We start from the raw sequence: 288,358 nt of genomic DNA on the forward strand, positions 1-288,358 counted from the left end.
AAACCGAAACTTAATTCAAATTCAGTCAAACGTCAAAATGTGATGTCAATAACGCGCCGATGTTTCATTTTCGTTTTTGGCGGGATCAATGCATGTTTGCGCGTAAAATTTTACTTTGTTCAATAGAAGCATAAGTCAGTGGCGTAGCCAGAAAATTGGTCTGGGGGGGGTTTTCTGTAGACCTGTGCGCCGGTCATATCATCGGCGGCGGCGGCGTGGTGGTCACTTTTGCCCCGGCGGCGGCGGCGGCGACGGCGTGAACCGGCGTGGATGAAAAAATAAAAAATCAATTTTACCACGGATTTTCGGATTAACGCGGTTTGATTGACACGGTAGGAATCGCTCGACTTCAGTGGATTAAAACCGACTTCAGTGGATTAAAATTGCAATATTCTGCGTTTGCCGATCATCAAACAGCACATTCAAAATAGTCAATTGCCGGCGATACTAATCAATACCTGATTTCAAAATGTTATTTGAATTACCACTATTTTGTTACTCTTTGATTTTGATTAATCAATTTTTAACAATAAATCCTGCTTCACTTTTTCTTGACCCCTAAGTGTTAAGAATTAGATTTCGGTGTCATAGAATAAATTGGCTTTTTTCAAAAGTTATTTCTAATTTAGGATTTAGATACACTTCAGTCGTTTTGATCTCAAAATAACTCAGCTTCAAAAAAAATCTAATATTTTCCTGAAATTTGCCTAAATATGCCAACAAAGCTCTTGGTGGAGTTTCTGAAAGAATTTCTGGAGGAAACTATGATTTTTTTTTAAATTTTTTAATTCCAAATTTCATTAGGAATTCCTTCGCAAAATCCTATGACAATGTCTGCAGAATTTTTCTATTTTAGAAAGAATAATCCATTCAGGTTCTCTTTTGGAAATTCCTTTAGTAAAACATAAAATATTCCTGCAGGAATTCATTCGGAAAAAAATTTCCGAAGGAATATCAAATTGATTTTCAAAGAAATTTCTACTAAAACATCTTTTGATTTTCGGCAGGAACTTCTTTAGAAACTACAAGTGATTCTTTAGAATTTCCACGGGGAATTATATCGCACTTCGACGAAAAATTATTTAGAATTTACAAAGGAAGCATTTTGGAATATCCAAGAAGAAGTCTTTGGAATTTCCAAAAGACATTCTTTGGAACTTGTAAGGGGAATTCTCCGAAATTTCCGTGAGAAATTCTTCAGAATTTCCACTGAAGATTTTCTGGGAAGTCCCCGGGAAATTTTTCTAAATTTCTGAAATTCTTGGAATTTTCGCGAGGAATTCTTTGGACATACATATGAGCGAAATTCTTCGAAATTTAACGGCAATTTCTTCGGCAGTTCTGATGAAAATTCTTTGGAATTATCTATGGAAAAAGAAATTTTTGAAAACTTTCACGAGAAATTATTTGAACTTACTGTCGTATTCCAGCCGAAAACGGCTGAATGGAATCCGCCGTTGAAGAGCGGTGCGACTGTTCGTTTTAAAATTCGACAACAAACTGCCGGTGCAATCTTCGTCGTTGCTACTCAACCCGATGGCGCTACCAACACCATCTCACACTGCCTGCGGTGGCAGCAATGCGCTAGCATTGCCATACCCCGCCGCGCAACCTCTCCCAGCCCCTCACAAGCTACCGATTCATTGGCACACGCTTAAGCAAAGCTCGTCAGAAAATTCAATATGTTGCTCTCCATACTCTCAAATACTCAATCATGCACAGATTCTTTCACGATAGAGATCAGTATTAGCGCATATGCAAAATTGAGAATTCGAATCAAGTCTAATGTAAAACTTGCCACATTGTACGGTAAATTGGGGCACGCGAAATATGTGATTTCACGATTGGTATATTTGATTGCTTATGTTTAATGTACAATCCGCAATAGCAGAATCAATTCATAGTCTAGAATCACTTATACAAACTAAAATCATTAGCCGCTTGCTCTGAATACTACACTTACCACCAAAAACTCTTTGAGTTTTCACAAAAAAATTATTGCAATTCTTGTAAGAAAGCATTAGTTATTTTCATGAAAATTTATTCTATATTTTTACGATAAATTCACCACAAATTCAACTGAAATCCTTCATAACTTCCACCGAAAATTATCTGGAAAACTCTTTGGAATGTCCACAGGATTTTTTTTAAACTTCTTCTGGAAATCGCTCATACTTTGCAAGAGAAATGTCAAAATATCGTAGGAAACCTTTAGCATGGTTTCAACGGAAAATAATTCAAAATTTTCACGGAAAATTACTCGACATTTTAACGGAAAAACTTTTGGAATTTAGAAAAAAAATCTTAGGATTTCAACGGAATGGAATTTTCAAGAAAAATATCGGAATTATCACGGATAGTTCTTTGGAGTATTACCTAGAAACTTTGAAGGTTATCAATCGGGAAATTGTACGGAATTCTTACGACAAACTTTTTGGAATGTGGACTTGACGTTCTCGGAATTTCAACTCGAAATTCTGAAAATTCTTGAGTTTTCTACAAATTTGAACCGGCATGAAGAATTATAATTCAGTGACAGATTTTAAGCAGTGGCGCGCCTATGCAAGTGCTGGTGGAGGTGGCGCACACCTCTAGGAGGAATCAAATCCAACAGAAATTAAATTAATTGGCTTCGAGATTTGGTTTCAGGAACTATGGACAGAGGATTGAATTTGATATCGTTGATATTGAGTTGGATTTTATTCAGTTTGATTTTGTTAGGTTTGAAATTTGAATTTTACTGTAGTGTTCACAATGGATTTGAAAATGGATTTGTATATTTGAATTGCTGAAAACGTGGTTGATTTCCAATTTTTTTCCAATCACTTATGACATTTTGTTAAATTTGAAAAAGTCTACGTGGTCGGGGTTCAGCCAAACCGCACCAAGTGGCTTTTCGACTGACTTGTAATATTTTGCTCGTACAAGGACAACGGAAATAGTTTCATATCAATTTAAGCATACATTTGCAGTAGTATATCCTCAGTTATGAGGTTGAGGGATATTCGATGCGATTTGCGATCAATTAAATCTGCTAAACGAAAGTTTAGCGCTTGGTGTGATTTGGCTGAACCCCGACCACGTAGACTTCAAGGGGATGGGGGAGGGGTTTTGGAAAAGTCTACTAGGGGGGAAAGGGGGTGGGTTTGAAAATGTGAAAATTCGGCCTACGTGGTTTGTGGGAAGTTGTTTAGAAATACTTTCAAAATTTCTTAAAGTAGTTCAAACGGGAATTATTATCGAAAATCCATTCAGGCTCTCTTTTAAAAATGCATTCGAAAGTATATTTAGAAATTCCTGCACAAAACCCTCCAGGAATTTCTTCAAAAACTTCTCCAAAAATTCATTTAAGAGCTCCTCAAAAAAATTTCCTTGAATAATCTAAAAAAAGCTCCACCAAGAATTCCTTTGTATATTTCACCAGGGATTTCTTTAAAAGTTTCTTCGAAAAGCCTCCTGGCTTCCTTCTTAGATTTCTTCCAGGAAATTCATTGAATAATGAAATTAATTAGATAATGAAATAGTTTTCGGTGGAGTTGCTAATTGAATTTTTGAAAAAATAAAACAAATAAATTAAACAACTAACACTGAAAAAATCCGAATTTCGTAAAGAACCCATGAAGGCATTTTCGATGGAATTCCTGCAGGAAGTTCTGGAAGAATTCTCGAAGAATGTTTTAAAGGAATTGCTGGAAGAAGCTCTGAAGAAATTCATTAGGAAAATTTGGAAGAAATCCCTTATGCAATCTCTGGAAGAATTTATTTGAAGAATTCATAGAATAATTGCCGAAGAAATTCATGAGGAGGTATTCATTTAAAAAATTGAAGAGTTGCTAAATAGTTTTTGAAGAAACTCCAAATGGAATTTCTTGAGAAATTTATTAAGAAATATCCGGAGGAATTGCTAAAGAAACTTCCGAAGGAATTCCTTAACGATTCTCCTAAGGAATTCTTAACAACATTTTCGTAGAAATTACTGAAACAATTTTTTTGTATGCATTCCATGAGGAATTTTCGGAGAAATTTTGTAAGACATTTCCGGAAGAATACATAAACTAATTTTCCAAGGTTTTTATTGAAACTTTTCGGAGGAATATCTGGAGGAATTTACTAGTAAATATACCAAGTGGTTTTGGCGCTTTGTGGATGTATTCAAGCCTTCACGAACATAATTTGCGAGTCACCTACAGGCAGTGTTGTCTTACACTCTGTGCAAGAAATTCTGCTCTTTGACTCCATCTAAACGATGGACATTTAGAAAATTCAAATAGCCTTCTATTAGTTGCACTTACTTAGGCTTTGGTCCGATTCGTGAATTAAAATCGAATTACACTTAAAAGTGACATTTCGAAAATTTTCAAATAACCCTGCTCGCAGAGCAAGATTATTTTTGACAGATATTGAATCATTTTTGATAGATGTTTTGTTGGTCTTGCTGGGTAGCACCAGCCATTCTTATGAGCGGGGGATTTCATAATTTCCGAACTGTCACTTTTAAGTTGAATTTGATTTTAATTCGCGAATCGGACCAAAGCCTTAGTTAAGATTGTAAAATCGTGTGGATGGAGTAAAATCAAAGAGCAGACTTTTTTTTTGCACAGAGTGTAGGACAACACTGCCTACAGATTTAGGTGCCCGACTGAATGAGGCTTTGGCTTAGACGAATTCCAAAGACCATTTCAACATTTTTTGTATTATTCTACTTAGTAGATTAAATCTACTAGATACAGCCTAATTCAAATTCACAACTAATCAACCAACCAATTCATTATCCAATGTTTGTCACCACACTGTCTTAGAGGCACCATCACTTGAAGTAGATTTGAAATTGAATTCTGACGAGTTCCACCTCAACAACATTCTAACAACTAACTAACAACAACAATCATAATATTAGTACTATTCCAATCAATTCCACCACGTTGTATTGTCTTACAAATACGTATTTCGTCTCTGTAAGGCCATCGTCAGTGTCCCTTATTTTACTCGACTCAACTCAAGTTAATTGATTTTTTTATTGCGATTAATCGTCGGCGTGGCAAAATTATTATCAGCGGCGCGCCGACCCAAAATCGCCGGCGGCGGCGGCGTGAGTAAAACCACCGGCGGCGGCGGCGCGGCGCGGCGGCGCACATGTCTAGTTTTCTGAACTTTTTTTTTTTGAAAAAAAAAAATTCTTCCAAAAATTTTGTCTTTGGGGGGTTTTATGCCCAAAACCACCCCCGTGGCTACGCCACTGGCATAAGTACTATATAGAACGCTGGGCTCCAGCCAGTTTTTTATTCGGGCAACTTTGCAATTGTCAAAACACCTCAATTAGCGAACGATCTCTGATTTATTATATTGTATTTTTCCAACTGTCACTTTGACTTTAATCTGATTTTTAATATTACAGTATACCCCCGCTGATCCGACAAATGTATGGCCGAACTATCAAGGTTTCTCTCGTTAATCCGACTGTCAAATCCATACAAATGAACCAAAACAGAATCAAAGCACAAATCTGAACTGACAGAATAATCTGTTTAAATGGGCGTTGATACTTTTAATCCGGAAAATTCCGAACTAGCGAGATCCGCAGTTTTTGGAGCAAAATGGATTTTGCGCCAATTTTCTCGCGAGCAAAGTTTAACTATCGAACTGTCAATTCTAACTATGCTCCGGAGAAGGGTTATTTTTAACCACGAAGAAATAACCATTGAACTGTCAAATTTTAACTAAAAGTTAAACGAATCGGTGGAATGGTTCATAGCCTAAGTCTCACACCGACTTTTGATTATTGAAACTTCGATATTCAGCGTTTTAAAAGTGCATGGTTTTGAATAATTTTCTAATTCCTGTACCTCATACCTCCATGGGGCACTGCACGGACTGCATTGTCTCTTTCTCGCTGCAGAGAAATTAGAAAACAACAAGGCCAGTAAACGACAAAATTTATGAAGAACGAAAGAGAAAGAGATGTTTCCGTGCAGTGCCCTATACAGACAAATACTGAGATGAGATTGACTGAGATTGATACAGACTTATAATTTGATTGACTGAGATTGATACAGACTTATAAAAATTTTATCTGGCATCCCTGAGCCAAGCTGCATTAAATAATATTATTATATAATATAATATAATATATAATATACTACACTGAGCTCAAATCTCCATTATATTTTATGTGCGTTAATCATATAGAAAAGTTACGCCGGGCTCTAGCTCCCTTCTATGTGCAACATTTAAGTTTTATTTGTAATCATTGATATTTAATAGCTGAACAGACACAATATAAAAGTCATACACGTACGATTTATTTACATTGACAATAAATTTTATGTGCAGCATCGCATAGTTGATGAGTATCACTAACGGCACATAAAATTTAAAGGTGCACAATAAAAAGATTTTCTTTTCCAAATATCAATATGGCGGTCTTGAGACGGCTCGGAAAAAGGATTCATCAGAAGACAGAATGAGGTGAGCGAATTATATTCATTATTAATAATATTCAATCATGACTTCTCATTTTCCTTTTCCCAGCATCATATTTCTTCAATGGACGCGTGCTTCGGAAGAGCGAAAGGACATGCAAACTGATTGCACTCTTGCGCTTCCAACCATTTGTGCATCCGATACGGCAGCTTAGTGTTAGCGGGAATTTGTCAACGTTGCCATCAAAGCCAGCCGTCTAAAATCGTCGATCAATCCAGCCGGCCTCTTGAATTGGTTACCATTTTGGAAGAAATGTTATTAAATAAGGGGAATGACATGTTTATGTTCAATCCGGAACTTCCCGAAGAACACGGTGCACCCCACGCGACGAGGTGACAAAACTCGCTCGAAAGATATACTACCGTTTTGCGGGATGTGCTCGGGATATGCCGTCTTTTCCGCGATTTTCGGCTTGAAGAAGCTTATGTCATTTCTTTTCGTGTTACTTTTCCGATAGTGTAGGAGATCTTGATTTAATGCTGACCATTTGTGAATAGTGCTGACACCAAACCCGGAGATTTGATTCGTATCTGAACTTGGGAGCGAACAAGTGACTATACAAGTTTTTCCAAGCCGAAAAATTCCCAAAAGACAGCACACCCGCAAAAGACGACAAAACCTGCACATGATGTGCTGTCTTCCAAACAGGATATGCAGTCTTTTCAGAATTTTTCGGCTTGGAAAAACTTGTATCGTTCCCCTTGGTAGCGAATGTGTGTTTGATATCGTATTTATCGAGGTATTTATTATCTGACGAATTTGTAAATTACCAATATTAAATATGTTCTATTCATAAATAAATGCATAACATTATGGATAAATGTAAAATTTTTATGTAAATTATGATTTTTATTTCGAATTATAAAACAAAAACAGGAAACAGAATCTATTTAGGTTTAGATGAAAGTCCTTTGAATTATATCTGCATCTGCACATAACATATATTGAAAACGTCATTTAAATTTCATTCGATATGCATTTATTTTGTATCGCACATTGCACATAAAATTTAAAGCACAAAATAATCTCCAGTTCTATGTGCGGAACCAATAGAAAGTATTTGCAAAGCTTGATTGCAAAAATATATGTGCGTTGCACATAAAATTTAGATGGGGATTTAGCTCAGTGTAGTTGACCCGGCAGACGTTGTCCTGCATAGTAGGCGAAAATGAGCGTTCCATGCAAAATTTCCATACGAATCTTTATTTTACTTTTCCATGATTTACTCAACTCCACTCGTGATTTTCGAATGAGGAAATATTATATAAACCCATCGGAAACGTAAATGAACATATTTGCTGAAGGAATGGAGAAAATCCATCCAGCCGTTTTCGAGTTATGCGGATACGAACACGCAGACCATTTCATTTTTATATATAAGAAGATAATATAAATTAATTTATTTGAGCGTGCAAGTCGGCATTAAATTTCATTATATCTGGCAACACTGACTATTTTGACGGTTTTGACCGAGCCGGTGACAAGCGCGGTGTCATCATCATCAATAGACATACACTGTAAACCTTGCATTACCCATTAATGAGGAAAAAATACACACTTTTTCATGATATAAGAACTGTCAAAATAATGGGTATATTAAATTTTCAAATAATGGGTATTTTATCCTCATTTTAATAAACAAAGCGATTACCCTTTAATGAGTGAAAAAACACTTTTAGTGTTCTTGTTTGCCAATATCGGTTGTGTTATCATTTTCGAGTGCTAGTCGCTGGATCAAGATGGTTTGCGGAACCTGCTACAGTCGCTGTAAGTGAATATTTATTACCAGAGCCAATCTTTTGTGGAATATTCACCAGAATAATGAAAATCATTATTTTCCTTGTTTTCAGATCCTATTACGATTTTGGAACCGAACAAGCGCGATCCTCTGATCGTCGGACCGGCGGAGCATGATAGGAAGCAACATCTGTAAAAAAACATCATCTGTAAGAGAACTACCCAGGCCGACATCTGTAACATCTGTAAGAGAACTACCCAGGCCGGTAAATTTCCCGCAATCTCACTTTGATAATCACTGAAAAAGAACTCCGCTCGAAGGAAAAATTGGATCTGACGGATTACCGTTTTTGGAGGAAAATCGGCACGAAATCACTCTGTATCGCTAAAATGGACGCAGAGTATGTGGTGCTTCCCGGAGGGCTTGGTTTTAACGGCGGTATGGCGATAAATCGGCGGATCGTAAGCAGGAATGCGCTATCAAGTTTCCACATAAATGAAAAAAAAACATCGTTGATATATCGTAAATGTAATTGTTCTGTTTATGCACTACTTTATTCTGTAATAATTTATTTGCAATAAAAAAATCGAATGTAATTATGTTATTTTTATTCTTTTATTTAAAATCGAATCCCAATTTTTTCCGTTGTAGGAATAAACAAAAACGACAAGAAAGAGGGTTTATTTCACCCACTTTCAGGTAACTTTTAAAATTGATAAAGAGTAAAAATCACACCTTATTTTGACGTACAGCTTCAGTACTCATTAATGAGTAAACGCAATTTACTCTTTTAATGAGTTGAACTATTTAACTTCATAATGGGTGAAATTTCACCCATTAAAGAGTACTTTGGTGGCACAGTGTATGCAAAAATATTATAGCCCGGGACATCCTGGCTACACACTTAATTTTATTTACCGAGCTCGGTTATCAAATTACCGATTTCTCAACAGCTGAGCTCTCGGTAGTCACCTCAGTAAAATAGATCGAAGCCTTACCGAGATCTCGGTTCAACATCCCCGCTGGCAAAATGTCAATTATTACCGAGTTGATCGGTAAAAAAACTACTGAGCACTCGGTAAAAAAACTGAGGATTCTGTAAAAAAAATACTGCAGACCCAGGCAATAAATGAATCGATTTAAATAATAGTAATAAAAGCAGCAATGTTTAGCATCATTGTTAATGACATTTATTATTTAGTATTTTCTGAATACGTATTACACATGTTTTCAAGCACTGTTGTGTAGGAAAAATCGAATATATATAACAACAAAGATTATTCGAAAGACATTGCCAGAGCGAAATGCCAGCTATTTGGTGTATGTAGCTGGAAATTATACCAGCGGGTTGCCTGCTGCATCGTGTTACGGCATATTCTTCCGGACGTCTTTATCTAGCCAAAATAAAACGGTTACGGCTGGTGACTCTGTTCTTTCCTGGAAATTTACAACAACAAATATAAACTGTAGCACCTTTTCAGCATGTGCAAATTCTTTGGCATGTATTAGTAAAAAATGAACTCACCGCAAATTAAATGAAGACCGATACGATAGGCGAAGAAAATACGTGTTTCCAAACCGCACTGTACAGTTTCTGATTTGGAAAAAAACATGGCGTATCACCAAGCGGCACTTGTCTAAAACTGAGAGCTCGGTAATTTTTTTACCGAGTGCTCAGTAAAGTGCATTGAATTTTACTGAGTCGTCGGTTAATTTTTGACAAGCACAAAATGTTTTCTTGGAACCGAGTTGATCGGTAATTTATACTACCGAGGTTCAGTAATACATTTTGAACTACTGAGACATCGGTAAAAAACATTGCAGAAGTCAGTAAATTTATTTCAATTAACTGAGCTCTCGGTTAAAAATTTCTTTTACCGAATAAAATCAGTAAAAAATATTACCGAGCTGAAATTCTCGATTTAAGTGTGTACGATCTGGCGATGGGCTAAACAATAGGATGTCAATAGCCTGGTTTTGACAGTCTGGATTATTATTGACTTCTCCAAATAAACAAAAGTGTGCGTGACTTCGCTGTATTCCTGTCAATGTATGCTGTCTTCCTCCAAAAGTGTTCGTTATATTTTTGCCGCAACGAGATTACCACCCACTTTTATTTTATATATCTTATACAGTGACATTAGTATGCGAGAAACAGCGCTTGGAGAACTCAATAGCAAACATTATACACTGTAAACCTGACAATACTCTTTAAAGAATAAAAATCACCCATTTTTTGACGGTATATGGAAATGTCAAAATAATGGGTAATTAATTTTTCTGCATAATGAGTATTTTATGCCCAATTTCATGTTCCTTGTTTATACCCTTTAATGGGTGAAAAACGAATTGTAGTTTTTGAACAAAACGAATGGTGCATTGTCGCTTTTTTGTGGTTTGGTAAATAAATATCAACCTAAAATAATAAAATATGTATACTCGCGTTAACCAGTCGTGGATGGTTCGGAATCAGGAACTGTTCCATCGCGTGGGTGATTTACTGTTGGCCAGGATTCCGAGGAAACTTTCATAGAGATTGTAAGTTTTATGCTAGAAACCTGGAACGCTTCAACTTTAATCTGATTTTTCCTTTCCGAACAGAATACCGAAGGAATCGAATAACGGTGAATATTTGATGTTTTTTAAGCCAATTGGACTCTCCCGACAACACACATGGAAGTTGGACTTTGTGAAAATGATTACGGAGTTCAATCGTGATTACGATGTAAGTTCCCTATAATCCGCCCAACCTTCATTAAATAACTCATTTTCCCATCCGCAGGACATTACCAGCGAGAATAGCGTATTGGCGAAAGACGCACTGGATTGGTCTTCCTATGTCAGTAAGGATCGAATCGTGCTCGGGTGGAATTGCTATTTCCGGTGCACAGTCTACGTCTGCAGGATGTCAGCTACTTATCCAAATTCCTCACGGCAAATAGAACCGTTGTTCCGGCGAGTGGGAAAACATACAGTCAGATACGGATAGCACATATTCGGAAATCCGTCGATACGGAGACTCGTTCCAAAGGCAGCCACTGTAGACTTTTATTTTGCCCCGGCAAACAAAAAAAATTTTTGAATTTCTTTTTTTTAATCGCTTGTATTGCAATCATGATATTTGGATGTTTAAATAAAGATTTATTTCAAGATTTCCTTGTAGTGGTTCCACTTTTCCTTTCCGATTTGCGATAAATATCACTAAAAGTAATAAATGTCTTTTCAAAATAATCAAGAGTAAAAAATACTCATTTCCCGAAAAAAATTATTTTGAAAGTGGGTAAAAAGTACCCCTGAATTTGACGTACAGGCCTTTTACTCATTAATGAGTAAACGCTGTTTACTCTTTTAATGAGTTGAACTATTTAAGTTCATAATGGGTACTTTTTCACCCATTAAAGAGTAGTTTGTTGGCACAGTGTAGTGAAAAATATTGTGAATCAACAAAAGATTTTGTGAAATTTGTGAATAATATTCGATTATTACGAAATTACTCAAATTACGCTTTAAAGTACGGTTTTTAAATGCCGTCAATGTTTAAATCCATACTGTGCATACTATGCTAAGGTGGAAAACCTGCTACAAAAATGAAGTTTCAGTTCCTAATGATGATTCAATCCGTGCCCTGGCTTTTGGTCTTCGTGTGCTCCAGTCAGCTGGCTAGGGCAGGGGACATAGTGGACATTACGGACACCGTGTTCGGTTCGATGACCGACACAATTCCCGTGGCGTACGGGGATTTCAATTCCGACGAACTGTTCGACATGTTTGTGCTACGAAACAATTTCCGGACGATCCAGATCCTGTTTGGCAGTGACGATAAACCGCTACTCCAGCCCGGGCCAAAGTGCGATTACACAAACTTCCACATCACCAGCGTCGTTCCGGGCGATTTCGATGGGGACGCTTACATGGATGTGATGTTTACTGTACAAGGGGAAGGGGACAATCAGTCGGTCTATATAAACTGGGGCGGATCGGAATATATGAACTGCACCAGGGAGGATGAGGAACCGCTAATAGTTATGAAGGGGCAACCGTTGGCGCTGGATTACGATAAGGACTTTATCATTGATTTGTTTGGAATGGACACGAAAGGCGTGCGGAAGTTCTGGATTTTCAAGAAGCCCAAAGATGGTAAGGATGGCAAGCAAATATAGTTTGAAACATAAATCAATTTTAATTTTCCTATTTTTCTAAAAATGAATTAACCAAATCAAATGTATTTTTTTTCTCTAAAGGCACCAAATTAAATTATCTTTTTATCAACAGGAAAAAGGAGATTACCAGATACTTTCCCAATGGATGGGAGACATGGTACCCCACTGAAAGTTCCTCATTCTCATGCCATCGTGGATCTCGACAAGGATTTCACGGCGGATTTAATTCTCACAACCGAACAAGGTTATGAGGTATGGAAGGGAACGGATACAGAGAAAGAGTTCTTCTATCTTCATAAATTAGACTTCCCTGTCGGAAATTATGATGCACACATTGGCCAGTCGATATTTTTAGACGCAGAACTGGATGGCAATTTGCTGCAGATTGTTCCTATATGCTTCAACAAGAATTGCATGAATTCTAGCATTTTAGTCTACCACGGGAATCATTTTCATGATCTGCAGATTGATTTTAAGGATGATCATAATGACGTTTGGGGCTTTGTTGTTCCGGATAGGACGAATTGGGCGAACCAGGTGATAACGCTCCGAGGAGGAGATTTCAATTTAGACGGATATCCGGACCTTCTGGCGACTCTGTCCAAATCGTCCGGTCAGTTTCAAACATTTCTGCTGGAGAATGTACCTTGCGAGAAGTTGGCTTGCAATCACATGAAGCGAACTTTCGTTGTACGTTGGAAGGCTCTGGCTCCCTTCACGAACGGAACAATAATGGGTTCGTTCTATGATTTCTACAATAATGGAATTTTGGACGTCATTTTTGTGGAAAATGTGGGCAACACTACTCGTCCCGTTGCGTTTCGGAACTCTCTCGATTACGATGCCAACTTCGTGAAGGTGATCGTTTTGACTGGTTTGACGAATCAGCGAGGGCCCAAAAAACTCACACCCCTGGGACGGAAGAAACGAACCTACGGTAAGAGGGATTCTGGACAGCATCCGGTAAAACAAAATATTGACGTAATCGAAATAATCACGAGCTTATTTTCAGGCACAAACCTCCCCGGTCCGCGTATTGAATACAACACAACAACCCAGGATGGCGATCCGCAGCATGGTGCCTCGGCGCAGCTCCCGCAATCCGCCTACTTTTCGCTCCACTTGCCCTACACAACGTTCGGTTTGGGTCGCACTCCGAATTTTGTCGACTCGCTGACCGTCGGCCTATCCAACCATTCCCGCACTTGGACGCAGCTGATCCCAAACTCGCAGATGATTGTAGTCCCTTACCCGATTGACGAAACCGACAAGTGGAAGGCGCAGCTGTTTGTCACCCCTAGCAAGCTGATTCTGATGAGTGTCGTTGCGTTGGGTGGCATCTGTCTGGTCATTCTGTTGCTGATTCTGATACTCTACGGCAAGGAGAAGCGAGAGGATCGAATCCAGCGGTCCCTCGAAGCGCACCGATTCCACTTCGATGCGATGTAAAGCATGTAAAGCAGATGCGTTCAACACGAGATGCGAGAGAAGGTACTTGTTCTGCGATATTTATTTCTACGTTTTGTTTAGGACTTGTGTTTTTTATTCTTGAAAATGTATTTAAACCCTTTTCGAATAATTTATTATTACCTACGGCACTGAGTAATATAATGAAGGTACATTTTGTTAGCGGTACTACTACTGATAATCCTAATAACACAATTTCGCATCAATCTTGTTTATGGAAATAAGAATGATGAGAAAGCCATTTTGATTTGGTACTGCAAGTAAACTGTCCTATTCGGTTGTGAAATGTGAAACAATATTACTCTACTGGAAAAAAAAAATTTCGCTTCACTCACGTTCCTTCGGGGTTTACGATTTGGTACGGCTGAGTTTGGCAAAAAAGTGTCTCTTTTATTGGTTTGTGAGACTATGACGAAAAAAATGCCTGCCTTAACCCTAGTCGATTATATTTTCAGCAAAAGTTTAAAACAAAGGGGGAGAAGAGACGGTCAGTTGCCATGCCGTTGTTACCCCAGATAAGATCAGTTCTCCGTTTCGTTTATCTTTGAAAGCATCTATAATTCGAATAGTTGGCTCCAACTACTCCAAGCCATTCCACCAACAGTAACGTTGAAGGAATTCTCAAGGCCAGTTTTACCGCATGCGCGCAGCTCATTGTTAGGCAAGTCATTTAGAAAGCCTGTCAACACGATTTAGTCGCAAAGAAGCAGCGATGTGACGATGGAAAAGGCGACGAGGGGACAAGAACTACTATCAATAAATAGCTCTTACATCATCAGCCTAGCTTCGTTTAGCATCGGAACCATCACGAAACACAACACGCTTCGAACCATCATCAGTAGCCAAAGTTTCGATATTGAATCGAAGTATGCTATATAACCACAATACCCCACACCACACTAGGACATAAGAGCTTTTGAGCCCAATGGTCCCATCTCCTAACGCAAGAGAACGTTGCCGAATCCAAATCTTCTTCTTCTTATTGGCATTACATCCCACACTGGGACAGAGCCGCCTCGCAGCTTAGTGTTCATTAAACACTTCCACAGTTATTAACTGCGAGGTTTCTAAGCCAAGTTACCATTTTTGCATTCGTATATCATGAGGCTAACACAATGATAATTTTATGCCCAGGGAAGTCGAGACAATTTCCAATCCGAAAATTGCGAAATCCAAGTATAAGTGGCAATATTGGACTCGGCACCGTAGACACTGAGGTTTCGGAATGGCATGGTGACTGTCGTTCGCTAAGGTTTCGCTCGGGCGGTTTTCGATGAATTTTACGAAGCGTCTCTATACGCATCATAAATTAAAAAGGTGAAATGCTGGTGCTCCAAAGGGTTTCTTTCACGCTTTAGACTCAGTCCAGGGTTGCATTTTTCTTGATTCGAGTAGATCTGTTGGCGATTTCGTTTTATTGACCCATTTGCTCCTTCAAACCACCGACCAAGCCAAACCAGATTTGATTTTTTTCTTGATTCGTCCGATAGCGATTTTGAACATCGATCAATCAACCCACTTTAGTTTTGGATTTAATTTTACCCAACCAGTCCAGACTAAACCATCGAAAGATTCACTCCTTGATCCGAAAAGATCCAATGGCAATTCCGGCATCAACCAACCCACTCCAAAATATGGTTTTCCATTATTTGGTTGCTCCTCTCCGGGGGTGCAAATCTTACTGAGCGTCTGTTCTCCATGTTAGGGGCGGCTGATCATCGTCCGAGTGCCAGCGAGGGACTCTAAGTGAAACTGTGCACCATGGTCCACCGGAAATAAGGAGGAATGGTCCTCCGGAAATTTAGGGGGTTTGGTGTCAGGCCCTGCAAGCCAGCCTTTAAAAAAACATACGCAACGAACAATCAACAAGAGAGTACGGACCGGAACCATCGGCGAAGACCACTGCGACGAAAAGGGACTAGCGATTGGAAACTCGGTTCGTGGAACTGCAAATCTCTCAACTTCATCGGGAGCACACGCATACTCGCCGATGTGCTCAAGGACCGTGGATTCGGCATCGTAGCGCTGCAGGAGGTTTGTTGGAAGGGATCAATGGTGCGAACGTTTAGAGGTAATCATACCATCTACCAGAGCTGCGGCAACACACATGAGCTGGGAACAGCTTTCATTATTAAGGGGGATATGCAAAGGCGCGTGATCGGGTGGTGGCCGATCAATGAAAGAATGTGCAGGTTCAGGATCAAAGGCCGGTTCTTCAACTTCAGCATAATCAACGTCCATAGCCCACACTCCGGAAGCACTGATGATGATAAGGACGCATTCTACGCGCAGCTGGAACGTGAGTTCGACAGCTGCCCAAGCCACGACGTCAAAATCATCATAGGAGATTTGAACGCTCAGGTTGGCCAAGAGGAGAAGTTTAGACCGACTATTGGAAAGTTCACCGCTCACCGGCTGACGAACGAAAACGGCCTACGCCTAATTGATTTCGCCGCCTCCAAGAATATGGCCATACTTCCAACACAGCCTCCCTTATCGGTACACGTGGAGATCACCACTGCAGACAGAATCACAAATCGACCACGTTCTGATTGATGGACGGCACTTCTCCGACATTATCGACGTCAGGACATATCGTGGCGCTAACATCGACTCTGACCACTATCTGGTGATGGTTAAACTGCGCCCAAAACTATCCGTCATCAACAATGTTCGGTACCGACGACCGCCGCGGTACGACCTAGAGCGACTGAAGCAACCTGATGTCGCCACTGCATACGCGCAGCATCTCGAGGCAGCGTTGCCGGATGAGGTGAGCTGGTTGGGGACCTCGTGAGGACTGCTGGAATACAGGCGAAGCAGCCATTAACGACGCAGCGGAGAACAACGTCGGGTGTATGGGTCGAAGTCGACGGAACGATTGGTTCGACGAAGAGTGCAGACAGATTCTGGAGGAGAAGGACGCAGCGCGGGCGGTCGCGCTGCAGCAAGGTACCCGGCAGAACGTGGAACGTTCTAGACGGAAGCGGAGACAGCAGACCCGCCTTTTCAGGAGAAGAAACGCCGCCTGGAAGAAGCGGAGTGCGAGGAGATGGAACAGCTGTGCTGTTCTCAAGATACACGCAAGTTCTATCAGAAGCTCAACGCCTCCCGCAAAGGCTTCGTGCCGCGAGCCGAAATGTGCCGGGATAAGGATGGGAGCATCTTGACGGACGAACGTGTGGTGATCGAAAGGTGGAAGCAGCACTACGAGGAACATCTGAATGGCGCTGAGAGTACAGGCAGTGAAAGTCAAGGCAGCGGAGGAGATGACTACGTCAGTTCAGCGGACGATGGAAGCCAACCAGCCCCCACCTTGAGGGAAGTTAAGGATGCCATTCAACAGCTAAAGACCAATAAAGCAGCTGGTAAGGATGGTATCGGAGCTGAGCTCATCAAGATGGGCCCGGAAAAACTGGCCACTTGCCTGCACAAACTGATAGTCAGAATCTGGGAAACCGAACAGCTACCGGAGGAGTGGAAGGAAGGGGTTATATGCCCCATCTACAAGCAAGGCGACAAACTGGAGTGTGAGAACTTTCGAGCGATCACCATCCTTAATGCCGCCTACAAAGTGATATCCCAGATCATCTTCCGTCGTCTGTCACCATTAGTGAACGAGTTCGTGGGAAGTTATCAAGCCGGCTTCGTTGACGGCCGCTCGACAACAGACCAGATCTTTACTGTACGGCAAATCCTTCAAAAATGCCGTGAATACCAGGTCCCAACGCACCATCTGTTCGTTGATTTCAAGGCGGCATACGACAGTATAGACCGTGTAGATCTATGGAAAATTATGGACGAGAACAGCTTCCCTGGGAAGCTTACCAGGCTGATCAAAGCAACGGTGGATGGTGTGCAAAACTGTGTGAAGATTTCGGGCGAACACTCCAGTTCATTCGAATCGCGCCGGGGACTAAGACAAGGTGATGGACTTTCGTGCCTGTTGTTCAACATTGCGCTAGAAGGTGTCATGCGGAGAGCCGGGTGTAACAGCCGGGGTACGATTTTCAACAGATCCAGTCAATTTATTTGCTTCGCGGATGACATGGACATTGTCGGCCGAACATTTGCAAAGGTGGCAGAATTGTACACCCGCCTAAAACGTGAAGCAACACAAGTTGGACTGGTGGTGAATGCGTCAAAGACAAAGTACATGCAGTACTTGTACTTGTGGGCGGAACCGAGCGCGACAGGGCCCGCCTGGGAAGCAATGTTACGATAGACGGGGATACCTTTGAGATGGTCGAGGAATTCGTCTACCTCGGATCCTTGCTAACGGTTGATAACAATGAAATTCGAAGGCGCATCATCTGTGGAAGTCGAGCCTAGTACGGGCTCCAGAAGAAACTGCGGTCAAAAAATATTCGCCACCGCACCAAATGTGTAATGTACAATACGCTAATAAGACCGGTTGTCCTTTACACACTTAAAAGACAATTTTTATCTCGGTAAAATGAATTGACGAACATGGTCGTAAAAGTTCATTTTAACTGATATCTCGTTAATAAATATGACGTTTACATAAGTTACTGAAACTCGGTAGTCAAGTTTGCCATAGTAATCGGTAGTTTGGAATTTGACTGAGTTTCGGCAAACTTTACTGTCAAACGTATAACCCCTATAGCGTGCTCTGTTAAAAAACACGTGAAGATAAGCAGTGGAAAATAAAAATTACATTTTAAATTTTCTTAGTAAGTATTCAACCTAATTCCAATTGCCTCTACTAACAGGACACCTCGCAGGACACTATAATCTGTTCAAAATTAGCATAACTAATGTTTGTATTAATTTCAGCTCCAGCTGTATTTCAAACAGAAAAAAATACAAATTAAACAGCATGGACGGAAACAACTAACCCTCAAATAAACACGCTGAACGTCATTGGAATCAGGAACCTATATTGGGACCAGGATTATTTGAGCAGCGTAACAATAAACGTAACAAACGTTGAAAACGGGGATAGAGCGAGCTACACAATTGGTCCTGCTCTCTGCAGGATCGTGAAAAGATAGTATTAGATGACTGCCAGAGCGATAAGAAAGAATCCTGTTCATTTTGGTAGGCAATACCGTGTTCGCATTACTTATTAACATTCTATCTAAGGTTTTATTTAAAATGTTCATATTGTTTTTCACAAAAATACCTTCAAAATATAATTTCTTTCCATACTGAATACGGTTTTCATTTTTGTTTTGATTTATATAAAAATAAATAAAAATAATTATTATTCACTGAATTTCGGCAAAGCTTTTAAACAGACGCTCGAGGCGTACCTTCTCACTCTAGCTGATGTCAGAAGGACAACAGTGCCCAGGCTGTACTAGCAGCTAAGCTAAGTACACAACCCTTAGCTGGCGGTCTTTTGTCATCGGACGACCCGTGGAAGCGTGAGATAGGGACTTGTGGGGACCAGAGCTCTGTTGGGCGCTCTTTCCTTGATGTCAACCCACCATTTTGAATTGTTTATATAGATCGTCACACTTATTGCAACACCCCTCCGCAAACGGATCTAATATTTCCTATGACTGTTCCAACTATGTATGTACTTCAAAGTTGGATTTACTGACCTAAATAGTGTTTAGTTCCTACCAATGTCACAGGAAGGATGATTCTGTACCTCTTGTTCACGCTGTACAAATCACTTTCAATTAACTTGTGAATTGTTTCTTTTTGGCAAAAAAAAGTCGGAGATTCGATTATCGAACTGTCATGTTCCAGGTGCTAACAGTTCTTTGAGAACTTCTCCATTATCCCATTGTCCTCGATTTTTGTGAGCATTTTTGTTTCGACGTCGACATTTTGACGTCTTTCTCCGATATGAGGCCACACGGGTACACCATGCTTTCGGATTACCCTTCCGTGCGGATTTATAGATTTTACGCCCATTATTTTGAATGCCAAATACAAATATGAATCAAAAGCCATGAAAATGAACTATGAAAGTGCTCAAGTACACAGGATTTTGTTTTTACACGATTTTTTTTCGCTCGTATTTTTGATCGTGTGACTTCAATTTGCCACCAAACTCTTCGCAACATGTTTCAAAAAATCCGGAATAAATCAAAGAAAAATCACATGGTAATTAATATACGTTAAACATTTAGGATGAGTGGAAAATTGAGAAAATGTAAATCGCGTAAAAACAAAATCCAGTGTATACTTAGCTAGGAAACGGGGGCGTAATACTAGGAAAATAAATGGAATCATTATCAATAAAACATCGCAAAAATTAAGCACAACACTATAATTGCACGATTAATATATACTGATATAAGCAATGTTTGTTTTAGCATTTCAAGCATTCTAACATATATAAGTAGTCTCATAAGTTCTCCTCTAAACCGGAGTAAGTAACACCATCAATGCCGTCAATACGCATGCATCCGCTTCTTTGGTGGTCCAATAGCGTAACCCGTTGGCACCGGCCGTGGAGCCAATTTCACCGGTTACAGCCCCTGCAGCAGGCGTTTCGCCGAAGTCTATAGCGGACAGAGATTGCGAACGGACGCGTACCTCGAAGGTGGCGCAAATTCGATAGCAAACACTGTTTGCCATATAACGGTGAAATGATGACCGTTGCGAACGTTCGCTCGAATCCGGAGATGATTGCAATAGAATGTGAGTGCCGGGCACAAAATGGTCACCGACCGTTGATCCATCCGGCAGGAATTGACAGGATTCTGAAGAAAAAGGCCAAGTCAATATAGGAAAGATTAACGATTAGTCAACTTACCGATCGGAAGCGGCTGTCCATGGTCCAAAACCGAACGGATCTTCTCAACCCTCGCATTGTAGTAAGCCGTAGTCCATACAGAATCATCTGCCGTATTAACTGCACTCGAACTGCTCAGCGTTTGATTTAGCTTGAACCGCACCCAGCTTTTAACCAACGAGTTCTGCAGCGATGGAGCACATCCTTCACAGAAACATCCGAAAGTGTCTCCTGCGAAGAAAACCTCCGGAAGCATCAAAGTGCGCTTGAATCCCATCACTAGCTTCAGATAATCGCAGTCCTTATTTTCTACAACGCTCAACATGGATGAGGAGGACACAGAATTAGTACGAGAGGAACGCATATGATCATCAACAAATTCAACGATGGTAGCACGACGACTCGTTGAAGTACTGATACCGGTAGTACATGATTGTACTATCGGAGGCTGGTGCTCCGGAGCCGTCGAACAGGATGCCTGTAGAGGTAGGCCCAGCTTCGCACGATTGTTCGCGATCGTGTTGCTATCTTCCTCTACCTCGGACTCGTTGAGTTGAATACTGAAATCTATATTGCTGTCAACGTCTTCCAGATAGTTCGGATCAGTGTTGTTCTCCTGGGCTGCTTGGTTGGATGATGCCAACGGATTACTGGCAGCATTCGTTTGACCATTGCTGTTGGTATTGGAGCGATAGTCTTCAAAGCCTTCATCACAGTTGACCGATTGGGACAACTCTCCGCCGCGATTGCTATCGAAGCTACCCTGTAGGGCATTGAACCGATGAGTGCTTTGACTTCGTTGAATGTTGAGATTCGTGGAATGTTGAAGTTGAAGAGAGTCTCTTAGGCAGCTGGAATGAACGATAATCTTACTTAGGTGATTGTTGAATCGATATAAAATTGTTACAACGTCTTACCAAGAATTTGATAAATCTTGATTTCGTGCTTCGTTTGCCGTACGATTCTTGATGGAAATATTCATCAACAGGTTTTCAGAAACGCTGTCCATCACAGAACGACTCCTACAATAAATAAAAAAAACATGTTTTATAACATACTACTTAGGTAGCCTTATCAATGATACTCACATAACCGATGGCCCTGGATTGGAAGCACAAGCTGCTGCATCGGTTTCCTTTTCATGGATCTCCAAGTCCGCCTTTTCACATTGAGGAACGTTCTCTACTTCGGTGGCTAAAATGCCGGACACACCTGCAGCGATCGCACCCAACGGCATTGTTGCCAACTCCTCATTGATCGGACTACCGCCTTTTGCATCACCATTAACGATCGAGATCTTCTCACATTTTCCGTACACATCGAAAACTGGGTAGATGTGGTGCGGTAACCCGACTGCCAGGTCGTCTAACTGTGTCTGCCCAAACGTAATACTCAAATTTCCTGCATGGGTGAGCGTCAGGGTAATGACCGTTCCGACTTGAATCTGGTCAAAGATTTCCGCATATTTTGATTGAGTCTTGTTGCCATTGATGTTAATGTAATCATGGGTAGCGATCCAACAAGGCCTTCGGAAGAGGATAGCCGATGTCGGGAAGGGGAATTGATGGGTTCCGGGGCATACTCCAAGGGCCCCAACAGCGATAGTTCCCTTCCATTTAGTATTCAGTTGGGTAACTTTTATACTGATGCTGTGACCTTTGCACAAAGGCTTGGATAGGCACACAATTCCTTGGTGATAGGATTGGACCCTCGAGGCCGTTTTCTTGTCATCGAAAAGTTGAATGTTTTTACCGTGACATTCGGAGAATTCGAACGACAGACTATCAGAATCGATCGATTCAAGCATCGAGTCTTGTTTGTTTAGAGGATCTAGTCCAAGCTCGAGTGAGTCCTGGAGTCGCAGGCTGCATGGTCTGAGTGGCGATGATGGTCCTTGCGATGAGATTACTTGAACGGCCATTGTGGATCCCATTAGCTCAACAACAGCAAAAATATCCTCTGAAACGTTTTGGAAACTGATGTTCATATCCTCTGAATTCAACAGAATCTTCAGTGTTCGCGATGCAGTTAGTTCTATAGCGATGCGGTCCCCAACTCTAAGCCAATCTAACGAGGCGAGAGATTTCTGTAGCAAAGTTGAATTGTAGCGTACTTCGTTGCCGCTAACGTACCAAACATTGGCAGGAATTCGTTTCATACTAATGGGAATGTTTTTACGAACGTGCTCGTCCGAGAGATTGAGATCGGTAACTCCGATTTTTAGACTACCCGCGTAGAGAGAATTGACCTCGTTGATTTTTATTTCGAAAGTTTCTCCCACAACGAGGGGTCTTTCAGAGAACACCAAGCAATGTGACAAAGCTGCGTTTGTACAACGAGATGCCAACGTCCAATTTTGCATCAGCGTGACATTTCCGGAAATGCAAGACCAACGATGCTTTGCTTCGAGAGCTGGTTGAATCACTGATGTCGCTTGCAAGCTCTGGGAATTCTCACTGATTGCATAAGGCGCTCGAATGTCAGGCTGCGGCGTTGTGATGCTTACCTGGGCACATTGGCCATACAGATCGATGACAGCGTACAAATTTGGAGCTTTGCATTCATAGTATGGGCCTTGGTCCACTCCGTTAATGAAGAAATGGATATTGTCCGCATTACGCATTACTCCCACTCGGGAGCCAGCAGTTAAAGTGTCCAAGTCAAACGGAAGATCATTCCGAATCGTTACTCCGTTACCCATCAATGTAGTTCCTGAGATCATAATTGTGTCGTGCTCCAAATCAGTGGCCGTGCTCGGTAAGCTCAGTTCATCCGGACGAATTCCGGTTACGCCAATCTCGATACTACCGTTCCACTGGTCAACCACTGTTTCGAGAATAATTTCGAACAACTCCCTTTGGCGGAGTGGTCTGTTGCTAAAAACGATAGAATCGTTGAACTCCGCCAATGCTTTTGGCCTACAAGCCGTCAACCCGCCGTTCGAAATTCGAGCATTCTTTCCATGAACGGAATGAAACTTCAACTTCGGTTCACTGCTAAAAAGAGTTGTATTTGAGATCGTCGAATTGCCAGTGTCTGGTGTTCCGCACTCTGAAGTGTCAACGATGCTTGCTTGAGCAGCTTGACCGTACAGATCGATGACACCGTAGACTTTCTCCGGGACATTCGAAGCTGCTGGTCCTTGGTCTACACCATTGACCCAAAAGTGCAGAGTTCCATCATCCTTTCGAACTACTCCGACGCGATCACCGACCTGTAAACGATCTAGATTTTGTCCATACTGCTCTATGACTGTCATACCATTATGCATTACTCCATTGCCGGTCATCATCCATGTTCCGGAGCGGACGTTAGTCATGGTAAAAGGAAAATCTAGCTCCGTTGGGCTATGTGTGGTGACTCCCATTTCAACTGAACCGGCCCATTTAGTGACAACTCTTTCCAAGCGAACTTGGAACATTTCGTTGGGCCTCAGAGGACGTCTAGTCAATACAACTCCATTGTTGAAATCGTCCGAAGCATTGGGGCGTAGAGCTGTTCTTCCGCTGTGTGTAACACTAGCATGAGATCCGCACATGGGATGGAACAATAATCGGTCTGATTGGCTGAAGTCCACTTCAGGGCTTGCAGGAATTAATTCATGTTCAGTAACGGGTAAACTCATGAGATTGTTCCGCCTAGTAACTAGGTTCTGTTGTTCACGTTCGTCACGATCAACGATCGTGACTTTGATTGTCATTCCGTATAGATCAATTACACCCCAAAGTGTTTGAGCCACTCTGGTGGCTGCAACGCCCTGATCACGTCCATTGATGTAATAGTGAAGATTCCCATTTGATTTGCGCATCATTCCAACGCGATCACCTTCACGTAACTCATCGAGATTGAATTCTCCGTATTCCCTGCGAGTTCCTTTGCCATTAGTGAGAATGCCACAGCCGGACATCATGATGGTTCCGCTTCGAAGGTTTGTCATAGTAGCTGGAAACTGCAACGCCGATGGGCAATGCGTTGTTACACCAACCTCAATCGATCCGGACCATTTGTCCACTAGTCGATCAATTCTTATTTCGAAAAGCTCGTTGTCCCGCAATGGACGATGAGTCATTACTACTCCATTGTTGAATTCGTCCAATGGACGCCTTCTTTCTGCAGTTCGGCAATTAGCACTAAGCTTAACAAGCGACCCACATCTGGTGTGGAAACGTAGCTTATCGTTGGGATCCATCCCATCCGATCCGACACCTGACGGACCCCCTCCATTGGTGCAAGCACTGACGGACATCTCCACCGACATTGCAATATCGATGTTCTGAGAAATTTGCGTGCTTTCGTTGCTGTATTCCAGACTGTCTGATGGACAGATCGAAACTTGCACGCACTTCCCGTACAAGTTCACCAGGGCATACACATTTTTTGGTATGTCTACGGCGGCCACTCCTTGTGACTCACCGTTGACGTAGAAAACCAATTTATCTTGGGCCGTTCGTACGACACCCACTCGGTCCCCTTCGCCCAGTTTATCTAAATCCGAACCGTAGTACTCTAACAGTGACACTCCATCTTTCAGTACCGAAATGCCAGACATCACCCAAGTTCCACTACGTAGCTTTGTCGCACACGGAGGCAACTCCGTTGCTTCTGGATTGACCGTAGTCACCCCGATTTCGATGCTACCGCTCCAAGCATGGATCTGTTCATAGCAAAGGAATGCATTTTCATAATTGAAGCCAAATGGAAAAATCGATAAGGGCCACCCACCTTTTCATCAATTCGCACTTCAAACAGGACATCGTCCTGCAGAGGCTCGGCGCTCAGAACAAGTCCGTGGTTGAACTCGCTGATGTTTCGCATAGCGGTTCGGTTGTTGTTGACCAGCTTAATTCGCTTGCCACAGCGCCGGTGGAACGACATCGCGTTTTCGGTGCTTTTTCGTTAAAAACACAATCAGTAAAAATCACTACGTTTTGCAAACCAATAAAAATAAACACACTCTCGCGGCTCTCCTGTCTGGCAAATGCATCATCATCAGAGAGAAATTTTTGACAGTGTGTTTTGTTTCTCTTATGAATGAATCGATAAAAACAAAAAACAAAGAAAACAGTTATGTTTACGCTGGTCGCGATGTCGGCTCTGATTTGCCGTAGTATGTGTAAAAGGTGTCACCCAATGGAAATGGTAGCGTCGCGACGGCAAAATGATTATCAGCTGATATCTTCGAAACGCTTTCCGTTGATTTGTTTGGAATCAGCTGTTTTTCAATGCCGAACATTGACGCTATCTTCCTTATTAGCCATTCGCAATATTATTATCTAAGTTTTGAAAAGAAAACTTACAATAAGCTAAAAACAATATTTTTATACACTATTTACAAAAATCATCAGGACGAATTCTTCGTTTTACGGCCCACATATAATATATTTTAAATAAATCTTCTGTCATTACAAGACATAGTCTGAAATGATCCACTTATAGAGATTGATCGTTTCTATCATTTTTATGTTTTTCATAAAAAGGAACTTACGTTTAATTCCTAAAAAGTGTCAATATATTTCCAAAGTTCGAACTTTTTTTATACTTTATTAAGGAGTTAATTTTTGAATTGTGGTTTAATTCATGTATGTAATGTACACAATTAGTTCTGGGTTTATCGAAACCAATAATACATCGAAGGCAAACATCAATTAGTGTTATTATTTCACAGGTATGATAACTTCCGATTGTTTTAAGTGTGAAAGCAAAGCTTTTCAGTACAATTTTCTTGCACAAGAAAAGCAAAAAGTTTAAACGTTATTTTCCGAAAACCCATTGCTCAGCGTTGTTTAGTCTCTCGTGCAAAGAATGCATGCAAAGTTTGTTCACCTTGTTTAGTCACTCAATACAACCCGATGGTTACACAGTACCCCGCCGCTGTGTCATGGTCTCATTCAGCGTCTTAAGTTGCACCATATTCCACTTCACCAGTTTCGTGCTCGGTTGGGATTTATCTTCTTTGGGGATTCAGAACTTCACCATCAAGCATGTTTCGTTGTACAAATCGCGAGCTTTCATCACAATTGAAGACTCCAACGTTAGTCTGGTAGAGGCGTCTTGGCCAGAGAATAAACTGAGTACTCGACCACGCGTATTATGTGAAAACGATCGTCCCGGGCGGCACGAGTGTTGTGACCATTTAAACCATGTGATTTGCACGGATGTTGATTCGGGTGCACGGTTGTGGATCTTGGATCGTGGTGACAATGAAGGCTTTTGCAGCCCAAAAATAGTGATTCGCAGTTTGATCTTGGTTCCGAATAAAGAGATAATGTATCAGTTTAGCACCTCGAGCAACGCGTTCCACTCTATAGTAGTCGATCCAATCAAAGCATCAGACGGAGATACTCGCGCGTTTGTCACCATGGTAGACACTGACTATATTCTTATATTTTCTTTGTTCAAACAGACCTTCGGGAAACTTAAATTTGAGTACGTGGACGTCATCAGTAGTTAAGTGCATTCTAATATTGAATTTCGTTTTTCATCAACAGAAGAAAGGATTTGTCGCCAATCAGTCCAATTTCACTCTCAGAGGTTGCCATCAACCAGAATCATTTGTACATCTCGGACAGCCTGAGTGGTCGTTTGTTCCTACTTCCTGTGAAAACTATTCGTCAGCTGTCGTTCCCCGAATGCGGAGTACAAAAAATGATACTGAAAACTAGCGTGACGTACCTGGGCCGGTTGTTGGGTCGCGCCAAAGGATTAAAGTTGGATCTATGGGACAACCTGTACTACATCATACCACGAGATGGTGCGGTCGTTAAATGGAAACCAGGTCATACATTGAGAGCGGAGAACCATTCGGTGATTTACCAGCGGGAAATCAACGTGACTCAGATCATTTTGGGCGTGGGCAACAAGGCATGGGTCATTGCCAGTGAATTTTCTTCCGATGAAAGCAAGCGACACTGTTTGCGTATTAGTAAATGATATATAATCGGTTTGTTTTATTGCTTATTTCTTTCGATATTGTATCACAGTTCTTGATTATTCATGTAAAAAAACTGTTGCCTTATCGATACTCGACACGTTGTATGATTAAAGGATCACTAAAAAAGTAAACTGAATAATCCCAACAGGAACAATATAATTACTAAGGTACAGTGGGGCAAGTGGGTAAAGGAAATCGTATAGTTCATGTTCATCAAGTCATAAAAGTTGAAGATAATATTGAAATTGATCATATTTATGACATAACGAATCATCTATCCAATCTTTATATGCCTGCGAACAAGATCTTTGAAAAATACTTTTAGGATACAAAATATTTGGAAAACAAAAAAATCGATTTCAATTTTTCACTTGCCCCACATGTGGGGTAAGTGAAAAAATGATTTTAAAAGAGGATTTTTCAATATAGGAACACATTTTCTGTTCATATATTTCATGCAAATGATAATTATACTGAATAGAGCATAACTGTGATCTGTTGTGATGCTTTTTGACACTTCATGGAAGTCAAAGGGCACTAGAGTGCCTCCATTGAATGATTTTTATATTTTTATGTTTTCTTTACTTGAATTTTTTGAGATCTAATATCTCATCTCCATTTGTGTTTAACACTACTTTCTATTTCAGGTGTATAGTAAGATAATGAACCTTGGCGATAATGCAGAGAAATCTTTATTTTATCTTTGAAATATCCATCAAACCTGGAATCATATTGTGTTTCATTAACAATCCACTTATGGTTTCAGTAGAAGAGTCTACATTACCAAACAAATAAACAAAACAAAATTATAAATTTCAACTAAATAAATCATAATTGTTGATATATTTGCAATAGTAGTGCAAATATATCAACATGTATTAAAGCTATATAAATAACATTTTTTCACGAATTGATTGTCAAACATGGATAATTTAAAACACTGACACGCTTGGCACTTTGGGTTCCTGATTTAGTATTACCACGTATCACTGTAATAACCAAAGCCTTCGAATGAGTTCGAATTAGTATCATTTGTTTATCTACGCCTAATAGAAATTATTTGAGTTTGGAAAAATATAGAAATCTCGCTTAACTTTTCAAAAGGTCCTAAGTAACATTTTTTTCATGAATTAATTTGAATAGCGCAATCAACAGAACAACATGAAAGCTTTTGATTGCAGTACTCAAATTAATTCATGAAAAAATGTTACTTAGGACCTTTTGAAAAGTTAGGCGAGAAATGCATTCAGTGTCGGAAAATTTTCACTTGCCCCACCCATGGTAAAAAACAGGCAACGCAATAAAACATTTTTTTCAAAATTTATGATGTTCATATCAATATTTTTGTGGTTGGAATTCAAAACTACAAAGAAAACCAACTTATCAATTCACTAATTGAATGTGTTATGGAAACCAACATAGAAAAATATTTGTATTTATTGACACGCAAAACAACTTGTGCAAAAGATAAACTTGAAAGGTTAATAAACTTTTACTCTCGCATGTTGAAATGGTTCATTATTTCATGTTTCATTTATTCAACGCATTGGTTTGAATGGCCTTGTATGATTGTGAAGTGCGTTTTTTTCACTTACCCCATTTACCCACTTACCCCACTGTACCTTATGCACAACATGTGATAGGTTTAGTTCGGAAAAGGTTTTGGAGGGTAACCGCCCCTTCGGTGGGGTTTGATCCCACGATCCCACTACGCTAGACAGGTGCTCTCCCTATCAAGCTACGAAGGATCTCCTTTTCCGAACTAAATCTATCACATGTTGTGCATATGCATAATCGGGTTTCAGACATAGTAAATAATTTCCACTCCGGGTGGTTTAATACCCGGCATATAGGCAATACCTATAAGCAATCTATATTTTATTTATTTTCAGACTAAGGCCGGAGTGGCCTGTGCAGTGCATAAAAGTCTTCTCCATTCAGCTCGGTCCATGGCTGCACGTCGCCAACCACGCAGTCTGCGGAGGGTCCGCAAATCGTTTTCCACGTTGCTCGCTGTGGACCTCGCCTTCTTGTTCCTGTCGAATCGTTGTCGAGAACCATTTTCACCGGATTACTATCCGACATTCCGGCTACGTGCCCAACCCTCCACAGTCGTCTGATTTTCGCGGTGTGAACTATGGATGGTTCTCGCAACAGCTGTTGCAACTCGTGGTTCATTCGCCTTCTCCATGTACCGCACCATCTGCACCCCACCACAGATATTACGCAGCACTTTTCTTTTGAAAACTCCAAGTTCGCGTTGGTCCTCCACGAGCATCGTCCTGGTCTCGTATCCGTAGAGAACTACCGATCTAATAAGCGTTTTGCGGAATCCAAAGTACGTACGGTTTCCTGCCATTTTCGAATTTCTCTGCTAGTATCGTCGAAGTAGGTCTCCAGTGGTGTGTGGCCCTAAATGGTCGGTACAAAATTATGACAGCGACTCTCCGTGGATGCGTGTGCATGCCGCGGAGATCTAACAAGAAGAGATAGAGTCATGGCTTGCTGCTCGCCGATTGACACGCCGAAACACACGCTGAAGACATTTTACTCAAACCCCACATTCCACTTCTTCTCTCATTAAAACGAAAAAAAAAATTCTAGTATAGGATCCAATGCTTGTTTTTCTCTTGGTTTTTTTAAATGAGATGAAGGTGAACATATGTTGCATTTGAGTAACCGGTTAACTCCATTGAAAACTGCAGACCATAATAAACGTGTCTTAACCTCTCAACTTCATTGTATTAATACCAGAACAATGATTAAGAACATGGGTTCCGGGCAGATTGTCAATATGGTACGGCGGCGAACTCTATTCGATCGGAGCGTCTTGCGGATTCCAAAGTACATACGATTTCCAGCCACTATACGTCTCCGAATTTCTCTGCTGGTATCATTTGCGGCAGACACCAGTGAGCCCAATTACACAAATTCTTCTACCTCATCGATTTCGTCACCATCGATGCAAACTCGCGGTGGGTGGCTCACATTGTCTTCTCTTGAACCTCTTCCTATCATGTACTTCGCCTTCGACTGTTGATGACTAGTCCGATTCGCTTAGCTTCCCTTTTCAGTATGATGTAGGCTTCCTCCATCTTCTCAAAGTTACGTGCCATAATATCAATGTCGTCGGCGAAGCCAAATAGCTGGACGGACTTATTGAAAATTGTACAACTCGTGTTATTCCCTGTTCTTCGTATTACCCCTTCCAAAGCGATGTTGAATAGCAGACACGAAAGACCATCACCTAGCCGTAGCCCTCTGCGCATTTCGAAGGGACTCGAGAATGCCCCTGAAACTCGAACTACGCCCATCACCCGATCCATTGTCGCTTTGATCAACCGTTTCAGTTTATCCGAAAATCCTTGTTTGTGCATTAGCTGCGATAGCTGGTCCCGATCGATTGTATCATATGCAGCTTTGAAGTCGATGAATATATGATGTGGGGGCACGTTGTGTTCGCAGCATTTCTACAGTACTTGGCGAATGGCGAACACCTGGTCCGTGGTGGAGCGTTCGCCCATAAAACCCGTCTGGTACTGCCCCACGAACTCCCTTGCAATTGGTGCTAGTCGACGGCATTAAATTTGGGAGAGTACCTTGTAGGCGGCGTTCAGCAATGTGATTGCGCGGTAGTTGCTACAAACCAGCTTATCGCCCTTTTTGTAGATGGGACACTCGACACCTTCCATCAACTCCTTGTGGCAACACTTCCTCCTCCCAAATATTGGTAAGGACCCAGTGCAGCGCTCTATCCAGCTCTTCTGGTAGTTGGTCAACCACAGAAGCTTTGTTGTTCTTCAGCCGGCCAATCTCCTCCTGGATTTCCTGTAGATCCGGAGCCGGTAAAATTATGCCCCACGCGTGTGCTCTCAGGTCCATCACCATACCGCCATCTTCGTCTGCCACATCGCCATTTAGGTGTTCTTCGTAGTGCTGCCGCCACCTTTGGATCATCTCACGCTCGTTCGTAAGAAGGTTTACGTTTATGTCCTTACACATATCGATCTTCCTGCTGGTGCTTTTTCTTCCGGAAAATCGAGTTTTGTCTGTTCCGCGCCTGTTTATATCGTGCCTCGTTCGCCCTCGTGCGGTGTTGCAGCAATCTCGCCCAGGCTGCATTCTTCTCTTCCACTAACTGCTCACATTCGCCGTCATACCAGTCGTTTCTCTGATCCGGGGGCACCGTGCCAAGTGTAGCGTCGTTTACTTCGTCGTGAATTTCTTGAAGTTTTGATTCTTGGCTCGATGATGCCAGTGTTGCGGTACTTTTTGTTAAAAGAACAATGTCATTTTGTAGGCAAATAAGCCTCTCGTCACAAAGATGGTGAATTTTTTGTGACAATGCCGTATTCGACTTACAAATGTTGGCAATTGTAGAGGTCGCACGTGAGTCACACGACTTCATATGTTCATTTAGCGAAATGCATACGCGTTCGTTGTTTTGGTTGGTCGTAGCCAGCACGTTTTTGACATCATTGAGCAGGTGCTCAATGCTTTCAAATAGCAATGAGACTGAAGAAAAGTTCTTCAGGTCGACAATAATACGATGGTTCTCGTCCGTTTGTGTACGAATATCCTTTATAAGCTCTTCCTGCTGATGTAGCATTATGCGCACGTCGCAGAGATGTCTACTGAAAAGGTCCTGGGAATGTGGTGGAACACAACTTCAGATATGTTCACGTATAAGCTTGGATGGAGTCGCTACGATAGCGCCCTATTGCTAGGTCAGCGGTCTACGAAACGAGAGGTCTTGTGCGTATTGATGAAGATCTATGATGATTCCCGAAGACCAGCTCTATTTACCAACTAGCACCATTTGACAGACACGAATTTGACATGCGCCAATTCGTCCGGATCAGTACTCGTAATATTACGTAATTCGGTGGGCACGTTTGGAACACACTTTTAACACAGAGAACAGACGTTCATCTTATGTCGAGAAGTTGTGTAAAACTTTGTACTGGTCATTTTAAAGTATGTCGTTATGCCTCCGTTGCGCGGTGCTAGTGTGCTGATGAATATGGTTAAAAATGGCCGTGTTTTGCTTTTTACATTGTTTATGTAGTGTATGCTAACGCCATCGCTTAGTGAGATTCAGTTTTTATGTCGGGCAGCATGCGTTGGCAGCGCTGAGGTGCGATTTAAATCTTTACACACGTTTTCAACGAAATTTTGTCCGAGGATCCATGTCTGTTCTTTGTGCTTTTAACCCAAGTTCGACCAAAAGTGTAAAATTTAATCGATTTATTTTAATTCAGTTTAATTATTTTTTATTTTTCTGCGTCAAATGATTAGGTAATTGTTCCCCCACCCCTTCTGCACCTCCCTTTTCTATTTTATGTTTCCAAACTTAAACCAACGTGATCATACTAATCCCAAACTGCGCGTACCACGATTTTAGACTCTATCATATCAATTTCAAACTGCCTGACCATCTACCATGTCTATAAATGCAGCCGTTTCTCTTTCTACAATCAACTATTCTCTAATAAATAGGTTCTATAGCAGTCACTAGAGCCCGAAGCGGACAACAAGCCGCTCCACACTTCCCACCTCTATTCTTCAATCCGGACTCATTACCTCCTCTCCAGCATGCCCCATTCTATTTTATTTTTCCAATTTAAAACCAACAGGATTATACTAATCCCAAACTGCACGTACCTCCATCATATCAATCTACATAGCTTCTTCGACAATCACCGGAAAACGGATTTCAATCATTTCCCTTCTACCATAAGTATAAATCATCTGAAAAGTTTCTAAACTATAACGAACTCTATCGTAGCGATTCCGAGCTGTCTGAACATCTATCATGTATATAAACACAACCGTTTCTATCTCTACAAACAATTCTCTAATAAATAGGTTTCATAGCAGTCGCTAGAGCCGGAAGCGAACAACAAGCCGCTCCACATTCTCCTACTCTATCTTCTCACTCACAAGTTTAATACCCTGAAACTGAACTCTTTCGGACCCCTTATGGGTCTGAAGCAAAGGACGGGACACTCGAGCCTACCAGTCAGTGGATTCCACGAGTCAGTCAGTTTTCCACGAGTCGAGTTCACATTGATTTCATGAGTTCTATATAGTAATCGTCACGTTGAAAATTTAAGCCAGCAGTGTAAACGTATTGCCTAGTGTCATACAACGTGATTGGCCACGGCCCGGGGATGCGCTGAGTATAACAAGGATATATAACAAGTACAAACATGTGTGCACAATATTCAATAGGGAGGAGTATATCCCCTTCATCTATTTTCTCTAGACCAAGCTTCCTTGCAAAAATTCTCAAACATTTTTCCACCTCATCAAGCTATCTTAGTGGTAATGTGATAAATACGGTCCAACCACCTAAAGAAAGGCAAGTGTGGATCAATCATACTCATCCATATTATCTTTTCTCAAGCACGTGCTTTCTGTTGTAGCCCACAGTGTCGAAGTGTGTTTGTTTACCAGCCGATTGATAGCTATTGCTATTGCGTCTAATGCAACGTACACACCAGTCAAGCAGTTTGACGAACATTGACTCCGCCCCCAAGAAAACGCTTCGGTTGCTGCTTTGTTTGAACGTGTGTGAAGTTGTTCGAACAACCATTTGACAGTTGGCGGCTCAGTTGGAAAAAATTAAAACGGTTTGATTTTGGTTTGAGTTGTCGGGGGTGGAGTCAAGGTTCGCCGAACATGTTTGAGCATTTGTAGTGAAGTTGCACAAATATATTTTTTATGGTTGGTGCTCGAGTTGGTGCTTCGGTCGTTCGTGTGTGATATTGTTGGTCGAATAAATTGATTGTTCGTGTCGCTGTTGCTAAAACTTGATGGATGTTTGAATAAACGAGAGGTGGAGTCAATGTTAGTCAAACTGCTTGACCGTGTGTACGTTCCATAAGTGTGTGCTCGGTGTATGGTCGAAGGTAGATTAGTAGAAAATGATCATAGTAGCCTGAACACGCAGAAAGTAGAAAGGAGAGCAGATAGCAGATATACTCGGGCAAGGAACGGGAACAGTTGTGAAAATAAAGAGCTGTATATTCGTGTGAAGTATATCAGTTTTGTGTAGTTCATTGTGATCGAATGACACCGCCTTGAAGTTCACAAGCGTTACATTCGGCTTGGTCCCTCACACTGTGACGGATCGCCGTCATGTTCCCATCGGCAGTAGAAATTTTTTCATATTTCATGAATATTCTATCTAGTTCGAAGGAAAAAAAAAACAGATTAATCCACCTAGCGTTGGTGATGCCTTTCTCGCATCTAGTTAAGACACCAACCTTATATGGGGTTTTTATGGTCCGATGTACCATTTGCTTCATAACTTCGAAACGCAATGTACGATCGTTATAAAATTCAATAGTGATCAACAGGTCTTTGTCCCCTTTCGAATGAAACTTGTTGCGAGAAAATCGGTTAAGGATTACTATACGAAAAGTTGTCTAATGTTTTTTATAGCTTTTGTGCACACACATACACACACACATACACATATACATACACACGGACAGACAGACATGTGCTCAGCTCGTCGAGCTGAGTCGATTGGTATATAATAGTATGGGTCTCAGAAGCTTCTATAAAAAGTTCGTTTTCGAAGTGAAATGATAGCCTTTCGGTACAACTTAGTTGTACGAGAAAGGCAAAAATAATGCAACATTCCTCCAGGGATTCCGACGGGAATCTCCAAAGGATTTCGATAAGAATCCTTTAGTGATTCCGACGGGAAGCTCCAGAGAATTCATCGGGAATTCTCCAAGCATACCGAAGGGAGCCTCCAGGGATTCTGAAGGCTAACCACCAGGGATTCCGACAAGAATGTTCCAGTGAGTCGGAAGTAATTGCTCAGGGATTCCAAATCCAACCGGAATGTCGACGGGAATCCTCCAGGGATTCCAGCATGAATGTTCACGGGGGTTTTCCAGAGAATCCAACGGAAAGGTTTCAGGGATTCCAATGAGAATCTTCTAGAGATTCCGAATGGAATTCTCCAGGAATTCCGACAGGAATATTCCAGAAATTCCGACGAAAATTTTCCAGAGATTCCGTCGAAAATCCTCCAGAAATTCCAACGTGAATATACAGGGACTTTGTAGACACTATTTCAGGGATGTAGAAGCATATCGTCGAAGCAATTTTTCGAGGGATCCCGAAGCAAATCGTCGAAGGACCCCGAATTATTCCTTCAGGGATTCCGTAAAGTATCCTCCAGCGATTCCGAAGGGAATCCTTAGGGATGTCGAAGCAAATCTTCGAGGGATTCTTAAACACATCGTCAAGGAATTCCTGTTGGTATGGTCGTAGATCGGACAGAAGAATAAAACACGTGTGTGTTCTATGAACTACAACGGGAAAGTGAAAAGTATATTTCAATAAACTAATTGCTATACGCATTACTGTACGTAGTCATGGTAACATAAAATAACAAATTTCAAATTTTCATGGAATGCTACGTCGAACGTCGTCATCTCCCACACTCCTCCTCGACGGAAGAACACCAGCAGCTTCACGGAAACCCTTTAATTTGACGGACTGCAACGGCTTTGTCATCATGTCGGCAACCATAGAATCAGTCGGACAGTAGCGTAGGTTGATTTCTCCATTATGTAGCAAGTCACGAACAAAGTGGTATTTTGTCTCGATGTGCTTCGAACGGCGACTTATGGTAGGGGAATTGGTTTGCTTGATGACTCCTTGGTTGTCTTCGAACACATCTACTGGGCAAGACAGTTTCACATCAAAATCGCCTAGAATGCGATAAACCCAACGAAATTCTTGGAGGCACTCAGCAAGCGCCACGTACTCTGCTTCAGTGCTGCTCAGTGTGACACAGTTTTGCTTCTTGGAACTCCAACTGATCGAACCTCCTCCGAAACGGAATAGGAATCCAGACGTTGATTTCCGGTCATTGGTGTCACCAGCCCAATCGGCGTCGACGTATATTTGCAGAGCAGATTGATCGACGCCAAGTAGCAACTCGTCGTGCATCGTGTGCTTCAGGTATCGCAATATTCGTTTCGCTTCCAGCCAATCAGCTTGGGTCGGACAACTGGTCTTCCTTCCCAGTATGGATACAGCGGCTGCAATATCGGGACGAGTGTTCACGGCCACGTACAATAAACCGCCAATAAGGCTTGCAAATTGTTTATTATTTGCCAATTTATTATCATCAGTCTCCTCCTTTGATTGTGTGTGGCCTGGACTGATTGGAAATTTTGAAGGTTTGGCGTCTGTCATTCCGAACCGATCCAATAATTTCTGAATGTACGTCGTTTGATTCAAGCTGACACCATCTGGAGATCGGTTCACCTCGATACCAAGAAAGTACTTGATATCTCCCAGCGATGTTACTTCAAAATGTTGATTTAGCTCTCGGATGATCTGCTCAAATTCTTCTTCTTCTTCACAGGCGATCACCAAGTCATCCACGTACACGACCAAGTATGTGCAATTCTGACCAGTGCGGCGAACGTATAGGCACGAGTCATTTTTGGACTGCACGAACCTCATCTTCTTCAAAACAGCATCAAATGTTTGGTTCCAAACGCGTGCGGATTGTTTGAGACCATACAGGCTTTTTCGCAATAGGCACACCTTGCCATTGTCCATCGTGGTTGAACCAGTTGGCATACGCATATACACAGTTTCATCAAGCACCCCGTGCAGGTATGCAGTCTTCACATCTGCGTGTTTGACTATCATCTTCTTCTGATTGGCGACCGACAGCAGAACACGGAATGTGACCTGCTTGACCACCGGAGCGAACACTTCGTCGAAGTCGGTTCCATACTTTTGGGTGAACCCCTGCGCCACCAACCTAGCTTTATAGCGAACGACATTACCATACTCATCCTGCTTGCGCTTGAATATCCATTTTGACCCAATGGCTTTTCGATCAGCTGGAAGATCAGTAAGCTCCCACGTGCCGTTTGTACGGAGCGAATCAAGCTCCTCCTCAATGGCAGCTTTCCACTGTACACTTTCCGGACCGTTGATGGCTTCATTGTATGTTCTCGGCTCAGATGGAAGATTGTGGACCAGGCTGCTTGTCTCTCGGTAACGAGCTGGTAGGATTCCTTTCGTGGATCGATTTGATGTGCGTATCGGTGTAGCTGGATCATCTTCTAACGATTCTTCACCGGATTCGAATTCATCGGCTGATTCGAAATCTTGTTCTTCGGCTTGGTCCGCTGGTGCCACATCGGCATGAATGTCACGCGGTAGATGTGACTCGATCTCAATAACATCAGCGGGACTGGTCGAAAGTTTGATTGGCTTCTCGCTTTCCAAAAAACGCGCATCTCTGCTGTATACAACTTTGTCACTGACCAGATCGATGAAACGATATGCTTTATGGTAATTAGAGTATCCCACAAACGTCATCTTCACAGCCTTCGGCTCCAGTTTTGTCCTTTTTTCGGATGGAATGTGCACATATGCTGGAGTGCCGAACATCTTGAGGTGATTGAGATTGGGTTTCTTACCATACCACGCTTCCCATGGTGTCCTCTTAGTTGACCTTGTTGGCAGAAGATTCTGCAAATATGCAGCGGTGTTAATCGCTTCAGCCCAGTATCGATACCCCATGCCACTGTCCAACAGCATGCAGCGTCCCATTTCTACCAAGCTTCGATTTTTCCTTTCCGCCACGCCATTTTGCTGTGGCGTATAGGCGGCCGTGAATTGAGGAGTTATCCCTTTTGATCGATAGAATCGACCGAGTCGTTTTGACTTATACTCCCCTCCTTGATCTGACCTGATAGCAGTTGGATACTTGCCGAAACGGGTGTGCACCATTTCAACATATTCTTCAATTCTATCGGCAGCTTCAGACTTGCGGTTAAGAAAATACACAGTCGTATACCGACTGTGGTCATCAATCAGCGTCATAAAGTAGCGAGCTCCTCCTGGCGTCACGGTGTTCATCGGACCGCAAATGTCGGTGTGAATTAAATCAAGCACCTTCATTGACTGTGGACCAGATTGCTTTGGAAACGGAAGCCTTGCCATTTTTCCTTCCAAACAACATTCGCAAGTGACGTTGTTTCCACAATCACGTACGCAAACGCCGTCCGCGAGTCCCTCGCGTACCAGCCGTTGAATTGCTTCAGTGTCTCGGTGTCCAAGCTTGCGGTGCCATTCGTGCAAGCAATTTTTTGTGTGGGATGCTGCTACGTTTCTTGAATCATGGCTGCATACGTTTAGGTGATATAGACCACCACTCTTGGCTGCGATTGCAGCAACTCGGATGTCGTGCTTGATTACGCATTTGCTAGCGTCGAACTTGACTAACGCGCCTTTGTCAGTCAATTGTCCCACAGAGACGAGATTTGCATCGAGCTCTGGAACGAGTAGAACATCTGATAAGATTAACTCCTGTTTCTTACCTTTGTCGTCTTTGCAGAACAGAATGCCGGATCCTTTTCCAGCGACATCGGCAACGCGACCGTCGGCAAGAGTGACGGACATTCCCGTGATTGGCTTCAATTGATTGAAGAAAGCTTCGTCACTGCACATGTGACTCGATGCTCCAGAATCGATGATCCAATTTTTGAAAGGCTGCGATGTAGTAGGCTTTGGATGAACTGCGAACGCAAACGGTGATACCGACACTGACACCACGTCGTTTTTCTTAGCAACCCGCGCTTTCGGTTTTGGTTGCTTGGCAACGTCCTTTTGCTGCTTCGCGTCGCTTCTTCTGGAAGATGGGCAATTTTTCTTGATGTGCCCTGGTTGCTTGCACTGGTGACAAATGATGGTTTTGGAAACGGCTTCGACGCGCAAAATGGATTCACCCCGACCAGTTCTCTCACTTCGTTTCAGAGCTTCATCCAGTAATTTTCTTTTCACCATCTCCATCGTTAATTCGGCTTCGGGACGACTTTCCAATGAGGTGGTTATAGCGCTTCGAATGATGCCGGCAGGCTTCGTAGAATAAGCACAACCGTCAGGGTGTCTCCTAATTGTAGCCCGGCATTCACCAATCGTTGAAATAATTCCTCCATTTCATGCAAATGACGTTGCATGTCATCGCCATCCGAATATGTCAGGTTACAGATGCGCTTCAAGATTGACACTTTCGATGTCAGGGATGTCTTGTGATGGTGGTCCTTAAGCGTATCCCAAATTTGCTTGGATGTTTTACACTTACGAATCAAAGACTGCTGAGTGACACCGACGAACAACGAAATCGTTCCTTGAGTCTTGGTGTCTCCGTTCGTCCAGGCATCGGTTACAGGTTCTGGCGCGATGCTGGTGACGTACTTCCACAATTCCTCCCGCATAAGCAAACTTTTCAGCTGAAAGCTCCAGCTTTCGTAGTTATCACTGCCTAACCGTTCCATGCTGAACTTTTCCATTTTTGTTGATTAGCGGCAAATCCAATTGCTGCGCGTCGTCGAACAAAAAAACTTCTGTTTCCGGTACTTCACTCGCGACAGTTACCGAACAAAAAAAAACGAAATTATTTTTCCGGAAGGCCCATAACCTGTTGGTATGGTCGTAGATCGGACAGAAGAATAAAACACGTGTGTGTTCTATGAACTACAACGGGAAAGTGAAAAGTATATTTCAATAAACTAATTGCTATACGCATTACTGTACGTAGTCATGGTAACTTAAAATAACAAATTTCAAATTTTCATGGAATGCTACGTCGAACGTCGTCATCTCCCACAATTCCGAAGCAATTCTCCGAACGATTCCGAAACAAATCTTCGAACGACTCCGGAGGAATTCCGAAGCAAATAACGAGAGATTCTGAAGCAAATCCTCCATGAATTATGGAAGGTATCCCCACAGATTTCCAAGGATATCTCTCAACGATATCGAAAGGAATCCAGTGTAAATTCTTCTGGATTCCGGTTGGAATAATTCGATGATTCTGAAAGGAATTCTTTAAATATTCCAATGAGAATTCTTCTCGGATTCCGATGGGAATTCCTCTCGGATTCTGATGAGAATCCTTCTCGGATGCTGATGGGAAATGTAGAGATTGTCATGCTGGTAGGCAAGCGGAAGTCTGCTGGAAAACTGTCACTCTATAGAGCATAGCATAGCACATGTGATTGTACAAATCGTGGGTGGCTATACAATGCTCAATTGAGCAATCTACTGTATATTGTCGCAAATTGGTACTTGGGATTAGTACCTTTTCCTATACAGTAGCAGTTGTATACCTGGCCACGTCCTTACAATCACGGAAGGAAGGGAAGGAATGTTAGTTCAACATCTACCAGTGAAGATGCAGGGAACCCATACCAGGAACTAATAACCCTGACCATACTACCTTCATAGATGTCTCGGGAAGGAAAATTATTGTTAGTGGGAAAGGTAAACAATAGGGAGCTCTATTCGTCAACGTAACCTGGATCTTACAAATGTTTCGCATCATATACAAAAAACGTTCAACCGCACACTTATTCACCGAACATTAAAAACAGAACCAAAAACTCGGATATTACGAATGTTCTAAATCCTACCTGAAACACGTCCGATCACGCACCAATTGTTTACTCACTCGGCCGCGCGATCTATCTGCTTACTGAGCAGAAACACGACAAAAAGGAACTCCTACGTGATAAAACTTGTCAATAAGCTCAAAATGAGGCTAGCTCATATTGCCCCTACTGCCCCTACCTATGTATATACTAGAACGAGGTAGTGTAGTAAGCGGATTCGAATTGCGGTAGGTGTGGACGTTCGTGATGTTGGAGAAGAATTTTCTGTTTCTTGGTTAGGTGATTTCCATGTGGCTTCGTGGATATTCTTGCGGGGGAAGAAAGTGCTTCAGACTACCATTCGACGGGAGGCTGCAAAGTTTATGCACCGCTGGCCGTTATCATTCGATACGGTATACAAACTATCCGGTCCGATCACCGGCCTCTACATTAAATATCTCCCTCCTTACTTGAGCGTTCATGTCTCCAAAAGCGATGTTGACGTCCCGCAGTGTGCTTTGATCTTCAGATTGCAAATTCCTGCCTTAACTGGCTGCCACCCAAACCACGTGCTCGCGCATTTTGCCCAGCAGTGTTAAGCACTATGTATGTATGTCAGTGATCTCCAGCATGCTTACTTTAAAGGGCTGCATTGTAATTTTTAACTGTTGAAGCGGGCCGCAGTATTATTGCAATATTTGTTTGGTGGATTGAATTGAATTTTAAAGCTTTCTACAAAATGTTGTTTTATATCCAAAATAAAATTTTGTCAAAATATGTTATTCCTATAAATAAATATTTTTGCCAAACATAGGGTATCTGTTCCCATATTAATAACAGCCCGTATATTAATCTCAACCGTCGATAAACCAAATAAAAAATCAATTTATTTACAATTGCTCACATCGTATGTCCACAATAATAGATGGAACACATTCTTGAATGTTTGGAATATTATTCAAAATTTTGTTTATGTAATGTTTTAATTCGCAATAATCAAATTATTAAAAGATAAAATTATGAAGCACTTTTATTTTCATTTTCCTACCTCTGAACTGATGGTTTGATGCACTGCTCGAATGCTACTAGCAGATTCATCTGTTTTCACGCCGTTGTTTTCCACTCAATTTCAAGCTAAAACAATTCTATTCCCACAAAATTCACTTCACAGCACTTAAAGCACATCACATTTTAACTATAAATATAATGATATTTTAAAAACCAACGCGATTTCCTATAGTTTGATATAGGTTTATTTCGATCAACGTCTAAATTATCCTTGTCCGTATTCCAAACTGTTTACATGCCTTGCAGTACTCTCAAGGGTTGCCGACTTAGATTTTTATTTCAAAGCGCTTGAAAGAACTTTTACTGTGAAATTCAACTCTTATGTTTGTAAAATAAATTATATCGAAAAGATAAATTATGAGAAACACAAATTTGAACTGATAAGATGGAAAGCTGCAACAAAACAGCAATTTTGTAATTATATTCCAACTCAGATACAAAAGATTGAAGAATTCTGCATCACTGCAATCATATCGTTACGTATACACACAAGTAATAGTGTGCGTATTTTATGTTGGAAACAGTATTATTGATATAGGTACAGGCATAGGATTAACTGTTTTTAAATGTTATTGAAATAGGTGCATGGCGGTGATGATGTTTCTTAGCTAAATACTTCTATAATGTGATGAAAATTTCATTTTTGAAGTTTACAAATTGTTTTCAATTAAAAATTACATGAGCCGAGCATAATTATTCTCATGTTTCTTGATTATTGGGTGAGAAATCAATGCATTTCATATGCGCATTGCCTTATTGTTATTGATATAGGAACAGATACCCTACTTGTAAAGACATTTAATTCTGAAGGATTAATCGCCGTAGCTGACTATGAAGCGATACTATACTGTTTATGCTCTTTCAGACTTGACAAGATATAATTATTCTGTTGCATCATCATCTTTTCGAATCAGTTGGTAGAAAGTATTCTAAGCTATTTTTACAAATGATCATATGGTCGGGGTTCTGCTGATCCGCACCAAGTTTCAATGGAAAATCACATAATTTTGCGCAAAAAACAACGGTTGTAATTGTTTATAAAACGTATTGAATTATACTCGTATTAGTAATTGAAGGTGTTTTTTTTTCATCAAATAAGCGGGAACATAGATACGAATATTGTTTTGTGTTCTTTTTACGAGCAAAGTATTACAAGATAGTCTAAAATCCGCTTAGCAGACCTCCGGCTATATGACCTTATGCATTTATTTTCAAGAATTGTAGTCCACTATAAATTGTCGCGCAAATAACGACAGCATGTTTCAAAAGTGTTTTTGAAGCCATGTGAACAGCAGTGTTGCATTGAACTTGAGTAGATCCGCACTTCGAATATCAATTGAATTTTTTGAAACCTTCTTTTCTTCAACACGGAAATGGAAAAAAGCATGGAAAAAATCTCGATTTCGTTCAAAAATTTCCGTAGCTTAAAGTACGTTGACATATGATAGTTGATAGTCAACGTGATTCCTTGAGCAATTTCCAGCAATTTTTCAGTTGCATTTGGCCAAGCCCTTTGTTCGCTCTCAAACTCGAATAAGCAGTGACTCCTTCAGGGTGAAGGTTGCTTGCTTGTAGGCCGGATCCTTCGGTTGATCGGGACACGATCGGTAGTTCGACTGGAACGGGGGGAAATTAACTTATTAGCCTTGTAAAAGGCTGTTTGGCTTCGGCTGGTGGAGTGAAAGGCGTCGCTTCTTAAAACTGATATTTATTCTCCTGTTGTGTCTGGTACAATGATTGAAAACTGACTGAATGAACTCACAGAGGGACATGGTTTTTATAGGAGAAAAGTATGCAAAATTATGGCGTTCTTCGTCGTGCTTGCATGGTTGGCTGCCTTTTGGGCGTGGTCTAGCTGGATGGCTGGCATCTCGCAAGCATGTTGTAACGTGTCTGCTGCTTGTTCGAATAACGATGTGGTGTGCCAGAAAGGGGTTTTTGTTAGTTGGCATGTGGGAGCCCGGATACTCGCGGTGGCTCGAGGTTATCGGAAGGGTAAATATAATCAAAACGCTTCGCGTTGGCGCGAACACCCTTGCTGATTTATAAGAACAAAAGCATCCTTATTACGGAGCAGTGTGAAACGCAACATTATTCTTACATGAAGTTCAACATTAAGTTCGTTTAAATATGCGAAGACAAACAAGCACACAGATCACTCTGTGATCGAAATATGTTTGCTGTTAGTCTACATAACATTTATAAAGTGATGAATTTCATTTATCATGATAACATGAGGCGTTTCGACAACATAATGGTTCAAACTTGATAAAATCCTCGAATGTAACAAAAAAATGCTTTATGCTTTACAATGGGCCACACGTAGTCTTCTTCTTCTTATTGGCATTACATCCCCACACTGGGACAGAGCCGCCTCGCAGCTTAGTGTTCATTTAGCACATCCACAGTTATTAACTGCGAGGTTTCTAAGCCAGGTTACCATTTTTGCATTCGTATATCATGAGGCTAGCACGATGATACTTCTATGCCCAGGGAAGTCGAGACAATTTCCATTCCGAAAACCGGCACCGGGAATCGAACCCTGCCACCCTCAACATTGTCTTTCTTTGTAGCCGCGCGTCTTACCGCACGGCTAAGGAGGGCCCCAGGGCCACACGTAGTGTATTCTCTAAAATCCTTCGCGGGCCGCAGAAAAGGGCTTGGAGGGCCGCATGCGGCACGCGGGCCGCACTTTGGGGATCACTGATGTATGTGGTGAAGCTAACAGTAGGGGAGGAGGTTCGGTTGTGGGCACCGTTCGGTTATGGGCACCCCTATGTATCTTTTGACAGATTGTCATGCTGTCATTCTGACAACCGTCATTTGTTTGCTATAATAGCATGATGTTTTGTGCTCAATAGGGCCTGTTCAAATATTACGTAACGCGAAAAACGTTGTTTTTAAGAACCCCCCACCCCCTCGTAACAATCTGTAACAAAATTTAGAACTACCCCCACCCCCATGCGTAACGCGTAACAAATCCTTTTTTTTAAAGAAAAATCTTGTTTTTGGTAGAATTTGAACCACGATACAATAAATTATTATTTTTTGTGTATTTTATGCTATTTTGAAGACAATAACTAGTTTTTGAGAAATATAAATATTTTTTCTCATTGTTACGTGTAACAATTTCTTGAAGGACCCCCACCCCCTATATTTTGCGTAACAAATCGTAACAAAAATAAAACAACCCCCCACCCCCTATTGCGTTACGTAATATTTGAACAGACCCATATCAAACCGGATGGGCATCTCTACTTTGAACTATAGAAACAAATAAATTTTTCGTATAAGAAAAACAACACGAAAGTTTTTTTTTGGCCTTTTTCAAAGTGTCATAAATTGAAGGATTTAATTCAAAAAGTGAGTTCTAATGCGTATTTACACAGTAAATTTAATCTATTTTGAGGCCCAATGTCGATTGCCATCAAAATTTTAGCGCGATTTTTTTTTCTTCTCGTTCCAAAAAGGCTGCGAAATTCGGTTGTGGCCACCTTTATTGGTTCGGTTATGGGCACCCTCATTTTATTGATAAATCATTCAATATCGTTTTACTTGTCCCTTAACTTATTTTTAATAACGTTTTAAGGCAGTTTTTATAATTAGTTTGACATAATTGTTCGAAATAATGAGTTTATTTAATATTTTTGTTCTTTGGGCATGTCTAGTCATTATACACACACTTTTTAGAACAAAGCGTTGACCGATTTGCTTGCAACAAGTTGCATTCGACGGGGAATGCTTTCCCATTGTTTCCTATTGAAAATTGGTCAGATCGGACTATGGGATCAAAATTTATGGCCAAAATATTGTTTTTTGAAATGAACGAGAAAGGCACTATTGCCGCTAGGGTGATCAATCAGGATTTTTTTGACTGTGATGCATACCAATAAAACGTAAATCAATGAAAAATTAAAACCCATTTACCTAAAGTGCTATTTTAGACCTTTCTTATGTGATTTTTTCAACATCCTCCTTAATGCACCGAGGGAGGCATCGTCACTGCTAGGTGAATTGATTTGAGTTTGTTTAGCGTCTCCTGGCTTTTAGAATGAATAAAGTATTCCTTGCCTTTAAATCTGGGTGGTTTTTATTCATGCTTCTTTATTTTTAGCTAAGTTTTCAATGGTGCCCACAACCGAACCACGAAATGAAAATGTCCAAAAATTGTCAAAATTGTCAATATTTTTTTCTAAATCGATGAAATCATATTAATTTCTTTGCTAGTAGTAAGGTTATAACACAGACTGTGTTATAAGACTGTGGTTATAAGTTTAGCTTTCGATTGCTATGCAAATGTCGACATAAGATCAACCAGGGCCAAAGTTATGGACCAAACACAAAAGGGTGCCCACAACCGAACCTCCTCCCCTACCTATTTGAATTTGTGGCCCGATTTACAGACAATTTACAAAAACAAAAAATGCAAATGTTACAACTATGTGATCATGGACAGATATAGGTTATTCATATTACAAGATTTATAACACTTTATAACGTGTTAAAGTGAAGAAATAAAATGGAATGTATGAGCATTGTTTCCTATGAAAAATGGGCCAGGCGAGACTATGGGTTAAAAAAAAAGAAGGGTTATGTACAAGACACAACCGCCCAACGTAAACTACGTAAGGCAGTTTTGTTCACTGAGGATTGTAGTGCCATTATGCATGAATATTTTTAGAAAATTCATTTGATTACTTATGTCACTGGTTTCGAACAACACGAGCGTATCTTAAGATATGAAAATTGTTGGATACGACAATTGTTTAAAAAATTTACTATGAAAACCCAAATTTAGTCCTCAGTAGTAATGATGCCTTTCTTGGATCCGAATTGCCTACAATTGGGTTTTGAAGCATTTGATGAAATATTTCAATAGAAGAAGCCCTAGGGAAGCATTCTCTTTTCCGTTTGCAACATTTATTATTCAGAAACATTCCAATCATAGGCATATCTTGTTTTTCGTGCATCACTAGAAATCATAAAATGTCAATCATCTTATCAACATTTGATATTAATGAGCTATTCTCGTCTACTCGGGAAACGTTGCGGACGGGAAAAGATAGTGTGTGTGTTATTACATTCTAACTAGTACTGTCTGGCAGTGTCACCAGTGTTGGGAAAATCTCAAAATCTCAAATCTCATCGGCGATTCAAACCATGCGTGAGTCAAATCCCATCAGAATTATGGCCGAGAGATTTGCTCATGATTTGAATCGCAATCTGCATCATTGCATGATATTTACGTGTTCTTTATTGTTGAATGCATTGAATTAACTATTTTTCGTCTACAACAATGGCTAATAATTATATATAAACAAAACATACGTCTCGATTGCGTTTTGACGCTTTTTAGAACGAAATCATTTTTCGGTGAGTGAGCGAAGTAATGCGATTCTGGCCGAGAAACTCAAGCGCGATGCTTCCCCTACAGAACCGCAGGCGAGTTAGCCCGTGCATGAAACCTCGATGATTCAGATTTGAGTATGATTCTACCAGCACTGAGTGTCATTATGGATAAAATATTCGTGCAAACATTTTACTAATATCATTGCAAGACTTTTGAATCAGGGAGTAAGAAGGTGATAGCTCTATTGTATCTCATATAGCCCGTTTCAAGAAAGTATGCGTTCCGAAGCTTTTGTCGTGTACGATAAGTACCGCATTATTGCACCCACGTATTATAAAAATATCTTAAGTGCATTCAAACTTCCTGAATCAAAGTTAAATCCTTCTGGTTCAGGCGCGCATTTAATTGGACAAAATATTATGAGGCCGATATAAATATTTTTTTTTAAATATGTCTACCCCCCTTCAAATTGATTTTCTCAAAAATAACAACTTGAGGGGCAACAACAAAAATTCCGCCAAATTTCGAGAACTTTCAAAACATTCTTCAACAAATCCGAGGAGTTTTTTTTTCATTTTAATATTTATTTTTTACTAGCAGACCCGTCGAACTTTGCTTCGCCTAAAATTGATTTATTCTCTGATTAATTCTCGAGTTATGCAAAAATTTTTGGTTCATTTGTATGGGAGCCCACCTTTCCAGAAGGGGGAGGCGTTGCAAACCACCACAGAAACATATCTTCTCTTCCAAAACCTCCACACGCCAGATTTGTTTCCATTTGCTTGATCTCGAGTTACGATGAAATTGGTGTTTCATTTGTATAGGAGCCAGGTTTCAAAGAGGAGAGGGGTCTCTAACCATCTTAAGAACTTTCCACGGCCCCAAAAACCTCTGCATTCAAATTTTCATGCCGCTCGATTCAGTAGAAGAAGAAGAAGATTACCTCCTCCCCCTTGACTTTGCGGAGACCATAATCTATATATATAAAAATGAAATGGTCTGTGTTCGTATCCGCATAACTCGAAAACGGCTGGATGGATTTTCTTCATTCCTTCGGCAAATATGTTCGTTATCGTTTCCGACGGGTTCATATGATATTTCCTAATAAGAAAATCACGAGTTAGGTTGAGTAAATCGTGAAAAACTAAAATTAAGATTCGTATGGAAATTTCATATGGGCAGTTCACAAGGCAGTTCGCATTTACGCCTACTATGCAGGACAACGTCTGCCGGGTCGACTAGTTTTTAATAAATATGTGTAACGGCCTTATTAGTTTTCAGTTTGCAAAAAAAATGCATTTTCCAAAGTCGTTTTTTAATATAAATTGATTGCATTACTAGCAAGGGCATTGGCATTGATAACAATTGATCGTCTCATGTCTGCACAAACATGTCCCTTTCTGGATCACTTTTTATACACCATGCACTACATTACGCATTTTTGTTACATTTGGTTTCGACCGCGGTCACTGGTCCGGCTCCATTGTTCTACTTTTTGTGCGAAACACCGCACAAAAAGGAGAGTCCAAAAGCCAACCGCACTGAACGGCGACGGCCGAAACGAGACTCTTGCGGACAAGAAAAGAGGGTGCTGCCAAAATGATCCGATACCCTATTTTAACATTCATAACCCAAAGTTTTAATATAATTGACAAATTGGTAGAGAATTTCCGAATCGATTGATATATAAATCTCAAAAATCTATCGAAAGATAAAGGCGCTATTAGAGTTCAAAATCTTACATGATTTCGTGACGGTCTCGAATTTGGAAATTTTCATTTGTCACCCTGTATCCGAGTCTTCCCCTTAGAGTAAAATCAGCAGTGATTCAAATCGTTCGGGGCTGTCAGTTTGAATATGAATCTGAAACATTGAATTTCCCAGCAGCTGTTCTAGATTCAGTTTTTATACCAGTCAACTGTCAAAAAAATAAAACTGGTATAACGCTCCGTTCTATTTTCTGCAGATTTGAACCACGATTGAATCACGAGATTCAAATATTTTTCAATTGTTTTGGTGTATGGATGCGTCATTTTATCTACGGATCAATCCACTTTGCAATTCCGGCGCCTTTCTTGGCAGTAACATAATGATTTCAACTAATTGAAAATTTGGAAAACATGAATAGAACACTGCTGGGGAAACAAGCGAGTTTGTTCTATTTTGCTCGAGATGCAAACTAGAATAGTGGTCGAAAATTTAGAATCAAACTGAATCACTCCTGATTTCACTGATTTTACGTCAAAAGTTGCGGGCAAAATATTGTTTTTTATTATTTAATGCGCGATAAATGGAACGTTTTAATTATTTATTATGCATTAATAGGATCATCACTGAATCACCGATTATATGGGAACCATATCGAGGAAAACACCTACTTTGATATTTTTTAAATATTATTCGAACGTGATAGGCCGAGACTTGATATTTGAAAGCGCGTGCTGTTTGCTCATCTATGATAGCCTTGGAAAATGATCACAATAGCTGCCATTTGATTGCAATGATAACCTTATGTAAATATAATAAACCTGATAAACATTATCTATCATATTCAATGCAAAATATTTAGTTTAAGAACGTCTCTGGTTCAGTGCACTCTCATTCACACTCATGCGTGAAAGACAGATGTGAAAGAAGTAAAACAACAAACGCCGAGTGTGTAGTGTGCGAAGCGGAATTATACACAGTTGTGCCACTGTCCGACGAAGCTTGAAGCTATCCGAAGGTAGGTCTGGAAAATTCTTTAGAAGTTTTCTTTGCTAGAAGTGGGCGCACGTTAGGTTCCCAGCTTCATTTGTGCATACTTTTCCTTAGTTCAAAACGCTAATCTCATTATTGCGCTTTTCAAGAGCATCACTGTCCAGTCTGTATTCAGAATGTTGCTTGTAGAAAATCCTAATTCCACTCAATAGTCGTCAAAATACGCTTTCAAATTCAGCTTTCAATCGATCTTGTGAAGGCCAACTAATTTCGGTAGTGTTGCATGCATGTTGAAGCGAGAAAGCAAACGCAACTCTTCTTAAAAGATGCGACGTGCCCACTTACATCCGGAGGGACTTTCGTGAATAGTTTGTGAATTTGTGTCTGCCCCTCGAGTGCACTTTGCCATGGCTGATAATTCTTTCGCCGCCAGGGCCAAAAGGTCACGCTTCGATGAGCAATTCGATCTAGAGTTCAATGGATTCAATCCGTCCAGTAGCGCGAAAAATACCCAAAGGTACCTAACCGAGAGAACGCTGCAAGTGAATGTGTTTTTGTTCTTATCTTTATTTTCAGATAATATCCAACAACACAAAAATAACTACTACAAATTTATGCGTATCCAAAGCAACAGCATATAAACAGTTGTTTATCTGTGATCAATGTTCGTAAATAGCAAATGTTTGTGTTCGAGTAGACTGGTTCATGTTGAAAATGCGTCGTATGTGCTTACGATGATATAAATTTTGATACGTTTATTATTTACCTTTCAAAGGACGTAAATTACGACTTTTTCAATCATTAACATAAAATTTATGTTGTCGAAGCCACCGAAGGACCTATCATCAAAGCATACTCTATTTTATTTGATCGGGCCAACCATTATATTTGTGCTCTTTTCGCACCTCACATCTAGTGAGGTGTCTTTTTCGCGAAGCAAAATCTAGGGTAAAGTGACCAATAGTGGACCCCCAACCAATAGTGGACCCTCCAGCTATTTTTGCATTATTACTGCACAATGTCAATATTTTGCTATGAAATTCTACCGGGAGAACCTACCTTACAGTCCTATGATTTGATTACATGCGTTGGAAATGCTATGGAAAGTTAAATTAGATGATTTTTCACAATTTTATAAAAAATAAACACGAGAGTGTCCATTATAGGAATATTTTGGGGGGTCCATAATAGGGAAGAAGAACGTCCCGAAACGAAACATGAAAATCAAATGAAGTGTCGACTATAGGGAAGCAATTTCCTATTATGGACCCCCAGGGGGTCTACTATAGGGCGAATTCAGTTAGACTTTAAAATGTTAGTTTCAACGAATAACGTCTCGTATTTGGGTGTTTTATGTATGTATCGTGAAGAGGGGATGCAGAGCTTGTTGTTAGATATCAAGCAGAGTTAATATTTTTAAAATTTCTAAGCCGTATGACAGGAAAAGCAAAATTTCGCTACTAGGGGGTCCACTATTGGGCATTTTACCCTATTCTTGATTGAGCGCAATAACTCAATAAACATCAAAACAAATTTCACATAAAACTTTAGAAAAAATCTGTTTGTATTTGAAACTATGTTTTTCAAATCCATACTGCCTTTTTACTGTTACATCAAAATTATGAGTCATTAAATGGATGGCCCACGTAAAGTTTTCTTTTGTTTTTGTACCAGTCTAAAGTGATTTTAAGTTTGCTTGTGAGGAAAAGCTGAGAAACCTACAAAAATATATTTGAACACATTTTACCGTGTTTGCCAGTGTCTAAACCATTGTTAATTGGCCAATGCACTCGGTGCCGGAAACGGAACAAGCGGATCTCGAAACCATGGAAGTCGACGCTGTCAGTGCCGAGTTTGGAGGAGGACCGAGCACACAGAACTGGGCCGTGATTCCAAAGATCGACGACACGAACATAGAGCTTCTGAACAAACCACCGATCGAGAGGTTGATGATTCACCATCAAATTTGCCAAATTTAATAATCCATGAACCAGAACAAGCGGACACACCTTCTAACTACATTTGTAATTTATTTTGTCTTTCGGTGATGATTAGGTTCATCGGGATTCTGGATCAGCTAGACTCGAAGGTGGAGATGTTACGCAAGGAGGCCCTGGTGCTGCAGGAAAAGAAAGATTTTTTGGCCATGTCCATGGACTTGCTGAAAAACAATGAGTATCTAACCGGACTGAATGAGAGTGAGTATAGAAAGCCAAATAAGAACGTGGCCCCGGTGCGTGGGATGTGGTTGACTGGGCGAAATCGTTTATGGAAACGTTTTACCTTTATTTGAGAGTGGGTTTGAATTTTGGTGAGTCAATGTGGTGCTGTTTTTTTTTGTTTATAGATATTTACTTCGTGAGAACGCACTTATTTTTCGGGTTTGGGATTGTCTCTAATTATTAGTCATTTTTATCTATAGTTGAGTTTTCGATTGCCTCGGCTAACGGTATTATAAATTTTGAAAATAAAACACGCACATGAACTGATTTTGAGTTTCGCGCTTTAATCAGCTTAGCATTTTCGCATTTCAACAATGATTTTTCATTGATATGCCGGTTCTGCGTTATCTAGATAGTCAATTCAATTAAAATACTGTTGTTTTTGCATTTGCGTTTTTCACAAAATCACACCAAAAACTTTTTCACATCAATTAGGTGGTGATGTCTGTATGTACGTAAAAAAGAATTCATTTGTTTGGCTTTCGAACTCTAACCGATCAGCTCGCAACAAGTTGCATTCGACAGGAAATCATTGAAAATGTGATATGCCAGACTATGTACTCTAAAGTTATGGTCGAAATACTGTTTTTTTTATAATGCACGAGATGCAACGATCTCCGATGAATCGTCTCCGATTTTCGATTTTGATTACCATCGATCCTATTTTTTCTCATACTTTTTTTTCCAGATGAGTACGAAGAAATCAATTGCTATGTTCAACGAATAAGTGGTCGTTTGGCCACCGTCGAGCTGAGCGTTTGTACGGTGCGCGATCGAGCCCAGGAAGACTCCTTGCATCTGGTGAACAGTTTGATTGACGAAATTATTTCCGGCTCGGATGCGGTGGTTTCGCGATTGCGTTGCCAGCAGTTTCTCAACGCTTGCAGCACAACGGACACGACCACGTACACCGATCTTGATCCGTCCATGTGCCTGGATAAGAAATTTGAGAGTGCCCTCCTTGGATGTACGCTGGATGACCAGAAGACCATCAAGAAGCGCCTGCAAGCACTGTTGGATTATCTAATCAAGCAAACGGTTGTTCACTGAATTTGGTCACAACTCCAGGCGTGTCATTTGGGCAGGATTGAACCCCAACTTGTGCCAGTAATGCAGCAGACAGTGACAGTTAGAGTAAAATATCTTTATTTTAAGGCTTTGAGCAGAATAATTCGTCAGTACAGTCGAGCAAATATTTTAGTAGATTGCATTTTCTGTTTTAACTTCATTATTCTAACAAGAAGTAGCAATAGAGAATATGTGGCCTGTGTGATTGATAATCGATTTTAATACAAAATTCACAATTATATTATTTTCTCAACCAGATAGTGCACTTAGGATGTAGGAGCAATTCAATAAGTCTGATTGTTTGTAATGAAGAATCTTGAATAAATTTCGCATCGCTGTCATTAGCATGAATTTGTGAATCAGACTCTCACCCAGTACGATGGCTGTAGAATATCGAATTCCAGTAATTTCATGACCGTTTTCTCGAAAATAATGTGTCATGAGTCAATTGATAGATGTCATCAAAATAAAGCACATGTTAGCGTTGTTCTCTCCAGAAAAGTTTAATAGAACAGAAATCTATTAGTTTTGATTTTATAATCTAATGCTATCCCATTTCTACTCTGAAAAACTAACTTCCGCCTTTGGAGTAACGTTTCCAGAATCGCTTAACGTCATCGTGGCCATTTTTAGTGACCACCATTGTGCGAGTCCGCTCATTCTGCCAAGTCATCACTCCAATCGATTGGGCATAGTCTCTCAGTGTGTTAAAATCGCCCTGCGAAAGGAACTGGTTGTAAACTACTCCTTCGGTGTACGTGAATCGATTCCGCTCGTTTTCCCATAGTTTGATCTGATCAACAACGGTTGGTGGTAGAGCGGATTTAGAATTGATGGCTTGCTCCATGTTCAACATCTATGAATAATGAAAAATAAAATGTATGACACGTGACACGCTTAAAACCGTTGTAAATGATGACAAAATCCTTATTACACACGTCAAATCCGAGACTTCAAACAAAATTAAGGTAAAACCCTTATCAATGATGACACAAAACACGACGTAATAAAAACCAAATCAATCGTAAAAATTTGAACCCGAAGCTGGTATAAAATCTCACCGTGGGATGCGCATGCTGCTCCAAATAGCTGATAATTTGATCGGCCGTGATCCCTCCTCGGAAGGCTTGCCGTACGGAATCTCTACTAAGAACGCCAACCACCAAGTTTGGAAAGCGATACAACAGCTCCGTGAACAATCCTAACAGGGCCACCTGCAAATTTGAATCGGTATATGCGTACACCCGATAATTGGTTTCCACAACTATGTATCCTTTGTCCTGTACAGAACTGCCATCCTCCTGCATTGAAGGCACTGCATTCTTTGAAGTGATGTTATGCGCTAACCTAGTCGGATAGAACCGACCTTCTTTTCGCTTACGTTGGTACACCAAACCAAACTCTCGAAGATGCTGCAGGAAGGTTAAAAGGCCCTGGCTCAACCCTTCGGAGCTGTAATCACGTCCCAGCGTGGAAAAGCTCAATTGGAACAACATTGAAAGGCACTCGGCCAAATCCAACCCACGTGCCTCGCATGTGTCCAAATACTGCAGCATGAAGTGCCACACCTGGGCCTGCGTATCGAGTAACAGAAACTGAAAACCTTGCCGCGTAATAACCGGACTTCCATCTGTTTCATCTCGCTTCATAAGATTCGCGTGCAGCAAAATTCGCACCGCATCGGGTGATATCCCTTCGCCTTCCATCCCTTTAGAGCTTCCTGCTCCCACCATATAATGCAGCACGCAACGCCAACGGGACATGGAATACGCGTCCAGGAACTCTATGTCTCTAGATTTCTGATCCGGATCCATTGCGTTCGACATCGACCATGGACGGCCGCCGCCCAGTAGCGCTACCTTCAGGTTCTTCTTAAATGTGGGACACAGCTCCCATGCTTCGAGCCCTCCAGTCAAGCCCGCTCTACGCCACACTCCCAGCTCTGTTAGTACGCTCGAAACGAGAATATTTTCCCTAGAAAAGTACACGCTGTGAGACTCTCATTTGAATTGAACTCCAAAATACTTACTTGGCGTACACCTGAGATCCCCACGAAGACACTACAGCTTGAGGGATGGCTTGTTCGATAAATAATATGCGTATTACGAATTGACGAGCAATTTCTGGAAGCTCTCTGTAATTGTTGGATTCGTTACAATCCAGATCTAGTTGACTCCCAGATTACAAGGATAAACCTACCGATATACGGCCAAACAGATGGCCGGATAGTTGTACAACTTCTCCAGGGCATCCGGGGGTCTGGACTTCAGATACTCTTCCAAATTCTTACATTCCAAGTTAGCCGGTTTGGTTATTAACGACGATGTGCCACTCTTCGAGTTTTTAGCCTCGTTTGACATGATGTGGATGTTCAGTATTCACTAAAAATTACACACGTAGCTAAATAATTAGCAATCTTAAATTGTTTCAATAATTGTAAATTACCCCGCACAGGATTACGAATGACACCAAAGCCAAATAAGACCGATCCAGTCACTGCGACTGCGAGCAAAACAAAATAAAAATGACATGACATCATGCGACGGTAACTACACGAAAGAAAAAAGTAATGTTCAACTCATGTGTTTCAAAAACAACTGAAATTTATGAATAATTTGATTTTTTTTTCAATATTTACAGTTTAGGATTATTTATAAAAAGCTGATGATTGAATTTTAAATATTTTGACGACAGCTTCTACAACTTTTAGGTTAAATTACTTGCGTTATCGTATATACGTCTACTGCAATTTTTGTCTGACTGACCCTTATATGGACTCGGAAACTAATGAACCGATCGGTATGAAAATTTGAATGCAGAGGTTTTCGGGGCCGGGGAAGGTTCTTAAGATGGTTCGAGACCCCTCCCCCACAGCCTCCCCCATTCGAAAAAAAAGGGGCTACCATATATACAAATGAAACACCAATTTCTTCATAACTCGAGAATTAATCAAGCAAATGGAACCAAATCTGGCATGTGGAGGTTTTGGAATGGAAGATATGTTTCTGTGGTGATTCGAAACCCCTCCCACTTCTGGATAATGGGTTCATACAAATGAATTAACAATTTCTGTATAACTTCCAAACTAATCAGAGAATAAATTAATTTTAAGCGAACCAAAGTTCGTCGGGTCTGCTAGTAATAATAATGAAAATATCCAAATATAATAAATAATAAAAAGTTTTCATCAGTGTTCTTTTTTTTTTCGACTTTTTTCATCAAAAAATTGCAGGTACGCTATTGCTCGTATTATTATTTTTTTAAATTCAATGAATAGCAACTGATTAATTTGAACGAATCGAAAATAATCTTGTTCTGGAAACGTTTATGGATCATTTGTTTACTTATTCTGAACAATCGACTTAAATTTCTGCACTGAACGAATATTATTTATTCAGATTTAGGCTTTTAGAAATGGGAGTAGAAAAACATGTGGTAAATATAAAATTCACCTTAAACGAATCGAAAGTAATCTTGTTCTGGAAATAAATAAACCACATGAATCGAAAGAATATTTTTCAGGTATCTGGCAACCCCAATCCTACCCACTACGTTTGACAATAGCCAACATCTTTGAGTTTCCCATTGTTCTATTGAAATTGGGTTTCCCACTGACAATTCTATTTTGTAAACAAACCACTATTCCGAAGTGATTTTTTCCAAATAGACGTAATTATTTTTCATCATATTTCAAGAAATTGGGGGAAAGTATGAATGCGAGGTGTGTTTCAACAAGAATATTGATGTCTTTGATAAGTTTTCATATTTCAATCGGCACTAAGCGCTCTACTTCGCCAAAATATCATGATATTTAAAATATATTTTCAATGGCAGGTTTCAACGATTATAATTACGCCTTCGTATTAAATTAATCGATGATTTTGATGCTGGCATCAGAAACATGGCCGCTTCGCAGACCCCTGATATTTTTCTAAGTGTTGTTAGGTGTCGAATTGGACAGCAACAATTAAAACGGTCAAAACGGTTATTTTTTTACTGTTAACTGTCCCGCGATTTGTTTACATCTCTACGTTGAAATTTGTACACAAACCTCGAAAACCGTTGCTATTTTGATGCATGGTGGTTTTAGAATTGATTTTTAAAACACTTTTTAAATTGTTCAATAAAAGTTGAAGCCAATCTCACATGAAAAGCGCGAAAGCTACTGTTCTAGGAATGGATATCGACACACTCCATTTAGATTTGCGCAAAAGGTTGGACGTGCTAGGCTTCAACCATCCGCTTCCGCTTGGGGCCATTGGAATCGTTTCTGCCATCCTGGACGATCTGATCAAAACCTCAGAAAAGCTGAAGTCTTCCAAACAACAAATTTGCCATCTGGAACAAGTAGGTCGAAGCAATCTTAGGTTTTCAGTTGTCTTATTAATTCGAACTGATACTTTATAGGAGAAAGCTGCTTGGGATCTGGGAGTCGAACCGTACAAGTGCGACAACTCCCGATTGCTGGCCGAGTGCAACGAGCTTCATTTGGAACTAGTAAAGCAGCGCGATAAGTTTATTCTGGCCAACACCGAACTCAAGTGTCGGGTGCGGAACTTGCAAACGGACAAAAAGCAACTAGAGGACAGATGTTTGCAAGCGGAAGCCAAGATTCGCCAGCTTCAGTGTGGGGACAGTAAATCCAGAAAGGATGGTGCAAACATGCGTAAGGATATTTAACTATTATGGTGATTGAACTTGTTTACTAATAGAATCATTTCTGTGGCAGAACGAAAACCATTTGTGTCTACGGTGAGGCCAGGGCAGTATCAACCGCCAACCTGTTGTGGCGGCGAGAAGCGTGAAGGAAAATGTAGTGGCGCGTGCAGCCAAGCTCGCAAAACGGAAATATTGCACGAAATAGAGCATTTGCAGATTGAGACCAAAAATCAGGAGGAAGTAATCGAGGCATATAAAAAACAGGTAGGTGTCGAGGAAAAGGTTTCCTGCAAACATGGAAAAATATTGTTTGGCTAAAATTTTTGAAATGTAAGAAAATTGGTGGGATGGTTTTAAGGATGTCAATCTGATTCATATGTTCAATGGATATCAATCTGATTCAATGTTGTGTTCAATTTTATTTGCAATCATTATTATGAGATGTTAATTGCAAACTTTTTAAACTGCGATTATGTATTTATTTTAGTCTGGTCTAGTCTAGTCTACACATACACAGCCAGTTCGTGAAAGAATCCTGGAAAGTGATAGATTCGACGACATCTATCACTTTTGTTGTCATTATTTATGTTTGAAGTACATCATAAACTAGTCGATTCGGCAAACGTTGTCCTGCATAGTAGGCGAAAATATGCGTTCTGAACTGCCCAAGCAAAAATCCTACACAAATCTTAATTTCAGTTTTTCACGATTTACTCAACTTAAATCGTGATTTTTGTAAGAAGAAATATCATATAAACCCGTCGGAAACATTAAAGAACATATCTGCTGAAGGAATGAAGAATATCCATCCAGCCGTTTTAGAGTTATGCGGATACGAACACAGACCATTTCATTTTTATTATATAGAGAAGAAGAAGTAGAAGATGCAGTTCAAACATAAAAGCGGCCAGGCCTACTGTGCAGTGTTGTTAAAAATTATTTTGGATATCAATACTCAACTTGACTTCACATTTAAGCCATTGAACGGGGACATTTCGTACCAACCGCTCCGTATTGCAATATAAAGTAATGATTGATTAATCGTTGGGAGTGACATAGCTAAGCGTGGGGCGTACTCGAGGATGGAAAGATGCGGCCTCGAACCGTGTATTGTGGCGTCAAATTGTTGATTCAGTGTTATCTGTTTAGATGTAGACTAAATAAAAGAAATGAAATGACATAGCTAAGAGGGTTAATACATACACTCGGCATCTTGGGATGGGACACAGTTTTTAGTCTAGTGCCCTGGCTTATACAATGTTTGATAAAAGTATTCGTATGGATTTATACAGATAATCGTGAAAACATGACGAATGCTTAAGTCTATCAGAGTACATATAAGCCTAGGTACAAGCGCCAATACTCGCCCTCTGAAACGAGAGAAAAAAGAAAGAAAGAAACTAAAGGGATTAGAAACACAAAATAATTCATAAGATGATGGAAATATACCATATTTACATACAGCAGCTCCATATTTTCATTCCTGGAATTGTTATCTCTATTATCTCCGTCAAAACACAACTTATTGGAAACTTTTTACTAAATTCATAAAATATAATGAATCCTTTGATCCAAAATAGGAATACTTGCGGAATATACTAGAAATCCATGCCAAAACACAACACAAAACATTGTAAACATGTTATTACTTTCATGAAATATTATTACACTTTTGGTAATAATACTTGCATTGACTTGTACCTTTTCGCATTTAAGGTAAATCGAAAACCACTAACCCGTAACGCTGGGTAGACACCTTTACATGGTGTGTTACGGGGTAAGATCTACCACGGTTACATTGCCAGGCTACAGACAAATCCTGACCCAACGAATACCTTCCTTATTATTCAACTCCGTGGTATTTATGAGGGTGTCGCTAAGTAGGTGGCCTCTCGTTAAGTAAGTACCACATCAACACTTCCTTCCTCTCCCTCCCTAGCAGCACAATTCAGAACGATTTGGTTGCAGGAACAGGTATATGACCGAATTCTGTCGTATATGAGTAACAGAAACTTTTTTACAACATGTGTGCTGCTCGGGCTAGTTACGATGAAGATGGGCGTGGCCAGGAGTAGTAATCCTCATGCTTTTGTTATTTTTGTTAAGACTGGAATCAAGGACCACTCCCCTTCTTGATTTCTGATAGCATTCTAGATAAGGATCTCAAAAGTAAAACATAAGTATCACTAGTGTCCAATCTATACGAATTACACCGTAACAATGCTAATGCTAATGCTTAAGGTGATTATACAATCAAGCCATGTGGTGAATTTCAAATTCACCACACGGTTTTCTATTCCTATTATCAAAAGTTCAAATCTAGCGTAATAATTTTCGTACAACGCTGAAATTAAAGTCGATTGCATGGGCGTTGTGGTTCTCTCAATTCGTGCTCTTGAAACATCACTTGAAAAAGCACGTGGTTTCCAAGATGGCCGATTTGTGGCTTTGTTGTATAACCACCTTAAGGTAAATCGAAAACCACTGGCATTTTTTTTTATAATTCGCCGGAAATTTATTTGTATAATAATAGCTAAAAATGGTGGAGGCAACCAGTTTATGTTTATATATTATGTATTTATTTTGAAGACAAAACTGATATGATGTATACAAATGAAAAAAATATACTTTTGACACAAACCCCTTTTTTTGCCAGTTTGTGCCAGAGTAAACCTAAAACAAACATCTACGTTCCCCATGTGTCACGATGGTCTAATGGTCATGATGGTAATACATATTCCGATTTTATCACCCCCTTGATGAATTTTGGAATGATAAAATAGGGAATGTGAGAAAATAGGATTTTTTTTTTTCAATTTCTAAATTAATTTCACAAATTTAATATGATTCAGTTTATGCCTTGGAAAGGTAAAATGCGTGTACGGTACTCGTTATTTCTTGTCCAGAAGGCTTGAAAAATCCTTGACAGTTACTCAGAAATTGTTTATAATAATCCACAGGCGGTGAAGGTTATTTCATGAAAATCATTGTTTTTTGTAGTATTATTTACAAAAATAAAATGAACGAGTAAAATTTTCATTGTTTTTAGTGGTGATAAAATTGGTTCGAAAACGTGACTAAATCGGGACGTGATAAAATCGGGGGTAGACATAATTGGAGAGTGACCAAATCGGGTCGACACTGTATTATAAAAATTATAGATAAATATTCGTATTCATAGATGGTCATTTCCGTTACATATTGTTATAATCTGGTAAAACATATCTGGTTTCTCCCGTCCTTTCCAACAACACCACCTTAAGGTTTGTTATCTAAAGCTATGTCCATTTAGAATCCGGAATCATTTATTGTATTGTAGCGGCACGGAAAGTGACCGCTGCAAGATTTTTTTACAGCGGTTTGTTTACCTAGGCGCCCACTTGCTGTGGTATAAATTTCACGATGTTTCGTGCAGCGAGTCAAAAATTATTCCAGATGGAAGCCGAAAGGAGAGAAAAAAATCTGCACACCCACGTTGATAATTCTGCTCATCGACGATGGAACCTACGTCAAAATGGATTTCGGGCAGCTTCCTAGCCAAAAATTCTACATGGCGACGGCACGAGGAGTAGTTCCTGCGAAGTTTAAGTTTGCTTTTTGGGCAAACTTGCAAAAAAAAACAGATGATTTTGGCAAGGGATATGCAGCTGTGGAGCAAAGACCTAAGTATTTGTGACGAATAAGACGATGGACTTTTTTTTTATAAACACGTTTATTTCATGGTTTAAGAACAGTGGCACATTACATAACTAATGGATATTTTGTTTTATCAATCGTTATTACTTAAAACAGCTTAAAACATACCGCCAACGGGGGTATCATTGGGGCAAAATGTGGTATGCTCCAAGTAAATGTTACAAAGCTCTAGTAGTTAACATTGGAATTAAGTTTTAATTAGTTTGGTACAAGCTTGAATAATAAATTTAACACTGTCTGGGGAAAAAATAATGAATTATGGAAATTTTTTAAAGTTTTATGTTGTTCAAAACTGGCCCATTCTTACCCCGCAAAGGGGGTGACATTGGGCCAAATGAAATAGTTCAGCGGCGACGATGAAACGATTCAATCGTTCATTCAAAATAATTGCCTACATTACGGCTCTTACCAACTATGTAAGGCAAATCCACTGAAGGCTTGGCCCAATCTCACCCCTTTTTTGCGTGCATTGCTAGTTTCTACGAAAAACCAGAACCGTTATATAAATATTAATAAAATTCGATAAAACAACAACAGATTATCGTAGCATGATAACCAGGTATCCATCGATCTAAAAACTAGTAATGTAATAGATTTGTGGGGCATTACTGACACTATTTTAATACGGGACTATTCGATCAATAGTTTTACATTCAAATTCCAAGCATTATGGTTCGAGCACAATTAATTCTTGGAATTTGTTTTGTGATTTCCTAGACGTGAATTTTAATATAATTTCGCACCGTTTGAAGTTTTCATCAAAATTCGTAACAGTTTCTGAGATATTAAGAGTTGAAACATTTTTCGTTTTTGGCCCAATCTTACCCCCTAGGCCCAATGTCACCCCGAACGACGGTACTCTAACTCTATAATATTGATAGAACTTGTATTGTCTAAAATATAAATTACATAATTCACGAATAATTTTAGAATTTTGGTTCTCACATTCTTATCGACACCCTTGAACTCCGGAAATAGCATATCTAAGTAACCTACATTTATGTTCAAACAGCGACTTATTTTTGAACGTAAGTAGTTCCACAGATTAGCAACTTTAGGGCATTCAGAGAATTTATGTTTCTGAGTCTCCATTACTAGGCTACATGTATTACAATTGGGATTAATAGCTGTTTGGACAATTTTATGCATTAATTGGGCATGAGGAAGTTTTTGGTTCACAAACAAATACATTGTACTTTTTTCTTTAAGAGATACATTTCTACTATTTATGTTTTTGAAAATCCTAGCCCAAGTCACCGTCGGATTCTCTAGAATAATTTTCGGTGTTCCTAATGCTTTTGTTAGATGCCTTTCAATTGTACTGCTACAACTATGATCTGTGCCATTGCCACCCTAGGTTGTCTTCCCCAAATAAAGTTTCCAATATGCTTTGTAAGTTTTGCTACATCTTGATTTCTAATTGAAAGAACTGAGGCCACAAACCAAAGTTTGGATGTTAAGAATACATTCAAAAGTTTTACTTTTTGGTGTAATGTAGTACTTCTTGGCTTGAACAGCCACATTAGTTGTGTCATTTTCCGAATGGTTTGTTTCCAATTAAAATCGATCATGGCACCGTGATCATTGAAAAACGTTATTCCCAGAATTTTAATATGGTCATTGACTGATGGCCAGTTGATAACTGGCTGTCGCTGAGATAAATCTCCAATACAGGTCGGACTCGATTATCCGGAGACTCGATTATCCGGGGACTCGATTATCCGGGGTTCGATTATCCGGAATTTTAGACTCGATTATCCGGAGTATTTTTTTCTTCGAATGTTTTTTATTCTAAATTCTTATTTTCAATAATATGATATGCAATATGATTATTTTAACAATGAGACGTATCTAGGTTGTAGGAGGGGGTTGAAAAAGGGGTTGTTTTGAATATTAAAATCTAACTATAGGCTTGTATATCAACTTCATGAATTCAAATGATTATATTATTGTTATATTCCTACTAAATAGGATTATTTGAGGAAGTATAAACGTACCTTGCATGGGAGGTTCTGAAATAGGGGTGTTCTACATATTTAATTTTATTTTCATGAGTCAATTATTTTCTTTAGAATATGTCCACAAACTTCTCGCTTCAAGAACTTTTCCGTGGAAGTCCGTTTCCTCTTTTTTTAGGCAATTACTTAATCGATTGCCAATTAAGCTATTGCATTTGAGACAAAACAGTCGCTCATTTGACAGATGAAAACGCAACCTCGCCACCATAAAACGATTTGTTTGGGTCCATAACATGGGTTGCAGAATTCGCTCTCAATTTAAAATTAACAACGATGGACATAAAGCATGAGGCTTTTTTTACCATAACAAGACATGAAAACAAATTGCTCGTCACCTGATACAAATGCGAAAAAAGGGGCAGAGAACTATTTCCCCCACCGACGTTGTGATAAAACGCTTCGTTCTAGTACAATTGTCACTGAGGTACATGTGTAAATGTGCTCCATCAGCACTAATGTCCTTACAATTGGAGTTTTTCTAAGGGAATTTATCTTGCAGAATATCACCCTTTGAGGAATAATCCATTAATTTCGTAACGCAAAAATCGCAAATTTCCACAGGAAAATCTTGCAAGCTCCTGTAAATGGTTATTTATGTGCGGAACGTTGCCTATTTTTTTTATTCTGAAGACCCCTTTTTGTCTCCCTCGGATACGAAGTGTACCGAAAGGCTATATGTTCGCTCCAAAACAAACATATTTAAGATGGCTCGGAGATCCATAGTATTATATACCGATGGTCGGCGAATTTGGGGCGCTGTATGTGGGTTTGAGTGCACACAACATAGCCAATTTTTGGTAATTATCCTCATCCAATTTGCTTGCGACTGGTTGCATTTAATGGAAAATCCTTTCAAGGTCCCCCTAACACACGTGACGGAAAAATCGCGACGCGATTCTAACGCTTGGAGAATGCGATTCTGTCGCCGTTGGAGTGAAAGAGTAACTGGAACATTGCCTAGAGCACCCAACGATAAAATCGCGGCGACTAGTTTTCGCCGTTGCGGCGATGAAATCACTCAGGACTGGGAGAGCCTTTACAATGTTTCCTATTGAAAAATGGATAGATGGGTCAATTGACTCAAAACTTTCATAGATTTCTGTTGAAAATTGACTAGAACAAACTTTAGGTTCAGAAATAATGGCCAAAACACTATTTTTTGTACAAAAAATGCGCAAATAGTCTAGTTATTATTTTGGCACCTATTCTCAACCAACAAGTTCGATTCGAATGGGAATCCTGTCTCATTATTTCATATTAAAATTGACTGGATTGGACTATGGATTCCAAAGTTATGAAAAAAATACTATTTTCTATTATATACCAGAAAGTCACCGATGTCGTTAGGCGGATTAATACGGATTTTTTCAAAATAATTTCTGACTACTCCACTGCAAATACAATAAAACATAAGTTTTTCGTCATTTAATTGCAGATTTGATTTTTTTTCTAGTGATTCGATTATCCGGAGGATTCGATTATCCGGAGTGAAAAAAAAATCGATACTCCGGATAATCGAGTCCGACCTGTATTTATTGCACTCGATTTCGTTAAGCTCGTCGAAAGTTCGTTTGATCTCTCCCAACTTCGTATCTTCTAACACAACCACTGTAACATCGTCAGCGTAGGCCACCACCAGCTCAGGCGGATCGTTGCATATTGTGTGCAATTTCTCAATTAATGGGTGCAAGTATATTACAAATAAGAACATGCTCAAAGGGTCGCCCTGTCTCACTGAACGACCAATTGAAACTCAGGAGACAAATGGCCGTTCAGTAGAATACGAGAGTGTGAGTTCTGCATAATTTTTCGTAGAATTTGTATTAGATCGCTGTTGAAACCAATGTCACTCATTACTCGAAATAAATAACGATGCTCAACCCTGTCAAAAGCATGATCAAGGTCCAGTGAGACAACTCTTGCCACCTTCTTCTTGCTTCGTATTTCTGCAATGCGGTCCTTTATTGCCTGTAGTGCTTCAAAAATTGATCTCTTCGAATTAGAGCATTTCTACGACGGTGTTAGTAAACTATATTTATCTATAACTCCAGCTATTCTCAATTTCAAAATCCTATTGAACAGTTTGTAGTCGTAGTTTAGCATTGTGAGTGCACTACAACTCCTTCCACAAATTTACGAGGTATGTTTCCTCGTAAGGCTTCATTAAGTATTAAATTCAATTGATGATGAATCACGTTGAACGCCGCTATGAAAAATTCCTTGGGTATCCCGTCTATCCCCGGTGACTTTTTCGATGCACTCGATTTGATTGCTGAGAAGATTTCATCCGTTGTCACTTCATTCATCAGTTCCAGGTTTTCTTGCGCTTCTCTGGGAATCCTGGTTGACGTGGTTGCTTCCTGGGGTTCTCTTGTATCACTTGTAGTATACAGATCACGAAAGTACTGGAGAACATGGCCTTCTATTTCAGCAGAACCGACAATATGTTGCTGTTGAACTTCGATGGATTTTATAAACGTGATAGACTTTTTCCTCATTCGATCACCTAATTGATAGGACGATATGCTTTCTTCTCCGATGCACTGATCATTTATGCGTATGAACTTTTTTGAGAATTCCCGTTGTAATCGCAACATTTTTCCCTTTAGTAAATTAACTTCACTTATTTTATTAGGATTTTGATAAAGTTCATTGTAAGCAGTTTTGAGGCGCGCGTACAAAAACTCATTTCTGGTATGGAACTCTCGAAAAGAATCGTTAGTCTTTTTGCCAAAGAACCCTTTGATTCTTGGCTTCGCGTAAATTATCCACCATTCGATCCAGCTGTTAAAATTCCGTCTCTGTCGACACCAGTAATTCCACTTGGTTCCGAATTCTTCAATGTTATCTTCGGTAAGAACATGACTTCGCATGGCCCAATAACCATTCCCAGCATCTCTACCCAAGTCTGGCAAACAAAGACTTATTTTGAAAACTTTATGATCGGAAAAGCAGTTCACATGAAATGAAGCACTTATCAGTTTGTCAATTAAATTCGCCGATACATATATCCTGTCCAGTCGAGACTTGCTGTTCGATCTTATAAAACTATATTCTACTTCACGATTCAAGCAGTCCCATGAACCCCGCATTTTTAAATTTTGAATTAGTGTTCGCAATGCTGCACTTTTGTTGTTAACCCCTGTTGTATCCTTATTGGAGATAACACAATTAAAGTCACCTCCAACCACAACATACTCAGCTCCACTTTGTAAATAGTAAGGAATGTACTGATTGAACATCTCTCTACTTCGATAGTTTTGCACACCACTGGGTGCGTACACATTGCAAATAGTAACAGAATTGTTTATTTTCACACAAATGATTCTGCTGTCGAGACTTCGTTACACATTTGTTACAGGGATATGCACTTTAAGTGCTATAGCGGTTCCTCTTCGCGATTCATTGACATTGGTGTACACTTGGAATCCAGGAATGTACAAGCGGCTACTCTCCACTTCCTGAAGCATAATAATATCCAGATCCAGAAGACGTATCATTGAACGTAACGAGTTGAGCTTATTTTCGTTAGATATGGCATTTATATTAATACTAGCCATATTGTAACGTTTTAATGTGTTGGCAGTGTTCATCTTAGTGCTTGGTTCTTGCTTTTTTCGCTCGGTTTCTGCTTCTTGTCATAATGAAACGATTGTCAACCACCTCGCTCTCAGACAGATCCATCGCACCATCTAGTTTATCTCCGTCCACAGCAGGGATTTAAACATCGCTTGCGATTCTTTCTGTGATTCTCTTATAATGGAGACTTTATCGATGTCTGTGGTAGGTAATGCTACTTTAAACGACGAGTTATCATTCGATTGCGTCTGAGAAAGAGTTCCCCTTATCTCATTAGTGAGCGATCCGTTTACCGATACAGTCGTCCCTTCTGCTTCGGTTTGACCACAAACAACGTTCATTAGAGTGGCCAAGTTTGTTTCGGAGTGACTTCCCACTGAGTGTGAGCCATAATAGGAATTCGGTTCGGAAACCGACGGCACCAGTACTACATGGTTTTCAACATCCATATGGCAGCAAAATCCACAGCTTCAACCTCAACAGCAGCAGCAGCAGATTCAGTAGCAGTGGTGGACGGTCCAACAGGGCCTTCTTCGATGTTTACTCGTCCATCAATTCGGCTACTCGTCTCAGTATTTGTAGGCCGACCTCGTTTTACGTTACCTAGCTTCACAAATTCAGGCATTACAGCTTCGCATGCATTTGCTCCAGCGTTCCCTTGTGATGGCAAGTCGATTGACATACTCCCTGCGATATCTGCATATGTCGAACGCTCTTCCCGTGCTCGTTGTAATCTTGCACTTAGGTCTGAATTTTGCAAAATCAGTTTTTTGTTCTGCACACAGGTCATACCCGGATGCACCTGATTGGTGCAGTGTTTGCACGTGGCTGGCTGCCCCGAATAAGACACCAGTTCTGTTCCCCTTGCACAATGACATACGATTTGATGTGTTTACGCAGCGCTACTCTGGCTACTCGTATGCATAGGCGTAACTAGAGTCTCGGTCTAGGGGGGCCATGGCACCAGCTGGTGAGATGTAATTTTCAAAGGCGATTTAAAGCATGGATTGCAATAGAAATTGTTTGACTAAGTTTATCGCTCATTCGTCCTAGAACTAACATAAAAAAAATCGCGTATAATACAATTGATTTCCAATGATGCTGTGATTGCTCCAAAACACTGTGTCTATGTCAACTTGTCTTCTCCATGTTACTAAATGTGGATAAGTGTGTAATCTAAGATTCAAGAATCTTCTTCGAATTATCTATAAATGAAATTCGATATGAGTATATTTCTGAAAGTTTTCAAGCATTTCCATGATTACTTAATGCATAAAGATCTCGATTTTTTTGAAACTTGAAACTTTTGAAACTCTTTAGATGTTGAATAAATTCCACGAAATTTTGTCATAATCAATATAAGTATTCATGCAATTCCAAAATGTATGCTATGTGCTGAAATAGTTAAGTACCGATGAACACAAATTTGGAATCCTAAAGTGTTTTTTATGAGTCATAAATTCCATGAGTCATAAAATTATGAGTCATAAATCATAATTCCAGAATAGCATTGGGTTTTTGTAGTTACTGACGTTAGGAAGAGGCTTTATTATGGTTTTCTGAATAGGTGAGAGAGAGAGAGAGGAGAAATGTTTTCTGATACGAACTGGTTTCTAAAGGAAAAATATATTAAGCTCGTTTAGTGGAATGTATTAAACCGTCTAAGACGAATTAAGTACTGTCCATTTAATTCCACCAGTTAATTTTCGTTATCTTTGCAGATACGTATTTCGACCACAACTGTGTGGTCGTCTTCAGTGTCTTGTACTTGACTCGACTCGAGTCAAGTCAAGTACAAGACACTGAAGACGACCACACAGTTGTGGTCGAAATACGTATCTGCAAAGATAACGAAAATTAACTGGTGGAATTAAATGGACAGTACTTAATTCGTCTTAGACGGTTTGGTTTCTAAATCTAATTTTTTTTTATTCTAAAAAAAACAAATTCTAACTTAAGCAGGCACAAAAGAGTTTTCCGATGATCCTTATGAAATCGCCAAAAAATTAAATGGAACAAGATCTTTTGAGGATTATAAAAATATTTCTTTAATGCAATCTCTGTTGTGACAACCTGTAGGCAACCTTCGCAGCCTACATTTTGTCCTAATACTTTCAATGGAATGCGTTGTTGATTTTTCTGTCATTGTAACAAAGATTCTTAAGTTTTATAATTTTATATCTTTCTGTGCCAGAATTATATAGCGAGAGCAAAAAGCTCCATAGGAATTTGGTCATATGTTTTGCGGCATACCTTGCGATTAACTCGAAGATTTTCGAAAGAATGGTCGTTCGAAATTTCATTGACCGTATTAGTGTACATGTGCTCATTTTGATGTAGTTGCTTCAGTCTTTTTTGAAGCGGGTGGTAGTTTAATAGAACAGAAATATTTATATCTTACTACAATTATGTTTTTATGTTTCTGCGACCAGGATACTAGTCAAACAAATCCAGAAAAAATGTATTATTTTAGGCTAGCAACTGAATTAGAAGCGGCATTGATTTTAGCTTAAAATGTTCCCGGGGGTCCAACTGAAATATTTCGATGCTTTGCTGAACAAATGGTCATAGATGTGATAACGCAACAAAACATATGTTTATAGAATTCAAAATTAAGAAATATGAAGGACATTTGGAAATGAAATAAAAACTGACTAAGTTGGAATTACTTTTCAAAATTTTCTGGGGGGGGGGGGCACAAGTAGGTCTGGAGGGGGCCAGGCCCCCCCGGCCCCCCCTTATTTACGCCAATGCTCGTATGTCAGTAGAGACACCTTTGTATATGAAGTTATCACCCCACACAAGTTCTCTGATGGAGATTACATCGCCGTAGTGTTGGAGGAATTCCTTAATTTGATCAGAGGTAACATTTTCGGATAGATCATGGATCTTGACTTCAATTCCACCATCATCCATACTTAGTTTCACTTTATACTTTTCATTGTTCATCTCAACATCATGTTTTCCGTTGTGCAGAATGACGGTCTCTTGTGCAGTCTTGAGATCTCTGCATTTTACTTGAGCACAGTTGAGAGCATGATTCACTTGTAGTCGTAACACCGCGTCCAATCCTAGTCCCAGAATGTTGTGCACAAAATGATGCGTTTCTTCATACGACATTCGTTTGGGTAGATTGGAGAAATCTACCCGAAAAGTATTTTCCCGCGATTTCGATGACATCGTGGACTGTGCATTTACAATGCCTTTGATTTACTGTCGTCAGTTGTCTGACGCTATGAATGTTTTAAACAATACGAAATTTTACTTGATTTAATGCGTATTTGATCGAAGATGATATCGCGCACGTCCGATCATCTCTGCTTTTTGACGCGAACTGATGGACTCGAAGCTGTACAAGGAGGAATGTCTCAAAAACCGCGGTCTACCTTCCATAAAGCCCATAAAGGTCCCGTGAAGTTTTGGCCAGATTTGGCGAGTTGCCACTACAGCCGGGAAGTCATCCAGTGGTACCGCGATAATAACGAAGAATTCATCGATAAAATATATCCACGCAACTGCCCACAAATAAATCCACGCAACTGCCACAGCTCCGGCCCATCGAGACATTTTGGGCAGTAATGAAACGGAAGCTTAAGAAAAGTGGAAAAAAAGCTCGGGACGCGACTCAGATGACCAAAATGTGGAACAAATGTGCCAAGGAAGTTGAATTCGGAGGTGTGCAACTTTTGATGAGAGGAATAAAGAAGAAGGTGCGAATTTTCACTACACTGCCAAAATATCTATATAAGGACAAGGTATATGTGTCGCCGTTATAAAGTTTTGCAATAGCTCCACCCTAATATAATCGATATAGAACCACACATAAATTAAATAATTGCTAATTCGACAACACACATAAAGTTTATTTGGATATATATTTTATTAGTAGTTCGCGTGGAGAATAGTTATGTGCTAATATACATCATAAGTTAAATCTATGGATTTTTGCCAATAAATATGTGTGGATTTTTAGTAGTGTAGAAACAAAAAGAAATGATTTGTATCATAATTGTTTAAATTACCTTTGTTTTAATGTATTAACCTTATTTGTACGTCAATCCGTTACCGAGATACAAATGATTTTATTATTCCGGATTCTAAATGGACATAGCTTTATATAAGGGGTATCCAACGTACGGCCCGCGGGCCGGATGTGGCCCTCGGCTCTATTTTTTGTGGCCCGCGCGCTATGGCAGAAAATACTTCACAACTGGCCCACAACCTTCTCTATAGACCGTTCCGATAATTATAAATACACTTTGTTTATTGAATAATTCCAATTTTTTTCAATTAATCTACTGTTTTATGGTTACATATTGCCTAGAATTTTATTTACTTTTATATAACATCGAGTTTTCGAGAATGTTTCGAATATTTGTCATGTTGTATGATTTTTTTCTTCCATAATGTTTTAAGAATGTTGCACAACATGTTTTTCAGCTATTAAAGTACTACTAAAGTACTTAAAATTTTTCCTAATAATAAATCATAAATAAATAAATCTAAAACTAGCTGGCATTGAAGAAAGGTCCTTTCTCATCCAGGACGTGGAATTGAAACTTGGTGAGAGAATTCCGTTATATATATTTACCAAATTATATTGAAACTATGTGATTATGATGATGATGATGATACTACCATCTATTGTAGCAAGGCACCTGCCGATAGCACTGGCCATATCTGACAAACGATTTGATCATGATTATATTATTGTTTGCATTTCATCAAACTCCTGTATGAAGCGCCAAAAATGGGTGGATTCCATAAGCAGAGACATTTATGCGAATACACGGGATGAATAGAGAATCTCCTTCCAGAAGAAAGTTCGTACATACAACAATATAGCCTAGCCCTCGTTTCCCAGATTGACCCAATAGATGGGGAGAAGAGCCCGCCCTTTATCCACGAGATGTTAACAATAGGAAGTTGGCGATTCCACTCTTCCTATCCAAATCGCTTCAATCGGGTGCCCTGATGGTTTTTTTTTGGTAATAATCATATGGTTTCAATATAATTTGGTTAATATATAATATATAATGGAATTCTCTCACCAAGTTTTAATTCGCATGTCCTGGATGAAGGAGGACCGTTCTTCAACACCAGCTTGTTTTGGATTTATGCTGTCTTCAGAGATGAAAACCCGATAGTTCGGAATATTCTTCATTCTTCAAAGATCGAAAATAGACTTCTTGATTTCTGAAAAGATGAAATAAAATGACGGATGGCAGTATCATAGATAATAACATGAGCGTTTTGATTAAAATGAATATGTATTTTAACGATGAAGGATTATTTCCATACTTAAAAATAAAAGCTCCTGGCTTTTTGGCAGCACGGTGCGGCCAAAAGTGTGTTGGTCGAGGTGATTTTTTGTTCGGTTTGAGGATACATTCATTGCTTTTCCAATGCATAAACTGATTTATATTTTTGTAACAAATTAATAATGAAAATATTTTTTTTCGATTCTGTTACATTTTTTTTTTTCATCACCCCGAACTTCGTCAGGGGGTGATGACATCGAAATATTAATGTTTTAGCAATTTTAAATCTTCGACAAGGCGACAAAAGAAAAAAAAAATCAAAATTTTTAGAATTTCTTTTTCGAATAATTCTTCTCTCCAGCAATAGATATTGCTTTGAAGGTGCTTGGTGGCCTTGTGTCACTGCTTCTGCCTCATAAGCAGGAGATTAAGGGTTTGATCCCTGGCCCTTTCCAATTTCCTATTAGATAATTTCGTTAATCATATAACTCAATCTCTTTGCAAATCAAACTCTCATTGCTAGCAAGTATGATTCTAAATATAGAATTGTTATAAAAAGCTGCCTGTTACTTAGTAGCAGTAAATAAAATGTAAAAATAGATTGGTATTCATTTGTACCCGCATACGAATGCTATATACGGTCGCTTTGCTCGTGCAGGCCTCATACAAGTAAGAATGTGTGAGGTTAATGTGCGAGTAGCGATGGTGTGGTAGACGTGTGCGTGGTATTAGAATCCAATAGCATTCAAATTCTAATTGTTAAAAATGAATCCCATTAGAATTCACTTTAATACTTTCTCATTACTCTAGTACTTCTAATTCTCATTCATATATTCCTATCCCATAGATCGCATCACTTACCAAAGTGAATCCAGATAATATATCCCTTCATACTAACACAATATCCTATCCTAAGACTATCGTGGAGATGCAGAGGTATACTCGGTCTCTAGTAGCAACGAGAGTTGAACTAATAATCCTTCCTTCCTTCGGCGCCGTAATTGACTTAGTAAAATGCATTGAATTTCCGAAATTTGCACATTGAGAATGATAGCTAAACCCAAGCTCCATTCAATTGGTTCCCTGTGCAATTTCACAAGTTCTAGTCAATCACGGAGTAGCAACTACGAATTGTACGGTTATCCTGCTTTTCCTTTTTTTTCCTTTTCTCCAGCAATAGATATTGCTTTCATTTAGTGCGTAGTGGAAAACTAATGTAGAAAAGTGTAGTGTAAATTAGTGAAATTCGTTGATTTTGATGGCGATGCTGCGTGTCTTTACTAGGATACTGCTCCGGTTTTCCATCTCATAGATTCCATGTTATTCTTGTAAATATAGCATGAATAGTGAACAAATTTATGAGCATTTTATAAGTTTCATTTTATTCATTTTTGTATGAAAATTAAGGAAAAGTCTGCAGGTGTAAAAAAAATGCTTAGAGAGTCGATGGAAGTTTCGATAACTCAGAATTATGTTTTTGTTTGACAGGATCTGCTTTACAGTAACTGATGTAAAATTATAGAATATCGATCCATAGAGTATCTATTGTAAATTTGATTGAAATGAACAATCTGTAACGTAAAATTATGAGAAAAAAAAAATAACTTGCTTTTAAATATGCACATCAGCTATTCTGGCCTTAATTTTATCATCGAAAGTATCTAATAGAAAATCATGTCCACGAAAAATAAATGTTGATTCCGCCAAAGGAGCAAAAGCGTTTTCAACCTTTTTAGTACAAATTATCCAGCATACATTACAATTAAATTACATACACATTACACAAAACACTAAACACAAAAAAAATTAAAACATGTGTCACTTAGCTCAAGATGACGCCAAACTCGGCTTGCACAAATGTGATGCTCGAAACTTTCCACAACTGCCCGAAACAAGATTCTATAACACAGCTTGTTTTTTGATATCCCTCTCTCTACTTCTTGTCTGGTGGAGATACTATCCGTTTGTCCGGTACAATTTTTCGCAAACACGACCTTCAAGCAGGGATTGAGCTTCGCTATCATCTAGTATTCGGCCAACAATCCACCCCAGTGGCGGAATTCCGAAAAGTGTTGTATGGCTACCTTTAGACAAAGTTGTAGAGGGAAAAAAACGCTAGTAGTCCGCTTTACAACACTCTTCGGAACTCCGCGTCCAGAATGAGCTATCGGCCGAACACCAAATGACAACGAAATGATAAGTTCAATAATATTGAAACTATGTGATTATATACCATAAAAAACTATCAGGGCACCCGATTGAAGCGATTAGGATAGGAAGAGTGGAATCGCCAACTTCCTATTGTTAACATCTCGTGGATAAAGGGCAGGCTCTTCTCCCCATCTATTGGGTCATTCTGGGAAACGAGGGCTAGATTATAATATTGTTTGTACGAACTTTCTTCTGGAAGGATATTTTCTATTCATCCCGTGGATTCGCATAAGTGTCTCTGCTTATAGAACCACCCCACCCATTTTTGGCCCTTCATACAGGAGTCTGATGAAATACAAACAATAGTATAATCATGTTCAAATCATTTGTCAGATATGGCCAGTGCTATCGGCAGGTGCCTTGCTACAATAGATGGTAGTATCATCGTCATCATCATCATTACTTAATTTTTTTCTACCTAATCCAGTCGATAGTACTCATTTAACAAGCATTATGGATTTAAAAAATTAATTAATTACAATCGGACGAGAATTAGAACAATTTTAAATTAATAGCGACTAGCCCCAAAAAACATTAAAAATTATCTTGAACTCTCGTTTAATAGGCTGACCAGACCATTTCGGTGAAAAACGGGACAAACGCACTTACAAAACGGGACATGTCAAAAAACCTTGTGAAAAAATTCAAGAGCTATGGAAACTTTAAACTTTATGAGCCTAATTTTCAGTTTCCGTGTAAGAGAGTCAGAGAACATTTTTAGAGTAAATCATTCACCACCATAACATTTTATTGTATTAAGTTAGTTGTGGAAAAAATACTAAACTCACGGATAAAAACACGAAGGAACAAATATTACGAATTTTCTCAAAATATAAAAAAATAATGTGGAATTTTCAAATTTTATTTCAATTCACTCACTCACTCACTCACTCACTCACTCACTCACTCACTCACACACGACTGCAATATATAGTTACGCGTGAACCTTTCCGATCAACCAGCAAGGTCAGCATAACCGCCCTTGCTAAGACATCATCGCGCCACCGAGTCACCACGCCACCAAGTCACCGTTGTTACCAAGTGTAGTCAGCAGTTTTGGAGGAGTTCGACCCCGTTGGCCAGGTATTGCAGCGTAGACAGATTTAATTAATAAATAGGGTTCGATCAGAAGACGGACAGTCAGTCTTTATTCAGAGTAGGAAGTGTTAGTTACAATTAGATCTTAAGTAGTGAAACCATATTAATGTAATTAAAAGTGAATAAAGTTATTTTTTTTATAATAAACAGTCTGTGAGACTTATAATTGGCGCATCCGTACGGAACTGGCTGGAGTGAATCATTGTGATAAAAAAGTGGAATAGTTACGATTAATAACCGTGATTGAAGTGATTCCGTGGAAAGTATTCCAAAATACTTGAAACATCCGAAGCACCACAGGGAAGCTTATCATCAAAGTGAACCGCTTAGGACTTGAGGATCCCCGCAGTGAACACTTGGAGAACCAACACCGTCCAGCCGGGACTACGCACAACGACAGCATAAAATCGTGAGTTATTTTATTTAATTATCCTCATTCAGTGCAACTCAACCGCAAAGCGAGCATCAGTGTGTGATATTTTTATAAACATTCACGTCGTTAGTTTGTACTACCAGATAGGCAAACTAAGAGAGAAGCGAATCAACACTTTACGTGGGCTTCTTGGCAAGTAAGAGAAGCGAATCAACACTTTTTAGTGGGCTCCTTGACTAATTCACATACAGAGATTTTTCTTTGTCCTCCTCACATCCGCGCTTGACTGTGGTTTTCAGTGGTTTATTTGATGCCAAAACCAAGTCAGCGTTAAAGAAAGCTCGAGCGCTGCTCAAAAAGGTACAAATTAAAATTACCGACAGTAGCTCAGACTCAGAAGCTTCCAGTTTAGATTCTGGTGAATTCTCTCATATCCCAGTTGAAGAGACCCCAGATATCTGCTCTCTAACTTTAGAAAACATTACGATGGAACAGATTTCCGCCCAGATGAGTAGCCTTACTCAAATGATGCAACAGTTAATGGAACGGCAAGATCAGCAACAACTGGCTATTAACTCATTATCATTGAACCAGCCAAACGTCGCTGCAACGCCGCAACAAAATAGAGGAACGATGGAAGACTTTTTTAAGCTTCCCGATCCAATTAAAGTCATCCCAAAATTCGATGGTAGCCGAAAGCAGTTGACTGCTTGGCTCACAACGGTCGAAAACACCTTAGAATTTTTAAACCCCTAGTAACACCAAATCAGTTTGCCATCTATGTATCTGCTGTAATACACAAAATAGAAGGCAAAGCTAAAGACATAATTTGTCTTGCGGGAAACCCTCAGACATTCGAGGAAATTCAAGAAATTTTAACCAACGCTCTTGGCGACAGGCAGGAGCTAACATTTTACAAGAGCCAACTTTGACAAAACAAAATGATGGACACCATGTCCATCCATAAATACTATTCAAGGTGTAAGGAGATTACGCAAAATATCAAGACTTTGGCTAAGCAGAAACAGAAGTACAAGGATAACTGGGATGCGATCAACGCATTTATTGAGGAAGATGCCCTAGCCGCATTTCTTGCCGGGTTGAAAGAGCCGTACTTTGGTTACGCTCAGGCCGCTTGCCCAGAGGATATGGAGGCAGCCTACGCTTTTGTTTGTAAATTTAGATCGAAAGAGGCAACCGCTTCCAATATGGAACAACTTCCAACAAGAAATAGACAGAAACATAAGAACTTCAGAAACGATGAGAAAAAAGAACAGACCGAAAGACAAGACAGGCAAGACAGAAAATTTGAAAATAAGGAATCAACTCAACCTATGGATATAGGTTCAACAAGATCGAAATTGACTCTTAATAGGAAACAATTATATAACACTGAAATCGCGGAACCAGATAAATCCTCAGAATCAGAATCAGAAGACGAAAACATTGACCTAAATTTTGCTGGACTCAGCAAAAAGTAAGAGAAACTTGAACTACCTACCTTACTTGACCAGTAAAAACTCACAAACAGGACAGACCATTAGACTTTTAATAGATACAGGGGCCAATAAAAATGTTATACGTCCCGGTATAATCACAAACATAACCACGACGAAAGACACCAGAATAAAGAATATCTCAGGAAACCACAGAATTAATAAGAAAGGAAAGGCAAACCTAATTGACAGAAACGTTACCCCACAAACATACTACGAACTGAACTTTCATGATTATTTCGATGGTATTATCGGTTCTGAATTTTTGGCAAAATGTAAAGCTACAATCGATTACAATAAAGAAATCCTTATCATCAATAACCAAAAGATACAGTTTGACAAGTATTTCCCCGCTAGAAGATTATATTCACACACCCTCGAAATTAATACATCAAAAGATGGAGATTGGATTGTCCCTACCTTTCAGAAACTGCACAGATCGATAGTAATTGAACCAGGACTTTATAATTCCACCAACAAAAAATCCATAGTTAAAGTAATTAGTAACAAAACTCAGTTGATCCATTAGTGAACGGATATTTTGACCTTAAAGTAAATAATTTTGAAACGATAACACCCGTTGATTTAGAACCATGCTCTTCAATTGACAAAGACACACTATCTAAAATAATACGTACCGAACACTTATCACCACTTGAAAAGGATAGACTCTTCGAAACGATTCTGAAAAATCAAAGCGTACTTTTGAAACCAAGGGAAAAATTGACTGCAACATCTATTATAAAACATCAAATCGCTACCACTGATGATGCCCCGTCTATACAAAATCTTATCGATATCCACATGCTTACAAAAAAGACGTCGAAGAACAGATACAGGAACTTTTGGATAATGGTATAATTCGTCATAGTACTAGTCCATACTCATCTCCTATTTGGGTAGTCCCAAAGAAGAAAGATGCCTCCGGAAAACAGAAAATTAGAGTCGTCATCGACTACAGAAAGCTGAATGATAAAACGATTAGTGATAAATTTCCAATACCACAAATTGAGGAAATATTAGACAGCCTAGGAAAGTCCATCTACTTTACCACTTTAGATCTGAAATCAGGTTTCCACCAGATTGAAATGGATCCAGCACACCAACCTAAAACGGCATTTTCCACCAGTTTAGGTCATTTTGAATTTACTAGGATGCCGTTTGGCTTAAAGAACGCACCCGCCACTTTTCAGCGGGCAATGAATAACATACTTTGCGAATACATAGGAACTATCTGTTTCGTATATCTAGATGACATTATAATTATCGGAAAAGACTTGAAAACCCACTTGGAAAATCTTTCAAAAATTCTTAATAGACTAGCATCATTCAATTTGAAAATCCAATTGGATAAATGCGAGTTCATGCGCAGAGAAACTAAATTTCTAGGTCACGTTATCTCTGAGGACGGTATTAAGCCTGATCCAGAAAAAATACAAAAGATTTTAGATTGGAAACTTCCTCAAACACCAAAACAAATTAAGCAATTTTTAGGGTTATCAGGATATTACAGACGGTTCGTCAAAGATTATTCAAAGCTCACTAAGCCTATGACAAAGTTTTTAAAAAAGAATCAGACTGTTAACACTGATGACACTGATTACCAAACTTCTTTTGAAAAATTGAAAAACATTATTGCGTCCGACCAAATCATGGCGTACCCGGACTTTAAATTGCCCTTTATTCTAACAACAGACGCTAGTAATTATGCTATTGGCGCTGTTTTATCCCAAATTCAAGAAAATGTGGAAAGGCCAATCGCTTTCACAAGCAGAACTCTAACCAAAAGTGAAATCAACTACAGCACCATTGAAAAAGAAGCACTTGCCATCGTATGGGGAGTGAACAAGTTCAACGCATTTCTTCATGGTAATCAGTTCACTCTTTTCACGGACCATAAACCTTTGCAGTACATCAAAAACTGCAACAAAAATTCTAGGATTCTGAACTGGAGAATGGCATTAGAAAACTATGACTATACTATCAAATACAAACAAGGTAAAACAAACGTCGTCGCCGACGCTTTGAGCAGAAAATTAGAAGACAATTTAGAAATGAATTTCAATAACATACTTCCCCCCATTCCAGAAGATGAACCACATGATAACCAAAGCAACCCATCCAACTCGGAAGAAGATGATGCTGATACTATCCATTCAGCGGAAACATCAGATGACTACTTCATCCACTGCACGGAGCGGCCTATAAACTACTATAGAAATCAAATTATTTTCAGGATCTCCCGAATCTGTACTGACATTACTGAAACCCCTTTTGAACATTTTCGACGAATAATAATATGCAGACAAAACTTCGACGAAAATACCATTACAGATATTCTAAAGAAATACCATAATGGAAAGCAATCTGCTATCCTTGCACCCGAGAATCTACTACCAACAATTCAGGAATCTTACAGGAAAAACTTTAACGAGACCGGACACTTCGTAATTACACAATTACAAGTTGAAGACGTTACAAACAAAAAGAACGACAAGACGCCATAATCAATAAAGAACACGAACGTGCTCATCGTGGTGTGAACGAAGTAGAAAACCAAATTAAACGTAGTTATTTTTTCCCTAAAATGACCTCGAAAATCAAAATAGTAACTAAAACTTGTAAAATTTGCAACACCCACAAGTATGAAAGGAAGCCTTATAACATAAAGCTTTCTCCGAGACCAATTTGCGACAGACCCTTCGATAGAATACATATGGACATTTTCCAAATAGACAAACACAATTTCCTATCCTTTGTAGACTCATTTTCCAAACACGCTCAAATGATCCCAATGCAGACGAAAAACTTGATCGACGTTAAGAACGCCCTTGCACAATATTTTACATCGTTCGGCATACCCAGACAAATCATTACGGATCACGAAACTACTTTCAGATCCATTGATCTCAAAAACTATTTAGACCATTTGCACATAGAATTGAAATACGCGTCATGCTCTGAATCAAACGGACAAGTAGAGAAACCCACTCAACGATTATTGAAATAGTAAACACCAACAAATACAAATTTCCAGATCTTAGTACTACAGCTATCGTTCTGTTAGCCATTTCCCTTTATAACTCTTCAGTTCACTCAGTTACTAAGTTTACCCCAAATGAAATAATATTCAATAATAACAATATTGGAGAGCCAAATTCAATTCGCAATAATTCAGAAGAACTATTTGAAAAAGTTAAAGCTAACTTAGAGAAAGGTAAACAAGTTCAGGTTAATAGGAACCAGAATAGGGAAGACCCACCAGAAATTTCAGAAAACCAAGATGTAGGGTTACTGCTCCTGGACTTCATCTCATAGCTCCGATATTGGTCCTACGAAAAACAAAGCAATGAAAAGGTATTTGATTTGTTTATTATTTTTGTGATTTTTTTCAGCAGTGAGCACGCATGTTAGCAAAAAGAAGCGACGAAATTGGTGCCGTATTTCTTTGTTTCACGATGAGATGAATATATGTTCAGTGAGATTGAAAACGGAACAGTTCCCCTATTTTTGATTCCAAATATTAGAAAGAAATTGGATCCTAGAGCAAAAGCCACGACAGCACACGATATAAAGGAAAAAACTTTTAAAAATAACAGAAACGTGAAAAGACATAAAAGTAAAATCAAGCGTATTAGGAAATAAAACTTATAATCCGATTCTTCTTTTTCTGATTTCGTTACAGCATTCGAGCGTTAGTCACCTCTAATTATTCAGAAGACACAAAGTAGAAATGTACACGAAGTTAATATTATTTTCGATTATTTTGAATGCGAATTGTCAGCACTTGGAAATCAAAAATTTAAATCATGATCCTCTTTTATTGCTACATGTTCGAAATTGTTATATTCAAACAGGCATTGTTAAAGTAATACATCCGATAAATTTGACTGTGTTAGAAGAAAACGTGAATTTATTCTTAGATATCTCAAGGAAAATAGATAGAACCCTTCCAATGTCGAATTTAATTGCGCGGAAAAGTAGGCAACTGTTAGACAACTTATATCAGCTAAAACCCCTGCAGAAAACTCGCAGACAGAAGAGATGGGACTCCGTCGGGACAGCTTGGAAGTGGATCGCAGGTAGCCAACACCTTCAACGAGTTAATCAACGAGACCAACAAGCAGATACAGATCAACCATGTTATAAACGAAAGGATTACGAAAATCTCGGACACAGTGAATACATTGATCGATCATCATACAACTTTGAACACCATACTACTGAAGGATATAGACGCAATAATCTTACTTCTATCCATGGACGCAACAAACAATATTCTCGAAGACATCGAAGACGCCATTCTACGAGCCCGAGTTTCATTACCGAACAGCAAGCTACTAACAATCAAGGAAATTTTTTTGATAGAATCTATTCTCAACAAGCAAGGAATTGCGACAAGGTTTCCTGAAGACGCACTTAACTATGCCACCCCGAAAATAGCCAGTACCAATGAGATGATGCTCTACATTCTAGAACTTCCACAGACGAATGGAGATTGTAAGATTTTCGAAATTTTACCATTGATCACAAATAACACGGTTCTAACGAACACCCCCAACTACGTGATCAAGTCTAACAAGAAGCTTTTTACAACAAACCATCCAGAAAACGCTGTTCAGCAACTACACGAAGCAAAACCATTCATCGACTCTTGTGTATACCCGATAATTATGGGAATGGTAAGCCATTGCAACGCAACAACTACAAATCAAACGAATCTTCAACTCTTATCAGGAAATAGAGTACTCGTAAACAACGCAGTGAACCTGAATTTAACCACGAATTGCGGACCGCATGATAGAGCATTAACAGGAAATTATCTTATAGTTTTCATCAATTGCACCATCAAAATTGACAACCAGACATTCATCTCCAAAGAGATAAACAGCTATACAAATCAATTGGAAGGAATACTCCTCGGACCGCTTATCAACAAAACAATCATCAATCAATTAAACTTTACAATGTTAACATGGGAAACACTAAGGAACAGAAAACGGATTGATCACGTACAACTCAAACAGTTTAAACACAGGAGATGGCTTTTTGGACTCTTCAGTGGTATTTCAACCACCACTGTTTTAATATTGGCAATAGCAATTATCTGTCTTTACAGGAAACGAGTCGTCTTTAAGATTCATTACCCTCACACCAACGACAAAGCAACCAGAATTGAGAAAACTTCTAAGAATTCTACAAAATTGTCCGAGGACGTCCAATCTTACCCCCCGGAGGAGTTACGCGTGAACCTTTCCGATCAACCAGCAAGGTCAGCATAACCGCCCTTGCTAAGACATCATCGCGCCACCGAGTCACCACGCCACCAAGTCACCGTTGTTACCAAGTGTAGTCAGCAGTTTTGGAGGAGTTCGACCCCGTTGGCCAGGTATTGCAGCGTAGACAGATTTAATTAATAAATAGGGTTCGATCAGAAGACGGACAGTCAGTCTTTATTCAGAGTAGGAAGTGTTAGTTACAATTAGATCTTAAGTAGTGAAACCATATTAATGTAATTAAAAGTGAATAAAGTTATTTTTTTTATAATAAACAGTCTGTGAGACTTATAATTATATGTTCAACAAAACCGTAAGTAAGCAGTGACGTAAGGCGTATGACATGTGGCGTGTATTAAGGCGTGACGTGAATTTGGAAAGGTTGAACGGGATTATGAACAAGGATGGTTCCGACGATTTGGTAATTTGGTCTTGACCGTTTGGTGATTTTTCGGTGACTCGTTTCTGAGGCTGGTTTCCATCTTAAGGGAGTTATGATAGTGGGGGAGTTGTGAAAGTGAAGAATGAACGATACGGTGATAGTGACCGCAATAATTTTTGGTGATCATGACAATACTATGTGCTTATCTAGACCAACATTTGAAAAGGGCGGAACAGCCAAAACGTAAACATTGCAGTTTTTCGTTTGAATGCATAGAATATGGTGCAAACTAGCCCATAGTAATGAAAAAAATAATATTTTCTTTCGGTAAAAGTTATTTTGAGATACTTGAAAAATGGCGGATTTCCATCCTGGTTATATTCACCAAACATGGTTCTTACGCTATTCTTTCAAAAGCATAGGAACTTAGCGAAATTTGTGTGAATAAGGTAGGTTTTACTCTATCCTTCATATTGAGTCAATATTTATTACATTTTCACTTATATTTGCTGTAATAATGAATATTTTAATGAGAAATATGAAGCAAGGATTTCCTACCTTTTGCGGGAGCTGTTGTTGTTACGGCGCGTACATCAGCCTGTTGAAAGGTTTATAGTGGAAATACGCCTTTCGAAAATAATCAGATGCAGGCTCCCGCGAGAGCTCTGTACCTTTAAATTTTTGTTCAATGTGTACACTGGAATAGCATAGAAGTGATTAGATACCACGTTTGTTTCCATTAAACCCTAATAATGCATAAAAATCATAATTAAATAAATTTTATTAATTTCTGTTTTTGGTTCCTTACTGGAAACCTAACAAAAGCGCATTTTCGTTATGAAACCTAAAAAATGTATATTAATAGCTGTTTTGCGCATATGTAACATGAAACTATTTGGAAGCAAATCTACTTCAGTCAGGTCATGTAAAATGAAACATTAGCATCATTACTAATGCCTTTCAGTGAGTGGATCAGTACATATACCGAGTTGAGGGCCTTGTAGTTGAGGGCCTTGAGGCAAGCTTTAAGACCAATTATTTGAGAGACGTTCTTTAAGAATCAGTCACCCCCAGAAGTGATTCACCATATGCTGTTTATATTAGTTTAATTTGAATTAGTAAAATCGATTGTAAAACGATATAAAAACTCAAAGGTGCAGCCCAATGGGGTTGTACGCAAAGGTGATGCAGAACCATGTATGTAATGAGTATTATTTGTATTTAAGTTTGTGTGTCTTTAGTACAATGATATTTTACTCTTCTCAAAGTCTCAGCATTAACCCTCGGTATCGTTGCGTTTGAATTTTCTACAGCAACCACTTTCAACAACCGTAATCAATGCTGAAGGTTTACGGATGAGGATTAGAACTAAACTTATTGTTGCATTAATTTGACTTCAAGGCGATGCACTTATAGGTTTGGTTGATTCACCGAAACCCATTGCGAAACTGTTAGCAAATTATCAATTGTAAACAATTTTCAATATATTTTATTTAATACATTGGATGTGAAGAATTGACTCTTGATCGAATGGTCCAAGAAAATAAGGAATCCCTCGAGAAACGGCTGAGATATTAACATTCAAGTCTATCATATTTTCGCGATGTTTTTCAATTTTTCGCAATAATAAAATGTACCCCAATATAGAAAATACAGACTTGGCCCCAAATCAAACCTGTTTTTCTCATAATCTATGATGAAAAGCTTGTTTTAATTGGTTTATTTCTTGAGAATAACGTGCCACGCCTTTCAAGCTCCTCAGAAATTACCTAAAAGTAGGCAATTTATTAGTGAAACGTTGGGCGGAACAACATAGGCAGTTGGTAACAGGACTAATTTCCATGGCGTATTTCCAATAAGAATTCGATTTTGGGCGTAGTGCATGTAATTTCCATTTCTGAAGCTAATATACACTTAGCTGCATATTTTGGCACAACACATCGAAGAGAAAGGTAGTTTTCATCTATAATATGCAAAAAGTTCAATTTTTTTTGAATATTCACTAAATAGGAATTGATTTACAAGCTCGAAACTTGGAGAGCAATTTTCTCGGTTTCATGTTAATGGAATTCCGCCCTTTTCAAATGTTGGTCTAGTTATAATGATGGGGGTGGGCTGTTATACAAATTCTTGTTTTCATCAACACGGCCCACAACAGTGACCACATGAGCAACATCGCTTAGGGACGTCTGTGTGACGATGAAAAACGGGAGGCTCATAGAAGCCAATATGGGCGGGGTACGGTGTAGATTAATAGAAAGGGGACAGCTGCCATTGTAACCACAAAAAAAAAAATGAATTCACAGCCTCATTTCTGTTGATGTATACGGGAAATGCTTAGAATAAATCGAGACTCCAAACCGTATATCAGAGCTTAAAAACGCAAATGAATAATCCATCAGAACGAAAATTTAGTGAGAATAATTTTACATCTGTTAAATTATACGTCCCCGAAGCAAATTTTCGAATGCAGACCGCTGAAAGTCAGTTCTTCATGGTGTCGTGTTACGCTGGAATGTGTCAAACAGGTATACATAATTTAAGGGGCGATACACGAATTAAGTAGAATTTTATTTTCAAACATTTTTTTTATATGCTGTAAGATCTTACATAGTTAGAGCAGGCTTTTCAGGGAAATTCTTCCAAATGAGTCTATTTATTATCAGATTATGCATGTTTGTTTTTTATAGATGTTGTGCTTACATTTCGCTAATGTAGATATAGCATATCTAGAAAGGATAATCACAACCCATGTTTTGGATTAGTTTTTTCTCGAACTCACTAAATCGGTTGATATAATCCTCGCTCATATCGTTCTTGTATGCTCCGATTTTTCCATTTCGAATGAACCTGAAAATTTATATTTGTATAGTAGGGTAAAACGACATATTATGGAGGGGTTAAGCACCGTGTCAAAACAAAATTGATTTTGAAAATTCTTCAAAAATTACCTGTTGGTCGTTTTCCACATTGAATGGATATAATAGGATGCTCGTTAACTATAGTTTCGTAAATATTACGTCAATTGTGCTAAACTTATGTTATGCTGAACTTAGCACAATAAAAACAAACTACCGCAATAATAGGACGCAGTTGCCTATCGTTGCTTTAAGGTCAGTCCTATTGTTACGGTATTGCATGTAATTCTTATGTAGAGCGATACCGCAACAATAGCAATAAAGCAATAATAGGCTCAAAGGATTCAAATTTTTAACGAAAAATGTTGATTTTTCATCATTTTGAACGGAATTTTGTCAAACAAAAGCTGTTCTAGTCGTTAATTCGAAACGTTTTAGCGTACCCACAATTGTTTTGAATGCTATCATATCCAGAATAGACTACATCAACAATTTCGCAACATTAGGACATACCACAACGATAGGACGTTTTACCCCATTAGAGCTGATATGATAATTATGTATTGGGTAGAGCATTATAAGTATTGCAGGCAAATGAAGAAGAAAAAAAACTAGTTGTTTAATCTTAGTATTCTGAAAATGAGATGTCTTTCTATGATAACATAAACCAACTTTTATATGCCAAAACGGCGGCAAGCGCCTACAAAAATAACACATTTTTCTGAAAAATATACACTAGATTTTGTTTTTACGCGATTTACATTTTCTCAATTTTCCACTCATCCTAAATGTTTAACGTATATTAATTATCATGTGATTTTTCTTTGATTTATTCTGGATTTATTGAAACATGTTGCGAAGAGTTTGGTGGCAAATTGAAGTCACACGGTCAAAAATGCGAGCGAAAAAAAAAATCGTGTAAAAACAAAATCCTGTGTATATAGCTCCATTTTTCTGTCCAAGCTTTTTTAGCAGATTTAATTGATTGCAAATCGTATCGGATATCCCTTAACACTATAATCAAGTATCCTACAACAAATGTACGTATGAATTGATATGAAATGATTTCCGTTTTTCTTGTACGAACAAAATATCAGCGTTCGTTTAACAGATTAAATCGATCACAAATCGTATCGGGTATCCCTTAACTCCATAAATGAGGATATTCTGCAAGAAATGAACGTATGAATTGATATAAAATGACTTCAGCCGCATGGTGCGGTTTAGTAGAACCCCGAGGCTGAAAAATGGGATTTTTTTTGTTGGGGCTTGGTATGATTTGGCAAAACCTAGGCCATGTGTGCAAAATTTATTTGCCGTACAAACAGCACCTGCTATCACTGCAACAATTCACTGGCTAAATTTTCAAAAATATCAAAGTAGCTTTTTACTGGAGGTAGGTATTATGGTGGTTCAAAAAATTGATTTTGCTCTGATCTGATTCTTTATCATGTTCTGAGTATCCCCTAAAAATTTGAGCTCATTCGGATTAAAACTGATTTAGCACAAGCCGTTTCAAGTTTGCATTCAAATTAGTATGGGGAAATTTATTTTTTCATTATACCGATAATGACACTTCCCCATTAAGCGCAGGTTAAAAGAAAACCTGTATAGCTAAAAGGAGTGCTCAAGAGCTTTCACCCTGTGAGAACTGTATCTTAATAAATCGTTCCAATAATTAGTAATTGAATTTAATCTAAACCGTAGTTTTCTGGAGCTAATTGCGCAACTCTTCAACAGGCAACATTGCTGCTCGTGGCGCGAAAGATAGCACACACAAATTTAGGCTACTATGTTGCACTGCACATTTCAGTGATGCCCTCAAAGAAGTTTAACGATCATGATTAAATCAACATGCGGTTTTCGTTGGGTGAAAGCTGTTGAGTATTCCTTTCAGCTATGTAGGGTTTCTTTTAACCTGCGCTTAATGGATAAACGTCATTAACAGTATAATGAAAAAATAAATTTCCCCATACTAATTTGCATGCAAACTTGAAACGGCTTGTGCTAAATTAGTTTTAATCCAAATGAGCTCAAATTTTCAGAGGACACTCAGAACTTGGTAAAGAATCAGATGAGCACTGTGGAGCAAAATCGATTTTTTGAACCACCCTAGTAGGTATGTTTAGGCGCTTATTTTTTGGTTGCGACTAAAAATAAGCGAAGGAGTCGTTTTTTTCATGTGCGGTACAAAAATATTTCTCATACAGATGTATAAAATTTATTCCCAGCTATTTAGCTCGTGTAATCAGCAATGCAACGCTTCGCGCGTTTCATATAAGAAGGCTTGTTATCTTATGTGTCTATCTGGCGCTCATATTTATTTGGCTTGCACCGTCGAAATGTATGGCGAAGCCTAGCAAAGTCGGACAAATATCTAAACGAAAAGATAACGAAAATTAACTGGTGGAATTAAATGGACAGTACTTAATTCGTCTTAGACGGTTGAATACATTCCACTAAAAGAGCTTAATATATTTTTCGGACAAATAGTAATTATACCTGACAATATTTATATTCAGGCGAAAAAAAAATTATCTTGTCTAGAGATAAAAGCAAATCAATGGAGAAGAAACCTACATGAATGCAGTAAGTGCAGTAAGATTTAGTGTCACACGACTGCAAATTGAATTAAATATGAAAGTAGTCAATGAATCTCACCTGAATTCGTTGTCATCATTCTTTCGCCGCTCTTCGCTATAATTAGTTTTTCTTGCCCACTCCACGAGTGCATCCATATTACAGGATTTGTTTGCTGAAAAATTGATACTATGGTCCTTATAATTCAAACTATAGTCACTTTCCTGAAAATCTGGCGAAAACATATTAATCAATCATCACTGTTACATTTTTTTTCAAACTTGAATGCTGGTACTTATGAAAACTTTAAACTTCTCTAAACATCGACTATTTGACTTTATAACGGTATGCTCGAATTTGATTTCTAAAACGACTGTTAAATTGGATCCGCCAGACTATAGTAAATTGACTATAACATCAACCGGTTTGGTTGCAAACCTCGCATTGAATCTACGGAAAGATGTGTTTCCAAGGCTCTAGTTTCCTCATCCGTCAATGTTTTGCCCAAAAATGTAGACACCTGAATAATGACTCTTTTTAGATTCCGCTTCATCTGCTCATATGTTATAAACAAAACGTTATCTTCGTTCCTTAACTTCCAATAATCCTGGACGTGTCCACCGAAAGGAGCATAGATCAAGTTATCCTCCAAGAAGGCATCGAAAAAGTGATCCCTTGGTCCATCGTAGCCAACAATGCTACGATAATGATGGTAGAAGGATGTTGCTGTATCCTTAGGGTTCCGCGAAACGTAGATGATTTTCGGTTTAATTGTCCATATTTGATCTGGAAGCAACAAGGCCGGTAGATGCGATTTTATATGACGTGGTCGTTCCAACTGTTCCACGGCAGTAACCGAATCACCCCCGATCAGAGATAATGCTCCTGTTAGCCTATCGTAGTGAATATGTGAATAAACGGTTCTCATAGTTGTCCTCATATTAGACCTTACTCAAGAAAAGGAAATCGTTCCTCTAATGATAGGTTCCTGGCCGCTTCGTAGTTCAAATCATTGTTCAACAACCAAACCATTTCCTGCGTCCATGTGGTACCACACTTGGGGAATGATATCACCCACACATCATCTTCATACACTTGAAAGTTCTTAATCCTTTTGGCTAACGGAAGGTATGTCTCAATCATTACAGCATATCGATCTACACCATCTTTTAAGCTATCCGGGACTTTTTCCGGTAGTCCATCGGATAAGTCACTCTATAATGGTTCTCCGTTCCCGGACATTCGATGCGGTTTAAAACTACAGAGTTGATTTTTTCAAAGTCAAACATTCTTGCTCGGTACTACTGAGATTAAGGCGCGATGCTAGATTGATACTGTGCATTTTGTGCGAGGTGAGCTCTAGAAATATATTAGCTTTTCAAAACGGTTAGCAAACAAGTATTTGCTTGTGGTGCATATCAACATGTACTTGCGGTAGGAAGCGTTAACTATATAATTGCGTTCAACAATCCAATGGTACTTGACCCGCTGATAGAAGAGATAGCGTTATGCGTTAGAAAAAATTGCCGATTGAATAAATGGGGTTTCACACGATCGTGGTATATGCCACAGGCAGAGATATGACTAGATGAGAATGCAATAGACCAAGGACATTTGCATCGCTGGTTTGCAAATGTTCTGGTATTGGCGGTGGCAATTTTACAGACACTTGTAAATTAACTTTAGTCGTCTCTGTTTGAATGACAACCAGAGAGTGTAATTACTTCGGTACAGTGTGTTTTAACACAAAATTGAGAATTTTGTTTGTTTGTTGAAAAATATACTAAGAATTAATTTAATTTTTACATTAATTTTTTTTTGGTTCGATGGTTCTTCCAAATTCGAGTGAAAAAGTCTGCACAGTATCTAAGAAGTGATTCATTCAGCGGCGCTTTTGTGATGTTTGTAAAAAATCTTTTCCAAAAGTTGGTTTGGAAGCAGGTTTGAACCCTAACCCGTGGCTACGCAACTACCTGCAATAGTTGTAGGGGAAGGGGGGGGGGCAATATGCCCTAGCTAAGCATAGACTGCTTTTATGCCTTAGCTATAACGATTTTCATGGGTGTTTCTACCTCACGCAACAGTTAAACAATATTGCTAGCTGATGCCATATTGAAATTAGAAAAAATCTCAATCATATTGATAATATTCACATTTCAAAAAAGTGGTGATATTCTGTTGCCGGAAAACTCATGAGGCAAAACGCCTTTTAGCTAGCAGCTCCTAGGGAACAAAGCACCACGCGTCGTCGGATCAGCTTTCTGGTATGGATAGTGCGTGGAGACGCAAGTACATTGTATGTTGGTGCTGCTAGGGCGTTTTACCTCGCCAAAATATTAGATGTTTCTTCAAAATGTGTAAATTTTTGTTTTTTCGACCTTCCCATACACTATTTTGAAACTTTTTTCGCCTAACCTACATAATTTTAGATCTAGTTTTGTTATGGCCATCTAAATGACGGCAAATATGACGGAAACCACAAAAGGCGTTTTGCCTCGGGGGGGCGTTTTGGGGCCTCTTCCCCTATATGTAATGAATTATAAACAAAAGTTGTACGCGCATAAAAAGTATTGTAGGAATAAGCATCGCAGTTGATTATGATAAAAAAAAATACGGTCGGAAAGTTGGAAAATTGTTTGCAACGGTTTCATGAGTTCTTAAGAAAGCCATCAAGCTCAAACTGAAATCGATCTAGAGTGCGACGCTGCAATCAACTAGGGGAAAGTGGGGAAAGATCGCCATATGGGGCAAGACAGCCAACGTTGATTATGTCTTAAGTGATAATGCTCACATTATTATTACGAGGGATGGTGGATAGTGTGCTATTGTAAGAAGTGGATGTGATAGTGGATCATGATACGAGTTTGTAGATTTTGTGAGTGACGTTTATGGTTTGATGAATAGACATTCGTATTGGCGTATTGCGCTGACTAAGCTGAAACAATAAGAAATCAAATTTCCGACCGGAATTCAATTGATCAAGACCCGTACGCGCCGACGAGAATGTAAATTCAAGTACAGGAATTGTTTGCTGCATGGGACGCATATCGTTGTTTCAACAAACGGGCCAGTGTTTGCTTGAAGAAATTTTCCTTGTTGCAGTTTGGTTTTTCATCAATGACAACTGTTGTGCCTATCAAGTTAACCGTACGCGTGGACCAGTAATCAGCGGCTGATTCGAGTACAAAAACTGATCGCTGCATGGGGCGCATACCGTTGTCACCGCGCTAGTTTTAATCCGTGTTGCAGTTCGGCTGAGATCGAACCATATTTTCATTTTGTCCACTATATAGGGGTAACGGCTCAAACCTTGGCCCATTATGCTACGGTTGGGCACATTTATCGTTATAAATCTTCATATATTGCATTTCCAACCAGAATTATTCCACCAGCCGGCTTGCTTACATTTGGTTTTGACGCCAAATATCAAAAAACGACGATGAATGTCCGCAATATCTCATTTAAACCAGCGAAAGTGTCGAGAGAAATGGACAAAACTTCGGCATCCTTGTCCCTATCAGGTGGATAATTTTTCAGCCCACTTGGGACGAGTGATTGCCCGAATAAAAAATATTATAGAAAAACAATATAATTTATTGTAACATTACTATAAAACACGATAAAGTTACAATAAATTTTAATGTAAATGAAATAATAGAAATACATTAGAATGTATTGTTATGAACCATTCATTAAATTGTAAATGAAGTTTCCGCATTAGAACGTACGGGTTGTTAAGTATCGTAACTATACAAAATCTGAGATTTTTTCATACACTTTTTTTTGTCAAACAATGGAGTGTATCGTAAATATATTGTTGAAATATGCGAAGAAAACCGTTCAAATTACATTAGGTTGAATTGTATTTTTATAGTAAAACAATACGATATTGGATTTCTTAATTATGACGGCTTTACCGTTCAAAAATGAAGTTTTAAGAAAAATAATGCATATTTGCGGCAATGGGATAAATATCGTTATATTGCTTATATGCAATTTGAACAAAATCTTCAGAAGTTATCAATGATTAAAATTTATGTAATAAAATGTTCTAAAAACAATTGGAAGTATTGTTACATTAGAAAACAATGTTGACGTATTATATCCACGGTGTTGATACAATATGGACAACCATCAAGAAACAATATATCCTATTGTATACCGTAGAGCATATGGTAATTCAATTGTTTACACTGTTGAGCCTATGGTACACTTTTATCCGGGTGTTGATTTCGAACATACGAGAGATGAAGATGGGTTGCTGTTTATCCAGCTTTTTACGAGTCGGTGTCATAATACTTTGAATCACCCCTTTTGACACATGCTGTGTCCACTATAATATTTATAGATGGGTCTTAGCAATCGGTGATTCATTGAATTTTTTGTAAACATTATTCAATTGTCATAATTCTACTTGGATTTCGAGCACATCTTCAAACCTTGGTTTAACATTTTATCCATCAAAATATATTATTAATTTGCACTTCTTTTAGGTATCCGAGATAATATAAGCTTGGCTGGCGTTTGGATAAATGTTTATTTAGCTAACCTCAAGGCTTCCCTGCATTATTTCTATAATAAAGGACACGAGCGTTACTATCAATATTTTGTAAAATCTGTGATTTTGGGGCTTCAAAATGTTACTCGGATATCGCGATGCTAATTCATCTATCGCACAGATTAGTGAATGACATAATTGTTGTAGTTATCTCATCTAACATACAAAGTGCCTACCAGAATGATCGTCTTGAAGCCTCGCGTCTCCAAGCTAAATTAACCGACAAAATGCAATATGTACAATATGTACCGCCATTGGCGTAAATAAGGGGGGGCTAGGGGGGGCTTAGCTCTCCCTAGAAAAAAATTAGCCCCCCCTAGGATTTTATAAGTTAGTTAGCAGTGATATCAGTTTTCAACATATAGCATAATGAATTACCGAAAAAGTGTGAAGACAAAAGATTATTATTATTATTATTAAAATCTTTATTAAAGAGGTTTTTAGCCCAAGGCTAGTTCACCTCCGAAAGACAAAAGAGTTATCTCTCATATTCACTCTATCATATTTAATGAAATGAGTGGAAGAAAAATTAGCTTGTTTCTGAATTCTGAGAAAGATTCCCATCAGCATCCGAGAAGGATTCTCATCAGAATCCGAGAAGAATTCTCACTTCAACCTCTAAAGAATTCTTTTCGGATTCATCGAAGTATTCCAATCGTAATCCAGAAGAAATCCTACTGGATTCTTTCCAGTATTGTTAAGCAATACCCTTGGGAATCTGTGAAAAATACCCTTTAAAATTCATGGAGGATTTGCTTTAGAATCTCTCGTTGATTTGCTCCGGAATATTTCCGTTGATTTTAAGATTGATTTAGGAATTCCTTGACAAATCAGAATCCATCGGCGATTTGCTTCGTAATCCTTTGAAGATTTAATTCGAAGTCTCTCGACGTTTTGCAAATGATCTGCGCTGGGATCTCTAGACGATAAGGAATCCGGCTGACGATTAGCTTCGAAATCCCGCGAAGAATTGCTTCAGAACCATTCGACGTTTCGTTTCGGAATTCATCGACGGATTGCTTAAGGTGATTATACAATCAAGCCATTTCAATTTCAAATTCACCACACGGTTTTCTACTCCTTTTATCAAAAGTTCAAAACCAGCGTAATATTTTTTGTACAATGCTGAAAATAAAGTCGATTGCTTAGCATGAGTAATCAAACGATCTACAGATGTTGTGATCCCCATGGGCGTTGTTGTTCTCTCAATTCGTGCTCTTGAAAAATCACTAGAAAAAGCACGTGGTTTCCAAGATGGCCGATTTGTGGCTTTGTTGTATAACCACCTTAAGAATTTCTCAGAGATTTTGTTCAGAGTCCCTTAACGAATTTTTTTGGAACCATTCGACGATTTGCTTCGAAATCCTTTGATGATTTGCATCGGAATCCCTCAAAGATTTTCTCCAACATCCTTGGGGGATTCCCCTCGGGATCGCTGGAGGATTCTTTTCGAAATAACTGAAGGATTAATTCGGAGTCGCTCGATGATTTGCTTCGAAGTCCTTCGACGGATTGCTTCGGAATCCTTCGACGATATGTGTCTTCATCCCTGGAACATTGCTCATGAAATACCTGGAACCATCATATTGAAATTCCTGGAGGGTTTTCGACAAAAGCCCTGGAATATCCCCCTTCAAATTCTTGAAATATTCCCGTCGAAATTCTTGGTGGATTCCCTTTATGATCCCTGGAGGCTCCCATCGGTATTCTTGAAGCATCCCTGTCGAAATATCTAGAGATTCCTATCGGAGTCCCTGGAACATTCCAGTCAGGATCACTAAAGGATTCTCATCAGAATTCTTGGAAGATTCTCGGCGGAATCCATGGAAAGTTGCACTATTTTTTTTTTCATTTGAGATAGATAGACTATTTATGAAGTATGCAAATATATTTATCCACTGCCTGACGCTAGTCGATCGCAATTAAACATAGACTGTGAGTTGTGCTCACACGTGCACACGTGCACGTGCTTGAGAAAAGAGAATAATATGAATGAGTGTGATTGATCCGCAATTGCCTTAGGTGAATGGACTGCATTTGTCACATTACCACTGATAATTTGATGAGGTGTTAAAATGTTCGAAAATTTTTGAAAAGAGGGTCAATTTCGAGAAAAAAATATAAAGGGGCTATAGCCCCCCCTAGGCATCGGAGGTAGTTAAGCCAATGTGTACCGCTATTTTACAAGCATTCTAAGCTGTTGAAACAGTGACCCATTGTCACCACCGACGACGGTAGCTGCGAAGGGCTTCGTCGTAAAGAGCCGACACGGGAGTTTCGGCTTGTTCCTAGAGCCAAAGAAGACGTTTCATGGCACAGGCCAACCAGACGAACTCTGAATTTTGAACACCAAAGTTGATACCAATGAAATTTCGTAAAGGTTACTGACACCATTCAGCGTGGCATTAAGGCTATTCATAAAATGAAATCCCTAAAAAAGAAAATTAATTAGCAATATATACAGGTATTGAAGAAAATTAATTTCCTTGTTGTTTAAAAATAAACAACATGCAAAATCTCGATGGTAACGGGGAGATCAAAACTCTACTTCAAGGCTACCAAGATATTATTCAAATTTTAGTTCACAGAATATGTCAAATTCGATTCACCCCTTGTTAGTTTATGGCTAGCGTAAAAAGCTGGATAGTACCAGTCATTTTGCTTGCGTTGAATAAAGGCAGCATGCAAACAAACAGAGAAAATCAAATCATCTTATTGAGCGTGAATTCTAATTGGTTGCATGTAAAATACTACCACACTGATTGCGAGTGTGCGTTTCAGATTCCCCCAATAGCACGCTTACCAAGGACATGCTAACGAAAATACTATTATATGAATCACTTATTTCCCAAATATTGACCATATTTGCAAGTGAAGAAGTTTAGAAAAATGAAAACTGTATTAAAAACTGCAATTGCAAAAAGGCTACATGTTGTAGCCCTCATTTTGTGCCTTCAAACAAATTGCATACGTTAATTATTGTCTGCCGCATAATTTTGAGATTTACTGCTAGTTGAAATCATGGCAGTTGTGTTGCTTTCGCTCTCGCGATACTCTTAAAGAAACTTTTTTCCAAAACGTAAACAATGCTTTAGGTGGGGATGATGCATAACGCTCTACTGAAGAAAGCCAATTGCAAAACTTATTCTAGGCAATTCCTTGCTTTGTACTGTGCATAAATAGTTATAACTGTGCCAACTATCTGATATTATTACCAGAGTGTAAAATAATCGAAAATTTTTGGTGAAGTCCATTTTTCTTCATTTGTCAGATCACTTCCGACACATTCATAGTCGGCTCTGGACAGTCAATATTCAGTTGAATATTAGTCATTGAATATTTATGCACATTTTACAAATTGATAAATTATCTGAAATCTGAACATGTTTCAAATGAGTAAAGTAATGTATCACATAGAACTGAATCCGATTTTCATCCGCGAGGCACTTTCGACGGTAAACATCAACATAAACAATGCTAATTATGTTTTTTTCTGCACATAGTAAACACACTCAGTGACAGTCGAATGAATGAGTTCGTGGAGTAGTCGTCTGACTATGTCATTCTATGTTTTGAATATTCATGCGATGTTTGTCAATATTCGGACTGAAGTTGCTTCATGAAGATGAATATTTTAAGCTCTGATTATTACACAATTATTCATAAATACAATTATTGGATGCTTGTTTTTAACTCTGCCTGCAATGAAGTTTCATGATTGGTACGTGCGTTTGATTCCACTCCTCTCTATATCGATCAGCTGTTGTGAATCCTCTCAAAACTCTCACGTGTTTCAACTTCCCGAGTTGAGAGAATACTTATTCGGTATTATTTTACAGATCAAAATACTTTTTGCAAGCAATAATAAATCTAAATTATGCATAATGCATCATGATGAAGGTATTTGTCAAGTAATTTGACTTGAAATTATTCCCATGAAATGACGTTGAAAGTTTATCTAATGAAACATACGATCCATTGTATCTTTCCATTATTAAATGATAAATGGATTCGTGCGAAGATGATAAAACTAAATATTCTTACACTAATTGAATCATTTATTTGCGAAATTATGAAGAAAATGTTGTATCGAACCACGAAAGGTTGATGCTTGAATCGCTTTTGCTTGAATCGTGTTTGAAAGCCGTAAGGTAGGCAATTATTTTTGGTATGTTCTGCGAAAGAAAGCGATTATATCGTGATTCCAGAAAAGCATCATGAAGGCCCATTTACAAACTACAAGACGATTTAGTTTGTGGGAAGGTACTTGTCTGAGCGTTAAGCCCCAAACGCAATATAACGGAACGGCGACGGAAACGGCAAATTTGACAGAAAATATATGGGCTAACTGTCAAATTTTCCGTTTCCGTCGCCGTTCCGTTGTATTGCGTTTGGGGCTTTAAGGACTTTATAAATTTCAGAAACCTACCATACATGAAGCATTACTAGAGGCTTGGTGTGGGTTGAGTTTAGCGTTATGTTCAGGGATGCACTGCTGGCGAACATGAGTCGATCCACGATTGTTCGTCCCACCGCTTTGTTATTGAACAAGTGAATCGTAGCATGCGGTTGTTCGTAGCCTCTGGAGAGTAAGGTACCTCATCCGACAAAGTTGTTCGGGATTCAAAACAAAGACGAATAAACTTGCTCTCCATGCGCTAGCGACTAAGGTTTGTGGGAGAGTGTAACACTCAGCGATTAACTAGAATCGCGATTGTCTTACGCGTAAGTTGTAACAAGAGAGGAGTAAGCTTGTTCGCTGTTGAAATAAGAGAGCGACAAAGATGATAAGCTGGCGATATAGAGTGTATGGTGCGGGTGGGTTTTATTTCATTTAGTGTGGTTTAAAAGCGCATTAATCGATTTCAACTAAATTTAACCTACATATTCTCTATATCACGAAGCTAATCATTTCTGTTTTAGAAAATAGGAAAAAATATATGGGTAGTGGATTTTTTTAGAAAACCAATGATTCAGTATTGCTTTTAAAAGCATTTGTAGATTTCAATCATATTTGGAATACATCATTAATATCAAGAGGTCGATTATTCAGGGGTCGAGTGGGTTTTTTAGTAGATGGAGAGGGTATGAATGAGGAGTTCATTTAGTTGAGTGGGAGCGGTTTTTCGAAAATGAATATGTTATTCGGTATCACTTCCAAGCACATGAATCTATTTCAACCAGCTAGATTTGTATTACATTCAGGAATTGGAATGGTCATTTATAAAAAAGGAGAAGATAAATCACACACACATAAACACACACATACACACACGCGCGCGCGCGCGATTGGCATATAATACTATGGGTCTCCGGGCCTTCTAGTAAAAGTTTGTTTTTGGAGTCAACATAAAGCCTTCACATATAGGTACTTTTGTCAATCATTGTATAAGCCAAGGTACTAGACTAAAAACTGTGTCCCATTCCAAGACTTCGAGGACTCAAGGAGTGTATATTAATCCTCCTTGCAATGTCAATCCCAACTATTAATCCATCTTTACTTTCCCGTTCTATGGCTTAAATGTGGAGTCAAGTTGAGCATTGATATCCATAATAATTTTTAACGACACTGCACAGTAGGCCTGGCTGCTTTTATGTTTGAACTGCATTTATGATGTATACCGTGGGACATCGAAATCCGTACAGTTAAGCACCTTAGTATATGAAAAAGTCATTAGAAAATAGGAATCGAATGTAAATAAAACGTTTGTCATCAACACAGGAGCATGAAGGCTTCTACTTTTGAAGTGTTTGACATTTACTCATTAAAAACTACGAAAAACATGATAAAATAAATTAAATCAACTACTCCTGACTCGAAATCCGTCCACTGTGGACGGATTACGAATCAAAGGATCAAAATCCGTACAGCTATTTTTCAACTAAATATTTAAATAGAAACAGTCTGATTGACTAAACTACCACTGTGAATAGTTCGATACGCACCTTGAGAAGCGATCCCTTCGATTTGTATTCTGCTTATCCCATGTAATGATTCGTAATTAGCTATTAAAACACTTTTGGTGCAATTATGCTCTACCCGAAAACAAAATGGCGGCACAAACTCAGCGTTTGGTGGGGGGAGATTTGTTTTTGATTTTTGTTGTTTTAATTTGTAAGCCTTCTTTCCAATTCTATGCCTTAAAAGCTTACTGCTAAGAATCTGGACAGGATCAAATTAATTATTTCTACATTAATTACCTTTAACCCCCTTTAAGTTATTGATATCTCATAAGGTGGACGGATTTCGGTGCTGTACGGATTTCGGTCCCGCACGGTATACTTCAACATTAATAATGACAAGAAAAGTGATAGATGTCGTCGAATCTATCACTTTCCAGGATTCTTTCACGAACTGGCTTTGTATGTGTAGACTAGACAAGGCTAGACTAGAACATATAGCCTTTACGTATACTTTGTATACGAAAAAGGCAACAATTCTAAATCCGAAACGTTTACAACAGGACCAGTACCTGTCAAAAATATAAGGTTAGGTTCATCACGCGCAATAACCTATCGAAGAAATTAATGTACCCCTAAAAAATCTGCATCAGATGGAAAACTGAAAAAAAAACTTTTACCTAATTTTCCCGTAGATTTCTCATTCTACGTGATTATTAGGTATATTCTAACTGAGTTGTCAGGCAGAATTTACTGGACACGTAAGTTTCACGTGAATTTTTTAAGCATTTGCAGTGAAATGTAGCTGAAAATTCAGATAGAAACATCGTTCAGATTATTTGAAGTGCACAGTAGGGAAAGAGATGGTTTGGTTTCACATTACAATTCAAACCGGATGTATTTATTCATGAACTGGACTTTCGAAATTCACAACTGGCGCCAATCTTTAAATGATTATTCAACTAACAGTGCTTCATTTTCGCGTCGATGATCATGTGGTCTACATGCAGGCCTATTGATCCCGACGTCCTTGGTTCGAACTCACTTCACTTTTTTTTTAAATCATTTTCATAAGACAACATAATGAAACTCTTTTCTTGGGGCAAATTTTCATAAGACGTTTGATTAAAATTATTAAGTCCTTTTACCTCAGTGTTAATTTTATAACCGAACCAGCACCTGGAGTGCAATATTATATTCAACCAGAATCCGACTCAAACTGGAAATATTTTAAATATTCAAACACAAGTCAATCCCTTGACATCCGAATACAAATCCAGTTGGGGGTCTCCAGTCAGCCTGCTAGCAAAGACGTAGGATTTCCAATCCGATGATAGTTAGTTCGATTTTCGGTTTGGCCTGGATGTTTATGGATGTTTACGGGTGGAAATTCAATACAATCTGTTACCACCACAGGCTTGTCATCTAATTTTGTATCATGTTCTGAGTGTCCTCCGAAAATTTACCTGCATTTGGATAAAACTGATTTATTACAAGACGTTTTAAGTTTGTACGCAAATTAGTATGAGGAAAATTATTTCTCCATTTTATACTGATTATGGCTCTTCCCCATTTAGCGCAGGTTAAAAGAAAATCTACATAGGGAAGATCCATTCCCCCTCCCCCTCTAAGCGTTACGTAATTTGTCGACGCTCCCATGGCTAAACGGAGTACTCACGAGCTTCCACTCAACGAAAACCGCGTCTTGATTAATCGCCCCAATAATTAGTACCTTATCGATTTTAATAGAGGTTGAGTATCTTTAGTCATGATATCCTATACTGCCGTGAATCGCATATATGTCCCATCTTTGCTGGGTTTCCTATTCATATGGGACAAATATGCGATTCACGGCAGTATAGGTCATGATCGCTAAACTCCTTTGAGAGCATCACTGATACGTGCAGTGCAACATAGTAGTCTGAAATTGTCTGTGCTATCTTTCACGCCAGGAGCAGCATTGTTACTTGATGAGTAGTTACGCAATTAGCTCCAAAAAATATCATTACATTAAATTCGATTACCGTTATACTACTCATATTCAGAACACTTTCAATTAAAATATTTTTATTGACCAATTGTTTCTATCGGGTAGCGCAAGAATAGAGAACATATATACGCGCTTGATGATTATATTTTATTGATTGTAACTATCAATGCTGAATAATTTTATTCTGTCAAAAACTGTCTCAAATGCCGAACACTATGATTCGAATTCCAAACATTACCTTAAATACACTAAATTGCAAAATTTCATTGTTATCACATTATATGACGATTCTAAAGTCCTCAATCTGTACGCCTGGCGTGAAAAATTGTTTATTTATGCAATATATATATAGATCTCCATGTAATGATTGTTCGGAATATGAGTTTGTTCGGGATTTGAGTCAAAACGGTACTAACAAATCACGAACAAATCACGAAATCCAAATCATTTCAATTATATGGGTGTATTTGTCAATTGTTTCAGAGAATCATTTTTGTTCTTCTGATTAATCGTTCTTTTTCTTCGTTTTCTTTTTCATCTTCAATGGCTCTAAATTCCATCTGGAGCTTAGGCCGCTTTTCAACTTGGTGTTCTAGTAGGATTTCCTCAGTTATTAATTGAAAGATTTTCTTTGCCCGCCAATGTATGAGCATGTATCGGGGAAGAAGAATGATACAAACCATTGCAAAAAAGGTTACGAGATTTGAATGTAATTGAAATGCGTTCAAAAATCATACGTTACGAAATTACCCACTTATTCCATCCATAATCGTCTTCAGAAAATAAAGAATATATACCCAATTTAGTTGAAATCCACCCATGGGTGTAGGAGGAAATAATGAATACATGTTCCTTATTTTTTTGCAATCGACCCAAGTATTCCCTCCCTCTTTACCGAATGACCTATGAACCCCTAAACGTAATTCAGCGGAATTTGACAAAAAATATATGGACTAAGTATCAAATCTGCCATTTCCGTCGCCGTTCCGCTGTATTGGGAGCCTCTAATCCCATTCATAAGTTGTTCCATTAACAATGAATGTGTATTCCAAATTAGGTAAAAATCGAATCATGCATTCAGAAGTTACAGTGTATTTTATGGGATTTCCCAAATGTACTAATCATCAAAAGCTGCGCTTGTTCGTAAAATGAACAAGACGGGATTGCCTTTAGTCGCTAACTGTAACACTCTCCGACAAACGTTTACTCCCTACGTATAAAACTAAGCGAACAAGGCTGAATCGCTGGAGACCACGACAAAGGATTAATCTTGTTTGTAACAACTTATGACTAAACGACTCTAGGAGGTAGGAGAGTCGGTCACATGGCATGATTAACGTTGCTCTCGTACGTTTTGTTCTCTCTCTGTTACGCTTAGCGAGTAACTGGTGGTCGCATATCAGAACGAACACAAGCTACTCTGGTGGACCGTCACTCTCTTGTTCTTTGTCGCTAGAAGCGATTTCTTAGCATCCCTGGTTATGTTATTTGCGAATGAAACTTAACCGCTGAGTGGATTAACCTGTTTTTACAAAAAAAATCTTAGCAAACTAATCGAAACCATCGGATATTCCATCTGCAGCTTTCGGTTATTTTCTCCAGTACGGGTTATTGGTGAGAATGTTTTGATTTTAGAGTTTCACCTATACTAACGTAGTGCTACAAATCGAAAGCGCATGCCACCATTTGGCTACGGGTGCCCCCAGTATTGTCCAAAAATGTTTTGGTTAATTATGTCGCTATATTAATGGAAATTGTGAAATAAAAATGATAGCTGATATAGTGTGGTTGTTATCCATTCATCTGATGTGCGAAAGCAGGTATGTTCATTCATAAAACTCTTTTATTGGGCAAAAGAAAAACTGTAGCACAGCCAGCCTGCATAAGTCAACGAAACATGGCTGCTAAAAAAACCGAGTCAAAGTGATTTTTCACGCAATATAATTGCTTTTAATAGTTTCAGAAGTGTATAAATCTAGAGTTATGAGGCAGATATATGTTTGATACACTTTTTTAAAGAAGCAATGGTTAATATCTCCCTACAAATCGACGTATTATCGCTGAAATATTGATTAATTTGCGTGATGAGCCAATGTTACATCCAGGGCCAACATTACCGCCGGTTACCCTATTTATATCTATTACTTATATCTAATAATGAATATGTATTATTTATGTCCGCCATTTTATCGCCTCCTACGTCTGTGAAAGCTGTTTCGGTTCCGAGCGCTTTCTTAAGCAGAGATAGGACTATTATGAAATAAAAACACTTGTAAGGATGTGGCCAGGTGTGTTGAGAAAATCGAGTTCGCCTAAATGTAGATTTTAGCGGAATCTACAATGACCGTGGATAAGTTTATCTCTGCAATTCCATCTACGATTTGTGCAAGGGTTCGTGCTATGCTATTATTATTACGAGGGATGGTTAACTTAACACTAATGTAAAAGAACTATACAACTAAAAAACGCACTATGACTACCTCACTTGTTCTTGAAATATTGGTTTTAAGATGGTTTAGTTGAAAGTCTAAGTTTCTTATAATTTTGTATTTAGTGCAAGAAATATGTCACCCGTTCTAAAAACAAAAACACACTTTTGATATATTTTTCGCCCAATATGGTAAATATAGGCATTACAAAAACATCTTTTATCTTCTATCCTCTTCTTTCTGTTTAGTTATCGATCAACTCAGTGTAACTTCTAAACCCCTCGGCCGATTTCAACCAAATTTGGAACAAACATTCTTTATATTGATTAGACGACTATAGTGGGTTAGGGATAGGAAAGGGGAGGGTATGGGGAGAGGTATTATTTAGTTATCGATCAACTCAAACCTTCATCGAAATCATGGTTTGCCCAGTCATACGATGGTGAAAGGTGAACGAAGTAGTTTGTTTCTGCCGTGCAGTGATAAATTATAATTAATTTGCGTGTGAAATAGTGATAGTGCCGCGGGAAATTACATTTCTTTGTGCGCCCAATAGTGCTTTCCAACGAAATAACCAAAAGACAGATCGTTTCTGCTGGTTATTTTCGTTTAATTTTGGATTTTTCTGCCCCAGCTGGCGGCCGGTAAATTTTTGCACGTTTTATTGTTTCTTTGTGTCTTGTGTCGTCTGCATGGTACCGTTTGCTGGCTGTGTTAGGCATAGGCGAGATGGTTGAGTGCAGTGAGTGTGGCATGGGGGTCCTGCCTAGTGATTTGCCGATGAGTTGTTCTGGTTGTGGACAGCCCGGTGGCATCCCTATCTCACACAATAGGTTTGTTTTGCAGCCAACATTACGCAACCGTATCCCACTGACAGTTCTGTATCCCAATGGAAATCAAATGTGATGTTTGTAAACAAAACACATACTATCATGAATTTTATATTGAGATGTTGGCTGCAAAAACATGGCGTCGTGCCACCGACCTAGTTGTGGATGCGCTAAAGTGTACCACTACAAGTGCACTTCCATGACGAAACCATTGGCAAAGCTAGTCACGGAGAACGTAAATGTAGTATTCAAGTGCGACAGTTGTTTATCAAGCCAGTGTTGTGGCGAGCAAAATGTATTGATCTCGAACGTCCAAAAGTTCGAAGAGGAGATGAAGAAGATCTCTTCTGTCTCTGATACGATCGGTGGCATTCGAGATCACATTACTGCTCAGATGAACATCGCGTTACAAGCCGGGATGGAACAATTGGGGAGAAATGTACAAAATGCACTAGACGGTGCAATTATTGGTTTTCGGGATTTAATTAATAAAGAGTTGGAAAATATGAAGGGTTCATTTTTTCAATTTAGTGCGAATAACAAGTTAGTTGCAATGAATGTGAATCAAGGTACATCTCTACCGACTACGGAGTCGACCCAAAATCCCAGGGGTAAAAAACGAAAGGTTCAAGAAGACGCTACCGATGCGCTCGAAAATGGTTGTGATGAGAGAATTAGCTTCGCGGATGTAGTGAAACACAGTTCTGGGAGTAAAAACAAGATCAACAAAGAAAGGAAAATTAGTACAAATGAAGTAAAAGTAACTCGTAAGGCTCGCCCGGTCATTGTGATAAAACCGAAAGAGTCCAATCAGAGTAACGATGATACTCGGAAGTTTTTGAACAAAAAACTGGATCCAAAAACACACAAAATCAGTAACTTTAGGAACGGTAAAAACGGCTCTATTTTTGCTGAGTGTGCAACAGGTTACAATATCAATGTTGTGAAAGATGGCATTCAAAGCGATTTGGGTAAAAGCTACAACGCTGTTGACCCCTCATCGGTGCCACGACTTAAAGTAATGGGTATGTGTGATCAATTTTCCTCAGGTGAATTCATTCAGATTTTGAAAGATCAGAATGAAGACATCGCAATTAATGATGTAAAAGTAATCAGAATGTTTGAAAATCCCCGCTTTAAGTACAACAAGTATAACGTTGTTATTGAAGTCGACAAGTCGACTTATAGTTGTCTTTTGACTGCAAAAAAGGTAAATATTAGGTTTGATCGGTGCCTAGTTGTTCCCGAAATTAGTATTTTGCGGTGTTTCCAATGTGGAGAATTTGGACACATGAGTGCGGATTGCAAAAATGCTATCGCGTGCTCCAAGTGTGGCGATCGTCATAAAACATCTGATTGCACGTCCACTGTATTGAAATGCGTTAATTGTATTAAAATTAATCGTGAACGTAAAATGAATTTGGACGTTAATCACGGAGCATTCAGTAATGAATGCAATGTGTATAAAAGATTAGTCGAAAGAAAAAAAGCAGCCTGCATTTCAATGAATAGCAACCAAGTTCCAGTAGAAATGTGAATAATTTCGATATATTGTATTTGAATATTGCTGGTTTGTCCACAAACTACGTAGCATTACGTCAGCTTGTAGAACAAAAACGTCCATTTTTAGTCTTTTTATCTAAAACACATATTGTTGAAAACGAAGCTTTCGATCAGTTTAGTATTCCGGGGTACAGTGTGGCTGCTTGTTTATCACATTCGAGACACACTGGCGGTGTTGCTATTTATGTCAAAGAATCGGTTCAGTTCAAGCTTCAATTGAACAAAGTTTGTGACGGAAACTGGTTCTTGGGCATTACAGTTGTTCGTGGCATGAAGATGGATAATTATGGTGTTTTATATCACTCTCCCAGTTCAAGTGACCAGCGTTTTATTGAAATTTTGGAAAATTGGCTGGAGACATTTATAGATTCTAGTAAATTAAATATTCTTGCTGGTGATTTTAATATTAATTGGTGTGACGACTATAATTCGAATCATTTGAAACGATTAGCAGATTTCTTCAATTTAAAACAAACGGTTTTAGATTATACGCGTATTTCTCAGCACAGTAGAACTTTGATTGATCATGTTTATTCAAATTTTCTTTCTGTGAAATCTGATCCAAAAAGTGAGTTAAAAATAACCGATCATGAAACTTTAGTAATTAACATAGTTGATGAAAACAATATTGATAGTAACATTAAAAATTTAAGTGCTGGAGAAAGTATTCTAAACAAGCTGTTTCGGGTCTTGTGGAAAGAAACGTGGATTTTCAAACAATCACCGGTTCTATAGATGAAAAATCAGCTGTTCTTACTGACGTTTTAAAAACCTGACCAATCAATTAATTGAACATCAATTCGTTTCTGTAAAATATTCGAACAGCTGGTACAATTTAGATCTGCTACATCTCAAGCGTAAAAGAGATAAATTGTACAAAAAGTTTGGCAGAAGTAATAGTGAAAATCATTGGAATAGGTATCAGGTTGCGCGGAATAGGTATTCGCAGTCGTTGAAGCAAACGCGTTGCGAATATATTCAGAGGAAAATTGATCAGCACCAAAACAACAGCAAAGAGAAAATTTTGAAATCATTATTGAAACCTAGTACTAGTAAACCGCGATCGAAGAACAATTTAATGAATATTTCGTCAATACCTGAACCTGACGAAATAAAACAGCCGTTAATGCTAACTGTAGGTTTGAATGCTTTCACCCTATAACGATGGAAGAGCTTAGGGACGTTTGCTTTGGTATAGGAAAATCGGCTGGCGTAGACAATGTGAATGCTAAAGTTATACAAGACTGCTTTGATGTCATCGGACACAACTTGCTGGGCCTTATAAATGAATCGTTACAAACTGGGCACGTGCCACAAGTTTGGAAGGAATCTTTAGTGATTCCAATACTAAAAGTTGCTGGGACGATTAAAGCCGAAGAGTTTCGCCCCATCAATATGTTGCAAACATTAGAGAAAATTTTAGAACTTGTTGTAAAAGGCCAGCTGCTTGAGTATTTAAATGGTAATAACTTGCTGATACCGGAACAATCGGGATATCGAGAAGGCCATTCTTGTGAAACCGCATTGAACTTGGTATTAGCTAAATGGAAAGAAAGTGTAGAGCGTAAAGATACGATTGTTGCGGTGTTTTTGAATCTCAAACGCGCTTTTGAAACAATTTCTCGGCCCTTATTGTTGACCACAATCAAGCGCTTTGGAGTTTCGGGTTCTGCATATAAATGGTTTGAAAGCTATTTGTGTGACAGAACTCAACGGACTGCTTTTAATGATTCTGTATCAAGTCCCGTGGAGAACACGCTAGGAGTGCCACAGGGAAGTGTATTAGGGCCTATTCTATTCATTATGTACATAAATGACATGCGACGAGTTTTACGATTTTGCGATATAAACCTTTTTGCTGATGATACCGTGATATTCATTGCTGCTAAAAACCTAAAAGATGCCGTTTTGCACTTGAATGAAGATTTGCGTTCTCTAAGTAGATGGTTGAAATACAAACAGTTGAAATTGAACATAAATAAAACTAAATATATGATTATTTCGCGAAACCGAGTAAATGAAGATGTCTCAGTAAACATTGATGATGAGACAATTGAGCGCGTCCGCGAGATTAAATATCTTGGCGTGATTATTGATGATAAGCTAAAGTTTGACAAGCACATTGACAATGTTATCAAGAAAATAGCCAAGAAGTATGGAATTCTCTGCCGGCTGAAAAACGACTTAACTATTGCAAGTAAGATACAATTGTATAAATCAATCATCTCCCCTCATCTAGACTTTTGCCCTTCCATTTTATTTTTATCGAACGCTACACAAATATCGAGATTACAGCGTTTGCAGAATAAAATAATGCGTTTAGTTTTAAGGTGCAACAGATTCACTTCCTCAATTTTTTTGTTGGACGCCTTACAGTGGTTGTCAGTGAAGCAACGGATTGTATATCTAGCAATGGTGTTTATTTTTAAAGTAATTAATGGTTTGCTGCCTCGATATTTGTGTGATCGAATTGAAAGAGGAAGTGACGTCCATAGACATAATACTAGATCCGCGAATGATGTACGAACACCATATTTCTTGAATAGCGCTTCGCAAAATTCGTTATTTTTCAAAGGAATAAAATATGTTTTCATTTCGATGCCTACGCACATCAAACGTGCAGCGATACTAACACAGTTTAAGTGACAATGTATTTCACACGTTGAAGCTGCCTTTTGAACAGCTACTCGATCAACTTTTTATTATTGACTAATTTTGCATCTTGACGAAGTTGTTTTTAAACGGATATTTTGTATGAACAAGTTTATTTACCTAATTATTGGGGCTTTAATGATCTATTAGTTCGCCTCGATGATGATAATGGATTTTTATATAGTTGACGTAATTTTAATTTGACTTTTTTGTGTAGTCTACAAAAGTTTGAGCCTCGCGCGCGTATTACAGATATAGATGATTTTTTCACATTTATTTACAATTGTGCAAGTTTCGAGCTGTTTGAAGGATTCTTTAGATTAGTAGTAAGTCATCTGGTAGATTATTTAACTCGCGACTGAAATCAGAACTTTTGATATCGACGGAGAGGTACCACAAGTTTTGGATTTTGTGATGTTCGAACTTTGTAGAAAAGTATGATGCTTACGAGTTGTAGATTGCGGTCTTATAAAATGACATGAATACGGTTTTGGTGAAACTTATGAAATCTGTGCGAGAGATTTCACAAGTATTGCCTTTGTGAGAACTCGATGTATCACTACTGATGCTTGCAAAAGTTTAAAGTTGATATCAGCAGTTAATTTTTTAATTTATGTTTTCGCTGTATAGTAATGGAAAGTTACTTACAAGTTTATATCTGTAGAAATAATCGGATCGTTTTTTATTTGTTTGCAAATCTGATTAAATTGATCTTAATTAATTATCTTAAAGATAACTCGTCCAGCTCAAACCTTTGTAGGAGTATGTGGCGGGACCATCATCATCATCAAAAGCAATGAATAATGAGTTTTAAATTCTATTACCGAGATCAATCCTTTGTAAGAAAAATGTCTTACCTCGGCCGTTTTTGATTGAAACATGAGCTGGAAAAGCTGTTATTATGATTCGGAAATAACGTGGAGCTTTTCTTCGATTGCGTGATGACATTTGTGTCTTTGTAATCTTTAGGGTCTTTTGAATTTAAATTCTAACGTGTTTTCCCAGAAGCCTAGGTGGGAACTTGAAGTTTGTAAGGGAAAACAGGCTGAATTGAAAATAAAATGTGTCCTATTTAGGTGCCACTGGCTCTTTATTACAATCTTTGTCTCGCTATGACGAGACCAACGAAAGTTGCGAGTGATTTCTTCAAAATGACGGTGAAGTCAAGCACCATACCATACCAGATATACAACACCCAGAAGAGCTAAAAATAATAATCCCTTTTTACATAATTGACTTCAAACTATGGAATTCTTCTGCTACTATTTTGGTGAAATCTTTCCCCCAGGAATTCTGGGAAATTCCTTCTTCAATAAATATGGTTTATTTCATCTATACATTGTCTAAAATTGCATATTTGTCCCATATGAATAGGAAATCCAGCAATAATGGGTGATATGCGATCATAGGCAGTACAGGAATTCTAAGAAACACCAGAAATTCCTTCTGCAAGAATTTAGAGGAATTACTCTTGGGAGAATTCTTCTTCAAGTATTCTTTCTTCAAAAGTGATGAGTTGCTTTTCCCACTCCAGATCTTCTTCTTCTTCTTCTTATTGGCATTACATCCCCACAATGGAACAGAGCCGCCTCGCAGCTTAGTGTTCATTAAGCACTTCCACAATTATTAACTGCGACGTTTCTAAGTCAGGTTACCATTTTTGCATTCGTATATCATGAGTAGAGTGGCTCAAAAAACACTTTTTCAAATTTTTTGATGAGCCACCCTCTTATTCGGTTCTATTTGATGCCCTGATACTCTGGACAAAATTTCAGCCAAATCGGTCAACGTTTGGGTGGCACTAAACTCGTTGGAAGTTTATATGGAAAAATGTTACAGAAACATCCAAAAACAGTGATTTGCAGTTGGACGGCATAATTTGCTATCAAGAATCATGATACTCATTTAGTTCTTGTAGAATTAAATACTGAATCACAGATAAACAGACGTCTCACTTAGAACAAAATGCAATCAAAATCATCGTCATGAAAACATTATCGCCCAATGCTAGATACCCCGTGTGTGGTCAAGCGGCAACCAGATGGCGGTAGTGAGCAAACGTCAAACACAAACAAAACCGATGGAAGCGCCATCGGTGGCCGATCGACCACCTACAGAAAATTGAATCCACCGTTAAAAAGCTGAAAGATGGAACATATGTTGAGTGAGACGTCTGTTTCTCTGTGACTGAATGTTATGCTGAAAACCGCAAGAAGATTAGAGTTTATTACGCAAAGATATTAGCATTTTACTGGAGTGTTGTAGGGGTGAATTTTTTTCTTTTCAAAGGTAAAAGAAACGAAATTTGCTCAAACCCCACTTCAGAGAAATGCTAATAACTTATCCGGGCAAACTCTAATCTTTTTGCGGTTCTGTATTAAATTCTCCAAGATCTGAATGAGTATCTTAGTTCTTCATCGTAAGTTGTTTAGTCCAGCTTCAATTTACTGTTTTCGGATGTTTCTGCATACATTTTTGCATATAAACTTTCAACGAGTTTAGCACCGCCCAAACGTTGACCGATTTGTCTGAAATTTTGTGCAGAGCATCAGGACATCAAATAGAACCGAATAAGAGGACGGCCCATCAAAAAAATTTAAAAAAGTTTTTCCCATACTAATTTGAGCCACCCTAATCATGAGGCTAGCACGATGATACTTTTATGCCCTAGGAAGTCGAGGCAATTTATTATTATTATTTATTCAGACAAAGGCCGAAGTGGCCTGTGCGGTATATAAGAGTCTTTTCCATTCGGCACGGTCCATGGCTACACATCGCAAACTACACAGTCTATGGAGGGTCCGCAAGTCATCTTCCACCTGATCGATCCACCTTGTCCGCGGCTCACCTCACCTTCTTATGCCTGTCGGATCGTTGACGAGAACCATTTTCACCCGGTTACTGTCCGACATTCTGGCTACGTGCCCGGCCCACCGCAGTCGTCCTATTTTCGCGGTCTGAACGATGGATGGTTCTCCCAGCAGCTCATGCAACCCTTGTACCTATACTGCCTATGATCGCATATCAGTCTCATCTTTGCTGGATTTCCTATTCATATGGGACAAATATGCGATTGTGGGCAGTATAGTGAAGCTAACTATTACTCATAAGAAATCAGTGGATAGCACCACTATGGGAACCAAAATTAATTTTTACCATCACTAAAGGATCAGTTTACCCATTAGTGGTACAAGCAATATTTGGTATTTATTGATGTTAAATAACATCAATCTAATTTTTGTTAACAAATTGATTAGTTTTCCTATTGGCTATGATATTAAAAGCTGTAAATATCGCATAATTATCGATATGAAAAAAATGGATTTTCTACTTAAACCTCCACTTTTGGTACAGCTACTCTAACAGAAATTTGCGAGGAAATCATTTAAAAAGAAACAAAATGAAGGATGTGATGCGTGCCTCGTTGATAACAAACAACAAATTTTTAACATTCTTATACGCACACTTCCTCGGAAAATTACAGAGAGAAAATTCACTGTGCACTTTATATCAATAAGCTGGTTACAGAATTAAGTTATTAAAATGTATTTTAGGATTGCTTTAGGAAATGTTCGAGGGAAAGTTTTGATCCGCGCCGCTCTACGCCGCCACCGTTAGAAAAAGCATTTTCATTCTTTACTATCGAGTTAGATTAAAATAGGTACACAGGTTTAAGGATTTTTGCTTGTGTCGTTGCATTCCTGATACATTTTCGGGTACTTCGATCTTGGGCCGCCATCTTAAGTCTTCTGCGCGTGATCTTGCCATATCACTGTTCGAATCTGAAATCACTTTCCTTGAGTTCCTTTTCAATATACTGATCAAAACGAACGATTAGTTCTGGTGAGAGCTCATTTTTATAATCACCGACCAGACCTTTCCGCATAAATCTGAAAATTCATTAGAAAATTTTATTTAGTTAGATTTTTTTTTAGAGAAACTTATCATAAGACGAGTTAGCACTTCTCTATTCGATTTACCACTTGATTGTTACTTTACTCTAATACGTGGTTCGACCTCAACAGTGAGGTCTTCTTCAGTGCCCCGCATAGCCACATGGATTCCTATCTCGTTATCATCCTATTTTTGAATGAATATTTAACTAGTATGCTATAGAATGATGTTCGTTGGTGATATTTGGTGATAATAAACAACAAAAGTTTACAAGCCAAAATCTATAATTCCCATTGAAAATTAAAAATTACATCCTCCACTGGGACATTTCCGCCTCGCTGCTTTGTTTTCAGTCAGCACTTCCACAGTTATAACCCGCGAGGTTTCTAAGCCAAGTTACCATTTTTGCATTCGTATGTCATGAGGCTAACACTATGATATTTTTATGCCCAGGGAAGTCAAGACAATTTCCAAACCAAAAACTTCCTAGACAGGCACCGGGAATCGAACCCAGCCACCCTCAGCATGGACTTGCTTTATAGTCCATCTTACCGCTAGGCTAAGGAGGGCCTCTCAAAGCCCTCGTCCAGTCGTTTTAAAAGTACTTTTTGTAAGTTTTCGTCAATCATGGAGTAGCAACTAAATCAAGCTCCAATAGAATATAGGATGCAAATGGAATGGAATGTATGTACGAACTCGTCTTCAAGTTTTGTGAAGGTATTCCACTAAATAAGTATCATTGCAAAAACATACTCAAACGTATCCCCTTTTCTGCCGTTCATTTCCATCGCTCTTTTTGTCATGTCCGAGTTGTTTGTGGCCGGATTTTCTATAACAATATAACCATTAAATTTTCGTATGCTTATAATATTAAATGTCTTCGAAAACATACTTTTCATCTCGTCAAACGATAAATGGTGTGTTAGTATGTCCAACTGCTGTTCGGAATATCGTTTACCGAAGAATTCACAAACTGTAGGGAGCACCTTCCGTAGATTGCGTTTCATTTGCTCGTATGTCAGAAACAGTACATTATCTTCATCGCGTAAGCGCCAAAAGTCCAACACGTGCTGAACTTGCGGACAATAAATTACCTGATCGTCAAGCAAAGCTTCATAAAAATTCTCCTTCGGGCCGCGATAGCCCATGATCATTTGATAATGATGCCAGTAGGAAACGGCGACGTCCTTGGGATTTCGCGATACGTATATGATTTTTGGCTTGACGGTCCATAGTTGCTTTGGGAGCAATGCCAACGGAAGATGTGATTTGATGTGACGAGGACGTATTTTGTTTGCCGCTGATGCTACAGAATCTATGGGTATGTTCTTCCCAATACCTGAAATTCTATGTTAAATATTTATTAGGAAGGGTACAAAAATCGAACTCACGAGAAGAACATACTCCAAATACACCGATCGAGTGTTGATACTTTCACGGGTGGCCGATTCAAAATCCAAGTCATGATCAATCAACCAAACCATTTCCTGAGTCCATGTCGTGCCGCATTTCGGAAACGTAATAATCCAAACATCATCATCGTAAACAGGGAAATTTCGCACACGCTCCGCAAATTGTTGGTATTTTTCTGGTAAGACACATGGTTTCGGTTCCCAAGGTCGACCGTCGGCGAATGGGCTCTCAGAGGCTGCAATCTGCTTTAACTTTACCTTGACGAACGTTTGTGCCGCAGGGCAACCAAGTGCATTCGCCTGTTCTGTATCCAACGGCTGGTACGAAAAACTTTCACCGCGGGCTGTCGTTTCACTCATCTCGTGCGTTTCAATCGGACTGTACTAGTGGACTAAAGCCAAATTTGTCGTTGACTGGATATACAGTATGGCAGCTATTACGTCAGACCAGTAGTTCAAAAACGCTTTTTAACACATTTTATTCTGGGCATCACTTCACCCTGATTAGATTTATTGAAGCTATTCAAAAGAAATAATCTATCTATGTATCTGTCTATATAAAGGAAAAAAATAAACGTTTTCTATATCTCGGTCTAACACATGAAAAGATGATCCATTTAACAAAATTTCCTATTTGTTCAATTCGTCTTGAGCTCCACAGTGTTTAGTTATGCAGAAATACTGTAATTTTAGCAGGCATAGGCAAGAGAAATCAAACAATAATATTAGTGAATTATGTAAGAAAGAAAAATAATCCCGAAAATTTTAAAACGAATTTGAATTGAAAAAAATAACTTTTTATCTTGTATTGATTTTCACCGATTGGTTGTTTGAATGGAATGTTAATTCATGTTTTTATTTTTTTATATTGATTATTAAAATAGCCGCAAAACTTCCTGCAAGCCCAAAATATAGTTTGAAAAACACTGTGGTTCAATTTAGTTCAAATAGTTGGCCACACAGAAACCCAATCTGTATTTGTTGTGGTCAATAGGAATATAGGGGCTGGGGGTACTTAAAATGTGTGTAATGGGATTCCGCTATACAGTCTAACTTTAGACTGCAAAGCCGAATCCCATTATGTACATATATTCATCAGTCAAGAAAACATACAGTTCAAAATGTGTTAATTTTTTAAGTTAGAATTCGCGTATACACTATAGGATAGATTGAAGTCGATCCAGTAAAAAAAATTTATCAAACATTGAAAGTCTGGCTTGAACACGAAGATGTCAAAACATTAATCTCAGAACAATGAATTCAGTTGATAAATGTTTTGCATAGGATATATTGCGTAATAATTAAGATATATTTGTGTATTAAAAATTATTTACTAAGTATTTTTTTAATCTCAAAAATATTCGTTAGTGTTGTCGAGAATATATAAATAATAAAAACTTTTAGCTTACAATACAACAACTTGCCCATTTTATCCTGTAGTTACGAAAATTACTTTTAAAATTCAAACTATAAGACAAATCAATTCAAATAGACAGTAGACTGGGATGAACAACATTCGTGCTTAAATATTGTATGTAGCAAATGAATCGTGATTTTTTTGAGTCATGGTTCATATTAAATACTTAAGAGTAGAGTAGTTCTCGTCTTTTGAATGTAATACACATAGTTTGGAATATAACATAAACACTGTTGAATGAGTATTAAAATTGTAGCGATTTAGACAAAACTGGATACTAGCCCGTTTTACTCTTGTCTCCCTAACTCGAGACTAGTAAAACGTATAGATAAAGACATGGTCGAGTTGAGATGTAGAGAATACAGTTGCAGACTGCTTACCAACCGAATGACCACGAGCAGTGTGGTTCAAGGTAACCATCTTAACTTGAACCCCAATATATTAAACAGCTCTGACGACATTATCTGATTTTTCAAATGGTAAATAGTGTATGTCACTGCTATTTCTGTTACTGCTCTAGCCAAAAAAAAAATTATAATAAAACTCTTATCAGGGATGCTGCCTTTCTTGTACATTATACAAGATAAGGAAAGCACTTTTTTATAAGTATATTTATTTGTTACGACAGCACAAGACTTTTACTTAGGTCAAGGAAGTTTGATTGGAAATCACATTAACAATAGACATCTTGAAGTTACAAAGTGGCATTAGAGTGATTTAGCTAATTGAATTTATGATTAGAAGTTTTCCTTGAAAGCTAAATCCTTCCCCTCGGATATGTTACCTTGCCGCGGTGGATCGGCTTACGCCATTAGCACTGAGATGGCAACCAAAGACATATCTCGCTTAACTTTTCAAAAGGACCTAAGTAACATTTTTTTCATGAATTGATTTGAATAGCGCAATCAACAGAAAAACATGAAAGCTTTCGATTGCAGTACTCAAATTAATTCATGAAAAAAATGTTACTTAGGTCCTTTTGAAAAGTTAAGCGAGATATCCTGTCGTGGTGGTATCACATGTTGACTATTTGTGTTTGGTGCCGCGTTACATATCTGGCATTGACGCACTAATTTACGGCATTTGCATGTGATCCAACGGACATCGTGTCTTGGAGCCTTGAATGGTAGTGCAGTCAGGCAGAGGCCTTTTCATCAGTGATAATGATGTGAGTTCTCTTCTTTTCGACAATACTTTTCTGATGCGTTCCCTGTGACGATGAGTCGTAGCCTCGCTTATACTTAGCTAGCTAGGCATTTATTGATACACAATGTATTAAAGACATGGAAATGACTACTGGGTTCACTGAGTAGAAGTTTTTTTAGAACTAGGAACGTGGTGGCAGTCTAATTTATTTATGTCTCACTTCGAAGAGCCATAATAAAAATACCACACATTATAATGATGGTATATGAACAATAGAGTGGGGCGTCATGGTCATTTTTTCAAATCAATGGTTTTTCGAAGCCATTCTGGGTCCTGAACAACTGTGCAGAATTTGGGACCGATTGGTTGCTTCCTCGCTTTCCGCATCGCGTTTGAAGTTTGTATGGTAATTAGTATGGGAGAACGTATATTTTTGCATTTCTACTACTAGAGGCTTCAGTTTATCGTAAACCAAGTGGCACATTACGTTAAAGTATAACCCAAAGGATGCCGAAAACTTTGCTGTAGCAGGCACGTTGCTGGAACGTCCACGAAAAATGTTATAACGCTTAGAACATTGAGTGTTCAAACCATATGCAAAAAATCGTTTATTCTGCCAGCACTGCCGTACTACGTAGACCAATAATTTAACTGAGTGTTATTTCAAAATAATTGATCTTATAGGGCTTTAGAGCTAATGGGAGCTATCCGGAATCATTTCACAAAGAAAAAAATCCGACGAGAAGGAAGATGGGTTTTGCCCTTCGAGAACCATAGGTTGTCCGGTAGTGCTGGCAGAAACATTGATTTCTTGCATATGGTTTACACAATCAATTTTCGAAACGTAATAACATTTTTTGTAGACCTTCCAGCTACGTACCTTCTTCGGCAAAGTCTTTCGGCATCTTCCAGACTAGATGCTAACGTATTGAGTCACGTGATTGATGATAAATTGAAGCCGCTAAGAGCAAAAATGCGAAAAAGTACGTTTTCCCATACTAATCTCCATGTAAATTTAAAACGCGATGCGGCATGCGAGGTTGCAACCAATCGAGCCCATATTTTGCATAGTTGATTGGGGTCCCAAAACGAAAAAGAACCAATAACTTAGGTAAACAAAGTAATTCGAGGAACCCATGACCATAAAGACAAAAATGACATCGTACACATCAATCTATATAATTAAGAATGAGATAATGGGAGAGAATATCTATTAAAGTTGTAAATATAATGTCTTTTGAGCCAGTTCAACAGTGTCTTAATGGACGACATGGTCCTTGTACGGCTGGAAAACTGCTTCAAAAGTTATTAGCTTGTCATTTTTTATAAATCGGGAATTGAAACACTTTCTTATATTTGATAAAAAAAAAAAACTTCCGTCTGAGTTTCTACGATGAAGCATTTGGGCAGCATGTTCCATGTGAGTCGGATAAACTGCTTCGGTTGATTGTGAACGCGTACAATGACAATAGACGTCTAAATAGCATAAAAACTGACTAAATAATGTGACTCTGACAAGAAAATGACAAAAATGACTTTAAACGATTACGATGTTAGTTAGCATGAGACCTCTCTGACTATCTATGAACGTAATTCCCTCTGATTCAGTTGCAACAGCGTCTTCTTGGACGACATGTTCCGTGTACGGCTGGCAAACTGCTTCGAACGGAATTATGCAACGGTATCATCAAAGGCCTGGTGCAGAGGTTTCTACTCTATTCAGAGTCCCGCCAGTAAACCTTCACAAAAAAAAAGTTTTCCTTGAAAGCTAAACGTCGGTTGTTGTCGAGTAGCCAAAGGGGAGATGATTCCAAGTAGAGGCTCCACACACTTTTTCCACTTGATGTCGTATGGTGCGGAATGATGAAAGTTCTTGCTCGAATGTATTCTCTTTTGGAGAAATTCTCGTAGTTTCCGTAGTTCTCCACTTCTCCAGTAGATCTTTCCCCATTATCGTATGCCGTAATTCCACTGTGGTGTCCCGTTGACGAAGGCCGTAAACGAAACGTACGGCCGATTTGAAGCTTCGAAGTAGTTGCTGCTTCAATGATGTTGTCATTCCAGGATAGAAAACTACATCACTGTAGGGGTATAGTGGAATAATGACCGATAGCACGAGTTTCTTCCTCGTCGTTAACGACAGTACACTCTAGAATCTACGGAAAGTCCGCAGAGTACCGTATACTCTCTTCACGACCTCGTTAACTTGTGCAGACCAGTTTAGGTGCTTGTCCATCATAAGTCCCAAATTGATGACCTTGTCTGAGAGACAAATTGTTTCACCGCAGAAAACAATGTCAGTCTGCGGGATAATATTGCCTTCCTTACAAAAAACGATTCCTTGGGTTTTCTTGGGGTTGGGTGAAAACATTTTTTGCTCCGTCCATTATTCAATTGAGCGTAAGTCTCGGTTGATATGGATTACCAGCCTGTTAATCAGCTCCTCAGATCCCGATATATAAATCTGGAGATCATCTGCATAGAGTTGGTATTTGCAATTCGGTAGGCTATTGATAAAAATGCTGAACAGAAGAGCACTCAGGCATTAGCCTTGCGGAGTTCCATCTTTTCGCCTCATTTCTGTAGAATTGGAGCCGTTGAGCTTGACGATTTGACTGCGTTGATCAAGAAAAGAAACCGTCTAAGACGAATTAAGTACTGTCCATTTAATTGCACCAGTTAATTTTCGTTATTTTTGCAGATACGTATTTCGACCACAACTGTGTGGTCGAAATACGTATCTGCAAAGATAACGAAAATTAACTGGTGGAATTAAATGAACAGTACTTAATTCGTCTTAGACGGTTGAATACATTCCACTAAAAGAGCTTAATATATTTTTCTGAAGAAAAGAAAGATGAGCTGGCAAGCAGAGTTGGAAAACCCAAATTCGCGACTCAAGTTAGCTTGGAGGTTCCTATGCTTGGCGCAGTTGAACGCCAGAGATAAATCAACCAACACCATGATAGTACAGTGTCGATTATCCCAATTGGCATAGATGTTATGTACCACTTTTGTAAGTGCGGCTGTTGAACTAAAGAATGTGCACAGCAAAAAGTGGTCACCGGAAACATAGTGTCATAGGAAGGAATTTAAATAAAATTTAACAACATAACGTTTATTTCGTAGAAAAACAAAGTGAAATTGTCATACATAATTAATTCAGTAAATTTGATATTTTGTATGCAAATGCCCGTACCTTTCTCTTGACACCATTCATGAGGTTTTGCACGGCATCATCCGTCACTAATATGGCAGCCTTTTGCCAGTTATGACTGAAGCTTTTCTCATCATTTGCTAAATTATTTGTTTCTAGAATATTTCTTTTAACCAGGGCCCAGTACTTTTCGACTGGACGGAGCACAAGCGAATTTGAGAGGTTGGACTCCTTCGTACCAGCGTACCAGTTTTGAACCAGTTTTTCGTAGTGACAAGATGCTAGATCTGGCCAGAACAGAATTGTACCTTCATGTTTCCTAATAAATGGCAAGAGTCGTTTATTCGTCAACGTAAATTTGCGAATTTATAGTACCGATTGTGACGAAAATGTCGCTTCTGAGACCGCAGCCACACATTGCCTGCCAAACGAGAAATTTCTTTGGGAACTTCGACAGTTTTTTTCTGCCTAAAATGTTCCGCAACACCTCTGCTTTGATTCGAGGTATAAAACAGTAATCACAGATTTAGCGATATTCAACAATTTTTCAATGTCGCCTTGCGACATATTCGGATTTTCCACCTTTTGTGCAAATTAAGTTCGCGCATGTGTTATTGATTTGACGCCATTTTTCAGAACAACAGAGGCATGTTGGAAATGACATTTTTACCATTTCACACGTAAATTTATCTTCATATTGTGGTGTTCGTATTAACTATGCGTGCACTGAGAAAGCTGTGTTGAACCATTTTCGGTGACTACTTTTTGCTGTGCACATTCTTTATATCCTCGACGACAGTGTTGTCCTACACTCAGTGCGAAAAAATCTGCTCTTTGATTTTACTCCATCTAAACGATTTTATAATCTTAGCTAAATAAGTGTAACTAATAGAGGGATATTTGAATTTTCTAAACGTCATGTCAAACTGTCAAAACAATGCACGTCAGAGCCACAGGAGCGCGCGCGCTGAAAATACACTTCAGTGAAAACACTCCAGTGAATTTTCAGCGCGCGCGCTCCTGTGGCACTGGTGTGCATTTTTTCACTGCTCGACGATAACCAGATTGGTAAGTAGCCAGCAAACGGGGGTTGCTGATATTCAGGTGGTCGGAGATTTGCTCAAGCAAGATTTTTTCAAGGATTTTCGAAATTGATGGTAGAACACTGATTGGACGAAAATCTTTAGGAGCAGTTGGGTACGGTGATTTTGGAATCGGTGTTACCATTGCTTTCTTCCAGGATGACGGGAAAGTTTTTGCTGCAATTACACCATTAAAGATGTGTGTGAGTAGTGGAAGAACAAAGAGCTAGACATTTTCACGAATGAGATCGGGAGACCATCACTTCCAATGGCATTTGATTTTATCTCGAACATTTTTCTGGATACATCTTCGACAGTGGTGGGGCGAAAAGCAAGCATTTCCTGAACATTGATTGGTGGAGCTTCGTGTAGTGGTTGGTTTGCGTTGTTATTACTGTTTCGTAGCGTCAGGTGCCCTTCAGTAAAAAAAACTGATTTAGTTGGTGAGGATTGAAATCTGCAGAGTTTGAGTTTATTTTTGTGCTGTTATGTACTCCTTCTCTTCGTAGATTTTTCCACAGTTGTTTAGCCGGAAGATCGTTTGAAAAGTTTATTTTAGCATATTGTTTTTTTGGCATTGAAGATTAGTGACTTTACTCTGTCGTGGGTACGCAGGTACTCTTGCCACTGAGCACTTTCTCTAAATCGATTAGGATTTCGAATGTATAGCGCGTAGGCAAGATTTCTAACTTCGATGTCACGGGTGATCCACGGAGTATGCTTATCACGAACCTGGATGGTTCTCTCAGGAGCATGGACTTCCAAGAGGGACTGCAGCTTGTCTGTCATCAGTTCCACCTTGCGATTGTGGCAGATTGCTTGAAGATCAGCTGCTTGGAAATCCGCTTGCAGTTGAACTTTTACCACTTGAGGTGCGACTCGAGGTACTCGGATATCGGCGATCAGATAAATCTCTTCATGGTCCGAAATGGAACAACCGTATTGTGCTTTTGACTTGCAAATCGTACCCGGGGAATCGGTCACCAATAGGTCAATAGTTGTTGCGCTCTGTACGGTAATACGTGTGGCGTCAGCGTCAGTTGGCAACACAGTGAGGTTGAAGAAAGAATGTATGCAACTTAAATATTCATTTCCACAAAGACGGTCTAGCAGTTACATTGATGTTGTAATCGCCGATCAGATAAATCCTGTCAGAGTCGTATTCGTGTATGTCTAATAGTAATTTTCGTAGTTTTGGGCGAACAATGGGTTGGATTGGTTGATTTTGGCTTGGGATGCCAAATATTATACTCTAGTACCAATGTCGTTTCCTGGTTTGTGTGTGGACCTAATTGAACCGTTTGTTTGAGAAACTGCACATGTAACATTTTTGGTCAAAATGAGATTTTTATATATTCTGAATCCTCGTCCAAAAATACGTATCCTGGCAAAAAATACGAAAAAAAAAGTTTTTGTTCAGGAATGTATGATTTTTTTTTTCGTTTGTTTGAGAAACTACATATGTGCACGCACTTTGAAGAGCAATTATGGAGTACTGCTTACAATTTTCGCACTGGAAGTGTCCCACAGTGTTGAGTTTTGCCAAAAACTATTGATCTGTATCGGAGAAATCGAAAGAATTGGTGCCAATTTGTTCAAAAACAGTTTTTTGTTGTTTTCTCGAAATTTTGAAAAATGGCAGTTTCTCAAACAAATGATTCAATTATCGGCGTAGTTTTGATCCCTTTCGAACAAATAATCCGATCCCACCGAATGATCTTGTTCTGTTGCCGCGTCTAACCGGCAAGGGGTGCTGAGTGAAGTTGTAATCGGGACTTCGGACGGGGCCTATGGGGGATGACGGTCGAAGCATGGTTTCCTTTACGCCGAAAAAATGATATTGAGAGGAATTTAGAATAATTTTGACGCCATCGATGTTACGTTCTAGACTTCCTACGTTAATTAACCTGGAAGAATCTATGATGGAAACTCTGATTAAGTTTTCGAAAGAAGTTTCCGGAGAGACATTTAAAAGAATTCGTAGGGCCAAATTCAAGACTATAAAATACATTGTTTTAAATCTTTATTTCTGTATAAATTCATGAAACGTAATTAAAATTCGTAATCATAGTTTTTGATACTGCCTCACTTTAAATTTCGACAGCTAAGAAGGTATCCGATGTTATAAAATCATCATAATTATTGTGGAAGTCCCCTAAATTACACCCCGGAAATAATTATAACACCAGCGCTGAATTACATACAAAATGGTCATGTTCAAGGATCAATATCTCGATTTCGAGCGATTAGATTTAGGACATATTTCTCCTCTCAGCCTAAAATTACCTTTTCCTAAAATAAAGTTTTCAATCAATGATTGTTATTTGTATGAATATTTACTGAGAAGGCATCATTTGTAAATTTGTAATTACAAAAACCTTTCCACTTATATGGAGTCCCTTTAGACAATTAGTAATTCATTTAAAAAACATTTCAGATTGACTGCCGTGATCGCGAAATTCAACGGCTTGGAGCATTGTTTGCTGGTGGTCGACCTGCAGCCGCTCTCGCAAAGGACTGTTGCTATCGCAATGTGAACACCTTGACGGAAGATGTCAAAGGACTTCAGGAAGAAAAAACATCCATTCAAAACAAACTAACTGAAGCGTTGGAAAATCAGCAAAGCGCTGGTAAGAAAATACACAAGCTATCCGAGCGCAACAAACAGTTGGAGCAAGAACTGAAGGAGATTGAGAATGTAGCTCTGAGCGTAGAATCGGAAGCAAACTTGAACATTTTGAATAAAGATAGGGAAAATTCTGACCTGCAGATACGGTTGCAACGCTCAAATATGAGGATCAAAGAGTTAGAAACTTTGTTGGCAGCAAGAACGTCAGGATCCACACCGGTGAGTTCCTCGGCATCGGCATGCTCTCTGGATTCAACTCTTCAAAATGCTTTGAAGCAAGCAAATGAAGAGAAACGAGCCCTCTATAAACAACTGAATGAATTGAAACAACGTGAACAAACATTTCTAACAGACTATGAGAAAATCAAATCAAAGTATTCAAAATTGAAACTCAAGATATCAAATCAAATCGCATTTGTTGGTGCCGACTCCCATCAGAATGATGTTGAGATTGATGAATTGAAAGAGAAATGTTTATCCTTGGAGAACTCCTTAAAACATGCGGAATCGAATCGAGATCTTCTTTCTAAAGAAATCATGCAACTGCGAGAGAATATTATAAAACTTAATAGTGAAAGCGTGTATAAAACCGATAGAATAGCCCAATTGGAAAGTGAACAGAAAACGATATTCAACCAAGCTGGTGCTGCCCCTCGTTTGCGAACGGCAGATTCTGCATTTTCTGGTCAAACGTCACTATCAGTTCAATCGGCGTTCCATCGAGTAGAACGCGAAAGAGACGCTGCCAGAAGAGAAGTGCAGCAGCTGGAAGCTGAAAGGGACTCATTAAGGACTAAATTGAAATTGGCAACCAAAAGTCAAAAGGATGAACAAGCTAAACATGAGGAAACCATCATCAGTTACAGTTCAAAGATTGCAAAGCTAGAGGCTGAAAAACGCGATGTTTTGTGCGCTCAGAGTTCTTCTCAAACTACGTTGCAAATGTTGAAAGACGACAACCGTGATTTACAGGAGCGTTTGCAGAATGTTGAAAGCAGTTTTAAAAAAATGAAGATTAGCCATTCGCAGTTGAAAATTCTGCATGAACAAACAGAACGGGCCTTGCTACAACATCAAAACAGGCTGATCTGCTCTGAGAATCAGCTGGACAGTGCTGAAGCTAAATTAACTAAAGTTGATGGAACAATTGAACACGCCCAGAAAGATATTGGCAAACTAAGAGGGGATATAAGCGTGTTGAAAGCATCAAACGCTTCGCTGCAACAGGAGAAAGACAAACTTTTGGTAAGTTATTCATTATATTGTATTTTTTTCAATCAAGATGGAAAACTCAGCATCTGAACTATAGAGTAACATCGTAAAATGGACATTTTGCAGGGCAATTTTATTCTTCATACGCCACATTAATCTAGATTTCAAAATAAAAAGTAAAGTACATTTACACATAGGTATAACGAAACCTTGTATAACGATACTCGAAATGATCGTCTGTGATGCCTGAATAAGATTTTTTGGTTACTCATATGAAGAAGGACTAGACTTACTAACAAATAAGATCTGAGTTTTCTCTCTATATTATAACCTGCAAATAAGCATGATTGTCCATTAATATCAAATCAATATTACAGATGGAGCTCGACAAGAAAACAGAAAAGCTTTACACAGTCGAAGCAGAGCTCAGCACCTTAAAAACAAATAAAATTGAAATGAGGGACACAATTGATCGGCTTGAAAGGAAACTTGAGTAAGTACATTTTTTCTAATTTATTTTATTGTACCTATAATTCTTTTTACCTAACCTACTCAGTCAGCATTGGCATTTGGAATGATGGATTTGAATGTTTATTCAATAATTTCCGCAACTATGGCACTCCTGCTTATCCTAAACTAGAATCCAGTGCGTAGGCAATGTTACACACTAGACTTATGAAGCGAATAAGGTGCCTTACAAACTAATATTGTGAATATCTCGTTGTCATTCGGGAAAATTCGATGCCACAGCACTTTTCTTTTTGGTAACTTAGTATTCCTCTGGTTCGGGCGATGCAAATCCTAACAGGCTCATGAACCACCTAGTAAATTGATTAAAATAGATTTTTATTCAAGCGATTGTAATTCAGAACGGCTTGTTCGACATGAAAATACCAACTTTCTTTACCGGTCCATGCTATTATACTACTAAGGGAAGAGTTAACATCATTAGTTGCGTCGCATGCTTGGTAAAAATTTAGTACCGCTAGTTTGTTAGTTCTACGTTGCTAATACGGGATTGCCAACGTAACGTTTCCGAAACTTATTGAAAATATCCTTTTTTCGTTCAAATACCTGGCGAGTCCCACGGCCGGTGGTTGACAGCCGATTACGCCGTTTTGCATCGGTGAATCATATGGAGTGTATCCTGGCCTACAGACGCATGTAGCCGCACGAACATTTGACGATGTCTTTTTCGGTTCAAGCCACTGTCCTGGACCGCAAAGCCCACGAGTGTAAAGCTTATAACATTGTTTATTTATCTCCACCATATCAGGCGTACTATCACAAGCACTTTTAGGAACTTCATCATCTGTACATGACTGATCTAAGTTATGGATGACTCCAGAGCATCCGCAAATTCCGTTATAGGAAATGCCATCCAATGACGGTCTTGTTGTAAAGTCAAATATAACCACCTGGTGCAAAGTGCAGGGACCCTGTGATCCTATTCGATAACATGTTTTTTCTTTAGGAAAATACAATCTACCTTTCTCACATGGGTTAGGTAAGCAAACGTTTGAATCTATCAGAAAGGATCCTGTCTCACATGGTCCCTGTGTATACAACTTGTAGCAATAACCGTCCTTCCATAGAACGTAGTTTTCTTTACATCGACACTCTGCCTTCATTGAGCTTACCTCTTGTTGCCCCCTTTTATCGGTTATAATGAATGTGTGCCCAACAGGACAAGGCCCAATAGTGCCTAATTCGTAACATTGATTTGATTCGTTATGAAAATGTGGCAATCTTTGATGGCATGCACACTTCTTTGAAGGGAGAAATAGCTCTCCTGTGCGCAAGCATGGTCCCTTAGTGAAAAATTCATGGCATGTTTCCGTCTCGTCATAGAAATAATTGCTCAACTCCCCTTCGTCTTTACACTGGAAATATAGAAATAGCGATGAAATTCTAACAAAATATATCACTACTTCATACCTTGCATTTAGCTATTCCATCAGAATCTAAGCTCATTAACTTTCCCTTCGCGCAGGGTCCTTTGGTATACAGTTGGTAACATTTATTGTCCTGTGGCCAGTAAATCATTCCACTCTCACACATTTGTGCCGATTTACATGTACCCCATCGTTGTTTTGGTCTGTAATAAAATTTTGGATAAGAATTTTAGCCCTGTCTTTGTTTAACGTAAGGTGTAAAGCTGCATCGGAGGGCGTTTTTACATGGCACTCTTCACATCTGTATCGGCAAGCGGTGCGAAAAATTGTCCAAACTCGCAAGGCTCTCGCTCGAATAACCGATGGCATCGTTTCGTTAATGGGGATTGAGCGGTTCCTGGTGGACAGCGGCACTCTGCTGTCGATCCCGTGCTAGTGGATCCCACTCCTACCGGGCTTAGTTCCATTGTTTCGGGGCAGGGATACCCTAGCTGAAAGATTTTGTAACATTTTTTGAGCGGAGGCCAATAGAGTAGCTGCCATCCACCGGGTTGACTGGCACAGGGATTTTTATTCGGGTCACTCCATGGTGGGGGTACGATTGCAGCTAACGAAGACGATTGGAGATTATAAAACGTCAGAATGCACATCCATACGGATGCATGCCTCATCACAAATCTGCAAAAAAAAAAGATAGAAAGATAAAAGGTACATTAATTGTTCTCCAACTACGTGGTGTCGCTGAGTCGGATGGCCCTTATTAATCCTCTAAGGGCCAATTTCTTCACCTTCGCTTAACGCTTAAGCGGTGCTTACCCATACGTTTAAACCTGGTTTAGCGCCTAAGCGGAGGTGAAGAAATTGGCCCTAAGACCTTAATTATTATATTCGCTCCTAATCACAGTTTTGCTATCTGAAATCGTTCTATTTGTGGGTGTCCTACGAAAGGCTGAAACACATAAGGCTGAATACTCATAAGGCTGAACTCAAAAGGCTGAAATCCCGAAAGTCTGAAAGTCTCAAAAGGCTGAAAGTATCAGAAGGCTGAAATGTATCGAAAGGTTGAAATATATGGGATGAAATCAATTCCAACCATACGATATGTTATACTAACCATATTTAGTAGTTGGTGAATAATGAATGAAGAATAGAGAATGATGAATAGAGAATAAAGGATGAAGAATAAAGAATAAATAATTATTTTATTTTCATTAATAAAGAGGCTTTCAGCTCTGCTGGTTTACCTCTGGGTAAAGAATAAAGAATAAAGAATAAAAAATAAAGAATAAAGATTAAATAATAAAGAATAAAAAATAAAGAATAAAGAATGAAGAAAAAAGAAGAAAGAATAAAGAATAGAGAATGATGAATAAAAAAAAGGATAAATAATAAAGAATAACTAATAAATAGGAGAAGAAGAGGGAAGAAAACGGAAGAAGAGAGAAAGAAGACGGAAGAATGGAGAAGGAAAAAAGATGATAGATTGAAGTAAGAACATAGAAAAAGGAAGATGGAAAAAGAAGAAGAAACAAGAAAGATGGAGGAATGAAGAAGGAAGAAAGAAGAAGAAACAAGAATGAAGAAAAAAGAAAAGGAAGTAGCTAAAAGAAAAAAGAAGGAAAAAGGGCAAAGAAAGGAAAATTATGGAAGAAAACAAGACGAAAGAAGAAATAAAGATGAAAAACAAGGGACAAGGAAGAGGGAAAAAAGAAAGAAGAAGAAAGGACAAAAGAAAGAAAAGGAAAAAAGGTTGAAAGAAGTAAGTAAGAAGAAGGAAGAAGGTAGAATGAATAAATAATAGAGAAAAGAGAATAAGGAAGAAGAAATTTGGAAAAGGAAGAAGGTAGAGGAAAGAAGACAGAAAGGGTGGAAAAACAAGGTGATGAAAGAAGGAAGAAAGAAGAAAAAGAAAAAAAACAAGCGAAAGGAAGAAATAAGAAAGCAAAAGGAATGAATGAAGAAGGAAGAAGAAGAAGAACAAAGCAAAATAAAGGAAGAAGAAACAAGAAAAAAGGAAGAAGCAAGAAAGAACAAGGAAGGCAGAAGAAGGAAGAAGGGAATAGGAACATGAAAGGAGGAATTAAGAAGGAAGAACTATGGAAGAAGAATTAAGAAGAAAGGTAGAACGAAGGAACAATAAAGAAACAGAAAGAAAGAACTAGGAAGGTTTTAAGAAGAAAGAAGGAAAAACATGAATAAAAAAGTAGGAAAAAGAAAAAAAAAGAAGGAATTAAGAACAAATAAGGGAGAATAAAAGAGCAAAAAGAAGAAGGGAGAAAAGAGAAGAATAAAGAATAAAAAATAAGAAAGTAATCTTGGCAAGAATCAAAAACCAAATATGTACAAGAACCAAGAACAAAAAAGTCTTGTTCTTTTCTATGTTACCTCAACATTTTTTGAGCTGTGTAGACTAAAAAATAAGAATTCTGTATAAAAATTGAAAGACAACAAGAAGTTGCAAGAAGGTTGCGGATCATTTTAGTTTGTGCCCCTATTAACGTCAAATGTTGGGTCAATCTCAGGGGACTGAAGAGAAGGCTAATACACCTACCCACCATTCATTCAATATGGCGTACTATGCTTTTGCTTTCATTTCGTTTAATTCACGATAACAAAACTTCGGAAGTATCGACGAGTTATTTTTTGGCATAAAGAAGCCATACAAACACAAAAGGCACGATGTACCTCAACTAATTGCAAGTTTTCGCCAGAAAAAGTTAATTGCCGATAATTAGCACTAACTGCGTACGAACCAATCACCCAAAATGAGCGCTGAATTCGGGTATACTACCCAGCAACTGGGTACCAAAAACAGAAGTACCAAAAACGATGTTGGGTAGAGTGCCATTGTACCGCGGATGACAGGCGTTTCACCCTCCTGGTCAATCTGGGAAACGAGGGCTAGATTATATTATTGTATGTACGAACTTTCTTCTGGAAGGAGATTCTCTATTCATCCCGTGGATTCGCATAAGTGTTTCTGCTTATGGAACCACCCCACCCATTTTTGGCCCTTCATACAGGAGTTTGATGAAATACAAACAATAGTATAATCACGATCAAATCGTTTGCCAGATATGGCCAGTGCTATAAGCAGGTGCCTTGCTACAATAGATGGTAGTATCATCATCATCATCATCATCATCACTATTAACGTCAAATGTGAATTCTTCCACTAAAATTGGTTTCTCGCGATTTTTCAGCCTTTCGAGTTTCAGCCTTTTGTTATTTCAGCCTTATGTGAGATTTTTACTTTTCAGCCTTTCGTGTCCAGCCTTATGAGTTTTCAGTCTTATGTGATTCAGCCTTTCGTGGAAGACTCTGTTATCTTCATATATTAATTTTAATTTTTTGTTATTATTTTTATTTTTTTGTTTTCATCAGTGTAGTTGACTTTTTTCTGGTTAATCAGAACTGTTATAGTATAACCCTGTTTTAATGTACGTATAATGTGGATTATGAAACCAATCACTTTCTTTGGATAAGCACACCAAATTTCTCTGGGATAATTTTATTCTACTTCGTCCACCACCGCTGCCATCGCAGGCTCAGCCGTCATAGGCCTTCAGCCGTAAACAATTGAAGTCGATAAAAATAATGTGTCATATTAATCTGATTTTTTGTACCTTAAATTTTCAACCAACAGCATGAGATATGACGATGCCGGTAGGCAAATTATCTATAGATATTTCATAGTTGTTGATACATCTATAGTGCCATTTTCAAAAGTGGTTAAGTTATACAATTTTGAGGAACCTCCTCCTACCAAATGTGACACTATAGTTGTTTATTGCGCTATTTTGTTTGCTTTAGTAAGTGTGATGTTTGTTACGACCTTAACCATCGATGCACAAAACACCAATTCCTTAACAGCACTTAACGGTGAACAAAGCAGGGCTATTTGTAGCGCATTCACCAGCGCATAAATTTTAACGTCTATTAAGCTTTTTCATTTTGTTTGGAGGCCATGGTAATGTACCAGTGAGGACTAACACGGCTTGTACTTATGCAGCTTTTTCATAATTATTCAAAATTGTTCAATTTATTTCGAATCAATATATATAGAATACTCAGTAGAGCGTCGTTTGTAGTCACTGAATACAACCTTACTGTTGCGGTCAAAACACGTACAAATCTGTAAAATTACAATCATGTGGTGAAATTAAATGAAATAATATTAACACGTTCTATGACGGATATAAATGTGTTTAACGCAAGAAGTTTTCAGAATAATTTTTGAGAATGTTTTAATATAAATCGAAGTGAATGAATCCATTAAACGCTAATATTAAACTTTAATATGATTAAAAAAACGAATATATTTGTGAAAACAATTCTTAGCGTTTAGGAGTGATTTGAATTAGCACTTTAAAACTATATTTTTCGTTCTGCTCTATCGACGCGAATATGTAGAGCTCAAACAATTTCTGATATATCATCTTTATCATTGACGAATTCTCAAAATTTATTGCATGTTTAAAATTTGCCAGTTTTATCTCATGTATCTGGGTCCAGTAAACGTTGAGAACCGCTGATCTATACCAAATCGAATGAAATTATTTGGCACTGGAAAATTTACACAGTCCATAAAACATTGAACTTAGTCTTCAAAAAAATAAGGAAACAGCATAAAGCGAAACAGTAACGCAACTATTCAAGTCACGTCACCGCATTTAGTCTCGTCAGTCATCGTCATCCTCTGTCATTTGTTGCTGTCGGCAAATATTTTAGCACCTCATACGCGCATACTTAGTGTCGATTGTTTACGATGTACGTACAATGCTCTGTACTATATTTGTTCAAACTCGTAAACACATAAGAGGTCACTAGGAGGTCTCTAGCGTGACAATGAAAATCCCTAAAAACGTACAAACTTCTTATTAATTCATAATAATCAGAAGGTAATGCTTTTCAATAGATATGTAAATACGAAAATTCTCGGTTTTATGCTGACATTATTATGTCCGAATTATTTATTTTTGTTATAATATATTATATTATCTTATCTCAATGCGGAGATGTAACCGCAAAGATTCAATCGACCTATTTTACATGCGTGATTGAATGGGTTCAATTCAAACCTCCACACCAACCGAAATATTAATGTAGTCATGTAGTGTGCATCGTTTCCATTAGCTTTTCAAGGTTGAATTTTATATTTAACGGACACGCGACAAACGTTTTGAAATCAATGTCATTCGAATTCCTGTGTAGGGTGCAATCACCTTCTCGTTGGATCGACGCGGTCTGTATGCGTTGATTAATGCCGAATATGATTTTGAAGGCGCATCACAGAAGAAATCGATTGTGTTGTGATATCTTTTAGGATTCGACTATGTGAAACTGGTTGATAGGTTATGTAAGCAATCTACCCTATTGACACACTAACATATTGAACATTGTGTTTGCAAGAGAAACATCGTTTAAATAGAGTTTGGTTTTGTACCATATCATCAAGCAACAGCGAATTCTATCTTTCACCGATTTTCTAACGTATAAACATGTGTTCCGAAAGTACATTCCAATTTTTTACCTCTTTCACGCCTCAATCGATTTACTATGCTTTCCGAGCAGTTACCAGCATGTATCAGTTTGCTAGCAATCCGGTGTATTCAAATTAAAATTGATTAATCCACGTAGTGATGACATCGTCTTTCTTTTATTTTACATAGTGGTTGTAATGAAGAGAGATTGTAGATCAAATAAGTTCCATGAATCAACTTTATATATCACGTTTTCAAACATATTTCTTTAGGTTCCAATCTAGCATTTTAGGAAAATCGGTTGAGGTGCTGAATGAAGTACGAATTGTCGAAACCTTTGAATTACATAGACGTCTCACAAAATCCACAATTCTCGAGTCGTAAGACATAAACAAAATACACTCGCACAGATTCACACAGTTTTGCACGTGTACAAATGCGTAAACTCGCCCTTGAATATGTCATTATTCCTGTAAAGGATTCAGTTATTTTATTGGGTGAATCTATTGCCTTTCAATATTACTTTGTTGTACGAGAAATGAAAACATGATTTGCAATCCGGTGTGCATCAGTGCTTGTTAAGGATTTCATCATTATTTCACACCTATAATTCAAAACGTGCCAAATGATTCTATCCTTATAAGTCAATGAGTCAATCAGCAGCATTTAACGTTTACTTAAGGATTTCATTATCCAGTGGCGTAGCCAGAAAATTGGTCTGGGGGGGGTTTTTCGAACATTTTTTTTTTCGAAAAAAAAAATTTCTTCTAAAAATGATGTCTCTGGGGGGGGTTTTATGCCCAAAACCACCCCCCTGGCTACGCCACTGTCATTATCATCAACTACCTTTATGGGGTATCTCAGCTCAGTGCTGCGGGTATCGATCAATTGAAAGATTTTTGTATGCTTATCTTCTTACCTCTACTCTTTAGAGATCACCTTCCTTTCCAGCTCTTTCGAAACGCAAATAAACCACCAGCTGGTGCCGCAGTTTTGCCTTTTTGTTTTGACCATGGAACCGGTTCTCGCGATTTACCACGTCGCGACGCGCCATCGGTCGTGCCGGTTCAACTTACGCCACAAAAGCTTTGCAGTTCCATAGACGTAGTACTTTAGGTTTACTTCTTGCTAAACTGCCCGTCGCATCTGCATCGGTTGCTGCAAGCTAGTGTTGTGATTCCAGCTATGTTGCTTTCTGAGCGAATCGGAGGCTGTGAAGCAGTATAGTTTAGTCTTGTGCCATAGTGACTCGCTGGCCCAGATTCGTATGGTCTTTAAGATAGAGAAAGAGCATGCTTTTGCCTCAGATCAAGTGATTGATCCACGGAGCAGGCCGGTAAGGAGAAGCATTAACTGGGGTGGGTCACTGGTAATAGTAGTATTAGTGACATTTTCGAAATAATTGATCAATACAAGGAATACATTTTCCTTAACCTTCAAAATAGAGTTTATAACAGAATTGAGCAATAATTTCCAATAGTTCGATAGGCTTTTGTTTGGCACACTGTGGATAAAGATGTGCCAAGGAAACGGAGCTTGTGTATCGATGAAAGGTTTCTGAAATAGGTGCAATAGAGATTGAAATTTATCTTGGAACTTAAATATTGCAACTTTGTATCTTTTTTCTTGAATCGAGTTTAATGTTTATTCTAGTTTTAGTGTACGAGAAAGGCAAACACAATTATCCGTTTTATAGCCTACGCTGATCTACGGAAGTCCCAAAAAATGCTACTTAGTCATACACCCAAAACAATAAATCTTACAATTATTGTATAAAATCTTGGCATGTAGGAGAACGGTTCTGTTTTCCATCTCATTGAACATATATTCATCTCATCCCAAAACAGAGGAATACAGCAGCAATCCTGTCGCTTCTTTTTACTAACATGCGTGTGCTCACTGCTGAAAAAAATCATAAAAATAAAAAAAAAACAAATTCCTTTTCATTGCTTTGTTTTTGATGGGTTGGAAATTGGAGCTATGAGATGAAGTGCCGAACCGTTCCCCTACAATACTGCAAGGTTTTTATACAAGAAATGTAAGTTTGTTATTTAGGTACTGTAATCAAATTATACAATACAAAAGTTGTATTAAAATCTTCCGAAATTGTATATGCCAAAAATTCATACATTTTCTGTATGGTTCATTTGCAGAAATGTATTAACATCTACCATCCGCTAGTTGGGTGTAGGGTCAACATGTAGGGCCGGAATAAGGATGCTGTTTGCTGGAATATTTCCCCAATATGTTGAATTGATTTACGAGTCTTACTATCATCAGATACACCCGCATAAATAGTGTGTAGCTTAGGATGCCAACTATTATCTAATCCCATCGAGAGTGGTAGCGTAAAAGTAGGTGCGCTTAGAGCTTATTCGTTAACCTACATTTCTTACACTAGCACATGCGGCAAAACACAGTCATGATGCAAATTGAAAGTTTACTAGTTACTTGTACTGACAAATTTTGTACTCCAATGTGTAAATCATGTGCAGCAGCTCCTACTTCACATTAGCAGCTTTTCGCTCGGTCATTGGGTTTGTGCTTAAAATATTCAACCAGTTTTGTTCCTCGTCGAGGCTCGAACGCTGCAAGCTACTAAAGCAACTTGATACCTTGGTGGAACCCATGATGCACACTCGGAATTCTCTACTAAACCAGCAGCAAGTACGAGATGCAGTGTCTGTGAGTTCACCAAACTGTGGACAGTAACTGCAATTGTCAATCGACCGTCGTTTTCTCGAACATAAGAAGTGTGGCCTTCTCGCTATTGGCCGATGACGCCATCCGCTTCGACGCAGAAGCAGAGTCGTGATTGTGCGGAAAATGAAAAATCACATTTGATGCTTTATTGTAAACAGGGAGAATGGAAGAGGTGCTATAGAGCAATTGTCGATGAATGACATTTCGCGCCGTTGCATAATTTTCAGTTAGGTACCGTCGTATTGGTTTGGAAACTCTAATCGCTCTGTAGATTACCAACATCTACTATGAGTCGTTGAGTTGCACACAGTCTTCCAGGTGGATGCTTAGTTGCTGCTAGGTAAATAAACGACCTACGATTATGGTGGCGACGAATATGAACGGCAATGATCATTGTCTCGAATGCGCTCGATGATTTTATTTCCAAATCATAACAGTTTCCCAGTATTGCGCTATAAAGTGAATTGCTCATTATATCAGTTTTAAATTTCGTTTATTGTGTCACCCCGTGAACAATATACGAAGATTGCACGAGTTTCAATGGATTAACAGGAAGTCGTCACTTTGGCAGCCACTGAAGTAAAACCAGCCTACCTCTCATTAAAGATTAATTTAACACGTAGGTTTGGGATGGTTGATGATGAATGTCACTCCATTAGATCGCGTACTTGACCCAACTCGAGTGTCTACAAGTTGAGTCAAGTACGAGACACTAAAGACGACCTTACCGTTGAATTTAGTACACTGGATTTTGTTTTTACACGATTTACATTTTCTCAATTTTCCACTCATCCTAAATGTTTAACGCATATTAATTATCATGTGATTTTTCTTCTATTTATTCTGGATTTTTTGAAACATGTTGCGAAGAGTTTGGTGGTAAATTGAAGTCACACGATCAAAAATACGAGCGAAAAAAAATCGTGTAAAAACAAAATCCTGTGTATACGGAAAGGCTCTAAGATCACTCTAGAACTTAACTTTTGGTAGAAGGCCATAGTATTAAATATAACAATTTATTCCCTTTAAAAATCTTTTTTTTAGAAATTGCTGCACGGGAGAGGCACCTGCACTAGGTGATATATTCTGGGTTTTTTTTAAGTAACTATCATGTGATGGAACTAAATGGAATAATCCTTTTTGTCGTAGGGGAACTGTTCCATTTTCCATCTCACTATACATATATTCATCTTATCGCAAAACAGAGAAACACAGCACCAATCTTGTCGCTTCTTTTTGCTAACATGCGTGCTCACTGCTGAAAAAAAATCACAAAAATAAAAAACAAATTAAATACCTTTTCATTGCTTTGTTTTTGATGGGATGGAAATGGGAGCTATGAGATGAAGTGGCGAACCATTCCCCTATATTTTAAATGATATCCAATTCAATAAATGTCATTTAATCAACTTTAGATGAGGGTTTAAACATGCTGAATGCCAGAGACCATAGCTTCAGCAAGCATGTAGCTAAGTGGAACGTTTCATTGGTTTGTGAAATATTTTACAAATAAAACAAAACGATGGATGTTTGAGATTTAACATGGATAGGCTTGACTCCTCTTATCACATAACAAATAAAGATCATCAGCTAAACAAGCTCTAACATAATTGTTTATTACCGTAACCCGGGGTATTTTGATCGGCGGGGTAACATTGATCTCTTTGACCATTTTCAAGAAATGAACAAATTATTATTTTCTTTTAATACCATTCCATAATGTGAGTTAAGTTTCTTAATCTAGACTAAATCTACTGCAGAATATTACCTATACCCTTCTTCTAAATTTGCCTTCTTTTCATCGCCAAAATTTTTAATATAAAAACAAACAAGCACTCAAAACAAATATTAGGGGAGACTGGGTAGACTTGATCCCCTTTTCTGATTTCGGATGTATCACAGCCAAAAATAAATAAACATACGCGATTTCCACACAGACTCTCTAAGGAATATAGTATTTAACTTTACTGATGTATGACAGTCCTTAAATTATTGTTGTTATTGATACACAATCGATTTTTTAGAGTGCTGTCAAAAATCTACTTTTAAAATATTCGGGGGAAATTGATCCCTCTCCAAGAACTTGCACTGATGAAATTAGGTAAAGGTAACCTCAGATTTTTTAAATATTTTTTTTAAATACGCGGAATTTTGGAATTGCTGTACGTATACATGAACGATTTTTGTTATTGAATTCGACAGCACATGTATTTTTTTAAATTTGGGGAGACTAGATCCCATTTCTATGATATCTACGCAATAAATATTTTTTCCTGCCAACCCTTCATCAGATCTGCCAAATCTACAAAAAATTAGAGGCCTGGGAACAGATTTATATTTTTTTGAATTTTTTCGCCAAACTTTTGTATGGGTGACTAATGGGGGATCAAATGTCCCCATATTGGGGCAAAAACTTCAATTCCAAATATCCTAAAACTTTGATGGAATGTTGACATTTTCATCAGTACAAATCATTAAGCACATTTATGGCTTTGTGCTGTGAAAAAACGAAATCATTTGGTCATTGTTATGAAAAGTTATTCAAATTTTGCGTGACCAATAAAAAAATCTTTAGGAAGGTCAAAATATACAAACCGCCCTGCAGAATAAATAAGGTTGTCAATCCAAAAAATAACTCACCACATAAAGGTCATTTGTCTAGAGGATCTATACTAAAAAATACGCTAGAACAAAACTACTTTAGTTCTCGATAAAACAGGGGGTGATCAAGTCTCCCCGGGGATCAAGTCTACCCACCTTCCCCTATAATAAAAAAAATAGTTCGTAATTATATTTGTGTGATAAGTTATATTATTTTCAAAATAAAAATTTTTATTGCTGAAAACGTAATTTCTACCAAACGTCTAATTTTCGCACCTCGATAATACGAGTTTTGAAAAGATGTATTCGAAATATTTTTTTTGGGCGAGTAATGGCGCTTTAGCCTAGGCATAAGAGCCAGGACATATGGGAGAAATACCTGTGTACCATCCCTGGAAGTTAGATCAACAAGGAGTGACACGAATCTTCTTAGCAATGTCACTCCCAACGTCACCTCTTTGAACATCCCTTGCATGTGGAACGGTTGGTACGGCTGTCCCCGTTTCTTCCTTTCGTAAATTCAAAAATATTCGTTTATCATGTTATTCACTGCCGTGAATCGCATATCTGTCCCATCTTTGCTGGGTTTCCTATTCATATGGGACAACTATGCGATTCACGGCAGTTCATGACTGAATAATCTGCACGATGGGCCTGCCCGAATGATGTGAATTATGCTCAAAGTTACCCAAATTAAAAAATCCAAAAACCTGATGAAAGAGATTTTGGAAAAGTTCAAAATTATCAAATAATCGAAAACAACACTCTTATCTACTTGAATCATTTGTTTGAGAAACTGCATAAGTCCATTTTAAACTATTTCGAGAAAACAACAAAAAACTGTTTTTGAACCAATTTGCACTGAATCTTTCGATTTCTTCGATACAGATCAATAGTTTTTGGTAAAACTCAACATCCTGGGGCACTTTCAGTGCAAAAAATGTAAGCAGTACTCCACAATGCTCTTCAAAGTACGTGGACATATGTAGTTTCTCAAACAAACGAAAAAAAAATCATACATTCCTGAACAATTTTTTTTTCGTTTTTTTTGCCAGAATACGTATTTTTGGATGAGGATTCAGAATATATAAAAATCTCATTTTGGCCAAAAATGTTACATATGCAGTTTCTCAAACAAACGGTTCACTTGTCATAAGACGAGTTTGTCGCGACTAATAAGTCGAGTCAAGTACGAGACACTGAAGACGATTTTTCTGTTGAGGTCGAAATACGTATCTGTCAAGGTACAATCAAGTGGTGGAATTAAATGGGATGGTACAAACTCGTCTTATGAAAAGTGAAGACATTACACTAAAAAGCTCAAAATAATTGTCTTAACACCCTCATATACTTTCTACACGTAGCAGTACTCGTTTGAAAAATATGAAAAGTAGAATGGTTTCACTTACGGAGGACAAATAATAAAAAAATATTAATATGTCTGAACCTCGATTATGCATATGCACAACATGTGATAGATTTAGTTCGGAAATGGTATTGGAGGGTAACCGCTCCCTTCGGTGGAATTTGATCCCACGAAACCAGTACGCTAGACAGGTGCTTTCCCTACTACTTAAGCTACGAAGGACCTCCGTTGTCCTCCGCAGCTTAGCAGGTACTGATGAAACCAAATTCCCAGCACCGAGCACGTAGCCGAACTCTCGCAATACATTTTCAGAACTAAGTCTCTCTCATATGTATGTTTGTACAATGTCAATAGTCAATCAAGTAGGATAAGTATTTAGTACCCGCTACACTGGGCATATAGATACTTTTGAGCAGTGTTCACGGTGTATTTTTTCGTGAACAACAGCCACGGATTCGGGAACACAGTCACGTTTTCTGGAACGTTCTGGAAAATGTGACTGGTGTTCCCGAATCCATGAATTAAATCACGGTGTATTTTTGCTGGTTCACGATTTCGGGAACGCTTTTTTTTGCGTGCGGTGTAAATCTGGTCATATTATCAGGAGCACTTCAGTGCAGCTAATAATATGACGTCCCCTAACCCCTAATCCTACGGTATCAAGCGACCCGTGCCAAGGGGATGCATGGTCTGAGGGGTGAAATAAATAGCAGGCCGCTAACGGAGCCTGTGGGGTACCTGGGAATTCCCACCCCCATAGTATAATATTCCCTTACCACGTTATTGCGGAGTTCTCGCGTTATTGTGGATTTTCTCGCGCGACTCGTGGGACCAAAATATCGACCAAACCAACAAAAAAAAACAAATTTGAGTGGAAAGGGAGAAGCTTCTGATGAAAAGATGGATCCCTTCGCCAGACATAGTGACCTTAACAGGTTGCCCCACCGATCGCCAGGGGCAGGCGATACCAAGAGCGTGGCAGATCGGAGGAGCCGCCCATCGAGATCAAGATGGACGGAGCTACCCTGACCACGGAAGTGATGACCAGTGACAAGGAGAATGGAGGCCAGAAAATGGAGGTGATTACAGACGTAACGGACGTATTCATGTCCAAGTACCTTAAGAAATCGGTGCTGACCATCTGCAACATGGTTGTAGAGGCAAAGCAGGAGTGGAAGTCCTTACTGCGGGCAAGTAAGGAGGCGGAACGAAAAATTCGCCAACTTATCGAGAAGAATGAGTTGGCAGTGAGCCAAGCGGTGGAGGCCAGGAAGGAAGTCGAGTCAGACTTTTGAACTCCGCTGGCCCATGGTTGTTACTGGAGCAACTCCAAAGCTTAGTAAGGTCAGTATGGCAACCGACCTGAAGGGAGCTAGCGCCAAGCCGGTATTGCACGAGAAGAAGGCTACTCAAATCCGTCGGGAGAAAGTTGAGCAGGTTGCCGACCCTAAGGAACGACGGAAACCAGTTCCTACCTCCACGAGGACTACCGAAGTTCGCCGGGAGGAAGGTCTGCCCTGGAGGGAAGTTGTGAATCCCAAACGGTGAAGAAGGAGCGAAAAGTGGTAGAGGAGGCGAAGGCGCCATTGGCTAAAAAGGGGAGTGCCCGTAGAGGAAAGGGCACACCTTCCAATGGTCATAGCAGGAAGGACAAAACGAAGCAATTATCGTCAAGGCTGATGGTAAGAGCTATGCTGACGTTCTGAAGGCTTTGCGGGGCGATAAAAAGCTCACTGCTCTAGGGGATGATGACAACTGCATCCGCAGAAAGCAAAAGGGCGAGATGATCCTCGTCCTGAAGCGGGATGCTGCGCGGAAGAGTTCCGCGTATAAAAAGTTGACAGAAGAGGTGCTGGGTGATGCGGTTCAGATGAGAGCCCTATGCCCAGTAGAGGTAATCCAATGCCGAGGCCTGGATGAAATTACCGAAGCCAGTGAGCTGGTAGCTGCACTGAGAGATCAGTGTGGGGTTGAAATCCAGGATACCATGATTCGGTTGCGGAAAAAGTCATGCATCGATGTGGCGTTCTGCAGCGCGGGATGGACGGTGGAGCCTGAATGGAGGGTTCACGAAGGGTATACTGATCATTTAGTAATCTGCGTTCGATCATTTAGTAGTTTGTCAATAGCTCATTCCAGAGGCCTAATTTCAAAATGTATTGTATGGTGGACTTTTTGTGCGAAGGTTTTTCTACAACTCTCTTTTTGCATTCGTGTATCATGTGGCTAACATGATGATACTTTTTATGCCCAGGGAGTCGAGACAATTTCCAATCCGAAAATTTTCTAGGCCGGCACTGGGAATCGAACCCAGCCACCCTCAGCATGGTCTTGCTTTGTAGCCGCGCGTTTTACCGCACGGCTAAGGAGGGCCACTAGAGCTATACTGCCGTAATCTGAAAAAGTGACGTATACGCCATTTTCCAAAAATGGTGTTAACGAGTACTACTCATCGAGCTCTTTAACAGAAAAATGGGAAACATGCATGTTGTAAAATGGCTGTTACGTCACTTTTCCAGATTACGGCAGTATAGCTCCGTTATTAGTGAAATTCAGTCAAAAGAGTATTTACGTAAGCCACCAACCACAAGTTTGTATCGGTGGTGACGAAATCGAGGTGTTTGAAGAATTCGTGTACTTGACTCACTGGTGACCGACGATACATAGCAAAGAAATACGTAGAAGCATCGTAGCAGGAAATCGATAGCAATCTGCAAGATGCTTTCATCGGATAGAGCTCGCCGCCGTACCACACTGACTTACTCCAAAACGCTCATTAGATCGTTAGTCCTCTACGGACACGAGATCTAGACAATGCTCGTGTACGATCATACACTTGGAGTTCTCGACAGGAAAGTGCGGGGTGCAGTCAGGGATGTGTTAAAACACTCTCACACGATAATGATTGATATTTTTGATAATTTCTCAGTTATGAAAAGAAGGCGAGTTGACATCGTAGATAACTTTTTAAATTTTGGAATTACTCCGAAAAGTAACGGTGAATGCTTCAAATCAAGACATAATATTTGAATGATTCTTTTTCGCTGGCAAGTTTTCACTGATGGATAATTTGGATATGTTATCGTTCATACAGCGAAAATCGGACGACTGTGAGCCGGACACGTAGCCAGAATGTCGAAAAATAGCCCAGTGAAAATCACTTGTCATAAGACGAGTTTGTACCATCCCATTTAATTTCACTTGATTTGTGGAATTGTACCTTGTCAGATACGTATTTCAACCTCAACAGTATAAGGTCGTCTTCAGTGTCTCGTACTTGACTGGACAGTACGAGACACTGAAGACGACCTTACTGTTGATTTACGTATCTGTATCTGTTACTGTGACGTATCTGTCAAGGTACAATCAAGTGGTGGCATTAAATGGGATTGTACAAACTCGTCTTATGACAAGTGAAAACATTCCACTAAAAAGCTCAAAATAATTGTCTTAACCAATGAATATGTTTCTTGATAGCAATCCAACGAAAACAAGAAGGTTTTGAGCGTCAAAGTTTCTGCAATGCACAGGGGCGTTAATTAATTTCAAATTTTCCTAGCATTGAAACCTGTATTAGAGCCAATTTCTTCATCTCCGCTTAACTCTTAAGGTCACTCCTGACGGAATCCAAGTTTAAAAGTGCTCGCGTTTTCGGGGGCACACCACTCGATACGGACGCAACGCACAACTGTCATTTTTATTATTTCACGCATGCTGCGACGCAGCAAAGCTAAATCAACAAAAATGACAGTTGTGCGCCGCCTCTGAATCGAATGGTGTGCCCCCGAAAACGCGAGCACTTTGGAACTTGGATTCCGTCAGGAGTGACCTTAAGCTGTGCTTACCCATACGCCCTTAGGGCCAATTTCTTCACCTCCGCTTAACTCTTAAGCGGTGCTTACCCATACGATTGAACCGGGTTTAAGCACTAAGCGGAGGTGAAGAAATCGGCCTTTAGACAGATTATTGATGCGGTTTGACTTTAAGGGAAGATTTAGTTTTTGTCGGTGAAGTTTTGATGCGGGAAAAAAATCGGATTCCCCATATCAATTCTGAAAATGTTGAAGTATTTTGATCTTTCCAAGTGCTTCTCAAATTCGTGGTATGCGGGAAAGAAACCATGTTCGCCAGGTGGACTGATTTTTTTTTCCATTTGTTATAATGATATTGTGAAATCCTCTATATCTAGAATCAATGACCCGTTTAAACGGTTAGGCGCAAACTTCCATACTTCTTTGGAGTCTCAACGTTTAAAACTTTCCGCCTCCATTCTAAAGTATGGTGAATAGTCCATTTCCTGGGTCAAAGAACCGCTTGCTACCGACTATTACTGACTCGTTTCCAATTCCTATAGTGGCTTAACCGTGAAACTTCGCTGCATATTGATCGTCACTGTTGCCATTGCAGACGCAGAATATATGCGATAATAAACGAGACGAGCGTGTTGCGCAGAATAAATTTTCATCTAATTTGCACCTTCGCTACACAGTTATTTGTCTACCAAGAGTTGTGTTTCTTTTCTACCTTTTTCTGCTAGGAATTCAGCCTTGAATTTGAGCAAATTTATGCTGAGAGTCAAACAGTATTTAAAAAAAATCCCATTATTATTTTGAAACTTACCGAAATAAAAGTTTGACAAATGATTTTTTTTTCGAGCTCAAAAATCAAACTTAGTGTGTATGTTTTAACCTTCTGATCTGACTCATACAGTAACGGCTGTTTTTTTTTATGAAGCTATCAACAATCAATTGACTCTACTATTACTCCAAGGCCTCAGTGCCTCAGCATACAGTGCGCAGTTCTTCTGCTACATCATGTCTGTCATAGCACGACAGGAGAATAGACGCACAGTTGCCTTTTCAGGATTTCAATGAGTGGGAGTGAAACCTTTCGACTTCTTTTCAATCTCGACTCTGGTTTGGAGGCTAAAATGCTGAAAAGTCGTTTCAAGTAAACGAGTATGTCTCGGTTGCACAATTTGGGAATACTCTAGGTTGGGTGCTAGTTTGTTAGCAAACGTGTCTCAATCTCAGAGTGGGAGGAATTTAAAAATCGCATAATTTTAGTTCTACAATAAGTTTTTCCTGCACAATAAATGTTTTGGTACAGTAATTCATAACAAATAATTAATTTCTATTAAAAATGGATTAAAATGTAGAAATATCAGTTCGTCAAAAATGGAACATTTGCAATTTTTCTGAAACAAATGGCTCGATTGTTATAAGTGATTCTATCAGTCTCGTCTATCTGGCCCATATCTAATCAGATATAATAAAGCCTTAGGTCAGTGTTAAATTTTGTTTCGTTATTTTTCGCATATTGCTGCACATATGAAAAGTACATCTTCTGTTTCTTCTTCTTCTAGGCTTTTTTCGAGTCGCGTGCTCGAAAAAGTATACAGCCAACTCTCAACGGCGAACTAGGTTGGAAGTTTTGAATGAATACTGAACTACAAGACATCAAAGTCTCAGTGGGGAAACGAAGAGAGAATATCTATACGAGGCAATAATCCAGACATTAGCTCTTGCGGCCAATCATTGTTATTATGGTGTTGTTTTGAAATGTGTTTGACGAACTGATTCGATACTAGCATGCATCACCCATCTAAACTGTTTCATGATGCATGCAAGATCGCTTTGAATATCGTCGATTTTCACTTTTCTTCAAACTATCGATTTCATTGATCGTATGGTACTTGCTCATCCGATGCACCATTTACTTTCATTAAGCTTAAGTCGCTGAAATACGGTTTAGGATGAAGCTACTGCTTTGTTACACGTTTTTACACTTTGCCGCCTTTCGATGTCCGTTTTGTAGTGGCTTGTGCTATGTTTTTTTCTCAGCTGTGCAATATTCTTCAGCGGAAAACGCGCAAAAATTACTTAACTGAACCGCTTGCTAATGTTTTGCTTAGAGCTCTGGCAATTATTTGGCAATGTGCTGCTCGGTGAGCTGAAATAAGATGCCGGCCCACCGTTGTTGCCGCAAAACTCGAGAGCTAATGAATGTTGACCATCTTAGGCGCGTTGTGGGTTTTGTTTCAGTATCATCAACACTCAAGATGGTACGCTAGCACACGCTAGCGTTGATAAACCAATAAATATTGAATCACGAAAACGGTTGTTGAAAATGAAATAATCAACCTAGCGTAACGAACAATTCTGAACAAGTGCAAACTGGCAATACGAAAAAAATAAATAAATATTAATTATTTCACATCAACAATGTTTAAACTGCAATGGTGCATTTGCTTTTGCTTCGTATATCGGTTTGAAAAAGCTGTCTGTAAATAAAGACATTGACACTGAAACTTTAAATTACTGCATAGAGTATTGTTAAGGGTTGTGTGCTCGGCGGAATCTAAAAAAAAGCAACTGTTATTATTTATTTATTGTTTATTTATAATCACTTATGGATAATAGGAGTTGGGTGAAAATAATGTTTCAAACCGGAACATCCGTTTTAGAGTTATATAATATAGCTGGTCCATATGTTGCTATCTCGATACAAAAGTAATGATTTCATTTGATTCTTTTTGTCTATCTTGTACAACAAAATTATACCAAAAGGCTAGAAGTGAGAGGTGAAAAGTGAGAAGTGAGTAATGAAAAGTAAGAAGTGAAAAGTGAGAAATGAAAAGTAAGAAGTGAAAAAAGATAAGTGAAAAGTGATTAAAGAAAACTGCCAAGTGAGAAGGAGAAATGACAAGTGAGAAGTGAGAAATAAAAAGTGAGTAGTGAGTAGAGACTACTACTCACTTCTCACTTGTTACTGCGCATATCTCACAACTCAGTGTTCAATTCCATTCCCAGTACTCACATCGAACGAACAGTAACTACTTTGAAGCTACATTCGGACATTTCATCTTTCACTTCTCAGTTTCCCGCCTCCCACTATTCACCATGAACATTTCGCTTTTCACTTCACTTAATAAGTAAACAAATAATAACTATTCGGCCAAATTACCTTTTTGGTGTGAACTATTCGATCAAATGATTCTAAACCAAATTTCTACATGCTAAGAAATTTAAGATGGTCCCTTCAATATCGAGTATAATTTTGTATGTAGACCAATATTTTAGGGATGTAGTGAGAATTCTATATCGGTCATTCTTATTGTGTGTTTCTTCCAATTTTACTTTCAATTATTGAATGATTTCTTGATAGTCTTCAAATTTTACGCTATCGATTGATTTAGCACTTGCAGCTTTTTTTCCTTTTTTTCCACTACCTAATCATGCAGTTTGGAGTGAGGGGCGAACAATGCATAACACACCCACGGGGCAAAATGGCCCCATACATAAAATCACTCATATAATCTGTTGTAGTACATTTATGATGTAATATTAACATTACCAGGGGTTGAATCCTAAAGAGAAAGAGCAAGTCTCTCACTTATCATCTCTGTATACATATACGATATGTAGCATACCGGGAGAAACTTTTTCCGCAAGCTGTCATGATAGAGAACTGATTCGGGATGCTATAGGGTAAAACGACCTATTATGGAGGGGTTAAGCACCGTGTCAAAATAAAATTGATTACAAAAACTCTTCAAAAATTACCTGTTGGTCGAATTCCACATTGTAGTAGTTGAATAGGATGCTCGTTAACTATAGTTTCGTAAATATTACGTCAATTGTGTTGAACTTATGTTGTTTTGTTTTTATCACAATAAAAACAAACTACCGCAATAATAGGACGCAGTTGCCTATCGTTGCGATATTTTTTGAAGGTCAGTCCTATTGTTGCGGTATTGCATGTAATTCTTATGGAGAGCGATACCGCAACAATTGGACCTTAGCGCTACCGCAATAATAGGCTCAAGGGATTCAAGGGATTTAACGAAAAATGTTGATTTTTCATCATTTTGAACAGAATTTTGTGAAACAAAAGCCGTTCTAGTCGTTAATTCGAAGAGTTTTAGCGTACCCACAATTGTTTTCAATGGTATTATATCCAGAATATACTACTTTAACACTACCGCAACATTAGGGCATACCACAACGATAGGACGTTTTACCCTACCCCATGATAAATTTCTTTTAGAAAGCTCCAAATGAGGGGGAGCACTGGCTCTGATGATGCATTTCAACTTGTTCTACACATCTGTGCAGTAACCAACACGAAAGGGGCGAAAATAAAGCGAGAATCACCATTTTTCTGTGGGGGCTGCCTATCCGATCCTTTTTTTTGCACTTGTATACAAGTTTGATATATTTGTTAGCATAGCTTGTTATGATTCGGAACAGTTTTTGCCTCTCTTTTATCGCTGTTCCTTATCTATTGAGAACGATTTCTGCAAACCCTGACCATTACAATTCAATATAAGTTATTCATTATTGGACTGCAATGGAAATATGAACAAAATCCCTTCATATCCACTCAAATCTAACGATTTGCCGATTGTCGTTCAATCCGCTAAGAAAAAACAACCATGCGTTTTTCAGAAAAATATATTAAGCTCGTTTAGTGGAATGTATTAAACCGTCTAAGACGAATTAAGTACTGTCCATTTAATTCCACCAGTTAATTTTCGTTATCTTTGCAGATACGTATTTCGACTACAACTGTGTGGTCGTCTTCAGTGTCTTCCAAGACGAGTCAAGTACAAGACACTGAAGACGACCACACAGTTGTGGTCGAAATACGTATCTGCAAAGATAACGAAAATTAACTGGTGGAATTAAATGGACAGTACTTAATTCGTCTTAGACGGTTTAACCATGCGTTCACCATTATTTTACATTCATTTTACACCACCATTCAGGCGTTTTCCTCAGGCCCATTTTTAAAACATTTTTTAAATGCGTTAGTAAGTCATGAAAATCTTGTTGTTTTGAATAGATCATTGTGAATTGTAGCAGATTTTGTAAATTTTGCATCTACACGTTGAAATGGTTCGGTATTCTTGTTTACACATATTGGTGAAAACATCGGAAAAGCTTAAGTTTCTTGTTTCTTTAACTCCAAACATGACAACTTGCGCTCAATGCTCAAGCATAAAAACTGTGAAACAACTAGGGAGATTTCAGTGAAATTCATTGAGTGTGTTTGAAGAAGAAGAAGAAACAGCAAGTCATCGTTTTGGGGAACAAATGAATTTCCAGGTCTTTTAAAGCACACTGGAACATCTACACTTTAAAATAAATCTATGCTAACCTCGTTTTTGACCCTAGATTCGTTTACGTGCAGTTTATACTCGGTTAGTATAACCTCCGTATCCTCTCTGTACAAATTTTTAATTTTAAATAGATTACTGTTCAAAGTTAGCTTAGTATAAACTTTGCAAATATGAGAAATGATTTGTTTTTATGTTATTACAGTTTTGTTCTATTTCTGAGTGTAGGTAGAAATTAATAAAAAAAAAAATGTAGGTACATATTAAGAAAATCGAAGTCTTTTGCAACTCATTCATTTATGATGTCGCAAGCAAACTTTAGTGAGTTGTTTGCAACAGCTATTTTGAAGTTACGGAGACGCATGACCATTTAATGCGTACGGAAATGTGGTCGGGTCGGTTGTCCGTACCCTTTTGTTCTTTGTTCATAACTTTCGTCCAATTGGTGATATTTGGACAAAGTGGTGATATAATAACTGGTTAAGAAATTTGATTTATTCTAACTGAAAATTTAAATAATAATTTTGTTAAGTGTTGATTTTATGCCGTTTAGAAAAAGGGGGTTGGTTGTCGACACCCTAAAAACCATTAGAAACGGAAAAATATGAACTGAAGGCGTCATGGCTGAAAATATCAAGATTTGTTATGTAAATGGCAATGAAATTAATTATTTTTAAGTATTGTGCCCTGCAAATGACAAGTCCTGTAAGATTTTTCCGCAGTTCAAATGGCACGTCCTATCAAAGCAATCATTGCCACACTCCACAAAGTAGCCGAATTTTTTTTTTAAATATCAAAGTTTTTTTTATGGAGGTTGTTATGTTTTTCTTAGGCGACTATCTGGCGCTCATTTTGTGTGGCGATTAAAAATGAGCGAAGGAGTAGATTTTTTATGAGCGGTACATTACATTATACATATTTAATCAAGTTTTCAAAAAATGTTCACATTGTGGCTAATAACATGAAATTTGGCAATTAACTTCGATTCATCTTGATGTCTCTCTTGGAAAATGGGGTGCCGACAACCGACCATGTTTGGGTGCCGACAACCAAAATCAGCAACAATTTTGAAAATTGAAAATCAAATTTTAAGTGCAAATGCTACGGTGGCATTCAATATTGAATCATAAAACAGAGTAAATATAATTGTACATATGTAATAGAGTGGGGCGCAGTTGTATGGAAAAACGCAAACTTCGTCCGATCAAGTGAGATCAAGGTTTTTCTGAATCGTTTTGGGACCCCAATCAACTGTGCAAAATATGGTCTCGATTAGTTGCAACCTCGCATGCCGCATTGCGTTTTAAATTTACATGGAGATTAGTATGGAAAAACGTACTTTTTTACATTTTTGCTCTTAGCGGCTTCAATTTATCATCAATCACTTGACTCAATACGTTAGCATTTAGTCTGGAAGATGCTGAAAGACTTTGCCGAAGAAGGTATATAGCTGGAAGGTCTACAAAAAATGTTATTACGTTTCGAAAATTGATTGTGTAAACCATATGCAAGAAATCAATGTTTCTGCCAGCACTACCGGACAACCTATGGTCCTCGAAGGGCAAAACCCATCTTCCTTCTCGTCGGATTTTTTTCTTTGTGAAATGATTCCGGATAGCTCCCATTAGCTCTAAAGCCCTATAAGATCAATTATTTTGAAATAACACTCAATTAAATTATTGGTTTACGTAGTACGGCAGTGCTGGCAGAATAAACGATTTTTTGCATATGGTTTGAACACTCAATGTTCTAAGCGTTATAACTTTTTTCGTGGACGTTCCAGCAACGTGCCTTCTTCAGCAAAGTTTTTCGGCATCCTTTGTGTTATACTTTAACGCAATGTGCCACTTGGTTTACGATGAACTGAAGCCTTTAGTAGTAGAAATGCAAAAATATACGTTGCGATGCGATGCGGAAAGCGAGGAAGCAACCAATCGGTCCCAAATTCTGCACAGTTGTTCAGGACCCAGAATGGCTTCGAAAAACCATTGATTTGAAAAAATTACCATGACGACCCACTCTAATATGTAATAAATTTACCGTTTCGATCGTTTTACTTCGTTATGTAGCACTAAGCGCAACAAAAAAATAGTTGTTTCCTTTGTTAAGCGAAGCATAGGCATCTATTTGGATCGGTAGTCGACACAAAAAGATAAATGCATGACATATGTAAAAATGTCCATATCTCAAGCTCTATCTGGAATAAGGGCGAATGTCGCAAGAGAGAATTCTCGCTTTACTTTTCAAAAGGATCTAAGTAACATTTTTTCATGAATTAATTTGAATAGCGCAATCAACAGAACAACATGAAAGCTATTGATTGCAGTATTAAAATTAATTCATGAAAAAAATGTTACTTAGGTCCTTTTGAAAAGTTAAGCGAGAATTCTCTTCGTCGACTTCCCCTCTTTTAAATAAGAGTGACATGCAGAAGATTTCTTTGCAGTTTATCACCTCAGAATGCAAGTTCGCATTGTTTTCTATCGTGCTGAGCTGATAAACCACAAAGAAATCCGCTGCTTGTCACTTTTATTAAAAAGAGGGGAAGTCGACGAAGAGAATCGTCTCTTGCGACATTCGCCCTTATTCTAGATCAGGGGGAGAAGGCGGAGCACTGAATCCCTACCCCAACATGTGCGACATCTGGGTTTGGTTCTAAAATGTAAACAACAGTGTTAATTCTCTACCACCTTTTTGTTATGGCGAGGCAATTTTTATGCACACTTTTGTTTTCGATATTTTATCAAAATTTAACACTCGATCATGCAGCAATATAACGATGTGGTATGCTTGAGATACCTACTTGATTATAGGTCTAGAAAAAGAATGTATTTGCAGTAACTAACCGAATATAAAAATGTTCGCATTAACGATTGCGCCCTAACACTGGTTCTAAGCTTCGATGCAGAGTACACGAGCTTTGTTCGCCAGTGACAGGCGTATGGGGCCCTTGTTCCAGATAGAGCTTTATCTGTCTTCTGTCAAAATTTACGTCGGGGTGCCGACATCCGACCAGTGCCGGCAACCGACACAACGACGAACGAAAAAACAAGTTTGACTAAAATCCACGTCTTTTAAAGGTTAATACTGCCTTAGCATGTGCTAAGACAAGACAAGACAATCCATGTTGTTTTAAAGTTCCCGCCCGTTGCCGCGATGCGGCTGTCCCCGTTGCTTGACGACTGCGATTCTGTCGCCATTGATATGGAAGCGTAAATGGAACATTGCATGCAGCGACCCAGCAATAGAGTCGCAGCGACAAGTTGTCGACCTCACGGTGACGAAATCGCTTAGGTTTGGGAGCCTTTTTCACTGTGGGGATTTTGATGCCCAGCTATGCAATGAAATAGAATGAAAAACATCTAATCGGAAAATTTGTAGGACATACAGTAACAACACATATTGATAACTAGGTCATGCAAGGATAAATCTTCACAAATTGATCACATATCGATCACCATTTCCTCTAAAGTTTTTGTGGAGAAATTAAGGGGACAGTTTATAGAGAAGTTTCCAAATGATCATAAGTTGATTACATTCATGGTTCATATAAGAAAATATCCTCTCTAACTATCGAAAATAGAGCCTTACAGATCGATCACTTGAGACGTGAAATTATTACAAAAAGTTATTAGGATCGATCTTGAAGACCCGTTATTATCAATCTCAGATGTTTGGAATCGTCTTGCAAAATGCAAACAAAATACAATCAGCTGCAAAAAAGTTGATTCACAAATGGTCGGGGGTCTGCCAAATCGCACAAAGCGCCAATGAAAAATACTCATTTTCTTGAATCGTATCGGATGTCCCTCAACTCTATAACTAAGAATATCCAACGACAAATGTACAAATGAATTGATATGGCTTAATTTCCTACGACAATTCTACGCTCTTTTCTCACAAGGTTGCTGGAGATATGAAAAAAAAGGTGATTGATATGGCTTGGGTTTTCGAGCCTCGGATAAAAAGTCAATTTTTCAAGTGATCCTGATACTTTTCTTAGGGTGTAAAAAGGGTAAAAAGAAAAATTCAAAAATAGGTGTAGCGTTTTGTTTTGCTCTTAACAATGAACTTAAATACTACCACCTACAATATTGTGTAATTTGGGCAATGCTAATGCCAATGTTTTGCTGAGAAGTTCCACTGAAAATCAGGATTTGTTAAAAATATTCAGTAAGCTAAAGCATAAGAAGATAATTTTGAACTTTTGGAGGAATGCCTTCTGTCGAGTCAAGTTCGAGGAACTGAAGATAGCCTTACTGTTGATGTCGAAATACATATATGTTGAAGTTACAATCAAGTGGGGGCATTAAATGGGATAGTACGAACTCGTCTTATGACAAGTATGATTTCGCCATTTCAAATTCCATTACTCTGATTGGGAGGAACAAAATTCATTGCAACAACAACAAAACGGAAGCTATGCCCATTCTCGATAAGTTTCTAGAAAATTGATAAGCAAATAATTGGAACAGATCTTCTACGTGTTTCAACAGATTTCATCCTTCGATATACCACCTAATCAACCTATTCGTTTAAAGATGGTCTGTGAAAACTGTATCCAGATATTTTTTGGGGTTGAATTTGTCGAGAAGTGAAGCTAACCCGTAACGCCTTTACGTGGTGTGTTACGGGGTAAGATCTATCACGGTTACATTGCCAGCTGCAGGCAAATCCTGACCCAACGAATACCTTCCTCATTATCCAACTCCGTGGTACTTATGAGGGTGTCGCTAAGTCGATGGCCTCTTGTTAAGTAAGTACTACATCAACACTTCCTTCCTCTCCTAAGTTACGGTGAAGATGGGCGTGGCCAAGAGTAGTAATCCTCATGCTTTTGTTATTTTTGTTTAAGACTGGAATCAAGGACCACTCCCCTTCTTGATTTTTGATAGCATTCTAGATGAGGATCTCAAAAACTCAAAAACATGAGTATCACTAGTGTCCAATCTACGAATTACGCCGTAACAATGCTAATGCTAATGCTAATGAATTTGTCGAGAAGTGAAGCTACACATTCGTTTTAGTTTGGCCTGGTATTAAACCTGAGCAAGTAGGTATCAAATTTAAATTGTAGAAAATGTAGAAGTGGATTCATATTTTAATTTGCGCCATTGAGTGTCATCAAAGTATTTTTATCGAATAATACCATTGCTTTCCAATGATCGTAATCAAAAAAAAAAAAAAAAAATAATTGTCCCGTCCCAAGTTGCCGGTAGAATGTTATTCAATCGTAACATCATGCGGCAACGGCTAGCGTGCCTGGTGCAGTTGAAACGGCGTTCGGCTGATAATCGGGGTGTCCTGACATGGAATCGCATAGAAATTGAGCTGTTTCAATAAAGGATCTGGCAACGGGAATTGTTTTCAGGTCCATTAGGTCCATTAGTACATGGACCTGCTCTTCTGAGTTGAACAAAGTTGAGCTTGAAAAGTTTCGCTCAATTCAAATGACGCTCATATAACAGTAACTTATTCAAAAGAAGAGAATTCGAAATTATTTTGTAAGAGATAAAATATAGTATGAGTTGCATAAGAATTGTGAATACCGGTTTACCGATCGATTTCAAGACACTTTTGAACTAAATTTTGAACAGATTTAGTGTAAAGATTTAAATAAATGAATTCCGAAATCTGCATACAATTCAAAATTTGCGTTAAAACTCGTTTAACGGGATACAGTCTTAAATAGGGATATTAGCGTTTGCATTACTGCGTAGAAAAATTCACGTAAAAATCTAAATTTTGAAATCTGTACGAAAGAATCTCCAAAATCCTTCTATCTATTATATAAATAAATATTTATATGTTCATCTAAATAGTGAATTAAAATGAGCAATTTGGCCCGAGCCTAGAAATTTATTTTATCTCGCTAAAGAACCTTCTTTGGTTGGACGCTCGTATTAATTATTCATTGTCCATTGTATAGTGCTAAATGTTATATAAAAGATCAGTCTGTGCGACCTCTCATCGATATTTGTTTTACTGTACAACTGGAATAATTAGCATTCATCTACCTTGTGAACAAGGAAGTAGCATTCTAATTGTATTTCCCTTCCTTTGTATTTCTCATCTAAACAAGATACCTACCACAATTAATGAACATTAATTATCAAGAAACAAATCTGCAATCTCCGGTTGGAGTTCTATGCTGCTGCGTGCTATATCCGGTGAAGCGCGCAGTGCTATTCCGATACGTTGCCTCGTAGTTTCTTCTTGCGCACAATTCATAAAACCATCGTCAGGATGCTTCCGCACTACTGATGCACAAGTGCATGCTACGATACCCAACCACCATGCCTTGTCTTCTTTATTTGGCAACAATGTTCTTCACTCCGGTGTTGTCGGATTCTGTTACCGAGAATGAGGTAAACCAGATTTCTTTCAAGGGAACTTGCACACTCACTCACTGTATTGCTCCCACTTGCCAAAGACAGTTCTGTTACTTCTAGATGTTGTCGATAGAACAAAGAAAACCAGTTTTAGGATACCATTGATATCTTATGCACGCACTGGATCTTCATATATTTCCAAAATAAATTTCTTCGATGAATCAACCTCTTGTTAAATGATTATCTATTCCATTGTATTCCGATTACCAGTGATTAACCTTGAAACAGATCTACTGCAGGTAACTTGAAACACCGTTGGGCTACCCTAAACACATCGATAAAGTGTTAACGCGACGAGCGTTTCAAAAAGACTAAATTGCTCTGTTGTGTGGCGGCGCCACCGAAGCATGAGGTTGGCCCAGCTCGATCAGGTCCGAGAACGAAGAGTTGAAATAAAAAGAGAGCCAAGTCAACTAGAAGGTACCGCGTGGTGTGCATGGAAATATCGTTTACCTGTTTGAGATCGGTGAGATCGCTTTGCTGGCTGCACCGCACCGGCCCAATATCTCTTGTTCAAAAGCAAACAAAGCCAGAGAGTATGTTGTTTTCGATGTAAAGTCAATTGGAAAATTGCCGGGCGCGAGTAGCCTTGGTCATGGACGTACATGCTATGCTGTTAGATGTCCTTATGGTTAATGAGTACATCCTCCTATTAGAAACTGTGCAACATTTCTAAAAGGCTGGCCCACCATGGCCCAATTACCAAAGTGCAAGATCATTCGTACGCATGAAAATATAAATTAAAAGTACATGACTGGAATGCTATCAGCAAAGGGAAGTATTTATACACTTAACGGATGTTACAAATTTCCTTGAACTAAAAAAAAGAGTTTATTTCACAAATATTGTAAAGAATTTCTTTTAACTGTCAAAATTAAGGAAAATATGTGAGACTATTTTCCGATTCTACTGTTGAGAAATCTGCGACATTGAACTAGATCAAACAAGTTTTTGATATTTAGATCCGTCTAATATACGAAACTACAAAAAGATTAATACTTCAGAGAATTTAGAAGTACACTGGATTCTGTTTTTACACGACTTATATTTTCTCAATTTAACACTCATCCTAAATGTTTAACGCATATCAATTATCATGTGATTTTTCTTTGATTTTTTCTGGATTTTTTGACACATGTTGCGAAGAGTTTGGTGGTAAATTGAAGTCACAGGATCAAAAACACGAGCGAAAAAAATCGTGTAAAATGAAATCCTGTGTAGACTATTATTCAAAATGGTGTATGCTGACCATAACTGTTAAGATCGATGGGTTGAATGGTTTTTTATCGACGCGTTAAAAGTGTTATCGTTTGGGTTTACTCAATTTGTGTATTGGAATGAAACCTTGAAATCGATAAAAGAAACTAGCTACTACAACTGGTTCGCCAGTTGCAGCAGCAGCGATACCATTGATGTTTTTATTGGCACCATTTTCGAACGATAGATGCAAACCTGCGTAACATGTAAATTTGGTTCGGGTATTCAGATTTGCCACACAAACAGCGTTGATGGATGGTCAATGGGCAAGAGGTTCGTCATGTTCAGATCATTGAAGTCTCGAGTGAACAAATAAGATGCATTTTTTTCAGGACAGTCTTTACCGTATGCGATTTATTTCTTCACAGTTATCAATGCTACCGAAAAATAACCATCATGCTACACGCATCATGTTAAATTATCACAAAACTAAACATCAGCGTTGTTTTTTATGAGTCAACTTATCAACAGAAACGAACTTCCCTAAAACATCAATGTGATTTTCAATCTATAAAATCAATCTTTGAGTTTGAGAAACAACAAAACTGCTTTGGCTTTCGGTATAACAGGGAGGAAGCAAGCCAGGGAATGATTCTACCCATATTCTCCTATGGGGTCGTACACTAATTACGTAAGCATTTATAGGGGGAGGGGAGTCTGCCATTTTCTTACGCTCCTTATTAATAAAAAAATATTTGCATGGGAAAAATCTTACATGTGGAGAGGGGGGTTGAAAAACCCAGAAAAATTGCTTACGTAATTAGTGTACGGCCTATACATATAGGTATCGTTCTTTTCCGTTTAATCAACATTTTCATAGTCTCACATTGTGCAGCGGAAGAGATAATGATCACGCATCACTAAACAGTTTGTCGCCGAATCAGTGGCTGTTCGGCTCTCTTTTGCTTCTCGCATGATCGTTCAACTATTTTCATTGTCTTTCATTATCTATTTTTGCTTGGATGGATTCGGGCACCACATCACACCACGCTAAGTGACTAATTCCGTGTGGTCTTCGTGATGGCGCGAATGCGACGGCCGCATTGACAATGTCAATGACGTTCCGTCAAACTCCTCCGGAGCGGAACAGGCAGATTTAGTTTCGCGGTTAAGTCGTTGGTTGGTAGATTACACAATCATGGGTTTGTTCAACCGGACAGCGCAGTGTAGGATAGTTGGTGACTTTGACCTTCCGCAGTGCTGAACAAGATACAGACAGTGATTGGTGGCACTTATACCAGTCAGTGTCGGGCGTTGCTCTACATGAGTTGCGGATAGGTGAACCCCGTCTTTTCATGGTTTAGAATCAAGACAATATTGAAAATGTGAATGAATATTCCTAGAAAAGTCCCTTTGAATAATAGCAATTGTAGTTTTATATTATACAGATACGTGAGTTGGATTTGAATTAGTGTTAAGCAAGACTCAGATAATTGCATTAATAAAAATATATTTTTATTTCATTGCACTTGTAAGAGCAACCTTCCTTGTCTTAGCTTTAGCTATTGTTGTGGTTTCATTCACTAAAGAATGACTCAGTGTAGGATACGAGCTAACACTGTTACGTCACATCCCATGGAATATTAATGCACCTATATACTGCCTATGATCGCATAGGTGTAACTCTTTTGTTGAATTCGTGAATTCTGTGAACTACTTAAAGAATTTGATTTATTTCAGCTTATCTCAAGACAGTAAGATATGCATTACTGTGGTAAGCTGGCATGAAGTGAATTTAAAGGGACGACTTACTGACGATTTAAAAAATCAATGCAAATGCAAATATGCGATCATGGACAGTAATAAGAGATTGGAGATTCACGGATTACTTCCGAAGCTGTTTAACGAAGATCAAAGAAAAGCATGTAGTGATAAGAAAATTGAATGTAGGTATGAGGTTTGGCATCAAATTACTCTTGTAATAAGACAAGTTTGTACAATCCCATTGAATTCCACCACTTAATTGGGTTGTTTAGCTCAGAAAATATCTAGTTTTTTGCAGTTTAGCATGAAGAGCATGCTCTCCTGATCTCCAAAATATTTTATTTTGTTTGTAAACTTTTATTTACATTTTGTACAGCAAACAATAATCCATTTCAATCGATAGAATGACACTAACATGCATAGAATGACAGTTGACCCATGCAGCATAAGAACAAATTTTTAGTCCCATATAAATTTAAAATGCAAATTAAAAATAGTTCCGGAGCTCCAAAAATTCTGAAAAATTGGGGTTAGACTCAGTTGTTTATGCAGATTTAGAATAAGTAAAAACATATATACCCCTAAACAACTCAATTGTATCTTGACAGATACGTATTTGACCTCAATAAGGCCGTCTTCAGTGTCTCGTACTTGACCTCGACTTAAAAGTAAAGTACGAGACACTGAAGACGGCCTTACTGTTGAGGTCGAAATACGTATCTGTCAAGATACAATTAAGTGGTGGAATTCAATGGGATTGTACAAACTCGTCTTATGACAAGTGAAGACATTCCACTAAAAAGCTCAAAATAATTTTCTTAATCAAATTACTCTTAATCATGATATTTATCATAATAAATGGCGTAGTATGAATAGGCTATAGGAGAAAAAAGGCCAAAATGACGAATAACGAACTCCTTAGTAGATGAATTTTATATTTGCAGTTTCATATATTGCAGCACAACATTCTCAACTAATCACCTTCGCAGCACAATAATCAAATTTCCAAAAAATAATAATTTTCTATAAAATTCTCCTAAATAAACCATAATTTTCATAATCATAAGAGAATTTTCCAGAAATCAATAAGATCTTATGTGGCTCTACATTTCAATTGGAACTTAGTGTTCTATCGGTGTTTCTACAGTTTAAGTGAAAAACAGTTTCTACAGTTTAAGTGTACGCTGTTGCATGAATATGTATCTTGTGTGAGAAGTACGAAGGATATACAGTCGCCTCTCCACATCTCGATATTGAAGGGACTATCGACTCGGCGCCTCGAACCGTGGACCTCTTGATCTGCAGGCTCTGACACTACCACATAGCCCACTCTAGATCCATACCGGTAGGTCGAGCATACTGGATGATATTGCTTATAAACATGGTCAACTTTGTTTTAGTATGGGGGGAATGGTCTTGCTTGACTACCCTATTCAAATGTTGAGTATTTCATGAAAACTGCATTATTTATTACATGCCGAAGCTTATTTTTCAGAATAAAGTGATGTATGGACGAAACTTCCGCAACACTCGAAGGAAATGAAAGGAATTTGAATTGGGCACATATTAAAAATTTATAGTACCCCCAGAAGCATCTAAAATTATTTTTCTGGTCTTAAGGCTTTTTTTCAGCTAAATCTAATAAAAAGTCATAGAATAAGCCTTCTAAACATCCTAGTATTAATGACAAAGTGGTAGATAATATTCTAAAGAAGCTATCAACGACTAATCTTTTTATTATGTGGAGTTAAATTGATGCATTCAGATGATACAGTGAGTCCAAAAAGTATTCGTCTAGCTGCATATTCTTTAGTAAAATGTAAAACTTAGGCGCGATAGAAGTGAAATCAAAAAACTTTTTTCTAAATTTGGTAGAAAACTTATCAACACATGATTATTATTCAAAAACAAATAGAAATTTCAATTACTTTTTCTGGTATGTAGAGAATATCTAAATTTCGTCAATTTCGCTCGCTCAAAAAGTATTCGTCTATTCAGAAAATAATCGAGTAAAACACGAATATAATAGTTTTATTCGCATGTAGTTACACTAACACACTCTAGTGATATCTAGCAACATATTTGTCAGTATTCAATTACAGATCAAATAATGTTTATGTTTTGTTTGAACTTGGTGCGGAAAATAGAAGCACCATGGGTGGGAAAACTAAAAAGATGAGTCCAAATGAAAAAAAACTTATTCACCGCCTGCATAATTAGTGCAAGTTGACTTATGACTTTGCAAGAAATGTGGGTAGACCAAAGGTAGCAAGAATTCAACCATTTATTTGGTGATTGATCGCGTCAGCGCCACAAAAATCTACCAAAACAAATAACAGAGTGGTCGTCAGCGATGATAAACTGACAACGATGAGCGATTTATTGTACGGAAAATAAAAAAAAATCCTCAAAAACGAGTTCACCCATATAGGCAAGTGAGTTGGAGAGAAGAAGTGCTCAGATATGAACCAATACGAACAGAAATACCTGTGAAAAGTATGGGTGTAATGGGCGAGTATCACGGAAGAAAATTCAAGTGAGCCATCCAATTATCAAAAACCAGGATTAATCCAACCTAGCGGTGATGATGCCTTTCTCGTGCGGTAAAAATAGTATTTTGGCCATAACTACCAAGCCTATTGTCCGATCCGTCCAATTTTCAATAGGAAACAATGGGGCAGTATACTGCGTCGAATGCAGCCTGTTGTGAGGGAATCCGTTCAGGTAAGTGCATTAAAAATGAGCTAGACTTTTTACGCGCTTTTTTATGAGAAAAGTATTTTGGCCATAACTACCAAACGCATTGTCCGATCCGTCCAATTTTCAATAGGAAACAATGGAGTAAGATTCTGCGTCGAATGCAGCCTGTTGTGAGGGAATCCGTTTAGGTAAGTGCATTAAAAGTGAGCTAGACTTTTTACGCGCTTTTTATGAGGAAAAGTATTTTGGCCATAACTTCCAAGCCCATAGTCCGATCCGGCCAATTTTCAATAGGAAACAATGGGGCAGTATAATGCGTCGAATGCAACCTGTTGCGAGTAAATTGGTTGAGGGTAAGTGCAAAAAAGTGAGCTAAACTTTTGCACTTTTGGTGCGCACACACACACACATACACACACACACACACACGCACACACACACAGACATCACCTCAATTCGTCGAGCTGAGTCGATTGGTATATAACACTATGGGTCTCCGAGCCTTCTATAAAAAGTTTGTTTTTGGAGTGAACATATAGCCTTTACGTATACTTAGTATACGAGAAAGGCAAAACAGCTCGATTTCAGCTAAAAATATCGCTGGAAGAAGGATGACTTTCGGAATCAAGTCATGTTATCTGACGAAAGCAAGTACAGCATATTTGGATCAAATGGCCGATGTATGGTATGGCGGAAAAGGAATATTGAGATACAGCCGCAGAATCTCTTTGGAGCAGTAAAGTATGGTGGGGGCTCCGTCATAGTCTCTGAGGTGCTTGAGCGCAACCGGTGTGGGGAAATTTCACATTATTGAAGGAATTATGTATCACAAAATATTCATCCGCATTTTGAAAGAAAATTTGAATGCCAGTGCTGAAAAATTGGGCTTACAGGGAACATACATCTTACGGGGTGATAATCATCTCAAGCACACAGCCCAAAGTACTGAGCTGTAGCAACTTTACAATACCCCAACCAACTCAAAATGCCTCTTCAGAGCCCAGATATGAATCCAATTCAACTCCATTGGAAGGTTCTGGACGACAAACTTTTCGTGAAATTCGTGAAAGTCAGATTTCCAACAACAACGAATTGAAATTAGTGTTGAAAGAAGAATGGAAGAATATTCCGTCCCCCGTTACTGGTAATTTGGTCAGTTCCATGCCACAAGAACTACAGCCCGTCATAGATACACAGGGGAATCCAACGAAATATTGAATTGCATTCTACAACTCTTGTTTTCGTTTCAAAAGCGCGCTAAACCTGAATAGACAAATACTTTTTGAGCCCGTATTTAATGAATTGTTATGTTTTGTTACCTTTGTTTTTGTTATTGTTTTATTTTTCGGTTTGATTTTTAATAATAAAGATGAATTGATTAATTGGCTACACAATGTAATCGATAGTTTTATTTTTTTCGCTTACTAGATTCTATCTGTGGCATTTTCTAGAAAACACACAGCTAGACGAATACTTTTTGGACTCACTGTACTTTTACGAAAAAGTCTGAAAAATCACAAATCTCGTTTGATGCACCTCTAAAGCTCCATGGATTTGGCTGAAAATTGGTCAGGAGACTCCATTTAAGATACTCATTGAAATAGAGGGGTGGCACTTTGAATCTGCAATACTTTTGAAAATGGTGAACAGATCTAATATACAATGGCCAGGATGTCAAGAATGTTACCCACTCGAAAGCATCCTAGATCAAGCCAAGAATCGCACTCACTATCTCCGGATTGGCAATTCTACACAGAAAAAATAAAGTACCTGAAAATAACTTTAAAGTACTTTACATGAGTTCACATTTTGATAGTAGTTTGATTTTAATGGTAGTTTTCTTACTCTCTCGTGAAAAAAACAAAGACATGTGACGTTCCGTGGAAGATGTTAAATTTGAGTTTTTCCACTACAGTCCCGGTTGAGTGAAAATAAATTTGAGTGGAAACAAAATTTGGTTTAAATTTAACCAAATAGTAAAGGCAAAAAGAACCCACCAGATTTTTTGATTCATTTTACTTACACTCCCGCCCAAAAGTTTGGGTTCACCCTCGAAAAATATAGGCAAAAGTTTTTGGCCGTATTTTTGTCGTCTTACATCCGATGTCGGGTATTGTTAGCTCAGTACATAGATTTATGAGTAGATCTGAACCATTTTCACCGGATTACTGTCCGACATTCTGGCTACGTGCCCGGCCCACCGCAGTCTTCCAATTTTCGCGGTGTGAACCTTTTCATACGTTGCTATTTCAACAATTTTTCCCTCCGCTGGTCTCTGGGGGGATCACTAATGGTAATTTTATTATTACAGTAATATCCCGATTGTATCCCGTCCTGGTGAATTTGGGGTGATAAAATAAAAAATGTTACAAAATCGGAAAATTTGTATTTTCATATTTTTTAAGTATGTTTCATAAATATGAATCAGCTCATGCATTGGAAAAACAAATTGCCTGACCGGAACCTGTAATCTTCTTGGGCTTACAATAGACAGGTATTTTTAATCGGGTAGAAAACGTGATAAAATCGGGGAATGACAAAATCAGGTCAATACTGTATTATTCAACTGTCTAAGACGAGTTTAGAACGTTCCATTTAATTCCACTACGTTTTGTTATCTTTACAGATACGTATTTCGACCTGTATTATTGTCTTTTTCAATGGGGAGATTCAAATATGATTTCTGGAGCCTCCATCCCCCCTCTGTCACGATTTTTTTGTATACCTAGTATATGTACTAGAGTGGGGCGCAGTTGTATGGAAAAACGAGAGATCAAGGTTTTTTTTTTTAAACTGTTTTGGGATCAGAATCAACTTCGTAAAATATGGGTTCGATTGGTTTGCTTTTATTGGCTTTAATTAATCGTCAATCACGTGACTCAATACGTTAGCATATAGTCTGAAAGATGCCGAAACACTTTGCTGAAGAAGCTACGTTGCTGGAAGGTCTACAAAAAATGTTAGTACGCTTCGAAAATTGATTGTTCAAACCGGACAATGTGGTTGTCAGAGGGCAAAACCCCTTTTTTTTACCGAATTTTTTGCTTTGTGAAATGATTCCGAATAAATCCCATTAGCTCCAAAGCCCTAGAAAATCAATAATTGAAATAACACTTATTTAAATTATTGGTCCACGTAATTCGGCAGTGCTGGCATTGTTTACCCCTTACCGCCAAGCATTCATTAGGAAATTCGACTTACCGAGTTTTTTTTTCAGACCAATGGCATTTTTAAGTGATTTTGATTGATGCTTTTTTTTTAGCAAAATCGTTCTATGTAGCAATATATCAATTATTATACAACATTTTTATTTCAAGTGTTTCATTTTATAGATGCGTAGTCTTTCATACAATTCGGCATCAACATTTCAAAAGGGCATAGTAGGCGGAAATGCGTGCGTTGCGAACTGCTCATGCGAAATTTCCATACAAATGTTATTTTTAGTTTTTCATGATTTACTTAACCCTGCCCATGATTTTCACATCAAGAAATATCATATAAACCCGTCGGAAACTATAACGAATGTTTCTGCTGAAGAAATGAAAAACATCCATCCAGCCGTTTTCGAGTTATGCGGATACGAACACAGACCATTTCATTTTTATATATAAGAAGATAGAATAGATAGATATTCATCTCTATCATACATATATTATAATGAAGGTAGGCAATGGAAACTTAAATGTAGGCCGGTAGGCCGGGAAACTTTAATGTGGTACTTAGCAAGTACAAGTTGCAATCGATGTGGAATGCGGCCTAATTGCTTCATATTGACAATTGGCTCGATCGCCCATTGCGTTCCAGAGTTATTGAAAAAACAACGATTTTTTTAGGAACTGCTGCAATGCATTCAAATTACCGCAATGCTTTAGATTTTTTGTGCCTCCGAAATTTTGGCGTGAGCACCATGACTTTTCCAACTTCGGGCTTGTCGAGCACCCTGCTGTAGAGCCGCGTTTCTCGCGACTGCCTACCGTACCGGGCTAGCAACGACGACTAAGCCATCCTCCCGGATCAATAAGCTTCCCTTAGCCTTTTCGATGAAATGGTTATGGTCTTGGAATGGAATGGTTTCCAAAAATATGCCGTTTGTTTTAAAATCAAAAAAGTTTGTTTTCACTAGCGACCATTTTTTTGCTAAAGACAAATTTTTCTAAACCATGTATATTTTTTTTCTTGAATTTATGTACCTAACTATACAAATATCGATAACAATTAAAAACAAAGAATTGGCTTAAGCTTTGAGGACCATGAATAAAATTCTGCCTAATTTTGCCATTTTGTAAGTTATATGAATTTGAAAAATTGCTCATTTTTGCCTTTACGTTGTCCTGCGTAGTAGGCAAAAATGCTTATGTGAAATTTCCATACGAATCCTAATTTGAGTTTTTCACGATTTGCACAACCTCACTCGTAATTTTTGCATGAGGAAATATCATATAAACCCGTCGGAAACGGTAACGAACATATCTGCTGAAGAAATGAAGAAAATCCATCCAGCCGTTTTCGAGTTATGCGGATACGAACACAGACCATTTCATTTATATATATATATATAGATTTTTATTTCAATTGTTTCATTTTATAGATGCGTAGTCTATGCATACAATTCGGCATCAACATTTCAAAAGGGCAAAATTGCTTTTGTAAACAAAAGCTTCTCTCGTCGGTGGTGAGCAAGTCGATCAGAAATCTCGAATTTTAACATGAATGGAAATATCTTCTATATATAATAAAAATGAAATGGCCTGTGTTCGTAACTCGAAAACGGCTGGATGGATTTTCTTCATTCTTTCAGCAGATACGTTCGGTCGACGGGTTTATATGATATTTCCTCATGCGAAAATTATTAGTTTAGTTGAGTAAATCGTGAAAAACTAAAATAAAGATTTGTGTGAGAATTTCGTATGGGCATTTCACAACGCGCATTTTCGCCTACTATGCAGGACAACGTTTGCCGGATCGACTAGTAGGAAATAAAATATAAAATATTACGCATTGCAAGAAAAATTTGGAATACAGGATAATTCAAAGCGCCTCCAATGAATATTTCCCTGGCAAATGATCAAAGGCAGCTATTGTGAAATTTGGAATGTTTTGTTTATATTTATACTTATGACATTTCGTCCTGAATCGTTACACGCGTAATGAAAAATTTTAAAATAAAAATATTTTACTGTACAAAAAACGATGCCTTGCAAAATAGAAAAGGGAAAGTCAGTTTCAAAAAATTTCGGGGCAGCAGGAACTATGTTCAAGTGCCTGACAAACCGTCCTCTGGCACTGCAAGTTGTGGGGATTGGGTTTGAAAATGAGCTCAGTTCAATTCCTTAAAAACCTACAAGTAGACTCTACTAAAGAGACCGTGTGCCGCTTAAAGTACGCTAGCCCAAGTCTTGGTGTAGGGTGGGACCTGACTCGATAGCCCGGACCTGACTCGGCGAGAGGTTGCAGGCCCAATAAGCCGCCTGTAAAACCAACCGATACGAACTGTGGTATACCACGCGTAACAAACCGACTTCAGCGTACATCGGCACCTCGAAAGAAAAGTATAATGAGTTTTGGGTTAGTTGACTAATCGGCCAGGTATCGATTATTATTAAATCTTTTCATATCTGTGTACGTCAAATCATTGGACTTCACGGCAGCAGATTTGTTGTTATGTCCATTCAACGCACACTATGTGTGATTTGTTCTATGCGGGGATTTCCCTCTGCGCGTTATTTCCGCGAAGCTATCCAAATTTTTCTTTTTCTCCGTGATACTTTATTTTTTATTTTTCGAGTATGCAGTCTGATTTATTAGAACAATTTTTAAATTTTGTCCAACGTTTCGACATCGGGTTCGATGCATCTTCAGGGAAACTATTGCATTTAAGTTAGCTTAGTTTGACTATCTTCATAGAATTCTTGATAATTCTTACAAATTTTGTTTGCTCTTTGTTAAGTATGATGGGTGTTCTGTAAAATACTTGTTAAAACTAATTTGTGGTAGGCAAAGTATTTAGGTATTTTGGATTTTGGATTTTTTACAAGTATTTGAACTTGAACTTGACAAGTGAAGACATTCCACTAAAATATCAAAATAATTTTCTTATTAAATTTCATTCCCTGTTTTTCATACACTCGATTCTCCAATTTCGAGATATTCTTGACCAAAATGAATATTCTTTTGTCGAGTTAAATCCTTCCCTTCTACCTATTTAATAAATAGAAAATGCTACGAGCGCTTCAATAAGTTTATCATTCTTCTTTTCCACAGGAACGCTAACGTGGATAATCTTCAGATAGACAGCAACCTGCGCAGTGTGGCCACCGAAACTGATACGCTCAGAAAACAGGTGGCGACACTCAAGCGTTCGCACGATAACGCCGTTACAGAGAACGGGTAAGTGATGTTTCGGTTATGGGTAAGCGTTGAGATATGAAAACTTTCAACCCAAGCATAGCTGTATATATAGCATACTCATTCTACATTTTGATGAGCGCTTATGAGTCAGTGCAAGAGTTTGAACGTCTTTATTAAGTTGTTCAAAAAACTTGTTGGACATATTTTGATAACATCCTTCTTACTCTTCTTACATGACTTCTTACTTATTGATTGTTTAAGCGATATCAAATGTTTAAGCGATATCAAACTCATTGGAAATTGATTTGTAAAAATGTATGCAGATGCAGAAGCATCTTGATTCAGTATGTTGGCGCTTATTTAATTACTTGATCCTTCGCATTTTACTGAAGAACTGTTGTACCTACTATTTTCCTAGAGTAAAAGAAACGATTCAAAAATTTACTCAAACTAGAATAATACTGTCCCCACTCGCTTTTTAGCACTTATAGCTAAACCCAATGGATATCGTTCATATTTAATGTGCTTCCATAAATCATAATGAAAGTTGCAAATTTTTATGTCCAAGTGTGAAAAAAATACCAAGTCAAATGCGTTCCATATTGAAAGTACCCGCAAAACAATCTCATTAATAATTTACATGACCTAATTGCACAAAACTAAATAATATTTCAATCATACTAAATCGTGTCACGGTTATCTAATGAATGATGAACAACTCAGCAAAATTGGACTTTGTCCGATTTTGCTGAGTTGATTTTGTTTCTATTTATTAAATTTTTTAATTTTTTGATGGAAGATGCGATTTGAAACTATTATATTAGCACTGACAAACAGATATAGCACTCGTCAAATTTCCATTGTTCACTGATCGACCGGTAACGATTAAAATAAACATTAGTTGGTGAATCGATCACTCGTGGCGCGCGCATCGGATTTGTTCGAGTTTGACGTTTGCTCACTAACGCCATCTGGCTCGTGATTTGCCCAACCAACTGAAATCAACAGATGTCGCTAGTGTTTCAACGACGATGAATTTGATGAGTAAATGTTCAATGTGTTATGTCTGTTTGTCTGTGGCATAATGCTGCTTTCTTCATATCATGGGCTATTATTTGGGGCATTTTGTGTCTAACGTCCATTATTCCTAACGTACATTATGCTTAAAGGGATATACCCTTGGACTGATTTGCGAGTGGCGGCAGTATAATAGACAGTATAATAGGCAATAGAAGATTAATACTTCTAACTATGTTCATTGTTAAATAAAATTTAAAAAATAATAAATTTTATGGAAACCCTGTTGCAAACGATGTTGCATACAGTCACTCTCAAAATTGAGCATACAGCATGGATTTGTTGACTACATTCGAAAATTTCAAAGGAAATTTAATGGTTGGCTCGGTTGTTTTTAATGCATTTCAATATTCATCCCTTCCTTCAATGTATGCGTACATAAAATTGTTGATTTTTTTCTCTATACTTTAATATTTGAAAATAATCTATTACCTATTAGATGTGACAAAATTGAGCGTACAGCGAATTTTTTCTATAAAATTTCTTATTATAAACACGATTAATGTACTTTAATATTGTTTTTTTCATGATTATGTTTATAATAATAAACATCCGCTACTTAAACATTCAATGTTTTGAAATTAAACCATGTTCTGGTCAAAATGGCGAACAAGTGAGAGGTAAGAACATTGCTATTTAACAATTCCATGCTGCTGGGCAAAATAAATGCTTTAATTTGTATATTTCACCGGCATCGTATCTTATAGGATGATAGATAATCGAAATCGAGCGAGACATACGAATAATTTGGGAAAATTCAGTCGGTAAATGATGAAAACAGATGTAAACATACAGAGAAAACGGCAAATGTTAGGAATGGCATAATTCAAATTTAGTATGTCTTTAACTTAAATTTGTGTTAAAGCTCGATTATTGTCTCAAGTCTTTCATTAAGAGTAATATTATTGAATCCAATCATTCACAGTCAAATTCTAAAAGTACAAGGTGCATGTTAAGGTACCGAACATAAAAACAGCTTTTCAACCCCGTAGAGCACTTCTGATTGAATATTGAAAAGATAGCTTAAAATCGTAATTTCATAATTAAATTTAGATTAAACTCCACGATCTGTTACCATTAGGGATACAATTGGATGAATTTCATTTGGTGAGTAAAAATAAACTTTTTTAATGATTCGGCAGCTTATTTAATGATATCTTGGTGAATTAAAATGATTCAACCAAATTTGTTCCTACGGTGACTGAATCTTAAAATATAAAATGGCATCCTATAATGTATCCGTGTGCTGCTCTTTTATTAATATTATTATTAATGAGTGTCCTGAGCTTATAAGCTACCTATACACCGACTTTTAAATAAAGTTATAGTTAATTTGAATTATGCCATTCCCAACATTTGTCGTTTTCTCTGTATGATTACATCTGTTTTGGTTTTTCATATGTCTTGCTTGATTTCGATTATCTATCATATATAAGACACGATGCCGGTGAAATCCATATCTTAAAGCATCTATTTTGCCCAGCAGCATTGAATTGTTAAATAGCATTGTTTATACATCTTACTTGTTCGCCATTTTGACCAAAACATGGTTTAATTTCAAAACATTGAATGTTTAAGTAGCGGATATTTATTATTATAAATATAACCATGAAAAAATAACATTAAATTACATTAATCGCTTTTATAATAAGGAATTTTATAGAAAAACATTCGCTGTACGCTCAATTTTGTCACCTGTAACAGGCGTATTTTGAGATTACACCCAGGTTTTTTTTACACGGTTGGAATTCATTAATTTCTCGGTCAACCTAAACTTTCACAGCTTTTTAAATACCCCCTGAATTTTCTTTGATTTTTTGAGATTTTTTTCGTGGGATTAACTTATTGTTTCATTGACGCTGAAGGTCTTAAACGACTAAAACCAACCCGTGTAAAAAAAAACCTGGGTGTATTTTCAAACAAATAAACTTTGGAGAAAAGTTTTCAACAATTTTATGTACGCATACATTGAAGGAAGAGATGAATATTGAAATGCATTAAAAGCCAAAAATTAAATTTCCTTTGGAATTTTCGAATATATTCAACTAATCCATGCTGTACGCTCAATTTTGAAAGTGACTGTATGTCATTAGGCAATATGTGACACGATAACTGTTAGTTTTTGGCGAACTGGTTATCAATTCTAAATTAATGATTTTGTGTGTGTTACTTCTACGTGAAGTTAAACGATTTACAATGATATGGAAATGCTAATATCATCTTCCAAACTTAGACGCACATGTTCATGATAGAATTAGAGGCGAAAGTATAGAATTGATAGTTCCGTTAGGATACGGCAGGCATGAAGAATGTTTTTATAGAAGTCGATTTGAAAGCAGCGACAATATTGTGATGGCACATATCACGACCTTCCTTCTGCCGCTCACGTATGAAGGGAGGAAGAATATCAGTGTGGAAGCTGAAGACTTCATAAAACATTCTTCATGCCTGCCGTATCCTAACGGAATCAATTCTATACCTTCGCCTCTAATTCTATCATGAACATGTGCGTCTAAGTTTGGAAGATGATATTAGCATTTCCATATCATAGTTTATCAATTAAAAACCACGATAACTGCTTATTTGTGATTATTTTTATCTAGAACAATTTGGAACTCCTATCAATTGTAGATTTTGTCATTATCATCTTTTGTATGAATTGTCATGCCCGAATGTATTCACTACATAATTCACATACACTTTATTTCACCTCTTAAGACGTCTATCGAATGATCTGAGCGACACTGCCTCCGAGCTGACTCTAACGAAACGGAAACTCTCCGAATGCCAGAAGGAGGTGGAACGGATGAAGTCACAGCTTCGCGAATATGTTCAGGAGATTCAGCGCGCCGAGGAGCTGCTGTGTATTAAGGTAATTAGATTTTCTCGGTGCTTTAACTATTTAGCTGTCTACATACCAGCAGAGTCGCCAGCCAGAAAGTTTGATTGCATCCCCTTTGTTGTTTGTCTATTAAACGCGAGTTTATTTGAACAAGTCGCTCCGTTTATTAGAAGGCTAATTGTAATTAGTAAGCTTGTCTCTGATTCGGTACGAAATAATGCAATCTGAGGATGGTTTAAGATGATGAGTGTGAATTATTTTAGATTCTTCCATTTATATTTCTAGGAACGTGAACGAGGGGAAATGCTTGAGCATTACAAATCACTTTCCGAAGGAGTGAACATGCTTGAGGTGAGCAACCATACTTTGGAGGCAGAAAGTGCGGAAGCCAAGTGAGTATCCTTTTTCGGATTTTATTAATTTGTGTCTGGCCCTTGAAACCATTTCGGTAAGAGGGTATATATTTTACACACTATTCAATGTAGTCAGACCTAGCGTTATAGGGTAGAAAAATAAAATCGGTTAAAGCTAAGAAAATGCTCCGAAGTTCTTAATTCGATTGGATGTTCCATTGTTTTAATTATGTATGATAAAATAAATTCCAAGAGAACCTCGATGCCCAGTTCCAGATCATTTTCCTTTTTCTGGAAATGGTCAGATATTTTTAAAAACACATACTAACAAATATCGAGTATGCAGGTTAACTAACTAAAGCTATTTCGGGGTGGTTCTTGGGATCAATAAATTTTTACATTAGGCGAATGCTGATGCCTTATTTCACTTAGTATAACTTCTGGGACTCGCATGATCCTTGGACACTGTGTTTGTATAACAAGATTGTTTTTTTTGTGTTATGCTTTTTCCACCGTGCTAGTCCCCGATGATCAAAATAATTTCACATGTACCATTTAAATCAATCACATCCGGTCGAGCAGATTTTCAGAACATGGTTTAATCATTCATTGATCGGATTTATTTTTCAATTGTATGCTGTAAAACAAATATTGTTTTCACTGTAGAGATTAATGCGAACTCGCATGTCCAAAATTTTACAATAATTAAAAAGGATTTTCTATTTGGTATTTAGTATCCTAACTGTGTTAGCAGAGAAAGTTGTTTATTTGTCGTTTCCATCTTGAATACAGTATATAGCACTCTAATATAACCATCAGTATAATGCAGTTGTCTAACCTTCTATACCCTGCTGCACCGTAGAATAATAAATAAGACAAACTTGAATTAACTTTGTACTCTCGGTTGGTGATACCCTTTCTTTTCAATGTTTTCTTTGTCTATCTTTTTTAACCGTATCTATTGCATGTGCACCGTTGAATGCGGTGAACTACACTTCTGACGCATATGGTCGTCTACCGTGTTCTTCCGTAGGTATAAATGTAGATGTAGAAGATAATTAGTTTTTCATGGTTTATTGTTTTATTGCCAATTTATTTTTATACTTATATTCCTCTCCGTATCATTTTCTCGACCGCATATTTCGTACGTGGCGCTGTCTGACAAATATAAAATGAAACTAATTTCCTATGGGGACCCTACGTTTGGAGCAGAAAGTTGCTGCAAGAAGCAGAAGGACGCATCAACGGTTTGCAAGAGCGTGTTGGACTACGCGAAGCTGAGATTAAGTCCTATGAGGAACAGATTAACAGGCTTTCGAGCAACGTTGTTTCACTGGAAAGTGACGTTGAATGTCTGAAAGAGGAAAATCAAAATCTCAGGGAGGATTTAGAAGCGACTAAGGAACTTTGCAATAAGTTGGATCTCCAGAAAGATAAACTAAATGCAGAGTTAGAAGAGCACTCTAACATTCGCGAGCAGCTAAATAAGGAAAACTCCACTTTGAAGCGTCAGCTCTCATTAGCACATACTGGAGATAAAGCTGCAATGGATGGACTGCAGGAACTGCTCGCAGCAAGTCGTGCGGAGGTTGAACAGCAGAGGATAGTTACAAATCAGTTGAACCAAGAGGCGAAGACACTGAAGAACCAAATAGAGGAGTTAAAATTGAAGCTAGACGAGGAGGAACGCAACGCGGTCCGAAGCGATGCTCTGGCTAATGAATACAGCGTTCAGTTGCAGGAACTACGACGCATGATCACCGATGATCGTTTTGCACAGGTGCAGTCCAGAGAAGAGGAGGATTACAACAGGTATTCTACATTCTGATGACTTTGTAACTGTTAAAGTAACGTAGTAAGTGAAGTGTATATTAATGTTATTGTTATTTTAAGCATACGTTACGTACTTTGACAATCTCCTTTTTTAATTGTTATGCTTATCATTACGAGATATCTATGGTTGCATATCAGGGTTTGCAGGAATTGCTATCAATAAATAACGAACAACGATAAAATAGAGACAAAACTGTTTCGAATCATTACAAGTCATGAAAACTAGTTTATCGAAGTTACAAGTTACGTACAAACAGAATCGGATAGGTAGCCCTCACCGAGAAATGAGAATAAATCGCCTTGAACTCGCTCATTTTGTGTTGGGGATTATATTTTTTCACTCAGGTGTGTAAAATAAGTTGTAATGCATCATCTTGTGTTGTACCATCTTGCTATTTATTCGCATAACACTTTATGATTATGTTACTATTAATTTCGACTGTAGTTTAATGATTCGGAGATGGCTTTTCAGTCTTGACAAAATCAAAACACTGTTATTTAATCTTGTCCAAGATTAAATAACAGTGTTTTGATTTTGTCAAGACTGAAAAGCCATCTCCGAATCATTAATGATTATGGTCCATTTAAAAGTTCCATAGCAATGTATACTGATAAAGAATATTATGCCAAATTTAAAGGAAGATCGCATATTTTATCAATTTATTAGTTTTTTTTTGTATTTCTCCATGTAAAACGAGTTTGAAAAATTCAACGGCATATTACTCAAGATGAAGAAAACTGGCATGGGACGCTTATGCGAATAGGTACACATAAGCGTGTTTTTTCTATAGTTTTGAGCCTTTGAGCCTTGAGCAGTTAAATGACTATTTTTGTTATACGTTTTCCAAGGCTCTTATCAATGGGCAAAATTTATTCGTTATATAAATAACACGTACTTAAAGTATTCATCGCCTCACTTCACCTCGTGGCGACCATGTTCTTAAAAATTATCAAAGTTGTTTTTTTTTCTACAGATGTGTTAAACCTACGCAATTATTTTTGCGATAAAATAACAAGTAAGTGCAAATGTTGCTGCCAGATATGTTGGAAAAAGATTTAGGGCAACTTTTGACAGTTTTTAGAATATTTTTCAGATTTTTAGTAAAGCATATTACAAACTTTATCGTTCTATTTTCCCACATTTTAAATTTGGTTGTATCGTATGGTTGCACCTTAGTTTGATAAAGCGGTCATCAAAGGTAAAAATCGTATGGATTGGATAATCAATGTTTATAGAACTATCAATGGAAAGGACAGTTTATTATGGAGTTAGAAATCGCCAAATTCCAGCAGCTACATATAGAAGTTAAAATTAGACTTTAAGGCCATATAAAAAGTTACAACAAGAAGAATCTGGAAAGAATCAAAATCATTTAATGGGAGTAGGGGTGATACTAGACAGTTTTTTTTATAATTAAAATGATATCAATAACAAACAGTTTTGTCTCTCCTAATCTCAATTAATTTATCAAATGTTCAGAATTTCATGTATTATTTACGGTTTTTAATAAATAGGATCAAGCCATATTTGAAATCCGAAGAATCTATACAAACTGATGGAAGCAATCTAAATAACACCAGTAGCATATTGGAATCTTTGTGTTCGGAATCATCCGAAATTCCCGATCATTCTCAATTTATGCGAAGATTATGCACTGCACTAAGGAAAACAAGTCCTCCCAGTATTGATTCTACGGGAAGCAGTTCGTCAAATATTCTGGAGAGTACGAAGAAGTTTTCAGATTTAGATAGAAAAAATATATTGAATACATATAATATTGCTAGAAAAATAAGTTCGCAAGGCAAGGAAAATCCTAATCAAAGCCATGAATTGATATTAAAAAATGAAGATATTGCCGCGGATTCAAATGGATTATATAAGCATGCTTATGATTTAGATAAAGTGAATGCTAATAAAGTAGCTCCGCACAATGGTGATTCCGTAACAATTGCTAGCGAATCTTTGAAAGAAATAAACACTGAAATCGTTGAACTACTCTCAAGTAAATCAGATGAAGGAAAACTGAACCCGAACAGTACCAAAAGAATATCACCAGTGAAGGAAATCGGTTTGGAAAGTGGACAAGTTCGAGATCAAAGTATGCAAATCGATTCAACTGAAGGTAAGATTTGTGATTTTGATTATTTTGTACTGCCTATAATCGCATATCAGTACTATGTGAATAGACAAAATAGCTGTATCATATGACATTAAACCTTTTGATGGAAAGCTTATAAAAAACATCTATTCAGGCAATGAAGAAGTACCGGCAGGATGGAAGGTATCGCGTTATCGTAGTATGTCAAAATCATCATCTTCAATTGATGATAAGAATGGTAAGTGGTAAAAATATGCAGAATTTCAATCTTGCATATAGAATTGTGCAATTTTGAGAATGTTTGTTCAGGGAAAGTCGAAGAAAATATCAGGCCAGTTTGTCCCAGATGGAAAATGGCCGCATATGAGTCCCTTTTTCCTTGACTCATATGCCGTCATTTTCATGATGGGACAAGTAGGTTTAATGTTTATTCCTCATGTTCTTCATTTGATGATTTGATTTTTTTTCATATGTGACTAATATCCGACCTTAGGCAGTTTATGTGTAAGATGCTCATGTTTTTCATCACAATTGCCCAACTTTCATACGTGAGAACAAGCAAACCAAAACAATACATTTGACATTCAAGGGCCCGACCGGGGGTTCTCGCAGCTGTAATGTTCAACTATATGGGTTTTCTTTAAATTTGCACAGGGAATGAGACGTCTAGTTTAATTGGTAGTCAAACTATAACAAGGTGTTTATTCATCTTAAGCTCAATTCATTGATCACTCTGGCGCAATTCTAAATGAGAACCCAACCAGTGGGAATTACAATTCCTTCCTCCTTTAAACGAGAACTATATGTCGTTAACTAGAACCGTTACTAAACCGATACTTGACTTTTGCGCAAAATACATCAGCAATAAAATAAAATCAGACGGCAATATTACAGAAGCATGCCTTAACAAAATTCAAACATAGATTTCCAAACTTATATGCAAACTATCCGAAAATTCGCTTAATTCAATAATACACACATTCTCCATTGCGTAAATTAGCCCACGAGTCGTGTTTGTTATCAGAGTTAGTAGAATATGCATGCTGATACGAATGCTGGTTGCCATTTGTTGATTCTGTCAAGTTATACTTAAATCTGCCTTTGGGATTAATTAATTCCAACGTTGGTTTTGGTCTGTATGAAAGAAGGCGTTCTGAGGGAAAAGTGCAATCCGAACCTAGACAAATATTTCTGTAATTAATGACGAAATAGTAGATTTGTTCCTCTGTGTCTAGCTTTCGTACATCCGGATCAATCAGGAACTTTTCCAACACATCTTTAACTAAGCGCACCATTCGTTCAGTCTGGTCATTACTCTCAGGGTGATAGGCAGGACTTTTCAAAACAACCACACCTTGTTTCTTGAAAAAGTTGACGAATTGCTGAGAATTAAATGGAGTTCCTCCATCAGTAACTAAAACGTCTGGTAAACCGTACCTAGAAAATATACCGAGGGAAACTTTGATAACTTTTCTGCAATCAGTACCGTTTTTCATTTGCTCCACTGTCACCCATTTCGTAAAACTATCTACAACTACCAAGAAGACATTTTTCTTAAAGAAGAAAAAATCAGCATGTATCCGACTAAAAGGTTTCTTTGTAGGCGTCCAAGGTGAATAGGGTACAGGTTTTGAAATTACAATAGTTTCCTGGCATATGCGACAGCTTTTAACAAAGGTCTCAATATTTTGATTCATCCCAAACCAGTATACGCTACGACTAGCTAGCTGTTTAATTTTATGCATTCCAGAATGGTTCCTTTGAAGTAATTTTAATATCTCCATTTTCAAGGATTCTGGAACAACGACTCTATCCTGGAATAACTCGCAGCCGTCGACTAGCTGCAAGTCCTGGTAGTGTGAATAAACGTCCAGAAATCTTCTTTTTAAACGATCCGGCCAGCCTTTCTGCAAATACTCCATAATCCTTAAAAGAAATGCATCTTTTCCAAACTCCTCAGCTATTGTCTTGTTATCCAGCGGAAATTTTCCAGTAAAGTTGAGACTTTTAACATACTCACGATCCAACTCCTTGGGAACTCCCTGAGAAAGAGGAAACCGCGAACAAAAGTCCGCGTTTCCCATTCTCGCTGACAGCCTATATCTCATAGTCGTAGATGGAAAGATCTATTATGTAGCGCTGCAATCAAGTAACCGATATAGAATTTCGACCTTCCTTGCCGAATAGTCCTATTAACTGTTTGTGGTCCGTATATATGGTAATTTTTTTTTTCATATAAGAATTGGTGGAATTTTTTGACTGTATTAACAACAGTCAGCGTCTTCAAATGCAGGATCGGTTTTTTTTTTGTGCATCGTTGAGTGAAAACGAAGTGAAAGAGATCGGCCTTTCTTTGCCATCCACCACATGAGCGATTACTCTGCCGAGGCCATAACTGCATGCATCCGTAATAACAACTACAGGTTTTTCAGGGTCAAAATATTCTAAAATATTGGGCTTCAACAAAAATTGTTTACATTGATTATAAACCAACTCACAATCAGCACTCCAATCAAAGCGCACGTTCTTTTTCAAAAGCCCATAAAGAATTCTTATCTGGGTAGACAGATTGGGTATAAACTTTGAATAATAGATAACCAGTCCCAAAAAAGCCTTTAGCTCGGTAACATTTCGCGGAGCACGAGCTTCGCGGATAGTTTCTACTTTTTCTGGATATGGGAGAAGACCATTATCGGTCAAAACATGACCCGGGTACGGCAATCTATCCACAAAAAAATGACATTTTTTAAAGTTTACTTTGATATTGAATCTAGCTAATCTATCTAAAACCAAATAAAGTATCTTTCTGCAATCATCAAAGTCTTTACCGGCGATAAGAACGTCGTCTAAATAACAGAATACATTATCTAACCCTTTCAGTACCTGGTCCATTACCTTCTGGAAAATAGCGGCACTCGATGATGCACCCTGCGGGAGCCTGTTGTAAACATACATGACTACCGTGAGCGTGCCTTATTCTGCGCGGCTCCTAATTCTGCGCACTTTGACACTAAAACATTTTTTTAAATTGTCTTTACTGTTATTATTATATTTACTTACATGTTATCAAAAAGTTGGGAATTTATTGTTGTCATGGGCAGATAATAAAGCAATAAATAAGCATTGATAACGAGAATATGAAGAAAAACAAAATCGGTAAAATCGAAAATGTCAAAAAATGGCCTCCATTAGCAGCAGCGCTAAAACGCACATAACCAAATTTTTCTCAAATTTGAGCAAAAAAAAGATTTGGACTCATTTTTTTTAAAGCGAAGTTCAAAAGCAGATCATTTGTTGCTTTAATATGATGAAACTCGGCTTTCAGAGTGTAATCTCTATCTTATAGAAACCGTTTTATGTTGCGCAGAATATGGCACAAAATTTACCTTCTGTTCCTAATTGTGCGCGCGGAATGCATAGGTATTATGTGTGCAGCTCAAAACCGAATTCTTGAACTCACGACAATCAATTTTTCTCCTATTAGTTGCAAGTTTCATTACTGCGCATCTGGTGCGCTGTATAGCGCATCTGGTTGCGAACAATGTGTACTAGTTGCGCAATGATGCGCTATAAGTTAAACGCGAATAAAATCGATTTTCGCGAGTTCGAAATTCGATTTTCAACTGGAACCATAATACAATAAGCCTGGCTTGTCAACCCAAATTGAACGTAGCAACTGTTTTGGCATGGAAACATATTTCAAAATGCTGGAATAAAACAAGAAACGCAAAAAAAATGCAAAGATAGATTATCCGGAAAGAGACAAGGGATATCTGCTACTTGGCCTTGCGCACCACATCTCCACTGAGCATTTTTTTAAACTTCTAGATATATTATCTAATGTGTATATCACGTGACTAGCACGAATAATTTTTCCTGAAAAATCGACATAATTCCCCAGTCGGAGATTTCCTAGGTCGGATTGGCATTTCAACATTTGAGAAAATAGCACTTTGGGCAAAATTAGCATTTATGTAAGACTGGTCTTATTTTTCGCGTTGGATTACATTTATTTCCATTCCATATAAATATCGGATTTGATCGGAATAAAAAATGGCCTTTTCATCAATGGCGAACTTTAGTAAACAAAACAAAACAGTGACTTGACCATTGGCATGAACACAATAACCGATCTGGAAAGTTATCTAACGGAAAAAAATGGATCGTCGAAAGAAACTTGTGGGACGGCGAGCAATCGGATAATGGACTTGAAAAATGAATAAGACCTTTGTGCACATACATCATACACACATACACGCACACACAGGCATCATCTCAATTCATCACAGCTTAGTCAACTGGGTTTGGGTCTAATTTGCCAGGTCTTATAATAGGAGTAGACGTTTTTTCGTATACTTAGCGTACAAGAACGATAAAACGTTGTAGTCAGATAGACTTTAAAAAACATACATGGTACTAAAAAAGTGCAAAAGTAATGAAATATTTGTATAAATGTTCAAAACCATTTCATGAGACAAAAAATTACCCAAACTGAGTTGTTATTCTTGTGCGCAGAATTAGGAACATTGTGCGCAGAATATGGAACATTTCAAAATATGTGCGCAGAATTAGGAACCACATGGCAATCCACAAATCGATTAATAATATATTTTCTTAGTCAATTTAATCAAAATTTTAATGATTCATAGTCTTTTGTAGATTATAGTTACACAACTACTACATAAAGGTATTCATAAATCATTATAGTTCCTCGATAACAACGATTTTATTTCAAAATTTTCTTAAATGCGCAGAATATGGTACCTCCACGGTACCATAAATCTTATGGATCGCTTAGAAAGCAAAAGCTGAGAATATGCCCCAGCAAGGTCCAAAGAACAAAACACTTTAGAGCCTGAAAGTGCTGCAAACAAGTCCAGTGGTAATGATAATGGGTATCTGTTTGGAATAATTAATTCATTTATTGAGACTTTACAGTCTATGAGTAGTCTTATTCCTTGATCTTTCTTGATAACAACTACTACTGGGGACGCCCATTCGTTAGCTTCTATAGGAGTAATAACACTGTCTTTCTCCAACGTATCCAGATGTTTGGCAACCCTATCCCTTAGTCTCAAAGGCAGCTCATAAGCTTTCTTAAATACGGGTGTATCATCTTTGAGAATCAAATCACCCTCAAAACCAACGATCGGATTTAAAAGGTTTTTGACGAAAATAGCAGAATATTTACTTTTTACGAGCATAATAGTGTTTTCTCTTGTGATAATATCCATAAATGCATTTACAAATTGAGTCGGCTGCTCAGGTCGGGAAAAGTAGTAGAAGCAAAAGTACTAGTAGTACTGGCGCTGTAGTAAATTAAATTATTTTACCAAATTATGCTTCAACAAGCTTCAACTGACCATAATTTATGCATCATGTTGTAGTGCATGTTTTGTTTTATCACCAACATCAATTTGCCATTTGTAGTACCGGTACATTGGCTGCCAGGGCGAATTAACATAAAGAGCTTTATTTGATCGACCTAAAGGAAAGCAAGGACTTTATATCGCTGATGGGTCGCAGCTGGTTAGACGTTTTCTACAGCAACTGGAGAGACATCTTTTCCAGTTGATTCAAAAGTATAAGATTGCTAATGTCGTCCCTGTTCGCGTGACTAACATCTATGCATACACAGCAAAAAATATATTAATATGCCGCGACGTAACTCTTTGGAATGTACTCGATAATTCTATGTAAAAACAGATTCAACGTATTTTTACACCACATTTGATGCTTATATACACAGCTCAACGTAAAATATGATTGATGAAAAAGTTTTTATGACTGCGTAAAAAACACCACAAAATTACCTTTAAGTTTTTGTAATATATTACATTAGAAAAGCTGCACATCAGATTGGCATGAAAACAAACGTAATATTACAGAAAAAGCGAATTTATTGCGTGTAATCAATGTAGTATTACCGGAACCGAATCACAACTGTCACTGCAGTCGAGTTAAGTTTCCATTTTGTCATTCGGAAGAAAACAATGTGAGCGGCAGCGAAATCGTTTAGAAAACGGAACCATCACACGGACCTCGATCACCTCAAGGACACTCGAAGGACAAACGGCAATTGATCCGGAACAAAGCAATTTCACAGGTAAGATATTCTCAGATGCACGAAAGCTGAAATAAATTTTCTATCTGTTCTTTTCGAACAGTTACTTATGAACATTGATGTTTTCTTTGTTTGCAGGTGAAATAATCTGTGGAATCGTACCTGCATTTCCCGTTCGGCGTACTAGCGGGAGCAAAAGCTACCAGGTAATCGCAGTGCGATGGCGCTCGCCAGTTTCAACCAGCACCAATTCGGGAATCTAACAGGTAAGGTGAAATTTTTGAAACTCATTCATCTGAAACAAATTAGCTATTTATTCTTCTTGTTTTTGTTACAGCTGATCGAATATTCCTGTGGAATGCATGAAGCTTTTTGGCCATGTTAATAATGCTATAAAACAGGAAGCGAAGGAACGAAGCAACATTCGACACAACGACGTAAGTAAGTATGCTAAAGCGCTACAACATTAAATATTGCTGTATAGCTCATTATATTTTAATGAGGAAAAAAAAGTGAAAATGAGCATTAATGAATAAATATAAATATCTAAATTAAACCAACAAATTTAAAAAAATCAAAATAACAATTTAAATTTTTAATTTTCAATTTTTATTTGTTACTAGCAGACCCGACAAACTTCGTTTTGGCTAACATTGATTTAGTCTCTGATTAGTTCATGAGCTATGCAGAAATTTCTGTTGCATTTGTATGGGAGCCCCACTTTCCAAAGGGGAAGGGGTCTCGAACCACCTTAAGAACCTTCCTCAGCCCCAGAAACCTCTGCATACAAATTTCATTCAGTAGTTTTCGAGTCTATAAGGGTTAGACAGAAATTCATATTTATGTATATAATATAGATAGATTTCATTTTTAATATGAAACTTTATTTTTTCAAGTACAACAATTTAAAATTTAGACCTGTGCGCCGATTGAAATTTCATCAGCAGCTGCTTAGTATATCATTTTCAGCCAGCGGCGGCAGCGTGACTCGGCGTGAACTAATATATAGAAATTCTCCGAAATTTCTCCGCAAGGTCGCTCAGTAATTCCTCCGCATGTTCCTCCAGTTATTCCAACGGAAGTTCTTCCAGGAATTCCCGTGGGAGTTTCTCCAGTAATTCATTCGGAGGTTCCGAAAGTTCCTTCTTCTCGAAGTCCTGCCAAAAATTACTCGGAAGTTTCGCGACGAATTGTTTTGAAAGTTCTTCCAGGAATTCCTCAGGAAGTTCCACTCAAAACTCCTCCGGAACTTCTCCCAGGAATTCTTTCGGAAGTTTCTCCAGAAATTGCTCTGCAAGAAATTCCTCTAGAAGGCGTCTGGAAGGTCCGCAAGGAATACTCCTGGAAGTTCCTCCAGGAATTTCTCTGGAAGCTTCGCGAGGAATTCATTTGGAAGTTCCTCCAGAAATTCATCAGAATTGAAAGTTCCTCCAGCTATTTCCTCGGAACCTCCTTCAGCAATTCCTTCGGAAGATCCTACAAAAATTTCTTAGGAAATTCCTCAAAAAAATTATCCAGAAGTTCCTCCAGTAGTTCCTTCGGAAGTTCCTCCAAGAATTGCTTCGAAAGTTCCTCAAGGAATTCCTTCGGAAGTTCCTCTAGGAATTCCTTCGGAAGTTCCTCTAAGAATTCCTTCGAAAATACCTCTAGGAATTCCTTCAGAAGTTTCTCTAGGAGTTCCTTCGGAAGTTCCACTAAGAATACCTTCGGAAGTTCCTCTAAGAGTTCCTCCGGAAGTTCCTTTAGGAATTCCTCCGGAAGTTCCTTCAAGAATTCCTCCGGAAATCCCTCTAGAAAATTCCTTCGGAAGTACCTCCAGGAATTCCTTCGGAAGTTCCTCTAGGAATTCCTCCGGAAGTTCCTCCAGGAACTTCTTCCGAAATACCTCTAGGAATTCCTTCGAAACTTCTTCTAGGAAATTCCTCCGGAAGTTCCTCCGTAAGTTCCTTTGGAAGTCCCTCTAAGAAATCCTTCGGAAGTTCCTTTAGGAATTCCTTCGGAAGTTACTTTAGGAATTCCTTCGGAAGTTTCTCTTGGAATTCCTTGGAAAGTTCCTCTAGGAATTCCTTATGAATTTTGCCAAGAAATTTCTTCGGAAGTTCCTCCATTCATTCCATCCGAAGCTCCTTCAGCAATTCCTTCGGAAGATCCTACAAAAGCTTCTTAGGAAATTCCTTCAAAAATTTCTCTAGAAATTTTTTTTAGCAATTCCTTCGGAAGTTCCTCTAGGAATTCCTTGTGAACTACCTCTAGGAATTCCTCCTGAAGTTCTTCTAGGGATTCCTTCGGAAGTTCCTCCAGCAATTCCTTCGGAAGTTCATTCAGCCATTCCTTTGGAAGTTCCTCTAGGAATTCCTAGGGAAGTTCCTCTAGGAGTTCCTTGGGAAGTTCCTTTAAGAATTCCCTCGGAAGTTTCTCTAGAAATTCCTCCGGAAGTTCCTCTAGAAATTCCTCCGGAAGTTCCTCAAGGAATTCCTTCGGAAGTTCCTTCGGATGTTCCTCTAGGAATTTCTTCGGAAGTTTTAGGAATTTCTAGAGGAGCTTCCGGAGGAATTCTTAGAGGAAAATCCGAAAGAACTCCTAGAGAAAAATCCGGCAGGAATCCTGAATAACTTCCTGGATTAACTTCTGGAAGAATTCCAGGAAAAGATAAACTTCCGGAGGAATTCCTTGAAGATCTTCCAGGGAGAATTTCTAGAGGAACTTCCGGAGGAATTCCTAGAGGAACTTCCGGAGGAATTCCTAGAGGAACTTCCGGAGGAATTCCTAGAGGAACTTCCGGAGGAATTCCTAGAGGAACTTCCGGAGGAATTCCTAGAGGAACTTCCGGAGGAATTCCTAGAGGAACTTCCGGAGGAATTCCTAGAGGAACTTCCGGAGGAATTCCTAGAGGAACTTCCAGAGGAATTCCTAGAGGAACTTCCAGAGGAATTCCTTGAGGAACTTCCGGAGGAATTTCTAGAGGAACTTCCGGAGGAATTCCTAGAGGAACTTCCGGAGGAATTCCTAGAGGAACTTCCGGAGGAATTCCTAGAGGAACTTCCGGAGGAATTCCTAGAGGAACTTCCGGAGGAACTTTCGGAGGAGTTCCTAAAGGAACTTCCGGAGGAATTCCTAGAGGAACTTCCGGAGGAATTCCTGGAGGAACTACCGAAGGAATTCCTAGAGGAACTTCCGAAGGAATTCCTAGAGGAACTTCCGAAGGAATTTCTAGAGGAACTTCCGGAGGAATTCCTAGAGGAACTTCCGAAGGAATTCCTAGAGGAACTTCCGGAGGAACTTCCGGAGGAATTCCTAGAGGAACTTCCGGAAGAATTCCTAGAGGAACTTCCAGAGGAATTCCTAGAGGAACTTCCGGAGGAATTCCTAGAGGAACTTCCGGAGGAATTCCTAGAGGAACTTCCGGAGGAATTCCTAGAGGAACTTCCGGAGGAATTCCTAGAGGAACTTCCGGAGGAATTCCTGGAGGAACTTCCGGAGGAATTCCTAGAGGAACTTCCGGAGGAATTCCTAGAGGAACTTCCGGAGGAATTCCTAGAGGAACTTCCGGAGGAATTCCTAGAGGAACTTCCGGAGGAATTCCTAGAGGAACTTCCGGAGGAATTCCTAGAGGAACTTCCGGAGGAATTCCTAGAGGAACTTCCGGAGGAATTCCTAGAGGAACTTCCGGAGGAACTTCCTGAGGAATTCGTAGAGGAACTTCCAGAGGAATTCCTAGAGGAACTTCCAGAGGAATTCCTAGAGGAACTTCCAGAGGAATTCCTAGAGGAACTTCCGGAGGAATTCCTACAGGAACTTCCGGAGGAATTCCTAGAGGAACTTCCGGAGGAATTTTTAGAGGAGCTTCGAAGGAATTCCTAGAGGAGCTTCCAGAGAATTTCTAGAGGAACTTCCGGAGGAATTCCTAGAAGAGCTTCCGGAGGAATTCCTAGAAGAACTTCGGGAGGAATTCCTAGAGGATCTTCCGGAGGAATTACTGGAGGAAATTCCAGAAGAATCCTTGAAAGAAATGTCAGATGAACTTCCGGTGGAATTCCTGGAGGAACTTCCAGTGGAGTTCCTAGAGAACCTTTCGGAGAAATTCCTAGAGGATCCAGCGGAGTTTCTGGAGGAAATTTCAGAGGAATTTCTGGAGGAAATTTCAGAGGAATTCCCGGTGGAAATTACAGAAGGATCCCTGGAAGAAATTTCAGATGGACTTATACGGAGGAATTCTTCGATGATCTTCCGGAGGAATTACTGGTGGAACTTTCGGAGGAATTTCTGGAGGAACTTCCGGTAGAATTTTTGGATGAACTTCCGGTGGAATTCCTAGAGGAACTGTCGGAGGAATTCTCGGCGATTCTAATGGAGGAATTCTTGGAGCAGGAATTTCTGGAGGAATTCCTGGAGGAACTTCTGGCAGAGCTTACGGAGGAACTCCTGGAAGAACTTACGGGGAGCTCTTGGAAGCATCCAAAGATTTCGGCAGAATGTTGTATATGTAAAATAAACCCACGTCGACCAACGCCGATGTATGAAAATGAATGCAAATAACATGACGTCGCCATGCTGCCGCCGCGCCAAAGCCATGGCGCGCCGAATGAAAATGATCTGTCATGCTATAATGAAATCAGTCGACAATGTCTAATAGTATCTAAAAGTATAAAAATCTGACTAAAAATCGCACACATTAAAATCTTAAACCTAAGGAACAATAAAAACTTTTGAAAGCCTCAAATCTAGAAACTTTTATATTAAAAGCAGTTTGTAAAGCTAACGTGTCTCGAACATCAATAATTTGTTATTATATGTACTTTATGTTCTTGTACAACATTTTTTTAAATAAAATAATGTATTGCATTTCTTCAACGTGTATTTCGAAAGCATGAAAGAAAATTCCCGAACACCCCTAACCCAGCTGCCGAAAGCGAGGTTTCTACGGACTGATTTTTACGTCGATTTGGTTATTACGTCGAAAATATTACGTCGCAAATCGCATTATTTTGAGGAGAAAATTCCAAGTACGTCACTTTTTGTAACACAAAAGTGATGTAATATCACATACGATTTGCGACGGCGATGATGTGCATCAAATCTGATGTGATATTACTCATTTTTTTTACTGTGTATACTGTCCACACATGCAAAATATAAACAAGTAGAGACAGTCGTACATAGGACATTAAATTTGAAAATGCCTAAAAAGTTTATTTTATCATTACTCAAAATTTCGACGATAACAAAACACTGATGAAGTTTTCAAGTAGAAAACGAAATACGTATCTGTTCATTAGGGTGGCTCAAATTTTTTAATGGGCCGCCCTCTTATTCGGTTCTATTTGATTCCCTGATGCTCTGGACCCCGGTGTTGAACTTAGTCTGTAGATTAAAAAAACACCTTAATAAAGATATAAAAAAAAAATGCTCTGGACAAAATTTCAGCCAAATCGGTCAACGTTTGGGTGGTGCTAAACTCGTTGGAAGTTCATATGGAAAAATGTATGCAGAAACATCCAAAAACAATGATTTGCAGTTGGACGACACAATTTGCGATAAAGAACCATGATACTCATTTAGTTCTTGTAGAATTAAATACAGAATCTTATGCTGAAAACCGCGAGAAGATTAGAGTTTATTAGGAAAAGATATTAGCATTTTACTGGAGTGTTGTAGGGGTGAATTTATATCTTTTCAATGTTAAAAGAAACGAAATTTGCTCAAACTCCTCTTCAGAGAAGTGCTAATAACATAGCCAGACAAACTCTAATCTTCTTGCGATTTTTTGCATAACATTCTGTATTAAATTCTCCAAGATCTGAATGACCCTGCCCTTTGGTTCAGAAAGGGTAAGGGCGCGTTCTGCCAACTTGGTCGAGGCAGATTTCAAGTGTGAACAAGTTACTACATGGACGTTCTAAAGTGCCTGAATGAAATGTGTAGCTTGTGAGGAGCCCTTGAAGATGTGATGTTGGATCAGTATCTTGATATTAATCAGAATTTATAATGTAAATTATTATAATTTTTTTAATAACACTACTTTATTCCGTTACGTATTTAGTATACTTGAGTTTTAACTAAAAACACAATGTCAGTTTTGATCACAAATACAATGTCGGTAGTAATTACAAACCTATACTTATCAGTATTTTTACTTGATTCGCTATCCTAATTAAAAACTCCGATATAATAATATTCATAGTCTATCGCGTGTATTCAGAATGTTTTGTTCAAAATTACAAGACCTAATAATGATCCATAATTTACATCCGCTGAACCATTCTGAACGGCCGTATTGAGAATATCACCTATAACATCTTCTCTGCTTAAATAACAGACGCGCGACGCCTGATGCTGGATTATCTGATTTTCCTCAATCTCTGGTACTTGGCTTCCCGGTGGAACTTATATTGAGTATCCTTCGGAAAGAATCTGTGCCCGGGATGGGGGAGTCAATTAAGGCAACATTCGTTTGAACAGTGACTTGTCTTTGTGGGCGGGGACTCGAGCTCGAGTGTCGATTTCGGGAGTCTGGTGGCGCTCTCGCGCGGACCAGCACTGTCAACAGCGAGACCCTCGCGTGCGTGTTGATGGTGTTGGTTTGCATGGGAGAGCTGTTGGATTCGTCGGGTCGTCGTTAGGGTCTTTGTTTGCAGCAGCGTATGGGTAGTTTTGAGACTTTGGTCTTGAAATGATATTTCCAAGCATTTTTCTTACATTATTTCTCCCTCCCCTCGGATAGGTTATCTTACCGCGATGGGTGGGCTTACGCCATTAGCACTGATATGGCAACCAAAGACATATCCTGTCGTGGTGATATCACATGTTCACTTCTTTTTTGTTTAATGCCGCGTCACATATAATCTGGCATTGATGCACTGATTTTACGCATGTGCATGTGATTCAACGGACATCGTATCTTGGAGCCTTGCATGGTGGTGCAGACAGGTAGAGGTCCTTTTCATCAGTAATAATGATCTCTGCTATGCGGCAATACTTTTCAGAGGCGTTCCCTGATGATGATGAGTCGTAGCCACGCTTAAACATAGCTAGGTAAGAATTAACCAGTAGGAAATATCATCAAGACATTCTGCATTTTTTCACGTTTGCTTAACTCTTAAGCGGTACTTACTTATACGCTTGAACTAGGATACTCGCCTGAGAGGAGGTGACCTTCAGCAATAGAGACAATGAACTGACATCAAAACGTAACATAATCTACAATGAGTATAGAATTGAACTGAATAACGTAGGAAACATAGGATAACTAAGACAGACAGAGTAATAATGACACAGTGCGAAACATTCGACATAATTATGACTAGATTAACAGTAGATCCATAGACATAAAGATCTACCAAAAGACTTCCTAACCCTATCAAAAATTCGAAGCTCAAGAAATGTCTGTAGAATTATTACCTGTTGAATTTTATTCGAAGGCGATATCGAAGCTTTTGAAGACCAACAGGCCTATAGCAACAGTATTCGGTGTTGTTAAGTTGAGAATTTTTGATAATTGCTGGACGCACGGTTCTGAAGTGTGGCCTGGTAAATAGATTAAATAGATTCCAAAATAAATTTTAAACGAGTCATATTTATCAAAATCTAGTGCGTTATTAATGTTTCAAAATGCACTTCTATTCGAGTTTTCTCTCTTTGTCATCATATCTACAATAAGACTGACTCTCGCGATAGATTTTAAGCTTATTATTTTTTGAGCTTCATTTGTTTGATGGAAACTGCAAATTTAGAAAAAAAAAATGACTGACTAGTTTTTGTTTGCGTTAACATTGTAGTAGGGATAGTAGTGATAATTCCTGATCTCGATGAAATAGTGAAAAAAATGGTTGTTGATATGAAAATGGTGATGTTGTGTGGTTATGCAAGTGTTAGTGAAAAGGTTAATACACAAGTTGGTATTGGTGATGTAGACATAGTGACAGAAGAAGCCAGGTTAAAGATAGAGTTGATTTGGGATGAGAACATGTTCGCAGTGAGTATGAAGAATGAAATGCAATATTGAGTTGAGGTGCTAGAAGTGGGAATTATTTTATAATTATACTAGAAATAATGTAAAATATTTGGTACATGTCCAATGAAAGCTAGTAGAAGTGTCGGTTCTTATATGATATATAACAGCGCTGTTTTGAAGATCGATTCATTGTGTGTGTGTTCATGACTGTAAATAAGATATTTGTGATGACAGGGACAATAGTAATTATGATAGTGATGGTGGTGAAAACGATAATAAGTGATGCTACCGGGATTATTTTGTAGAAAGCTATTTGAATCAGGCCTTAACAGTGACCATTTGAGCAACGTAGCTTAGAAACGTCTGTTAATGATCAAAAATAGAGGCGCGTAGAAGCAAATTTAATCACCAGATCAACAGGGAATAGACCTAGTGTTAAGTTGGAGTGATGAGTGATAGTTATAATGGTGAAAACGGTGATCATGTTATTGAAGGGGACTATTTAATAAAACTATTTGGATCAGGCCTAAAACAGTGACCATTTGAGCAACGTGGCTTAGGAACGTCTGTTATTGATCTAAAATAGAGGCTCATAGAAGCAAATTTAATTACCGTGGGGAATAACAGGGATGGACCCGGAGTAGAGTTTGAGTCGAGAGACTGCCAACGGGTTACATGAAAAAAAAAAAAAAAAAAAAAAAAAAAAAAAATCTCCAAGATCTGAATGAGTATAGTTCTTCATCGTAAGTTGTGTAGTCTAGCTGCAATTTACTGTTTTTGGATGTTTCTGCATACATTTTTGCATATAAACTTCCAAGGAGTTTAGCACCGCCTAAACGTTGACCGATTTAGCTGAATTTTGTGCAAAGCATAAGGGCATCAAATAGAACCGAATAAGAGGGTGACCCATAAAAAAATTGAAAAAAGTTTTTCCCATACTAATGTGAGCCACCCTATTGTTCATACAAAGTGATTATTGTGGAAGTAAATGTAATAGTGTAGTCTTTTAACTTTGTAACATTTCCCCTAAGACGCTCAGTAACAATTAAGGTTCCCCGAAACACACGCGATGCGACAGTCGCGACGCGATTCTACCGCTTGGTGACAACGATTCTGTCGCCGTTGGTATGGAAGCGCAAATAGAACATTGCCTTCAGCGACCCAATGATAGAATCGCGGCGACTAGTTGTCGCCGTCGTGGCGATGAAATCGCTTAGGTCTGGGGGAGCCTTTAATCAGTCCATTGTCCTTTTTTGATATCTTTATTAGGTTAAAAAACATCAAATTATGTTAGGTGCTCTGTGTGCGATTGATGGAGTGGAGAACACCAAAATTCAATTAAATGAATAGGGACACGGCAGGTATTTCCGTCCATTGTCGTCGAAGAGTCTAAAACCATCTACAGCAACGTCCATTTGCTAGAACTCCACTATAGTCGAACGTTTCACCTGCACATACGATTTGATACGGATGAGTTTGGCAAAAAAGTGTCTCTTTTATTCGTTTTCGAGACTATGACGAAGAGACGAAAATGTCTGTCTTAACCCTATAGCCCTAAACTATTCACCCTCACGAAGCAACTTCGTCGCATGATTATTCAAAACATGGAATGACTTACTCAGTTTTCTTCTTCATAGTCACTCATTTAATTTCATAAATGTGTAAACATTTTTCGCAGGACAAATAGCACGTGCTCTCAAAGGCCGCCTGAAACTACTACATGGCGGCCAAATTTTCAAAAATATTAAGTAGCTTTTTTCTGGTAGATTGTTTTTCTTAGGCGACCATCTGGTGCTTATTTTTTGTTGAAACTAAAAAATAAGCGGAGGAGTAGATTTTTTTAATTAGCTGTACAATAAAGTTCTGTTCGGAATATTGTAAAATCACAAATCAAATAAGTATAGGACGTTACTCACTTCATTCGAGCGATCTCAATTCCCTTTACTCGTAGAATAAGTTTATTTTACTTAATCATTTATTTATTTGTAGCTACAAGGCTTAATTTCAACAAAACAATCAACACTTCTAAGAGAAAAAAGTTCTGGAATATGGATTCAATTGAGAGTAACCCGACTTACATTTTTTTACTAGCATATATTTTGAAATTATATAACACATACATATCCTCAGATTCATCATATATGGTAAATGATTTTAAGAACCTTGAAAATCGACCTTCACAAGCATCTACTCCTTTCAAAGTCCCAAGTTCAAGCGTTGCACCCGAAATTTCAACTGACATTGCAATTCGAAACGATAATTTGACCAATACAGCGGATGTTGACGATCTTCCCGATATTGTTCAAAGTGATAGAAATGGCAAGTTCGATTTGTCTTCACTGAATTCACCTACAGGTAATTTTATAGTTCACATTTATCATTCGTGGATCGTTCTATTTAAAAGTTATTTTCTTATACAGAAAATAAATCTGCTGTGTACTCAGAGTTACCCAGCGTCAAAATTTTACAAACTGATCAAACTGATCACCAGGAGACTAAATACGAAAAATTCAAGAAAGATTTTTTGCAAAAACGAAGCCAGGTAGCATCGGTGCCAAAAATATCTATCGATGATGAGCTTTCACTTAAAGGATTGCCACAAATTTCCAATTACAACGACACTATGAATGGAGATAAGTCAAAAGCCAAAAGAGGTAAGATTTTCGGAAACTCAACCACAAGACGCTTTAAAATGCCAGCCATCTACCGTATGTTGCCCTATTTTTATTAATTTCAAATTAGGTGAATGGCTGGAGGTTACACTCACGAGAGAACATGATAGTTTTAAAGAATGGCAATTTTTCGTCGGTTTCTAAAAACTCATTTTTCCTATTAATCGTTCCCATTTATTACAAAGCTGCACTGTGTTCATTATACTCATACCTACTATCCATAGCCTCGAATGAACAGCAGGATGCTACCGAGAAAATAGCAAAACCAGAACAATCGGCCACCGCCAATGACAAAACGGATGAGTTGAGTTCAACGGTCGTCATTTATAAAACAGCAGCAGGAGAACGGTTGATTCTGGCAGATGACCAACGTAGAAATGGGTCTGATTACGGAACTGCACGGGACACCTCTGGCAATGTAATGGTAATTGACGATTTGCGCCGAGTTAAAACGCCAATTAGGACACCTACCGTGCCGAATAGGAAAACCTCTTCGGATTCGTTTGCTAAGATGGCGAAAAATGGTTCAGGAAAACCCGCCAGTAACGATGGAAGTCCTAGAATCAACAGTATTAAAAAGCGGTGTGAGGAACGAAAGTGGAGAGAAATCTTACAGAATCATCCAAATCCAAGCAGCAAGCAGCAGCACGAGAAGAAAACTTCCAATTCACCTTCATCTCGAACGGGAACGATGACTAACGAGCGGGTAACGACTATAAATTGTAAGTTGAATGACTACGCCGTTGATAGATGGAAGATGATTATTATATCACGTTATGTGGACCTGAGTGTAAAATTTTGCAATTGTTTGGTGCTGTGTAGGCGTTGGAAATTTGAAACAGATTCTCTGTAACATAAGAAAACTATCATATTTTTTTTACTTTTTTACTTTGGAACTATGGTAGCAATCAATCATGGTTTATGTTTGGTTGTTTTTCTTTTTGATAAGTTGATTAGAAAAATTAATTGATGAATTTTCTTATCACCATAGAGCTTATTATTTTTCTTCTTTGTATTACATCCTCTATATGGACAATGCCGCTTCGAAGCATTAGTGTTCATAAAGCTATTCTACAGTTACTACCGGGAGGTTTCAAAGACAAGTTTCTATTTTTTGCATGATATACGATGAGGCTAGCACGATGATACTTTTATACCCAGGAAAGTCGAGCCAATCAAATTGCAAATCACTTCAAAAAAATTAGGAAAAATCGGATTGAAAATTATTATTTTTTAAACCGAACGGGGATCGAACCCAGTCACCCCTCAGCATGGTTTTGCTTTGTAGCCGTGCGTCTAACCGTTGGGCTTAAGATTTATTCAATAGGTATTCGAACTTTTTACTAAGATTTAATCAATTTCAGACGAAATACACGATACCCGGAGAAGACGAAGAAGTGGTGAAGTTTCTAACCCACTTGAAACGAACAATAGTGGCAGAATGTCCCTTCCACAAATATCTACTACATCAGATGAAAGTAAAGTTAACCCAAAGATAGAATGTAATTATGAACCAAAGGCACACAAACTAAACTTCAAAATAACAGTTCCGGGTAAAGCACCGATGAAGAATACCAGCAAAAAATAATTATACATTTATATACATATTGATTATATTTGGAGATAGTTAATATATTATGTAGTAAAATGGTGATTGCTTCGTACTTCGTACTTCGACACTTCGTGTACCATTAACCATCCTGAACTATGGTAGCATAAAGTTCTATATCAAAAATCGGGATCGCCATCGTACTTGTTTCCGCTTTGTATTTGATATCGATGACTATACGATACTCTCCAGGTGGGGCAAACTTGATCAACACATTCTCCGTGTCGATATGGAAGTTTCGAACCATATAATTGCCCTGAAAGTAAGAAAATAATTCAGTTTCTGATAATATACATCGCCAGCAATAATCTCTTGCTTACTGAGTGAAAGGGACAACTGAAGCTCAAGTTTCCATACTTTTCTATCTCTTGGGCTATCAAATATGTTAGTTGATCAAAGGATTGCGATTCGTTAGAGTTGCACAAATCGATACTGGAGTTAAGAATAACGATATGGTCCGCTCCTACTTTGGAGCTAAGATCCATGCGTAGAACTAATCCATCAGAAACGTTTTGGAAAATCAGCGCATCTATATCCAGCAATGTGTTGCCGCGTAACTGGTCTGTTCCGTTATGCAAATGCACGAACACTTTTGCGTAGTCTGCATTGTTCTTAAAATGTACCTCCTGTATGGTGACGAATGATGCGTTGAGCTAAACGAAAAAAAAAGAGATAAAATATCAAAAAAGATCACCAACTTATAGCCTATTTAGATTACGAGCTTTTATGCGTGTTAAAAAATTAAACATACTGTTACAGTTTATAATTGATTAGGTTACTATTTGTAATATAATAAATATATTTTAAATCTGAATAGGCTATTAAACATTTATTGACTTTTTATTTCATTACAAGGCAAACCTGCATGATCAGGCCAGATCTTGCTCGGTTTAATTTATGATATGTCAATCATTTAGTTAATTGCAGCGTCGCACACTGGGGCAGCCCTTGTCGAAACATGAAAAAAGACAACCAACAAAAACACATGTCTTTGGAATAGTATTTGTATGAAAGGGCATAAGTTTTTCTGTCCATTGCCGATTAAAGCGCCTGCCCGACTCTGCCACATTGCATAAACGACATAATATCACGAACGGATGGACCGATTTACAAGAATTTCATACACACATACTCACATACATACACACACATACATCACCTCAATTCGTCGAGCTGAGTCGATTGGTATACATATAACATCCAGGTCTCCTATAACAAATTTGTTTTTGGAGCGAACATATACCCTTTACGTATACTTAGTATACGAGAAGGGCAAAAGAATATGATAATGAAACAAATATTATTTTGAAACAAATCCATTGCGATTCTTTTATCCCACTCGTGACAAAATTGGCACTTACCGTTAACCGATTTGCTCGGCATTCGACCGGCTATTTATGTACCATTCTTTCATTCTAATAATTGGCCAGATAGAGTTATGGGTTCAAAAGAATGGCTACAGAACTTCTCATGCCTCTTTAATTTCTTAATAGCATTTCAATGGCCATTTGTTGAACATTTTTGTTGTAGATCTCAATCCACTGCTCTTGTTTTACATCTTATACATCATTTATCTTCTACCGTACAGTATGCTTTTTTATCAATCTCATCAATGTGGTCATCATCCAATCCCAAGACCCGATCGTTCAACTCGCGCATTCATGTTAAGCAAATGCGTTATACTCTGTGCGAGATTGTTTATAACGAACGGCCAAATGAATTCAACTCGCAAAGCTTATAGTGCGTGCTTGGTTCCACCATCCATCCGCTGGCTTCATTAGCTCTCGATCGTTTGCCACGGTCTCACCACTCGCTGTGGTCGTCATCGTCGACATTCGGATCGAGAAGTCAGATACAAAGTGAAAGTGATTGAAGATAGCGGATTCACTTCCACATAAATTACCTTTGGAAAGAATGTGGAATAAGATCGCCTGCTTATTGGTGCTTTTTTCTCAGATTGAGGTGAATTTCTCCAGATCGGCGATAGAGACGCCAGTGGACATCGATTACGCTTCAGAGGAAAAATTTATTCAAGGAGATGGTAAGTCTAGTATAATATTGTAATGAATGTTCATCATTGTTCTTAACATTGTTTTATATTTAAGGCTGTAAGATTTCTTTGGGCAAAGAACTCAATCTCCAGCAACCATTTTTTCTTATCCCGGGAACGGAAACATTCTACACTCCATTGCCCAACACCACAGACCTACTGTTCCACATGGGAGAACAGCTAGAACTATTCTGTACACGTGGGTTTGCGAATCCGAGTGTCGAACCGGGCAAGAAGACCTCCATCATTACATCATGTGACGGAGATGACGGGTTCATTCACAATGGAGAAACTTATAACATAACACAACTCACTTGCAAGGGACCGGTATTCCATGAGGCTCACCGTACAGGCAACCGTTGTTTCAACGATGCAAGTTTGGTGAAAATCGGGTTTGATATGGGTTCCCGTTTTGCCAAAATATACGAAGCTTGTTTTGACGAAAACACTTTGCAAACATATTACGTCAAGCACAGCTTGTACCCCTGGAATGTGAAACACCAATCAACGAAGCGGCCGCCTTCATTCATTCAAGGTGATTTTTACCCATCGCTAAGAGTGACAAAACTTTACAACATTGAATCTCAACGGAAAACGTTTGAAAAGATTCTCGGATCGCCGGCACGAGCTGATGCTTTGTTGAACAATAAGAAAGATCTATTCCTAGCACGTGGTCACCTTGCTGCTAAAGCTGACTTTGTGTTCGGCGCTCATCAGCGTGCAACGTTCTGGTTCATTAACGTTGCACCACAGTGGCAGAAGTTCAACGCTTTCAACTGGCAGCGTATAGAGACAGGCGTAAAAGACTTTGTTGCTCGGAACGATTTGAATGTAACCGTGTACACGGGAACATACGGAGTACTGGAACTTCCGGACGCTAATGGTGATATGCAACAGATCTTCCTGGATGTAGATCCGAACAATGGCGGAAGAATACCGGTTCCCAAGGTGTATTATAAGATACTACATGACGAGCAAAACGATGCTGGTATCGTGCTTATCGGTGTGAACAATCCGCATGCAACGATGGAAGAGATTAATGATAACTATGTGTTCTGTAAGGATGTTTCCGACAAAATCAGCTGGCTGAAGTGGAAACGTGAGTTCATCCCGGGTGGATACTCTTATGCATGTGATGTAAACGAATTCAACGCTGTTACCAATCATTTACCATTGAAAACAATTACCAATCTTTTGATATAGCACAGGTACAGCCAAATGTTTATTGTATATTGTATATAAATAAAATGTAGTGCGTCCATTAAATGTCTGAAGGCGATTCAGGATTAAAAGTAACAATTTGGAATGGAAAGTAACGATCTTTGTTTGTTTTTGAATAACGATGGCATCAATTAGTGGGAGATCTCTCAGCGCCGGACACCTCTCAATACCGGAAATAGACAATATGGCCGTTATCTCCATTTTAAAGAAAGCTCGCGTTGTATGTACTTATATTTAATAGCATGTTGAAAATAGCACCTAGTTTGTGAAAAGAAACTCCGATGTTAAGCATGTTATAAAATATTTGCTGAATATTTGCTTAACTTCACTGATCCACGAAGATTTGATTATGCATTGGTCAACATTAGGGAATGCAAATCAGACCTGTAACCGTTAAAGTGATCCGGGATTCTCCGGGAGTCCTTAATTAAACTGTTTCAAAGATCCAATCATGTTGAAGGATCTAGATGGATGTACATCAATTTATCGATTTGGTAATTTGTTTAGTGTTATAAACCGAAGTAAAACCTTTCTATAATTAAGTGTATTACGTATTTAACAAGAAAATTGACTCTATTTTGTGATTAAAGTTTTATTTTCACTTTTTAAAATGAAATTATTAAGAAAATTATTAAGCTCTTTTAATGGAATGTCTTTACCTGTCATAAGACGAGTTTAGTGCTATTCTATTTAACCACGTTGTAATCTGTACAAATTCGTAAAATACGTAAAATCTCGAATTCTCAAATCTCATCATCGATTCAAATCATGCGTGAGTCAAATCCCACCAGTATCATGGCCCAGAGAATTTAAAAGACAGAATCACCGTCTTCGACCAGAGGTCGCACAAACTGAACACTTAACATTTAGTATTAGACAACGGACAAGGACATTTACACAACACCCAGTGGACCAGTGGAGAACTTTTCGCTTTACGAAAAGTTTTCTCCTAACCGGGGCGGGAATCGAACCCACACTCCACAGCATATGCGTTTAGACGATTGTCGTCGCTAATCGCACGGCCACGAAGCCCACTAAGAAATCCACCGCGTTCAAAGAATTCCGGAAACACGGATCGATCGCTATTCAAAAACGTGTATGGCGCTCGAAATCCAGTTAAAAAAACTGATTAAAGTGAAGAAACGCGGATGTTCTATATATTCTATATACTTCAATGGAAACTCTGTGGAACTTCGGGAGAAGAATGCACAACGCGTCGTCCGTAAACAAAGATCGTGAATGCTGAACTGGAAAGCGAATTGCTCATGATACGAATCGCGATTTGCAAAGTAGCTTGACAATGAAGAGGACCATTGCTGAATGCATTGAATTAACTTTTTTTCGCTTAAAACAATGGCTAATAAATCCATATGTAAGCAAAACATACGCCTCGATTGCGTTTTGACACTTTAAAGAGCGAAATCATTTTTCGGCGAGTGAGCGAAGCAATGCGATTCTGTCAAAGAAACTCAAGCGCGATGCTCTCCCTACAGAACCGCAAGCGAGTTAGCTCGTGTATGAAGCCTCTATGATTGAGATTTGAGTATGATTCTACCCTGGGACGGGACTTGCAAAGAGGAAAAAATGTAACTTCAGCTGCTGCCAGTCAACTGTTGTCACGAACTGTCAGGTGCAGCCAGCAGCTTTTTGTGTGAAAGTATTGGTATCTCGAATAAAATTTTCCGCATGATTTTTGTTTTACGAAGACTTTTTCACTTTAACGAGTATTCCAAATCATCCGTTTAGCTTATTAATAACCAGTTATAAACGTGTGTTTTGTTCCCGGTATAAAAACCCTTATGAAAATGAATTAAATAATTCGTGCATTGGATACACTTTTATTATGCTCAGAAGAGTGCACCCGGGGCTTAGGTGAAACAGTCAAGAAAACAGTTGAAACTCGATGGTCAACTGTGATGAAAAGAAGAACAAGTGTCAAAACAAGAGAAAAGAAGCAGCGTCTTTGCAGGTCTCGTCTCAGCTCAAGACTACTCGTTTTTTCCATTAATAGGTTATGGACCCAGGAACCGCATAACGTCAAACGGCAAAAATGGAGAACAGAAGACGGCGGTACCTCGCTCCGTTGTTTAACTGAGAAGACCAATCGTTTCCTTTTTGGAAAATCCGTATGGAGCAGCACCTCAAGCAGGAGGGTCTGCTTCATACTTTACAAAATACCGTGGCGGAAGAAATCTATTTTCAACCGGTGGCGGGTGCCACTGCTGTGCAGGAGATCGCACGGAAGCAAAAGTTGGATTTGCGGATTGAGCAGGAAGAAGCGGCAATCACCGAATTTTGGACGGCACTCACAGCCAGTGACCAATCTATGAGTCACGTATTGCAGTGCACTACCGCAAAGGATATCATGGCAAAGCTCACTGAGGTATATCAGCCGCAAAGTACGCTCGCTATAGTTGGATTACGATCCAAACTTTATTTGCTGAAAATCGAAAATTTAATACATTGAAAGATTTGTTTGCTGTTCATCACGACTTGTTGCGCCAGCTTGATAATGCGGGAGAGGCAGTGGATCACATGGATTAAATCCGAACACTCCTATGTGCCATCTCGGAGCATTTAGAGCATTTGCTGGGCGCGTTGTCGTTGATAAGAAAGCAGGATCTGCAAACGATGTTGCTTGAGCAAATTGAACAGATTTTCTTAGATGGCGATGAAGCGATGCCTATCAGGCCTCGCATGGCTCCGCAGGTGGCATTTTTCGGAAGGAAGGAAGAGAAACGTGAACTGAAAAGTCAAAATGTATGTTTTGAATGTGGCAAAGCTGGCCACAAGCGCCGAAATTGTTTTTCGTTGAAAAAGAAGATGCGCGAAGAGAAGATGGCTGTTGGAAATTTGGCCAGTGCCGTATCAAATATGGCTCTAATAGCTCATGATACTACAATACCAGTTCCTGTTCCTGTTAAAGAATATTTTTCTGAAACTGTGAATCCGAATATTGCTGTTGGCGAGATGGACGCTGAAGCTGATAACACGACTTGTGGTAGTGGTACGACTGAGGTAGATCGGCAGAATGGGTTTCGAGTGAGGATTCCGCTGGAGCGAATCAACATGCTTCGCGTGGAGAAGATCGTGGACGAAACCAGGGATAAGAAACTCCGTGAAATGGCTCTGGAAGAAATGCCGGTAACTTTACCGATGTACATCGATTCTGGTGCGAGTGCACACATGCTACGCCAGATGCGCTATTTTACCCACTTATTGGAGAGTGCAGGAAACCAGCAATCAATTGCTCTGGCAAATGGTGACAAAGTACGTTGTGGTAAAATGGGTAATGCTGTAATGATGAGCGAAGTTGGCAATCAACGTTTCCGTTTGAATTGGTGTAACACGTATTCTATTCCTGAATTGCACTGTAATCTCATTTCTGTGTCTAAAATAGAGGAAACAGGTAAGAAAGTTGTATTTTGCAATGGGAAAGTAGAAACTCTGGAAAAGTTGGGGCAGGTGACTGCGAAGGGCACCGGGTGACGAGCAGTTCGTCGAATTCTAATTTTTCAAACACGCCCACCTATGCACGCATCGCAGCAGACAGGCGAAATTTCATTTCTGAAAATTTACCGACGATGAATGACTTTCATACCCATTCATCAACGGAAAATAACGTTCGTTCCGACGACTCAGGTAGCATGTCTGCTTCCGACTTCGATTTTCTTAATGAACAATTGCATCACATGATTGATGCAATGTTCAAAGCAAATACCAAAACTGAAGCTGTTCAGGTTGGTATCAAATTTACTCAAATTATTGTTATTGGACTTCGCTTAAATGGATCCAAATAATTCTTTGAAAATTTTAAATTGGAATGCCCGCTCTTTAAAGGGTAAGGAAGATGAATCGTCTTGACAGCGCCTGTGCGTGGTGGGGTCGCCATTGTCATTAATAGACGTATCAAACGTACCATTTTTCGTCTGAAACCAAAGTTTTCGAAACCTTGGGAGTTTTTGTTGAAAAAAAATTTTGGCCAATTCTCTTTTATCGCTACCTACTTGCATTTTCCAGTGCAATAGGCAGCAAAGGAATTTGTTGAGAGCTGATCTTCAAACTCGCAACAAATCCAAATTTTTCATAATTGGTGACTTCAATGCCAAACACCGTTCATGGAATAATGCTCAAAGCAATTCCAATGGTAAAATTTTATTTGAAGATTGTTCTGCGGGAAATTATACTATTCAATATCCCAATGGACCAACTTGTTTTTCTTCCAGTCGAAATCTTTCTACAATTGATTTAGTTTTAACGGATTCAAGTCAGCTGTGTGGCCAATTGGTAACTCATGCTGACTTTGACTCTGATCACCTTCCTGTGGCGTTTGAGATCTCACAGGAAGCCATTATCAATCCAATCAGCTCTACTTTTAATGATCATAGAGCTGATTGGGATTTATATAAAACGTATATCGATAGGAATTTTGATGTTGATATTCCTCTTGATACCAAAAGTGCTGATAATGCCCTCGTATCTTTGACAAATTTAATTATCGAAGCCAGAGGCATTGCAATTTCTAAATATGAAATTAAATTTAACTCCATTATTATAGACGATGATCTTTAGCTACTGATCCAGCTTAATAATGTGAGTCGAAGGCGATACCAAAGAACTCGCGATCCCGCGTTGAAAGTTATTAAAAAATGAAATTAAAAAACGTTTCGCTATTCTGAGAAATACCAACTTTGAGAATAATGTCTCGAAGTTGGATCCCAGTTCGAAACCCTTTTGGAAATTAACGAAAATTCTTAAAAAACCTTAAAAGCCAATTCCAGCGCTTAAAGAGGGAAATAAAATTTTATTAACAAATGCCAAAAAGCTCAAAAACTTGCTCAGTAGTTCGAGAGTGCCCATAATTTTAGTCTAGATCTCACTAGTCCAATAGAGGATCAGGTTACACGAAGCTTCGAAGACATTCTCAATCAAGAGAATGTTTTTGACCCTTCGTTGGGAACTAATTTGGGTGAAGTGAGATCTATTACTAGAAAATATAAAAACATGAAAACCCCGGGTGATGATGGTATTTTCTACATACTTATCAAAAAGCTTCCTGAAAGCTCTTTATCCTTTTTGGGTAATACATTTAACAAATGTTTCCAATTGGAATACTTTCCAGATAAATGGAAAAACGCCAAAGATGTTCCAATTTTGAAGCCGGAAAAAAATCCAGCTGAGGCTTCTAGTTATCGCCCAATCAGTTGCTTTCTTCAATAAGCAAACTGTTTGAAAAGCTAATTTTAAATAGAATGATGGTTCATATTAATGACAATTCTATTTTTGCTGATGAGCAATTTGATTTTCGCCATGGGCATTCAACCACCCTTCTTCTTCTTCGTATTGGCATTACATCCCCACACTGGGACAGAGCCGCCTCGCAGCTTAGTGTTCATTAAGCACTTCCACAGTTATCAACTACGAGGTTTCTAAGCCAGGTTTCCATTTTTGCATTCGTATATCATGAGGCTAGCACGATGATACTTTTATGCCCAGGGAAGTCGAGACAATTTCCAATCCGAAAATTGCCTAGACCGGCACCGGGAATCGAACCCAGCCACCCTCAGCATGGTCTTGCTTTGCAGCCGCGCTTCTTACCGCACGGCTAAGCATTCAACCACCCATCAGTAACTAAGAGTTACGAATTTAATTGGGCTCAACAAATCTGAAGGATATTCGACTGGAGTTGCTCTTCTTGATATAGAGAAAGCATTTGACAGTGTTGGCATGAAGGTTTGATTGTAAAATTGATGAATTTTAATTTCTGTACATTATTAAACTGATCCAAAATTATTTATCAGATCGCTCACTGCAGGTAAACTATCAGAATTCGAAATCTGATAGATTACCTGTAAGAGCTGGTATTCCCCAAGGCAGCATACTGGGGCCCATATTGTATAACATTTTTACTTCTGACTTACCTGATTTACCCCCAGGGTGTCAAAACTCTTTGTTTGCACTTTGCAGATGACACGGGGCTTTCAGCCAAAGGGCGAAGCCTTCGTGTCATTTGTAGTAGATTGCAAAAAATTTTGGATATTTTCTCCACTTACTTGCAAAAATGGAAAATTTCCCCGAATGCTTCCAAAACTCAGCTTATAATTTTCCCACATAAGCCGAGAGCTTCTTTTTTGAAAACTTCTAGCAGACATATTGTCACTATGAATGGGGTTCCAAATAATTGGTCTAGCGAAGCTAAATATTTAGGACTTTTGCTGGATCAAAAAATAACTTTTCAAAGTCACATTGAAGGCATTCAAGCCAAATGTAACAAATATATTAAGACTTAATGTCTATATCCACACAGAAAATCAAAACTGAGTGCGAGTTGGCTCTTGTTTCTGACAGCAGAACGATCGCGTGATTTGCCGAAATATTGTGTTCTGCATTGCGCGGCCGTCAGTGCCTGTTTTGTCGTGTTTCTGCTCAGTAAGCAGATAGTTCGCGCGGCCGAGTGAGTAAACAATTGGTGCGTGATCGGACGTGTTACAGGTAGGATTTAGAGCATTCGTAAAATCCGAGTTTTTGGTTCTGATTTTAATGTTCGGTGAATAAGTGTGCGGTTGAACGTTGTTTTGTATATAATGCGAAACATTTGTAAAATCCAGGTTACTTTGTCCTCCTTTGGACGGTTCGTAAGTAAATTGATAAATATATTTTAATATTTTTTCAGCATATACTGTTATTGAAAAACGCTCTATATTGTCGAATAGAGCTCCCTATTATCCACCTTACCCACTAACACAAATTTTCCTTCCCGAGACATCTATGAAGGTAGTATGGGTTCCCTGCATCTTCACTAGTAGATGTTGAAGTAACATTCCTTCCCTTCCCTCCGTGATTGTAAGGACGTGGCCAGGTATACAACTGCTACTGTATAGGAAAAGGTACTAATCCCAAGTACCAATTTGCGACAATATACAGTAGATTGCTCAATTGAGCATTGTATAGCAACCCCCGATTTGTACAATCACATATGCTATGCTATGCTATGCTATATCCACACAGAAAATCAAAACTTTGTCTTAACAATAAACTTTTGATTTACAAACAAATGTTTGGACCAGCCATGTTGTATGCTGTGCCAATATGGACTAGTTGCTGCAATACCAGAAAGAAGGCACTCCAGAGGATTCAGAATAAAATTTTGAAAATGATTCTGAAGATGGCTCCGTGGTATACATAGGGATACGGCAGGTATTTTCGTCCATCGTCGTAGGGGCTAAAACCAACGAAAGCAACGTACATTTGCTAGAACTCCAGAACAGACGAAAATACCTGCCGTGTCTCTAGTACCAATGAACTTCATAGACTTTCTAATATTGAAACATAGCTAATAAGGATGATAGTGTTAAGAAAACACGGAACGCCTAGTCTAAAAGATAAATGCATATTTTAGATAATAAGCAAATAAAAAACAGGTTAAAAATTGCATCTAAATCGGTAAATTATCATTAAAATACCTTATCTTTTGCTCAGTTTTGCACAAATAGTTACGAGTCCCATATGAAAACAATTGGATTCGCAACTATAGGAGCTCGAATTAAAAAATACAGCAACTATTGGTACATTGCAGCAATAGTTGGAGGTATCATTTTAGGCTACAATGATGGATTCTGTTGTAATTGGATCAATTTTAAGTGTAATTTAACAATTAGGATTTATAAAGAAAAATCCATGCATATATTATCTGCTTTTCGTTGATGTTATTTCTGGAATGGTTTTTCCGACTTCTTATTTGTCCCTTCTGTTGTACTGCTCTCGTTGTGTTTCTTCTTTTTTTTCTTTTTCATTCACTTTCACTCTAATGTTACATATTCACATCTGTTAGCTTCTTTTTTTCACTTTTGCTTTTGGATTCTTAATCACTGTTTTATCTTCTACCTTATCATCTTCTAAATCACTTTTGACATCTGGGTCGTTGCCTTAAACTTCTTCTTTCAGCCTCGTCATTTTCTTTTCCTCACATAACCACCTTTATTTCGTCTCCTTCTTAAAGCTTCGTGTATAACTTGGTTTCTTGTAAAAAATTCAGAAGACGTTTTTCCCATTAACTCATTAATGGGTTATGCCGCTGAACTTCAAAAAATGGGTAAATTTTTCTGCAAACAACAACATATAGCATATAAAAGTACCCATCAATGGGTAAATTGAAATTCTCCGTGTACTGATTTTTTCTTCCGACGGGCCTCTTTATTTTCTTGTTGCTTGATAACACAAATCACATTGATGAAGTGTTTTTCCTGGTAACCACTCATCTGTTGCAATATTATTAAATTAATATGATTTTAGGGCACCTTTAAGTATACGACAAGGGATACGATGTAATTGGTGATATAGGAATTTACCTAGAAATGCCTAGAATATGTCTGTTTTAACATAGCTTTTTCTGCAAGTATTGGCTTCAGATGTTTTCGAATTTAAGACTAAATTTGGGGTATTACCCAAAAAAAAACTGCCCATGATCGCATATTTGTAACACTCGCATTTTTGTTCATTTAATAAAAAGCCTGTGAATTGCTCAGAAAGCTCAATTCACTGCACCAAACCCCCAACAGTAAAATAGGCTTTACTATCTTGCTTATCTGTGGTAAGCTGGAAATGATTGAGTTTGTGGGGAGGATTGACAATTGATTTACAAAATCAACCAAAATGCAAATGTTACAAATATGCGATCATGGGCAGAAAACGTTGCCAACCGCTGCATTTTATACATATTTCCCATACTTCTGTTTACCGTAAGCCGTCCAAAACCATCATGCGGGCCACATGAAATTCCAGTTGAGCTCACTCAATCACTTTCACAGTTGTTAAAACTTGATTTGATTTCGGTTACCTGTCGAGTCATTAGGAACACTAGTTGCTAGAACCATGGCTAGTACAATTATTGTTTCATTTGGCGTTGGCGTCTTCAGGTGTACGGTTGTTGGACGCGAAGTTCAAAAAATCCACAAGTGATTCTTTATATTATAATAATGCAATGTATATTATCAATTTTATTACTCGTGGTATACAATGTTGTGCTCAATGAGTGTAGAATACCATCAGAACTATCCACAATCACATTTGAAACAAAGTTTAGCAATGATCCTAACGAGAACCTTGGTAAGTTTACTAAACAAATGATCCCTATTTTATTATATAACATGAAAATATTTCAGGCTGTAGAGTGTCACTTAACGAGGATCTCGATCAGCACCAACCTTTATTAATTGTACCTGGAACAACGAAATTTGTCACACCAGTGGCAAACACCACCGATATACAATTTAGCAATGGCGAACAGGTCGAACTGCATTGTCCACATGGCTTTTTGGTGTCAGATGCAACATCGATAATTGCCGCGTGCAATGGAAAGGACGGGTTCATTCATCATGGAAAAGTGTACGAAATTTCGCAATTAACTTGTCGCGATCCGGTATTCCATACGGCTCAACGGACCGGAGGGAAGTGTTTCAACAACGCAACACTCATCAAAGTTGGTTTCGATCTCGGAACCCGATTCCTGTCCCTTTACGAAGTTTGTTTCGACGAGAAGACCCTCCAGAGCCACTATGTGAAATACAGCTTAGCACCTTGGAATATCAAGCACGAACGTTCGAAACGGGATCATTTTCTACAAGGTGATCTGTTTCCCGACATTGAGATGACAGAGATCTATTCATTCAATTCACAACACGCCACATTCAGACTGATATTGGGCTCAGTTGAGAGTGCTAATTCATTGCTGAACAGAAGGAAGGATATGTTCATAGCTAGAGGACAACTTGCGGCGCAAGAAGATTTTGTCTTTGGAGCACATCAAGCTGCCACATTTCGATACAGTAACGTTGCTCCACAATGGGAGAAGTTCAAGTCCTTCAACTGGCAGTATATCGAAAACGGCGTCAGGGCGTTTATAACTCGGCACAACTTGAATGTGACTGTGTACACTGGAACGTACGGAATCATGGAGCTGCCTGACGATGATGGAGATATGCAACAAATTTACTTGGATTACGATTACCATAATGGCAGCCGTATACCTGTGCCGAAAATCTTCTACAAAATAATTCACGATGAACAGAATAATGCGGGCATTGCGTTGATAGGGGTGAACAATCCGTATGTGACTTTGCGGGATATTGCGAAGACGTGCATGCTTTGTGAAGACGTTTCCCACAAACTTGACTGGTTGCAATGGATTCCGGATTACATTCCGGGAGGATATTCTTACGCGTGCAGGGTTAACGACTTCAACGACGTCATCATGCATCATGCATTTGATGAGATTACCAATTTGTTGATTTAGACTGAGTAACTAGTTTTACGTACCAACAGCACCAACGATAGTGATATTACTAGAGCACAGAGGGCTTTCACATTCCGAGTAGACATAGTTACCGATACTGTTAGGGTGAATTTCTGCACTGCAGATGTATTTAAAGTATGATTACACGGTGTGTGATTCTGATGATTGATATAATTGTTGCATTTTTAGCATTAAGCTCGTAATTGTTAATTTTAGACTAAAATTAGTTAATGTTTGTAATTAAAGTCTATTACTGCTTGTTTGAAGTTCATAATGCAGTGCATTTCTAAATGTTTGGATATAGATTCCAAAAGGAGTGTGAATAAGCTTTCATCAAGAATTGACGTACATGTATCTAGAACGAAGATTGTATGTGCAATCGCGATTTATATGAGCACAAATATAGCAATGCTAAAAGGTTTTGACTTCGTTAATGATAATCGTGTTTCACTTAGTACATCGGCCAATAAAAGAAAAGAAAAATAAGACATTGTTTTCCAAATCATTTCTATCGTCATCGTCCATTTCGTTACAGAAACCGTGAAATTTGATACTTGAAAATAATTATTACATCGAATCTCGTCCCGGTACAATGTCTGGATACCGAAAGACGCGTTCTAATACACACGTGGGTGTGACAAGAAAGTATTTTTTTAATAGGGGAGAATGGTGTAAAACGCACCCACGGTAAAACGATCTAACTCACTTATAAAATCTTTCGTAGAACATTTCTGAACGAATATTACAGGGCCAATTCAATATTAATTATTCATTGTCGAGCTGCAATGGGGAAAAATGAGCGAAATCCCTTTATTTTTACTTAAATTTAACGATTTGCGATTCTATCATCGTGGCCGTAAAACTTTCGTGGAATCCGTTAAGACAAAACAAACAACCATGCGTTCACCATTGTTTCACATGCATTTAAGTCATTTAACATTACCATTCTTGCGTTTTGCCACAGGTCCATTTTTAAAGCGTATTTTAAATGCGATAGAACTCCACAAAATCTTGTTGTTTCGAATAGGAGATCATTGTGAAATGCAGCTACTTTCATAAAGTATTGATTTTTGGCCGACCAAAATTTTGTACCCGGTGAAAAAACATATAAAAAACAGAAATGAAGAAGCACATTCCTCGATCTAAACCAGAACATTTCTTGAAGAGCTATTGGTTTGCTATCCCTGAAGGCACAATTCTGAAACTAGCAGGCGTTGATGAAAGGTCCTTTCTCATCCAGGACATGGAATTGAAACTTGGTGAGAGAATTCCATTATATATATTTACCAAATTACATTGAAACTATATGATTATATCCCATACAAAAAAACCATCAGGGCACCCGATTGAAGCGATTTGGATAGGAAGAGTGGAATCGCCAACTTCCTATTGTTAACATCTCGTGGATAAAGGGCGGGCTCTTCTCCCCATCGATTGGGTCAATCTGGGAAACGAGGGCTACATTATAATATTGTATGTACGAACTTTCTTCTGGAAGGAGATTCTCTATTCATCCCGTGGATTCGCATAAGCGTCTTTGCTTATGGAACCACCCCACCCATTTTTGGCCCTTCATACAGGAGTCTGATGAAATACAAACAATAGCATAATTATGATCAAATCGTTTGTCAGATATGGCCAGTGCTATCGGCAGGTGCCTTGCTACAATAGATGGTAGTATCATCATCATCATCATCATCACCAAAATTTTGTACCCGGTGAATGAAGTATAGTGCTCTTGAATTGATGAAAAAAGAAAGTTTATTGGTTTTAGAAGCCTATAGTGTGCAGTTGCGCAGTTGCGCAGTTGAGGAAATGCAAAATATATTCAACTCGTGCAACTTTTAGATAGTAACTATCTGTCAGAAATAGTTTCCATGCTGTTATTGTCATTATTGTTTGAGAACTATTTATTTTGCACAAACATGTAAAGTGAATAGTAAATTGAGCTTCAAAGCAGACCGCTTAGTATAAACCCAACTTTGCGAACATAACTTTGAAAATTTTCTATCATAAATAATATTCTTGTATGTGAAATTAGCTGATTATCATGCCAGCGCACTTCAAATGCACGTGATGATCGCAACCATTGCACGTTTGGATATTGGCTCTGATCACTGGCGGCGCCAGAGATCTGGTAATGGTGGTGCACCAGTATTTTTAGCGTAATTAGTTCATTTATAATTTGGCGTCAGTAGTGAGAACTAAATGTTAGGTAGTTTCAAATCTAACGAAATTTTAATTGCATTTTATCATCTATAGGGGAATTGTGGGTAAAACCTGAGACGAGACCTGCAAAGACGCTGCTTCTTTTCTCTTGTTTTGACACTTGTTCTTCTGTTCATCACAGTTGACCATCGAGTTTCAACTGTTTACTTGACTGTTTCACCTAAGCCCCAGGTGGACCCTTCTGAGCACAATAAAAGTGTATCCAATTCACGAATTGGCAAATTTATTTTCATAAGAACTTTTGTACCGGGAACAAAACACACATTTATTACTGATTATTAACAAGCTAAACGGAAGGTTTGGAATACTCGTTAAAGTAAAAAAGTCTTGGTAAAACAAAAATGATGTGGAATATTTTATTTGGGATACCAATACTTTCACTCAAAAAGCTGCTGGTTGCACCTGACAGTTCGTGACAGCAGTTGGGTGGCAGCAGCTGAAGTTACATTTTTTCCTCTTTGCAGGTCTCGTCTCAGGGTAAAACCGACACTGCGGGTAAAACCGACACCACTTCAAATCTCTGATTTCAAGTGATTATCGGACAGAATTTCGACACACTTTGAATAAACGTTTGATTTCTTGTATTTCTAGTCATTTTGTAACTGGCGGAGACGTGTAAGAGTCATAATAAACATATAATTAGCATTGATCACCATTGAGGAGATGAATTATGTAAAATTTTGGCATCGGTGTATAAGCTTTTGCGGCAATAATATGTTGATTTTCAGTATTTAATCCACCTCTGATCCATAATTGAACATCATTTTGTGTATGTTGTGGAAAAATAGTTAACTTTTCTAATTATGAACATCCATATGTATCTCATCATTACTATGCTATCAGTTGGGGTAAATTCGACACCTGCCATCGAATCACAAAATACCTCTGTATTATTGGACTCATCATTCGTATAATATAATTCAAGTATTGAAAAACGAGGCGACAGGGAATATAACTGAATCATAGACTGATTGCATACCATATCATCATTGGGCGTGACAATAGGTATAGAGGGTAATATTGAGTCATCAAGGAAAACCTGCAGGTCGGATAACAATAGCGCTCAAAGAAAAATCGTATTTTTAGGCTTATTTTACTCTTGAATATATTCAATCCTTTCTCTAGTGTTGTTCTTCGTGATCCATTTTCACCCCTGTAAACATGTAGCTCGTCACCTACGGACCTAGTCATCTTCATTTCTTGTCATAACTGCACCATACGGATTTATTTTAAATCGCCTTTGTAAACAGCTTTTTAAAATAAGTGAAATTTAAATGTAGGTTTATATTTACAGTAGTTAGTAAATTTTATTACTAACAATCTTATACTCTATATATTTTTCACCAGACCCACTAAAGAAACTAAATAAGATATGATATGTGGTGATGATTTTAAATACATAAAATTTTGTTCAACCATCGTTTATGAGTGACCCCTAAACATGAATTTTAAAACCAAATTTTAAAAATGAATATTGTTCAACATTTCCAATTATGTTGTAACTACATTTAGAATTATTCCGATGTTTGATTCCATAACGACTTGATTTGTCGGTTTTACCCTCATCTTACCCGTACCCCAGCTGGTTGGACTGGAAGATGGACTGTTCGTGTTTTCATCATAAATCAAATTCTATCAAGAAATATTGTCCTGAGACCTCATGGACTGATGCATGAAGAGCCAAAGTATGCTTGTATGAAATTTCTAGACCGGAAAATTGTTTCATAGATTGGGGAACTTTAAAGTTGCTTAAGGTGTCGGTTTTACCCACTTTTCCCCTAATTGATTTTTTTGGAATATAGACGAGCTCGGTGGTTTAGTGGCTACCGCTTCTGCCTTATAAGCAGGAGGTCGTGGGTTCAATTCCAGGCTCGTCCCTTTCCTACTTTGCGTTCCTATCCTTAGTTCTTTCTGTGTTTAACGTTCTACCAAAACGATTCCTACTGTTAGGGAACATCCATTAATAATCCATCATGCAAGTGTATGTGTACAGTGTATTGATGTTAAACAGTGTCTCACCTAATGTAAAAATTATGTTAATGACACTCAAATTATGTGTTCAAATACCAGAGGCTCCAATCCTAGCATGTATGTTTATAGTTGTTAAGTGTACGAAGAACGGCAGACAGCTTTTCCCTTGAAAAAGACCCAATAAACGGGCCGAAACAGTGGGCGATCAAACCTCGTTGTGTATTGACGCGTTTGTTCGATCGCAGGTTTATCTCGGTGTAGTTTCATTCCTACCTATCGGTCGTGATGTCGAACGACGTAGCGGTGAAGAACACACTGGCTTTTTTGTTTCCGGTCAATGCCAATCAACCAACGCTGGCTGATATGGTGAGATTTGTGAAATCAAATCATTGAATGGTAATCATCAGATGATGCATATGAAATATCTGACGAGAAGTCAGTTTTTATACGTTTCCGTACCAAAAACGCGATGAGGTTTACGTTGGCGAATAATAGTGATACGATACCTTTCGTCTATACCAACGGGAAGAAAGTGATGGTGCATATGTCGGTGGCTGGTGGCAACACTCGCTATATTCGAATTTTCGACTTGCCGCCAGAAATTGCCGATTCCGACTTGTCGTCTGTAATGGCGAAATTTGGAAAAGTGAAAAGATTCGTGCGGGAGCGATTCCCAGCGGAGTACCAATTGGACATGTACACAGGAGTTCGAGGTGTTTATATGGAAGTGGAAAAGATGATTCCGGAGGTCCTATACTTTCGTAACCTGAAAGGAAGATTATATTATGATGGTTTAAAGTTGAAATGTTTTGCCTGTAAATCAGACACACACCTGAAAAAAGTTTGTCCGCTAATTCAGGAGCGACGTAGCGAGAAGAAGAAGGAAGCGCTTGCGAATGATTCACATGAAGGTGTAGAACAAGTAGTTCAAACCGTTGCCGTGAAAGATAAATCCGTTGGCAAGAAAAATTAAGTCGTTATGGGAAATAATGAAGCTGTTGCCGATAAGGATGAATTCGGCTTCGACAATAGCGAAAAAAATAATGAGAATGTTTCGAAGAAGAACAAGAAGGAAAAGGGCTCGAAGCCACAACGAGCAAATAAAGTAACTGCAAACACCAAACATCCGATCAGGAAAATTTGTGCTAGTGATGCTGAAATTTCTACCATCATTTGTGAATCTATACGTCGCAGCCAGTTGGAAAGATGTAGAATTCCATCGTATGAGTGGATTGAGGATGAGGATACACGGCGAGAAATAATTGAAGAGGATAAAGTTAGGATAGCAAAAGCTATGAATATTTGTATCGATAAATTAGATTTTTATATTGATAGGTCATAAGTTTTGTACTATACAATATTGTTGAGTGGCTCCGCAAAGTGTTATACACGACTGAGCCTTACAAATAAACAAATTGAAAAAAAAAAACGGGCCGAAACTTCGGGCAATGCAAATATAAACTCGTTTGAATTTATCAGACTGAAAAAGCCAAAATATTTCATTAAAAATTGTTTGGAATTTCAACATTTTTTTTAATCCACTGAAAGCTCTTCTGAATTTTAAGAATAACTGTTCTGGAGTTCCAAGGGAAACTCTTCGGAAAACTCACAAGAAATTCTTTGGAGTCTCCACGGAAAAAAAAATCAGAGTTTCCACGACAAATTGTTTGGAAATCCGATGGAAATTTCGAAGAACGGAAGCGTTGGATGGATTTTTCGAAATACATATTAACGATAAATATTCCAATAAACATCCAATTCCGAAGAACTTCCAGAATGAATTAGAAAGAATGTTCAGCTGATTTTTTTTCCAGAATTTCTATTTGACTTTTTTGAATATCCTAGGGAAACTTTTCCGAATTTTCAAAGTAAATTCTTTTGATTTTGACGTAGAATTACGTTTTTCGGTTTCAAATTTGAAACCGTCACGAAAAGAGGGCAGGGAGTAAGAGCCAATAACTCAACCGTTTTCCAACGGATTCTGGAGATTTTGAGAAAGAAAAATGAGAAATTCTTTCTTCACCTTACCCTTGCTTCTCTTCTTCCTGCTTCCTTCTTCCTTCTTCTTTCTTCCTTCTTCTATCTTGCTTCTTTTCTTCCTTCTTACTGCTTCTTTCTTCCTTTTTCTTCTTCCTTCTTCGTTCTTCCCTCTTCCTTCTTCCTTCTTTCTCCCGTCTTCCTTCTTTCTTCTTTCTTTTTCCTTCCTTCCTTCTCCTTTTTCCAGTCTTCCTTCTTCTTTCTTCCTTTTTCTTCTTCCTTCTTCTTTCTTCCCTCTTCCTTCTTCCTTCTTTCTCCCGTCTTCCTTCTTTCTTATTTCTTTTTCCTTCCTTCTTTCTCCTTTTTCCAGTCTTCCTTCTTTCTTCTTCCTTCTTCCTTTTTCCTTCTTCCTTCTTCTTACTTACTTCTACCTTTTTCCAGTCTTCCTTCTTTCTTCTTCCTTTTTCCTTCTTCCTTCTTCTTACTTCCTTCTTCCTTCTTCTTTCTTCCTTCTTTCTTCTTCCTTCTTCCTTCTTTTTTTCTTCTTTCTTCCGTTTTCTTTCTTCTTTCTCCCGTCTTCCTTTATTCTTCTTCTTTCTTTCTTCTTTCTTCTTCTTCTTTCTTCTTCCTTTTTCCTTCTTTCTTCTTCTTTCTTCCGCCTTTTTCCTTATTTCTTCTTCCGTTCTATTTCTTCTTCACTTCGCTCTTCTCACTTTTCACCCCCCCAGTTCTCATTCGGCCTGATGGCCATTCAGCCTGATGGCCATTCGACCTAATGACCGTTCGGCCTAATGACTATTTCGCCTAATGACCATTTGGCCTAATGACCATTCGACCTAATGACCATTCGGCCTGATGACTCATTATCTTCCTAAAAAATTAAATGAAAACTTCGAAGAATTGTCGATTAATTTGGTAATTTCCTCATAATTTCTGAATCATTTTTTGTGCAACTTTCGCATGGCAATTGGTAAAAAAATCCAGAAAATTTTAAGTCAAAACTTGAAGCAATGTTCAGCTGAAACTATAAGGTTATCAAAATGACTTCCCGAAATGAATGAATTCCCGATTAACTTACGGAAGAATTTGACTCGAGTCAAGTACAAGACAGTGCAGATAGTAGAGGTCGAAATACGTATCGTCTAAAGATAACATAACGTAGTGGAATTAAATGGAAAGTACTAAACTCGTCTTAGACAGTTGAAATTCCAAGAACCTGTGATCATAGAAATCCCAAAGAAGGGATAAATTCTAAGGGGCCACATACGAGCGTGTTGTACAACTTTGACTCTGCCCCAGGAAATTTTGTTCGGTCGGAGTAAAGTCGGACCGTCTCACTATGGCGGAAAACCGGACAAAATCTCAATTTTTTTCGTTCGTTTCGCAAAACTCGTTATTAATTTCACACATTTTTGGTGGTTTGTTGAAGTTAATGCTGTAAAGCATCTCCCGAACAAATTTGTATGGAAATAGAAAATTTGACTAATTTTTTTTCGGGAACGATTTGGAACGATGCGGGAATCATGTATTGAAACCTATTTTTGGTCTACTTTCCGGCCGTTAGTGTGGTAATTTGCAACTAGCTGCTCCAAAGCTGGAAATTGACTGCTTCAATGTTAGAATGAGGACGCTGTTAATGCTTCAGACCTTAAAGCTTGCGCCTCCAGAAGTACTCGAATAGCATAGAAAATGTTGGATAACAAATCTAACCTAAAAATGAATTTAGCGTCCCAAAATAATTTGTCTGGCATTTGTATGGGGGACCGCCACTGTGCGTCTGTGAACAAGTTGTACTATCCAACAGTTGTACCCTAATGCTAATGCATTTCTAGTTGAAATTCAAAACAAATATCAACGAAAATTGCAAAGTGTTTCATGTGGCATTGCCGTCGAATATCACATGGAAGTTCAAAAAAAAATTCTTCAAAATTTAAAAGTGTTTTAAAAAACTTTTCATGGAAATGAAGAAGAAATTCTCGTGAACATTCGGAAGAATTCGCCAAATAAATTTAACAGAATCTACGGTAGAAATCAGAAAAAATGTGAACTATTTTTTCAATAGGAAATCATTTATTAATTTTTATTCTAGATTGAAATCAATTACCATACCCACCTTGATTTCTGATAGCAATCTGAATAAGGATTTCGAACGAAAGCATGAGTAAGGTACACTGGGGGAAGTGGAAAAGGAAGAATCGATAGTGCATGTTTGAATTGGTGTAAAACCAGGTTAAATAAAAAATAAATAAAATGATCTAAATGCATTCAATCAAAATGAACTATCAAAAACAGTCTATTTTGCACCACCTGTGCGGTAAATCATAGGGGAGGTGGTTCGGTTGTGGGCACTCCCAAGTATCTTTTGACAGGTAGTAGATACTGTTATTCTGACATCTGTCATTCATTTGCTATCGAAACACGATGTTTTATGCAGAATACCAAACTAAATAGACACCTCTACTTTGAACTATGAACAAATAATTGTTTTTCTACATAAAAATCAACACGAAAGTTTTGATAAGAAAATTATTTTGAGCTTTTTAGTGGAATGTTTTCACCTGTCATAAGACGAGTTTATACAATCCCATTGAATTCCACCACTTAATTGTATCTTGACAGATACGTATTTCGACCTCAAAAGTAAGGCCGTCTTCAGTGTCTCGTACTTGACTCGACTAAGTCCTCGTACTTGACTCGACTATGCGTCCAATTTGGGAATCTCGAGCTCGTTCAGTAGCCGCTAGGTTGCGAAGGCCGACGGAGGTCCTTCGTAGCTTAGTTGGTTAAAGCACCAGTCTAGCGTACTGTAGGGTCATGGGTTCGACTCCCATCGAAGGGAAAGTGGTTACCTCCAATACATTTTCCAAATCAATATCTTCCACATAACGTACATATTCACATATGAGTTTTCATAACATTGTAAATTAACGTCCAAGTCGGGTGGTTTAATCCCCGGAAATAGGCAATTACCTTTGATTGAACCTAACGAGTTCTGTTCAAAGTCAGGTCAACTGACTACAAACAAGTGCACTTTGACTTGAACAAATGATAAATCACGTTTTCAGTCTTTGCATTGAATTTTGACATATGAGTGGTTTCCAATTCGGTCGTGGACCGACCAGTCTCCAGTTAAAAAGTGACCCATATGTATTGAATCCATTAATAGGAATAACGATCCCTTAATTTTCAATCAATTTTCAATTGTATTATGTTATCGGTACATTTATCCAAAGAAGTGGATCATATTCCTCTTTTGAGGGGGTTTCACTTACGATGTATTGGTCACCGTGCTAATTATATTATTTTTAAAAAAATATGGATCCGGATCATTTTGACGATTTTGGCGTTCAAAATATGGGCTGCCGTATTGAAATCCCAACCAGTGAATCACGACTGTATCCTGCATCAAACGCATTCGCGCACGAGCGCGCCTGCGCGTGTAACTCAGGACAATTGAACTCATAATTCCATAAACATTAATTTAACTAGTTCCATGACAGCCAGGTAGGTACTTTCTTGACCAAACATACCATGATCACAGCAACCTGCATCAACAGAGCACGTGCAATGAGCACAATCCAGATGTACAAAAAACAAACACGACAAGCTACATAAATACATACGTTGGTGGTGCAATCCGGTCCAGTAGGAAAAGTTTCGGTTAAGAAACTACAATGTCCGGGAATCTCGGATACCCTTTGGTAATTTTTATATGGCTGGTTAGTTTTTTGGCGATGCCATGTGCCTCAGATAATAGGCCAGCTGATAAAGATATATCTAAACTGTTTCCGCTCACGTTAATTCACATAAATGATTTACACGCGAGGTAAACCTACGGCGTTCTGTGTTGTTTGTGCATGATTGAAGATAAAGATTGTGATTCCAGATTCGAAGAGACCAATATGAAGTCGAACGCTTGCACCCAAAAGGATCAATGTATAGCTGGAATCGCGAGAGTGTATCACAAAATCAAGGAGTTGCTTCAGGAGTACAAAGACAGAAACGCGATTTATCTGAACGCAGGTGACAATTTCCAGGGAACATTGTGGTACAACCTGTTGAGATGGGAAGTGACTGCCGATTTTATAACCAAATTGAAACCGGTTGCCATGGTATGTATGCGGGCTTGAAATGATGGTTGTATCTATATCAGGCATTGAAAGCGTGAGTGAAGTGGACGAGCATTGATCTAATTCAATCATAGCATCCTATGCCAGTGATTGAACAGCCTTGCTCAGATGGATACCAAACAACGATTATGAGCGATCGTTGTTTCGTAAACAACGAGCAACAGGGTTCGCCAAGCCAAACTTGTTATGGTATCCAGGGAAGCTACGACTGGAGCTACGACTACGCTTGCTCTACTAGAATAAGACTAAAACACATCAGGTGTTCTGCTTTATTCACTCTGCTTTCAAGTTGCTGGGATGGAGCAGAGAAAGTATCAAAGCCTCCCATGCAATGTATCAGAGTTCCATTCTCATAGCGGACTTAATTTTCCTAATGTCTGAAAAGATTTTTCTAACAGTGTGTGGTAACAACACTCATTGTTAGGTTACCAAGTGATTTGCCTCACTCAGTTGTCTTCCATTGGTGAGCGATGAAGATCTTTAAACATTGAATCAACGAACGCCAAGTATCAACGATCTAGAAAGCATCAGCGATTAGGCCACAGCAGAGCATCAAGTTGGCATGAATTTAGCCGATTTTTACTCATGATTTGATTTTTTTCAATGCCTGATCTATATTTGCCAATTGGGTGTGCTGTTATTTCGTATATTCCAACAAATGCAGTAATGACGCACAACCATAAATATCTCCGAAGGAAAAATATATAACCATCCACGATTTTATGATTATTAATCAGATGATTATTACAAATAGACTCTAGGAAATCACGAATTTGATCACACACCGAAAGGATTGGCACCGTACCTGGCAGCGTTGGATAAGGCAGGCATACCAACCATAGTTGCTAATCTGGTCACGAATGGCGATCCTGATTTGAAAAATTCCAAAATTCTCAAGTCACTCAAAATGGAAATTGGTGGAAAGAAGATCGGCATAATAGGCGTTATGTACGACAAAACTCATGTAGGTTTGCGACAGATATTAAAGATAGCTCAATAATAATCCTCATATCAAATAGGAAATAGCTCAAACGGGTAAAGTTACCCTTTCGAATGCTGTAGAAGCAGTTAGGCGAGAGGCCACTAGTTTGAAGAAAGATGGGGTCGACATAATTGTAGTTCTGTCCCACTGCAGCTACGACGAGGATAAGAAAATTGCTGCAGAAGCCGGTGAAGATATTGATGTTATTGTTGGGGCACATTCTCATTCGTTCTTGTATTCGCCGGATTCGAAACAACCGTTTGACGCAAAAGATAAAATTGAAGGACCTTACCCAACCATCGTGGAAAGCAAAAACAAACGAAAAGTATATTAATGTCTTGGTAATTAATATTCACCTTTACCGTATTTTAATATAACTTTGCTTTTCAGATTCCAATTGTGCAAGCCAAATCGTTTGGCAAATATGTTGGTCGCTTAACTTTGTATTTCGACGACAATGGTGAGGTCAAACACTGGGAGGGGTACCCGGTGTTCATCGATAATAAAGTCAAACAAGATCCACAAATTTTGAAAAACTTGGAGCCGTGGCGTAAAAAGGTGGAAAAAATTGGATCCACCGTGGTAGGTGAAACAACCATTGAATTGGATCGTGACACCTGTCGCGATCGGGAGTGTACGCTTGGTGTATTGTACGCCGATGGTTTTGCGGACCACGTGAGTACGTTTTTACAGCTGGGAACAGATCATCTATTTGGAGTTTTTCATTTTAGTATACAAACAATACCTTCAGACCATTTGCGATTATCCAAGCTGGCAACTTTCGGAATCCCATTAAAGTTGGAAGTGTGTTTATTTTGCGTTAAGATTCCTTATTAGACTTCTGTAAAACAAATATGTTTCATTAAATAGAAATTACAAATGGGGATATAATCGAAGCGGCACCCTTCGGATCCACAGCAGATCTGATCCGGTTGAAGGGCGCTGACCTTTGGGATGTGGCCGAACATTCATTCGCACTGGACGATGAAAACCGTACGAATTGCTTGCAGGTATCCGGACTAAGAATTGTAATTGATCCCAGTAAGGCAGTTGGGAGTAGAGTGGTGAAAATTGACGTTAAGGATAATAGCAATCCAAAATCAGGCGAATTGAAACCCTTAGATAAGGAAACCCAATACTACATCGCTGTGCCATCATATCTAGCTGATGGTAAGGATGGGTTTTCTGCGATGAAGAAATCCACTGCGAGATGGTATGTTCTTGTTTGTCTGTTAACATTTCTTATTAATTGAATAATTCACATGATTCCTACAGGACTGGCCCTCTAGATTCCGATGTTTTTAAAAATTATGTGGAGAAAATTAAAAAAGTGGTAAAGTTGGATTTAGGTAGAGTGATATTGTGCAAACAGGGATCAAAATGCAATTCATGAATAAATAAACTTGATGTAAAACTTTGAAATGTGCCAAATTGTTTCATTTGTACATTTTACTGATCTCGAATTTCACTCAAGTACAAAATACTGAAGGTGACCTGAATCAAGTTGTGAATTAAAAGTGAAGAAAATCCACTACATAGCTTTAGAGATGGAGCCAATCATTTAGTACAGGTTTAATTCATATGCCTTCAACTTATCAAAGAAGTTAAATTATGAAATTATTTTACTGCCCATGATCGCATATTTGTAACATTTGCATTTTTGTCGATTTTGAGATAAGCTCATGAATCATCTCCAAATTGCCAGCTCTTCGAGCTGACCGGGTGAAATAGGAAAGTTTGTTCCAAAAATCTCGGAAAAACTACCAAGTTGTTTTGTAACATTAAGCATAGTGACCGCATAACCGTAACACTGAAAAACTTTATTGCCGGTACGCTATATGCTGTGTACAAAAATTTTCGCAATTAGTTTCCATTCAAATACCAAGTGATTGAAATGTTTCTACCAAAGATTTCAACTGGATAAAGTGTTTGTGCAATTTTTGGGAATTTTTAGAAAATCGTTGAGAATTGCATACTTATGCATATTACAAACTTCATCGTTCCATTTCTCCCATGCCTACTTTTGTCGATTGTTACAAATATGCGATCATAGGCAGTTTAGTTGTTTGGCAGTTTTGTATTTTTTCTACAACTTTGGACAACAGTTCGAGGTTAAAAACAGCTAGTTACGGAGTTGCAACTCTGATCGAATGTCCAAATCCCAAGGATAGCAAGAAAAATGGATTTTTTTATTTCATGTGGACATAGCATTGGGCACTGGTGATCATTATTATTCACTGCTGAGAGTGATGTGTTATGTATGTTTAAAGGCATTTTTAGTTGAAGCTTTATGAAGGAGATTCGCGCTACTTGGCTGTTTGCCCTCTGTATCAACTCTGTGCAATATGAACGGCATTCGCCTCGTATATATTGCACAGGAAAAGTCAAATGCGGACTCAGCGCATGGGGATTGATTAATTGCCCCAAAATTAAATAAGTATTCCATGATATATCACCATGGTCTGGTTACAGCTGGTGGACAACTTTGCCGGTTAACGCACTGACCAGCCGGTACCAAGCGGTAGATTTCGTTGTGCCGAGCGATTCCATTCAAGTCGTGATAGGTCAGCCAGGCTACCGAGAGCACATCAGTTATTTTTACGGAATCATCAACGTTGTGACGGTTGGCAAAAATTAATTTACTCACTCTAGAATTGTTTCAATTAACCACATTCTGCAATTCGTTACAGTCGGTCTCGGAGCTTTCATATGTGATAAGTTTCTGGACTGAGCATTTAATAAGTTGGACTTTTTTTTCGAAGCTGTAATTTGGTATGGGTGCAGATTCATCTCATGTTACTGTTAGATTTTCAATAGAAATTGTATAAATATTGAAATTATTGGGGGAAGAGGGTCAGTTGTGGGCACCTTCAACCCCCATAATTTGAACGGTACCTCATTCATATCAACGGGATTCATTTTTAATTTGAATTCCTGGTTACTCTATGAGCGATTTCCTATTGTGAACACCCATTCAAATGTAAATTTCAACAATAACGACGTATATTTGAGTGTTTTATGTAAATTTTGCTACTTGGGGGTCCACAATTGGTCATTTGACTTTATGTTTTCGTTTTAATCAAGAGATTTATAATATGGTTTAATATTGGAAAATTATCGTCTCATATATAATAGACGATTCCAAAACAGTAAAAACAATTTTGCCTGTTTTCTTTAGCAGTGCACACGGAAGCAAATCTATTCCCATGATAATCACTAAATCATAAAATTTGTAAGCTCATGAAATCATGATTATAGTAAGTTCATCATTTCGGGAATTTTATTCATGGCACTCTACAATGCTCATCAGTCAATAAAATGCATAATTGCTCCGTTCTCAAGAAGCAAGGACGGCCGGGAAGCAGCACCTTGGGCGCTCACTCAGTGGACTCGAGTTCGATCTTCATGTTGAGCCTTTTATTATTATTCAATGTTTAAAATCAAATCGTAACGCATTGCATGCATTACATAAAAATAATATATGAAATCTTCTTCTTCTTCTTGGCATTACATCCCCACACTGGGACAGAGCCGCCTCGCAGCTTAGTGTTCATTAAGCACTTCCACAGTTATTAACTGCGAGGTTTCTAAGCCAGGTTACCATTTTTGCATTCGTATATCATGAGGCTAACACGATGATACTTTATGCCCAGGGAAGTCGAGACAATCTCCAATCCGAAAATTGCCTAGACCGGCACCGGGAATCGAACCCAGCCACCCTCAGCATGGTCTTGCTTTGTAGCTGCGCGTCTTACCGCACGGCTAAGGAGGGCCCCAATATATGAAATCATGAACTAAATTAATGAAATCACGAAATAAAATCATGGTGTATTTTCATACCATGAAAATGTACTGGATTCCTGAAATCATGAACTATGTTCCCATTTCGGGGAACAGATTTTTTCCCTTGGAATAATGTCATTATTTTTGCAATTATCTGTTATTTTTTCAAAAAAAATCTACTTTCAAACAAAAACATTTTCAAATGTAAGCATACACTTCAAAATATCGCTTGAATCTAAATTTTGTGCATTAAGGACAAGCCTCCCGGACTCCAAAACTTAATACACTCGCGTTTCAAGAGCACCCCATTCAAAACGGAAGTCGCGGATAACTGTCAGTTTTATTATTCCACGCATGCTTCGACGCAGCAAAGCTGAAATAATAAAAATGACAGTTGTGCGTGGTTCCCGTTTGGAATGGAGTGCCTTTGAAAACGCGAGTGCATTTAATTTTTAATTACGGGAGGCTCGCCCCGGAATTTTTTTGACCATTCGATCAAGGAACAGTCAACGCTTCTTTGTATTGTTCAGAAAATACTGATCATCAACTATTTATAATCGATAAATAGCCATCCGCGGATTAGTTATTGTGCGCCGTTTCTCTTGAGGCTATCTGGAGGAAAAAAAACTAAGTTACAAAAATTCGAAGTATTTTCCAAGCTAGAGCTGCCGGTTTGTTCTTTATGATCATATTTGTTTTATTTTAATAAGGCCGATACAAATATTAAATTTATTTTATGTCACGGGGGGTGACATAAAAGGGGGTTCAACTTTCCCAATCCCGTATTTTATTAAGGAAGCGATCTTGATACGAAATATATCATGCATAGGCTATAAATGTGTCTCAAGAGTATTTTAAATGAAAATACGAGCACATATCTCTATTGGCATAAATATTCTATATCCTATCCTTACAGATTTCGTCTAAGCCTGCTTGCAATATATGGCAGACCCATTTCCATCCACTATTGTTATCGGTATTTGATGGCTTTTATGTTGCTCGGCACTGTAAGGCCGTTTGAATTATAAATTTTAGACATCATCTGCGTTATCTTTGCTTAAACACAACACGCTTCCCGATAGAGTAGTACATTCGAATTTTGGTGCGTGGAACAAACCGGTTGGGTCTCCAAATATTTCGAAAATTCGCGAAGATAGCCCCAGCCTTTCTGACTCATGGTTCCATGTCAATCCCAATTTCGTCATCTGATGATATCAGACTGTCAAGATATTGAAGTCCTCCGATCGTCCGGCTACTGCAAAGTTTGAGGGGCTTTTCCCGTTGACACTCAACCACCTGGTTCTGCGGGCGTTGATGGTGGACCCACCGCAAAGAAGCATACGGTCAGCTCGTTAAGCACACACAAAAGAGCATCGCAGAACTAATATAGCGTTTCGTGTTCATTAGCGAAATCAGAGTCGTCTAGATGTTCCACAACAATAAACTGCCAAAGCAGCTCAAGGTATGGTACACGGTCAATCGCACCCACCAAGATGAAATGCATCCTTGCCTCACATTAGCGACTACCCGAATGAGGTCAGCCAAAGCACTGACCCTGTTTGAAAATTCCTTGCATCCCTGGCCGCCAAACAGATTTTTGTGATTCAGACAGACAAAACAGACAGCATAGGGTCACCTCCGCCGACTGCCGATCGACCTTGGGGCCCCTTCAGATTTCCTGCTTCGTATGGCTACTTTTTGAAGAATGCTGGCTAAGACTTGAAGAAGCTGTTCGAAGTGATCGAACCAACATTTCAGCTTTCCAAGTCAGTTAGTTATTAGGCGATTATCTTCGCTTGTTGCAGCCATCTTTTCTTCATCGACCAGGATGTCCACCCACGCCAGCCTGTCCTGTATGCAGCAACGCTCGACTCCCACTTACAGTGATAAATTCTGTAGACGGGACTCGTACCTCACTCCTCTGATTCTGCCCATTCCTCAGCCTTTGATTCTATACGCTTCTCAATCTTCAGTCGGGTTACATCTGCAATCCATTCTATTCGCTGAGTGCGCAGCTCATCGAAGGTGATCTCATCAGTTTCAATAATGCCACCTTCCAGAACATCCACTACCTGAGTTCCATATTCTTCAACGAACGATCTCTTCACAGCTGTATCTTCTAATCAATCTATGGTGAATCGACACCCGAGAGAATTCTCCTCCCGCTGAATTCTGGAAATGCGTGGTCGGATCTTGCAAATTAAAAGATGATAGTCAAACGCGATATCATCGCTGCGTTCATTACGGAGTCAGGAAGGTACCGTCTCCATTTTCAGGTGATACATCTCCAGAGGAGCTAAATACTAGTCCTGACAACTAGAGTGGCTCCAGAGAAGTAAGTCAAACGCTGTTGGCTGCAGACGGGGGAAGCGGGCGCGGGTGGACTCCCTGGTCAACGATGATAGGAAAGCCGCAACAACCGGCGATAATCGCCTCTTCTACGATATTTCACGACGCCTGATTGGAGCAAGGACAAATCCGTGGGAGCCAGAGAAAGACGTGACATGTCAGTCACTCACCGATCCAACGTTGTTGGTTCGACCACTTAGAACAACTTCTTCGAGTTTTAACGACTTATCCTAATTCAGATATAGGGAAAGGTTAACAATTCTCGGACGGCAACAGGCAAGATTCTGCACGGACGATCATACTGTCATGAGAACCATACTGTCATGCTTTGCATCATCCTGGAGTGGGTCAATGAATTTCACGAGTCTTTCCGTTTTGTACTGATTGACCACGGAAAAGCCTTCGATCGTCTAAATCACGAAAATCTGCGGGGCAAGGGAGGTCTAGACAAAATCCAGAGTCCAGAACAATATAATCGCTAAAGTGAAGCAAGGCTGGATGTATTATATCTCTGTTGCTGTTGCCCATAGAAATCGACGAAATCATGGGCCGCGCTAGCAGCCCACCACCATAGAGCAATCGTACTACCTCGACCCATATGACGATACTGCAGTACTAACGCAACAGTGGAGTAAACTGAATGATCTGGTTGAACGTTCCCCTCATCAACATCAACAACACCGAATCATTGGATGTGAACAACTCCAACTCCACGGTAGCCGGGCAAACAGTGAAGAAGGTTGAAAACCAAAGCCAGTCAACGTTAGGCGGCGGTCTAGGCAATGCACCAAACCCCAAATACTCAACCCTAACGTGAAATCTGTGATGTCATACGCCAGTGATACTTGGTGCGTATTCGCAGAGATCACATAGATTTGCAAGTATTCATCAACCAATGTCAGCGTTTTACAGCTCGGACATGGTGGCCTCACTACTGGATTCTGAATGTTGAGTACTATCGACGATGCCATCGAAATCCATCAACAAAATGGACGCAGGCCTGCTATACACTACGTAAGAGCGGAGGCGAAATCTGCAAGCAAGCGCTGGAATCCGGCAGGGCAGACCTAGGATCTCCTGGCGACGAAACCATAACAGAGAAATAAATGAAGTCGATAGGAATCAGGGCCCAATTCAAGGATGGAGATGTATAACGTTGGCCCTATGTCCCCCAAAAAGTGCTCAGAACACAAGAGTACCACATGTACATGGGGCTGAGAAGGAAATCAATGTGCCATATAGCCTATGTATTGTGTTACTTTGATTAGCTATTTTTACAAAGCAATAGACATTTATTTTGAAACTGTTTGGAAGAATTTTTATTTTTCATAAATCAATTGGAACTGTAAACTCTCAAAAAGCAAGGTTATTTTCAGTGTATCGTATCTTTGCTTAGAGTAAGGTAAACGAAAATCTGCAATCGCCGTCCATGAGCCGAAATGACCTCCTTACGACTATACGGAAACCCCCGCAGCTCATCCGCGCGCATTTCTTGTATGGGTAAGTTTAGCGTCCATTGCATCCTCTCTACGGGTTTGTCCGAGGTCGTATCCATGCCGCTGACAAGTAGCATGGCATTCTAATAATTTCAGGATCGTGGGCATTAGAGTGATTCAAATTTTGGCTTTTCGCTCCTCTATGCATAATGGTCCGTTTACATATGAGCTAGTTCTAGCGGACAATGCACTGTCCGACAATACTAGCACGATATTAGCATCATGTAAACAGGAATTGTCCTCGCTAATAAGCGTTTACATTATGCTAATATCGTGCTAGTATTGTCGGATAGTGCATTGTCCGCTAGAACTAGCTTATATGTAAACGGGCCATAAACGATGACATTTATTGTTCTATTAATCATCATACATTTTTAGGTGAATTGGATGTAATTAGACTGAGCACGCGCAGTTTTAAGTTTGTATAAAAATTACTATGATAACAGTCACTTTTGTGGAAAACCGTTCTGCAACGATGCTCATTAAGCTCTAAAAATATATGACTACAATGGCAACATAGAAAATGTTGCAATGAAACTGATCGTCTTTGTTGCGAAACGATTCTATGCTTGTAAGATAAGTTATTAGGAAAATACTGAAACTTGGTAAATTCAATTTAACACGTTAAAGAATAACATCAATATCAATAAAAAGCATTTTTGTTTTCTTTATAACTTTGCTTACAAAAGTCAGATCACTTCGCAACAACAACTGTCCTCTAGCTTAGCAAATATTCTATGAAGTCATCGGGTCGATTACATTTGAATAGTTAATGGCTCGCAACACGGAACGATCTTTTATTTAAAAGGCGATTTTTATAGTAATTTCCATACAAACTTAAAACTGCGCGTCCTCAGTCTAGTTAAATCCAAATTAGCTTAAAATTTAGGAGGATTAATAAAACAACTAATGTCATCGTTTAAGCATACAGGAGCGAAATTGTTAAAATTAGAATCATTCTAGTGGGCATGCTGATATGGCGTGCTTCACCGATTCTACTTCAGACGTATTCCGTATGATCCGGGAAGTCAGCATTTCCAAGCCTATTCAAGACCCACATGAAACAGCCATGTTCAAACAACACATTTGTGATTTCAGAAGTACATCTGACCATTGTCCCTATTGATTCCACCAGTTTGAGTTTCATACTTGACTTAAACAAAAGCTTATAACTCTAGCAGTAGAAAAACAGAAATTTCTGCTATAAAATATTTTAAGCTCTTTTTAGTGGAATGTATTCAACCGTCTAAGACGAGTTTAGTACTCTCCATTCAATTCCACTACGTTTTCTACAAAAATAAGTTCCAGTATTTTTTTTAATTATATAAAGTTTGTGCTAAATTCACTACTGGAGAAATATGTTACAAATATTCATATTCATTTTCTAAACATTCTTTGCTATCATTTTTCATTAAAATTTAAAATTTTCAATGAAAAATTACATTTTCGACTTTTTTTCGTTTCCTTATTATTTTTTTTATCCCTCGTACATTCCAAGAGCTGTCGGACATAAAATAAATTTAATATTTGTATCGGCCTAAATGTATGATGATTATTATTGCCGAGTTGTTTTAACTCAACAACATTGTGCTACGAGCAAACATGTAAAAAAAACATCCTCCGAAATGAACTCGATAGATTGAAATCTATTGGTATTAATTTGAGGCACAGCCTAAAAATTTGCATATTAATTGAATAAAGGTAATCTTATTCCCTCTTCTGTGCACAACCAAGAGTAAACGTCAGTATAGCTATCGATGCATCTTTTTTGCATTTCCTGTACAACAAAGTTATACTGAAAGGCTATCGTTTCACTCTAATACGAGATTTTGATTTAAAAAAATGTACCTACCAATAAGACTATGCCTTCTTCTTCTTTAACGACTCTATGTTTCAATTGGAACTTGGCCTGCTTTTCCACTTAGTATTATATTAGGATTTCCTTAGTTATTAATTGAAAGCTTTCTATGTCCATACCTGTATCACATAGGCTAGTGTCATTATTTTACACGAGGACTGCAATATCACTACTGGGTGGATCAATCAGGGTTTCTGATAGATAGATGCATTTTGCGCACCGACATAGCTGTGCAGAAAACACACCTTCGGAAGGTAGAGGCACACCACCAGAGCTTCTCTAATCGCAATGTTCGTTCCGACAAGGATGTGTTGTCAGTTATCCGCCGGCCCAAAGTGTACTCCGCTTTCCAATATCTCATCGAAGTGCTTGGCTCATAGGTGCAGTCTGAAATCGGTTCAAGGGAAAAAAATGAACTCTGATACCTAAATGAATGAAATGGATTTGCATCCTGGCAATCCAGCCTGGTTTGAAGGTAATCGTTTAGGGGTCGGTTTTTTTGGCGTTCCTATCTGTGTGATGTGGCAAATAGGCCCACCAGTTTCATTTGGTTGATCCACGAACTGCAGCTCTTTGTGTTCCATTACGCTCGCTTGTAGCCACCATCAATAGAACGCCCAGACGTGCGGGTGGTATACGATATTTCATATTCATGCGATTGCCTTTATTTCGGGATGGTCAGCAATTTGTCGGCTATTATTAAAATTAGTTGAACCGTGAAAAATGTTGCACATTGCGCCCATTCACCGGTAGCGTGGGTGTGGAATTGGATGGATTCAAAATTTGTTGGGATCGTTTAATTTGCATCTTCGCTAGCTGATGTGTTTTTTTACTTTTCGAAAGGGAGAGTTTAAAATCAATTACAACGAAGTGAAGAATAAATTGAGTTTAAATTTTTATTCATTTGAACAGTGTACTTTAAGATGAAGCACTGGTTTCACCCAGGTTTCATCAAAGTAGTAAGTAACTATAAACTTTTTATCGATTATCGGCCTCCTTTTTACGGCACGTGACGTAAAAAGAATTTGAAACATTATTGACATTCAAAAGTAAGCCTATAAGTGCCTTCTTAGAAACCCAAAGAACAAAGTAGATGCTTTGTATATTCATCATTTGCCTTCAACAATTGTTTCATTCCAGGTCATCCAAGAATTTCCTGGAGTCTACACGCGTAACCAAGGACCTAAGGTCTACAAGCGTAACAAAAGAGCTGTTATCTCTGTTTAAAAATGATTCATGCCCTATTTGATATAATAAACCAAATTCCGTATGAGATGTTGTAAGATCTCCAAATTGTCCTGGAGTTTAAATCAAATGGTCTACCGAATCAACTGAGGCTTGCGTGATGTCCCCAGCCGCGGTATCAACCCAATTATTTCCTCCGAGTATTTGTCTTTCACTTGCGTCTCAAATCCAGACATATGAGATGTTGTAAGATTATCGGAGACGAGCCAGCCTCGGGCTGAAAGTCTCCTTAATAAAGACACAAAAAAAAAATGTTGTAAGATCTCTAAATTTCCCTTGAGTTTGAATGAAATGGTCTGCAGAATCAACCAAGGCTTCCATGATGTCAACGCAATTATGTCCTCCGAGTGTTTTTCTCTCACTTGCGTCTCAAATCCAGACATATGAGATGTGGTAAGATCTCCAAATCGTCCTGGAGTTTGAATCAAATGGTCTGCAGAATCAACCAAGGCTTCCATAATGTCCCCAACCACGTTATCAACCCAATTATGTCCTCCGAGTGTTTTTCTTTCACTTGCGTCTCAATTCAACAATCATATGAGATGTTGTAAGATATCCAAATTGTCCTGGAGTTTGAATCAAATGGTCTGCAGAATCAACCAAGGCTTCCATGATGTCCCAAGCTGCGGTTTCAACACAATTATGGCCTTCGAGTATTTTTCTTTCACTTGCATCTCAAATTCATGCATATGAGATGTTGTAGGATCTCCAAATTGTTCTGGAGTTTCTAACGAATCAACAATGGCTTCCATGATGGCCCATGCCGTGCCTGTTTTGATAGAAGCCATAAATAGTGTTTTATCAATTTATAAGCAGTATCTTGATGCCAAAGTTCACATTATTATTACATTATTGTCATATTATCGTTTTATATTATATCTAGTTATAGAGTTTGTAATCTGGGGTCTATAGGGCGTTTATAATCTGGGGCAAGCAAAGGCGTACAATTGCCAATCCGGAGATGGCGAGATCGTTTCTCGGTCCGGTCAAAGATGTTTTCGGGTCGAAAACATTCTCGACACCCTGTGTACCCTGCCACACAAGATACATACTCATGCAAATGGCGGGCAAAGAAAAGCTTTCAATTAACAACTGAGGAAATGATAATAGAATACTAAGTTGAAAAGCGGGCCAAGTTCCAGTTGGATTGTAGAGCCATTGAAGAAGAAGAAGAAAAGTCTGAACATAATATTAGCATAATTATTACTACCATCCTCACCTTTTAGAAAACCAAGAATCAAAATTATTTAGCTCTTTTTTAGTGGAATGTTTTCACTGTCATAAGACGAGTTTAGTACAATTCCATTTAATTCCACTCGTATTACTTTAACATATATGTATCTCGACCTCAACTTTAGTGTCTTGTACTCTACTCTTCTACGACTAATATGAGGTGTGGAATTAAATGGAGTTGTACTAATTTCGTCATATGAAACCAAGAATGTTTAAACGAAAAGAGACCAGTGATAGAAAAAAATTCACTCCTGGGTGAAAATAAACGATGCGATCAACGTTGGCGTTGACGTTGATTCAACGTTCTTCGTTTACGTTGACAGATGTTGACGATAATTTGCCAAAAAATCAACACAACACCATCGGCATTGCATCTTTGAATAATTAACGTTATCGGCGTAAATCGTTGATTAACGCTAACAATCCTGGTACGCAATAACCAAAATCAATCGAAATGGTCATTGTCGAAATCAATTTGCCGCAAGCAAATCGGCTTAAGTGCCCGAAAAATGAGTGATTTGTGCGATCGGGCCAATTTTCGGGATAAGATTCCCCGTCGAATGCAACGTGCCGCGAGCAAATCGGTTAAGGTAAGAAGCCCGAAAAATGAGTGAGCTTTTTGCAAATAATTTTTGGTATAAAAATTGTCTATTTTGGCCATAGCTTTTGAGCGATCAATAGTGCGATCGGATCGATTTTCAATAGGGAATAACGGGACAGGATTCTCCATCGAATGCAACTTGTTGCGAACAAATCGGTCAAAGATAAGTGCTTAAAAATGAGTGAGTTTTTTTTTGCGCACCTACATACACACGCGTGGCACGGCAAATGCTGGGTAAAGCGTGCTTCTCCTATTCCTACCTCCCCGTGGTGCTGGCCGGGATACGAGCAACCGGGAAGATCGGGTAACCAACTCCGCTGGGAACTATGGTCTTATGCTGACAGGGAGGGGGGGTGGTTTGCTCCTCTCCGGAAGTGCAAATCTTACTGAGCGTCTGTTCTCCATGTCAGGATCGGCTCACAACAGCGTCTGTTCTCCATGTTAGGGGCGGCTGATCATCGTCCGAGTGCCAGCGAGGGACTTTAAGTGAAACTGTGCGCCATGGTCCACCGGGAGTAAGGAGGAATGGTCCTCCGGAAATTTAGGGGGTTTGGTGTCAGGTCCTGCAACCCAGCCTTTAAAAAAACATAAGCAACGAACCGGAACCATCGGCTAAGACCACTGCGACGAAAAGGGACTATCGATTGGAAACTCGGTTCGTGGAACTGCAAATCTCTCAACTTCATCGGCAGCACATGCATACTCGCCAATGTGCTCAAGGATCGTGGATTCGGCATCGTAGTGCTGCAGGAGGTTTGTTGGAAGGGATCAACGGTGCGAACGTTTAGAGTTAATCATACCATCTACCAGAGCTGCGGCAACACACACGAGCTGGAAACAGCTTCCATAGTGATGAGCGATATGCAAAGGCGCGTGATCGGGTGGTGGCCGATCAATGAAAGAATGTGCAGGTTGAGAGTCAAAGGCCTGTTCTTCAACTTCAGCATAATCAACGCATAATTCAACGTCTCACACTTCGGAAGCACTGATGATAATAAGGACGTATTCTACGCGCAGCTGGAACGTGAGTACGACAGCCGCCCAAGCCACGACGTCAAAATCATCATAGGAGATTTGAACGCTCAGGTTGGCCAAGAGGAGGAGTTTGGACCGACTATTGGGAAGTTCAGTGCTCACCGGCTGGCGAACGAAAACGTTGTCCGATCACGGACGGTGAACGGGGAACTGTCGGAATATTAACCTCGACAGCGGCACCTTCCCTCTGAAGGATGCCTGGAATGAGCCACCCAGTTGGCTCGGTTGGAATGTAGACTGTATCAACGCCCTTCGACTGAAGGGTCTCCAAGCTCGTACGATAGCGACTACGAAAATTATCTCTTAACACTTGAAGCCTTGAGAAAGGCTGTTTGGTTCAGCTTGTCCAAGAAAAAATAAAGCAGTTAAGGACATAGTTGGAAGAGTACCACGATGGCAGCCAATATGCACCGGACCTTCCACGGGCCAACCCCACACCTCCCGCACTCCTCTCCCACCAACATTCGAATGCATCGAACAGCATCGAACAAAAGTTAATTATTCAAATTACTAACCTGTTCACAGCATATTTCATTACTTCCCATGATAATGAACATGTTTCTTCAATGAATCCTATGTATTCCGGCTCGAATTGTAGCATAAATTAGCAGTTTCGTGCCAATTTAATAGCCGTCCGCGATTTGTTGGGTTCATCACTGCACTTCACTTCTTCTCAAAGGGCATTGGAAAAATCAAGTTTTTACTCACTTCTCCGCACATGAGCAGCCCGAAATGTTGATAGAATGCAAATTAAACACCACTTTTTGAAATCAGTCACTTATTTGAACCGAAAACTTAGTATAAACTGCTAGATTTGCTCGAAAAAAAAACGACTAAAAACTGATCGCGGAGCGAATGTAAACACCGCGGTGCACCGGCACCGGCAGCAGCAAACTAATAAGTAGGGTGGCTCAAAAAATAATGTTGCTTCGCCACGCTCAGTTGATTATGATTTATAATTTAGGTGTCATCCAATGGTTTGGGCTGGTTTGAATAGGCTTACCGTGCGCAGGTCGTTTCAGGTTTGTATGACAGTTGATATGGCGAGGTTGAATTTAACATTATTCTGATTCTGGCACTCCGTCATTGGGCGATGGCGAGGGGGGAGACCATATGACGGGATGAAATATGTAAGAGCTTCAACTCCAAAGACAATCCATATTGAATGATCGTTCCAATAGTTGGGAGTCGATTTTAATCGAGGTTACGATTCTTTCGCATGATAATTAAGCTTCTCAGAAGGCATCAGTGAAACGTGCAATTCAACAAAATACCCAGAATTTGTCTGTGATATCTATCGCACCAGGGGCAGATACTTCTAGTCTAGTCTAGTCTACACTATCGTACCAGGGGCAGATACTTCATACAAAAAGTGTGACATAAGGGTGAGTATAAAATGCTATATTTGCGTTACGTAATCAATGGATCTTTCCTGCAGTGCGGTTTTCGTTCACTGAAGTCTCTGAAATGTTGCTTTCAGCAATGTGGGTTCTCTTTTCGCCAGCGTTTGGTGGGAAAGCGCCGTAATCAGTGTAATAAAAAGTTTAGTTTCCCATTCTAGTTTGCATACAAACTTGAACCGGCTTGCGCTCAACCAGTTTTTGTTCAAATCGGTTTTTTTAGGACACTCGGAGCATGGGACGGAATCGAGTGAGCGTGATGGTGCTGGGTCGTTTTTTGAACCACCCTACTAATATTCTTTGTTTTTTATAAATACGACACCAATACTACTACAGTATATGAAAGTTTTTACTGTACCAATACTATCAAAGCTTTGTTTTGGTACTCAACCCACCTTCACCTTAAATCAAAAAACAACGATGTATTTCGCGGAATGGTTTACAAGGAACTGAATGCTCTTGAGCGAATGCACATTTCTTTTATACATGTTACTGAATGGAATCTGCTTCCTGATTGGTCGGCCAATCAGCGTGCGTCATGTTGCCAAGTCGTCATTGCTGTCGGTGCTCTCGTCTTAGGCTTCTTCTTCTTCTTTGTCCTTGCTGGTGGCGTCAACTTCATAACGGGACCTTTCGCTAACGGGACTTCGCGAGCCAAGCATGCAAGCTATCAATTGCCGTTTGGATGAGGAGTGCGTGTTCATTTTCAAAACATGGTTGTTAGTAGGAAGGGAACCGAAACACCCGCGGTCGACTCGGGGTTAGTCGGATGGGATGTGGGATTTTGGGTGATTAACTTTAGGGCTGGTAACATGGAACAAACATTCAATCACGTTTGCTTTGGGCGCGAACAAACGGCATACGACTAATTGATTTCACCACCTCCAAGAATATGGCCATTCGCAGCACCTACTTCCAACACAGCCTCCCGTATCGGTACACCTGGAGATCACTACTGCAGATAGAATCACAAATCGACCACGTTCTGATTGATGGACGGCATTTCTCCGACATTATCGACGTCAGGACATATAGTGCCGCTAACATCGATTCTGACCACTATCTGGTGATGGTTAAACTGCGCCCAAAACTATCCGCCATCAACAATGTTCGGTACCGATGACCGCCGCGGTTCGACCTAGAGCGACTGAAGCAACCTGATGTCGTCACTGCATACATGCAGCATCTCGAGGCAGCGTTGCCGGAAGAGGATGAACTCGATGGGGCCTCTCTTGAGGACTGCTGAAATACAGTCAAAGTAGCCATTAACGACGCAGCGGAGAACAACGTCGGCTATAAGCCGACGGAACGATTAGTTCGACGAAGAGTGCAGACAGATTCTGGAAGTGAAGGACGCAGCGCGGGCGGTCACGCTGCAGCAAGGTACCCGAGAGAACGTGGAACGTTACAGACGGAAGCGGAGACAGCATACTTGCCTTTTTCAGGAGAAGAAACGCCGTCTTGAAGAAGCGGAGTGCAAGGAGATGGAACAGCTGTTCCGTTATCAAGAAACACGCAAGTTCTATCAGAAGCTCAACGCATCCCGCAAAGGCTTTGTGCCGCGAGCCGAAATGTGCAGGGATAAGAATGGGAGCATCTTGACGGACGAACGTGTGGTGATCGAAAGGTGGAAGCAGCACTACGAGGAACATTTGAATGGCGCTGAGAATACAGGCAGTGAAAGTCAAGGCAGCGGAGGAGATGACTATGTCAGTTCAGCGGAAGCCAAACAGCCCCCACATTGAGGGAAGTTAAGGATGCCATCCAACAGCTAAAGACCAATCCAGCTTTCCACGTTCGCCATAATGGCGGCTGCTATAAACAAATCTGACAGTAACTGCTTCCGACGCTGAATTGCTTCCGACGCTTCCGACGGTGGCCGTATCCTTAGCAACTATTTTCACATTGTTTATTTCTTCTTTCTTATGTGAGCAGGCACATCCTAGAAAAAACTGAAGGAAATCGTGAAGAGCTTGCAACTATTAGAAACAATTTAATGATTCGACGAATATAACTTCATCATTTTTATATTTTAGGTGGAAGGACAATTACAACGAAGGATGATTATCATACCAAAGTACCAGTTATTCTTGTCTAGCCTGCAACATAACAAGTTTTCGAGCAAGCTTTAGTTAAGTTTTTACACTTGAATCCATGTTACTTCCGTGGAGATTCGATTGAAGCCACATGGACATTCGCATCCGACTGAACGTTCTGGCTTCTCTGAAGCAAATTTGTTGACAACCCATTTTTCATGAAACTCCTTTGTATTGAGTTGATAAGCTTTTTTTTTTTTTTTTTTCAAAAAATCAAGTCCGGGAGAACCAAAATGTGTAGTTAAATGCATTTGCTTTTGTTAAAGAATTTCGAATTACTTATATTTGAATTATACCTACTACGTTACGCAGAAGGATTATTAAAAATATATTCTGTTGCGACGAGGGGAAACGTAATTCCATCACGTGTTTCTTCTCGCAGAACTACTCCAAATATCCACAGTAGACTGGCCCAGATTACTATGGGGAGAAAAAAATGTTGTCGAATTCCACGGGGCACCCCCCAGAATTGTGTCTTTGGGTGAGAAAATCAATCTCTGAAAATTTCAGCTCAATCGCTTGTTGCATAAGCTGGCGCATTTGATTTGAAGTTTGTATAGGGATTTCAGCCAAAATGTATAGGAAAATACACCTCCGTCACTCATTCGATCTGGAAATTGGTTCTGATTGCTCGATTGACCTCAGAATTCCAAAAACGGCAGTTGGTATGCTACAGAACAATTTCACAGAACATTGCATGATGATTAAATGAACTTTTATATAATTTTCGGCTAGTTTATTAGGAGCTGATTTGTGTATTTTTGGGTTTTTTGATCGAATCGCATCAGCCGAAACCTATATAAAAGTTCATTTAATCATCATACAATGTTCTGTGAAATTGTTCTGTAGCATACCAACTGCCGTTTTTGCAATTCTGAGGTCAATCGAGCAATCAGAACCAATTTCCAGATCGAATGAGTGACGGAGGTGTATTTTCCTATACATTTTCATACAAACTCCATACAAACTTCAAATCAAATGCGCCAGCTTATGCAACAAGCGATTGAGCTGAAATTTTCAGAGATTGATTTTCTCACCCAAAGACACAATCCTGGGGGGTGCCCCGTAGAATTAGACAACTTTTTGTTTCCTGGGCCAGTCTAATCCACAGCCCTTCTGATCCTTCGATCGTGGGTAAGAATAAAAATACGGTGCTCAACATTATGCATACACTAGTTTTTATTTTGCGTTGGGTTACTTGCGCTACCGCCTTGATATGGCATGGCAATTATATTTATGAGTATACTTATTACAGATGACGTATCCGCTTTTGTTGTTGGAATTTTCCTTGAGCATAAGTCCTTTACGCAACTCAACGAAACGGAGTTCATTGTATAAGATTTTAGCACTCGATTCCGATTTCAACCGAGGAGTTCGAATGTTCTTAAAATGGGCAAAAACACAGAACTGCACATTTTGATTTGTCCGAGCGTGAGGTATTAAAAAAAAGAGAGCTACCATTAGTTCTCACTCATCAACATGCAGTTTCATTGGAGAATTGATTGTTAAAAAAAAAATACAAGAAGCAAGAGCGGTCGGGTACGCATGTCCACGTGCCTTCATTCGGATCCTACAGAGTACAGAAGTACTTAAATCTGAATGCAAAAACTAAAATAAACTTTGTTGCGTTGCAAGCTGTTCAGAGCAATGTTTATTTGTTGGTATTGTATTAATCCTTCGTTGTGATTGTCATTCTTTCACCTAAAATATAAAAAAAGATTCTAATTATTGCAAGCTCTTTACGAATTTTCTCCGTTTTTTTTCACGATGTGCCTGCTTACAGAATAATAAATAAACAATGTGAAAATAGTTGCTAAGATACCATCGGAAGCACTTCAGCGTCGGAAGCAGTTACTGTCAGATTTATTCATAGCAGCCGCCATTATGGCGAACGTGGAAAGCTGGATAAAACAGCTGGTAAGGATGGTATCGGAGCTGAGCTCATCAAGATGGGCCCGGAAAAGCTAGCCCCTTGCCTGCACAAACTGATAGTCAGAATTTGGGAAACTGAACAGCTACCAGAGGAATGGAAGGAAGGGGTTATATGTCCCATCTACAAGAAAGGCGACAAGCTGGAGTGTGAGAACTTTCGAGCGATCACCATCCTTAATGCCGACTACAAAGTGATTTCCCAGATCATCTTCCGTTGTCTGTCACCATTAGTGAATGAGTTCGTGGGAAGTTATCAAGCCGGCTTCGTTGACGGCCGCTCGACAACGGACCAGATCTTTACTGTACGACAAATCCATCAAAAATGCCGTGAATACCAGGTCCCAACGCACCATCTGTTCGTTGATTTCAAGGCGGCATACGGCAGTATAGACCGCGTAGAGTTATAGAAAATTATGGACGAGAACAGCTTCCCTGGGAAGCTTAGCAGACTGATCAAAGCAACGGTGGATGGTGTGCAAAACTGTGTGAAGATTTTGATGTGTGAAGATGGTGTGCAAAACTGTGTGAAGACTGCAGTTCTTTCGAATCGCACCGGGGACTAAGACAAGGTGATGAACTTTCGTGCCTGGTGTTCAACATTGCGCTAGAAGGTGTCATGCGAAGAGCCGAGTGTAACAGCCGGGGTACGATTTTCAACAGATCCATGTTCGTTCGAATCGCGCCGGGAACTAAGACAAGGTGATGGACTTTCGTGCCTGTTGTTCAACATTGCGCTAGAAGATGTCATGTGGAGAGCCGGGTGTAACAGCCGGGGTACGATTTTCAACAGATCCAGTCAATTTATCTGTTTCGCGGATGACATGGACATTGTCGGCCGAACATTTGCAAAGATGGCAGAACTGTACACCCGCCTGAAACGTGAAGCAACAAAAGTTGGACTGGTGGTGAATGCGTCATAGACAAAGTACATGCTTGTGGGCGGAACCGAGCGCGACAGGGCCCGCCTGGGAAGCAGTGTTACGATAGACTGGGATACCTTTGAGGTGGTCGAGGAATTTGCCTACCTCGGATCCTTGCTAACGGCAGATAACAATTTTAGTCGTGAAATACGAAGGCGCATCATCTGTGGAAGTCGGGCCTACTACGGGCTCCAGAAGAAACTGCAGTCAAAAAAGATTCACCACCGCACCAAATGTGTCATGTACAAGACGCTTATAAGACCGGTTGTCCTCTACGGACATGAAACATGAACAATGCTCGAGGAGGACTTGCAAGCACTCGGAGAATTCGATTCGAGAGGGGGGGGGGGTGCATAGGACCATCTTTGGCGGTGTGCAAGAAGACGGTGTGTGGCGGCGAAGAATGAACCTCGAGCTCGCCCAACTCTACGGCGAACCCAGTATCCAGAAGATAGCTAAAGCCGGAAGCGTACGATGGGCAGGACAGGTTGCAAAAATGCCGGACAGCAACCCTGCAAAGATGGTGTATGCTTCCGATCCGGCAGATACGAGACGGCGTGGAGCGCAGTGATCGGGATGGGCAGACCAGGTGCAAAACGACTTGGCGAGCGTGGGGCGTATTCGAGGATGGAGAGAAGCGGGCTCGAACCGTGTATTATGGCGTCAAATTGTTGATTCAGTGTTATCTGTTTAGATGTAGACTAAATAAATGAATGAATGACCTACACACGCACTACACACTCACAGACAGACATCTCCTCAGTTCTTGTTTGAATTTTTCATTGGCCTTTATCGGTGAGTATATACGCGCACTAAGCTCAAAGTAGAAGGGAGCAATCGGAAGCAATGAAGAATAGAACTGAAAGATATCTCAAGCTGGCGACAAGTATGAAATTTTTGCTTAATAGAAGGTGAAAGTGTGCAGAGGTCCATCAGAGGACAATATTGATTGAAATCGCTATTATTTTGCTTTATTTCCACACGGGAACGGCTCGGCTGATAGCGTGGGAACTATCAAACCAAGACACGCTGTCTTGGCTGATAGGCTATCAGTCGTTCGACGTCTAACATAGATAATATCAATTAAATTGATACCCTAAAGAAATCGACTAGCGAATGCTAACATCGTTGTAATGTATTACATAGCAGAGGACAAAACCAAAATCTTTAGTCAAATTATGGGAAGTGTGTTAATCTTCTAAGCTAACATTACTAATCACTGCCGATTTCATTGTTATCAAATAGCAGTGCTATAGGTTGCGTTGGTTGAATTTTGCTTGCGTTCAAGACCGCAAATCTAGTCTACGAAAAAATGCCCCAATAAGTTACTTTCCACAAACCGAGAAAACCAAGTTAAACTTTTTGCATCAATACCAATGTCCCCGCATGCGAGCTCTGCTCTTCTCATCTCGGTGAAAACTATGCAGCCTAACCAAAATCTGTCCATTTCCCTCAAGGAGTTTTGGCGTTGGCCACATGATGTCCTTTTTGTTTGTCGAAAGCCAAAATTTATACACCAAGGCCACCACTGTTGGCGTTGAAAATAGGAAAACGATAGTTCATTCTGTATCTGCTCACTCCCCTGTGCCAAAATATAGAAACACACATTTTACGAACGTAGTTCATCAGCCGTTCTTCCATGCCGCTGCTGTTTAGTGGGAACAGGACTACCATTGAATCGACCATGTTTCACATTGACACTCACTCATCCCAAAAGCGGAGAAGCCCAATGTGGTTTATGGGTCCTTTCTGTCGCTTGGGTAAGGCAACCAAAATCGAAAACAAAAATTATTCAGATAAATATAATGTAACATCTGGTTTAGCAGGCAATTCTAATTGAAAATTTAGCAATTTATTGTTTAGAAAATTTAATTTACTTTCTGGTGGTGCTCGTTATCAACTTGTTCATTGTAGTACGGTGGGCTGTCATCCGGTTTAGTCTCGGTTGGTTCAACCCGTTCAACCTGATTCGTCCCACTTGTGTTGATTGGCTCAAAGGAGACGACTTGTTGGCTTTACGTAACTAGGGAAGTGCTATGTACATTATGCATTGGTAAAAATCGATAGTACCTTTTTAAAGATCCATGTCGATTTTTCAAAATGATTTTGAATGCTAAATATTTCCGCAATGTGTCATTTTAGTCAGCAAACAATCGCTTAAAAGTGAAAAGCATCCTTTTTGTAGACCCTCCTTGCTACGTCGACGATAGATGAATGATTTGAAAAAAAAGATGCCCAGACTTGAAGTCGACTGATCGAGAGTTCGCATTTTGTTTTCCCTGAGGTTTCCGACACAAAAGTTACCCTCAAACCAGTGGACGCAACAATGGATGAACTCCCAGTGGATGGTGGTCAGAAGCAGCAACTGATGTGTATTTATTTACACAAGACTGGAGCTTCTGGTGCCACTGGAGGACGATCGGAATAACTGAAGCCACTTTGCTGGTGTTGCTGTCACAGTGAACCGCAGGTCTACCCAACTGGCCTCCGTTGAATTGCGAATGCATTCGATTGTCCCATTTGAAGTCATTTCCAATTGTAAAATGCTGATGCTGAGTTGTGTAGTTCCACTGTCAGTGAGTCAAGTGAAATATGCGCTTTTGCGTGGTTTCAAATTGGCGTTGGTGGAGGATATGGTCCCTACTTCTCGTCTGCGCAATTAGATATATCCGACCAAGTGGTTCTGGTGCTCACGAGAGTGAAGACACTTCTAACTGCTTGCGAACAATTTATCTGCATTAGAGCGTTAAATTTCGCCAAGAGGTTCTATTTCTTGATTAAATCATTCGTCATAAATTTGTTTCCAGCAACGGGGGGCAATTTGCATTGCATGAGTTGGTACGTGTCCCTGTCCCTAGTCGTACGTAATGATAAGACACGAATGGCATTAAAAGTTAAAAAAAATGCTCACGAAATCACCCTGCATGCAATTATGATTTGACAGATAGTGATGATTTAGAGCAATTTGAGGTAAGCTGAAAAAAAATCTCATTTGGCTTTTCACGTTTACCTACAAAGTTCATGAGCAACGCATGATTGAAAACTGTTATTTAAGAATGTCACATCACATTGCACTGGTCGACAAAAGCATTTCTCGACCATAGACGTCGATTGAAGATGTGCACTTTTAATAGCTTACAAGTTTATTTCTTGAGGGCAGCAGGGACTATGTCCAACGACTTGACGATCCCTTCCCAGGCCATCTGCGAGTTGTGGCGCTTGCCTAGGATGTGGTGGGGTTTGACAGTGGGCCCTGTTAAACCTCTATAAAAAGCTGCATGCATCCGCAAGTATACTCCGCCGAAGCGACCGTGTGCCGCTCAAAGCGCACAAGCCCAAGTCCTGATGTTAGGTGGGACGCTACACAGCCCTGACACGACGGCCCTCCGACGAGACAGGAGGTTTGCTCAGGCCCAATAAGCCGCCTTTAAAAACTAGCATTACGAACGACATAGAAGATAATACGACTCGATACAATTCGCAACGACCTATAATAAAGGCGACGAATAAAGGATCACGATTGGCAGCTTGGAACATGGAACCAGTTGCGACAGGATAATCTACGATGAATTACATCCCCGCAACTTCGAGGTCATAGCGCTGCAGGAAATCTGCTGGACCGGACAGAAAATGTGAAAAATATATAAAGCTCTTTTAGTGGAATGTATTCAACCGTCTAATTCGTCTTAGACGGCAGAAAATGTGGAAAAGCGGGCATCGAGCGGCTACCTTCCATCAACGCTGTAGCACCACCAACGAGCTGGGAGCCTTCATAGTGCTGGGAAAGATGCGCCAACGCGTGATTGGGTGGCAGTCAATCAACGCAAGGATGTGCAAGCTGAGGATAAAAGGCCGTTTCTTCAACTATAGCATCATCAACGAGCACTGCCCACACGAAGGGAGATCCGACGACGAGAAAGAAGCGTTCTATGATAGGAGCAGACATAAGATGGATGCTCACTGCGGGACGTCAAAATCGTCATTAGTAACATGAACGCTCAGATAGGAAGGGAGGAAATGTATAGACCGGTCATCGGACCGGATAGTCTGCATACCGTATCGAACGACAACGGCCAACGATGCATAAACTTTGCAGCCTCCCGTGGAATGGTACTCCGAAGCACTTTCTTCCCCCACAAGAATATCCACAAGGCCACATAGAAATCACCTGATCAAGTAACGGAAAACCAAATCGACCACGTTCTAATCGACGATAAATTCTTCTCCGACATCACAAACGTCCGCACTTACCGTAGTGCGAATATTGAATCCGACCACTACCTCGTTGCAGTATGTCTGCGCTTAAACCTTTGGACGGTGTGCAACACGCGTCGAAATCGGACGCCGCGGCTCAACATTGGGCGGCTACAAGACGGTAGACTAGCACAAAAATACGCGCAGCAGCTAGAAGTGGCACTCCCAACGGAAGAGCAGCTATGCGCAGCATCTCTTGAAGATAGCTGGAGAGATATTCGATCCGCCATTGGAAGCACCGCAACCGCTGCACTAAGCACGGTGGCTCCGGATCAGATAAACGACTAGTGTAACGGCGCATATGAGCAGTTAGTTGGGGAGAAGAATACAGCATGGGCGAGATTGCTGCAACACCGCACGAGGGCGAACGAGACACGATACAAACGGGCGCGGAACAGACAAAACTCGATTTTCCGGAGGAAAAAGCGCCAGCAGGAAGATCGAGACCGTGGAACTTCTGCCAAAGTGCCATAGCCCGATATGTGTAAGGACATAAACGGGAACCTTCTTACAAACGATCGTGAGGTGATCCAAAGGTGGCGGCAGCACTACGAAGAGCACCTGAATGGCGATATGATGGACAACGGTGGCGGTATGGTAATGAACCTAGGAGCACGCGCGCAGGACATGCGACTTCCGGCTCCGAATCTCCAGGCAATCCAGGAGGAGATCGGAGAGCTGTTTAAACACGGTGGTGAGGCACTGATTAGAGCGTTGCACTGGGTGATTACCAAGGTTTGGGAGGATGAGGTTGTGCCGCAGGAGTGGATGGAAGGTGTCGTGTGGCCCATCTACAAGAAGGGCGATAAGCTGGATTGTAGCAACTACCGCTCAATCTCCCAAATTTTATGTCGCCGACTAACACCAATTGCAAGAAAGTTCGTGGGGCAGTACCAGGCGGGATTTATGGGTGAACGCTCTACAACAGACCAGGTGTTCGCCATACGTCAGGTATTGCCAGTAGTATTGGTAAAATCACTCATATATCTCAATCAACGAGCGCTCCCGTGCGAACGAAATCGTCTGCGATTTTAAAGGAATGCATCACGCTTGAATTTTTCATGCTAAAAGGCATCATTTCACTAATTTCCTGAAAAATCATTTTGGTTAAAAAACTCATTTAAAATCAATTTGGGGGTAATTTATAGCTTATACATAAAGGTGTGTCCAATATTGTATGCAACAAACGTCATTTTACTGTTTTTAACGAAGGAGAACAAAAGAAAACCTACGATGATTCAAATGGATGATTCAACTCATCCATGAGTTTTTAGGTGCTGAGTTGGGTGCGTTTCAACTCACGCTTGATTTGATTCATCCATGAGTTTTAAGATTTTGAGTTTTTACAAACACTGGGTATAGCAAAAATGCTGCGAATACAACGTGCCCACATCTCATCTATTTATCGACTTCAAAGCCGCATATGATACAATCGATCGGGACCAGCTATGGCAGCTAATGCACAAAAATGGATTTCCGAATAAACTGATACGGTTGATCAAGGCAACGATGGATCGGGTGATGTGCGTAGTTCGAGTTTCAGGGGCATTCTCGAGTCCCTTCGAAACGCGCAGAGGTAAAGTAAGTACGATTTCCTGCCATGATGCGTCTTCGAATTTTCGAATCAAGCGTAGGACGGCATCCGTGGCATTCCGGGAACCAGATTTCCCCGGGCAAGTGGCCCATCTTGCGACGTCTCAAACTTCTATTCTGAGAGTCTATTTTGAGGTACCTGAGTGGTGCTTGTTAGGTTCCGTGTCATTCCGGGATTCTAGTTCCAGTGAAAAAAGTGGCCTTTTTTATGTGCATCTAAAACCCTTTTTGCGACGTCTCAAACTCCATGATCTCGAGAAACGTGCTCCAAAGAGTTTATTTTGAGGTACCTGATTGGTGCTGAAACCCCATGGCATTCCGAGAACCTGATTCCCCCAGGGAAGTGGCCACTTTACAATTTGATCTGAAAGACATCTTTCGACGGGTATACCTCGTTAGGCATAAGTACGTTAGGAGTAAAGACTTTAGGCATAAGTACGTTAGGCATAAAATCACCCAAAGAACATCGAATGACATATAGAAGGCAGAATTATGTCAATTATGCCTAACGTCATTTATGCCTAACGTCCATTATGCCTAACGTCCTAATGCCTTATGCCGACGTCTCAAATTTCATGATTTTGCGAAACGAGCTCAATAGATTCTTTTTTGAGGTACTTGAGTTGTGCTGGTCAGGTTTAGTGGCATTCCGAAAACCTGGTTCTCCCGGGAAAGTGGTCATCTTTTGATTTATGGGCTTCGTGGCCGTGCGGTTAGCAGCGTCAGTTTTTACTTACTTACTTATGGATCCTATACACCTCCGGTGGTGCAAAGGGCCGACTTGAAAGATCTCCATCCTGAGCGTTGCCCGGCTATCGTTTTAACCTGTTGCCAGGTTAGATTTCGGTCGACTTCTTTTATTTCTTTATTGAGGCTTCGCCGCCATGAGCCTCTGGGTCTGCCTCTGCTGCGATGTCCCGCTGGGTTCCAGTCTAATGCTTGTTTACAGATTTCGTTTCCGCTCCTACGTAGAGTGTGGCCGACCTAGCCCTACTTCCGATCCCGAATTTCTGTTGCTATCGGCCTCTGGTGACACCGACGATGGAGCTCGTTGTTTGAGATCCAGTTGTGAGGCCACCAGGCCCGAATTATATACCGCAGGCGTCTGTTAATGAACACCTGCAGTTGTTGAGTGTTCTCCACTGATACACACCATGTTTCGCTAGCGTATAACAGCACAGATTTCACTTGTCATAAGACGAGTTTTTACAATCCCATTGAATTCCACCACTTAATTGTATCTTGACAGATACGTATTTCGACCTCAACAGTAAGGCCGTCTTCAGTGTCTCGTACTTGACTCGAAGTACGAGACAATGAAGACGGCCTTACTGTTGAAGTCGAAATACGTATCTGTCAAGATACAATTAAGTGGTGAAATTCAATGGGATTGTAAAAACTCGTTTTATGACAAGTAAAGACATTCCACTAAAAAGCTCAAAATAATTTTCTTAACAGATTTCACGTTAGAGTTGAAAATTCGTATTTTGGTGCGTTCACTTATCTGCCTGTTTTTCCAGATATTTCTTAAACTCGCAAAGGCAGCCCTTGCTTTCTTGATCCGTGCGCCTATGTCGACCTTGGTACCGCCGGCTGACGCCATTTGGCTACCAAGATATTGGAAGCTTTCAACATTCTCCACTGGTTGCCCGGTTACTGTGAAACTGGAAGGAGTCACCGTGTTTACATCCAACGATTTGGTTTTGTTGACGTTGATGACTAAACCTGCCGAAGAGGAGCGCTCGGCAAGGTCGTTGAGCTTACTCTGCGTATCAGAGCGCCGTTGTGGAGTGCAACGTCATCAGCCAATTCGAAGTCGTTTAGGTGCTCCATGGTTATAGGCTGCTATAACAGCCCGCGGTTTGGTTCACGGTCAATCGCATCTACCAGAATCTCATCGATTGCGATGAGGAACAGTAACGGTGATAGAATACAGCCTCACACCAGCTACGACCCGGATAGGGTCGGACAAGACCCCATTATGCAGCACTCTACACGAAAAGGCCTAGTACTGTGCTTCGATGAGGCCGATGATTTTCTCAGGAACTCCCTTGCGTCTCAAGGCGCCCCACATATTCTCGTGATTGAGACGGTCGAAAGCTTTTTCGTAGTCAATGAATACCAAGTAAAGGGACTCTTGGAATTCGTTGACCTGCTCCAGAATGATGCAGAGCGTGACAATATGGTCCACACAGGATCTTCCGGCACGGAATCCGGCTTGCTGCCGCCGGAGAGTCGCATCGATCTTCTCCTGAATCCGGGCTAGGATAATTTTGCACAGAACTTTGAGAACGGTACACAGCAACATAATGCCTCGCCAGTTATCGCATACAGTCAGGTCACCCTTTTTGGCACCTTCACTAAGATACCTTGCATCCAGTCGACCGGGAAAGTTGCGGTGTCCCAGATATTACGAAATAATCGATGCAGTAGTTGAGCGGATGTCATGGGGTCAGCTTTGAGCATCTCGGCTGATATGCGGTCGACCCCTGGGGCTTTATTCGATTTCATGCTTTGGATGGCTGTTTGAATCTCTAGCAGTGATGGAGCTTCGGTATTGACGCGTGTTATACGTCGGATCCTAGGCGGATCATGCCGAAGTGGTGATGGCCTGGCTGGCACTTGAAAAAGTTGTTCGAAGTGCTCGAACCAGCGTTTCAGGTGGTCAGTTGGGTCGGTCAATAACTGATCATTCGCGTCTTTCACAGGCATTCATCTTCGCCCCGCTTAAGCGTCGTGAGATATCGTAGAGGAGGCGAATGTCCCCGGTTGCGGCGGCTCTCTCTCCTTCGTCGGCCAGAGAGTCTGCCCACGCTCGCTTGTCCCGTCGACATGAGCGTTTTACTTCCTTCTCAAGAGCCGCGTATCGTTGACGAGCTAAGACTTTGGCTCCTCTGGTTTTCGATCGCTCTATCGCGGCTTTGGCTTCTCTTCGCTCCTCTATCTTCCTCCAGGTCTCATCGGTGATCCATTCTTTTCTCTGGGTGCGTAGTTCACCCAAATTGTTCTCGCTGGTGGCGATGAAGGCATTCTTGATGGCGGTCCATTGGTCTTCCACGCTGCCACCTTCCGGAATATTTGCAGCACGCGTCTCCAGTTCTTCAACGAAGGACCGTTTCACCGTGGCATCTTCCAGTCGGCGTGTGTTGAATCGTCGTCCAACTCTTTCCTCCTGCCGACGAATCCGCGCAATGCGCAGGCGTATTTCGCCGACGAGGAGGTGATGATCAGACGCGATATCGGCACTAGGTTTATTCCGTACATCAAGAAGGCTCCGTTTCCATTTTCGGCTGATGCAGATGTGGTCGATTTGATTTTCTGTAAAGCCGTCACGGGAGACCCACGTGACCTTGTGAACCGGTCGATGAGGGAAGAGCGTTAGTTGTCTAGGCGGATTTGCATGCCGTGGAGTGTGAGTTCGATTCCCGCACTAGGGAGGAGAAAACTTTTCGAATAGCGAAAAATTCTCCACTGGGTCCACTGGGAGTTGTGTGAATGTCCTGTCCGTTGTCTACTGCTAGATGTTAGAGTATACGTGCTCAACAGAATGTATTTCGAGGCACCTGAGTGGTGTTGATCAGGTTCCTCGGCATTCCGGGACGTTGGTTTCGGATCACATCAAAAAGTGGCCAATTCGCCAGCGTTCCCGAAATGCATTGGAACCTGATCAACACCAGTCAGGTACCTCAATAGACTCTATTGAGCTCGTTTCGTGACAGCAAATATATTATATTAACAATATAGGTCACTTCGCTCTTCCCCATACATCAAAATAGAGACAACCTTACTAGTGGATACAGCACCATCTGTTATCTGAAATGGTCGATAAACTTGTTTTGGCCATTATCTTTTAAGCGTGTAGATGTGACGTTTCTCCTGAAAATCAATACCAAATTTTCAAAAAGACTTATCTGCTTTTGTAAACAAAGATTCAAACGTCAATTTAACGAATCTGATAGCACTCCCACACGAACCAACACCATAGCAGAAGCATTCACCTACGTGTTGGTTGGTTTGCGTGGGAGTGCTATCAGATTCGTCAAATCGACAATTTAATCCTTAGGTTTTTCTTAAAGGTTAGACATTGAGAGATCAACCCTTTTTACTGACGGCATTTCATCCATTGAACGCAGTAGGAATGACTTCCATAAAGTATTTCACTATTATTACCTTATTTTTGCTGCATTCGATAAAAAAGGAGAGATTTTCATCGAGAAGCATGTTGTTAAATCCGAAAGTGGTGAAGTTTTTGTCTTTTCATGTAGCGCCTACGTTGATTGTTTTTTCTTGTTTTAAATTTGTTGCATTATGACAGTATATATTTAATTTCATGTGATGGGCACAAATTTACGTAGCACAGGTAAAATAATAAAAAAAATGCTTTAGGTATTACATCCCACATGATGTATTGTTATATGATCCGCAATAAACCCCGCGCCAGGAGGAACTGGTCGCAGTGGCACACTCCAACAAAAATTAAAAAGGCCATCTGCTGGATGGAAGTGTCCAAACTTCAGAAATCGAGTTTACGCTTCCTGTTGATTGGCCATGTTTATGGTAAACTAACTATTGTCGCGCTTATCTTTTTCTAGAATGCTGCGGCGGTCTTACACTCGCAGGCTCGACTGCGAAGGTAAACGTTAAGATAGCTGCCGTGTTAAAAGATAGGCAGAATTTTCCCGCTCAAAGCAAAACCACGTGCTTTTCGGGAAATGACAGCAGTGTTGTATTAGTGAGAGACAACCGGAGTCACTGAGTACATGGAGAGTGTTTATCATGGCAAGTGCATATGGTGTGTGAGTTTTTCATTGACTCTGTTGTGTTTAGCGACCGTTGCGACTACCTGAGAAGCAACCACCGGGAAGCCGCAGTATTCTATTTTATCTCGAGATGCATAATAGTAAAAAAAAAATCGATTCCACAGTTTTGCCATTCCGTCCATTTCATGAAGGACGCTTGCTATTTAGATTTGACACCACTTACGTCAATTAGGGTTGCGCGAAATTTTAGCGTGTAGTAGTTGCATTTCTGCCACGGGTGGCGCCACATACGCTAAAGCATGGGTCGCCAGTATTGCATGGGAGTGAGCTATATTGTTAATATAATATATTTGGTGACAGGAAGTTTGAGACGTCGCATGATGGGTTTCAGATCAAATCGAAAAGTGGCCACTTCCCCGGGGGAACCAGGTCCCCGGAATACCACGGAGCCTGACCAGCACCACTCAGGTACCTCAAATTAAACTCCGTTGAGCTCGTTTCACGAAATCATGAAGTTTGAGACGTCGCAAGATGGGTTTCGGATCAAATTGAAAAGTGGCCACTTTCCCAAGGGAACCAGGTTTCCGGAATGCCGCAGAACCTGTCCAAACCCTCCAAGGTACCTTGGAAGAGGCACTATTAAACATGTCTCGTGTTTTCATGAAGTAGGACACACCAAAAAATGATTTTCAAGACTTTTAGCAAGGTCATTTGATTCGAGAAAAAAAATGTACACAGATAGAAAAAGTTGTTGAAATTTACACGAAAGTAATGCACATAAAGGGAATGCCAAAAAAAAATGTAATTTTAGACGATATTTTCGCTTGAATGTATGCAATTTGTATTGCATTATGTCAGTTTTTATTCGATTAACTGGCATAATGCTATACAAGTTGCATACATTTAGGGCGAAATTGATGGAAAAGATTCATGTATGCTCAGAATAGTGTAATTTTCCGCGTCTGTATGTTTTACGCGCTGATTAGTTTTCTTTATGTTTTTCTGTGTACCACACTCGACTCCGGAATTATTCCGGAACCAGGTTTGAAGAGACCTGACCGGTTCGTTTGGTGGGTGAATCGTCAAAATCGGTTAAGAATCAAAGAAGTAATGATTTTTAAAAATCATTTTTAGTGCCTAAAAAGTATCGAGGGATAAGGGTTATTCATGTAAGTTTATTATATTTGAACATGATGCAATAGTGTCCTGTACTAGGGGACACTTTTCTGTACCGTGGAATTTTTCACCAAAATTCATCATCAAAATACATCGTTGTAAAACGTGTTTTGTGTACCGTCGTGCGGGCTTCTTTTGACTCTGTTAAGTACTTTCGATTTTGATTTTATAAAAAGATTAAACGAAAAAAAATCCGAATTTGAAACAGAAAGTTGCCATCCAACTATCGAAAAGACACCCGAATGATGATAATGGCGATTTGGTAATAAATTACAATTGCAATTCTTGTTTCAAAATGTCCAAAGTAGCCCCCGGATTTGTCAAAAGAAGCCCCGCACGACGGTATATGGTATACATGTAACCATAACCCGCATAGTTAGAAAATATTTCGATAAATGGCTTATGTGTTCGGCACTGGGAAATCTCCTCCTACAAAATATATTGTTTTGCAGTTGGAATTTTTTATAGGTTGTGTCGAGGGGCAACTAACTCTAAACTTTCGACAGTATCCAGAAATACTAAAAAATACCTACTAGCGGAAAACTACGTCGTTTCCAGGATAAATTGATCGAAGAGCCCTGGTTGGGAAGCATGAAGATGACGCCACTCAGTAAATACAGGCCACAGTACAGCAACACATAATTTCAGTTTCTTTTACATTTCTTTAAAAAAAATCCTGAACAACTATTTCTATTACCAATACTTCTGGAACAATCCTTGGGGCTCCTGTTTTGGTTTTATTTTTATAGCATTAGAAATATAAAATGCGGTTTGAATGTTTTCTAGAACCTGTAGGAGGTAGCGAACAGATGTTTTCAAAACAAGGGAGCACTGTGTTTCATTAACTAACCGACAAACGCCATAACAACCAAACTAGCAACCGTATCGTTGGATACTAGAAATACCACGAAATACAATTGCGGGACAATGAGTAATATTTTCGCAAAGTTTAGAGTTGGTTGCCCCTTGGGTTGTGTTGTGGTAGATCTACAGATTGTAACCAACAATCAGGAATTTTTGTTCTTGTCTAAACAAGATTATTGACACTGACACTGAAACTAAGCCTATTACAAATAGGAAATCTCTTCAAATTATATCAGCATTGTGATCTCTATGACTACTTTTGAGCAATTCGGTATTAAGCATTTTCTAAATCATATGATGATAAAATCTTGATACACCACTAGAAAGATAATGGCTAGCGAGAACAAATTTTATCAAAATCGCTTTATATAAAAATGAATTCACATTTCTTTTGAGACAATATAACTCCCGAACAGATAGACCGATTTGCAAGATGTCCTCAGTAATCAATTCGTCTTGGGAGCAGCTGTGTTTTTATATATGTACAAAAAAAATGGTGCATTTGCCGGGAAAAGTTGTAAAATTGTCAATATACAACATTTTCATGAGTTCTGAAAAAAGCTATCTGCTCGAATTGAAATCGATCTAGAGTGCCATTCTGCAATCAAACAAACGGGAGACAGTTATTCACAGCAAATAATTTTGAAAATTCAACGACGTGTAAAATTGCAGCTTACCCCTTCAAACGAATTAACATTTGATATTCAATTAAATTTGATTGCATTTTACAAGCAAGCATCGTTTAAATTTATTTCGATTTAAAAGAATAGTGAGATCGATTGAATGTTACGTTTATTTGCATGCTCCAAATATGTGCATGAAAATACATTCAAAATCACAACATATTTTTATCTGTGTAGAAAAAAAAACACGGGCGAGATCGGGCCGATTCGCCTAGTCTATCTTCTTTCTATACTTATAATAAAAATGAAATGGTCTGTGTTCGTATCCGCATAACTCGAAAACTTCAGCAAGTATGTTGGTTACCGTTTCCGACGGGTTTATATTATTTTTCTCCATGCGAAAGTCACGAGTAAGGTTGATGAAAACCTAAAATGAAGAATCGTATGGATTTTCGCAGAGACAGTTCACAACGCGCATTTTTGCCTACTATGCAGGACAACATTTGCCGGGTCGACTAGTAAGTTATAAATACATATAACATTGTGTTAAAATTGTGTTCAGTTTTCGTTACGCTCTTCTAGTCTAGATACGTATCTCAAGCTCAATAGTTTTTAGTTCCTCGTACTTCAGTCAAAAGTCTACACTCAATAAACCATAAAACAAAAAAGAATTTGGTTAAATCTACCAGCTAAAATGTAAATGTCATACCAGAAAGGTAGACAATTTCCCGGAAGCCGAACTAAGCTACCGAAAAAGAGGGAATCCCAGATATATTTTTACAACAGATTGTTGCTCAACTTCCCTTCTAATCTAAAACTCGAACGGCATCACTATCATCTTCGTACTGGACGCAATTCCAAATCCATAGAAATTCCCAAAACCCATCCCTTGTGGCGCTCAACGAAAGGCGATGACCAAATCGAGAAGCCAGACGAACAGGGTGAACTCAGTCGTCAGTTTCCTCGGATCAAACCGGTGGGAAAACCTAGCGACCGGTGTATCACCAACGTCGAAATTGAGAGTTGGAGAGGTTTTGTTCAAATTTAATATCGTGTCCTTGCAACGTTCGGAGCTCGGGCAAGAATACTTGGGTATTTCGTTGCCGCACATCTCAGTCGTCTGACTCGGAATCAGTCACAATTCGGAGACAAAGCAGATAATCCTCTTTCTATGTTAAATTGTTAAATAATATTGAATTAAATCCTTTTTATGGTACGATGAAGGATTTCCCTCGAGCTTCTCCGGATCGGTAGGATATGCATTGCCGCAGCTATAGTTGAAACAGTTGCTGTCTGTTGCACACTCGACTGCCTCACCCGGCTGTGTAGACGGGTATGAATTTTGATGATGACTGTGAGTAGTCCGGGAAAGTGATGCCCGTGGGAGTTGCGGCAGTCGCCATCGTATCCACCCACATCCATCGTGAGAAGAATAAGATATCCTGGCCAATTGAGCTGTACGATGAGCGGATTGTCGTTCGTGTCAATAAGAACATTATCACCCTTGCCACCCCACATAATTACATTATGTTCATTCGGTTCGGTACCTACTCATTGAATCGCCGGCAATTCGCAGCGCAGTGCCTGTCTCATGAATAATACTGCCACCAACGGACGATGTCACATGAGACGTTTTACAGCACTTGAGAACTGTAATAAAACGTGCACTTTTGCGTAACCCCCTCGATGCAACCCCATCGATACCAAAGCAAGGTGGCCGGAAGCCAAAGATTTTTTTGACAGCTTAGACTAACATGATATGACTGATTTAAAATAAACTACTTGACTTACTTTTAACCATTTAAATATTTAGATGCAATTAGGTCGAACATGCAAAATACATATTTGATTTTATAGTAGAAAACAATTAAGCTGTCCAGAGAGATTTTTTCCATATCAATATCCAATACCATGTACCGTCTTCCATCTGCACCCCGCCATAAATTGCGTACACACGTTGCGTATACATTTTCCTTTCGAAAACACTAAGTACGCGTTGGGTCTTTATGAGAATTGTCCAGGTGTCGTAACCGTTGAGGATTACCGATCTGATGAGCATTTTATAGATAGTCAGTTTGGCTTAATTTGAATGCAATCACTCCTGTTCCTGAATAAGTCCTATAATGACATTTATAGCCGAAGGAGAATCCAAAATTATATATTTTTTAAATAAGGCATACATTACATTATTTTTTCATGGTAGCTATAAGATGAGAAAGCGAAACAGTAAAACTATTTTTTGCTTCATCTGCTTTAATTTTCGGTCGATCTATTTATTCGCGAGTGATAAAAAGACGACTCCCATATTTGGACACGTGTATCTTCCCTTATTCCCAGGCATTGCAAACCATCCTATCATTCGAGCTTCTGAGCAATGATCGAATTATGGGATACTGCCAATAAGATAAAAAGGGGAGTTCACTTATACTTCTTTCTTTTCTATAACTGACTACTTCTACTACATCTACAGGATTTGGTGCAACCTTCATAAACATAACCTTAACGAGGGTTGGGTAACATCATTCAGTTAGGCTGTATGGAACCCGGTCGAACCCCGTCTGAATATCATCAGTCTATCCCGAAAACTGCTTATGCCTTTGAAAGAGTAATGTTGTTTTGAAATTGAGACTTAAAGAGTATTCATATTTTAACTTGAATTTGGAGAATTTGAAAAGATTATTTGGAATTTATTTTTCAATCAAAAATTCAATTAAAATATTCAAACAAATAATTATTCTAGGATGCTTCACTGTGAGCATGGACAGGGGAACACAAATCACAAATGGTCCTAAATTTATGCAAATGCGGACGTGTTCGTTGAAGGCGATCTGCTTGTGCTTCGTCGCTGACTAACGGCCGAGAAAAGCCTCTTCCCAACAACAGCATCATCAACATCATCGACGTGGTTATGCTTGTCGCATATATATCTGCCTATCGTAGAGAGCATACATTCTGATTACCATGCGGTGACCGCGACGGTCGGTTGTTGGAAAATCGCTGGGGAGTGAAGCCGCACACAATTGGTATTCACCGTTTGTGTCGACAATTTACTGCAACGACATCACGAATTTCACCTTGTTTGTTTGGAAGAAGTCCTCATTTTCCAATGCTCATGATGATGATAACGATGCAAGCTTGTTACCAGGATACCAACGAGTCCAGGCCGGATACCAATCCCTGTTGGAGATGTATGCAATACTCAAATAGCCAAAAAATATGTTCACATTGGTTTACTATGTGTTGGCAGTTTCCAGCAGAACTTAAACACATGCACGGGCTTGTTTACATCTTACGTGGCTTGTGACCTGATTTGCGGTGATTGAACCAAATTTTTTATGTAAATATGTTTAGCTTTCAAGTATTTTTCTTCTGTTTTGGTCTTTCTCGTACACTAAGTGCGCGTAATGGCTATATTTGCATATCAAAAATTGCTCTGAGACCCACAGTGTTACATATACCAATCGACACAGCTCGACACACTGAAAAGGGTGAGAAGGAAGGTGTGGGTCTGTTCACAAATTACGTAACGCAAAAATCCTCGTTTTTGACCCCCTCCCTCCCCCTCGTAACAAAATGTAACATTTTTGGAACCCCCTCCCTCCCCCATATAACGCGTAACTGAAAAAATTTTGATGCCATTTTTATTGTTTCTCTGGAGCATGTGGGTTTTGATATTTATTGAACACTGTTATATGGAACGGCACATGATTGAAACCAAGGATATCAAGAATACAGCTAGTAAAAATGAAAATAGAATTTGCGATCATATAGCCATTCAAATTTTAGTTTAGCGGGACTGATCTGTCAAAAAAATAAAAACGATAGACAAATTATTTTTTAATTGAACTGTTTAATGTGGTTGAAGTGGTTGAGCTAAAATGCAATTACTTAGAATGAAAACTTATTGATTTGCCTTTATTAACTTTGGCTTGGTTTGGAAGATCTAATCATGAAATACAATACCAATAAAAGGTTCGAGGTCGTTCCATAAAATAATATAACCTATAGAAATCGTGAATATTCATCAGACACAAATGCTTCGAAATTTAGCAACAATTAATTCAAAGAAAACTCACTGTCTTTTAGGATTCCAAAAACAAAACAAAATTGCATACTCTGAGATAAAAAGAAAAAAACTACAAATACTAGCATTGGACTATTATGGGTAGTATAGAAAGGTTGATACGTATTCATCGTCTTGATCAAGACATATTCGCAATTACTTCAATCAGTGATTTAAAAACCCCTTTAAAATGTTTTTCTATTCGCGTTATGCGTAACATTTGGTAGTACCCACCCCCTCCCCCACCTTTTAGTGTAAAAAAGTATAACGCAAGTTGGACCTCCCCCCTCCCCCCAAAACCGTTACGTAATTTGTGAACAGACCCTTATGCGCAAAAAAAACTCACTATGTAGTACAAATTTGCGACAATATACTGTAGATTGCTCAATTGAGCATTGTATAGCCACCTTCACCATAGATATAATAATAACCCAAGATTATATCACGCAAACAAATTGATGATGAGTTCTGTTTTAATAATACTAAAAAAGTAGTCATCACCGCATCAGGTATTCGAGAGTTTTCACAGAATACCAAATCAATACCTTGTTTAAGTTAAGTTGTTCGACAAGGTTGATGTTTTTGTAAAGGCCACTTAAATTTTTGAAAAAACTTCAATGATGTACCATACACTTAACCAGCGAATGGGAGATTTTAATACAGCTCTACAACATTACCAACCTTACTGTATACAATTTTAGTTTAAACAATATGGGAAAATTTTAATACAACCATTGCATAGAAATTTTACAATTTTGCATTGTTTTAACACAGCAATTGTACCTATATACCAAGGTTTCATACAATAATTGTAAAATTTGTTCTTGGGTGTACCTACATGAGTTTCGTGTCCAGAGGAGACGGCTACATCCCACTATGGGGCGGCTCCATACAAAGTGGTGGCTAAAAATATTTTCTTGGGTTTTCCGCATTTTCTGATAGTATTCTAGTAATTTCAGCATAACATTAGTCATATCTATGTATTTTCATCGCATCCGGGAGGTGTAACTAATATTTAACCCAATATTGATTTACGTATTCCTGAACAATAAACTTGAACGTTTGTTTTTAATTTTAGGAACATTTCAAATGCAAATCAAAACTAGAGTATGGTTGCTGTGTCTAAGATTAAATAGGAGAGGTGGAATAAAATTGTTCTATCAATCAGGTATTTTGGTGAAGAATTGTCTACCAAACCTCACCCTCCCCCCCACACACTGATCTACCCCCCCTCCTATTTTCTGGATTTTTTTCCGTGCATTATAAATCATTCAAACTAGTTGAAAGGATTATTCTTTAATATGTTTCCATTATTTTTACTGGACACATTACAATAACTTAAACTAAGTTGATGATTTGTCTCTATTGTTTATACTGCAAGGATGAATATACTACAAAATAAAACTTGGTGAGCGTGGGGCGCAACCGTGGGTGGAGAGATGTGGCCTCGAACCGTGTATTGTGGCGTCAAATTGTTGATTTAGTGTTATTTGTTTAGATGAATACTAAATAAATGAATGAAAACATAATTTCCATTGATAAATTGTCATAACAATTGTATTTATTAACTAAATCAAATTCACAAGCAATTCTATTTATTTTCTACATTTTCATCAAAAGTAAAATCATTATCCAGTTGTTCAACATCGTCCATTAGTTCATCTAGTGCATTGCCTTCAGCGTATAAATTTTCAGAGATTTAAAAAAAAAACTCGTGACTCGTGGTACGATATTTTATAGTAGTTTATGTTTATGGAGCTGGCGAATGGATTATTATGCTTCCAGCGTGAGCGAATAGTTTATGTTTGATGGGATTTTATATCAATCATACAAATTAATATACCGCCGATATGTTTCTTTACAAAAGTCATCATTTTTTTAAAGATTGATCGGATCTTGGCAATTGATTACTATTAAAATATTACGAAATCTAACAATAAGTTCTTCGTCGATGTCCAAAACTTTGAAAAGTAGCATTAGCATTAGCATTAGCATTGAGCAATTCGCACAAATTCGTAGGTGGTACAAGCCAAGACTATTGTACGAGAGTAGCATCACTTTCATCCGTTACCACAGATAATGATTTGGGACTAATCAATACCTCTTAGATGGAAGCAATGCACTTTCCAATAGTCGAGATCTGTCCTGGCCACGTCCTTGCGAATGCTGAGGAAGGGGAAGGATGATTAGTTGGACACCTAACTTAAGAAAGATGCAGAGAACTCTACGACCTCTCATAGGCGCCACGGGAGGTTTTGGGATTGTATGGAAGGTTATAACAGTAGGAATCGTTTTGGTAGAACGTGCAACACAGAAAGAACTAAGATAGAAATACAAAGTAGGAAAGGGAGGAGCCTGGAATTGAACCCACGACCTCCTGCTTATAAGGCAGAAGCAGTAGCCACTAGACCACCGAGCTCGTCTATGTCCAAAACTTTGAAAAGTAATTCAGGAATTGAAAATGCTTTTCGACACACGTTTCCTGTTGTGCTGGCCTCTGTTTGTCTGCCGTGGGTTGATCAACTCGTACTTTGAATGCTTCGTACATTTTTTCAGTAACGAATTTTTTTAATCAAGATATTTGGACTCTAATTCCTTCGTAATATTTCACTTTTAAAATTCCTTTCTGTAGGAAATATGTAATAAATACTCAAAAAGCACTTGACTATTTGAGATTCTTTTGGAACAAAAAGTAATACGATGCTCCATATTATCATAAACAATTCTTTTCAGATTTTTTTTCAATTAAATAACTATTGCACAATCGGCGGTCAAGATAGCCACCGGGTTAACACGTACGTCCCCAACCCCCATTTTACGACAAAACTCAAAATTCAAAACCACGCAGCTCAGCCAATTTCTAACGGGTTTTCAAGCAATCTTCTGGAATCGATCACATAATTCCTATAGTTTTAGGAACCGAGGTCAATTTTTGTCCAATGGCCATGGTTCCGGATATATTCCGGGGAGTACTGGGGTTACCTCCCTCCCGGAAAAAATGGTCACTGGCAGATCGGCTTCGAAATCCATCGTGCGACATGTCAAACTTCATGATTTTGCAAAACAAGTACACTGGAGTACATTTCGGTGATTTTCGATCGAATTGGCCACCCTCCGGGTACTTCCAGCTCCAGGGCCTGGTTTCCTTGGGGAAGTGGCCACTTTTCGTTCAATTTTGGAACCCATCTTACGACCTGTCAAGCTTCATGATTTTGCAAAACATGTACACTGAAGTACATTTCGGCTATTTTCGATCGAATTGGTCACTCTCCGGGTACTTCCAGGGCCTGGTTTCCTTGGGGAAGTGGCCAGTTTTCATTCAATCTTGGAACCCATCTTGCGACATATCAAACTTCATGATTTTGCAGAACAAGTACACTGGAGTACATTTCGGCGATTTTCGATCGAATTGGCCACCCTCCGGGTACTTCCAGGGTCTGGTTCCCTTGGGGAAGTGGCCAATTTTCATTCGCTTTTGGAACGCATCTTGCGACATATAAAACTTCATGATTTTGCAAAACAAGTACAATGGAGTAAATTTTGGCGATTTTAGATCGAATTGACCACTATCCGGGTACTTCCAGGGCCTGGTTCCCTTGGGTAGGTGGTAAATTTTTGTTCATTTTTTTTTTATTCCTTTCTTTATTTGTTAGGCACTCTGTGTTATTTAACCGCTACTGTGCCGAGATCTACTGTGGTATTCTGCTGAGCAGAATCCACACAGAATCTATTTTTAGATTTTCCATTACCATTATTGTTGTCGTTGCCAGTCCATCTCATCGTGAGTCCATTGTGTCCGTTTGTCCATGTCGTGCATCCAATGTTCGTTGGAGGAATGCCTCCGAGAAGAACAAGTTGTCAGTCGTCATCAGGCAACCGTGACGGTAAGACGCGTTCCCCAATACGCTACAGCATGGGCTACGCATCCGGCGACTGACGAGGGTTTGGTGGAGGGGCTGGGAATCGAACCCATGATCATTCGCTTGTAAGGCGAACGTGTAGCCAACTACGCTACGGGACCACCCAATATTTGTTCAATCTTGGAACCCATCTTGCGACATGTCAAACTTAATGATTTTGCAATACAAGTACACTGGAGTACATTTCGATGATTCTCGATCGATGGCCACCTTCCGGTTACTTCCAGGGCCTGGTTCCCTTGGGGAAGTGGCCAATTTTCGTTCAATCTTGGAACCCACCTTGCGGCATATCAAACTTCATAATTTTGCAAAACAAGTACACTGGAGTACATTTCGGTGATTTTCGATCGAATTGGCCACCTTCCGGGTACTTCCAGGTAGGCCTGTGCGCTGATTGAAAATTTACCGGCAGTGGCGTGAAGGATCATTTTCAGGCAGCGGCGGTGGCGTCACGCCTTTAGTGATCAGCGGTGGCGTGGATCGGCGTGAACCAGTTTCAAGCGCCAAAATTTCTTCAGAAGTTCGTCAAGGAATTCTTCCAGAAGTTCCTCCACTAGTTTTTTTTTAAAGATCGTCAAGAAATTCCTTTGGACATTCCTCCGTAAGTGCCTCTGGGAAGTTCCTCCAGAAACTCCTCCCGGATTTCGCCTGGAAGTTCCTTCAGGATTTTTTCCGGAAGCTCCTCCAAGAATTCATCTGGAAGTTCCTCTAGGAATTCCTCCGGAGGTTCCTCCGGGAATTCCTCCGGAAGTTTCTCCAGGAATTCCTCCGGAAGTTTCTCCATGGACTCTTCTGGAAGTTCCTCCAGGAATTTTTTGTAAGTTCCTCCAGGAATTTCTCTGGAAGTTCCTCCAGGAATTTCTCCGGAAGTTCCTCCAGGAATTCCTCCGAAAAACTGGAATTGGCCACCTGGATTTCCAGGAACTTCTGGAGGATTTCCTAGAGTAACTTCCGGAGGAATTCCTGGAGGAACTTTCGGAGGAATTCCTGGAGGAACTTCCGGAGGAATTCCTGGAGGAACTTCCGGAGGAATTCCTAGAGGAACTTCCAGACGATATTCGGGAGGAGTATCTGGAAAAATTTCCCAGAGGCACTTATAGAGGAATATCTGGAGGAATGTCCAAAGGAATTTCTTGACGATCTTTTGAAAAAACTCGTGGAGGAACTTCTGGAAGAATCATGAAAGAATCAATCAAAAAATCATGAAGTTTGACATGCCGCAAGGTGGATTTCAAGAGTAAACGAAAATTGGCCACTTTCCCAAGGGGACCAGGCCCTGCTTCCTTCGGGTACTTCCCGGAGGGTGGTCAATTCGATCGAAAATCGCCGAAACGTACTCCAGTGACTTGTTTTGCAAAATCATGAAGTTTGACATATCGCAAGATGGGTTCCAAGATTGAACGAAAATTGGCCACTTCCCCAAGAGAACCAGGCCCTGGAAGTACCCGGAGGGTGGCCAATTCGATCGAAAATCGCCGAAATGTACTCCCGTGTACTTGTTTTGCAAAATCATGAAGTTTGATATGTCGCAAGATGGGTTCCAAGATTGAACGAAAATTGACCACTTCCCCAAGGGAACCAGGCCCTGGAAGTACCCGGAGGGTGGCCAATTCGATCGAAAATCGCCTAAATGTACTCCATTGTACTGGTTTTGCAAAATCATGAAGTTTGATATGTCGCAAGATGGGTTCCAAAAGCGAATGAAAATTGTCCACTTCGCCAAGGGAACCAGGCCCTGGAAGTACCCGAATAGTGGTCAATTCGATCTAAAATCGCCAAAATTTACTACATTGTACTTGTTTTGCAAAATCATTAAGTTTGACATGTTGCAAGATGGGTTCCAAGATTGAACAAAAAGTGGCCACCTGCTCAAGGGAACCAGGCCCTGGAAGTACCCGGATAGTGGTCAATTCGATCTAAAATCGCAAAAATTATCTCCATTGTACTTGTTTTGCAAAATCATGAAGTTTTATATGTCGCAAAATGGGTTCCAAAAGCGAATGAAAATTGGCCACTTCCCCAAGGGAACCAGGCCCTGGAAGTACCCGGAGGGTGGCCAATTCGATCGAAAATCGCCGAAATGTACTCCAGTGTATTTGTTTTGCAAAATCATGAAGTTTGATATGTCGCAAGATGGGTTCCAAAAGCGAATGAAAATTGGCCACTTCCCCAAGGGAACCAGGCCTTGGAAGTACCCGGATAGTGGACAATTCGATCTAAAATCGCCAAAATTTACTCCATTGTACTTGTTTTGCAAAATCATTAAGTTTGACATGTCGCAAGATGGGTTCCCAGATTGAACAAAAATTGGCCACCTCCCCAAGGGAACCAGGCCCTGGAAGTACCCGGATAGTGGTCAATTCGATCTAAAATCGCCGAAATGTACTCCAGTGTACTTGTTTTGCAAAATCATGAAGTTTGATATGTCACAAGATGGGTTCCAAGATTGAACGAAAATTGGCCACTTCCCCAAGGGAACCAGGCCCTGGAAGTACCGGAGGGCGGTCAATTCGATCGAAAATCGCCGAAATGTACTCCAGTGTACTTGTTTTGCAAAGTCATGAAGTTTGATATGTCGCAAGATGGGTTCCAAAAGCGAATGAAAATTGGCCACTTCCCCAAGGGAACCAGGCCCTGGAAGTACCCGGAGGGTGGCCAATTCGATCGAAAATCGCCGAAATGTACTCCAGTGTACTTGTTTTGCAAAATCATGAAGTTTGATATGTCGCAAGATGGGTTCCAAGATTGAACGAAAATTGGCCACGTCCCCAAGGGAACCAGGCCCTGGAAGTACCCGGAGGGTGGCCAATTCTAATCTAATCTAATCTAATCTAATCGAACACAAACGCAGCCAGTACAAAGAAAGCATCCTGGAAAATCATTGAGTTAGATGACGCCCAATAATTTTTCTTGTCAATATTGAGGCTCACAGCATACCAGTGGTATGACATAAACGTCAAAGCGGCCAGGCCCACTGCGTTGTGTTTGCCGCAGAGATGATTCTTCGAGATGTATCGTGTTCAAGTAGTCACTTCAACGTGATACATATCACGAATCTTGAGGGTTGAAGGATGCGTGGACATACCGTACCATACGCACCGCGTTCTTTTTAAGTTCTTATTTTGGTAGTTGTATGTATATAAATATGTAGTGAAATGAATAACATTATAATAAGAAATTATATTAAATTTTATATATATTTGTAGAATTTAACATCAACTGCGAGCCGAAGATAACTCGGGATGTACATCTCTTGAAGAAGAAGCTGGAAATTGTAAAGAATTTAATTATTATTTAGAATGTTATGAGTATCAGATAGCAGGTCATGTGCCAGGAAGTCGTCTGCATAAAGGTTACATGGTGAGTTGTGAAGATTTCCTTCCTGGGATGTTTTGTAGTGGGCTATGAAAATGTTTAATCATGAAAATATAAAGGTACATAATACAATAATATAAATATATAAATGCATGAGAATATGAAAATTTTATAATATAAAAAAATAAAAATTGCTAGGGTAACGGTACCATTAGTGGAGGTATTAGTAGATCCACAAAAGAAAATATTTAAAAAAAAAATTGGTAATTATGGGAAATTTACTGCTTTTATGTCTTAGTCAATAGATAAACTAATAAATTTGCTAACAAAATGAGATAGATGTCATTTAACATCAACAATTACCAAATATTGCTTGCACCACTATGGGTACACTGTTCCTTTAGTGGCGGTAAAAAATAATTTTGGTTCCCATAGTGGTGCTATCCATTGGTTTCTAATGAGACTCGCCACTATTGGTACAGTTGCACCACTATAGGTGCAAGGGAGTGAATTTTGTTAAGGAAAATCATTGTTTTCAATTGTTTTTCAAGCGAAATCTTAAGATAAGTTGCATTCAACAGGATATTTAAAGCACGACGCATCAACTGAAACCATCGTAAAGTGTATAAATATGATAAATCGCATTAAAACCCCACTACCTCCACTATTGGTGCTACCTCCACTAAGGGTACGGTTACCCTATATGAAAATAAAAAATTTGAAAACAGAAATTAAAAATGAAGATACAAAAATATTAGTACAAAAAAGCATAAAAACATTAAAATATGAAAATATTGAAAATTTGAAAATATAAAAAATGATATTAAAGAATAAAATTTTGAAAATATGACAATGTGAAGAGCTGAAAATAAGATAATATAAAAATATTGAAACACAAAAATATAACATGGAAATATAAATGTTTTAAAAAATTAAATAATAAAATATAAAAATACCGGAAACATGAAAATATAGAAATATGTGAATATGCAAATTAAATGATAACAACATTAAAATATAATGATGAAAATAGAAAATACACATATATGGATATACAAAAGATTAAAATATGGAATTTTAAATTTAAAAATACGAAAGTATAAAAATATGAACATATACAAGTATAACAAATGTGAAAGTATGAGAATATAAAAATATAAATGCATCATAATGTGAGCATATAAAAGTATAAAAATAGGAAAAATATAATATGGAAAATATGATAATATAAAAATATTATAATATGAAAGTGTAATAACATGAAATTATATAAATCTGAAAATACAAAAATATTAAATTTAATAGTTTAAAAATATTAAAACATAAAATATCAAATAAGAAAGTGTAATGTAAAATTTAGAGAAATATGAAAATATAAAAATATAAAAACAAAATAATATGAAAATTTAAAGACATAAAAATAATAAAACATGAAAGTGTAAGATTACGAAAGAGTGTTATACGTAACTAAAAAAAACCATAAAAATGAAGATATAAAAAATTATAAAAAAGTGGAAGCTTAAACACTTAAAATGTGAAAATATGAAAATAAATATAATGAAATATGAAAAATTAGTTATAATGAAATATGGAAAATAAATAAATTACTATAAATCATTTCGTGGACTGGGAACTAGTGATGCTCATGTTTCCTTTGAAATCTCTGTCTAGATTGCTATCAGAAATCAAGGTGGGTGTAGTCCTCAATTTCAATCTATGACAAAAATGACAAAATCATTAGAATAACTATTCCTGGCCACGCTTATCTGTACCGTTACTAGGTAGAGAAGGAAAAAGTACCACGGAGTTGGATATTGGGAAGGTATTTGTTGGGCCAGGATGTGCCTGTAGCTTGCAATGTGACCATGGTAGAACTTACCCCGTAACACACCACGTAAAGGTGTCTACCCAGCGTTACGGGTAGTACCCGGAGGGTGGCCAATTCGATCGAAAATTGCCGAAATGTACTCCAGTGTACTTGTTTTGCCAAATCATGAAGTTTGACATGTCGCACGATGGATTTCGAAGCCGATCTGCCAGTGACCATTTTTTCCTGGAGGGAGGTAACCCCAGTACTACCCGGAATATATCCGGAACCATAGCTATTGCACAAAAATTGACTCAGGGTCCTAAAACTATAGGAATTTTGTGATCGATTTCAGAAGATTGCTTGAAAATCCGTTAGAAATTGGCTGAGCTGCATGATTTTGAATTTTGAGTTTTGTCGTAAAATGGGGGTTGGGGACGTACGTGTTAAAAGATAGGGAGAATTTTCCTGCTGAATATATAAACTTTGAGAATATATAAACAAAGTTATCCTGAAAACATTAAAAACTTTTTTGGGCAATTGGGTAGATACAGTTTTTATATGGAATGATAATTTTCGATCTGTTTTTACCCATTTTTAACAAAAATAATAATTAAGTGTGTAACATTTTTAAGACTTAATTTCACATTCAACAGTTCCACCTTTCAAGCTGTGTTTAATTTGTATGATTTTTTTGGTTAATGCTCGCAGAATCGATAATCGTAATTAACAAAAAAAATCAATTTTTTCGACCTTGTGCCAATATGACGCTCATCCGCAGCTATCCGCAGCTGGATTCTAGTCCCGCAGATAGTATAGACCCCAAACTAAACTGTGGTAGTGGTCTCTTGAGACTGCTCGGCCCTCCCAGCCAACACAAAATCGCATATGCTAGCGAAAAAGTGTACAAGGTGGAGGCGATATAGGCGCATTCCTCCATTTGACTGCGTGCAAAATGCACGTATATGGCCTCCACTTTGTACACTTATTCGCTATGATATACGATCTTGTGTTTGCTGGGCTGCTTGTTAGATATAGTCCAACTTAGGTAAAAAAAACATTTCTTTCAATAATTGTCCATTTTTTACTAGTTTTTACAGGGTGGCCACTAAAACTCGATTTTAAAATTCCCGGTTTTTTCCCGCTTTTCCCGGTAATTTTTGTCAAATTTTCCCGGTTTTAATTTAACTTGAAAAAAAAATCAGGGTAAGAGTTTTCTTACCTTTATACTTAAATTATTAATTAACTAATTTGAACAAAGATTTAACCCGAAGACAATCTTCGTTTCCGACCAAAATAATGATTCAGTTTTCTAAAAAAGATTTAAACACATTTTAGGCAATCGAAACATCCGATTCGTAATTTATTCAATTTTACTTTTCTAATTTCTAGAATTAATATCTAGAAAGTAAATCTTGGACTTTTTTATTGGAAACTTTGAACGTTCCCATTCAATATTAGTATATTGAAATGTTCTAAGCTATGGAACCTTTTCATTATTCCCCGTGTAACAAATTAGAAAAACTATCTTAGAGTATCTTTTTCACCATCATAACCTTCTATTATATTAGGTTAGTTGTGGAAAAATACTAAACTATGACGAGCTGATCTAGTGACTACCGCTTCGCCTTATAAGCAGGTGGTCATAGATTCAATTCCAGACTCGTCGTCGGGGGCAGCAGGGACAGCAGGGACAGCATGGACCATGTCCAAGGGCTTGACGACCCCTCCCCAGTTGTCTGCGAGTCAGGGAGAACTGCCTAGGGCGTGGTGGGATTTAGCAGTGGGCTCTGCTAAAATCCCTCCCAAAAAACCACAAGTGCCCGTAAGCGGACTCTATCAAAGCGACTGTGTGCCGCTTCAAAAGCACAAGCCCAGGGAGTGCCAATTGGCATGTGGAGTGTCCCTACTTCGGTAGGGTAGTGCGTGAGTTGCTTCGGCAGGGAGTGAGTGATCTGTTTGTGCTGAGGCAGGAGTGTCATAGCGCGTCACCGCTATTGTCACCTCGAAGCGCAGCAGAAGTCTGAGTATGGACTGCACATGCTAAGGTAAGAGTGTCGTAGCGTAGTATCGTTGATTGGTCCCTACATACCGCTATCGACACCTCGAGGCATGGCAGTGGAGTGTTAGAGTGAGTTGGGGAGTGTCCCTACTTCGGTAGGGTAGCGCGTGAGCTGCTTCGGCAGGGAGTGAGTGATCTGGTTGTGCTGAGGCAGGAGTGTCATAGCGTGTCGCCGCTATTGTCACCTCGAAGCGCAGCAGAAGTCTGAGTATGGACTGCACATGCTGAGGTAGGAGTCGAGGTATCCCATCGACACCTCGAGGCATTGCAGTGGAGTGTTAGAGTGAGCACCCGAAAACACATGGAGCGAATGGTCTTTGGAGAAGCTGCTTCGGCGGCAGGGTAGCAGTGGGTTGTACCCACACACCTACAGTTGTGCACATGTGGTGCATGGGGAGTGTCCCTGCTTCGGCAGGGTAGCGTGTGGTCTGCTTCGGCAGTGGTGTGATTGATCTGCTCGTGCTGAGGCAGGAGTGTCGTAGCGTAATATCTGTAGGCCCAGGCAGTTACCGCTATTGACACCTCGAGGCATGGCAGCGGAGCGCCCGGGAGAGCATCCAAGTAAGACTCAAATGGAGTGAATGGTGTGCGAGCACCCAAGTCAGTCTCGCGTGGGACGAGTGCCTGTGTGAGCGATAATGAGCGAGTACGCTTAGTACTGCTGTCCCCCCAGAAGTAGTACTGCGAGGTAGTTCCTGGGGGAAACGATGGTGGAGCCCAAGGGAGTTTAGTCGGTATTACCGGTATGGTCGAGTCCGACACTCCAGTACACTTCCGTGTGGTAGTTTGGCAACTACAATGCACGTGTACTGGGTTAGTGTGTAAATGCATTCTCCCTTGTAAAAAAAAAAAAAAAAAAAAAAAAAGACTCGTCCCTTTCCTACTTTGTATTTCTATCTTAGTTATTTCTGTGTTTTACGTTCTACCAAAACGATTCCTACTGTTAAATCCTTCCACACTAACAATTCCAAAACCTCCTGTGGTACCTATGAGAGGTCGTAGAGTTCTCTGCATCTTTCTTAAGTAGGTGTCCAACTAGCCATCCTTCCTCCTCCTCAGCATTCACAAGGACGTGGCTAGCCTCAGCCTCAGCATTCACAGTAACATGGCTGGTCTAAAAATTTGTTTGTAAATCAAAAGTTGGTTCTTAAGACAAAGTTTTGATTTTCTGTTTATAAGTGGATATAGACACTTAATATATTTGTTACATTTGGCTTGAAGCCCTTCAATGTGATTTTTAAAAGTTAATTTTTGGTCCAGCAGAAGTCCTAAATATTTGGCTTCGCTAGACCAATTAATTGGAACCCCATTCATAGTGACAATATGTCTGCCAGAAGGTTTCAAATAAGAAGCTCTCGGCTTATGTGGAAAAATTATAAGCTGAGTTTTGGAAGCATTTTGGGAAATTTTCCATTTTTGCAAGTAAGTGGAGGAAACATCCAAACTTTTTTGCAATCTACTACAAATGACACGAAGGCTTAGTACTTTAGCTGAGAGGCCCGTGTCATCTGCAAACAAAGATTTTTGACACCCTGGTGGTAAATCAGGTAAGTCAGAGGTAAAAATGTTATACAATATGGGCCCCAGTATGCTGCCTTGGGGGACACCAGCCCTTACAGGTAATCTATCAGAATTAGAATTCTGATAGTTTACCTGCAGTGAGCGATCTGATAAATAATTTTGGATCAGTTTAATGATGTACAGAGGAAAATTAAAATTCATCAATTTTACAATCAAACCTTCATGCCAAACACTGTCAAATGCTTTCTCTATATCAAGAAGAGCAACTCCAGTCGAATATCCTTCAGATTTGTTGAGCCGAGTTAAATTCGTAACTCTAATTAACTGATGGGTGGTTGAATGCCCATGGCGAAAACCAAATTGCTCATCAGCAAAAATAGAATTGTCATTAATATGAACCATCATTCTATTTAAAATAATCTTTTCAAACAGTTTGCTTATTGAAGAAAGCAAACTGATAGGGCGATAACTAGAAGCATCAGCTGGATTTTTGTCCGGCTTCAAAATTGGAACAACTTTGGCGTTTTTCCATTTATCGGGAAAGTATGCCAATTGAAAACATTTGTTAAATAAATTAACCAAAAAGGATAAAGAGCTCTCAGGAAGTTTTTTGATAAGGTTGTAGAAAATACCATCATCACCCGGGGCTTTCATATTTTTAAATTTTCTAGTAATAGATCTCACTTCATCCAAATTGGTTCCCAACGAAGGGTCAAAAACATTCTCTTGATTGAGAATGTCTTCGAAGCTCCGTGTAACCTGATCCTCAATTGGACTAGTGAGACCTAGACTAAAATTATGGGCACTCTCGAACTGCTGAGCAAGTTTTTGAGCCTTTTCGCCATTTGTTAATAAAATTTTATTTCCCTCTTTAAGCGCTTGGTATTTCGCCTTCGCCTCACATTTTTAAGACGGATCAGTAGCTGAAGATCGTCGTCAATAATAATGGAGTTGAATTTAATTTCACATTTAGAAATTGCAATGCCTCTGGCTTCGACAATTAAATTTGTCAAAGATACGAGAGCATTATCAATATCACTTTTGGTATCGAGAGGAATATCAACATCAAAATTCCTATCGATATATGTTTTATATAAATCCCAATCAGCTCTATGATAATTAAAAGTAGAGCTGATTGGATTGTTAATGGCTTCTTGTGAGATTTCAAAGGTCACAGGAAGGTGATCAGAGTCAAAGTCAGCATGAGTTACCAATTGGCCACACAGCTGACTTGAATCCGTTAAAACTAAATCAATTGTAGAAGGATTTCGACTGGAAGAAAAACAAGTTGGTCCATTGGGATATTGAATAGTATAATATCCCGCAGAACAATCTTCAAATAAAATTTTACCATTGGAATTGATTTGAGCATTATTCCACATTTGAGCACAATTCCATGACCGGTGTTTGGTATTGAAGTCACCAATTACGAAGAATTTTGATTTGTTGCGAGTCAGAATTTGAAGATCAGCTTTCAACAAATTCTTTTGCTGCCCATTGCATTGAAAAGGCAAGTAGGCTGCAATGAAGGAAAATTTTCCAAAATTTGTTTCAACAGAAACTCCCAAGGTTTCAAAAACTTTGGTTTCGGACGACGAAAATAATTTATGTTTGATACGTCTATTAATGACAATGGCAACCCCACCACAGGCGCTGTCAAGACGATCATTTCTGTAGATACAATAATTTAGATCTCTTTTGATGAAAAGACCAGGTTTTAAATATGTTTCAGTTATAATGGCAATGTGCACATTATGAACTGATAGGAAGTTGAATAATTCATCTTCCTTGCCCTTTAAAGAGCGGGCATTCCGGGCGGGCGGAACTTGTTGAACTCCCATAAGAAATGCACGTGGGTTCAACAATAGGCGAAAAAATTAGCCGTTCAACATTTGGCGAATTACCCTACTCGACCGGCAAATGATTACGGATTTTGAGCGTTTGAAATATGTTTACCCGGCGAAACTGGGATCCTTTTGGAATTTCCCGTCATCAATTTTGCACGGGAAGTCAAATCTTTTATGCGTGAAGGGCATTCCTAGAAATTGGAATTAGCACATTTAGCACATTTAAATTTATTGGAATCTTCTCTCACAGGACAGGCGTCCTTGGCGTGAGAGGTTCCACCACAAATCATGCATTTAGCATTCATGTGACAATGTTTGGTTCCATGACCCCACTTCTGGCACTTACAGCACTGAATGGGGTTTTGGAAATTTCCCCCAGGCCTGCGGAAATGTTCCCATGTAACACGGACATGGGACATAATACAGGCCTTTTCCAAACTTTTTATATTATTTAGTTCATTTTTGTTAAAGTGAACTAAATAAAATTCTTGAGAAATACCCTTCTGGGAAGTACCAGAGTGAGATTTCTTTTTCATCTTAATTACTTGGACTGGTGAACATCCAAGTAATTCAGAAATTTTAATTTTAATCTCATCCAGTGATTTGTCGTCACTAGGGAGACCTTTCAAAACGACTTTGAACAATCGCTCAGTTTTCTTGTCGTATGTGAAGAATTTATGGCGCTTCTCAGTTAAATACTGAAGAAGACGTTTGCGATCGTCAAAGGATCCCGGCAAAATGCGGCAGTCACCCTTCCTAGCAATCTGAAATGAAACCTTGATCCCCTGAAGGTTACTCAAAATCTCATTCCTAAAGCCAGAAAACTCGGCAACAGATACCACAATTGGCGGAATCCTTTGCTTTTTCGCATGGATCGAACCACCTGGGCTAGAGGTAGATTCGATTTGCTCAATTTCATCATTAATCAAATCGAACTGATTGCTCAGTTCGATAGGAGAGGAATTATTTCCGATATTAGAGTTAGAAGGAATATCTGAATTCTCCAGCTTCCTTCTATTTTTTCCGCGCTTTGACAGGACGGTCTTGAAACCTTGTTTCTTAGAAGGAAGTGGAGAATTCAAAGACTCTCCCTTCCTCTTGTTTTTATTAATACTCATTGCTGAGCGTGGAGACGTGATTTTCTAACGGTGTCCCTGCAGGATTACCTCTGCTTGTCGGAATTTTACTTCCGCAAACGGGTCCAACGTAAAACGAAGGCACGGGTCCTTGCAAAGATCGTAACGGGATCAGTGGGTACAAATAGCGCTGAGAAGCACTGTTGAAATTAAAATAGCTTCGGGTAGTATTAAAAACTTCCTTCCGCAAAGAGAGAAAATAGAACCGCACAGCACGAAAGCACGATGCGGTCTGAGCTGGTGATCACTAATTCAATCTAATAGTAACATAACTTTGCAGGCAATACAAAATTATTCCAAGACACGTGGATCCTTTTTCGCAAATTTCATATCAATATGTCCATTTCGCACATGTGCTGCGCATATGCAAGCCAAGATATGTAACAAAAAATGGTTTTCGTACGGCCGAGTTGCCGAATAATATGCAATTAATTGTATTCGAGTAGTCCAACATATGTTCAATAGGTGGTCCAAAATAAAAACAGATGGTCCAAAATTAAATCTAACATATCTTCAGAATTTATGATAGTTTGGTTCTTTCGGTGGAATTAACAACATTTTTTCCTACAAATTTCAGCTAGCATTCACCACTTTTTAGTTATTAGGGAATTGATCAAGCATTAGTACAAAATCTAACTTTTTTTCGAAAAATTGTTCGGCCATCTCCTAAAGTGGTCCAAAATACCTCCCTTACTCTATGTACACTGATTTCAACAAATAAATGAGATTTTTATGAACGATAATATATTGTACGAAAATATCATACATAAATACTTAAATCTTATTTTTGCTCATGACCGCAGGGTTAGCAATTATTCTCTTTCAAAGCCGCCAACGAATTGCCATGCTCCGTTATTTTTCACAATTTAGATCAATTCGAAAATATCATACATACAGGCTCTCCAGTTCAAAGCCACAATTCACCCCGGAGCAAAAGCCTGATTTGTGACCATCATCAGACAATTATCCGCCACCATTGCCACGCGCGAGTCCCCATTCCGACGAGTAGCGGTTCGTGATGGGTGGGACCTATCAAAATTCGACGGTGGTGATTTCAATCACTCCGAACATGCCAAATGAACCGTTAAACGTTTAATGATTGGTAACATTTTAACGGTCCTATCATGCCGGTCAGGTTGGATTCGGTTGGAATGTGTGGGCTTGATCCCGGCGAACCTCCAATTCCCGATGCTCTCGATGGTATAGTGGTGACGGGCGGTGGAGCTGAGTACACAGCAAGCAGTGTAATGGAAACACCACGTAGTTTATAATACTGGAACGTGATACTTTAACTGGCAAGTAAATGCCAACAGGGTGTTTTTGTTCGACGGTTCTGGACGAATCGTTAAGCACAGAAAATGCAATTTATTCATACATTGGATTCTGCTGGTATGTTGTATTTTTTTGCAGATAGAATGCAAAAAATACAGGATTACTGATTGGGAAGAGTTTTATCAAAGCGGGAGATAGTAATTCATGCCTTCAATGTTTAAAAAAATGTTAGTTATGTTAGATTGAGCTAAATTTAAAAATAGGGAGAATACCTACTTGAGCAGTACCTATTTATTCAGTTACTCAGTCGCTAGATTTTTTTGTGTATCACTATATACTAACTTCGAACTAAAATCATGTTCGTTAGTTGTTAGAAAATGACTAAGTAGGGGTGGAAATAAATGTGCTACCCAAATAGATCTGAACTCTATACAAAACCTTTTCTCAACAAAATTTAGAGAAACAGCTTCCTCATGCCCATGAATAGCAATCCGCATAAAAAATAAACGGGTTGACTTTGCTGTTGTACGCTCCATGTAGGGTTTATCAAAATGCAAAATGACATGATTTATTTACAGAACTAAAGATATAAATTTAAAAATGGCAAATGCGGGAAAAGGAAACGAACGATCAAACTCGGCCGCACAGAGGGAAAGTCGTGATGAAAAAGTTTATAATCTTAACACTTAAAATTTAAAAAAATAGTGTTCTAAAATTCCACGCAGGCATAGAAAAACAAGTTTATTTGAACATTCTGGACTCGAAACAATCTCCCACAATATCATTGAAATATTAACAAGGTTATAATACTTCACTATTCCATTTACTTCCGCTATATTCAATTTGTATCAACAGATACGTATTTCGTTTTCGACTTGAAAACTTCTTCAGTGTTTTGTTATCGACTAATTAATCATTGAAATATTCTTTCCTTTTATTGCGATTTCATCTCACTGTCCCTTTATTGTGTCGTTCAATCCGGCAAACCAAACCGAGTACAGAATAGTGAACCGGAGGCCAGAGAACATGACGGTTTTTTTTTTGTGCAGGTACCCTCTACTAGCTGCTGTCAGTTTGGTGTCGCTGCGTTATACCGGAGATGCCAACAACCGGAGGAAAAACTGTCAGGAGTCCGGAAAAAATTAGTTGCTTTTTTATTATTTGACAATAAACCGGAACATGCTATAGCATTGAACAGAGTGGTGGGAGAGCTCGGATAGGGAGATGTGCGAAAAAAAACACATCCTCCACAGGTCGTAGCATGCGGTGGAAAATTGGTTGAGTTCCGCCGTTTTCACGCTGGCTTGCCGGATTTTCTTCTGAGGGTTGCCCCACGTGTTGCCACCGCTGACTGCTGTGGTGTGTGACATCGAATTCGGTCCCAATTGTGCCGTTTGTGGTAAATGCTCGGAAGGTGAGAAGATTTGAAGGTTCGTGAAATGAGTTTTTTTTATCGAGGGTAGGAAAACCGGAAAAGTTATTCGCAAATTTAGTTTCGCTAGATGCATAAAACTAGTGGATGGAAAGCTATAATGTGCAACGTACAAATTGTATCTCCCTGAGAGACAGTTACAAAAATTGCATTATCATGTGCAGAAGTAGCAGAAGGCGTTGTCGCGTTCTGGGACTTGTTTCGCGAAATATTTCTTCAGCAAGTTTGTTTGTAACATTTTGAAAAAGATTGCAACCGACAAAAGTCGTGACATTTAATTTGTTGGAATGCGAGTTCTACTTCGCGAAACAACAGATACTTACTTGAATGAACATTTGGAGCGAATATGTCGATAACAAGAGTTGGTAGTAATTTGGGGTAACATGGTAAACGGTAATCAAGCGTGAATACAAAATAATTACAAAATGAATTACTAGGGGAAACTGGACACTAGAGTGATTCAAATTTTGACTTTTTTGCTCCCCCATGCTTAAACGATTGCATTTGCCTTTTTATTAACCCACCTAAATTTTTAGCTAATTTAGAAGTAAATTGAGTGAGCACACGCGGTTTGAAGTTTGTATGAAAATTGCTATGAAAACAGTAGTTTTCATGGAAAACCGTTCCCCAACGCTTCCCTTTAAGCTCTAAAAACATATGAGTACATCGGCAACATAAGAAATTTTACAAGGAAACAGGCCGTCTTTGTTGCGAAACGATTTGATGATCACAAGAAAAGTTATTAGGGAAATACTGAATAGTGGGAAATTCGATTTAACACGTAAAAGAATAACATCAATATCAATAATGAGCATTTTTGTTTTCTTCATAACTTTGCTTCCAAACGAGAAATCGCTTCGCAACAACAACTGCCTTTCAGCATGAGAAGTATTATGTGTAGGCAATGTGTTGATTATATTTAAATAGTTCATGGGCCACCTCACGGAACGGTCTTCCACAGAAGGGTCAGTTTTCACAGTAATTTACATACAAACTTCAAATGACGTGTGCACAGTCAAATTACATCCAAAATTGCTAAAAATTTAGGAGGATTATTAAAATGGCAAATGCAATCGTTTAAGCATCGGGGAGCAAAAAAGTCAAAATTTGAATCACTCTACTGGACACACATGATCCCCGGGGACACATGATCCCCCCCTGTTTTCTCGAATACAAATCACATTTTTATACCAGTGATGTGTGTAAACGGATCCGTTAGATAGATTATTGAACCTGAGTAACATTTGATATTAGTTACTTTATGTATATGGGTTTTAGAGAGGTTTTATTATTTAAGCATTCTCAATCCTTTTTTTCTTCAAAGGAGAAAAGTTTAATAACTTTGAATATGTCCAACCAAAACGTACCAAATTTTTACTGGACAAAGTTTTATTATTGTAGAATTGAATAAATTCATTCAATTAACTATGGTTATTTTCCATTGAAGACAAAAAACAAAACGAGATAAATACTCAACATGGACACACTTGATCCCCCACAGTTTGGACACACTTGATCCCGATATTGCATATATTAAGGCGTTTGTTGTATACAGTCGCATATTATTGTATTGTATGTAACTAATTGATCTGTTAAAATTCTTTTCTAGTTAAAAAGTATAAATGAATTTAATTTCTCTTTAATTTTGTCAATCAGACGATACACGCGCAATTTGAATTTCTCAATAGACTTATTTCATTAACCAGAACAAAGTGTAGTTGAACATACTTAGTTTTGATAATTTTAATTAAATGCACATTATGTTCAATAAAAAAAAGAGTGTAAATTAAGCTTTAAATAGGCTCATTCAACAAGTTTTGGTCAGTCGTTTAAAAGAAATCGCATTTGTGTAATAATAACACGCACTACAAAATGATTATGTGTGACAGTACCATATTGATGTATGAAGTCACCATCCTGGTATGATCACGGTTGTGGTATTGTTAGTAGTCTGGCGATCTCGATGTACCGTCGTCGGGGGTGACAATGGGTCAAATAGAGGTGAGAATGCGTCACTGTTTCAGCTACTTAGAATGCTTGTAGAATAGATAGAATGCATCTGAGGGCAAGAAGACCAAAATATAAGAGACCTTTTTGAACGGTTTTGCTCTACTACCCCTAGACTACCGGTGAGAACGATGACCCATTCTCACACCCCTTCCCCCCCCCTAGACCCATTGTCACCCCCGATGGCGGTATCACAGCCTTTTTTATATTGGTCCCAAAACAGGTACTCAGGGAGATTTACCATTGGCCGTGGCATTTGCAGTGTGGCAAATTTTCAGAGATTTAATAGAATAATTAGATTCTAAAATTACAAAGATATATTTATATATCGATCAACCATTTTTGGTATCATAACTGTATCAATCACAAAGAGATAAATCATCATCACCATGCCAATTTTGTTGCTATAGCAGACATTCTATCTGTCACTATTACTCTATTCGAGAACCAAAATACTTGCCTTGCTTAATACCAACAATATTTAATTTTCGCACGACTGATATTACAACAGACTATGAAGAAGTGTTAGGATATGAGGCACCAATTCAACCTTTCATTGGACTTGGAAGAACCTAAACATGTTCAGCTCATAAAGGGATCAATTTCCCCCTATATGGGGATCAAGTCTCCCGCAAGTTTTGAAAATGCCAAATTTTCTATCTTTCGGCAAAATCGATTTTTTGGTAACTTTCATGAACAAATAATTTCTTCCAATGACGTTTTTGAAAAGCTAATTAAATTCTTTATCAAGTCCATCAAGAAGCGTGCAAATCTGTGCATTAGGGTGGCTCAAATTAGTATGGAAAAAACTTTTTTCAATTTTTTTGATGGGCCGCCCTCTTATTCGGTTCTATTTGACGCCCTGATGCTCTGGACAAATTTTCAGCCTAATCGGTCAACGTTTGGGCGGTGCTAAACTCGTTGGAAGTTTATATGCAAAAATGTATGCGGAAACATCCAAAAACAGTAAATTGCAGTTGGACGGCACAATTTACGAAGAAGAACTATGATACTCATTCAGATCTTGAAGAATTTAATACAGAATGTTATGCAGGAAACCGCGAGAAGATTAGAGTTTTCCCGGCTAAGTTATTAGCATTTCTCTGAAGTGGGGTTTGAGCAAATTTCGTTTCTTTTACCTTTGAAAAGAAATAAATTCAACCCTACAACACTCCAGTAAAATGCTAATATCTTTGCCTAATAAACTCTAATCTTCTCGCGGTTTTCAGCATAACATTCTGTATTTAATTCTACAAGAACTGAATGAGTGTCATTGTTCTTGATCGTAAATTGTGCCTTCCAACTGCAAATCACTGTTTTTGGATGTTTCTGCATACATTTTTGCATATAAACTTCCAACGAGTTTAGCACCGCCTAAACGTTGACCGATTTGGCTGTAATTTTGTCCAGAGCATCAGGGCATCAAATAGAACCGAATAAGAGGGCGGCCCATCAAAAAATTTGGAAAAGTGTTTTTTGAGCCACCCTACTGTGCATGTTACATCGAGAAATATCCTAAACAAAAAGTGGGGATCATGTGTGTCCAGTTTCCCCTATAGGAAACACAAAACTTTGAAGCAGATACCTTTGTTCTATGCCTAATAGTTTTTACGATATTCGTAAAATAATTTTTAGTTTAGCTTAGCTTAGACTGACTGTATATATCAATGGGTGCTACTCCATGATTGATCAGAACTGGTGTAGGGGAATTGTGGGTAAAACCGACACTGCGGGTAAAACCGACACCACTTCAAATCTCTGATTTCAAGTGCACAGCAAATAAATTTGACTTTTACTGGTAATGTAATCAATGAAACTAATGTGAATACAGATCATGTAATCGTTTTTTCAATGTAATTATGCGTTGAAAATCATGCACATAAACGGAGCATGAATCAAACCGTATAGATACATCACCTTACCATTATAACTACACTCTATTGAAAACAATACTTTATCCACCCAGAAAATTAATTTATAAACCAATAAGTTTACATGAAATTATGTGAACCGAAAGAAGGCCACGCTTGCGACGATCTCGGTAGAATGTAAACAAACCAACAGTTCCATCAAGGCAGCTGCAAATGCAGCGGGAAACCATAGTTTTCGACCACCGTCATACTAAAGCGAAGATTTTCCATTGCGACTACAAAGCAGCATCCGTGATGCTGCATTTCATTGGTGTACTTTATCAGGCGTTTTCTTAAATCGATGGAAAACTTCAACTTCTTGCACTTCATCCATCAAATATTTTCCCTTGACGATGCGCTTACTCAGATCATGTAAATTTACATTACCTAGCCAGAACCCGATCACGACGGGTTCGGTACCGTATGTTAGAATCGCCATAACTCAGAACATGTTACTCTTTGAGCAACATTGGTTTCAAGAAGTGAAAACGGTAGAGTGGTATCGGAACGGACTATCACTCTGCGGGCCTGAGTTCGATTCTCATGTTGACCTTTTTTTTATTTATACAGCATAAAATAGATTATGTAAATTTAAAACAACACATAAATTGGAAATGCTAAGTGATGTAAAAATAAAATAAAATGGAAATTTCTATCGTTTATCATGCTCCAATTATGTGCATGCTATTTGATGTAAATGTACATGATTCGTTCGAACTGTGTGATTATCGGACAGAATTTCAACACACTTTGAATAAACGTTTGATTTCTTGTATTTCTGGTCATTTTGTAACTGGCGGAGATGTGTAAGAGTCATAATAAACAGACAATTAGCATTGATCACCATTGAGGAGATAAGTTATGTAAAATTTTGGCTTCGGTTTTTGTTGTTGATTTTCAGTATTTAATTCATCTCTGATCCATAATTGAACATCATTTTGTGTATGTTGTGGAAAAATAGTTAACTTTTCTAATTATAAACATCCACATGTATCTCATCATTATTATGTTATCAGTTGGGGTAAAATCGACACCTGCCATCGAATCACGAAATACCTCTGTTTTATTAGACTTATCATTCGCATAATATCATTCAAGTATTGGAAAATGAGGCGCCGAGGAGTATAACTTAATCATAGACTGATTACATACCATATCGTCATTGGGCGTGACAATAGGTCTAGTGGGTAATATTGGGTCATCAAGGAAAAGCCTGCAGGTCGGATAACAATAGCGCTCAAAGAAGGACCGTATTTTTAGGTTTATTTAGCACTTAGTGTTGTTCTTTCGTGATCCATTTTCACCCCAGTAAACATGTGGCTTGTCACGAAACTGGTCATTTACATTTCTTGTCATAACTGCATCATACGCATTTATTTTAAATCGCCGTTATAATCAACTTTTTAAAATAAGTGAAATTTAAATGTAGGTCAATATTTACAGTAGTTAGTAAATTTGTTACTAACATTCTTATACTCTATATATTTTTCACTAGACCTACTAAAGTAACTAAATAAAATATGATATGTGGTGATGATTTTAAACATATAAAATTTTGTTCAACCATCGTTTATGAGTGATCCCTTAACATTAATTTCATACACAAATATTAAAATGAATGTTGTAACATCAAGTTGCCTAAGGTGTTTGGGTGTTAGTGTTTGGGATTTACCATCTATTCTCGAAGTGCACATTACAGTACAAAGGAAAGGAATGTTAGTGTGTGGTTACTGTTCCTACTAGAGACCGAGAATACCTCTGCATCTCCACAATGTCCACGGGAAGGAAGTAGTGTTAGCTGAGAGAGGTTATCAGAAACATAGATCGGGATCCACCATGGAAAGTGATATGATCTATGCAACTTCTACTGTACCGTTTATAATGGGTTTTATATACAGTCGACTCTCCACATCTCTAGAGAGGTAAAAATCGAATAATGGAAGAAACATTGAAATGGGTACTAAATCGAAAAATGCGTGTTACGATGAGAAACGACAATAAAACAAATTTCACTTCTTGTTTTTGTTGGCTATGGTATTGCACAAATGTGCTCTAATAGTGTAGAAGAGAGAGAGAGAGAGAGAGAGAGAGAGAGAGAGAGAGAGAGAGAGAGAGAGAGAGAGAGAGAGAGAGAGAGAGAGAGAGAGAGAGAGAGAGAGAGAGAGAGAGAGAGAGAGAGAGAGAGAGAGAGAGAGAGAGAGAGAGAGAGAGAGAGAGAGAGAGAGAGAGAGAGAGAGAGAGAGAGAGAGAGAGAGAGAGAGAGAGAGAGAGAGAGAGAGAGAGAGAGAGAGAGAGAGAGAGAGAGAGAGAGAGAGAGAGAGAGAGAGAGAGAGAGAGAGAGAGAGAGAGAGAGAGAGAGAGAGAGAGAGAGAGAGAGAGAGAGAGAGAGAGAGAGAGTCACGACTAACTTTTCAAAAGGGTGTATGTGAAAATGGTTCAAAAATATTTAAAAAGCTGCACAGCAAAAACGGAATGTTCGATTGTTATGATTTTTTCAGCACAGTTAGACAACTAAATATGGTGATTCTTAAGAAAATGTGCACAGTAAAAAAAAAAATTTTGCCTTTGAAAATATCATTTTGTCAAAAAACTCAAATAACTCAAAACCCTATCTTTTTTCGAACGTAATTTTTTTAGGGAAAACGGTCCATTATATTAGCTATCTACCATAAAAATTTGGTGATGGTAAACTAATAAACAAAAAAAGTTATGACATTTCAAACATTTCACAATTTTCACACATAGTAAACAAAAAAAAATTCCGTGTTATTTTTTTCGAGAATCGCAGTTTGATACTGATTTTATTGTTAAGGGCCTTGCGTGAGTTAAACAAGTTGTTTGTATGATATTCCATATTTATGTATTCATCGATATTATGTATATTATATGTATAAATATTATATGTATAAATAAATAAAATGAATTAATATTATCCTAAGTATTAAATTAAATGTGGCAGTTACACAATGTTGTTATAGAAACTCTAAGAGTTTTGGGTTTGAATTTTGGTATGGGTTATGATATCATGAAAACAGTTTATTAATACTTATTTTTATTTATTTTATTCAAATTTTTTAAAATATCGAACACTTTTGTTTTATTATCAGCACAGTTTGAGTATAGTTTTGCTTTAATTTTATTTTCCGGCAATGGAATGAAACAGTGAAATTTTTGGGTTCCTTGGATCGTTTTCGCGTTATTAAATTGCTCGCTGAGCTCTGAAGCCTTTATTTCGTACTCTTCAGTAGTAGTAAAACAAAATGATAATTTGGTTAAATCTTTTTCTTTTCTACGATTTGCCCAATCAAAAAGTTGTTTCGCAGTTTTAATTGGATGCTCACGTTCTTTGGCTAAACTTGCTCTTGTGGCCATGCGCTTTATTGTTCCTCCAATAGCATCACAAGGACCTTTGCCATGTGATGTAGCAAAAAAATGCCATTCTGCATCAATTCCGTACATTGATTTAAATTGACATAGGCTCGAAAATTCTTACGATTTTTGTACTGCGACGCTGCTCCATCAGACATGAAATATATCTTTTGACTTCTTTATGCTTATCAACGCGTAAAACAGTTAATCATTTTTCAATGAACAAGTTTACGGATACTGAATCGTGTCTTAAATCTTCGGAAATTATAATAAAACTTAAGTGTTCAATTTGCGTACTTCCATTAAAATAAATAACGAATGGATGAATTGTAGCTTGTTGTACGTTCCAGTGATGGGACTGCACTTCATCTTGCAATACAAAGCTGTAATTTTCAGAAAATCACAAATGACTAAAATTCACCATTTTGTAATGTATTTTTCGTATTTTTTAAAAAGCTGGATTGTTCTGTTTTAATGAAATCGTGAGGGATTAAACTTTCTAATTTCAAGCAAAATATGACACAAACTCATCTACAGGTTTTACAATAGTTTCTATGTCACACCTATCCGTGGTCACCCATTGCTCAAAATGATAACTGATCAATATATTTTTCTTCAAACTCAGCGAATAAAGTATTTTCCAATGATGAAGAATCTGGACAATCCGAACAAGATCGTAGATAGCAATTTGATGTTGTATTTTCACACAAAAGACTACCAGTTAACATTTTAATATCCTTTGTTAAATTGATTCTTTTCAAACTATGTAAAATAAGATTAATATTCTCATGGGTTGTGCACACACACACATTATGTGTTCCTGAATTGGAAAGAAGCTTACATTGCCTTGGCCGAAGGCTTGCAAATGAGGAAAAACCTATTTTAATATTATCGTGAATTTCCTTGAAGCGTGTGTACGCTTCTTTCAAAGTCGTCATCATTAATCGTTTTTGGATTGCTTGACGCTTTCCATCTTTCTTTACTGATACATAATCTTTTTGACCAGGCATAGCTCGACTTACTTCATCATCTTCAAAATATTGAACTACTATTTCTTTTGTCTCATCTGTTAATGCAGTACTAGACCTAGTATTTTTGGTTGAAAGACAGTTATTCTTCAATTGTTTTGCCTCTTTTACTGTATTTCTATTGGTTTTGAACTCATCAATGGCATCCTGAATAGACCACGAACTTGGCAGCATCGACAAAATCAATAATTTTTCTTTCCTTGTCGTGGCTGCATTCGAGAACCTTTCCTTCATATTTATAATTACCTCATCGTAGTCTGTATTTTCCACATCATCAGGTCCTAATTTGAAGAGGTTTCTTCGTACAGCTTCGTTTATTTCACGGTATTTTTTCTCCGGGTAATAAACGTAGTCCATCTTACTCCATTCAATCGGAGTCACTTTTATCCCAGCTATGCCCTCGTTAAAGCGTTCGATGTTGACCTTTTGGATACACTCATCTTCCGATTGATTTGTTGAAACAGATTTCGCTGATGGTACGGTGGCAAGGCTCTCAGCACTTAATACTTCTGGTAATTCCTCAGTTGTTGTCGATACATCTGGCAATTCCTCAGTTGCTGTCGTTTTCGAACTTCCTGCGCTCTGCTCAACCGATGATATACAGATTGCTCTTTTGTCAACGTTTAGACGGCAGGACGTGCAAATGCGTAAATTTGTATTCAATGTGGACATTGGAGCATAACCAGTCGCTTTCAGTTTATCTATGGTGCTTTCGGTGAGATTTCGTAACTCTTTTGAACACTTTTTTCCATCAAACGGCCTACAACAGTTGAGAAAGCGGCTACTCATGTTGTTCGTAATATTTCAATAAACAAAATCACTTTTAAGTTTTTACTGACTAGTTTGGTGTCATTTGCTTGACTGAAGAAAAAAATTACTATAAGATCTTTAACAACCTTAGTAGTAGTAATTTTTTGCTTTTTCGTGAAGCATTGTCATGGTATGTACCTATCATGCATTTGTTGTTGTTGAAGATACCCGTTTCCTCCCGAACATAAAAGTCTATTCTCTAAGAGGTATATTTTTGCAGGTAAACTATAGACGTACACGTGTATATAAATCTTTGATTTTGCAGCTTTTGTCTTAAAAATAACATTTCTGATATGTTTCTATCAACGTTATTATCAACAGGTTTCAACACTATTAAAAGAATTTTTCGCCAGTCACGTGCAATGAAAATTATGACACTATCAATACTTTTGATCACAACACTGGATCGTGTCTAAGATTCTTATAGATGCTATGAATAATTAAATCAAAATATCATGAAAACAACTTGTTTAAATCACGTCCCTTAACAATAAAATCTGCATCAAACTGCAATTCTCGAAATAACTTACACAGAAAAAAATTTTTTTTACTAAATGTGAAAATTGTGAAATGTTTGAAATGTCATAACTTTTTGTTTATTAGTTTACCATCACCAAATTTTTATGGTAGATAGCTAATATAATGGACCGTTTTCCCTAAAAATTACGTTCGAAAAAGATAGGGTTTTGAGATATTTGAGTTTTTGTGACAAAAATGATATTTTTAAAGGCAAAAAAAAATTTTTTTACTGTGCACATTTTCTTAAGAATCACCATTTAGTTGTCTAACTTTGCTGAAAAAATCATAACAATCGAACATTCCGTTTTTGCTGTGCAGCTTTTTAAATATTTTTGAACCATTTTCACATACACCCTTTTGAAAAGTTAGTCGTGACTCAATATGAAGATTTGATATCGAAAAATGACGATTTAGATGAAATTGAAAAACTGTGCAGAGTTTCAAATATTTTCGAAATGGTCGCTCAGGATCGACTGACATGCCCCCGTGGAATGCCTCAGCTTGGTCCTATTGCTTGGTCCTATAGACCAATATGCCTGCTTGATATGGCGGGGAAGGTGCTCGAGAAGATCATCCTCAACAGTTTGTGGGCGTGGTAATCGTTGGCTTCGCTGACGATATTACGCTGGAGGTCTACGGCGAATCGATCGAAGAGGTGGAGTTGACTGCAGCCCACTCGATCGCAATTGTGGAGGAGTGGATGAGTTCCAGGAAGTTAGAACTGGCTCACCACAAGACTTAGGTGGTTGTTGTTAACAACCGAAAGTCGGAGCAGCAAGCGGTGATAAGGGCAGGCAACTGCACGATCACCTCTGAACGCTCAATCAAACTCTTGGGGGTAATAATCGACGATAAGCTCACCTTTGGTAGCCACGTCAATTACGCCTGCAAGCGTGCCTCCACAGCTATAGTGGCATTGTCCCGGATGATGTCCAATAGCTCTGCGGTTTATGCCAGCAAGCGCAAGCTTCTGGCTAGCGTTGCTCTGTCCATAGTGAGGTATGGGGGGCCAGCTTGGGGCACGGCCCTGCGTATTAACTGCTACAGAACGAAGTTAGAAAGTACGTATAGGCTCATGTGCCTAAGAGTTGCGAGCGCGTACCGTACCGTGTCGCACGATGCACTCTGCGTCATCACCGGTATGATGCCTATTGAGATCGTTATCGGTGAAGACATAGAGTGCTTTGAAATGCGCGGCACGAGAGGCATCCGCAGGACTGTCAGGTTGGCCTCAATGGTCAAATGGCAGCGTGCGTGGGACAGTTCCACTAAGGGTAGATGGACACATAGGTTGATACCGGAGATAGGTACGTGGGTCAAGAGGCGCCATGGGGAAATCACTTTCCACCTGACCCAGGTCCTTACAGGCCATGGTTGCTTCAGACAGTACCTACACCGGTTCGGACACTCGGCCTCGCCCGAGTGTCCGGTGTGCGTTGGTTTAGAGGAAACGGCGGAACACGTGTTGTTCGTGTGCCCGCGTTTTCGCACAATGCGTGACCACATGCTTGCCACATGTGGTCTGGACACTACCCCACACACTACCCCGGACAACCTAGTTCGGAGGATGTGTAAAGATGAAGTTGGCTGGAACGCCGTTTTATCAGCTATCGTCCAAATCGTCTCGGAGCTACACATAAGGTGGCGCGTGGACTCGAGGGATGGCTAGTTCAGGCGCAAATAAGAGGTGGTCCAAGGGTTCGGAGTCGGCTTCATGGGTCATACCGGTGCCCTGTGGTCGAACTCGATCCTTTTATCGAACAAGTGGCCGCGTGAAAAACAACATGGTATCGTCGCTTTCGCGGCGTCGGTCAACCGGGCTGGTTCCGAGCCCGAGGACGGAAAGGGGTCCTCGTCAAGGCTGGGGCAGGCGTAGGCACCGCGTCGGCAAGTCCCTCTGTGTGCTGGCGAATAGGCCCTATCGCAGAAAGGTCAATTTGGGGTGCACGCGGCATCTTCATTCTTGATACCAGTCGTGCAGAGGGAAGCAGGCGCGAAGTCGACCCTGCCCACCTTCCGAGGACATAGGGCGTGGTAAGGCCACCTGGAAAGCCGGCAATGCGCTGGCACGATACCATGGTGTTCTTCTAAAAAAGCGAGTCGCGATGTTCGATGCTGCAAGGACACGCAGCTAACCTCGAGGGTGCGTTATGTACTGGCCCCTTTTTGAAGCATTACTTTCTGGTTGTACCGAAGGGACGATGGGCTTGGCGGCAATGGAAACGGTTTAGCTGGTCGGGGATACAGTCCTGCCTCCCTCATTGGAGGTGGCCCCTAACCCAGCACTTCCTGGTCAACCCAGGATGTCTGTTGAGCAGATTCCCTCCATTGTTTAGGAAGCAAAAAAAAAAAAAGAGAAAGAGAGAGAGAGAGAGAGAGAGAGAGAGAGAGAGAGAGAGAGAGAGAGAGAGAGAGAGAGAGAGAGAGAGAGAGAGAGAGAGAGAGAGAGAGAGAGAGAGAGAGAGAGAGAGAGAGAGAGAGAGAGAGAGAGAGAGAGAGAGAGAGAGAGAGAGAGAGAGAGAGAGAGAGAGAGAGAGAGAGAGAGAGAGAGAGAGAGTTGCTGAGATACGGTAAATATTTTGCCGAAAATCAGTAATAAATCAAATTTTCTGCCAAATTTCAGCTCTAACATTTGCTGAGCTACAGCGGTGTCCGATTTTCCCGAGCTCGAGAAAGAAAAACTTTGTTTGTGGGGAATTTAAATTATTATTTTTTTTTTATATTCTTTATTTGAGTGATTTTTAAGATTTACAAAGTTCATCACTAAATTTAAATTATGCCTCAATTAAATTCATAATTTTGCCTAACATACATCCCAACAAACAATTTTAGCTGAACAAGCCAGTTTTTTAGTCGAAGAAGCTCATTTGCAACGAAATAAGCTCTTTTTCAGCATCCAATGTTTGTTGGGATGTCTTATGTCTTTCGTTATTATGCATTACCTCCCACTCTACATCACCCACACACCTCCCCTTTTTTCCAAATGATTTTACCACCCCATCTTTAATCGTCTGCTAAGGATAGAGAATATAAGTCCTATAGTTGGTGAAAATCGGTTAAGGAGTTCAGAAGTTATACTGAATTGTTAGTTTTCTAAACAATACCCAACCCCAATAACCTCCGGCATTCCAAATGACCCTTCCAATCCTCCCTATAATCGTTGAAAGGTTAAAGTCATGTCCATTTAGAATCCGGAATAATAAAATCATCTGTATCTCGGTAACGGATTGACGTACAAATGAGGTTGATACATCAAAACAAGGGTAATTCACTGTACTTTAAGGAAAAAAAAATGATACAAATAATTTCTTCTTGTTTCTAATGAAAATTCGCACCTTCTTCTTTATTCCTCTCATCAAAAATTGCACACCTCCGGATTCAACTTCCTTGGCACATTTGTTCCACATTTTGGTAATCTGAGTAGCGTCCCGAGCTGTTTTTCCACTTTTCTTAGGCTTCCGCTTCATTACTGCACAAAATGTCTCGATGGGCCGGAGCTGTGGGCAGTTGCGTGGATCTATGTTTTTATCGATGAAATCTTCGTTATTCGGCGGTTTTTGAGACATTCCTCCTTGAACAGCTTCGAGTCCATCGTCGTATTCGTCATAAACACTTAGGTCTTTGCTCCACAGCTGCATATCCCTTGCCAAAATCAGTTTTTTTTGCAAGTTTGTCCAAAAAGCAAACCTAAACTTCGCAGGAACTACTCCTCGTACCATCACCATGTAGAATTTTTGGCTAGGAAGCTGTCCGAAATCCATTTTGACGTAGATTCCATCGTCGATAAGCAGGATTATCAACGTGGGTGTGCAGATTTTTTTCTCTCCTTTCGGCTTCCATCTGGAATAATTTTTGACTCGCTGCACGAAACATAGTGAAATTTATACCACAGCAAGTGGGCGCCTAGGCAGACAAACCGCTGTAAAAGAATTCTTGCAGCGGTCACTTTCCGTGCCGCTGCAATACAATAAACGATTCCGGATTCTAAATGGACATAGCTTTATACAAAACTGTTCGATTCATAAATACGCCTTCTCTCCCTTTTATCTATGAAAATCTAGAATAGTCTTCGTTTGACAAAGAATATGTGTTTCAAATTTGGTAGAAATCGGTCAAAGGGTTCATAAGTTAACTTTCGCATGGTCCTTAATCGCTCACGCAGCCCCGCCCGTGTTGTGAATGAGAAGCGAGCCTTTTTCAATGGTGTTGTACTTTTTACAACGATGCGAGTCCCGGAAGGTTAAATTAAAATGAGCAATAACTAAACAATCTTTAGGACAGAGAATATGTTTTCCAAATTTGGTTAAAATCGGTCAAGGGGTTCAGAAGTTAAACTGGGTTGATCGATAACTAAACACTATACTACCCTCCCCCATCCCAAGACTTTAAGAACAATAGCGTGCGTGCAACAAGTACTCACAAACTCGCACTTACACACGCTCACGCATACACATACGCATAAACGTATTTCTTTCCACCAAAATTTGATTAAAAATTACATTCCACTTTTATGCATATACAAAATTACAAAATAGTAATCTGTCGTAATTTGCCATGAAACGTTAAACTCGTTGGTGAAGGACTTTGGTGAAAATATCCTTAGGCATTTTTTACCCTCGCATCGTTGTATGCCATTGTAACTCTCTCAGTAAGGGAGAATGAAAATGGCACTTTGATACCAAATTTCCATATTAATTATTATGGAGAAATATTATTTTGCTCCAATGGTCGGTTTGAGTTGCAGTTTCATTAAGAAGTCAGGTGTATGTTGAACTTTGTCGTTTATATCTACTGAATTAAAAAAAAAACGCTTCCCACCCACAGCGTTTTTCATAGCACATATACGCCTATCAATTTCATTATAGAAAGGTATTTTCAATCCAATTTTCGGCAAACACCATCCCAATTATTTTCCGCTTTGAAACCGGCACTTCCAGCATGTTAGCACGCTCAATTGGTGAACTCGTCTAATTGCTCTTCCTTTGCCTTGGAACTTTCCATAGGTAGCTGTATTATCTCGCAAATCGAAATTAAAACACTGTTCGAACACAATATTCTAGGCGGCATCAGATCTGCAGCTGTATGCTTGAAAACAATTACAAATCGAGAAACAATTGATATCTTAAGGCAGCGGTTCTCAACCTGGGGTACATGTACCTCTGGGGGTACCTTCGCTGGCCTTAGGGGGTACCTCGGACAGAATGCGTAATGGCGGACGTATTACAGTTTTACAATTCCAATCGAAACTTATTGATAAAGTTTTGATAATTGTGTATTTTTTATTTCAAAACATTGTCTTGTACATAATGTACGTGGCATTCAGTCAATCAAAGCCAATTGAATCCTGCCCTCCACAACCAGCACAGTGTATGAAAAAGATCAAACGGATAAAACGTCGAATGAGTCCATTTCAAAAATCTCCAGTGCAATATACCTGATCTAAACAAAATGTTGAATAATATGTTAAGAACATACTTTTGACCAAATCTAGAATCTAAAGATTCCGTGAGAGG

General features: G+C 38.9%; 11 protein-coding genes, 1 long non-coding RNA gene and 1 pseudogene across 19 annotated transcripts; 7 read left to right on the forward strand and 6 right to left on the reverse strand.

Moving 5' to 3' along the window:
• Positions 1 to 11,645: 11,645 nt before the first annotated feature.
• On the forward strand, positions 11,646 to 14,040 carry LOC134224307 (T-cell immunomodulatory protein-like). The gene is made up of 3 exons (XM_062703641.1): positions 11,646 to 12,355; positions 12,491 to 13,315; positions 13,391 to 14,040. The coding sequence occupies exons 1-3, from the start codon at positions 11,806 to 11,808 to the stop codon at positions 13,825 to 13,827; spliced, it is 1,812 nt and encodes a 603-aa protein (XP_062559625.1). The 5' UTR covers positions 11,646 to 11,805; the 3' UTR covers positions 13,828 to 14,040.
• A 6,016-nt stretch (positions 14,041 to 20,056) lies between these two features.
• Positions 20,057 to 25,879, reverse strand: LOC134227288 (neuralized-like protein 4). The gene is made up of 5 exons (XM_062708656.1): positions 25,283 to 25,879; positions 21,649 to 25,214; positions 21,478 to 21,582; positions 20,582 to 21,411; positions 20,057 to 20,528 (listed from the first exon to the last, which is right to left on the reverse strand). Exons 1-5 carry the CDS (start codon positions 25,433 to 25,435, stop codon positions 20,185 to 20,187), a joined length of 4,998 nt encoding a protein of 1,665 aa, XP_062564640.1. The 5' UTR covers positions 25,436 to 25,879; the 3' UTR covers positions 20,057 to 20,184.
• A 541-nt stretch (positions 25,880 to 26,420) lies between these two features.
• On the forward strand, positions 26,421 to 27,527 carry LOC134224308 (uncharacterized). The gene is made up of 2 exons (XM_062703642.1): positions 26,421 to 26,986; positions 27,049 to 27,527. The coding sequence occupies exons 1-2, from the start codon at positions 26,439 to 26,441 to the stop codon at positions 27,488 to 27,490; spliced, it is 990 nt and encodes a 329-aa protein (XP_062559626.1). The 5' UTR covers positions 26,421 to 26,438; the 3' UTR covers positions 27,491 to 27,527.
• A 22,410-nt stretch (positions 27,528 to 49,937) lies between these two features.
• Positions 49,938 to 53,688, forward strand: LOC134227290 (BAG family molecular chaperone regulator 2-like). 5 transcript variants are annotated; one of them, XM_062708662.1, is made up of 5 exons: positions 49,938 to 50,064; positions 50,616 to 50,703; positions 51,799 to 51,984; positions 52,095 to 52,237; positions 52,950 to 53,688. In XM_062708662.1, exons 3-5 carry the CDS (start codon positions 51,824 to 51,826, stop codon positions 53,309 to 53,311), a joined length of 666 nt encoding a protein of 221 aa, XP_062564646.1. In that variant the 5' UTR covers positions 49,938 to 50,064; positions 50,616 to 50,703; positions 51,799 to 51,823; the 3' UTR covers positions 53,312 to 53,688. The 5 variants fall into 5 exon arrangements, with proteins under 5 accessions (XP_062564646.1, XP_062564645.1, XP_062564644.1 ...); XM_062708661.1 differs by having other exon boundaries at positions 49,939 to 50,064; positions 50,616 to 50,720; positions 51,714 to 51,984; XM_062708660.1 differs by having other exon boundaries at positions 49,939 to 50,064; positions 51,692 to 51,984.
• Positions 53,689 to 53,813: 125 nt separating this feature from the next.
• On the reverse strand, positions 53,814 to 55,831 carry LOC134227289 (general transcription factor IIH subunit 4). The gene is made up of 5 exons (XM_062708657.1): positions 55,776 to 55,831; positions 55,529 to 55,710; positions 55,359 to 55,463; positions 54,391 to 55,303; positions 53,814 to 54,185 (listed from the first exon to the last, which is right to left on the reverse strand). Exons 2-5 carry the CDS (start codon positions 55,687 to 55,689, stop codon positions 53,901 to 53,903), a joined length of 1,464 nt encoding a protein of 487 aa, XP_062564641.1. The 5' UTR covers positions 55,690 to 55,710; positions 55,776 to 55,831; the 3' UTR covers positions 53,814 to 53,900.
• Positions 55,832 to 57,324: 1,493 nt separating this feature from the next.
• Positions 57,325 to 192,774, forward strand: LOC134227291 (centrosomal protein of 135 kDa-like). Of its 2 annotated transcripts, XM_062708664.1 has the most exons (16): positions 57,325 to 57,676; positions 57,737 to 57,995; positions 58,059 to 58,252; positions 123,285 to 124,721; positions 125,066 to 125,181; positions 166,172 to 166,297; positions 170,054 to 170,207; positions 170,463 to 170,569; positions 171,743 to 172,342; positions 173,879 to 174,486; positions 174,617 to 174,700; positions 190,467 to 190,541; positions 190,608 to 190,832; positions 190,898 to 191,131; positions 191,374 to 191,871; positions 192,514 to 192,774. In XM_062708664.1, exons 1-16 carry the CDS (start codon positions 57,476 to 57,478, stop codon positions 192,735 to 192,737), a joined length of 5,142 nt encoding a protein of 1,713 aa, XP_062564648.1. In that variant the 5' UTR covers positions 57,325 to 57,475; the 3' UTR covers positions 192,738 to 192,774. The 2 variants fall into 2 exon arrangements, with proteins under 2 accessions (XP_062564648.1, XP_062564649.1); XM_062708665.1 differs by lacking the exon at positions 174,617 to 174,700 and having other exon boundaries at positions 192,514 to 192,773.
• Positions 86,055 to 90,230, reverse strand: LOC134227296 (luciferin sulfotransferase-like; annotated as a pseudogene).
• LOC134227295 (luciferin sulfotransferase-like) lies at positions 112,182 to 114,456 on the reverse strand. Its single transcript, XM_062708669.1, has 4 exons — positions 114,038 to 114,456; positions 113,526 to 113,980; positions 113,387 to 113,462; positions 112,182 to 112,629 (listed from the first exon to the last, which is right to left on the reverse strand). The coding sequence occupies exons 1-4, from the start codon at positions 114,403 to 114,405 to the stop codon at positions 112,509 to 112,511; spliced, it is 1,020 nt and encodes a 339-aa protein (XP_062564653.1). The 5' UTR covers positions 114,406 to 114,456; the 3' UTR covers positions 112,182 to 112,508.
• LOC134227292 (uncharacterized) lies at positions 125,187 to 154,567 on the reverse strand. Of its 3 annotated transcripts, none has more exons than XR_009983646.1 (5): positions 153,948 to 154,567; positions 126,869 to 127,261; positions 126,627 to 126,786; positions 125,587 to 126,571; positions 125,187 to 125,509 (listed from the first exon to the last, which is right to left on the reverse strand). XR_009983646.1 is itself a non-coding variant. In XM_062708667.1 (5 exons), the coding sequence occupies exons 2-5, from the start codon at positions 127,252 to 127,254 to the stop codon at positions 125,458 to 125,460; spliced, it is 1,407 nt and encodes a 468-aa protein (XP_062564651.1). In that variant the 5' UTR covers positions 127,255 to 127,261; positions 153,948 to 154,567; the 3' UTR covers positions 125,187 to 125,457. The 3 variants fall into 3 exon arrangements, 2 of the variants coding, with proteins under 2 accessions (XP_062564651.1, XP_062564650.1); XM_062708667.1 differs by having other exon boundaries at positions 125,763 to 126,571; XM_062708666.1 differs by having other exon boundaries at positions 125,187 to 126,571.
• Positions 192,775 to 194,334, reverse strand: LOC134227297 (uncharacterized). The gene is made up of 3 exons (XR_009983647.1): positions 194,120 to 194,334; positions 193,079 to 193,411; positions 192,775 to 193,014 (listed from the first exon to the last, which is right to left on the reverse strand). It is a non-coding gene; the product is annotated as an uncharacterized LOC134227297 (long non-coding RNA).
• A 177-nt stretch (positions 194,335 to 194,511) lies between these two features.
• On the forward strand, positions 194,512 to 196,138 carry LOC134227294 (uncharacterized). Its single transcript, XM_062708668.1, has 2 exons — positions 194,512 to 194,799; positions 194,864 to 196,138. Exons 1-2 carry the CDS (start codon positions 194,673 to 194,675, stop codon positions 196,009 to 196,011), a joined length of 1,275 nt encoding a protein of 424 aa, XP_062564652.1. The 5' UTR covers positions 194,512 to 194,672; the 3' UTR covers positions 196,012 to 196,138.
• Positions 196,139 to 204,934: 8,796 nt separating this feature from the next.
• LOC134224309 (uncharacterized) lies at positions 204,935 to 206,717 on the forward strand. Its single transcript, XM_062703643.1, has 2 exons — positions 204,935 to 205,134; positions 205,191 to 206,717. Exons 1-2 carry the CDS (start codon positions 205,005 to 205,007, stop codon positions 206,318 to 206,320), a joined length of 1,260 nt encoding a protein of 419 aa, XP_062559627.1. The 5' UTR covers positions 204,935 to 205,004; the 3' UTR covers positions 206,321 to 206,717.
• Positions 206,718 to 216,126: 9,409 nt separating this feature from the next.
• LOC134224310 (apyrase-like) lies at positions 216,127 to 219,031 on the forward strand. The gene is made up of 8 exons (XM_062703644.1): positions 216,127 to 216,323; positions 216,384 to 216,609; positions 217,382 to 217,591; positions 217,647 to 217,934; positions 218,000 to 218,284; positions 218,341 to 218,413; positions 218,480 to 218,822; positions 218,885 to 219,031. The coding sequence occupies exons 1-8, from the start codon at positions 216,172 to 216,174 to the stop codon at positions 219,000 to 219,002; spliced, it is 1,695 nt and encodes a 564-aa protein (XP_062559628.1). The 5' UTR covers positions 216,127 to 216,171; the 3' UTR covers positions 219,003 to 219,031.
• The last annotated feature ends 69,327 nt before the right edge of the window (positions 219,032 to 288,358 follow it).

The sequence above is a fragment of the Armigeres subalbatus genome, chromosome 3 (genome assembly GCF_024139115.2).
Source record: "Armigeres subalbatus isolate Guangzhou_Male chromosome 3, GZ_Asu_2, whole genome shotgun sequence".
Taxonomy (NCBI): domain Eukaryota; kingdom Metazoa; phylum Arthropoda; class Insecta; order Diptera; family Culicidae; genus Armigeres; species Armigeres subalbatus.

Bases quoted from the DNA above. Each gene is read 5' to 3' on its own strand.
- LOC134227289 (XM_062708657.1), bottom strand. From the start codon at position 55,689: ATGTCAAACGAGGCTAAAAACTCGAAGAGTGGCACATCGTCGTTAATA. The intron at 55,464-55,528 runs GTAGGTTTATCC...CAACAATTACAG, and splicing joins ATCTGTTTGGCCGTATATCG to AGAGCTTCCAGAAATTGCTC. The intron at 55,304-55,358 runs GTAAGTATTTTG...GTACTTTTCTAG, and splicing joins GGATCTCAGGTGTACGCCAA to GGAAAATATTCTCGTTTCGA.
- LOC134227292 (XM_062708666.1), bottom strand. From the start codon at position 127,254: ATGAGGCATGCATCCGTATGGATGTGCATTCTGACGTTTTATAATCTC. The intron at 126,787-126,868 runs GTAAAAACGCCC...ATTTTATTACAG, and splicing joins ACAGATGTGAAGAGTGCCAT to ACCAAAACAACGATGGGGTA. The intron at 126,572-126,626 runs GTATGAAGTAGT...CTATATTTCCAG, and splicing joins ATGGAATAGCTAAATGCAAG to TGTAAAGACGAAGGGGAGTT.
- LOC134224310 (XM_062703644.1), top strand. From the start codon at position 216,172: ATGTCCGGGAATCTCGGATACCCTTTGGTAATTTTTATATGGCTGGTT. The intron at 217,935-217,999 runs GTATATTAATGT...TTTGCTTTTCAG, and splicing joins AAAGCAAAAACAAACGAAAA to ATTCCAATTGTGCAAGCCAA. The intron at 218,285-218,340 runs GTGAGTACGTTT...TTTTCATTTTAG, and splicing joins CCGATGGTTTTGCGGACCAC to TATACAAACAATACCTTCAG.
- LOC134227290 (XM_062708662.1), top strand. From the start codon at position 51,824: ATGCACTCGGTGCCGGAAACGGAACAAGCGGATCTCGAAACCATGGAA. The intron at 51,985-52,094 runs GTTGATGATTCA...GGTGATGATTAG, and splicing joins AACAAACCACCGATCGAGAG to GTTCATCGGGATTCTGGATC. The intron at 52,238-52,949 runs GTGAGTATAGAA...TTTTTTTTCCAG, and splicing joins TCTAACCGGACTGAATGAGA to ATGAGTACGAAGAAATCAAT.
- LOC134227294 (XM_062708668.1), top strand. From the start codon at position 194,673: ATGTGGAATAAGATCGCCTGCTTATTGGTGCTTTTTTCTCAGATTGAG. The intron at 194,800-194,863 runs GTAAGTCTAGTA...TTTATATTTAAG, and splicing joins AAAATTTATTCAAGGAGATG to GCTGTAAGATTTCTTTGGGC.
- LOC134224309 (XM_062703643.1), top strand. From the start codon at position 205,005: ATGCAATGTATATTATCAATTTTATTACTCGTGGTATACAATGTTGTG. The intron at 205,135-205,190 runs GTAAGTTTACTA...AAAATATTTCAG, and splicing joins TGATCCTAACGAGAACCTTG to GCTGTAGAGTGTCACTTAAC.
- LOC134227288 (XM_062708656.1), bottom strand. From the start codon at position 25,435: ATGTCGTTCCACCGGCGCTGTGGCAAGCGAATTAAGCTGGTCAACAAC. The intron at 21,583-21,648 runs GTGAGTATCATT...TATTTATTGTAG, and splicing joins AATCCAGGGCCATCGGTTAT to GAGTCGTTCTGTGATGGACA. The intron at 21,412-21,477 runs GTAAGACGTTGT...CGTTCATTCCAG, and splicing joins CAAGATTTATCAAATTCTTG to CTGCCTAAGAGACTCTCTTC.
- LOC134227291 (XM_062708664.1), top strand. From the start codon at position 57,476: ATGAAAAGCGCGAAAGCTACTGTTCTAGGAATGGATATCGACACACTC. The intron at 170,208-170,462 runs GTAATTAGATTT...TTATATTTCTAG, and splicing joins AGGAGCTGCTGTGTATTAAG to GAACGTGAACGAGGGGAAAT. The intron at 174,487-174,616 runs GTAAGATTTGTG...ACATCTATTCAG, and splicing joins GCAAATCGATTCAACTGAAG to GCAATGAAGAAGTACCGGCA.
- LOC134224308 (XM_062703642.1), top strand. From the start codon at position 26,439: ATGGTCTCATTCAGCGTCTTAAGTTGCACCATATTCCACTTCACCAGT. The intron at 26,987-27,048 runs GTACGTGGACGT...TTTCATCAACAG, and splicing joins TTCGGGAAACTTAAATTTGA to AAGAAAGGATTTGTCGCCAA.
- LOC134227295 (XM_062708669.1), bottom strand. From the start codon at position 114,405: ATGAGTGAAACGACAGCCCGCGGTGAAAGTTTTTCGTACCAGCCGTTG. The intron at 113,981-114,037 runs GTATGTTCTTCT...TATTTAACATAG, and splicing joins ACTCGATCGGTGTATTTGGA to AATTTCAGGTATTGGGAAGA. The intron at 113,463-113,525 runs GTATGTTTTCGA...ATATTGTTATAG, and splicing joins ATCGTTTGACGAGATGAAAA to AAAATCCGGCCACAAACAAC.
- LOC134224307 (XM_062703641.1), top strand. From the start codon at position 11,806: ATGAAGTTTCAGTTCCTAATGATGATTCAATCCGTGCCCTGGCTTTTG. The intron at 12,356-12,490 runs GTAAGGATGGCA...TTTTATCAACAG, and splicing joins TTTCAAGAAGCCCAAAGATG to GAAAAAGGAGATTACCAGAT. The intron at 13,316-13,390 runs GTAAGAGGGATT...GCTTATTTTCAG, and splicing joins ACGGAAGAAACGAACCTACG to GCACAAACCTCCCCGGTCCG.